Consider the following 275,841-nt stretch of genomic DNA (forward strand, 5'->3'; position numbering starts at 1 on the left):
GGAGGACTGTTTAATCTGCCTGGAGTCTCTCCCTTACCGTGGAGGGCAGGGCCCCCCTGGCATGTTCTGGAGGTCACCAGAGCATCTAGGACAGTAAGGGCAGGGCTGGGGAAAGCCGGTTACGGAAGGGACAGAAAGGTCAGTGACACAGAGGCCACCAGAGGGGCTGAAGCAGATGAGGGCAGTGACAGACCCAGCAGGCAAGAGCCCTATGCCACGCATTGTCCCTCTCTCGTGATGTGTCACTACTTGGTAGAGCCGGTTCTCTAACACACAGTTTCCTCCTTTTGCATCCATTTGTTCGTATTAGTATAAGCCCAGTGAAGGACGAGGAGGTTGGAGCCCCTGAGGTGGCCGGGAGGCGAGCCCCTGGCCCTGGCCCTCTGGGCTCCTGCCGGGCCCAGAGGCTTTCCCCTTCTTCCGCTCTCTGGCCAACAGGGGCAGTAGGGTGGTCCTAGTCGGCTGCCTTCCACCTGCTTCTGGTTACATTGTGGGCATGGGTTTCCCTTAAACTGTCAAATGTGATATGCCCGTGTGTATATTTCACACAAAATGTAAACGTCTCATGAGGAACTTCAGAAGTGAAGAATTATCAGAGAAACATTTCAAATGTGTTAAGAAATATTAGTTTTATTTAACCAGTTTTCACAGCTGAATATTTATTCTATAAAAACTTTACAGATTGTACAGTTTATATATAGTTCAAACTACTGAACGAAAAAAGTAGGTCCCACAGATGCAAAAATACTGCACCAGCCAATCCATGGTAAAGGCAGATTTACACGCTGTACAGCTCTCCACGAGGCCGGGAGGTGGTCGGTTCTAAGTATAAACTTCAAAACTGTACAAAAATAAGGTTTTGATTTTATTTCATTCTTCATACATTCAATATGATTGCAAGCTCAGAAGCCTACCGAGTGATAGGCGTCTGGAATCAGGAATCAGTCCTCACTCCTGGCGGGAATGCGGACGTCTATTTACACAGGGCACTCTTGGACAGCATCCTGTACTTGGTATATTGTGTAGACATGAAAGCAGAGACCAAGAACATTAAACGTCGATATAAGGTAGTTCTTTCTCTTAAAAAGGAGTTTCTGCATTTAATAGTGTGCCAAAAGAATTTTAACTTATTAAATAAAATATATTCTAAGTGAACCTAAAAATTACACTTTATAAACATAAAAATACTTTATTTTTGGTGTAATACATCAATCATGTCTGCAAATAGAAAACCAAACCTGTATATAAAGGAGTTCTCACCCAGTAACAAGAAGCGCTTACACAGTTATTTTTTCAAATGGGTCAGAAAAATTAATTATAAACCCCTGTAACTTAGAGATCATACTTAGCTATTCAGTGATTCGCTAACTGCAACACAAGCTTTCCCCTAGAGAGAGTGGTTTCTTTCTGTTAACTGGGTAAGAATCGGACATATTTAAGAAAGAGGGCAGAATTAACTGATTTCTCAGCGTGAATCCTAGGCGTGTTTTAGTCTGAGGGTATATTCAGCAGTGGGTGTTTAATCAGAAATATTTATTCTTTTAGGATAAGTCTTCCTTTTGATTGAGAATTTTCCATCTCTGAGGTTTTGTACCTTCCTGGAGACAAGGGCATGCCTCGGATCTTTCCGTATTTCTATTTGGGGTGGGGTGGGGGTGAGGCGGGCTAACACCTCTTTAGATTCTGTTTTCTAGAAGGAAAAAACAAGGAAAACAATATTCCAGACTTTTCTGACACCCAAACCAGGAAAACACACTTCTTTTTTATACAGTACTAGCCAAAGATAACAAAAAGTAGAGCCTCAAAGAGCAGCCCTAGAGCCTCACAATTTATACTTTTATACTTGTGTGTATATTAAGTATAAAATAATGACGTTTGGACAAAGGAGCTTTGTAGTTATTTATTTTAAAGTTACAGTACTTAAAAACTCCTTGGTAATAAATAGCTTGGCTGTTTCAAGTCCTGCTCCCAAGCGTGAGCTCCACGTGAACCTGTTTCAGGCTGTGAGGGTGGGTCCGCGCCCCGGGGAGCCCCAGCCGGCCTGCGCGATGCGACTCCAGGGTCGTCTGGGGCAGCCCGGCCGTCAGAACTCGTCGATCTTCCTCTGCAGGTACTTGAGCATGGAGTCCATGCCCTGGGCCGAGCCCCAGATCTTCTTCAGCACCTCGCACTCCCGCTCGTTGGCCTGCTCCAGCTCCAGCTTCATGTTGCAGCGCACCAGGGCCTTGGATTCCTCGAGCACCTGTGCCAGACAATGACCTGTGATTAGCGGGGACTGTAGCTGCAAGTGCTGGCTCCTTGCTGCCTCCAAGCTTACGGAGGCAGTTAGCAAACCCGACGAGCCACCTGGTAAGAAGGTGACCAGACATCTCACGATACGTGTCAGGCCCGATGTAGGTATAATGTGTATCTGATTCACTGTGGATACTGGACAAATTTTTCACTTCAAAGGGCTGTTAAGCTAATTCACAACAGAGCTGTGCTGCTTTCCACGCCCTGGTCCTGCCCCAGCAGTGTGACCAGGCTTGGGCCTGAGCTACGGCTGTGGGGACCCTGCCCCCAGTGTGGACCCTGTCCATGCCTGTGATACTCATTGAGAATGCCCGCCCCGGGAGTTTTCTAACCGGAATTTAATTTCGGTAACGAGTTGTGGGAGGCCTGGGACAGCCTAGATGGGAGTTGTGTCAGTTAGTATGAAATAACATTTCACCCAATGCAATTCTGTTAGAAGACTGTTACCCAGCACACTTATTAAACAAAAACCAAAGTCTACTGAGGGAGAAATAAGTGCAGTTGTGCGAAAGGGCTTTGGAAACAGTAAAGAACTTTAGAAACGTTGCTTTTTGCAGACTTGCACGGGACACTGAAGTGACTGATTCTCAGCTTGAACTGCACTTCTTGGCTCCCGGGTATCTGCAGAGGGAGGGCAAGGTCAGCAGAGGCCCGAGCCCAGCCTCCGGTGTCGCACATGGAGGCAGCTGTGGGTGCCCCCTGTGCGTGCCCTGTAGGGAAAGGTCGAGGTGAGAGCACTGACACGCGGAAGAGAAGGAACTGGACGTACGACCGGGTTACAGGAGGCGAGCTCCTTAATGCGGACCATGACTTCCTGGGTGAAGGTCCCGGGCCAAAACACCTGGGAGACCAGGCCTTTGCCACACGCCTCCTGCGCCGTCAGCTTCCGTCCACTGAGCAGCATTTCATTCGCCTGGAAGGAAGAAAGAGCAGAGGGCGCGTGAGACGCGGGAGGGCGCGGCAGGGAGGACACAGCCCGAAAACTCAGCCCTGAAAGTTCAGACTGTGCGCGAGTAACACATGGGAGATGCCATCAACGGGGGACGCAACTACCGGCCGGAGAGTTTTCAAGATGTAAAAGGCTTATTTTATGACGTAGAACAGAACCAAGGAATCTAAATTAAAGAAGGCCTCTCTGCTATAGATCTGAAGTTACTGGCATGTCCCTCCCCGCCTGCCGCCGCCCAGTGCCAGCCATTCCCACGTGTGGACTCATTCAGCACACGAACCGGTTTCCCAGGCAACAGGCGTAAGCAAGGCTAATGGCAATTGGTGGTTTTAAGGATTTGCACCAGGCACAGAACTGCTACCCAACGTTTTCTATGTCAGAGGCCAACGGTCAGAGCAAGGTTCTAAGGGCAGGGATGTTTCTGCTGCAGGGTAACTCGGCAGCCACGGTTAACATCCACACGGTAAAAATAAACTCTGTGGGACCTGGATGACCACTTAGTCTGCTTAAGAGGGTCTGACCACAGTTACTTCATGGAAGAAGTTCACATCTGCAGCTGTTAAAATCAATTTCATACATGCTTTTTTTAAAAACTTGGTCCTGGACTTAGGTCACTTTTCAGGTCTCAACACAAGTATGGGTTTTATCTCATTCGAACGACAGGCTCAGGTACTGCACTAAGGAGAAAGGAGAGAATCTATCTGACAAAGAAACCTCACCCTATTCTGCTGTGACAATTTCCTCTCCGTAGTTTATCCTGAAGACTTGACCATAAGCTTCTAGGCTCCGGTAAAACATACTTTTTTCCAAAAGAGGTAAAACCCTTGTTACGAAAGGCCCTGCTCGTACTGAGACGTCTCAGCTGACAGACCTGTGCACCTCCTGGAACCCACCGGTGCGGCTGGAAAGCAGATGCCTGCGCATCTACTGGCCTTTCAGCGTAGGGCGGGGAGCCAGGTCCCGTCTCCTAGCTCGTGTTTCTATGCACTCCACTGCATCGTGCAGACAGGACCACAAGCCAGGCACTGAGCATGGAGCACGTTCTCAAGACCGACGTGAACGCCAGGGTCTGAGCTCGGATGGTGGACGTAGACACTGCCGGCCCTGGGCCGTCTGGAGTGCGAGTGACAGGGCGGGCGTCCTCAGCCCCTCGCCGTCACTTCCTTGAACATCGTTTTCTGCCACGTGGAGGTCACTTACTGCTCCCCCTACCCCGTCTCTCCTTCCCTTTTCTGGACGCTGAGGCCTGGGGCCAGTGACGGCCAGTCGTGAGCTGTCCTTGCTGCCTGGCTTCCTTCACGAGAACCGGCTCGCCCCTACCTGCTGTTACGGGAAAGCCGGCCCCTACTCGGCCTTCCTACTCCAGGTGGGGGGATGCACAGGGCAACGCGGGGCAGGTCTGCACAGACCCCAGAAAGTGCAGTGCCTGGCTGTACGCGGCTCCCCCGGGCAGGCCTGGTATGGGGGGGGCGGCAGGGGGCATCCACCACGTGAACCTAGTGGCCGGTGCAGCCGCTGTCTCTCTGCAGCTCCAGCCGGACCCCAGGGCCAAGCTGGCAGGTCCTGAGGAGCCCAGCCGCTGGCCACGCTGCTCCTCACTCCGGCCTCGGACTGTGCCCTGCCTGCAGGGCTCCGGGGTCCCCGGCCCAGAGACCCTTCCCGTGCCGGCCTGCGGAGCAGCGGGTGGACATGCACCCTGGGAGGACGGGCGCTGGCCTCCGCGTCCCTGCGGGCTGGGAAACAAGGGGCAGAGGCCAGCACGGCCCCGGCAACCCTCCCTCCCCCTGATCCCAAGGGGTGCCGTCTCCCCTCCTCACAGCTCCGGGCGTGGCGGTCCCAGAGGGGCCACAGCTGCCAGCAAGGGTCCCACTGGCCTTCAAGCCACGACTGCTGCCTGGGCAGGCCAGGGGGGCAGGGGGCCCCCAGAGCCATGCGGTCCTCCCGCCTGACTGCAGCCATCCACGGACCAGGGCAGTAGCTCGGGCCTGGGTGCACACAGGGCCCAGTGTCCCCAGCAGGATGGCCACTGAGGGCAGCTGGCGGGGAGGCTACAGCAGGAAGGGAGACGAGGGGGAGCGGCCCTGAGACCAGATGTGGCCATGGGTGCTGCGGCTTGTCCCACGTCACTCCTTTTACGTTTCTTTAAACCCTTTAAACGTTCTGTTTGGGAGTGAGTAGACTTACGGAGAGATGATAAAAGCAGCACAGAGAGCTCCTGGGCCCCGTCCCCCAGCTGTCCCTCACGGTAACACCTTACGGAACACCTCGTGATGACCAAAACCAGAAAATCACCATCAACATGATGCTCTTACGACTGAGCCGTGAACTGTCTGCCAATCTTGCCAGGTTTCCCAGTGACGTCCTTTCTCTGACCCAGGCCCCCTGCCCTGAGCCGTCAGGCCCCCTCCAGGCCGTGATGGTTCCTCAGCCTTTCGGCGAGTCGTCCGACCGGGCGCCCTAGAGGGCGCTGTGAGGTGTTTGCGGGCAGTGCCAGCCGCCAGGGCTGCTCCAGTGTTACCTGGGTGCCCAGGACGCCTACTTCTCTCAACTGCACTTACTCTTTTTCCACCATCAATAACGAGCGCATGCAAACATCCTTTTCCTCGTGAGCTGGGGGCCCCCGCCTGAGGCAGCACCCTCTGTCTCGTTGTCCTCTGTGTCTCCCCCAGGAACCGGGGGGGGGGGAGTCCTGCACCCAGGCGCGCGGCCCAGCACACGGGCAGGAGGAGGTGGCGCCCACGGGACAAGGGCGACGGCTGGACACGGCTGTGCCGCCCAGATCTAGCTGCCCGGCCGCTGGAGACGGTCAGCACAGATGCCAGGAGCCCTGGGGACCCTCTGCCGCGGGGTGACACCACAGCCCGAGCTGAGACGACAGCCACGGCAGCCAGCCACTCCAGCCCACGGCAGGGTGCGTGTCCCAGGCCACAGGTGCCCCAGGGCTCCCCGCGGGGGCGGAGGTGAAGCTCCACAGGGCCTGCCATACAGCTCGGCTCCTGCCGCCGCGTGCCGGCCTCCCCTTCAGCGTCTGTGCCTGCAGCCCCAGGCCAGGACCCCAGCCCGTACCAGATTACGGCTCAAGGAGTGAGGAACGTCAACGTGAACTTTCTACAACCCACAAGCTGCAACACAAACAGACTCTCGTTACGGGTGGATTTAACAGGTAAGACGAAAGCCCCCCAATCCTGGGGGGAAAGGCCCAGCTTTGCTCCTTTGTGCTTTCCCCTAAAAGGGCAGCTTTCAGGTTATGAGGGCAAGAACCTGTTGATTGCAAACTCTGGTTCGTTTGGGTCACACTGGGTGTTGACTACTCGTGGGTATCGGTGTTAATCACGCAGAGACAGAGATTCCTCATGGCAGGAGGGCCTCTTCCCGAAACAGTCTATGAACCAAACCGTGAAAACCTTCCACGAGCTCCTGAACTAAGAGTGTGATTTCATGATTTAAGAACAAGTGCATTTGATGCAAAGTCCCCCCAGAATGACACCTTGTCTGTATTTAGAAAAACACTAACCAAACTAGACTTCTGCAGGACGTTTTCTAAGATGATTTTTTAAAAAGAGGTACTCACAGATGCTCCTCCCATAATCCTGGGAAACATCACGGTGGAACAGCCATCTGGACTCTGTCCGAAGGTAGTGTAGGGTGTTTGGAACCAAGCCTTCTCATTGGCCCAAACCACGTCACAGAGAGGCAGGATGGACGCTCCTAGCCCAATGGCTGGGCCATTTACGGCTACAATAATAGGCTTCTTAAACTGAATGAAAGTATTCACGAAGTTTCTAAAATGGAGAATAAATGAGGGAGTTACTCAAAACACTGCATGTTTGAGCAACAGAAAAATCTACTCCTACGGAATTCAATACACCAAGATGTGATCTCTGGGGGCATCACCGTGACTTGGAATTCGCTGATGGCCTTCTCCCCACTGCCAGGGGCCCTGGCTTTATGTACCGTGTGCTGCAAAGGCTTAATGGTGCCTTGGACACCAGGCCAGGGTGGCTGTCGCCACAGGACCTGTGAATTCTGCGGGAACAACACAGCGGAAGGTGCTCTCGGCTTGGGCTCCAGGGCCAACCTGTCTTCCCCTGACGGCAGGAGGAGCCCAGGAACCACGAGGGGCTTCGGAGGACCAGTCCCGCAGCTCTCCCGGAGGAGGCCTGGCGTCACTGCGGTAGCCTGTGCTGGGCAGGGACATGGGGCCTGGGGTCAGGAACCCCAGGGTTCCAGTCCCCAGGTCTGGACTTGGTCTGTGATTTCAGACGGCTTACTGATTAACTCGAAACACAGAAATTTCCTGAGTTTATATAGAACTAGATGGAATGAGTTGGGGGACGTAGGGACAAGAAGCTCACAGGCTCGTGTGAGATGTGAGACCTGACGAGAGCATCACACCGCTGGGACCTGCTGGAGGGTCAGGCTGGGAAGGCGGGCTGCTCTGCTCTTCGGTTCAGGGCCAGATGGTGCATCTCCCTCCCCTGCACGGTGAAGCTAACGATGATCAGAGGTCGCGTCGTGTGAAGACTTAACGTGGTGAAGAAAAGGACAAACCCACCCAAAATGAATGTAAGATAATGCCTTTAAGGCCAGCTATGTTCTAGATCAGAAGTCCAGAACTCCAAATTCTCAACCTGACGCCCCCCCAGCTTTGGGGCCAAAAATACCAGTCTGGGTCCTGCTCCCTACAATTCAGCAATTTAAAAATAAGGCAAATCTGTGCAGATCGTCTCTATCATCTAGTCTCCCCTCCTCCCCAAATACTGACAGGAAGGGTCATGTCTTTGGATGGTGGTGGGGGGGGGGAGGTTTGGAGGGAGGGAGTGTGTGTAGGGTGTGTGTGTGCGTGTGGCGGGGAGGGGACCCTAGAGTTTGGCAGCCTGCAGGCCTCACTCTGGGAACTCTTCTCAAAAGCCCCTGCAGTCAGCACAGACCTCAGCCTGCCCCGGGGTCCCCAAAGGTTGGGGGGATTGAAAATTAGGTCACTCGAATGAGCTGCAGAGACTTTTAAATGAGAGCCTGGGGCACTGTTAGGAAGATCACACTGGGTTTTAAGGACGCAGAGAGCCAGACACCCTTTACAATAGGTCCTTGAAATAATCCTAGACCAGTACGTGAAGCTACTTCAGTTCCGCCACTGTTTGAGGATTCTGGGTCAACGAGTCGTGACGGAAATGCATTTTCTATGCTCAGTTACCAACGACCCTTGAGAAGGTAACTGCTGTCTCCCTGGTTTAAAGCAGACGTTTTCCCCGAGTAGCCCCACATTCATCTGCTCACGTGAACAGGGGCAAAGTGGAAGCTCTTTCAGTGCTGACATCTGGAAACCATGGATGGGATGGTAGCTTAACATGAAAGAGGTGATCAAAACAGTGTAATAAAGGGATTCTATAGAGAAACGGTACAAGGAATGAATCCTTCTCATATGTCAGTATAAAAGAAAAAAAATCTGCTTCTAAAGTACATATTGCAAAATCAGGCTGGAGAAATTGGAACTGAATTTTTCCCCCCTAAGAAGATTTTTATTTTTGCTTGGATTGATCATCTAAACCCGGGGCTCTTTCTGGGCAGAGTATGAATTAACCGACTCCCTCTGGAGTGAAGGCCATCGCCCCTTCTTGGAGGACTCCACCACGCCATCTGATGAGCTCTGAGACGCCAGAGCGAGCACGGTCCACAGAGAAACCCCTCTCGTGTGAAAATTAAAAAAAAACAAAACCCCCCGAAAACCCCCAAAAACCCCCAACAGTTGTTCACAGAACCGCTTTTCTGTTTTGCAGGAACTTCCCCGAGCCAAGAAGGCTTAGCCACACGGCAGCCAGAGGCGGGAGGCGCCTTCGGGCCCCGGGATGGCTCTCGGGGGCCTGGCAGCCAGGGACCGTCTGTCCACTGCTTTGCGGGACGTAAAGTAAGTGTAGTTTAGAACTTACAATGCATGAACGTTCAAATGTGCTCAATGCAACATACTGAATTTAAACTTCGCTTTCCTCTGGATTGCCTATGAATTGAGTGAAAGGCTGTGCTGGGAACGGCAGGGAAGGAAAGAGATCATATTTGCCACAAAAAGACTCTTAAAACCGAAATTCTCTCTATTCTTTTGAAGTGCATTTACTACCCCACAGACCTCACCAAGTTAGAAAATCACCTAAGAACAACAGTCCAGGAATTGTTTTGGGGAAACCAAGAACTGACCTGTTAAGGGCCAGTTCACTGCCATTTCTCAACTGATCTCCCCCTTCACGAGAGTGCCTGGAACGGGAGTGAATGCGGAAGAGGTCAGGTTCCAGGGGACGTTTCCTCTCCGGCTTTGCTCCCTCCCCAAATCTCTGCTCCTCTCGCCTCCTTTTGGGGGGAGGAGGCTCCTGGTCCTTCAGACACAAAGCAGCAGCTACTGGTCCCCACAGACTGCAAAAGCCTAACGTTATAAATTGATCCCTAATAACTGTTTTTATCACTAATGTGCTGAGTATTTTTATTACAATTAATCTGCAAACTGGTTACTGCCATCCCAGCAACGGAATTAGCCCCTACAGATACTTAAGAAGCTAACAGTTCAGACCTGACCTTCCTATTTCCCACCTTTCTTTCGGAAACTCGCTGCGATTGATGTTCTTTGCCCAAAGTTTTAAGGAATTTGAGACGAGACACCACAGAAACAAAAGATACACGTAGTGATAGCTTTATGTGTATAAGCCAACCTTACACACATAAACATGAATTTCAATGCAAATGAGCAAAAGTAAAGGTTAAGTCAATCTGGTGGAACTATTTTTGGATCCTGCCTGAGTGCATTCAGAAAAATTCACATTGACAAAAACATATCATTTAAAGAAGAACTGATTTCCTAAAGCAAGATTCGGCTTTCCCCTAGGATACCAATTCGGCCTTTTGTGGGGAGTGAGGAGAGCCTGGAGTTTCTGAAATGGAGCGGGTGGCTGAAGAAAATTAGCATTTAAAATTACCCAGAAGTTCAACACATGAGATAGCGCTTGATCTATCCTTCCTCTACTTTGTCTAATCCCAACAATACGAGCCTTTGCGCCCGTCAAGGGCAAACCCACCCTGGAGAGGCGGCCCAGAACGTTCATTGGTGGAACTCAGGGAACCGTCTACGGGGGAGTGAGCCAGAACCCTGGCTTCTCACTCAGCAGAGCCCCCAGATCACACAGTCAGGTGGAAAGTCAGTGTGATCTTACGGAGAATACACAGTCACCACCTGAGGCATAAGCATCTGTATTTTAAAAATGAACATTAAGTCCCTATAATTCATCCTGAAAGGGTGGGATGGGTCAATAATTAGGAATATCTACAAGTTATCCTAAAGTTACTGATGACTTGTCAAGGAATTACGTGCATTGATCAAGCAGTTTACTTTGAATAACAAGATGGTCCCGTCTAGTACACTGCAAGTTTGAAATTATTTAGGAAGCCAGAAGCAATGCTTAATAAAATCGGATTATAAAATTTCAAACTAGTTTTGGAGAAACAACTACCCTAGGATAGCCTAAAAAATAGTAATGTTTGAAAAGATCAACGAACCGATAATGCCTTGTGTACATGCACACGTGTATACAGTGTGAGAAAACATTAATTTTGAGAATTACTAAAAATATTCTGAAAGGCCAAGGCAATGCCCGATAGTCCCAAGGTGTGGGGTTCCAGGGCTCCTCTGACGGGCTGTTTGGGGCTGCGCCCATCGGAACCATCTGGGGAGATCTTTTGGAGAGGGATGCCCTGCCTACTCCAGGCCAAGACAGGAAAAAGGCTTCCACCATCCTGCTGTGTGGCTGGAACTCAGGATGAACTTGTGTGTACTGCTTGTACCGAAAAAACCTGCTCGTGTGATGTTACGGAACTAGTGTGTCATAAAGTCCAGCCGATTTAGTTTAGAGTCAAGCAAACGGTAAGTTACCACATGAAAAAGACAGTGTCTTTATCCCAGGGCTGGCGGCAGAGCACACGGAGCGTGGACGGCCGAAGCCCCCGCCACGTGCTACCCTGCGCTCTGCCCCTGGAGTGCCCCCCATCGAGCGTGTGCCGGGCTCCAGCCAACCTTGACATGCGTCATCTGCTCAAGGCAAGTGGCCCACAGCAGAGACAGAAGGTCCGATCAACTCTGCTACCAGTGAGTCTCAGGGGAGGAGACGCACGCCCTGCTCGCAGGCCCGTCCAGACCCGCCCCGCGGGGCCTGGGTCACGCCGGCGTTCACGGCGGACCAGGTGTGCGTACCTGATGGCCTCGGCCATCTTCGTGCTCTCTCTCTTCCGGTCGTCCGTCAGGCGCCGGATGAAGTAGATGAAGTCAAGGCCGCAGCAGAAGACGCTGCCCACGGCGCTGAAGAGCACCAGCTTGCTGTCGTCGGCGGCGGCCGTGCTCAGGGCGCTCTGCACTTCCTTCATCACCTGAAAGGCACCGGGAGTCACGGGCGCAAAGGGAACGCTAACAGCATCTCATTACTGGACCATCTCGATCCGCGCAAAGTGCATTTACGGCCTGATACTGTTGCCTGTACCTACCAAGTAACTCGCAAGTTTCTTATTTTGTGAAACCAGGGATTGGGGATAATGGGGACAGAGTCTCATCACATAACAAATTACGAACAGAGTATCATAACTAGAGAGATGTGTGAATCTGAGTTACTCAACGGTCCCGTCCTTGCGGCTCTCGGTGGGTGAGTTACGTATTATATCCCCTTGGCATTTCTACAGTGTGGACAGCAGGTGGCGCGTGCAACCAGTCCAAACAAACTACTAGTCTGGTTTCATTTGACACCAGCCTCCGTCCTTGGGACAGAAACCCCAAGTTTAGTGCGTACGGGTAACGAGTACAAAGCACATCAGCATGGAGGCATTTTAGAAGGGCACAAACTACTTAAAATGGTCTCTCTGAAGGACTTACAAATAACCAACGGTCTAACGATGTACCGGGGACCAGCCGCCCTGAGCTGGTCTGTCCCGTGATCCTGGCCAGACACACTAGCTTTCTGTGGTTTTCTCGTCCAGAAAAGGCGTGACCTAGCTGTTCACAACCAGGAAACAACTACCAGAACTTACAATTTTAGGCATGATAGAGTGCAGGTTCAAACACTTCCGATTTTAGATACTTCACAGAACTAAGTTTCGAGCCTTTGCGAGCACCAGTCTCCCTCGATCCTGGGAAGCTACCTTTACCGGGTACGATCAGTAACAAATGCGCTGGCATCACTGCAGCTGTAAGTTCCACTACGTGGAGTGCTGGGACCGACTGGGAAGGATGGTGAGATATTCAGAAGGCTGGACCTGGGGCTCTTTAATCTTGTCTGAACAGAGAGCTCTGGGACCTGACGAAAGCTACAGGATGGCGTGTGCACACGCTTTACATGTGACTTCAGGGAGGCCCTCCGTCCCCCCCGATGGATGAAGAGCTCCTGGCCGGGAGGTGGAAGCACAGGGGCACCACCGCCACCTCCCTGTTCACAGCCAGAGCCCCGAGCAGGAAGCCGGGTCCTCGCCGGACCACACTGTCCCCACGTATAACGGGGAGCAGGCCTGCCGTGCTGCAGTGGCTTCCACCGCTAGGTGAAACAGCCCGGGGTGGGGATGGGGGATGAGAAAGGGCGCAGGAGAGCAGGGACCGGGCCCCGCAGGCCCAGAGAGACAGGCGGCCCCGAGCAGCCCCAGGGACGGTGCTCACCTCTGGGTTGAGAGAGTTGTTCTCGGACGACTTCGTGGACAGCAGGATGTGGGTGAAGCCGTCCTGCTTCCGGACGACGATATCCCTGTACCTGTAGGCGCTTTCCGTCTGCCTCACGCTGAAACGCAGCCGCTTGTCGAAGGGCTGGTCTCGTCTGTCATCGATGAATTTCCTCTTCCCGGCCGTCACGCCCGTGACTGACGTCTGCAGGTTGGTCGTCCCGTTGGCCGTCAGCGCATCCATGAATGGAGAGGAACCTGCCAGGGGTCCGAAAGCACAGCAGTCGGTGAGGTCTTGCCATCAACTCGCCTTTGAATTAGGGAAAAATGCTTGCGACAGACCCAGGATCGACTGTGTTAATTTAAGAAGCTTAAAAAGAAGAACCTTCGGAGAGGATAGGCGTTTGTTTGCCTCCCAAGTCTGACGAGGAAATCGCCCTCGCACTGATCCCGCCTAATAAAACGAGAGATGGGAAGGAACGTGCTGAAAGGAAACTGCGAAATTTGAGACTTTTGAGGAACGGAACTGAACTAGAACGGGTCTCATGAAGAGGACATATTCCGGGCTTGAGAAGTTGAAAGAAAAATGGAAACTGATTCAAAGAAATATTATTAGAGCCGAGCTATCTGCCGTTTTAGCCGAAATTTCTTCTGGATGAAGAGCTGCTCACACAGGCTCACGAAGCAGCCCCGCCCCGTTTCTGCGGGTCCGCCACGCCCTCGGGCCACTCTGCCCCCTGGTCCCGGTTCTACTACATTTTCAAACAGCCTTTTCAATGGCTGGAGACGGTGCTCTCTCCTGCCACCGAAAGTTAGTCCCGCTGATTCTCCCTTCTCTGTCGGCTGTTCTGTGTCAGGCTAGCTGCTGTGTTTCGCTCAGCCTTAAAGGCACGGCCTTCCGAACTTGGTGTTTCTTACTACGATAAAGTCAAGAGTTTGATACTTTCTTAGAGTTACCAGGAAATGTCAGGCTAAGGGTTCAAGTGTTAAAGCAAATAATTATGCTCCTATGGGTGTGAACTGTCTAAATATCATCTAACCTGGTAATGGATGTGTAGAGCCTTTGGGTGGAGGAAGAAAGGGAAAGAAATGCAAGGAACTGGATCGGGCTTTACTAATAAAACGAGCAAGGAGAGAAGTTCCCTGAGGAGAAGAGCTGGATGAATTACGAGTCAGAACTACTTCCTGCAAAGTGAAAGAAGATGAGCTGAAGCCGCTGGAGACGACTTGTGAAGGGACGTTTAGAGAAGTCAGATCGTCTCCCTGGTTAAACAGGTTGACTTTCATTCAGTTAGTAGAACTACTTTGGAGGTTTTTAGAATTGAAAATAAATTCATTTTTGGGAAAATCTGGGAGAGGTTCTAATACATAAATGGTACAAGACTCTGAGACTATAAAAAGGTACACGGTACAAGGCCTCCCCCATCAGCCCACGACCCCCTGCCCTCCATAGCCACTGTGTCTGGTTTCCAGGTGTCTTACAGCGTGCCCTATGTGTATATCAGCAAATATGAATTTAAATGCTTCTCTCTCACCCGCCTTTAACAAACACACATGGCAGCACATTAGACACAGCGTTGTGGATTTCTATAATGCATTTTACCAGCAATTTTTGATACTACAAATGATGCTGCAACGCATAACCTTGGCTTGTGTTGTCCCTTCCAATGTGCTGGCCAACCTGTAGGATAAGTTTCTAAAGGATCTGTAACGGAAAGAGCATTTGATAAGCTGTTACCAGTGAGACAGGGCACTGCTGAATCTTTCTGAGGAAGCCAGCAGGGATCCTTGCACTGCCCTCTCTTCTCAGGCCTGTCACAGGCCCGCCTGGGCTGTCCTTGCTGTCCCCACTTCTCCCTCTGCCCATCGTTCCTCCACCCATCTGCCCTGAGCTGGAGTCTACGCGAACAGACAACTTCTCGGGTGCAGGGAGGAATGGGCCATGGATGAGGCTAAGCCACTGAGCCTGGTGCCCAGGAGACGGGGCATCTGCAGGGGAGTGTCACAGGGAACTGTGGTTTTCTCCAGTCACTGCTGAAGTGAAGAGTGAAGAGGCTCCGGAGCCCAGAAGCGGGGCCTGTGGTAAGCGGAGTGGGTGTCCAGAAACGACAGCGGAGCTGAGAAGTAGAAGCAGTGAAGGAGAGGGGGAGCCGCGAGCCTGCCTGGGTGCGGGGAGGGTCACGCGCAGGGCCAGGGGGCTGCCCAAGGGAGGGAGCGGAGCCACGCGACGAGGCTGTGTCAACAGTGGCGTGTGCCACAGAGAGGAGGGGAATGGAGAGGTCGTGGGGCGGGGGGGTGGGGCACGAGGGGCCGCTCTTAAACCCGGGAAGTTGTCTCACTGGAGGGCAGAAGCCAGAATGGAGAATTCAATGTACGACAGACAAAAACTGTCACATGCAAAAAACATACATGTTCAAACCAGGAATCTTAAAATGCGGTGGTAAGGGCCCCAGAAGAGCAACTGCAGCTGAGCGGGACCGGTATTTACGGGACTGACAATGATTCCCCTGCCTAAAAAGAGGTCCCGTCAGAAATAAGCCCACGCAGAGGCAGGCAGGGAGGCCGCCCGCCCCGGGTGAAGGGGGAGGGCGATGAAGGGCCACGGGCGGCCCGGCTGGGGCTCCGGCACATTCCGGAGGAGCAGGTTCTCGGGGAGGCGCTTGCTGGTGTGTCTGGACCTTGATGTTACCAACCCTGAGTGAGTTAACAGGTGCTGTGTCAAAGCAGCAGGAATGACTCTGGTGACACGGGGAAGCCCTCTGCGTGCTGGGTGCCCGCCGCCCACCAGGGTGAAGTCGCTGGCTTCGGATCAGCCCTTCCACCCGACCTGCTCCTGCTTCGCAGGGTAAGTAAAGCCACACATTCCTCAACGCTCCAGGAGTTTCCCTGGTGGCTCCTTCCGCAAAGGCAGAGGGCTTCTAGGCTATGGGTCCACGTAGCCTTGATACGTGAGCTCTGGAAGCAGCTCAGCGTACCGGAGGCAGCGCGTCCCCCGGAGCTCTCCGTGGTTCTGCAAATGTAGCCGAGGATTTCTGCTGCCTCACGCCAACCAGCACTGCTGGCTTTGGCCTTCGTGTCCCTGTTAGAGCTCTGCTGATTGCAGAGCCTGTGATCTTGCCAGTGGCTCAACCCCCAAGCCCAACATGAGCCCCACCTGCAGGACCCTGTCCAGGTGGAGAAGTGCTCACGGCGGGACTGCCCTCAGACTCGCAGGCGCCAGCGCTGGGCCACGCCCCTCGTGACGTGCGTCCCCCCGTTCAGGTCTGTGCTCCCCCAGGGCCTCTGGACTCGCCGTTCCCTCTGCCTAGAACGTTCTGGCCCTAGAGCTCCAGACGGCTGCTTGTTTCTGCTCATCTGAGCGGCAGCTCCTCGGGAAGCCTCGGTCCCCACGCGTGCGGCCCTCCCGGCAGCACCCACGCGGCCCAGTCTGTCTCCCTCGCAGCGTGCCTCACCCGGCTCACCCTGTCCCACCCGACTTTTACTTACGCTCCGTGGCTGGACGTCACCAAGCTCCCCGTCTGTCTCATTCACTGCCGCACCCCCAGTGCTTGGAACACGCGGTCGCCACTGACCAAGCAGATGAGGGGCGGGGATCCCAACGCCCCTTCAGCCCAGCCCCCTGCACCCAGAGGAGGAGGCCTGCAGCCCACCCAGCCTCGTGACAATCGGGGGCAGCAGTGCCACACTTCAGAGCAGAAGCCACTGCTAAGGACTCAACTAAAAGGCAAACACTGAGATTCAGGAAAAGACGTCCTCCACGATGGAAAGCATCGTGCGACACGCAGTGTGACCCAGGCTCTGAGGGAACCACAGGAGGCAAAAGCTCCAGGGAACCGGCATGAAATCCAGCTAGGAAAACCTCACTCAGCGTCTCCGAAAAACGGTTTTCTTTTAAAACATTCTAAGAGCAAAAAAGATACTCTCAGGGGCCTCCCTGGTGGCGCAGTAGATAAGAGTCGCCTGCCAATGCAGGGGGACACGGGTTCAAGCCCTGGTCCGGGAAGATCCCACATTCTGTGGAGCAACTAAGCCCGTGCGCCACAACTACTGAGCCTGCGCTCTAGAGCCTGTGTGCTGCAACTACTGAAGCCCACGCTCCGCAACAAGGGAAGCCACCACAATGAGAAGCCCGCGCACCGCAACGAAGAGTAGCCCCCGCTCGCCACAACTAGAGAAAGCCCGCGCGCAGCAACGAAGACCCAACGCAGCCCCCCCCCCCCCAAAAAAAAAGATACCCTCAAACATGTACTGCTAACCTGTTAAAATTCACGGCTTCAAGGGACTTCCCTGGTGGTGCAGTGGTTAAGACCCTGTGCTCCCAATGCAGGGGGCCTGGGTTCGATCCCCGGTCAGGGAACTAGATCCCACATGCATGCCGCCACTAAGAGTTTGCATGCTGCAACTAAGGAGCCTGTGAGCCGCAACTAAGACCCGGTGCAACCAAATAAATAAACAAAATTTTAAAATTCACTGCTTCAAAAAGCATGTCTCTAACGTGAAATGTGCTTCCAACCATGATAGAGAAACGGTGTCTGGATTTCCTCATTGGCCAGTGAGACCCAGAAAACAGAACAAACCACCACATGACCATTTCAGACACCAGACAACAGGCAGGGCACGACCGTGTTGCCAGCATGAAGGGGGCAGGTGAGCCCAATGACACACTGGGCGTTCTGCCTGGAGGTGACTTTCACGCTGCGGGGAAATGCTGACCTGGGAACGCAGACTGAAGGTGAGGAGGCCCAGGAGGCCGGAAGAAGAAAAGGACCCGGGCCTCCTGGATGTTCATGGCCATTACTTTCTTTAGTCTGAAGTCAGAGCGCAAGCACTACAGTGTCTACAGAATCATCCGCCCTCCTTTATGGAGTCTAACGTTTCAAAACGCTGTCATCCACACTCACTGAACCTAATCGTATTTAATGATATAAAAGCCGACCATTTTATTCAGATTATATAATCTGCAAACCGAATTCATTAACAGAAAACTCTTCAAATGAACGTGGAACTAAAGGTAGGCTTTAAACATCAGCATCCCTTGTTTCCATAACACATTCAATGACTCCTCTGTAAGTCATTAGAAAAGTCTCTGCTGCAACTCCTTCAATTACACTTCCCTGTCCATGGGGATCTCTGGATTTAAAGCTTATAGGCTCACTCTTGGCTGTCTCCATAAGAGACATTAACATATCATCGGTGCTCCTATAATGCTTTGCTCCAACACGACTGATACATCAGGAATGATCTGAGCACCTGTGCACGCAGCACCCACTGTGAGAAAGTGTGGGCTGTGCCTCTGGGCCCCAACCCGGACTTGGTCCCCCCTTTCACCCCCGCTGAGCCCCCTGGACGCTCGCCACCTTGGGCTGTAAGAGGTGACTCCCCAGAGCAGGAGGGCACCCAGCACTGCCTCTGACACTTGGGATACACCTGACCCAATAAATAAGCCTGAGATTCGAGCCCTCGCCACCCGGTCAGCATGCCTCCTGCTTTCTCAGCAGCATCAGCAGGGTGTCCCTCGCTGGCTGGTGCCACCCTGGGAGGTGGGTGGCTGGAGGGGAGAGCAGGCTGCCGGGTCACTGTCCTGACTCTTGGCCGGTGACCTGTAGGGTGGGAGCGGGCAGGGACAGACCCGTGATCACTGCCCTGCACGCTCACGTCACGTCCGGTCCCTGGCCCCTCCCTGCCCTGCACGCTCACGTCACGTCCGGTCCTTGGCCCCTCCCTGCCCTGCTTTCTCCACCGGCCCGCTTTCCAGTCTTTCACCTCTAGGTTGACCTCCATCAGCCTCACTGCTTCTCTACCTTCTAGTTTTGACAACACACTGGCTGTGATCAAGGCCACAACCACAAGAGCTCTCCTCAAACCTTTCATGAAAGTATTTTCCCTACAAAACAAGAACCAAAAGCAACAACAACAACCCCCCCCCCCCCAACTTAAATAAAAATGCATCAGGTGAATAACCAAGATTTTCCATAGTTGGGTCTCTTTCATGTCTCAGACATCCCCTCTTGGGAATCAATCAGGTACCACCATCTGCTCCAGGATCCAGGCAGGACCACCTGCATCCCAGCTTCCTAAGCTGAGCTGGAGCCTCACCAAGCCAGGGCCAGGGCGCTCCACAACTCTGTACCGAGTAGCCACTGGCACAGAATCTGCACTGGGGAAAACACACTGCGAACAACTCATTCTTTAAAGAGCAAAAGAATGCCTAAGGATGGAGGGTGTATAAAAGCCATTTTAGTGCATGAGGCACACAGAATTCCTTGCCACCACGGAACAGCTCATGAATGCTAGAAATATATTGAAGGCAGATGAATGGAAAATAGTGAAATGAATGAGTTAACAAATCTAAGAGTACCTAGAATTAGGAAGCATTCTGAAAACGGACCGAGAAAAAGGGCACAAGCTATGATTTCTTCATCTGAAATTATTCTGTTAAATAACTAAGTTTCCGGAGGGACGCAATCTAGGAATATTAAGTATGAAAAAGCAATGAGGAGACTTAAAAAGAAAAATAACATTTTGAGATAAAAGTGGCAATTAATGAGACTATGTAATTTTAAATAAAGTTTAGCTAATTAATTATAATTTCCTAAAACCTATATAAGATTAGCCCCCCAATTAAACCAAAGATTATGAACCAAGAGGTATACAGTAGCGTAATATTTGACACGAGAAGTGGAATGTTCTGCCGTCCACAGATTCTCAAACTGACTCACAACAGCATCACTGAGCAGCTTAAAAACATGCTCCTGGGGCTACATTCCCAGCCACCTGGGGTTTCCGGGGTTTCTGGGAGGGAAGCGGGGCCCCTCCCACGTGACTCTGTTGCGCACCGACAGATGCGGCACAACTGCTGTCTGAACAGGATGCTCAGGATTCCCAGAGGGAAAAGCTTAGGTCAGAGGACCAAGACCCGGTCAGCAGGAACAGTTCCTCCCAAGCAGAAGAGGGTCCTTAAAGTCCAAATGACTGAAAGAGACAAATAAGGAAATGAAAAGAAGAGAAAGAATACGTGATACAAGAAGTGATGACCACTGGAGAGATGACAGGGAGATGCTAGAACAGTCAATCAGGGTATCAGAAATGCAGAGAAACTCGAAATACTCAAAGACAGTCAACACGATTGCTTTTCTCCATTAACAAATTTAGCGAGTGAATCAAAGGAGACGGCAGGGACTTCCCTGGTGGCGCAGTGGTTAAGACTCCGTGCTCCCAATGCAGGGGACTGGGGTTCGATCCCTGGTCGGGGAACTAGATCCCACATACAAGCCGCAACTAAGGAGCCCACATGCCGCAAATGAGACCCGGCGCGGCCAAATAAATAAATATTTGGCAGGGGGGAAGAAAAAGGAGACAGCAAAGGCTCAAGGTCTGGGAACCTGCAGGGAGTTTGGAAGTTGAGACGGATGAGATCACACCGCTGACCTTGTTAAGAGCTGCATTACATTAGAGAAGACAGGCCCACACGTTCACAGCTAAGTAGCCCAATGGTTGTGTTTATAATTTTGTAACTGTTTGCAGTTAATATCATTAAGGGAGAGTAAATACTTCCACATCCTGAAGATTTCCACACCTCGCCTCAGAAGGGCTTCCCATTCAGTGACAACCCCTCCTCACTTTTTCCCTTATTCTTCCCCCAAAGCAAGGGGGTAGATGCCAGCGAGCAATCATACTAGTTTCTGAGGCGGCGATCAGAGGTCGGGATGCGGAGGACAAGGCAGGACAACGGACACCACAGGCGCATCGGCACTTGGGGTCCTGGCATCTCACTGAATCTGTTCCACAAGATGAAAGCCGAGGTCCAGAGCTCAGCTGCCCTCCTGGGGTCATGGAGCCCCCAACCAGCAGGCCAGGGGGCCGCTTGCAACTCCCCTCCCCCACCTGCCTGTCCTATGAAAACAAACCACAGAGCTATCTGTCACCTCGTAACTCCTGCCACCAGGCCAGGCATGGGGAAGGGGCAGTCTAGTACCCCCGAAACTGCTTCAGCTTAGCTTTGCTTCACACACACATGCATGTATTTTGCGGGGGGAACAAAAGTCCTAAATAAAACATTAGCAAACAGATTTGGGAACATAATTTTTATTATGGTAAAAACACATAAAACTTGCCATTTTAACCACTTCTAAGCGTCCAGTTCAGTGGCGTTAAGCACATCCACACTGCTGTGCAAACATCACCACCATCCATCCACAGAGCTTTCCACCTTCCAACCTGCAACGCCGACCCCGTGAAACACTAACTCCTCATTCGCCTGGCAGCCACCCTTCTACTTTCTGTGTCCGTGAATTTGATGACTCTAGCGACCTCATGTAAGTAGAATCATATGACACCTGTCCTTCTGTGTTTGGTTTATTTCATTTAGCGTAATGCCTGAGATTCACCCATGTTGTGTGTAGCCTGTGCAAGAACGTCATTCTTTTTTAAAGGTGAATAATATTCCATTCCAGTATTTTTTTTAAAAAAACACCACTTTTGTTTATCCATTCATTCCCCAGTGGACATTTGGGTTGTTTCCACCTTTTGGGTGTTGTGAACAATGCTGTATGGACATTCGTATTCATACGAGCGCACAAATACCTGAGTCCCTACTTTCAATTCTTTGGATGTATACCTAGAAGTGGAATTGGTAATTCTATGGATTCTATACAAATCTGTACATATACAAATCTGTATCTGTTGATATAGAAAGGGATCATATGGTAATTCTATGTTTAATTTTTTGAAGTTATATTTAGTATTTTCCCAAATTAGCTAGAATGTGTTTAGTTAGAAATTATAATCAAACTCTTGGAGAAGATCTGAATCATGGCCTGGACTGTGATTACTTCCATCTTCTTGCTAAATTTCTTTGGTTTTCCTGGGATACGGAAGCAGAGGAGACAAATGTTGGATGAGTTCATACAATCAAGACGAATCGCACAAGGATTTGTAGCTGATTCCCAGGCTCTTAGTCTAGAGATAAAATCTTCATCAAACACATTATTTGTTTCTCTTTTTATTGCTGGGAATCACTTTCTCCTGGCCAGTCTTGCAGCATGAAGATACACGTGAGGCCACAGGCTTCCCCAACGGTGGGACCCAGGCCTCCCCAAGCCTGTGCCTTTGGCCCTGAGAACTAGCCTTTTTTTTTGGGCTGTGTCTCGTGGCATGTGGGATCCTATTTCCCTGACCCGGGATCGAACTCGTGCCCCCTGCAGTGGAAGCAGCGCAGAGTCCCAACCACTGGACCGCCAGGGAATTCCTTAGCCTTGCTTTTACTCAGAGGGTTTCCTGATGACATTTTGACAGGAGGAGAGTAAAAGGAGCTTAAAGATTTTTGTTCTTTGGAATAAAAACACTCCAATTAGCAACGTCACCATAAACTATGCAAACGTCTACAGTCAGTTCAAGGCACAACCAGAAACCACTGAGAGTCCCTGCCTGTGTTGTGAAGTTTCCTGGTACAAAGGTCATTCCTCCACAGCCCCGTCATGTATAGAAGAGCCCTCTGTCAGCTCCAATCTTCACTGCGAGTTGAGCTGAGCTCCTCAGGAAGCACTAACCCCTAAGGGGATTTGGATTCCTAGATCCAGAAAAGCACAGGAGTCCTCAGTAGACTAAAGGAAATTTAAGCGTCATCTTTACTGAGTTCAACAGAATTGGCAGTAAAGCAGTTGCAAAGCTATTGGCACCAACAATTCAGAATCAAAGTTAGGGACACGGAGGAAATGGAAACCCTTACAAGTGAAGTGTATTCTTTGAAGAGGTTAATGGAAAACTTTCAAGTGTGATTCAAGATTTAGTTATAGATGCAAATTCAAGCTATTAGGTTTAGTTTTACTTATGACAAACTAAAATAAAAAATTACTAGCAATATAAATCCTATCATTCTAAATAAGCATATCAGGATAAGTTCCCAAAGTAAGTCTAATAAGACAGGTGATGCTTTAAATGTAGTGCATTTTATTTCCTCACTAACAGCCTTGAAACTAAGTCAAATATTGGAGAGAAAAAAACCTAGCAAAAACCTTTATACTATGTCACTTTAAGAACAAAAAAAAGGAACAGAAAATGATCAGACCCACATTCCTCTTTAGTGCTGAGAAGGATTAACAAAAAAATATATATATATAAGAAGGATAACAATAACTACCTACATGGTATGATTCCTCAGCAGTGGAATCTTATTATTCATCATATCTACAAAAATTTTATTTCCCGCAAAAATGATTCTACCTTATTTGACACAGGACTGAATTCTCTCAACATTTTCCTTTTCCTTTTTTAAAGTAATTTTATTTAATTAATTAAGTTGTTTGGTTATTTTTTTGGCTGTGTTGGGTCTTCGTTGCTACGCACAGGCTTTCTCTAGTTGCGGCGAGCGGGCTTCTCATTGTGGTGGCTTCTCTTGTTGCAGAGCACAGGCTCTAGGCGCGCAGGCTTCAGTAGTTGTAGCACATGGGTTCAGTAGCTGTGGCTCGTGGGCTCCAAGGTGCATGGGCTTCAGCAGTTGTGGTGTGCAGGCTCAGTAGTTGTGGTGCATGGGGTTAGTTGCTCCGCGTCATGTGGGATCTTCCCGGACCGGGGAACAAACCCAATCCCCTGCATTGGCAGACAGATTCTTAACCACTGCACCACCAGGGAAGTCCCTCAACACTTTTCTTTATAATGCTTATTTTGACTTTTAGAACCAACCAGTTTTTGCAACTATTGCTTTAGTAAGAGAACTAATCAATTACAAGCGGATTTCCCCATTTCATTTTAACAGTGCATGCCCATTAATTTCAAGTCCTCCATATTACAGGAAGACACGCTCGTGGTTAGATACATGTAGAGTACAACCAAACTTCTACTCCAAATAAAATTAATTCACAGTCTATATTTATTGTGCTTAGCATAGTCTAGGCTGAAATGTTCAAGTGCTAATTTCCTAGCGCTGGTGCAGGGGCGCCTCACAGAGCGCAAGACTTCAAACCCCTTCTTGGGACGCACATTATCACCCAGAGTAAGGATAAGTTCAAGGTGTTTGCTGATATTCACAGTGAGGTCTTCTTCGGTCTTCCATCTGCAATGTCAACAGCAACAGGCCAGGGATGAAAACCTGTCATCTAAACTTTTAATCTTTTCCACGTGCTCCCAGCACAGTCAGTGTCTTACGTATTCAAACGTCAGAGCACTGCAGAGGAGAGTACTCTTAACTTCTTCATGTGAACCGTCACTGTAAAGCAGCCCTCCTTTCCACGCCTCACCTCATCTCTAAATGAGCGACAGCTTAAACCAGAAGAGCACCTGTGTTCATTCTAACTGTGTTCTCAAATGCTGTCATGACTCTCTAGGTTCGTAGTTCCATACCAGTGTATGTTCTAGACCCTGACTGGCAGGAGAGACCACTAGAGCCACGAAGGCAAGGTCTGCTGGAAGCACACCATTCGCCCTCAACAAGATGAAGCCGAGGTGACAGCACCGCAGGAAAAAGGAGGTCCTGCGGCCGGTCACTAAAAGCGGAACACAGACTTAGTTCTGGCTTTCTGGAGGCCAGAGCAAGGCTGGAAACCCCAGTAAAAGAAGATTCTAAATAAAAAAAACAAACTTACCGCTTAAGACGACAACCTGCTACTTCTAAGACGCAAGAGAAGTTACTCCCTGAGGGTCTTTGAAAGATCAAGAGACCCACACACACAGACACTCAGCCTCCCCAAACCAGAAGCAACGAAAAACAATAAAGGCAAAGGACAACACACACAGAACAGACTGCAAACTCAGCGGGGTCCCCCAAGTGCTTAAAAGCCACGGCTTTCCTAACATTTCCCCACACACGGATTGCTTTCCCTACCTAAACGAAATCTAACATGGAGCCTAAAACGCAAAGCTGATCAAAGCAGAGGTGCTCAGTGGGGAGGGGTGGGGGGCACTCACTGGCCCCTTATCAGCCCTCAGACCAGCCTGGTGCAGACGTGGGGCTGGACGTCCATCCAGACAGCTCACCCAGCAGACGGAGAAACACCAAGCTTCCTTGCATTCAGGAAGCGCCATAAGAAAATGAGAATAAATGATTTTATTTTAAAAGGAAAGAGGCTGTGAGGACTTGAGAGGCGCCTGTCCTCAGAGCTCAGCCGCTGGCCTAGAATGAAGCCAGAGGAAGGTGAGGTCAGACTGGCGGCAGGAGCAGAGGCTGGCCTGGGGAAAAGAGACGGCCACCTAGAGCTCGTCATCCGCCCTTCCAGACACGCTTTAACTGGACTTTCAGTTAGTTTTCAGACCATGAGAACAAGGTCAAAATTCAACCCAGAGTGAACTTCCAGGAACTGTTCTAAGTATTTGTGATGCTCACTCAGAATTACGTTTAGGGGCTTCCCTGGTGGTGCAGTGGTTGGGAGTCCGCCTGCCGATGCAGGGGACGCGGGTTCGTGCCCCGGTCCGGGAAGATCCCACATGCCGTGGAGCGGCTGGGCCCGTGAGCCGTGGCCGCTGAGCCTGCGCGTCCGGAGCCTGTGCTCCGCAACGGGAGAGGCCACAGCAGTGAGGGGCCCTCGTACCGCAAAAAAAAAAAAAAAAAGAATTACGTTTAGTTCTTTTTGGTCAAAATTTCTTTATCTCACGACTACTTAAAGGAAATTTACTCACAGGAACATAGAGTAGCTTTAAAGTTCAAAAAATCTGGTGTGAAGAATCACCTCCTCAGAGAAAAGTACGCAGTTTGTGCTAAAAAGGCAGTTACCCCAAACACGTCTGTGGTTTTATTTTCTCAACAGAATTTAAAATTAATGTCCACACATTGGAAATTTGAAGCAATCAAGTTAAGCATTCTAATATGAAGAGAAACACATGAGACTAACTTCCAAAATAGCAAAACCCCTACCATCAGGCCCACACAAAGCACGTCCTCTTGAGAGCAGAGTGGTAACATGCTTTCTGCAAGGCAGGTTGACAGCTTGTATCAAAAACATTAAAACCTCTGATGAACCCAAATCTAGGAATTAATCTTAGAAAAGTAATCATCGATATCCATTAGAATTTGACCAAATGGAAGTTCTTCAAAAAGAAGTAGGGAGTTTGCTGTAATTAAGGACGGTGTGATTATGCCCCATGACACGGAAAGGTACGCGTGACCTATGAGGAACCAGGCCTGGCACACGGAACAGGGAGGTGTGTTCTTACACACCACGCGCAGAGCCCATGTAGCATCTTCTTGACCTCTCACCTCCTGACCCCTTTCCTGGTCTCCCAGCTACAAGGTCGATCTGCCCTCTTCCCACTCTGGATGCAGTGGTTCAGCTGCCGGGCTTCAGTGCTGCAGTGAAACGCTTCTGCACCTGAGCAGGCACTGACCGTCCCGGGAAGGTCAGTGGACCACGAGGCTGGTGGTACGGCCCGGCTCGGGCTCAGCACGGGCGGGGCCCTCTGTGGACCTTGCTCTAAGCAAGCACGTCAGAACCCGCTCCCGTTAAGCACCAGCTCTGCAAACGCTGCGCTCTATCATAAACAAAAGCCAATGGGGAAAAGAGATCAACAGCTCGGAAGGAAGAACGACCTGTCCGCGGCTGAAAGGTTGGTTAAAGAGCTGGACAAACTACACAGTGGCAACTTTCCTTGAGCTCATCAGAGACCTGAGGTTGTAACTGGCAACCAAATACACTGAAATTCTAGGAAAGACAAGCCTGTCAGGGGAAAGATGGGGTGCGCGGCCTGCGTCATTTGCGGCAGGGGAAGGCAGGACCTCTAGAAACGAGTCAGAAGCCATCAGCTGAAACTCTCAAGAACTGCTGACGGCCGAGCGTGAGCTCGCAGGACAGTACAGCAGCTCATTCGTGAGACAGACCCAGGCGAAGCGGGAGGTCAGACACAGCCTCGCTCACAGCAACACAGGCACAGAGCAAGAGGTCTGCCACCCCCAGGGGAAAGGTATGGAGACGGACCTGCCTGCCCTGACCTCTCAGGCTTCTGGAGAGGGGCAGCAAACACTGTGGGCCCTTAGACCTGAGGGAAGGAGAGTGTGGGGAGAAAACCCCTTTTTACCCCTTGGGTAGGAGAAAGAATCCTGAGAAAGCTCCACCCCCAGGGCTGAGGCACATGGGGCCCAAGGCGGAGGTGACACGGGAACCAAGAACACCCTGACCCCACTCCCCTTGCAGCTTCCCCACTTCCCACGACCCCAGCCTAGAAAAGAACTAAAAAGTCACCAGCACTCTGCTCCTAGGGGAGGGGCAACAGCACGTGAGACAGGTCCTCCCTGACTCAGGCACGGGGACAGCTGAAAGCTGGTGGCAGAGCACACACACTGAGAAGAACCTTCCAGTAACCACAGCAAAGGAAAAGCCACACCCAGCTCAACCACTGTCGAGCACGACTCAACCTCTGACACCAGCTGCCTGAGAAAAACCACGCCCATTTCTAGGCACAAATATTACTTTTCTTAGACTCTCGTGTTCCATACAAGATGTCTGGCAGTCAATCAAAAATTATGAAATACAGAAAAGATCAAGAAAATTGTCAAGAAACAAGGCGATCAACGGAATGAGACTCAGAGATGACCCGGGAACGACACTATCATACAGGGACATTAAAATAACCATGACACATGTAAAAGGAACTAACAGAAAAGGTGACCAACGTGCATTACTAGATGGGGCATTTAAGCAAAGACCCAGAAACTATGAAAAGTCAAATGGTAGAGCTAGAAATAACAAAAAACCCTGCGGAGGGGAAGAATCTGATTTCTAGAGTTGCCACATTTTCCTAAAAAGTCCCGTTTTCAATAACAATAACGAATCAGAAGACACGCAAAGACACAAGAAGGAATGACCCACACATGGGGGAAAAAGTAGTCAACAGAAACTGTCACTGAGGAGGCCCAGACAAGAATGCACTTTACTACGGTCTTTAATCAGCTATTTCAAATACGTTCAAGAATTAAAGGAAATAATGTCAAAAGAACTAAAGAGAAGTATGAGAACAATATGCCTCACCAAATACTATCAGGAGAAACAGACTACTTAAAGAAACAGAAGTCTCTGAGTTGAAAAGTGTAATAACTGAAACGAAAAATTCCCTACAGCAGTTCAGCAGCAGACTTGGACTGGCGAAAGAAAGGATCACCAACCATGAAGAGAAGTCAGTTGAAATTATCCAGCCTGAGGAACAGAGAAGGAAGAAAAAAAGTAAAACAGAACTTCAGAAACCTCTGGGCCACCATTAAGAACACCAACACACCGTATGGGAGTCCCAAAAGGAGAGGAGATAAAGGGAGAAGAATATTTGAAGAAATAATGACCAAAAACTTGCAAAATTTGATGGACAACATGAATCTTCATATCCAAGAAGCTCAAGGGACTGCAAACAAAATACATGTAAAGAGAGCCTCATGTAGGCACATCATAAGCAAAATGCTGACAGCCAAAGACAAAGAGAAGCTTGAAAGCAGCAAGAAGAACCAACACGTCATGTTCCAGGACCCCTGGTAAGATTAACAGCTTATTTCTCAGCAGAAACCGTGGAGGTAAGAAGGCAGCGGAATGAAATATTTAAAGTGCTAAAAGAAAGACTACAGCCAAGAATTCTAAATCCAGCATAGCTATCCCTTGACAATGAAGGAGAAATTAAGACATTCCCAAGTCAAACAAACAAAAAACCAGGGAATCGGTGGCCAGTTGACTTACTTTACAATAAATACTAAAGAGAGTCCTTTAGGCTAAAATGAGAGGACACATTAGATAGTAACTTAAGTCCACATGAAGAAATAAAAGACACTGGTAAAGGTAAGTACATAGCTAATTATAAACAACAGAGTAGAGAAGAGGGGAAGATGGCGGAGGAGTAAGACGCAGAGATCACCTTCCTCCCCACAGACACACCAGAAATACATCTACACGTGGAACAACTCCTACAGAACACGCACTGGACGCTGGCAGAAGACCTCAGACCTCCCAAAAGGCAAGAAAGTCCCCACGTACCTGGGTAGGGCAAAAGAAAAAACAGAGACAAAAGCACAGGGACGGGACCTGCACCAGTGGGAGGGAGCTGTGAAGGAGGAAAGGTTTCCACACACTAGGATCCCCTTCGCGGGCGGAGAGGGCGGGTGGTGGAGGGGGGAGCTTCGGAGCCGCGGAGGAGAGCGCAGCCACAGGGGTGGAGAGGGCAAAGCGGAGAGATTCCCGCACAGAGGATCGGTGCCGACCGGCACTCACCAGCCCGAGAGGCTTGTCTGCTCACCCGCCGGGGCGGGCGGGGCTGCGAGAGGAGGCTCGGGCTTCGGTCGGAGCGCAGGGAGAGGACTGGGGTTGGTGGCGTGAACACGGCCTGAAGGCGGTTAGTGCGCCACGGCTGGCCGGGAGGGAGTCCGGGAAAAGGTCTGGAGCTGCCGAAGAGGCAAGAGACTTTTTCTTCCCTCTTTGTTTCCTGGTGCACGAGGGGAGGGGATTAAGAGCGCCGCTTAAAGGAGCTCCAGAGACGGGCGCGAGCCGCGGCTAACAGCGCGGACCCCAGAGACGGGCAGGAGACGCTAAGGCTGCTGCTGCCGCCACCAAGACGCCTGTGTGCGAGCACAGGTCACTATCCACACCCCCTTCCCGGGAGCCTGTGCAGCCCCCCACGGCCAGGGTCCCGGGATCCAGGGACAACTCCCCCGGGAGAACGCACGGTGCACCTCAGGCTGCTGCAACGTCACGCCGGCCTCTGCCGCCGCAGGCCCGCCCCGCACTCCGTGCCCCCCCTCCCCCCCCCCCGGCCTGAGTGAGCCAGAGCCCCCGAATCAGCCGCTCCTTTAACCCCGTCCTGTCTGAGCGAAGAACAGACGCCCTCCGGCGACCTACACACAGAGGCGGGGCCAAATCCAAAGCTGGACACCGGGAGCTGTGAGAACAAAGAAGAGAAAGGGGAATCTCTCCCAGCAGCCTCAGAAGCAGCGCATTAAAGCTCCACAATCAACCTGATGTACCTGCATCTGTGGAATACCTGAATAGACAACGAGTCATCCCAAATGAAGGAGGTGGACTTTGAGAGCAAGATTTATTATCTTTCCCTCTTTTCCTCTTTTTGTGAGTGTGTATGTGTATGCTTCTGTGTGAGACACTGTCTGTATAGCTTTGCTTCCACCACTTGTCCTAGGGTTCTATCCATCCGTTTTTTTTCTTAATAATTATTTTTTATTCTAAGAACTTTATTATATTTTATCTTACTTTATTTTACTTTATCTTCTTTCTTTCTTCCTTTCTTTTTTCCTTCCTCCCTCCCTCCTTCCTTCCTTTCTTTCTTCTTCTAAATCTTTCTTTCTACTTTTTCTCCCTTTTATTCTGAGCCGTGTGGATGAAAGGCTCTTGGTGCTGCAGCCAGGAGTCAGTGCTGTGCCTCTGAGGTGGGAAAGCCAACTTCAGGACACTGGTCCACAAGAGACCTCCCAGCTCCACGTAATATCAAACGGCGAAGATCCCCCAGAGATCCCCATCTCAACACCAGCACCCAGCTTCACTCAACGACCAGCAAGCTACAGTGCTGGACACCCTATGCCAAACAACTAGCAAGACAGGAACACAACCCCACCCATTAGCAGACAGACTGCCTAAAATCATAATAAGTCCACAGACACCCCAAACCACACCACCAGACGTGGACCTGCCCACCAGAAAGACAAGATCCAGCCTCTTCCACCAGAACACAGGCACTAGTCCCCTCCACCAGGAAGCCTACACAACCCACTGAACCGACTTTAGCCACTGCGGACAGACAACAAAAACAACGGGAACTACGAACCTGCAGCCTGCAAAAAGAAGACCCCAAACACAGTAAGATAAGCAAAAAGAGAAGACAGAAAAACACACAGCAGATGAAGGAGCAAGATAAAAACCCACCAGACCTAACAAATGAAGAGGAAATAGGCAGTCTACCTGAAAAAGAATTCAGAATGATAGTAAAGATGATCCAAAATCTTGGAAATAAAATAGACAAAATGCGAGAAACATTTAACAAGGATCTAGAAGAACTAAAGATGAAACAAGCCACGATGAACAACACAATAAATGAAATTAAAAATACTCTAGATGGGATCAATAGCAGAATAACTGAGGCAGAAGAACAGATAAGTGACCTGGAAGATAAAATAGTGGAAATAACTACTGCAGAGCAGAATAAAGAAAAAAGAATGAAAAGAACTGAGGACAGTCTCAGAGACCTCTGGGACAACATTAAACGCACCAACATTCGAATTATAGGGGGTCCCAGAAGAAGAAGAGAAAAAGAAAGGGACTGAGAAAATATTTGAAGAGATTAGAGTTGAAAACTTCCCTAATATGGAAAAGGAAATAGTTAATCAAGTCCAGGAAGCACAGAGGGTCCCATACAGGATAAATCCAAGGAGAAATACGCCAAGACACATATTAATCAAACTGTCAAAAATTAAATACAAAGAAAACATATTAAAAGCAGCAAGGGAAAAACAACAAATAACACACAAGGGAATCCCCATAAGGTTAACAGCTGATCTTTCAGCAGAAACTCTGCAAGCCAGAAGGGACTGGCAGGACATATATAAAGTGATGAAGGAGAAAAACCTGCAACCAAGATTACTCTAACCCAGCAAGGATCTCATTCAGATTTGATGGAGAAATTAAAACCTTTACAGACAAGCAAAAGCTGAGAGAGTTCAGCACCACCAAACCAGCTTTACAACAAATGCTAAAGGAACTTCTCTAGGCAAGAAACACAAGAGGAGGAAAAGACCTACAATAACAAACCCAAAACAATTAAGAAAATGGGAACAGGAACATACATATCGATAATTACCTTAAATGTAAATGGACTAAATGCTCCCACCAAAAGACACAGATTGGCTGAATGGATACAAAAACAAGATCCATACATATGCTGTCTACAAGAGACCCACTTCAGACCTAGAGACACATACAGACTGAAAGTGAGGGGATGGAAAAAGATACTCCATGCAAATGGAAACCAAAAGAAAGCTGGAGTAGCAATTCTCATATCAGACAAAACAGACTTTAAAATAAAGACTATTACAAGGGACAAAGAAGGACACTACATAATGATCAAGGGATCGATCCAAGAGGAAGCTATAACAATTGTAAATATTTATGCACCCAACATAGGAGCACCTCAATACATAAGGCAAATACTAACAGCCATAAAAGGGGAAATCGACAGTAACACATTCATAGTAGGGGACTTTAACACCCCACTTTCACCAATGGACAGATCATCCAAAATGAAAATAAATAAGGAAACACAAGCTTTAAATGATACATTAAACAAGATGGACTTAATTGATATTTATAGGACATTCCATCCAAAAACAACAGAATACACATTTTTCTCAAGTGATCATGGAACATTCTGCAGGATAGATCATATCTTGGGTCACAAATCAAGCCTTGGTAAATTTAAGAAATTTGAAATTGTATCAAGTATCTTTTCTCACCACAACGCTAGGAGACTAGATATCAATTACAGGAAAAGATCTGTAAAAAATACAAACACATGGAGGCTAAACAATACACAATAACGAAGTGATCACTGAAGAAATCAAAGAGGAAATTAAAAAATACCTGGAAACAAATGACAATGGAGACACGACGACCCAAAACCTATGGGATGCAGCAAAAGCAGTTCTAAGAGGGAAGTTTACAGCAATACAATCCTACAGTAAGAAACAGGAAACATCTCGAATAAACAACCTAACCTTGCACCTAAAGCAATTAGAGAAAGAAGAACAAAAAACCCCCAAAGTTAGCAGAAGGAAAGAAATCATAAAAATCAGATCAGAAACAAATGAAAAAGAAATGAAGGAAAAGATAGCAAAGATCAATAAAACTAAAAGCTGGTTCTTCGAGAAGATAAACAAAATTGATAAACCATTAGCCAGACTCATCAAGAAAAAAAGGGAGAAGACTCAAATCAATAGAATCAGAAATGAAAAAGGAGAAGTAACAACTGACACTGCAGAAGTACAGAAGATCAAGAGAGATTGCTACAAGCAACTCTATGCCAATAAAACGGACAACCTGGAAGAAATGGACAAATTCTTAGAAATGCACAACCTGCCAAGACAGAATCAGGAAGAAATAGAAAATATGAACAGACCAATCACAAGCACTGAAATTGAAACTGTGATTAAAAATCTTCCAACAAACAAAAGCCCAGGATCAGATGGCCCCACAGGCAAATTCTATCAAACATTTAGAGAAGAGCTAACACCTATCCTTCTCAAACTCTTCCAAAATATAGCAGAGGGAGGAACACTCCCAAACTCATTCTACGAGGCCACCATCACCTCGATACCAAAACCAGACAAGGATGTCACAGAGAAAGAAAACTACAGGCCAATATCACTGATGAACATAGATGCAAAAATCCTCAACAAAATACTAGCAAACAGAATCCAACAGCACATTAAAAGGATCATACACCATGATCAAGTGGGATTTATTCCAGGAATGCAAGGATTCTACAATATATGCAAATCAATCAACGTGATAAACCATCTTAACAAATTGAAGGAGAAAAACCATATGATCATCTCAATAGATGCAGAGAAAGCTTTCAACAAAATTCAACACCCATTTATGATAAAAACCCTGCAGAAAGTAGGCACAGAGGGAACTTTCCTCAACATAATGAAGGACATATATGACAAACCCACAGCCAACATCGTCCTCAATGGTGAAAAACTGAAAGCATTTCCACTAAGATCAGGAACAAGACAAGGCTGCCCACTCTCACCACTCTTACTCAACATAGTTTTGGAAGTTTTAGCCACAGCAATCAGAGAAGAAAAGGAAATAAAAGGAATCCAAATCGGAAAAGAAGAAGTAAAGCTGTCACTGTTTGCAGATGACATGATACTATACATAGAGAATCCTAAAGATGCTGCCAGAAAACTACTAGAGCTAAGCAATGAATTTGGTAAAGTGGCAGGATACAAAATTAACGCACAGAAATATCTGGCGTTCCTATACACTAATGATGAAAAATCTGAAAGTGAAATCAAGAAAACACTCCCATTTACCACTGCAACAGAAAGAATAAAATATCTAGGAATAAACCTACCTAGGGAGACAAAAGACCTGTATGCAGAAAACTATAAGACACTGATGAAAGAAATTAAAGATGATACTAATAGATGGAGAGATATACCATGTTCTTGGATTGGAAGAATCAACATTGTGAAAATGACTCTACTACCCAAAGCAATCTACAGATTTAATGCAATCCCTATCAAACTACCACTGGCATTTTTCACAAAACTAGAACAAAAAATTTCACAATTTGTATGGAAACACAAAAGACCCCGAATAGACAAAGCAATCTTGAGAACGAAAAACGGAGCTGGAGGAATCAGGCTCCCTGACTTCAGACTACACTACAAAGCTACAGTAATCAAGACAGTATGGTACTGGCACAAAAACAGAAAGATAGATCAATGGAACAGGACAGAAAGCCCAGAGATAAACCCACGCACATATGGTCACCTTATCTTTGATAAAGGAGGCAGGAATGTACAGTGGAGAAAGGACAGCCTCTTCAATAAGTGGTGCTGGGAAAACTGGACAGGTACATGTAGAAGTACGAGATTAGATCACTCCCTAACACCATACACAAAAATAAGCTCAAAATGGATTAAAGACCTAAATGTAAGGCCAGAAACTATCAAACTCTTAGAGGAAAACATAGGCAGAACACTCTATGACATAAATCACAGCAAGATCCTTTTTGACCCACCTCCTAGAGAAATGGAAATAAAAATAAACAAATGGGACCTAATGAAACTTCAAAGCTTTTGCACAGCAAAGGAAACCATAAACAAGACCAAAAGACAACCCTGAGAATGGGAGAAAATATTTGCAAATGAAGCAACTGACAAAGGATTAATCTCCAAAATTTATAAGCAGCTCATGCAGCTCAATAACAAAAACACAAACAACCCAATCCAAAAATGGGCAGAAGACCTAAATAGACATTTCTCCAAAGAAGATGTACAGACTGCCAACAAACACATGAAAGAATGCTCATCATCATTAATCATTAGAGAAATGCAAATCAAAAGTACAATGAGATATCATCTCACACCAGTCAGAATGGCCATCATCAAAAAATTTAGAAACAGTAAATGCTGGAGAGGGTGTGGAGAAAAGGGAACACTCTTGCACTGCCGGTGGGAATGTGAATTGGTACAGCCACTATGGAGAACAGTATGGAGGTTCCTTAAAAAACTACAAATAGAACTACCATATGACCCAGCAATCCCACTACTGGGCATATACCCTGAGAAAACCATAATTCAGAAAGAGTCATGTACCAAAATGTTCATTGCAGCTCTATTTACAATAGCCCGGAGATGGAAACAACCTAAGTGTCCATCATCGGATGAATGGATAAAGCAGATGTGGCACATATATACAATGGAATATTACTCAGCCATAAAAAGAAACGAAATTGAGCTATTTGTAATGAGATGGATAGACCTAGAGTCTGTCATACAGAGTGAAGTCAGTCAGAAAGAGAAAGACAAATACCGTATGCTAACACATATATATGGAACTTAAGAAAAAAAAATTTCATGAAGAACCTAGGGGTAAGAGAGGAATAAAGACACAGACCTACTAGAGAATGGACTTGAGGATATGGGGAGGGGGAACGGTAAGCTGTGACAAAGCGAGAGAGAGGCATGGACATATATACCCTACCAAACATAAGGTAGACAGCTAGTGGGAAGCAGCCGCATAGCACAGGGAGATCAGCTCGGTGCTTTGTGACCGCCTGGAGGGGTGGGACAGGGAGGGTGGGCGGGAGGGAGATGCAAGAGGGAAGAGATATGGGAACATATGTATATGTATAACTGATTCACTTTGTTATAAAGCAGAAACTAACACACCATTGTAAAGCAATTATACTCCAATAAAGCTGTAAAAAAACAAAACAAAAAGAGTAAATTTATTTTGGTTCACAATTCTCTTCTCTTGTCTGATTTTAAAAGATAACTATGCAGTGCAATAATTATAAATCCGTGTTGATGGGTACATAAAACAAAATGACTGTGTATGACAATAACTGCACAAAGGGGGGGAGGGAATAAAGTTACAGAACAGCAAATTACATAATACTGAACTTAACATTTTCATAGATAAAATGTGAATTGTAATCCCTGGGACAACAACTAAGAGCTAAAATTATACAGCAAAAAGAAACAACAAAGGAATTAAAATGGAACATTAGGAAATACCTATTTAACCTGAATGACAGAAGGCAGTAACAGAGTAATGGAGTGGCTGGGTGGGGGAGGGATAAGGTATCAGTGATTACAAACACTCCGTTTAAAAGGCAGAGATGGGCAGAAGGAATAAAAAGACCTGGTTCAACTCTATTTTGTCTATAAGAGAAACACTTTGGATATAAAGATACAAACAGGGTGAAAGTAAAAGATCAGAAAAGATAGATGGTTCATAAACCACCATCAAAAGAGACCTGGAACAGTTACACGATATGAGGCAAAACAGACTTTAAAACAAAAGTTACCAGAGAAAAACAACGTTTTATAATAGTAAAGGTGCTAAATCATGAGGAAGACATAACAATTACAAATATACACGTACCTAAGAAGACAGCCCTAAAATGAAGCAAATCAGATAGAACTGAAAGGAGAAACAGACAATTCAACAGTAATAGTTGAAGGCTTCATATCCAACTTCCAATGTGGATGCTGTGCTAGAGCGAATGGATAGGACTAGGCAGAAGATGGGCACCGAGGGAAGCCCTGAACAGCACTGCAAACCAACTAGACCCAAAAGACATCTACAGAACAACCTACTGCACAACACTGTGACCTCTGAACACAGTGGAAGGAAATCAGAAATCAATAACAAAAGGAAATCTCACATTAAAAAAGAAGATCTCAAATTATTAGCCTAAGCATCCTCCCTAAGAAACTGGAAATCAAAAAGTAAACTAAACTCAAAGCAAGCAGAAAGAAGGAAACAATAAAAATGAGAGCAAAAAATCAATGAAGTATAGACTAGAAAAACAATAGCAAAAATCCAAGAAATCAAAAGCTGCTTCTTTGAAAAAATCAACCAACCTTTCAGACTGACCAGGAAAAAAGAGAACAGTCAAATAATTAGGAATGAAAATGGGAACAGCGTCAATGACCTTACAGAAATGAAAGGACTATAAGGGGATCCTGTGCCGACAAATTAGATAACCTACATGAAATGCACACATTCCTAGAAAGATATAAATTCATGAAACTAAACCCCCCCAAAATAAAAAAATACGGATAGACTTATGATAAGAGATTAAATTAGTAATCAAAACACTTCCTGCAAAGAGAAGTTGAGGACCAGAGGGCTTCACTGGTGAATTCTCCCGAACATTTAAAGAATTAAAACTAATACTTTAGGGCTTCCCTGGTGGTGCAGCGGTTAAGAATCCACCTGCCAATGCAGGGGACATGGGTTCGAGCCCTGGTCGGGGAAGATCTCACATGCTGCGGAGCAACTAAGCCCGTGCACTACAACTACTGAGCCTGTGCTCTAGAGCCTGCGAGCCACAACTACTAAGCCCGCGCTCTGCGACAAGAGAAGCCACCGCAGTGAGAAGCCTGCTCTCTGCAACTAGAGAAAGCCCGCTTGCAGCAACGAAGACCCAACACAGCCAAAAATAAAATAAATAAATTTATAAAAAAACAAAAAAACTAATACTTTACAAAGTCTTACAACAGAAAGGGAGAAAACACCTCCACACTCATTCTATGAGACTGCTATTATCCTGATACCAAAACCACATAAAGGTATCACAAGAAAACTACAGACCAATATCCCTTATGAATGTAGATCCAAAATTCTTAACTAAATGCTAGCAAAATGAATCCAACAGCATATACGATGGCTTTATATGCCATGACCAAGTGGGATTTCTCTCAGGAAGGCAAGGTTGGGTTGATATATAAAAATAAATCAACATAATAAACCACATGAAAAGAATACAGGATAAACCACATAATCATCTCAATAAATACAGAAAATGTATATGATAAAATCCAACAGCCTTTCAGGATAAAAACACTCAAAAACCTAGAAATAGAGGGGAACTTCCTCTATCTGATTTGTCTATGAAAACTCCTCAGCAAGTATCACACTTAATAGCGAAAGACTGAAAAATTTCCCTCTAAGATCAGGAACAAGACAAAGATGTTCACTCTAGTCACTTCTATTCAACACTGATTGCAGGTTCTAGCCAGGGCTATTAGGAAAAAACGAAACAAAACATTAAAAAGGAAGAAGTAAACGATCTATTTGCAGATGACATAACTGCAATTATAGAAAACCTTAAGGAATATCACAAATATAAACACATTAGAATGAATGAATGAGTTCAGCAAGGTTGCAGGATACAAGATCAATATAGAGAAATCAGTTGTATTTCTATAAAGCAGCAACAAGAAACTGAAATGAAATTAAGAAAAGTTACATTTACAATAGCATGAAAAAGAATAAAACATGTAGGAATAAATTTAGCCAAAGTGTAAGATTTGTACACTGAAAATAACAAAACCTCATTGAAGAAATTAAAGACCTAAATAAATGGCGAGAGAGTCCATGTTCGTGTATTGAAAGACTTAATATTGTTAAGGTGGCAGTTTTCTCAAAATTGATTTTCTTTTTAAACATCTTTATTGGCGTATAATTGCTTTACAATGTTGTTAGTTTCTGCTGTATAACAAAGTGAATCAGCTATATGTATACGTATATCCCCATATCCCCTCCCTCTTGCATCTCCCTCCCACCCTCCCTATCCCACCCCTCTAAGTGGTCACAAAGCACTGAGCTGATCTCCCTGTGCTATGCAGCTGCTTCCCACTAGCTAGTGTATATATGTCAATGCCACTCTCTCACTTCGTCCCAGCTTACCCTTCCCCCTCCCCGTGTCCTCAAGTCCATCCTCTACACCTGCGTCTTTATTCCTGTCCTGCCCTTAGGTTCATCAGAACCTTTTTTTGTTTTTTTTTTTAGATTCCATACATATATGTAAGCATACGGTATTTGCTTTTCTCTTTCTGACTTACTTCACTCTGTATGACAGACTGTAGGTCCATCCGCCTCACTACAAATAACTCAATTTCATTTCTTTTTATGGCTAATATTCCATTGTATATATGTGCCACATCTTCTTTATCCATTCATCTGTCGATGGACACTTAGGTTGGTTCCATGTCCTGGCTATTGTAAATAGAGCTGCAATGAACATTGTGGTGCATGACTCTTTTTGAATTATGGCTTTCTCAGGGTATATGCCCAGTAGTGGGATTGCTGGGTCGTATGGTAGTTCTATTTTTAGTTTTTTAAGGAACCTCCATACTGTTCTCCATAGTGGCTGTATCAATTTACATTCCCACCAACAGTGCGAGACGGTTCCCTTTTCTCCATACCCTCTCCAGCATTTACTGTTTGTAGATCTTTTGATGATGGCCATTCTGACTGGTGTGAGGTGATACCTCATTGTGGTTTTGATTTGCGTTTCTCTAATGATTAGTGATGTTGAGCAACCTTTCATGTGTTTGTTGGCAATCTGTATGTCTTGAAATGGCTGTTTAGGTCTTCCGCCCATTTCTGGATTGGGTTGTTTGTTTTTTTGAATTGAGCTGCATGGGCGGCTTGTATATTTTGGAGATTAATCCTCTGTCAGCTGCTTTGTTTGCAAATATTTTCTCCCATCCTGAGGGTTGCCTTTTCGTCTTGTTTATGGTTCCCTTTGCTGTGCAAAAGCTTTCAAGTTTCATTAGGTCCCATTTGTTTATTTTTCCAAAATTGATTAACACAACGTTCATCAGAATCCCAGCTCATGTTTTATAGAAATGGACAAGCTGATTCTACAATTCATCTGGAACTGCAAAGAACCCAGACTAGCAAAACCACCTTGAAAAATAAGAACAAAGTAGGACTCACATGTCCTGATTTCAAAACTTACTACAAAGCTTCAGTCATCAAGGCAATGTGGCACTGGCACGTGAAGAGACATAGAGACCAAGGGGAACAGATTCAAGAACCCAGAAATAAACCCATGTCTATGGCAACTGATCTCTGAAAAGGGTACCAAGACCATTCAACGTGGGAAAGACGACTCTTCCATAAATGGTGTTGGGACATCAGGATATCCATATGCAAAAGACTGACGCTTGATACCTACTGTATACCAGACATAAAAATTAACTCAAAATGGATCAATGACCTAAATGTAAAGGAAAAAGTCTACAAAATTCTCAGAAGACAGACAGGCAGAAATCTTAGTGACCATGGATTAAGGCATGGGTTTCTTAGTTATGATACTAAAAGCACAAAAAACCAAAAATAAATAAATAAATACATTAAATATCATTGAAATTAAAAACTTTTTTGCCTCAAAGGACACTATCAAGGTAAAAAGACAACCAACAGAATGCGAGGAAATGCTTGCAAATCACGTTTTAGAAGGGTGTAATATCCAAAATATACAATGAGCTCGTACAACTCAACAATAAAAAAATAATACAACTTAAAAATGGGCAGGGGGCTTCCCTGGTGGCGCAGTGGTTGAGAGTCTGCCTGCCGATGCAGGGGACACGGGTTCGAGCCCTAGTCTGGGAGGATCCCACATGCTGCGGAGCAACTGGGCCCGTGAGCCACAACTACTGAGCCTGCGTGTCTGGAGCCTGTGCTCCGCAACGAGAGGCGGTGACAGTGAGAGGCCTGCGCACCGCGATGAAGAGCGGCCCCCGCTCACCGCACCTGGAGAAAGCCCTCGCACAGAAACAAGGACCCAACACAGCCAAAAATAACAAATTAAAGAAAAGCTGACGCAGCCACAGATAAAATAAAAATAAATTTAAAAAATGGGCAAAGGATCTGAATAAACGTATCTAGAAAGATATGCAAATGGAAAACAGGCACATGAAAAGATGCTCAACATCATTAGTCATTAGGGAAACACATACCAAAACCACAACGAGATACTACTTCACACCCACTACGATGGCAATAATGAAAAGGAGAGCCTTAATAACACTGACAAGTGTTGGTGAGAATGTGGAGAACCTGGAACGCTCCTACAGTGCTGGTGGGGTATAGAATGGTACAGACGCTTTGGAAAAGCTTTGCAGTTTCTCAAACATTAAACGAAGAGTTACTATATGACCCAGCGATTCCACTCCGAGGGATATAACCAAGAACACTGAAAACACGTCCACACAAGAGCAGGTACGCAAATGTTCACAGCAGCATTGCTCATAGTAGCTAAATGTGGAAGTAACCCAAACGTCCATCAACTTTTGGATGAATAAATAAAATGCGGTATAGTCATACAATGGAGTATTATTCAGTCATAAAAAGGGATGAAGTACTCATTCATGCTATAACATGGATGAACTTTGAAAACATGCTAAGTAAAAAACAGAGACACAAAAGCTGCACATTTATATGAATTTATATGAATTGTTTAGAATAGGCAAATCCATAGAGGAAAAAAGTAAAATTTTTAGTTGCCAGGGGCTGGGAGGAAGGTGGAGAGGAGAGTGGCTGCAATGGGTACAGCGTTTCCTTTTGAAGTGAAGACAATGCTCTGGAATTAAACAAATATAAAATATAAAATTTGAATTGTACAACACTTTCAAAGGGTGAATTTTATGGTATGAGATGTGGATCTCATTTATTTTCAATGCAAAAAAAGTACCTACCAAATAATAGAACCTCAGTAGATAGCTGTTGATACAAATAATTAATATAAGTGTTTACATTCAAATTATATAAGGTATCACCAGATTAAAAACAGTGAAATTAAAAAAATTTTAATAGATTACTATTACAAGAAGGGAACATTACAGGTCAATGTCTACAGTACGTTAGGCTCTTGTGTCTACAGCACAATTTAGGGAAGCTAAATGTGGTTTAGCTTTAGGGAAGCTTTGTGGTTTTAATTTGCATTTCCCTAGTAATTAGTGATGTTGAACATCTTTTCATGTATCACTTTAATTTTTATCCTTGGGTTACACCTTTTAAAATAAGGATCAACCACCCCTGCTAGAGAAATGGAAATAAAAACAAACAGAAAAAAATGGGACCAAATGAAACTTAAAAGCTTTTGCACAGCAAAGGAAACCATAAACAAGACGAAAAGACAACCCTCAGAATGGGAGAAAATATTTGCAGGTGAAGCAACTGACAAAGAATTAATCTCCAAAATTTATAAGCAGCTCATGCAGCTCAATAACAAAAAAACAAACAACCCAAATCCAAAAATGGGCAGAAGACCTAAATAGACATTTCTCCAAAGAAGATATACAGACTGCCAACAAACACATGAAAGAATGCTCAACATCACTAATCATTAGAGAAATGCAAATCAAAACTACAATGAGGTATCACCTCACACCAGTCAGAATGGCCATCATCAAAAAATCTACAAACAATAAATGCTGGAGAGGGTGTGGAGAAAAGGGTACACTCTTGTACTGCTGGTGGGAATGTAAATTGATATAGCCACTATGGAGAACAGTATGGAGGTTCCTTAAAAAGCTACAAATAGAACTGCCATATGACCCAGCAATCCCACTACTGGGCATATACCCTGAGAAAACCATAATTCAAGAAGAGTCATGTACCACAATGTTCACTGCAGCTCTATGTACAATAGCCAGGAGGTGGAAACAACCTAAGTGTCCATCGACAGATGAATGGATAAAGAAGATGTGGTACATATATACAATGGAATATTACTCAGCCATAAAAAGAAACGAAATTGAGTTATTTGTAGTGAGGTGGATGGACCGACAGTCTGTCATACAGAGTGAAGTAAGTCAGAAAGAGAAAAACAAATACTGTATGCTAACACATGTATATGGAATCTGAAAAAAAAAAAAGGTTCTGATGAACCTAAGGGCAGGACAGGAATAAAGACGCAGGTGTAGAGTATGGACTTGAGGACAGTGGGAGGGGGAAGGGTAAGTTGGGACAAAGCGAGAGAGTGGCATGGACATATATACACTACCAAACCTAAAAGAGATAGCTAGTGGGAAGCAGCTGCATAGCACAGGCAGATCAGCTTGGTGCTCTGTGACCACCTAGAGGGGTGGGATAGGGAAGGTGGAAGGGAGACGCAAGAGGGAGGGGATATGGGGATATACGTATACATATAGCTGATTCACTTTGTTATACAGCAGAAACTGACACACCATTGTAAAGCAATTATACTCCAATAAAGATGCTTAAAAAATAAATAAGGGTCAAATTTAATACTAATATGTCCCTCTATAAAAGAGGTAGGTTCTAAGAGAATAGGTCCCGTGGAAGTGTTCAGTGCTTCACAGACTTGTGGATCTTAGACAGGCAGGCAAACCTAGACCTGGAAGGAAGCCCACTCAAGACCACAACTGCCCACCCAACAACCCCAGATGCGTAAACAATAAATGCTATACGCCACTGAGGTTTTGAGATCGTTTTTTACAGCAGTATGGTGATAATGGATAATTGATATGTCTGATACACAGTATTTTTAAACGCTACAGCAACCATTCTTAATGGTGAAATCTTGAAATTTTTCTTCAGAAGATTAGGACAAAGAGAACAACAAACAGAACGTGAAAACAAAAATTTAAATGATACCAATTATAATTTAAACCCCCAAAGGAATCAACTAATGAAAGACATGCAAGGTCTCTACTCAGAAAATCGTAAAACACATGTACTAACTGTAAAGATGCCAATTTCCCTAAATGGTCAGAGTGAATGCAATCTCAATCCAGATCCCAGTGGGGTTCTGTTCTCCTGGGGAGTGAAAACTGAAAGCTGACTCTATACTCTATGTGGACATGGACGTGCAAAGGGCCAAGGGTAAACGAGGCAACTCCTGAACAAGAACAAGGGGGAGGACTTTCTCTACCAGATACCAGGACTTCAAGTCACTGCAATTAAGACAATGTGTGACTGGCAGGATAACAGAACAGAAACCTGGAGACTGACCTGTATAGAGACAGTCCCTGGGCTTACACCAAAGGCGGTTATGCAGCAGGCGTGGAAGTGGTATAGAACTTGACAGTTACACATCCTCCGAGGCAAATTAGAGATGTCAACATGAAAGCTTCTAGAAGATAACATAAGGGCATGGGGTTGGAGATCAAGAAAAGCTTTGTTAAACAGCACAAAAAGCAAAAGCAAGAAAAGATGGATAAATTGGAGTACATTAACAGCTTCTGATCATCAAAACACCATCAGAGAAAAAAAAAAATCAATCACAGATTGGGAAAAGGCCTTTCCGACACCCCTGACAGAGGGACTGTCTCAGGGGCTGTGTACAGAGCACGCAGGGCTTGTACGTAGAATACAGAGAGAATTTTTCAAATCACTAAGAATAAGCCATTGGAATATCACTACATGTCCTGTTCCTACAGATGAGAGACTGCAGGGGAAGTGAGGGCAGGGGTCAGAGGTGAGGGCCCTCGTTCTATGACACCAGACGGCACCCCTCCAGGTGAAGGGGTGGTGAGGACACAGGAGGAAAGGACTTGGCGACCAGCCCACGGGCAAGACCAGGGACCTGCAAACAGTGTCCAAGGGCCAAAATCTGGATCAGAACCCAGCTACAATGCCTGATCCCTGCTGTTGGTGGCAACTTTCATGCTCAACGGTACAGCTGGGCATTGTAGCAGAGACTGTCTGGCCCCAAAGCCTACAATACCATCTGGCTCTTTCCAGAAAAAAATGTGCTGACCCCGAAGCTGGAGTGCCCTCCTCTGTCCCTGTATTCGCCTAGTGAGGAACTGAAGAGAGAATTCCCTGGAAGACTTGAAGGGGATCATTGTTCAGCATCAGGCATATTTCAGAGCCGAGAATTATTTTTCAAAGTGTAAATCTGTTTTGTCAGTTGTGCAACCAGACTTTGTGTTCTCTGTTAAAAGCAAGAAGTATGGCAATGTCACAGAATCACCAAAGCAAACTACTTAAGACACAGAATCATGGCTTGTGTTTAAAAACTCTTCACTGCTTGAAAGAAACCACATTTGCTCCAAAACAGATGCCTGTAACTGATCTCTTTTCTTAATCAAAGCAGAGCCAACAAAGTCAGGTGCCGGCAAGGTTGAGGGATGAAGCACCTCCAGCTCGGCAGGTAATTCGGTGGTGTGTACCTTGACATGATGCTGGCTATACTCTGCACACACGCCTATCTGAGGGCAGGTATAAAGTTCTCGTTAAGAACAGTCCCCAGTCTCCTCCACAGCCCCGCACCAAGGAAGTCATTCCTTCTGACGCCCCCCACCGCTATTCCTCATTCTTTTTTTTAAAAAAACAATCCAGGCTCCCCTCTGAGTTGTCTCTTTCTTGATTGTATTTGAAACTTCAAAATTAATATCATGATTAAAAACTAATGAAAGCAATGGTAAACTTAGGAGAAAAAAAATGTATCTTGAAAACCATGTAATTTTGACTTTGATCATTATCAGTGCCAATACTGGGTCTGCTTATTTTCCACAAACTTAGACAAAAAGAAAAACACACAAAACAAACAAACAAAAAACCTGGCTCACGGGCAGCATTACACAGGCAGTTTTCGAAATCAAATACAATTTTGCTGCTTCTCCCCAACAAGATTCTGATGTCTCCTGGGAATGGAATAACTTCTATGCACTCAAATGATGAAAACTAACTGCATACTCCTCAAGACTCCTATACATCTTCTGGAAAGCTTCTTCTTGTATTTCAGCTTTCTACCCACACTGTATGTATCTTCAGAGCCCTCAGCACCCAGATGTCCATTCCAGCAATCTTATGACACGTCATACCTTCCAAAACACACTGCGGAAGAGCCGGGCTTCCTTTTTGTACACATGGAAGTGAGACAAATCAAATCAGTGATTGCTTACCTCTTGATATTAACAGGCATGTGATCTTTGAAGATACAAAACCACTTCCTGAAAACGGAAACTATGAGTCTGTTTGATGCTTAGAAGAGGCTCTCCCACACCGATTACTAATAAGGACTTCTAAGAAATTAGGTACATGTCAACATACTTTATATAGGTGGCTCTAAAGCCCACTATGACTGGATCCTTTGACGGCAGAGTTCTAAAATCAACAACTTTGATAGATAGACATGGCCACTATGGAAAACCACACGGAGGTTCCTCAAAAATTTTAAAACACAACTACCATATGATCCAGCAATTCCACTTCTAGGTATTTACCTGAGGAAAATAAAAACACTAACTCAAAAAGATATATGCACCCTTGTGTTCACAGCAGCATGATTTACAATAGCCAAGATAGGGAAACAACCTAAGAGTCTATGGATGAATGGATAAAGAAGATGTGGTACATATATAAAATGGAATACTACTCAGCCATAAAAAGGAGGGAAATCTTGCTGTTTTCAACAACATGGATGGACCTTGAGGGCACTATGCTCACGAAATAAGAGAAGGACAAATACCATACGATCTCTCTTATGTGTGGAATCTAAAAATAAACACATACATACATAACCCAGCTCACAGGTACAGAGAACTGATTGGTGGTTACCAGAGACCACGGGTAGAAGGTGGAAGAAATGGGTGAACTGTTTTTGTTTTGTTATAGTTTAAATAAATTGGCTTTAAAAAATACAGATGACCCTTGAACAACATGGGTTTGAACTGCTCTGGTCCACTTAGATGCAGACTTTTTTTTTTTTTTTGGCGGTACGTGGGCCTCTCACCGTTGTGGCCTCTCCTGTCGCGGAGCACAGGCTCCGGATGCACAGGCTCAGCGGCCATGGCTCACGGGCCCAGCCGCTCTGCGCCATGTGGGATCTTCCCGGAACCGGGGCACGAACCCGTGTCCCCTGCATCGGCAGGCGGACTCTCTACCACTGCGCCACCAGGGAAGCCCAGATGCAGACTGTTTTCAATAGTAAAGTCTACAGTATTACACTATCTGCAGTGTAATCCTGTAGAATTCACTATTCGCAGATACAGAAGAATCGCGAATATGGAGAACTGTGGACACAGAGGGCCGAGTACAAGCTACAGGTGGATTTTCAACTGTGCAGAGGGTCGGCGCCCCTAACCCCCATGTTGTTCAAGGATCAACTGTGAATAAAAATAAATATCAACCACCTTGAGATACAAATGCGTCTCTGCCACTGTTAGATTTGAAAAGGTGATTTAAATTTTTATGTAAGATATTTTTATGTTAAAAGCACACATCTAAACAATATCTTTAAAACTAGCCAACTTTAAGCTGAGGAGCATGGCAGGCAGCCACCCAGCATTTGTTACTTGATTCCAAAGCCCCCCAAGTCTCACGGCTCCCTCCCCCACACATTTATTCTCCCCCAATTTCACGCCACGCCACGTTTTTGGAAGGGATTATATCGTTTCTACTTTATGGTTTCCAAAACCCCACCAAGTCCTGTACTAAAGGGAAATGCCTGCAGTTGAGCCAACTTTTCATTCATAAAACAGAGCAGCACAGTTAACTTGTCATCCTCCGTGGTAACAGGAATCAGGCATAATGCTAAGAGCCTGGAAACAGGAAAATAAAGATAAGCCTCGCTCCTGCCCCACTTCCCTTCTCCTTTACTCCGTCATGGTTTCGTGAAGGCCAGTGCCAGCTGGACTCCGGTGGTGCCCCATGTGTATAAACACCGTGTTGACTGTCGCAGTCTGGCCACCCATGTGTGACATGCTCCCACTTCTTGTATTTCTTGGCTCCCAGGACCAGAGTCTGCTCTGAAACGCGGGCTTCCTGTTTGGGTCGGGGAGGCTCCTGGTGAACCCCGACCCACCGAGGCAGGCGGACCCCTGCCGTCTTACTCAGAGCGCTTTGGCCCTGGTGGCGGAGGACCTGGCCTCAAGCCTAGTTCTGTCATTTACCAGCTCTGTGACCTCAGACACCTAAGGGGCAGTAGCATTTATAACATTTGCGTCACAGGGAAACTAAGAGTTAAACAACAAAACAAAAGTGACTGAAACCATACAAACGTCAGTAACTATCACCAAGATTATTAATAGATGCGCTCTTCTACAGAACAAGGCCAAGGGCAGAGACGTGATGATACAGGTCTGCACGGGCACAACGGACCCCAGCCCACCCCGCCCGTCACTCTGCACGCTCCCCACGTGCACAGCTTTTCTAGTCCACCTTCCTGTGTGACACAAAGACACGGAAGAGCTGCGTGAGAATCCTTGGAACCACGGACTTACGTACGAACGTGACAATCCGCCGAGAGACACGCTCACTCCTCTTAAAAACCACCCACAGCAACGAACACAAAACCTGCCACCCTGCCGGGCTCAGCTCAGGCTCCTTTGCCACCATGGGAAACTGCTCTGGTTGGGACTTAGGACCTGCTTCTTCCCAACACAGTGACTTTCTTTCGTCACATCAGTGAGATGGAACCTGGGTGCAGCTGTCGCTTGGTTTTTCAAAACGTGAAATCACGAAAAAGGCCGGGCTGGACACCGGCTCTTCGCCCAGGTTCAGGCCAACCCGAAGTGTCCTCAGATCCTCCCAGCAGCGCAGGCGCAGGCGCAGACGCTGACGCGGGCCGCTCCCGCCCCCAGCTGCAGGGCCAGCGCTGCTTCCGTCGCGGCGGGGCTTCATGTCTCGCCGGGGGCTCCCCAGAGGGTGTGGGCTGGCCCGGCGTGCACCTGCGCTAAAGCTCAGGGACCTACGGTCTACGTACAGAAAACCCTGGGGGGCGAGGCTCTCTCCTTGGGAAGGCAGACACCGGAGGCACACCACCGCTGAAAGAAGAGAATTCACTTCTCCACCACCCTTCCGCCCAAGACCACAATGACCCTGCAGGGTCTTCTGATGACACAGAATACGGCTGTCAATTTGTATTATTTGCATAATGAACACTGTACTTCTGCATATGTCATCTGTGAGACGTCTTACCTGGCGCTTTGCTCAACAGAAAGCTTCACAAGACGGCACTTGAGAACAGCTCTCAAATAAACAACCCTAATTAACAAATGAGGAAACGTGTCAGGGATTGCAGCCACAGTGAAGAGACTTATTCACTCAGAGGTGTCTGAAGCTCTGGGGGCGACAGGCCTCCAAAGACACGACCAGGGCTCTCCCAAGTCACTCTCGAGGACAGGCAGAAACGTCTTTCCTCTCGGATGGCCCATGACGCCTGTCCCCATGTCCAGCCACCACCGTCAACGGCCCGGGCCCTGCTGGCCCACCTCCTCCGCAGTCACTGTCCTTGGGGCAGTCAGCGATCAAGGTCAAGATGTGAGACAGTCCACAGGCTTCCGCTCCAACCCCCACTGGAAAGGGGAGGATCCAGCCTCCCCGCCCTGCCCGTCAAAGCCGCACCGGATCCAACTTCAGCTCCTCCGCCGGCACCCCCGGTCCCTTTCTGGGTCAGCAGGATGCTACCCGCCCTCCCTCCCAAGTGGAGCTGCAGATGAGAGAAGACCCTCAAGGCCACATGTGGGTGATGACGGCGTGGAGCTGTCTGAACAAACGAGGAGTGGCCCTGCTATCATCCACCCCAGAAAGGATGGGCTGGATAAAATTCACCCAAACCAAAGCCAACACTTTTTCCTAATGGTCAGGGGAAAAAAAAATCTCCAACTTGGAAACAGGCCAAAGGATGCCCACGTACCATCCCCAAAGCCACAGTGGAGCTCTGTGGGGTGTACCCGAGGGTGCTGGCACTCATGACCTACTATCCAGCAATGATTAAGTATCTTATCACTCCATCAGGGCAGATGTCAGCTTTAGAAAACTGAGAGCAACAAAAAGGAATGGCGTTGTGGCTCTATGTACAAATGAGGCCTGTTCAGGACGAGAGGCGACAGTCTCGCGGCCCGGGGGACGTCAACCAGCCCTGTAATTTACCTTTATTCCGGCGCTCCTCCAGTGCCTCCACGTACTCGATCTCTTGAATTTTCTTTGAACCAACTTGACCATCCTTTGATTTCTTGACTGAGTTAAATATCTGACATGTATTCATTCTGTATTTATGATTTTACTTTTTGAAAATGGTAACTTGACAGGAGACGTCCTGTAGCACCCACCAGTTTAAAGCTAACAACCCTGCACGGTAAATCACTGCAGCTGGGAAGCCGCTTAGACATCGCCTAACACTGAATGGATTCTTCCCTAAGACTGTACTTACGTCGAAGGTGGGCTTTTAGGGGCACCGTCCTCTATGACACAGAACTTTGCTGCCTTGAGCTCTCGTGTATCTTACGTGTCCACAATAAATGACCCTCACATTTATTGTGAAGAAGGTGGTATGGAGAGATTTTGTTGACTTAGCCAAAATTAAGGATTTTGATGACAACCCAGGGGAAAATCCCCTTTTATGTCTCATCACTGTGGCTACCTGCCCTTTTACCGGGCAACGTGTGTGTGCTTGTACCCGCGTGTGCCGTCACCGTGGATCTGACTCATTGGTTCCTAGGATGTGCTAAGAGCCTGACGCCAACCTTGTGGTCCAGCGGCATCACTGACGTCACGGTGGGCACCCTCTGCATCACCACACCCTTGGCTTCATCAAGCTTCAGTTTCCACGTGTCTTGATGTCTTCACTTGGGAAAAACCAACCAACCCACCAACTCTGTAGTTCCAGACTGTAATCTGCCTCCAGTCCTTTGTCACGTAAGGTCTGAGAGCGTACAACCCATGAGGAACGGTCCGCTCTTGCCTCCTGGACCTCTGCTCTGCTCTTTCCACCCAGACCATCTTCTGCGGCTGCCGAGCCAATCCTGCTAAGCCTCCAGGCCCACGGAGACGCTGTCTCGCTCTTCACAAAGCCAGATGTGCTCTCCCCTAGACCCTCTGGGCCCCTGCGCTAAGCCGCTTGAGGCACTGCACATCACTGCGCGTTCCAGCTTCTTCTGTAACTGGGTTGTCCTCATCCTGGCAAACACCAGGCCTTGCGGAACGGAGACTAGCCACATGTGTATGTGTCACCGGCTGGACCTCCTGACACTCAGCACACAGTGTGCAGTGTGCTTATCAATCAAACTGAAGGAAGAAAGGATAAAGGTAAATGGTCATTAAATGCCAAGCATCTGTTCATCACTGAGCAGCTCCTCTGACCAGGAGCACAGAGACAGAACCATGGAGTCTGCCCTAAAGGTACTTCATCTGGGAGGAAGATGGAAAGTCAGAAGCACCATTTAACAAACCTGAGTGCAGGTGGCCACAGCCGGGCACTGTCCAGGTGCTGAAGACACAGGGGTGAATAAACATATGCGGTGCCTGACCCCCTGCAACTTACATTAATAAACACACTGAGTGTGCAACTAGGCCAGGGCGTGTGCTGGAAAGTCAGAGAACAGACTGTATTTCAGATGGTGGGGGAAGGAGCGGGGAGGAACTGCCATGTAGGCTGAGACCAGGCAGATAAGGAATCAACCAGGTAAAACATAGAAGTACACGTGCAAAACCCTGCGAAAGGAGAGAACTTGGCAAATTCTAGCAACTGGAAGAACCCCCTGCGTCTGAAACAGAGTAATGAAGAGCCGGCCCTGCAGGTCACAGTTGAGAAGTCTGAATCTCATCTCAACCTTCAGAAGGACGGTACTATATGGATTACAACATCTACAAAAAAAACCCGGTAGCCAAGTGAAAATGAACTGAGAAAAGACAATAAAGAAGACATGGGGTGCTTGGTCTAGGTGGTGGCATGGCCAGAGGCTGGGGAGCAGAGGGACACGGGCACACTTCGGAGTGGAATGAAGGGCCTGGCGGCATGCTGGATGGTCAGGGTGAGGGAGGGGCGGGCCCAGACGACGCTTAGAGGCAACACTCACTGGGGTGGGGAGCCTGGAGCCCCTGCCAGGATGGAGGGGGCGATGATGAACCCGGAGTCCGCAATGCCCATGACGAAAATGACCACTTTAAGAAGTCCAGGGTTTCCCTGGTGGCGCAGTGGTTGAGAATCTGCCTGCCAATGGAGGGGACACGGGTTCGAGCCCTGGTCTGGGAAGATCCCACATGCCGCGGAGCAACTGGGCCCGTGAGCCACAACTACTGAGCCTGCGCGTCTGGAGCCTGTGCTCCGCCACAAGAGAGGCCGTGATAGTGAGAGGCTCGCGTACCGTGATGAAGGGTGGCCCCGGCTTGCCACAACTAGAGAAAGCCCTGGCACGGAAACGAAGACCCAACACAGCCAAAAATAAATAAATAAAGCAAACTGTCAACAAGTAAAAATAAATAAACACTATTATATTAAAAAAAAAAAATTCCAGTCCAAGGACAGAGGCGACGACGTGACAAATGACCTTCTCTCCCACTCGTGCACTCGCATCCCCTCTTTCTCGGCAACTTCCTTGAAAAGGTTTCTGTCTCACGGAACCACAACACAAACGTTTTCAGATGGCAGAGGGCACCAGCTCCCGGCTGGGAATCACGAGGAGCGCAGCCTGCGTCTGGGAGGGCGATGCTGCTGCATGCTCGAACCCTGTACCTCTGTGCACGGGCGGGGACACTCAAACCCACATCTAGCCTAAGCACAGAACCTTTTGTACATTAACCAGGGAAGCAGAACCCAGCAAAGAATAGAGCATCTAGACAGACACAGGATGGGACCACGTGCCCTGAAGGTGACCTCCAGTTAGTACGTGTCACGGTCTTAATGATGCGCAGCACACTTCTACGTGGATGTAAAAAGCTGCTGGTTGGAGGATTTATAGTGAGTCAAAATGTCAAAGGACTACGTGTGGGCTACCTGGAGACCGTGATGGGAGTTAAAGTTTCATTTTTTCAAGGATTGAGGGGAGAAAATGAGGAAAGACAGTGGTAACCCCACAGGCCAGGCACTGTCATTACAATACTTATAAGTAGCACAAGGTTTTGTGCTTAAGAAAACACAGCCCAGGGACTTCCCTGGTGGCGCAGTGGTTAAGAATCCACCTGCCGATGCAGGGGACACGGGTTCGAGCCCTGGTCCGGGAAGATCCCACATGCCACAGAACAACTAAGCCTGTGCGCCACAACTACTGAGCCCGTGCTCTAGAGCCCGCGAGCCACAACTACTGAAGCCCACGCGCCTAGAGCCCTCACGCCACAACTACAGAACCTCGTGTGCCACAACTACTGAAGCTCGCGCACCTAGAGCCCGCGCTCTGCAACGAGAAGCCACCACGCCGCAACGAAGAGTAGCCCCTGCTCGCCGCAAGTAGAGAAAGCCCGTGCAGCAACGAAGACCCAACGCAGCCAAAAATAAATAAATAAATAAATTTATTAAAAAAAAAAAAAAAGAGGGGCTTCCCTGGTGGTGCAGTGGTTGAGAGTCCGCCTGCCGATGCAGGGGACGCGGGTTCGTGCCCCGGTCTGGGAGGATCCCACGTGCCGCGGAGCGGCTGGGCCCGTGGGCCATGGCCGCTGAGCCTGCGCGTCTGGAGCCTGTGCTCCGCGGCGGGAGACGCCGCAGCGGTGAGAGGCCCGTGCACCGCAAAAAACAAAAACAAACAAAAAAAAGAAAACACAGCCCAGATCCTTGGAGAGCCAGGGCTGAAGGCCAGCTGACCCGTCACTCCGGCCTGCCGTTAGCAGACTACCTCGGGGAGAGAAGCCCCAAAGCCGTGTGAGGCTGGGCCACAGGAGGACAGCTGTTGGGAGCCCCGGGGCCGGCCCGCAGTCACCGAGCAGCCAGCTTGGGCTGCAGAGCTGCAGGCTGAGCAAGCCAGCATCTCCTAGAGCACACTTCTAAGGCAGAGGTCTAGCTTTGGCCAGGCACCAGATGAGTGCTTCTCAAACCAGGGTCCAAGGCCGCACTATTCGAGTCTGTGAGGTGAAAGCCGAGCTGTGAATCCTGTGCTTTCACCCCGGTGACCACCTGCAGGGCCGATGGCCTGCCTGCCGTGGGGCTCACAGGCCCCTTTCCCATCCGGCTGGATCAGGCTGTTGCCAAGGAGCCCCTCTGGCTGCGATGCTTAACCCGCTTCCAGGGCAATGCCGGAGGCGGGACCACACCCACCTTTGCGAGAGACCCAGGTATTCACCGCGCGTGGCTGGGCTGGGCACGCGTCTGCCCTTTAGAGGGGGCCGCCGGTGCACACCGAAGAGGGCGGCCCAGAGCCCCTGACTGCGGGCAGGCGTGTGCATCTCTTCACTGTGGACCCCCAGGAGGTAGGCCTGGAACACGGAACTCAAGGGCGAGCCAGACTCAGAACTGCGTGCTCACCTTACACAGACCAGAACCACAGGCTGAAAAGCAAGAGATCAAGAGAGAAGGTTTAACCTGACACATCATTTCACAGATGAGGACAAGAGCTACTCAAGGGTCAAGAAGGAAAACTGACCTCAGCACAACAGACTCAAAATACAAAGCAAACACCTGCTCAGTTACATAAACACTGTATAAAAAATAACAGCAATTTCAGAGTCCAGCTTTGAACATTAAGACTACGTACTTCGAAACTGTACTAGGGCCAAACTCCCACAGTCAGCTTTTCTCTCCGTTCTCCCCCGAATCGGGGAAACAGACACCACAACTGCCGTGGCTTGTTCTGCATTTTCCAGCGGCTCCTCTTTTTGCAGCAGGACATCTGGGCGACATCCCAGCTCTCGGGCGGCACCCACCTGACCCACTAGAGCCCCGGGTTCTAACGTGGACCGGATACGCGGTCATGGCTGTGGCTCTGAAGACCCTGCCAGCATCTCCCCAGCCAGCCCAGGACCACACAGGGGCAGACCCCAGGACACCCAGTGTCCCCCTGCTCGTGAAACGCACAGCAGGGGCCCCCCGTGAAAACTGGATTACTCTGCAAGCGGGGCATTTACTGGGGTAACTCCTCCTTCCCCACAGGAAGCCAACAAAGGAAAACTCAGATGCAGACTGTTCACACCACGCCCGCTCGCGGCTGCCGGCAAGCTGGGGCGACTGGGGCCCATCAGCTGAGGCTGGGCTGCAAAAGCGAAGCACGGAAGTCAACCTTCTGACAGGAGGACGGAATGCTTCCACTCTCCCTCTGAAGTCCACAAGGTAGTGTGAGCGCCAGGCAACGGAAACGCTGCAGCTGCAGTCACACCCCGCGTAAGACGTCACCCGTCCCAAGGCTGGTGTGGGCTGCGGGCTGTCCTCTTCCTACAACCTTTACACTCGTGCTGTGGCCGATGAGACCAGAAGCCATGTGAGCAGAGTACTGGCGACACGATAATTAAACAGCATGCGCTTCCGTAATCCCCCGATCATGTTCACGCTATCATAGCATTCCCTCAAAACCAAGATGTCGTGTAACCTTCAGAGCTAATGCCAAGCACAGGAAACAGCTGTCCAGCTTTGCTGAAAGTGTTGTCCGGAGAAGAAACGCTACCATCAGGATGCTGATTTAACTGTATCAGCAAGATCACAGTCCAGCGCGAGAGCTTCAGGTGGTAACGTGTTACATTTCATGAAAATCACATCATACGTCCGTGGGACGGGTGGACCCACTGGATGAAAGGCGAAACCTTCACCCCCCGTTACCAACATGAAACTTAATTAAAACTGTGGGCAGGCCTCCTCACATACCACATCTTGTTACTTTAAGATTTAATTAGAACCAGTGACTTTCTTTTAAGGCTCCAACCCCTGTAGAGTTGCAGGAATTGCCACGAGAATGACCTAGAAATGGTCCTGTGGGCTGGAGAGGAAAGGTCTCCATCGTAAGGGGCCCAGCACTTGAGCTGCCAGCCCTGGGGAAGTGAGGGGCTTGCAGACACGAGACGTGGTTCAGGCTCCAGGGTCTTTGCCCCCAACCCAGACGGAGCCAAAGCCTTCACTGATTTAATTCTCGAAAACAAACCTTATGACTCCCTTTATTACCTCCAGATAATACAGCGGTTCACCCTCCCACAGGTGGCTCCCAACTGCACGTGCCCTGGATGAAGCACGTGCTGAGATTCTGTCCTCCTTGGTGACAAATCCTGTTTTTCAAAATCGGCGACTAGTTTAGGAGACAATCCAGGCTCGTCTCGGGGGACGGGGGAGGCCAGCACCCACACTGGCATCAGATCCCAAGGACTAAGACCTGGGACCGACCCTGACACACGGGCAGGGAGCTGCCAGAGACCAATCAGGACGGTGCCGTCCAGCAGCAAGGATGCCTCAGTGGGCTTCACATTCCTCGTCTGGTCTTGGGGTTGCAGAGGACAGAGCCCACCACGCCGACTCAGGGTAGTCAATCTCCTAATCTTGTGAGCCCAGAGTCAGCGAGACCGGGATGCACCAGCATTTCCACAACTGTCCTCACGGGGGCGCACTATCTGCTTGACCCCGTTTGACTTCTGGAATTCAGGTGAGGCTGGCGGTGGGCTGGGCTGGGACAGTGGTAAAGCCTTAAAAGTGCAGCTGAGGACGGGGTGGGCCCTGACCTCCTGGTGCAGCGGACAACACAGGGACTGTGAGGTCTGCTGGGGACCCAACGTCTCGCTTCTCGTGTGTGGACTTTGTGATGGTGACCTCAGCACGGAGCTGGGAGAGCTGCGTTTCGCAGTGGCTGACGTGGCCCTAAGGCATCTACCTCTTTTCTCCTGACGTAAGAAAGAACTGCCCTCCCCTGGCCCTCCTCGTGTCACCCACACGTAAAAAAGAACTTGAACTGCAGACAGAAATGAGAGATGACTGTGACTGAGATAACTGGCCAGAAAGGGGGTTGTTTTAAGGTATTTTGAGAACTTACTATGTCCCCATTAGAAAATACTTTTAAGCACAAACAACTCTTCACGAATGAAGCGGGAGACAGACGAGACGTTATCATAAAGAAACCTGATTATGACGCGCATCTTCCCAAAGGCGGGGGCTGGAGGCTGGGGGAGTTGTGCCCGGTGAACAGAAGAAGGGGTAACAAATCCCCTTGCCTTGAGGAGCACGTACACAGTTCAGAACACAACCTGGAACAAAAAAGTCTTTCTGACGTCTCGGCAGGTCCCGTTTATGGTTCTAGACTGAGAGGCAGTTACATTAGCTCCTTATCACTAGGGGAGATGGGTATTTGCTATAGGAGGGTAACTGCTTTTTTTTTTTTTTTTTTTGCGGTATGCGGGCCTCTCACCGTTGTGGCCTCTCCCGTTGCGGAGCACAGGCTCCGGACGCGCAGGCTCAGCGGCCACGGCTCACGGGCCCAGTCGCTCCGCGGCACGTGGGGTCTTCCCGGACCGGGGCACGAACCTGCGTCCCCTGCATCGGCAGGCGGACTCTCAACCACTGCGCCACCACGGAAGCCCGGTAACTGCTTTTTAAACAGAGACGGTTTATCTCATTAGGTGTCATCATTTCAGCAAGAGCAGGTCTGCACAAGGGTAAGTTTATTACCATCTCCTTATCGATAGTCTGGTTTACTGCTCTTGCCTTGAGGAACACCGCCTAGACCCCAGGGCTCAACTTTGAACACTGCGGCCTGGAGGTGGCCGTGCTCTGGCTCCATCCGTCCTGGACCAGGGACAGAGCTACTTTCTCTGTCAACCACCGCGCCATTCAACAGAGCCCCGTAGTCAGAAACGAGGGCTCTTTCACCAACAACTGTCCCTCCGGGCTACGCGCCCCTGGAAGTCAGGGGCTGTGTTTTATTGAGCTCTGAACTCCCAGCATCCAGCACGGAGCCTGCACACAGGAGACGCTCGCCAAGCGTGTGATGAGGACGCACGGAGCTTCCAGGACCCCCCTGCCCCCCTGCGGAGACAGCTGACCGTCAGCACGGAACACCCTCAACCAGAAACCATGTCTGAAGCCTAGTGAGACGAACCCAGCACAGCCAGCTCCAGCTTCAGGGCCCACAGCAGCCACAGAGAGGGGAAGGGGCAGGTGAGCCAGGAGCCCCCGGAACCAGGCCCCGGGAGAAAGCACGCAGAAGCCTTCTTCTCCCCGGAGCACCCAGATGATGGCAAGCACTTTACAGCTAGAGGGAGTGCTCTGTCCTCACTGCGTTTGTTTGCTGAAGTTGAATGAATTCTTTAATTAGATTTCTGCCCAGACAAAACAATACTCTATTAATATTCAGTAAAATGCTAGTAATGAGAAGCCATGTTAAGATGAACCAGGAAAGAAAATGCTTTTATCCACTCCACACATTCAGCTCCCACCATGAGGCCAGGCAGGTGGTAGAAAAAGTAGGACGGGAGTCTGGGTTCTTACTCCCCAGAAGTCCCCTGTCCACCGGGTACAGCTATGAAGAGGAGGGTGTCACCTCCATTTCAGGGGACGGAGCTCGGCCTGCTACCTTGGCCCCTGAGTGTGCAGGCAGCAGGGAGTGCCCAGGCATCGGAACCCGAAGCAATGCTCCCAGCACCAGCAGCTACTCTGCGAGGGTCGCCTTGACGGCCCGGCACACCGAACATCCCTCTGCGAACAGGTGCCACGGCGAACAGCCCCGGGGACCGTGCCACTTATGGGGGGCAGAAGAAGAGCACAAAGGCAACCGAAAAGAGAACGAGAGGTAAAAGGCGAACGGGGAACAGCAGCGCTCCAGAGCAAGTATTTAAAAACAAAGATGCAACAAGCGTTGGCAAGGATGTGGAGAAATGGAAACCCTTGTGCACTGCTGGTGGGGTGTCAAATGCTGTGGTCCTCAAAAAATCAAAACCAGAATCACCACGTGATGCGGCAATCCCACCTCTGGGTATTTAGCCAAAAGAATTCAAAGCAGGATCTTGAAGAGATGTCTGTACACCCATGTTCATCGTAGCATCATTCACAACAGCCAAGAGGTGGAAGCACCCAAGCGTCCATCGACAGATGAATGAAGGAAAAAACACATACATACCATGGAATAGTACGCAGTCTTAAAAAAGGAGGAAATTCTGACAGGCTGTAACACGGATGAACCTTGAGGACATTACGCTCAGTGAAATAGGCAGACACAAAAGGACAAATGCTGTGGGACTGCACTATATGAGGTCCCTAAAGTAGTCAGTATCATAGAAACAGACAGTAGGATGGTGTTGCCAAAGGCTGGGGGGAGGGGCATTAGTGTTCAGTGGGGACAGAGCGTCACTCTGTAAGAGGAAGAAGTTCTAGAGCTCCGCTGTGTGACAAGGTGAATGCACCTAACATTTCTGAACTACACGCTTAACGATGTCTCAGATGGTAAACTTAGTGTTTGTTACCACAGCTGAAAATGAAAACAAAACTAAAAGACGTGATAAGCCGTACGAAACATGTCCTCCGCTCCACATAAAACATTAAAAGGCTGGAGCCCCGACTCCATGGCTGGGGTGGCCAGAGGTCCGGGTGCCGAGAGCCAGACCGAGGGCAGAGGAGGAAAGGAGAGGACCAAGAATGTGGCCCAAGAGGGAAGCGAGGATCAGGGTGGCAACAAGATCGTTTTTAAGAGATCAAACCCCGAGGAAAAGGGGTTGTGAATCCTAACGTTCTCTATCAGTCCAACGCTGGGACAAGTGCCAGCCATTGCGTCGTGAGGACCAGTGACAGGTGGATGGGATGAAGCAGGGGACTGGCCGCAGAACGCCGGGCCGGTGCTCTCCCGGGGTCAGAAGTGAGATGTCAGGCCGAGTCCTAGGGTGGGAATAAAGGTGTGAAGCCCGTCTCTGAGGGATGCTGGAGCAGCACCGGGAGGTCGGAGCATCAGTCAGTGACAGGGGAGAAGACACAGACCCGGAGGAAGCTGCCTGGCACCGCGGGCCCCAGAGCCTGGGGGTCAGCACCTCCACCCCAGAGCCGAGGGCAGGAGGCCTGGGGGCAGGAAGGCGGGCGGGACATCCCCTCCCAGGAGGTTGAGGACATTGGGGAATCTGACGAGGACACAGCAATGAACGCTGCTAAGCTGGAGGCAGATGAGAAGGGAGAAGCCAGCTCCACGGCGGAAACGCACAGAACTGAACGCCGAGGTCATTTCCACCTCGAAAAGGACCTGGGCCCGAGGCCCGGGACAGGCTCCACTGGTCTGAAGCTCATTCTGGCGACCCGGGGTTCTGGAAGTGGGTGCATCTCGGGAGAGGCCCGAGTCATTACCTATCAAGTTGCCTCCTGCACGCTGTCCTACAAAGTGAAATTATTCACTGGTGTTTTAAAAAAGATGTTCTACACATTAACCTACAGATGTTTCCTTCCGTTTTTCCAGCTCGAAGAATCCCCTCTCACTCCATATTTGCACGCGGGCTCCAAACCTGCCCTGGCTCTTGCTTCCTCGGCAATCTCTCCCATCTCCCCTGACAGATCTGCTGTTGCTTTTTCACCCACACTCTTTTTAGAAGACAAACACTGAGGATGAAAGCAGAAGAGACAAAAATTCCTCCGGCAACTCGTCCACTCATACAAATGTTCATCAAGCACCTACTCTAAGTAAACAACCGGACCGGACAATACAGAAGGTTCCGGAGGAGACTGAAATGCTTTCACATCCCACCGTCTACAGTGTTATCGAATTTGTCCACCTGTTCTGGATCTTCCCCACCAGACTTTCCTCTCAGAGATTCCTCTAGGGAATCGGCTCTCCTCCACCCAGTCCAGGTTCCCGGGCCACTGCAGACCTTTCCGCCCACAGCGAGGGCATCCTGGGGAACTCGACTCCTAATAAGGGTCTTCCTTCAGGTGGTGCCTGATAACCTGACTTATGAAAATCACCTTCCCTCATACGTAATTAAAAATGTGACCGACTTTTAAAAGGTGACATCAAATTAGGAGGAGATAAACACAGCGGCAGCCCCCAAGACAGGACCGCGAGGGCCACAGCAGGCAGAAGAGCACCCAACTTACGCACAAAGCTAGGAAGTGAAAGGGCAGCTCGGGTCCACTTTCACGGCGAGCAGTCGTGGCGGCCGGCGGGGCGAGGAGGACCATGTCCGCGCGAGAGGGCCACCCAGAGGCCGGAACGGGACAGCCACTGGAGCTGTTACTATTCAATGATCAATATTTAACACACACGATTTTCTGTAACTGAGGAGAGCAGAGTTATATTTTAAATGTACTCAGTAACCTTAAATGTGTCGAGACCCTCGGGGGCTCAGCCCAGCTCCCATTTCTACTGCTCGTCGGCTGGGGTGTTCCCTGGGGAGCCAGACTCTGGGTGAGCTGTTCTCACCCGCTCGAACTTCTGGGAAGGAGGAGACTCTTCTCTGCCCGGTTTGCTGAGAGGGTCGGCACGCCAGCCCTCACCCTCTGAACGAAGCAGAGACAGCCTGTGGCGGGGAGACGGGGCTCTGGGGGTGGCTGGATCCAGCTGTGCCTGGATCCTACTCTGACCCAATGGAGGCATTTTTGTTTGCTTGTTTAAACCGATTTGAGTCATTTCACTCACTAGAGACAGAAAAAGTCTCGACTATTACAGTACGGTCAGTATTGTGAACCATGCTTATAAAAAGTCCCTTGTCGCCCGTGTGACACAGAAGAACCAAACAGGAGTCAGGAGCAGGTTCTACCATGGACCCTCCTGTCCCACCAACTCTACCAAATCACCTTCTCTTTCAGAACCAGCCTCGTCTGTAACATGAGATGCTCTGGAAGCAGCAGCAGCAGCAGCAGCAGGTTGGAGAACTTACGACAGAACAAAGGCGACAGAAGGGCAGGCTCGGAGGTGAGACTGGGTGGGTGTCCACACACAGCTGTGGACAGCTGTCTGTCAAGGAAGTCACTGGCGGCATATCCCAGAAGCCCAGCCCCCCGCTGCAGGTGACAGCAATAAGAATACAGGATACAGAAGATGCGTGGGGTTTGGAACAGGTGTTCAGCCCCACTAGTCGGCAGCAACAAGCGCAAACGTTAAAAAAAAAAAAAAAAAGGAATTTCACCTGAATATGTGGTTGTTCTTCTGCCCGTGTACCACTCAGTTACAAAGTTCAAAAGGAGCAGGAACTGTAGTCAGAAAGGTTCTTTCTTTGCATATGACGACCTAAGGAATCCAAATTCTTTTAAAATTATAAAACTCAAAGTTAATAAAATAACACACTTCGGCATATTCAAACCTGGGCAAGAACCATAAAATTAATGCAAATTAATTTGGGCTGTTCTCTTTAAACTGCTGTAAATATCCCTTAAGGCAGAGACCCGACAGGCCCGTTCACTCCACCCCCTGGCGTGGGAGCCAGGAGGACGGGCACACACGGTGGCTCAGACACGAGACAAGTGTGGCCCCCGGGCAAGGGTGACATGCACGTTCATGAAGTCTTCACACTTTGGAAGAGCTGAACCGCCCATCCCTCCCCCCACACACCGCCAACACCCCCCCTCCCCGCCCACTGCAAAATAGGCAAGGGCTATATAAAGGGGACTAAGAAAAATAAATGCAAACCAGCAATTATAACCTGTAAAAACAGAGTTTTCATGTTTTAAAATTAAAACAATGATACCATTTTCTACCTTCTCGTTGGGCAGATTTTTTTTTTTTTTTTTTTGCGGTACGCGGGCCTCTCACTGTTGTGGCCTCTCCCGTTGCGGAACACAGGCTCCGGATGCGCAGGCTCAGTGGCCTTGGCTCGCGGGCCCAGCCGCTCCGCAGCATGTGGGATCTTCCCGGACCGGGGCACGAACCCGGTGGACTCTCAACCACTGCGCCACCAGGGAAGCCCCTGGGCAGATACTTAAAGGTTGATTAAGAACAGATCGATGGGCACCCAGCCTTCAAGCTTGTTTAGAGAGCAATTTGCTAACATCTGAATCTTAGGTCAGTCGTAGCCCTTGCATTTACTCTTGTTCACAGCAGCAAGCGTGCCGCCTCAAATGATGCAGGATAACAGCAGTGTCTATGCACGCACGTACGTGCGGGTATAAATATACACATGCACGGGGCGGAGGGGGGAGACAGCAAATGAGGCAAAACGCAGGCAATCGGTGAACATGGATACAACGGTAGACGGGTTTTTCTTGTACCGTCCCCCAACTTCTCCATAAGTTTGAAATAGTATCAAAAAAAAAAAAAAAAATCAAGTTTATGACTTCAAAAGAAGTGAGGTAGAGATGTGAGTCTTAAAATACAAAGTTCTCCAAGACAGGATGTCAAGTGAAAAAGACAAATCCAAGAACACTTATGGAGCATGATTCCATATTGAAGAGTACAGACACCCAGAAGAACGTCTGAAATGACACACGTCAAACTATTGATGTTCCCTCTGGGGAAGGAAATGGTATTCTGAGGGGAGGTGGCGATGGTCAACTTTCCTGTTTCGCTCGATGTACCTGAAAATTACTTGTGTCAAAAATCACAGTATTTCTGGATGACTTGTGTTTAAGACAGGAGGTACGTTACCATTTCTGCTGCTGTAGCATCAGTTAAATTTATTCATTTACGGGGGAAAAACTCACAATGCCTATTGTGGTTCTCACCTAAAGGATGAGGCCAGACACTGGCCCCTGCGGGAACACGACACACTGTGCCTGAGGCCACTCTAGCGCCTTAAGGGCAGGACCAGGGACAGTAAACCAGGGGAGCACGCAGGCCCAGGCGCCACAGTGCCCCCTGCTGAGAAGCACTGACATGAAGTCACTGAGGCCGTGCGATAAATAACCACGACATCTCTGAAAGAATGGAGGAGGGCTGTTCATGTGCATCTGAAAAGTACATCCAAGACGCATCATAAAAGTAAAAAAGAAACCTAGCTGGCAGAGCCACACGACAAGTATGAGCCCACTGATGTACCGAAAAGATGTACATGTCTGTACAATTTCTGGAAGGAAAGAACTGTCAGCAGCAGTTCTCTCTGGGGCGGGCGAGCTTTTACTTTTCTTTCTGTTCTTTTTTCTTTTGCGGTACGCGGGCCTCTCACTGCTGTGGCCTCTCCCGTTGCGGAGCACAGGCTCCGGACGCGCAGGCCCAGCGGCCATGGCTCACGGGCCCAGCCGCTCCGCGGCATGTGGGATCTTCCCGGACCGGGGCACGAACCCGCGTCCCCTGCATCGGCAGGCGGACTCTCAACCACCGCGCCACCAGGGAAGTCTTTTTGTTCTTTGAGATGTTTTAATTATTTTATGTTTTCCTGTCATTAAAAATGTTTAATTATTATTTATTTAAAAATAATTTACAAATGCCTAAAGACAATTTCAAATCAAGATCTCAAGAGCGAACAGGAACTAAATCTGTCTAACTGTAAGAACGTAAAATATACTACAAACACAAGGATTTAGTAGCAGATAGTTCGTTCCCATCTTGCTCTACAAAACCACGAACTTACAAGGGAACACAGCACAGGATGGCCTGAGAACCACCTGGAGGGTGTGCTGAGAGAGAGTCCGGCTCGAGAGGCGGGATGGGGCCCAGGGGTGTGCGTTCCTAGCAGGTGCCCGGGTGCTGACGCTGCTCTGGGCACCGCACTCCGAGAACCACTGGAATAGGCAGAGACACAAAGACAGTGGAAACGAAGAGAGAAAACCAAACAGTCACAAGGGCTCTGAAGTGGGCTCACTGGGTCAAGGCTGCCCCGAGTCCCAAGCGCTCCTGAGCGTCCCTAAAACCTCGCAGAGGAGCGAGGAGGCGCGTCTCCCTGAAGCAGAGGTCGGAGCTCGGCAGTCAGGTCGGGTTCCTCCTGCTGGGACTTGGGCTGGTCCAGAGCTGGCTGGGTGACTCCCTAAAACGTCTCAGGCCCGTTGAATCTGTCATGATCACACTTAGTTCATTTTACACAAGACAGGAGATATGATTACAAACGGTGAGCTGATGCTTCAAAGAGAACAGCGATGCTCTGGAAAGTGTACACAGCGTCCGGGTGAAAGGAATGGTCACATCAGGTGTAAGTGAGAAAGTGGGAAGAAAGAAAAATGCTAGGGCTGTGCACCCAGGCAGGCTGGTAGGTACCTAAGATCGTGTCCACTTTAATGAACTCCGAACTGGAAACAGGAGAAGAGGGTTTAAGGGTGTGCGCCACACAAAACCAGTGGGTCCACGTGTAAAGAAAGAGGCTCGCTCTTCAAACAAGTGGCGAGTGAAAGCCCCCCTTTAAAGGCCTGGGCTCCCCATCGGGGCCTGGCAAAGAACCGCCCGTTTATAAGTTTTCAAGTAAAATGATGACGGGCTGTATGTTTTCAGAGACTCCTGGGGGTGACCGACTTCACCCCACAGGCTGCTGCCGCAGGGCAGAAGCCTCTTCTCCGTGGGGCCTTGTGCCTGAAACTCCACTGGAATCTGAAGCACATCCAGATTTGGGGGCCGCCGAGCTCAGCTCAGGAAGGAAACGGGGCGACTGCACCGGTCTGCGGGGCCATCTACCGTGTGCTCAGGGCGGGCAAAGCTGAGTGCCCGCGAGCCGCTGGCGGGTCATCTCCCCCCGGGAGACTATGACAAATGACAAACGCTTGTTGGTTTCAAATGGAAATCCTTCGTGGTGAGCCCTCGTACACACATTTAACTGACGGTCTGCTACAGTGCGGCTTCAAACGTCCTCTTGTCCAGCAGACACTTCCTGCTGGGGCCCCGCTGACCCGGCGACTGCCTCTGGGCACTGGTCTCCTGGCCTCCTAACCTCCCCTGGAGGTAAGTTCCGATGTCAGCGCCTACACAGCAAGGGGCCCCAGGGCTCCTCCTGCAGAGGAGCCCTGGACCGGGATCCCCGGCATCACCTGCTTCATATTCTTACTGGGAGGAACTCATGCTGCAGCTTCTCCAAAGAAGCAGCCAACTTTTCCTGAAAACTTCTCCCGGGAGCTTCCTCCAACTGAAATGCTCACGGCGTGGAAGACATGTGGTGTGTTAAGGTATTTCCTCCATCATTTTCCTCCTAAGTCTGCTAGCTTTGACTTAAAATCCAGCAGCCAACCCTACATGATAACACTGATAAGGTTTAGACCTCATTTCAAAAAAACAGTTTGCTACTAGTATTTTCTCAAACGTCATACTTGTGGAATGGTGATCAACTATATATTTGAATTCACGAAAGAACAAAGTAACAATGATACAGTTCTTAAAAGCAATTGCTTCTTTTGTAGGATTAGTTCATCAGGCAATTAAAAGAGCATGAAAACAGTAACTTATTAATAAAAAAAGAGTGGAAACACAGCTGCATTGCCTACATTTAAAATGTTTTCTATTTCTGAGTGAAGCAATATATCATCTTTTAAACCTCTGTTTCATACTTAAAACAGTCAAAAACCAAACACACATATGGTTAGTCTGTAAAAGTCACTGTGTGTGTGTGTTAAAATTCTCCAGAAACATTTACTCTTTTGGGTAACAGGCATTTAAAGTATCTGCTGTGCTTGGTGGCAAAAATATACCCCCTACTCGATTAATGGTTTGAATAGGAGACGGTTCATTTCCCGATGACTCCGCAAGTATCTGCTCCAATTAGTTTTAGAAAAACAAATCAGGATTCTGGTGCGGCTCTAAAATTACCGTGGAAGGTAGAAACAAACATCTGTGTTAAGAATGTACGAACGTGGACCAACCACCCAAGAGGGCCTCGGTCCTGCTCGTCAGGAAAGAGACACGCTGAAGGCGAGGATGTGGTCTTCCGGAAGGTTCCATGCTCTGGACCACAGACCTTGTCTTTTCAACAGCACCCCCCTCTCGTTTAGTGTGACCCAGCGACAGGGCGAAAAGGATGTGTCACATAGCCTCTTCTCCAGCAAGCACTGTCCTACCCATATCACTCCCGCCACACGCAGGCCCTGCTCTGGCCGCGGGGAGGCTCAGCCCTGCAAGACAACATCCCTCCCGCAGCCCACAGTCCAGTGGCAGCAAGAACGAAAGCATCTTCCATGCAGGAGGGTGACAGGAAGCAAAGGCACCCAGTGACCCTGACAAGCGTCTGGGACACCACTGCAAGCCTGGTTCACCACGGCCTTAAAGACATTCCCGAGGGGCTGCCAGACTTGCCGCCATCTAAGTGGCGAGGAGATTCTCGACCTGTATGGGACTGGGGTGGGCAGAAGAGAAGGGCGGTCACAGGGGGCCTTGGAAACGTATGTTACGCTCACCCCAATCAACTACCTCCGAAGAACAAGATAAAATAATTTAAGATTTTACGCTTACACGCCCCCTGTGGTTTTAACCACAGACACCCTTATAGACACTGAAAAAATTCTGAAATGGCTACGAGTGATAAAAAAAAAAGGGAGTCACCCACTTTTTATTTGAATAGAAGCCACAACCCTCCTTATATACAAAATTGAGGGCTTCTGCTGCGGGCAGCCAACCCTGCAGGACTGTGCTGAGAGCAGATGTGGGAACTTACGAGTCAATAGTTTTGAAAATTATGGGTCCCCTCCGGCCAGAAAACGTATGTACACGCTAGCTCTGTGGACAATCAAAGGGGAGCCCCAGGACCTGAGGCCCCTGTGCCCCACTCCCAGGACCAAGGCGTCCCAGAGCAGGTGAGCAAACTTCTTCTGTTAAAAGCCAAGCGGCCCACCTTCAGCCTGCAGGCTACAGTCTCGTCACACTGATTCAGCTCCGTCCCTGCAGCTGGAAAGCAGCCAGCCTGTAGGTGAACGAACGCACGTGCCTGGGCTCCAGTCACCCTCTGTGGAGCAGAGACCTGCATCTCGTCTCTTGTCGCGGATCGCGACACATCATTCCTCTCGGTTTTTTCAAACATCAGAAAATGCGGCCACCATTCTTAGCTCCTGGGCCAGCCAGGGCTGGGCCCGCGGGCTGTAGTACGGCAGCTCGGGCCCAGGCCTCGTCTGCAGCACCAGAGCCCAGGCGGCACCTGGCCCGAGTGAGTGGTGAAGCAGGAGACGTTTCTTTCCCTGGTGAAGGTGGCCAGCAGTGGCGAGGAGAACACAGGGTGGGAACTAAGAGACGTGCTGATTCCCGCCCGGCCCGAGCACCCAGCCTCTCCGGACCTGACCCCCGTCTGCAGAGTGGAGCCTCCCATCAGCGGGCTGTCGGGCCTCGTCTGCCTCCGAGCCTCTACGCTCCTTCCTCGCGCCGAGGTCAGAGGGCTGTGTCTGTGGGCAAGTCAGCCACACGAGAGGTCAGCTCTGCGGACGCGCTCCAGGCGAAGGCCAAAGGCAGGGCAGGGCAGCGGCGTCGGGGCGAAGCGCGTGTCTGGGAAACACTGGCGAGAGGCCCCTTTACTGTGCGAAGGGGACCCGGACTTCAGTCACATCCCCCCAAGCCTGCGGGACGCACCACAGCAAGACGGCAGAGCGGTGTCTCAGGGGAACATGTCTCTGGAGGAAAAGGGCGCCCCAGACAAACCAACAGCACTTCTCCTCGTTTCGTATTATTCTACTGAGCGTGGGCTGAGGGAGATGCGCACAGGTACAGAGTCCGTCCCACTCCTGCAACACGGAGGGCGAGGGGGCACGAGTGACAAAGGGACATGGGAGCGGGTGGCTCTTGGACCAGAGGAAGAGCAGTGTCCACGAGGTGGAGAAGGAGCAGGGCAGAGAGGAGCAGGCGCCCCGACGTGGAGAGAGAGCTGGACAGGCAGGGGAGGGCCGCGGAGAGACTGGGGGCTGCCTGCCCACTAGGTGCAGCAGCTGGTGACCAGGGATCGCGCCCCCGTCCAAGAATCACAGCGAATGGACGGGAGCCGCCAAGAGGCGGTGGAGCAGGGGGGCCGGTAAGACAGCAGGCAGGGACCGTGAGGTGAGGCATATGTTAGAGAAGATGTAACAGAATATTCTAGAAGAAGTGGCGGCTCGCCAGGCACACGAGAAGGGCAGGGAAGGTAGCTGTCCGTGCTGATCCCCAGGTGTGCTGTCCTGGGGTCGGGGAGGCCACAGGATGACCACCCAAGCTGCAGCGTCCGGGTCAGGAACAGGGTAAAAGCGGAACAGAAAAGAGCACCCACGCTGAACGGCCTCCTGCTCTGAAAAAGGGACCCGAACAGCGGACTGTCTTAGACCAATCGAGGTCCCGAAGGCTCTTAGGTCATCAATATCCTCCTTGAAAGGCACTTCCGGTTACTCAGATGGGTTAGCACCACAAGAACCATGACTTCTCATCAATACCGGTCACACTAAGAGAATTCAGATGGATTCCTAACATGAGACCCAGTGCCTAAGAGATGCATAAAGTAGAAACTAGCTGTAAAAAAAACCCACCAACCAACCAACCGAACAAAAAACCCAGCCATCACCTACTCAGAGTGGGACACTGTCTAAATCAAGTCAACGTGGTGGTCCAGTCTGCGGACGGCCAATGAAACAGAGACAGCCAGTGCTGACTTTCAGACGTCACTGTCAAAGGCTTCAAGGAAAGAAAGCGGGGGCTGGCGAAACCTCTCCAGGGTTCCCGCAGACAGACATCTGTCAGAAGCGGAGCCCGCAGGAGCCCCCGGGCCCACACCAGACTGCCCTCCGGGGCAGGGACCCCACGCCCCTCCAAGACCATCACTCACCTTTCCCGTTCACGGCCAGCCCCGTGGCCATGGCCGCGGTCACGGGGCCGGACACCTGCGGCACCAGCGGGTGTATCCGGGGCCGGCTCCCCATCCGCGCCCGCTCGGCTCCGGGGCCCAGCAGGGCTCCGACCGGCTTTTCCGCCGCCACCTCCGGCGCCACCGTGTCCTCCTGCCCCTGCTCGACGGGGTCCAGCTTCTCGGGGCTCTCGCTCTGAAAGCCGTCCACCGCGGTCCTGCTCTTGATGGGACTCTTGGGCACGAGGATCTTTATCCCTGACTTGGCCAGGTCCATGTTCTTCCGGTTCGAGAGCGACGGGGCCGGGTTCTTCCTGAACTTCTGGCTGGCGGCAAACAGCGGGCTGGCCTTGGGCTCGTGCTCTTTGCCGACCACTAGCGATTTAGGAGAGGCCTTGGAAAAGCTGCTGTTGGTGGACCTGGAAATCTGCTTCCTAGCGTTGTTCGGGGAGGCCCGGTTGGCCCTGGTGAAGGGGCCCTCCCGCTGCTTCTCGGTGTGGCGCCTGTTGAAGTCGTGGATGTACTCCTCGCAGTTTACCAGGTGCTGCTCCGGTTCCCAGGTGTCGTCCTCGCTGTCGTAGCCTTTCCACCGGACCAAATATTCCGTCTTCCCTTTTTTGTTCTTCCTTTTGTCAACGATTCTTTCAACCTGTTTATAGGGGAAAAGAGAAAAGTATAAACGCACTATCTGAAAAATAAGGTGCAAGGGTAATAATAATGGATCATCGAAAATAATAAAAACCACAACAGGTGATGCACGCGATCGTCTCTTCCCGAGCCAAACCATCTGAAAACAGAGCAGTAACAGAGCATTCGGGGTTTTAGCGATTTCCTTGAAATTAAGTCAAACAAAATGCTAAAATTTCATGCTCAGAATATATGGACGTGTTAGGTAGCTTATTTTTTTGTGATTCAAGAGGGGCTCTCCTTCTATTTTTTATACTGAACGCCGACCGCCTGAGCTGGTTTTCGCGGTCACAACTGGACCACAGTGCTGGGCATCTCCAGCCTTCTGCCTGGTCATCCTGTCACCAACAGCAGGCGCCCAAGAAACAGCACGGCTGTGGTCCAGGCCGAGCCCTGAGGGTGGCAGCGGCCCGCGCACCGAGGAAACAGGGTCGGTACCAACAGCGTCACTTAGAAGCACTCGGTTAAAATGAAAAAGGTCAGCAGAGGACTTAACGCTTTATTGGTAATAAAATGGTGTAGAACGGTCAAGTTATTTACCTTTAAAACTTGGTTTTAACTAGTGTGAACCAACATCTTTAAAGGAAGATGCTGTCAGTCTTTGAATTTGATGATCAACACATCCCGTATCAAATTTATGAATTTACACAACCTTGGCAAGAAACGTACTGTTATTACCGTGACAAATTCCACTGCCTTAATTGACAACCTAAGTGGAGGTGGGAGAGCGTCTATGACTCGTGGGAACGAACCTGTTTCACATAATGTCCCCCAAGTTATTGGGGAAATACAATCTGTGGCTACCTCTCCAGTCAACAGAGAAACCACCAGCCTGCTTCCCCAGTGGCAGCAGGTGCCTCGTCCCTCGTACACAGAGGCCTGGGCCCCGCGGCAGGCAGCTCTTTAACTAAGGAGACAGGGTCTCCTAGGCCGTTATCAGGGTCTTCAGCAAACTTCTGGCAAAGCTACAGGTTAGGCCAGCTGACACAACGGTGTACCCAGTTCCCTAACATGCCAAAGTAGCAGAAGCTGAGTACAGCTGCAGACACTGGAGGGGAGTGGGGAACACCCTACACCCCAGCATCTGCCCTACTGTCGAAATACCCCCCAAACTCGCCAGTATACCTACCTGGGGTGTAGAGAACGAAAGCCCTGAACTACAGAAAAGCCTAAAGTTAAATGCACATGACTGCCTCCGGGCGACAAGGATTAGGGGAAGGAAAGCCAGGTTTCAGCAGAAGGCGGGTCTCACGCCAGGCAGACCCCGCGTCACAGCAGCGTCAGGCCTGCACGGTGGGCCCTTGTGGCCCAGGCTACAGCGCGGGGAGCTTTCAGAGTGATTTCCTCCCATTCCTCTGCTTGTGAAGAGCTGCGTTTAAGGGTGTGAGTATTTCCATTTAAAACACATGTTTCTGGACAATTCCACGCCACTCAATTTAATGGCGGAAATAACTTAAAAGTCTTAGATACAAGCGGTAAAGAGATTCTCTCTTGACAGCTAACAATGTTGTTTAATAGTTGGTTTCTTTCTAAATCAACTTCCACCCCAGCAGCATGAGGGAGGCTGGACCAGGGCGGCCCATCTTCCTTTCGCCCGTTTCCTTCAAGCTGCACAGGGCTCTGGTCAGGGAGGACAGGTCTCCTCCCCCGACCCCCGTGAACGGCCGGCGCTCCCTGCAGGCCGCCCCCCACGGGCTGCACCGCGTGTGCACTCGGCGGCCACACTCCGCTCGGACACTGAGAGGGGCGGGGACGAGGCACGCACAGGAGACCGGGGCTTGGAAGGGGCCACGTGGGGCCCGACCACGCCACTGCACCGCTGGGCACGAGCGCAGCCACAGGCGCCACGGAAACAATACTTCCGCGCACTGAAGTGAGGGTTTTGTCATTTTCACGTGTCCTAAAATAGGGAACTTCCGATTTTCTTCAACTATTTAAAACCTGTGGAAACCATTCTTCCGGCTGGCCTGCAGGTCGCAGCTCACAACCCCACAGTAGACGGGGAAGGAAGGGCACTCGGGGCGCACGTGCTGCTCTAACTCTCGCGGGGACGTGGCTGCAAGCTGACAACACGTGTGGCTGACACGGGGACACAGACACGAAGTGGCGGGTCTACGAGAGCCACACCGGGCATGGGACACACAGCGTGGGAGGTTCAGACCCCTAACACCAACCTCACACCATTGTACTGGACACCCTAAGCTTACAGCGCTAGAGCCACCTATCCTGCCTGCTGTACCAAGTCCCCACTCACCTCCCAGGGGAGCCACTCAAGGTCCTAACAACCTGCCTGCCTTCTGCCCAAGGGGGCTGTGACCTTCCTCCTTTCACCCTGAGAAACACCGGGCCACGTGCCACCAAACTGGGGAGCACATCCTCCTGCCCAGAGAAGAGTCAGCCATCAGGGGGGCCGTGTCTGGCAGCTGAGTCCACACAGGACCGCGTGGTGAGCAGTCAGTCTGTAACCATCTCCATTTCTCCTCGTCGTCAGGCCACAAAGCGGGGAACCATTTACTGCCAGGCCCACGAGCTGGTCAACACAGCGAGCCATTGATCTCCACGGATTTTCCCCATATCTCACCAAGCGACCCGTGAGGCTTTCATCCTCTCCTCTGAGAAAACCACATCCTTGTCAGTTTCCCATCATCCTAAGCGAAACTCAAGAGCCGTGACGTGTCTGTGATTTCACCCCATCTGCAAGCTATCACGCGAGTCTGCACTGTTTCATAGACGTGGCAAAGGCAAGACCCCTGATCACAGACAGAGGACTCTCTTCCTCAGCAGCTGCAGCAGCCAGAGGACCAGCATCTCCTTGCTCCAGTCCCCACAGGATGACACAGACGGCCAGGTGAGACCCAGGCACACAATGGGTGATGTTACAGGACAGGAAGCCAGTCTTTTATGATGGGCCGCGAGCACGCCTGCCCCGACCTCTGGCAGGAGAAACTATGGCTGTCTTCTAAACAAACATCCTTGGACAGCCCTGAAAGATGTTCAAGGGCGGGGGAGCAGGGGGAGAGGGAAGGAGCAACTGGATGAAGGTGATCAAAGGGCACAGACTTCCAGTTATAAAATGAATAAGTTCCGGCGATGTACAGCATGGCAACTGTAGTTAACGCTGCTCTATGGTATATCTGAAGTTGCTAAGAAAGCAGACACTAAACGTTCTCATCACAAGGAAAAAACACTTCTCTCTTTCTCTTTTAGTCATATGAGATGGTGGATGTGAACTAAACTCATTATGGTGAGCATTTGGCAACATATGTTAAGTCAAGTCATTATACTGTACACCCTAAACTTACATGGTGCTGTGTGTCAATTACATATGATAAAACTTGAAGGAAAAAACGATGTTCATGAATTCAGAGTACATACTGTTAAAAATGAAAATTTCCCAAATGTACCTATAGATACAAGACAATCCCAATAATCATCCCAGCACGATTTTATGTGGAAACTGCTGAGATCCGATCGTTTACGTGGAAAGGCAACAAACCTGAAGAGCAACCCAGAGCAATCCTGAAGAAGAACTGACTGGAAGACTCGTAGAGCCGTACTTCAAGACCCTCTCCCAAGAACCAAGAGATTCCCAACAGTGTGGTACTTACACAGGACGTACAAGGGCATCAGTGGAATAGAGGAGACAGCGAGCCCAGAAGTAGACCCTCACTTAAACTGGCCACATGATTGAGTGAGTGACTGATTTTTGGTGACAAAGGCTTCCAAAGCAATCCACTTGCCTTTTCAATAAATACTGCTGGAATACTGGCTATCCATACGTAAAAAAAGTGAACCACAACCTTATCCCAACTTTACACACAGAAATTAATTCAAGATGTATTTTAGGCCCAATTATAAGTTTTTATATGAAGCTTCCACAGCAAAACACAGGACATCATCTTTGTGACTCAGGCGCAGGCAAAGGTTCTTTAGGTCACAAAAAGCAATAACCATGAAAGAAAGAAAATTAATAAATGAGACTTCATCAAAAAACAATGTCGAGAAAACGTATAAACACGCCACAGATTGGGAGATAATATCCATAAAAAATATCTTCAAGGACTGGTCCCTAAGACTGATAAAGAACTCCTAGAATTCAATAATGAAAGGACCAAAATGTAATTTAAAAGCGGGCAAAGGATTTAAGCACGCATTCCCAAAAGAAGATAGACCAACGGCCAGTACACACATTAAAAAGTGATGAACATCATTGCTCAGGAGGAAATGCCAACTAAATACACAATGAGATACTACTACATACCCATTAGAATGGCTAAAATGAAAACACACCAGGGATGTACCACTGGCATATTCATACAGTGTTGGTAGGATTTTCAAATGGTACAGCCATTTTGGTAAAAGGTCTGACAGCATTTCATAAAACTAAACAAATAACTACACTATGATGCAGCAATTCCAACCTCATTACTTACCCAAAAGGAATGAAAACATACGTCTACAAAAAGACTTGCACAAAACTATTTATAGCAATTCTGTTCATAATGGACCCAAACTAGAAACAGTCCAAGTTTCTGAGCAACTGGACAAACTGTAGTACGTACATATAGTAATCTCAACAAGAAGTCAACTGGTGATACATACAAACACATGGGTGAGTCTCAAAACATCACACTGAATGAAAAAGCCCTACTCAAAAGACTACTCATTGTACGACTCTGTTTAAATGAAAATTCTTGAACAAGCAAAAAAAAAAAAAAAAACCCACCCCGAACTATTATTGAAAAAATACCCAAAAGCAAAGGTTGGTAGGGAATTAACTGGGAGGGGCATCAGTGAACTTTCTAGCTCAATAAGCCTTTGGGTTGCAAAGGTACATGCTTTTGTTAAGGTTGGCAACCTGTATAGTACTTAAGACCTGTGCAGTGCATCGTTAGAAAATGTTACATCATTAACAAATGATGTATAAACAAACATGGAATTCAAGTTCATGAACTGCATGCTAAATGAAGTTTACTAGGGGGAAGTGTCCTGATGTGACCACTTACTATAAACTGTGTCAACAAGCGAGATGGATGGATGGATGGATGGATGGATGGATGGCAGGATGACAAACGGAAGAATCTGCAGGGGGCCTGTGAATGCTCACTGTAAAATCCTTTCGACTTAGATGTTTAAAATTTTCCATAATTAAAAAATGTTGAGGAAAAGTCAATATTTATTCTTGATTTTAAAAACTCAGAAATAAAGGAAGCTACAATAACTACTAGGAAAAATAAGCAAGTTCAGTAAAGTCACAGGATTAATAGTAGTATTAAATAATTAAAATGAAAAATTTTAAATCTCCATTTACAGTATAATCAAAAAGCAAAATATTAGCGATAAATTTAAGCAAAATGTCTAAAACATCTATGCTGAAAATGACAAAACATGGCTGAGAGAAATTAAAGAATACCTATAAACCGAAAGAAACAGCATGTTTATATCGGCGCTCAGTTTTATTTAGTTGTCAATTTTTCCTAAATTGATACACAGATGCAACAGAATCCCAATCAAAAATCCCAAAGCTCTTTTTTATAAATTGACAAATTAACTCTAAGGTTTTGTATGTCAAAGTTAAGAATCTAGAATAGCCAAAACAACATTGAAAGAGAAGCACGAAGTTGGAGGGCTTATATTACCTAACTTTAAGACTTACTATAATGGCTAAAATTCAGACAACAAGAGTAAATGCTGACGAGGATGCAGGACTAGTGGAACTCTCATAGACGCTGGTGTAAAACATTACTGAACAGAAACCCCAATTAAATAGAAGACCAGTAGGGGGAGCTCTCACCCCTGTGACAACAGCCAAGCCCAACAGGAAGAAGAAAGACTACCGTTCTTTCCTGCCAGGACTCAGCCAATGAAAAGTCAGGCTCTGTTTACTAAGCCCGCCCCCTCCCCGTCCCCTCTATAAAAGTGTCTCCTTCCCTTGCCGTGGGGGGACTTGCACATGGTTGCTTCGTATGAGACCCTGAATTGCAATTCTCTGCTGATCCCGAATAAACCCATCTCTGCTGGAGAAAACCTGGCCGTCTATTTGCTTCGGGTCAACACTGGCGAGCATGGAAAATTGTGTGACAGTTCCTTAAACATACACCTACCTCAGCAATTCTACTCCTAGGTATTTACCCAAGAGAACCGGGAACAAACGTCCACAGAAAGACCTGTACGAGAATGTTCACGGCACCTTTATCCTAATGGTCAGAGACTGAGTCGGCCCAGGTGTCCATCAACAGGAAAGCAGATGAACAAGATGAAGTATATTCACACCCTGAACTGCTGCCCACAATGAGACAGCACCAGGACTGACCCCTGCAACATGAGTGAATGTTCATCATCACGGCGCTGAGTCACTGAAACGAGACACAGACCGTACACTACGTGACTCCACTTGTTGGAGGGCCCACCAGAGGCAAAACCAGCCTGTGGTGAGAAATCAGAGCGGGGAGTCTGTGGATGGGGTTGGGGGGCACAAGGAGACTGAAGCGGTGAAAATGCTCCATCTCTGTCAAGATGGTAGTTACAGCAGTGAACACATCTGTCAAAACTACCGCACACTTAACATCTACGCACTTTCTGTATGTAAGTCACACCTCACTCAGCAAACTCAACAGAAAAACTCCTAAGCAGCTCTGAGACTGGAATGAACCAGGGGATGAAGAGATGCTCCTGGCAGATGACATCTAAACCGGAGCTGGGTCGTCAGAGACCTGCGTCCTCCCTGAGGGCCAAGCCCCCTGCAGCACACGACCCAGCGGTTCCCCTGGCCACAGTGCTGGGGAGCCGAGTGCCAAAGCCCAGCGAGGTGGGCTGGAATGGAAACACGGAGAACGTGTGATAAATGTAAAAACAGGACCAGCACAAAGTAAGACTGACAAGCTGTGGAAAGTATGGACCAAGAGGCTACTCGTCTTACCGCATTAAAACCTCTTTTAAAGGTACAACAGAGCAGGGCAAGAACTGTGAGTAAGCAATTCATGATAGAAAGTACAAGCCACCACCACCCCATGAATAAGGTTTAACTCACCAAAGGGAGACACCACTTTCCATCTGGAAGGCTCACGAGGGTGAGGAAACAGCCTGACTACTGAAGGTGGGAGCTGTGTTATGTTATGGAGGGCGATTCAACAAAGAACATCGAAAGGTTTAAAACACTCTTACTCTGTATTCGAGAATTCAGCTGAGGAATACACTCAAGGAAATAACCGAGTGGATGCTCAAAGACGGTGGCAGGTGCAAATGGAGAGAAGGTGCGGAGAAATCCAGGAGCCTGGAGAAGGCACCCGCTCCACTGCTCGGAGCCTCGCTCCCCCTCACACGCGTAACCATAGGCACAGAGTATCAGTTCTGAATTCCTTCAGTAGTGACTGAATTCTGCCCTATTATATGTTCATCAATTTATTCTTGAAGCAGGCTGGTAAAATGAAAGGATAAAAATTTTCAACGGCCATGTTTTCCAAAGTGTTAAACGCTAAGTGAACTTTCTAACCCAAAACAAAAGAGAAATGTTATGATTTAGGTTATCAGCAAACGTGGATTTCCATCTGCCCCATGAAAAATGCACAGAACGGTACCATCGTTATTCCCGTTTCCTCCTTCCATGAGACCGCCAGCTACTCGAGCAGTGATATGCCTCTCGGTATATAAGCAGGAAGGTAGGGAGACGGTATATATTGTTACTGCCTCCCTTCTCAATACGTGACCAGAAATTCTACATGCATACACATTAAATGGATCCTGTTTGCTAAAAGTCCTAACACTCACCCTCTCCATCCACTTTCTCTTACATGACTTAAACAAGTAAAAATGGATTCACGCTGTTTAAAGGGTAAAAGGCGCTTAGAAATTTCACCAGTAAGTCACATTTCTGGCATTTGGTTCTGAATAAGAGTAGGATGGTATCTGGTACCAATGAAACCCCTTGCTTCTTGCATACTTGACAGACAAATCGCAAACAGTCAAATCTATGTATGTGTATTGTATAAACAAGGGTGAATCAGAACTTCTCCCGCACAGCTGCTACAACTGAAAAACTACAAAAACATATTTCATAACAACTATATTTTTCTTTAGATACCTCAAAATAGAAAAAAGCATTTGTTACTTTTCATTGACAACACAAACCAAAAAGGCCAAATAGAGAGCTTGAAGAAATAATAAATTCCTGTTCTGAGTCAGAATGCTTTACTGTCTGGCTTTATGAAATGGATGGAGACAAAGATGGAATTGTTCAGGAAGTGAGAACAGATAAACTAGGATTTCTGACTTCGAGAATTTTCTTTTTAGCTCTATTTTCATAACAAAATAGCAAAGTTAGAAGCTACGGTCCTACAGGCAAGGTTCCATATATCTACAATTATAAAAACTTGGCCAACGTATTCACTTTTAAACCTCAGTGTTCCACAAAGAAAGCCAAACCTAAATACCAAGACACGCCAAAATTAAGTTAAACAAGAACGTACCATACCAGGCGCACACGAAAGACGCGGTAAAGTGACGTTTGTGACAGACTTCACCGATGCCGTTTGATGAGAATCTTTCTCATGAATGACAAGCTGACTCACGCAGAGAGTACCTTTGTGTGGAAAACCCCCCAAGTGCTCTGCGAACAGGAATGAGTACATCCACCAGGGGAATAACACCCACTCTGGGGTGAAATGTGGCTGTTCTACAGCCCATGCAAATGCACTTGCACACACAGACTCAGACCGATGGCAAACAAATCATTTAGGAGCCAGGATACAATTGCTTTTGGCCAGAAAATCAAATCTCAGCTCCTGCGTGGAGATGCGGGATTGAGGCCACGAAGGTGATCCTCCACCGTCATCTGTCCCAACTCCACGGAGGGACGCTAGGGGGCAGCGCAGAGGCGGAACGGGAACCCATTTCTTCCATGGAAACAGGAACCTTAGGGACAGTGGGAGCCCGAGCAGCGGTGCAGAGTAGTCTTTGTGGGAAAGCGCCCCTCTATTTCCTCCAGATGCCATCTCGGGGAGAACGCCTGGGGCGGAGAGGCACTGCCAAATGCGATTTCTACACAGAGCCCCGGCGACATGGAGACGGCCATGGAAGTGCTAAGTGGGGTCAGTATGTGCAGACTCTAAGTCTGACGAACCAGCTCGGAGATCTGCCAGGTAGGAAGCTCTGATCGAGACCCTGAGGGTCTGTAAGATGCACCCTGAGAATCCATCTGAAGCAGATGGATGCTAAAACCCAGTTCTGCTAAGCACACTCACCAACTCCACCAATACGTACCAAGTCCCTGTGACACGTCAGGTCTCTGCTTTTTCTGAGGTTAGAGGAAGAAACAAAAACAGTATTGCTTTCCTCTATTTTGGAAGTTATACTCAAGTGAAAGGAGTCAGACAAATTAATAAATGTGAAATACATTAAATATATGTAATTGCTAAGAAGAGAAAAACCCCAGGAAGAGGACAGGGTAACGGCAGAGAGCTTGGTCAGGAGGAGCTGAGCAAGGACACCCAGAAGGGCGTCCAGCCAGAGCGCACGGCTGATCCAAACCCAGAGGGCAGGGGTGAGCCTGGAGTGCGAGAGGAACAGGAGGCAGGAGGCGGAGGGCTCGAGTGGAGGTGACAGGGGAAAACGGAAAAGACGAGGTCAAGGAGGCCGGGGGCAGGGGGAGAGTTAAACTGAGTGCCTGTAGCCAAGCTTTATTCGGGGTTTGCTCTCAGTAAGACGGAAGCCGGGCAACGGCTCTGGGCACAAGAATGGCGTCTGCTTTGCATTTCAGAATCACAACTCCAGCGACTTTGTGGAATTAAGAACGGGCAGGCGACTGTGACGACCTCAGCAAGAGGAGGTGTGACTTGGACTCTAGGGTGGTGGAGGTGGAAGACATGCTGAGAAGTGGCTGGATTTGGGGTCTATTTTAATGGGGTGCTGATAAGATTTCCTGATGGACTGAATGCAGGATAGGAGAGAAAAATGAAGAATGAAAGCTAACCAAGATATTTGGCCTGAGTAACTGGAAAGATGGAGTTGACATTTACTGGGATGTGAGAAGATACAAGAGTTCAGTTTTAAACACATTAAGAGGAGACGTGGAAGAGGCCATGTGACTCACACATCTGGAATTTGGGCTAAAGATAGAAATTTGGAATTTGTAGGCATTATAAGTGATTAAATCCATGAGATCATGAAGGGAGTTAAGTATGGATAAAGAGAAGGAGTTTGGGGACTGGGCCCTGAGAGACACAAACATTTAGAAGAGGGAACGAACAGGAGAACCCAGCAGAGATTGCAAAGAGCAGGAGTGACACTGGAGGAGGCCTTGGAAGCAGCCCCCAGAAGCCAGGTGCCCTAAAGGGGGCTCAGTCATTACGTCTAATGATCCTACTAGATCAAATTAGACCCGGAAGAGAGGAAAGAAGAGGTTGACAAATCCTTTCCACTGAAAAAACAACTATAAAACTTGGCAAAGTTGAAGAACAACTACTTCAGGGCCCCGGAATTCCGACAAAAGGCAACCAGTAGATTGACAAGCATTTACTCATGAAAGCCCACTGAATTCTGAGTAAGAAGAGAGGAAGCTGGTGACCTTGCTGCCTGAGGCTGTCTCCCACCACGGCTCTGACACACTGGTGGCTCTACCATTGTGGGGCTAGCCTGGAAAGCCTGCAGCTTAGCCGTCAAGGGGACTGACTTGATCTGAAGCAGAGGGCAGAAAGCCCATGCCGGGAAAGGGCTGCAGCTCTCCCAGCCAGAGGCTGAGGTCCCAGCAGTGGTGACTGACAGTGGAGGAAACAGGCAGAAATTTATAGGGAGAGTCTGGAAATGAGACAGCCATTGAGGGGAGAGATGACCGCTCCACACACCCCACATACAGTGGACACTCAAGGGGGCTAGCACAGAGCAAACCCAGTGCAGCCCTGAAAGCTGTCTGAGCTTTGAATGCAACAGAAACACAAACCCAGTGCAGAGAGTGGAAGCCTTATGGGCTCAAGGTGTCTGACCATGACCTCTGACCAAAACTTGACTCACTAACTACACAGACACAGGAGTGACCTCTAGCAAGTCAGGCCGAAAATCAAGGTAAAAACTGGGATGGAGGGAGCTGAGCAGAGCAATCCGCGGCCACACACCTAGGGCCACAAGGTTCCTTGGATTACATCCAGGCAAGTGACTTAAAACACGCACACGCTTGCAAAACAAAAGCAACAACAAAAAACTCAGGGAAAAAGTTAAAATTCTGAAATACACATAAAACACCAGGAAAGTATGAGTCATACTCAGGAAATAAAACAATGAAAACTGTCTCTCAGTTTACTCATAGCTTGGATTTAGCAGAAAAAGACTTCAGGTCAACCCTTACAAATACATTCAAAAAAACTGGATTAAAAAAAAAAAAGACTCCATCTTTAAAGAATTCAAGGAAAACATGATGAAAATTATTCAAATAGGAAATAACAAAGAAATAGACCCTACCAAAATAGAACAAAAATTCTAGAGGTGAAAAACACAGTAAGTGAAATACAAAATTCACTAGATGGACTCAACAGCAGATTTGGGAAGGGAGAAGAATCAGTGAAATTTTCGAGAGACTGATAGACTTTACCCAAACTGAAGAACAGCGAGAAAAAATATTAAGAGGACATATATAATAAAGAGGACATAAAGAGAGAGAAGGCAGAAAAAAAGATACTTTAAGAAATATGGCTGAAAACATTCCAAATATGATGAAAAGCAATTATTGACAGATTCAAGAAGCTCGACAAAGCCCAATTAATATAAATCCAAGGAGATCCTTAGTTAGAGATACAGTTGTTAAAACCTTTGGAAGCTAAAGACAGAGAAAATCTTGAAACCAGTAGAAAAATAACAAGTTAACATATACAGGGGAACAACAATACAATTAATGGTTGCCTTTTCATCAGAAACAATGGAAAGTAAAAAGCAGGAGAATGACATATTCAAAGCACTGAAAGAAAACCAACCAAGAATTCTATATCCAGCTAAACTATCCTTTAAAAATGAAGGTAAAATAAAAACATTCCCAAATAAATGATACTGAGAAAACACATGGCCAGCAAAGCTGCCCGATAAAAAACACCAAAGGAAGTTCTCAAGTTAAAAGAAAATGATTCCAGGCAGTAATGCAAAAGCAGGGGAAGAAAGGAAGAGCAGTGGGGGCAGTAAATATGTGGGTACACATAAAGACTGGTTGAATACTGTTTCTTTTTCCTTCTCAATTTCTTAAATGAAACAAGATTATACACAGCAAAAATTATAGCACTGTACATGCTTGACAATTTAGATATAATGTGTATAACTATATCACAAAGGAAGGGGGAGAAAAGAGAGATATACTGGAGTAGAGGTGATACATTGACTTGAATTAAGGTAATATTAACCTGAAGTACATTGTGATAAATTAAAATGCCTATCATAATCCTTAGAGCAATCACTGAGAAAATAATTCAAATATATCATTTTTAAAAAATCACAGAAATTAATATGATAAAGGCAAAAAATGTTTAACATAAAAGAAAGCAGGAAAGAAGAAACAAGAACAAAAACAATGAGATAAACAGAAAACTAGCAAACTGACAAAGCAAAACTATTCCAATAATTACATGAGAAATGAAAGAACTAAATACTCCCAACAAAGAGCAGAGAATGGCAGAACAGATTTAACAAAGCAGCTATATGCTCTACAAGAGACTCAAGTTTAGATTCAAAGATACAAATAGGATAAGAGTAGAAGGACAGAAAAGATATACCATGCCCAGAGTAGCCACTTGAGAGTGACTATATTCATATTAGACAAAACAGACTTTCAGCCAAGAAATCTCATTAGAGACAGAGAGGAACACTCCATAATGATAAAAAGGTCAATATTTCAGGAAGATACAATGACTATAAATGTATGCATATACCTAAAAGAGCCCCAATATATGAAGCAAAGCCTGACAGAAATGAAAGGTGAAATAGACAAGCCTACATTTACAGTTGAAGATTTCAAAATAATACCATCAATAACTGATAGAATAAAACAGAAAATCAGCAATGATACAGAAACCTTGATTGCTATCATCCAACTCACCCTCCCTGACATTTACAGAACACTGCATCCTGTAACAGCAGAATACACATTCTTTTCAAGTGTACACACAACATTTACCACCACAGACCATATTCTAGGCCATAAAACAAGTTTCAGTTAATCTGAAAGGATTCAAGACATACAAAGAGATCCTGACCTAGACACATCATAGTCAAACTATCAAAACCTGAAGACAAAGAGAAAACTTGTTCAATGACCACAAGGAATTAAATTAGAAACCGACAATTTTGAAAAATTTCCAAAACTTGCCATTAAACAACACACTTCTAAATATTTCCCACTGGAATTCCCTGGCGGTCCAGTGGTTAAGACTCCACGCTTCCACTGCAGGGGGCACGGGCTCGATCCCTGATCAGGGAAGTTCGGCATGCTGTGTGGTTTGACCAAAAAAAAAAAAAGTTAAATATTTCCCACTGGTCAAAGAAAAAAAGTACAGGAGAAATTAGAAAGCATTTGGAAGTAAATGAAAATGAAAACGTATCAAAATTTATGGGATGCAGTTGAAGTAGTGCTTAGAGGAAATTTTATAGCATTAAACACGTATTCAGAAAAGAAGTAAAGAAGTTAAAAAAAAATCAATAATCTAAGCTTTCCACCTTGGGAAACAAGAACATAAGAGCAAATTAAACCCAAAGCAAGCAGAAGGTAGTAAGTAATGAAGATCTGAGCAGAAATCAATGCAACAGCAAAACAACAAAACCACCCAGAAAAATAATAAAACCAAAAGTTGGTTTGAAAAGATCAACAAACCTGATAAACCGTTAGCTAGCCTGACCACAAAAAGAAGAGAGAGCACACAAATTATCAACAGAAATCAAAGGGGGACATCGCTATCCACGTGGCAGAAATGTAAAGGACAAGGAAGCGGTACGTAACATGAACAACCCTATGCTAACAAATTAGGCAACTTTGATGAAATGGAGACATGCCTAGGAAAATATCAGTTATCACAATGGACCCCAGAAGAAACGGAAAATCTATACAGATTTACAAGTAAACAAATACACTCGGTCATTTAAAGTCCTCCCACAAAGAAAAGTACAGGCTCAGATGGCTTCACTCATGAAATGTACAAAATACTTAATGAAGAAAAAAAGAATACTATACAAACACTGTCAGAGAATAGGAAAGACCACTTCTCAAATCATTCTGTGAGGCCAGTATTACTCTGACAGCAAAGCCGAACAAGGACATCCCAAAAACAAAAGTAAATTTTAAAAAACCCTACAGAACAGTATTTCCCATAAGCACAGACACAAAAATCCCAAGCCAAGTTCACCAACATGTAAATAGGGTTATACCCCATGTCCAAGTAGGATCTCTCCCAAAAATGCAAGGTCGGTGTCACATCTGAAAATCAATTAATGTAACACCTTATTAATATAGACTAAAAGCTACACGATCATCTTGACGGTCACAGATAAAGCATTTGACAAAATATAAATTTATGACCAAAACTCTTAAACTAGAAATAGAAACTTTCTCAACTGGATAAGGAAATCTACAAAACCCTACAGCTACTATCACACTTAATGTGAAAGGCTGAAGACATTCCCCTAAATATCCTAGAAACTATAAGCAAGATGTTAGTTCTCAGCACCCCTACTGACCGTCACACTATAGGTTCTACATAGCCCCAAAAGGCAAACACATATAGATCGGAAAGAAAGAAAAACTGTCTTTATTTGCAAATGATATGATGCAGGGAAAAACTAAGGAATCTACAAAGTAACTGTGAGAACTAACAGGTGGGTTTAGCTAGCTTGAAAGATACAAGACCAACATATAAAAATCTTGTATTTCTATATAAGAGCAATGGATAATCCAAAAGTGAAAATAAGAAATAAGAAAGCAATTCCATTCAACATATCAAAAAGAATAACATACTTGGGAATCAACTTAATGAAAGAAGTTCAAGAGTTTTACACTGAAAACTTCAAAATGTTACTGGATGAAATGAAAGCTCTAAATAAATAGGGCCCGTGGGCTTCTGTTTGCAGGAACTGGGTAGATCTGTGAAGTGGTGGGTCCTGACATGCCTGGTTGGGGAGACAACTGGTACTCAGGGTGTGTCCCCACAGGGTAGGCGCTGGGAGAGGAGAGTTTAAGGCTGGGGATTAAGGTGATATGAAAGACTCTCTAATACTTTATATGCACATACAACGTGGTGTGGGGTTATGGTGCTGCTTGAAATGTGTGACTAGTTGCTAAGTGCAGGGCTACTGATTCTGGAAGAGCAAGCCATGGTGCTCTGCAACCTTAAATGTTTCTTCAGACCCTTTGTCTCCAGATGTCTTCTCACGGATCAGATCCACAAGCAACACTCTGGGGCAGAAGAACGCCCCACATCAGTACCAACAGTTAGGGTCACTCAGAAGACAAGCATAAAGCACGCAAGCACAAGTCTGGCGGTAAAACTGGGGAATAACGTCATTCGATTTTATAAAACCAGCATGTTGACACAGGCGCAGAACTTGTCCATTCACCAGCCTTAAATTTTCTCTTTGAGGTGAATTCATCTGAGTTTGCTTACTTAGTTTGCCAACTTCAGGACCGAAGCCAACAGCACCGTAAGACTGGCTCTTGCTCTAATAGCACAGAGGATATATTCTCAAAGGGACCAAAAGAGAGTCCGAGTATTTTCATTTTCGCTTACGTCCAGGAACCATTCCTGGCTGTGGAACCCTGCTTTCCCATTATCCACCCCTTAGCCCTCGTACCAACGACGTACTGGCGTATAACTTTCTGGTTGCAAACAGACTTATACACCCAGCGCTTGCTTTTCAATAATGTTTTAAAGTCTGTATTTCATAAGGAGTATTTTCTACCAGAGAGACTGTCCTTGCTTCATGTGAAAGCAATGCTTTCTCTGGCCTCCCCAACAGAAACATTTCAATTACACAAAAAAGTAGGGGAAAAAAGAGAGAATTGTCTGTATTCTGCTTGACCACCTAGCTAATCAACCCTAACATATTGCCATAACTGATTTGGGTATTTCTAAATAAAAAAGCAGTAAGATACAGTTGAAACCCACTGAGTACCCCCAGTCTTCAGAGGTAACCACTACTCCAAATCTGATGTTTATCATTCTCACATGTCTTTGAAAAAGTGTACTACTTAACATGTGTGTATATCTAAGTAACACAGAGTATCATCTTGCATGGTTTCAAACTCTATAAATTTTCATCAATGTTTTTGAAAGAAATCCATCTTCATACATGTAGATCTAGCTCACTCATTTTAAAGGCTATATAATATTCCACAGCATAAATGATACACTCATCCACTTATCCATTCTCATGCTGATGGACATCAGTTGCTCCCAATTTTTCTCTATTAGAAACAATAATGCTGCAAATATCCTTGTTACTTTGGCTAAATTCAATTTTTTTCTTTATGGCTTTTGGTCTTAATGTCTTGCTTTAAAAAATCATTCCCTTCCCCAGAATCATATAGTCTTTTACTACACAAGGAAATGACTTCTGTACAGTGTGTGGTAGGGAATTTAATTTTGTTTCTTTCTCACATGGATAACCAAATATCCTAACACCATGACCTAAAGAGCCAATCCTTTCCGTACTAATTTGTAACCTTAATTGTCAATGAACAAGTTTCTACATATGACTCACACTTTTATGTTCTGTTTGCTCCCAACAGCAATATCATACTGTCTATAATTGTTGGCACACAACTGTCTGTAGTTTTCTTATTTTTAAAACACTTTGTACCTGTAGATAAGCCATCCTGTTCACTCCAGCTGCTATTGGTCTTAATCATCTTTTCTCATTCTTCATAAATTCTGCCACATTTTGTGTCTTTTCAAAGGATTAACCTTGGGACTTGCATCCTTGCTGGGGGGTTACTTTCTACTCTCGTCTTTATCATCCCTTGTTTTTCTTTGACTTGATTCTGCTGCTTTTAACTTCTACGTTGGGTACTTCACTCGTTCCAAAATTTTTGATAACCATTCATTTCTAGGTGCTCTCTTAATTCCATTATGATTCCTTCATTAAACTATAAGTTATTTAGAAATTTTTCAAATTTTCAAAAAGCACAAAATCAGAAATTCAGCTTCTAATTTAATAAGTTATGATCATAGTAATGACATACCAACACCACCAAGTTATTTGCTGCTTTGCGGCTTACAGTGTGGGTAGTGCTGAACTACGCCTCTTATGTTTCAGAAGAACATATCTTCTTATTAAAGGCAGGGTTTTTAAAGTTCGTGGGCTCAGAAAAAACTCTAGCTATGCAAATCTTACCTTCTAATTTATCTTTGTTCAATCTACTAGTTACTTACGGAGGAGTCATTTAACAGTTCTCACTGCCTCTAGACCTGAAATTACATCAGCTTTGTCTTACATATGTTGAAGCTATGTTACCAAAAGCAAACAAGTTTAAGATTACTTTAACTTCACTGAGAATTGTTCTTTTTATCACTATAGAATGACCATATTTTGCCTTAAAATTGTATGTGTATTCAATCTGACAATCTGTGACTTTTAACTGACACATAATCCTTTTAACTTATCGTGATTGCAGATGTAGTTGTACGCGCATTTATTTTGACCATGTCATTCTATTTACCCTTGCTTTTTCTTGCTTGTCCCTTCCCCCCTCTGATAATTTGTGTATTTTAGTGGTTACCCTTACAGCTTTAACATGCTTACCTGTTCTATTAAAATCTAAAGCGATTTCCTCCCTCCCCAAAAATAAAAGGACAGAAGAAACCATTACTCCTGATCACCTATCCTCTTGTTGTCGCTACGGATTTTAGGTGTATGTAATTTATTATGACCAAATTTCTCAACATGACTATTACTGCTTTATACAACGGACATGTGTTTACCCATTTCCAGTTTCTTTGCTGACCAATCTTTTTTACTTCATGTCTTTCTGGGTTCAATGTCTTCTTTTTGAAGAGCTCTTTTTTTTTTGCGGTACGCGGGCCTCTCACTGTTGTGGCCCCTCCCGTTGCGGAGCACAGGCTCCGGACGCGCAGGCTCAGTGGCCACGGCTCACGGGCCCAGCCGCTCCACGGCATGTGGGATCTTCCCGGACCGGGGCACGCACCCGCGTCCCCTGCATCGGCAGGCGGACTCTCATCCACTGCGCCACCAGGGAAGCCCTGAAGAGCTCCTTTTGATGGTCCTTAGCAACAGTCTCCCATTGGTAAGCATCTCAGCTCCTGTCTGAAAGCGGCCATTTCGCTTCGTCTCTTGAACACGATTTCGCATTAGGAGAGATTCGAGGTTGGCAGCTACTTCCTCAGCTCCGTCTCCTGCCTTCAGTGACACTGCCAGAGCCAGCTGTCGGTGTCACCACGGGGCTGTCTTAGGTCACCTGTCTCTGTCCCACTGTGCTTTTAAGACCTTCTCCTTGGCCTTCACTGTTCCACAGTTTATTTCTAGGTCTGGACCCAGTTTCGCTCAGGTTTTAGTGAGCTTCGATCTGGGGACTTTTTTAAAATCAATAATGATACTTTCTAGCCATTAGCTTTTCCAATACTCCTTTCTCCCGTCTCTCTGTTCTATCTTCTGACTTAAGTTGGACCTTCTCCGGCGGGAGACAAAGCCTTGGGGGCCCACATGAGGCAATGTCCCAACACAGACATTAAAAACCAAGTCAGTCTGAGATCAGCTTCTGCATTAAACATTTGTTTTACATACCCATAACAACTTGCAAAAGCATACTATTCTCCTGACTAATTCACGGGTTTGTGACACAAAACGGCTTTCTGGGAACGGCTCTGCTTAACCTCACACCCGTGGGAAATACCACTTGCATCAGGAAAGGGCCTCACGAAAGCCGGGCTCACCTGTGGAAGTTGCCACTAAAAGGAACATCGAGCCATGCCCGGTGCTGCTACGTCCTCTGGGAAGCTCATCTTGGTGAGTGTGAAGCTGAGTGACGTTTGCTAATTCAAAAACAACGAGGAAGCGCTTGGCTCTGCTCTTCCTATTTTTGCCAAGAAGTAGGGGAAGATGTTCTTAATAAAGCAGTCCATCTGAAAAGATCTCGTGCTCAAACCATCAGCTGCTGATGAGCTGGGAGGAGCTGCCAGGTCTTTAGCACCAAGTCAAACCAGAGAGCTGCCACAGATGATCTCAAAAATTACTGCTGCAGAATTTCTCTTTGAAGCTATAAATGATGAAATGGTCTAGGAATTATAAACTAAGGATGAGCACATTAAACAACTGTCCTGAAGGGAAAACTCTGCATACGGAGCGTGCTGCGGGATGGCAGACACTCGAATGTATTAACAGAATGCCTGGGGGGCAGGGTAGGAGACACTTTGGGATCCTTGTTCATTAGACCATGTTTACAGCTCTAAGCTGACTTTGTTGCACGGCATACTGTTTTAATGGATATAACACTTATTATTTACTGTGTTTTTTTTTTTTTTTTCCTTTTTGCGGTACGCGGGCCTCTCACTCCTGCGGCCTCTCCCGTTGCGGAGCACAGGCTCCGGACGCGCAGGCTCAGCGGCCATGGCTCACGGGCCCAGCCGCTCCGCGGCATGTGGGATCCTCCCGGACCGGGGCACGAACCCGTGTCCCCTGCATCGGCAGGCGGACTCTCAACCACTGCGCCACCAGGGAAGCCCTTGCTGTGGGTTTTATGTTTATGTGGCTATAGAGTAAAATAATTAGGGCGAGCTGTCACCAGGAGGAGCTGGTGTCTTATTCATGGACGGGCTTAAGGCCTGCTGTACAGGCTTAAATCAAAATCAGAGTCAACTCCTCCTCAAAAGGCCCAACACATCAACACTTAACATTTCTTTCAAAGCTGGTACATACGGACCGTACCAGTGGATCAGATGTAATTACAGAGAAGGGGGACTTTCTACTTTTCACCCTGTACTGCTTTGTTTGTTTAACACGAGATGTTGGGCTTCCCTGGTGGTGCAGTGGTTAAGAGTCCGCCTGCCAAGGCAGGGGACACGGGTTCGAGCCCTGGTGCGGGAAGATCCCACATACCGCGGAGCAACGAAGCCCCTGCGCCACAACTACTGAAGCCCGCGTGCCTGGAGCCCGTGCTCCGCAACAAGAGAAGCCACCGCAGTGAGAAGCCCCTGCTCACCGCAACTAGAGAAAGCCCGTGCACGGCAACAAAGACCCAACACAGCCCAAAAAAAAAAAAAAAAAAAAAATTAAAATAAACATGAGATGCTAAAACAACAAAAGACCAGGCACACACAGACCTGCCTGGTAACTCACTGAGGGCTGGCGACACACCAACCCTCAATGAGGAGTTCTGGGGCCGCCTCCTCCCCCCGGCACAGCCTGGCCCTGAGACGACTACACCAGGCCAGCCCCATGTGCACCTCTGTGCCTCACTGAGGGCTGGCTATCCAGCACTCTGATCATTTCTTGCTCCTGGTTACTTTCTTGTTTATTACCAGGGCTATGAATTTCTAAGAATGCTGTTGTGATTTAAGAGCGAATATATACTTTGTGTTGGCCGCTGGATTTGAAGGAGATGGTCAAGATAACCAGATTCGCAGGTCCTTGCGACCCAGGTGCTCAAAGGTTTGTAAGTACAGAAGTAGAACTGCTTGGGGATGAATCAGCACCAGGGAGCCACTCTGTGCTCAGCAGACCAAACCCAACTTCACAGTTCTCGAGGACACCAAGTTTTCAAGAAGCACCCCTATAAAATTTAAAATACCTTCATAATATTTTAATATATTACTGCCATAATATAGCAGTAGGTCTACTAATGAAAACATATCTTTAGACATCACATTACACAAAGCATGGGCTATGTCTTAAGGTGTAGGTTTCCACTTCCTACCCTCCAAGTCTCCTCCCATGACTCGAGAAGAGCTAGGCCTGATGCACTGGTCCTCGAAGGCATCTGAAGTAGGGGAGAAGAGCTCAAACACCGCCAAGCCCCAGCTCCGTTACACGGGTGACCACAGAAACCACCTAGCGCTGGGCCACGCACCAACCCTCAGTAAGGAGTTCTGGGGCCGCCTCCTCCCCCCGGCACAGCCTGGCCTGAGACAACTAGGCCAGCGCCACGTGCACCTCTGTGCCTCTCAGGCCCAGTGCACACCTTGAGGATGCCCATCAAGGTATCACTGGACAAGCTGTAAACAGAACTAGAAGGAATACACACGTGCTCCCAGAACATTCTGCTAATAGCGCTGCATTTTCCACGAGTACTTGTATGTTTTAAATTGTTTTATATTTTTAGATCCTCTGCATCAGAGAAACAAAAAACTGCTGTTAATGAATCAGTCCCCCTTCTCTCTGCTATTCCGATTCTCGGTAACAAGCTCCTAGCTGGAAACTCAGGACCCGTATGCTAACACCTGCATGCTACAGTACCATGAGCCACTAACATAGGCCCCAACACAGCACTGGGGGGAACGGGGGGCGGGGGGCGGAAGAGGGAGGTCAAGAGAGGCGATGCAAATCGTAAGCCATCACACACGAAAGCTGTGGTCCCAAAGAAGAAGAAACAGGAAGCGTGAACTTGTTTATGAAGCTTCTTATAAATTATGTCTGTGTCCACAGAAGTTCTCCCGTCAGCCTGGCCCCGAGCCGGCTGTCCAGAACTTGTTTGCTACCCACAGTCAGCGTGCGGTGTTGAGAGGAACAGGGAAGCCGGACACGGAAGGAGTGGTGCTCACGGCGGTTACTCTTATTCAGCAAACTTACGTTTTAAAAGCTCTGTAACTGGGGGGCAGCTAACAAAACTCTCTCCTGAACAAGGCGGAGAGGCCCTACAATGCAAGTTTGCAGAACCAGCGCTAATCAAAATAACCTTATTATCTGATAGCGACATCCACAGTAAAACTGTCCTTTTTGTAATAATCCCAGAACAGGCAGCCACCATGAAATCAAGCTCCCCTTCCAGGAAGCATGAGTGTGGTAAAGAGGCAGGAGAGCTCTGGCGACCAGCACCGGCTCTGCCAGGGACGGTGGCAGGTACGTGACCCCACCCGTGTCCTCATCTGCAACGCGACTGAGGGGCTGAGAAGGGTAAACCAAGTGTATCCCACAGCGAGCAAGGCGCCCAGAGCACTGCAGACCTGCAATACACGACAGCCAGGGACCCAGGGGGACCAGAATCCGGGAAAGACTAAAGTGGAAGCACTCAGCTCACAGGACTGAGCTCACATCTGCAAGAGAATCACTCTGACATCATAAAAGGGAATAGGTTTGCTCCAGAAACAGACTCACAGACACAGAAAACAAAATTATGGGTACCCAAGGGGAGGGGTGGGGGCAGGGTAAATGAGGACTTTGGGATTAACAGATACACACTATTGTACATAAAACAGATACTCAACAAGGACCTACTGTATAGCACAGGGAACTATATTTAATGTCTTGTAGTAACCTTTAACGGAAAGGAATCTGAAAAAATATATGTATGTATAACTGACTCACTTTGCTGTACGCCTGAAACTAACCTTGTAAATCAACAATACTTCAACTAAAAAAAAAAGTTTGTTCCACTGAACACGCTTTCTACTGTGAGACTCACTGCAAACATCATGAAACGGACACCATTAAAAGTATAACAAGACACTACAGCAGCCATCAAACCAAACAAAAACCTTACCACAAACGAGGCTTCGGGAAACAACCTTATCAGTAAAGTGTGTACAAATGGACTCTAACTGGAGGACTGCTCTGAAGGTCGTGTAACAGATGACGACTCGGGAATATGCCCAGAAGGGTCTAAGGACAGCAAGTAACTGACATGTAACACACTATTATACATAGTTGGGAATTAGCACGTACCCCGTGCTTCTTTGGCAATGGCTATTCAAGTTCTTTACACATATTAACTCATTTAATTCTTCCAAAATGCTGCAGGATAAATCGTATCTATTACCCCCTTTTACAGAGGCAGTGAGCAGTCCTAATTCAAACCCAGGCAGCCAGTCTAAACTCCCCACCTTCACGCTGACTTCAGTCTATATATAAACGCTGAGAGAATTACAGCATATCCTTGAATTTAAAACAAAAAAAAAACCAAAAAAAGCAGGTCACAGAAAAACATGCCTGTTTACACACTCCAACAAGGGGGGTGGTCCACAGACGGTGGCGTGCACCCCTTGGGCTCCAGGTGGTCTTGACGGCCTACTCGGTCCTCAGGCTCAGCAGGGTAGCTGGCAACAGTGGCACCTGCCCCCAAGGGTCGCTGAGAGAGGGAACTGATGTGCGTGGGTATGAAGCATGTTGGTGCCTAGACTTATATTAGCCATTATTACATACAAAAGGAGATAACAGGGAAGAAGGATCGATGAAACAAACAGTGGTTTGGGTCTGACTCAGGTTTTATTTGAGTTTCCCATCCTCAATGTAACTTACTCACTGCTTGAATTTCCTATGTAAGCATGGTTTTTCTTTTTCTGTTTATTTACTTTTTTATTTTATTTGGTTGCACTGGGCCTTAGCTGCAGCTTGCTGGCTCCTTAGTTACAGCACGTGGGCTCCTTAGTTGTGGCTCACGGGCTCCTTAGTTGTGGCATGAGAACTCTTAGTTGCGGCATGCACGTGGGATCTAGTTCCCTGACCAGGGATCCCCTGCATTGGGAGCTCGGAGTCTTATCCCCTGCGCCACCAGGGACGTCCCAAGCATGGTTTTCTTAAAGACAAAAATCAAAGCTGTTTCTATCTGAGGGAAGAATAAAGTCTCGCTTTGGACAAGAAGCTTATTTTGAGATAACAGGAGTCAGCAAAGACAGTGAAGGAGGGTCCCAGTTGGAATTTTTTGCACTAAAAATCAGCACAACTTAGACGGTCAGGAAGAGCAGTGAAAGATGCAAAGGGACCTTGACCTGGTGCAAAACGCACGAGAGTTAAGTAGTCGGGACGAGATGACTCGGGAAGTGGGCAAAGCGCTGGAGTGGATGGATGCACATCCACATCTTTGGACCACACTGCTTCACCGGACAGGTGGGCTCTCTTCTAAACAGGCACGATGAGAAGTATCGACAGAAGCCAACTGACTCTCTTCAGAGAGATTCAAGGTCAAGGGGAAGCAGCAACTCAGACTTGCCGTGAAGTCAGAGGAAGGGCTCGGGACAACCTCAATTCAACAGGACTTTCTGAGAAGCAAATGGCAAGAAAGAAAATTCTTGAATCCAATGACAGATTTTACTGAAATGGACGGAAGGAATCAATAAATAAGTGAAATGTGGCACACAAGTCACCCCCCAGGATTTACCAATCATGAGACTTCGAGAGCATTCATCCACATCAAATGGGCAACACAAAATGTCTGAACGTGCTGCCCTGTTTTAAAGGAACTTCAAGGGCCAACAATGCTGCAGAGAAGGTCTAAGGTTTGCTAAAGGGAGAGGTAGCAGGGAAGGGTGGGGACCAGAAAAGGTTAAAAGTCCACTGGACCTGTTTTTCAAGCATCTTTAGCCCAAGTAAATAAGTCCTCCCCTGGAGTAAGATTTACAACAGCTTTTAACTTAAGTATCTAGATTCACATATGTGTAACTACTTTATACATACAAAATTTTACCATGATAAATTTGAATACTTCTTAGATACTACTGGGGAGAAGAATGTTGCTTTTTGAGTATAAAATTTTACTTTTCTAAAAAGTTCTGGAGATGGATGGTAGCGATGGCTGCATAACAACGTGAATGTACTTAAGGTCACTGAACCGTATGCTTAAAAATGGTCAAGATGGGGTTTCCCTGGTGGTGCAGTGGATGAGAGTCCGCCTGCCGATGCATGGGACGCAGGTTCGTGCCCCGGTCCGGGAAGATCCCACATGCCGCGGAGTGGCTGGGCCCGTGAGCCATGGCCGCTGAGCCTGCGCGTCCAGAGCCTGTGCTCTGCAACGGGAGAGGCCACGGCAGTGAGAGGCCCGTGTACCGCAAAACAAAAACAAAAACAAAAACAAAAACAAAAACCAACTATGTCTGAACAGGACACACTCCAATACTGAACCTGACCACGATAAAGCAAGCGTCCTAAATCCTGGCAACTCTGCACGCTGGGAGTTATATTTTTTTAATTGCAGGTGGAGACTCATTACTGTGTCGTAAAGTCAATTCCGCTAGATGACCTTCTATAACGTAAAACAGAACAGAGGGTGTTGCCTATAGTAGGGTTAATGTTCTTTGAAACTTTTTGTTTTATATACTTAAATATGTGGAAGTAGGTTGTAACGTAAAATATATTTCTACTAACTCTGGGTTGTGGTCAAGAAAACCTTTGAGAAAAAGGGTCCACAAAGAGCTTTCAGGAGGCTCTGTGACTCCCCTGGCCCTCCCCCTGCCCCCAGGGAAAAGAAGCTTTGTGGAGAAATTCTGGGGGCACACGTGTATCATCTTCTCGGTGGAGAGCCCATGGCTTTTTGGTAGATTCCAGAAGGGATCCATGGCTTAAATAGGTTAAAAACTGCTGACATAAGAGGGCACTGATAGAGAAAAAGGTAAATTCTCTCTTACTTTACATCAAAGGGTTCGATATTGGGCTTTCAGTGGTACTTTCTTGAGAATCCATTACGAATCAATTAATTTATATAAACCATTCTTCAATCTATGTAGTTAATCCAAAATCCTAAGCTTCATATCCATGAAATAATTACTTTCTTTCATTTAATCTTAAACCAACCTTGCCTGGACACAGACTAGGTCTAGAATGCCAGTATTTGGTCAATAAGCTCCCATTTACCCTCTCTACGTATTTTATGGTTGCCACCAGGTCTGGTCAAGTTCCTGTCCATTACCAAGGGCCTCACTGAACTTACCCTTCCCTTAATCTTCGCTAGCTCTTAAGACAAGTGACCAAGAGTATGGGCCAGACATAAGTCAGTGTAGGGGAGCTTCAGGCTTACACCCCTCCCTGCTCCCAACACCCGGGGGACATGCGGACCGGGGCTGGGGGGAAGGGAAGGGGCGTTGACAGTCTGCCTGGTGCTGTCGCCGACGGCGCAGAACTTAAGTGCGTAAATGCTACAGGGGACAAGCCCCCACCTGCCGGTCCTGGAACCTCTTTCTGCTCACAGCCGGCCACGAGACTATCCAGGCTTTGAGCCCCGGTGCTTAGCCGCTCACCGTTAGACAACACTGACCACGTCGGAAGACGTGGCGGACTTATTCCGCCTCCATCAATGCTCCTAAGATGACAGCACGTGCGGGCAGCTCCCAGCCAAGGGCCCCCTCACCCACCTTCACCAGCTGAAACGATTCATTAGGGGCCTACGGGGCGCGCAGCTCTTTGTACCAGGAAGAACCTTCGAGTTAAAACTATGAGATCTGGTGGAGTAAATATACAAGCAGCAAAGCTATAGAAAATCACATAAATAGGATGAGGGAACCGGTGATGCCAACTTTTTAGGAAAACTGGGATGACAAAGAAAACTGCCTTGAAGATGAGCCCTGAGCTACGCCCTGCAGGACGGCCATCACCTGAATTGAATCAGAGCCCAAGCGACCATCCCAGTGAGGCGAACCAGAGATTAATGTGCTCACGTGTGTGTCGAGGGCCTTATGTGCTGAGCACCGGTGCTGGGGGTGAATAACACCTTATTTGCTGGTTGGAAGAACTGGGCCACAGAGATGGGCTTCAGCCTGGGGGATACTTCAGGGGTCAGGGACACCTTGCACTGGGAACCAGGAACCAGTCCCAGGAGATGCCCATCTGTGCAGAGTTTAAAAAAACTAAAAACAAAAGTGGGAGGGGGATTCCAGGGAACAGAAACAAGGCACGCGAGTGAGTGTCACACGGGGGCTCTGAGCACTGCTAGCTGTTCGGTTCTGCACCCACAGAGCTGGGGTCGGGGGAGGCCGAGGGCTGGCTCGTGGGACAAACCTTGAAGGGCCAGCATGACATGCACAAGGGGCTGGACTTCACCCTGTACGCAACAGTGGTATTTACCTCTTTTTCTCTCTCCCCCTCCCTCTTCCCTCTCCCTCTCCTATTTAGGAAAGATCCCTCAGGCAGGAACACGGATCCTGGAAAGAGAAAGGCAGGAGCAGCAGTGTAGAAGGGCCTGGAGCAAGGAGGTGGTCAGCTGATCAGAAACCTGGCTCAAGGGACACTGCAGAGCCATCCCTGGTGCTATGGGTGGGATGGGCACACCGACCGACTCGATTAGTAAAACGCACTCCAGCGCTGGAAGCCTGGATTCCGACGCAGGCTCTGTCATGTACCAGGGGCTCTGGAGAAGGCACGTTACCGTCTATTAACCTCTCTGAGCTTTGGTGCTCATTCCACAGAGGAAAATGAAAGTACCCATCCTCGGGGCTGGATGAAGTTTGGATGTGTAACACTTTTAAAGTATGAAGGAGCATTTGACAGTAAGGGTGCAGTGATGCTCGTCTATACGTAGTACTGCTGTCAGTTATACGGGGAAGGACAGGGTGGGCCTGAGCCACCTTACTGGGCCAAAATGCAAAGAACTCAAATGAGGGGGTGTGGGCAGATGTCAAAAGAACAAAGGAACCCACAAGAAATGTTCCCACTGGCTAAAAACTGAACAATCCAAACAAAAAGAATGACTGCCTTGGAATCGTTCAGTAGGAAATCAAAAGCCCACAATGATACGCACAAAAACATATAAAACCCTCACTTGTCATCAAGGAAAGTAACTTTCACACCAAACCTAAACTTCGAAAATTGCTGCGAAGAATTAAGCCCTGCCTCTCTAGGAGGAACTGTAGTTCACCCCAGTTGATGAGAGCAAGCTCTTCTTTACAAAATAATTCAACTCACTAAATATGGAAGAAATGACAGAAAAATCATCATATTGCAACGCCCACTTAAGATTCAGCAAGGACCATCAGTGAACGTTGAATTCTCATGTTGAAACATGGAAACAGGATTTCCGCGTGGGCCGTGTCGCCCGCCAGGTTCCCTACTAAGAGAGGGGAATGCATCATCCCTTCACAGCGAAGACACCACAAGCCACGCCGTGCAGCTCAGCACCACCAGTGGGACCACCTGCCACCGGGGGCCGGTGACAGGACGCAAGACCACAGAGCAGCGAGCCTTCAACCCAAACCTCCAACTCCCAGGAAGTGCAAGGAACGATTAGATTAATCCAGGATGTGAGACATTCAACAAGACGTTGAGCCGGTCACTTCGAAACATCGAATTAGGATGCATAGAGTAGGGGCTCTCCAGGGAAGGGCATCAGACAGCACCTGGTGACCATCAGAGTCAGTGTCACCATCGCCAGAGCTCAGAAGTCCAAGCTCATCTCAGTCACTGGCGCTTTCAGAGCCTCTGCCCTGGAGTCGGATCATTCCCCGCCCCCCGCCCCCCAGCCATTTGACTGTTGGTCTCTCGTGGTTAAATATGAAGAATGACGGCCACAGGCTTGTGTTGAAACAAGGCTGAGGAGGCCTGACTACGGGCAGAAACACATCCGCAGGCCTGTCGGTACCAGCGACACCCGGAGGGTCTTTCACCGAGAGGCGGGCGGGTGCACATCCGTGAAGGCAGCGAAGAGTTACAGGGGACCGCTGCCCCCTGCTGGGCCCTAGGGGCGGGTGTGCACACGATCTCTGTGCCCCTACCACCCCAAAGGCCCTTAACCAAAGATGACCCCCAGACCCTAGCTTCTTGTGCCCACTAAGCAGGAGGAAGTGCATGGGTCTTAGCTGCCACAGTGAAGACAGTGCGAGGGCCTACTCCTCCCCCCCCACCCCAGGGAGAACCAAACCTTCCCAGAGCAGGGACTCTCCAGTACAGTAAAGCGCTTGTGCGTCGTCTTAAGAAACCTTCAGCTAATTCATCCACGTCAGTGACGACAGCTAATGATAACCAGGCCCTGCGGGTGTCTGTGTGCCGAGCAATGGGTTAGGTCTTCACATCAGTCACCTCACTTGAGCCCCACACCCCACGCTATGATACCCATTTCACAGATGAGAAAAGTAAAGGCACCCGGAACCGAGCGACTTGCCCAAGGTTATGGAATTAGCAGCAGCGCGGGGGCCCACATCACGTTCCAACAAGGATGATGTCCTCTGTTTCAAGTCACCCTGCAAGAGCTGTGCCCACCCAAGTGGGTGCCGTCACTGTCCCCACGGGTGACCTCCTCAAACGGAAGGTCAACATTAGCTTGTGTCAGTGAGTGGACAGCGCCTGTGGCCCAAAGATGAAACCACAAACCCCAGTCACTCTTAACCAGCCACAGACCCCAGGACTCAGTTTAACTAGTCATGGTGACAACGCTTGAGACAAATTGCTTTCCCCCAATAATCAGAAGCTTTTGTTTTCTAAATCTGCAGGATTTTCTGCTCATTAGTTCAATTAAGAACTCTGCACTGCTTATTAATGCAAATTACTCCTTTTTTTCAAATAATACTTTAACCCCCGAAAATTTTTATTAAATATCCAAATATTGGTATCCCTCTCGCTCCACGCTCCCAAACGGAGGACCACGCACCTCATTCACCAGTCAGCATTCCCCCAACTTAGCTAAACCCCAGTGTGTGGTTTTCACAGTCTAACTGCTCTCAGTTATCAAATGACATGTTTCTATTTCCGGATCTGTACAGTCGTCGCAAAATTTATTGTATTCAGTGGTCTCACTGAACACCATTATAAATTTAGAGCTACAGACTCTTTATAAGGAATTCCACGGATACTTTAAGAACTGATACAGGGCAAAAGAAACGACTATTTCAAGTGGTCCTGAGACCACTAATGAGGAAATCAAACCACACTGAGTTTCCTATCACAACCTTTACTAAAACACAAACTTTCTTACTAAAATACAAACCTTTCTGGTTAACTGACCAAAGGCCACCAAACCCAGTTTTTAAATAAAACATACAGCACTTGTAAGAGGTACTGAGCTACATCTTCAATTACACCGCGACCAGGAGGGCAGAGCTGGTTCTGTTTAAAACCCAGATACCTCCCTCAGGCCCAGCACGACACATTCAGTAAGTGTCTCCTGAGTTCATCGAGGCACAGCTCAAAATGATGGCATTCAGCTGCAGCATGACTGTGAAGGTTCAAGGAGCTAAAACTAAAAAAAGCTAATACTCATCACTGCATGCACTACTTATAAGGCCTTTTTACTAGTAATATTCCTGTTACCCACACAACCCTGTGAAGCAGGCTGAACATGTGTTATGTTCACCAACTTATTCATGAGAACACAGGTTCCAGAATTAAACCACTGACCTGAAGTCACCCAGCTGACATGCTCCGTGCAGCGGCCGAGCTGGGACAGGCCCTGTCTCCCCACCTCCCAGTCCTGGGCCCTCTCCCTGCTCCTGTTTTCTCCTGCGCCCGCAGCACCAGCTCCTGCCTGTTGTGCCATGTTTTTTTCCTTCTTGATCTTGTTGAGTCTACACGTGAGCTTCACCAGGGCGAGGAGTGCATGTGTTTTGTTTCCTGCTGCATCTGCTGAACCGTTCAGGGCCTGGCACACAGCAAGTACAAAATAAATAGGAATTATCTAACCACTTAAACTTGGGGGGGGAGGGACTCTGTTCTGACATGACTAATTTTACCACTTCGGGGAAATTTTATATGAAAAATAAAAAATAAATTAAATGGACAAAGTCCTTTGAACAGTGAAGTTTACGTTCAGAAGCACTGAAGGGAGAAAGAAAATAAGATCCCTTAAGAAGAAAAAATAACAGTTATTTAAATGATTGCCACAAATCAACTAATAAGTAACATACCAAGCAGAGAGCACTTGATTAAGAATCTTTGAAAAAAACATACTACATAAATATTATGCTGTTTAGTACTGACCTTACTTTCTGTAACTTCTGTTTATAATTCTGTTAACCTCAAAAAGCACCTGGCAGATAATCACTAATGTATGCTTCCATAAAGACTCGTTTTGCCAAAAATTAGTATTAACCTGTTTTAGTAACTGGCCAGTCACTACACATTTTTAACAAGCTTCAATACCATGACGAAGCCCCCTTGCCCACAACTGTTGTTTCTAAGAAACACTAACACTTGACTACGGGAATTTAAAGGACAGATTGTGGACTAAAGCAAAAAGTTTTATACAGATGTCCCCAAATAATCAGGACACTCTTAAATAAGACCGATTTTCTAAGGGAAACATGATTAAATCTAAAATTTATTAATAAAAAGTACTGACGCAAATTAATGACAACTGGAGCCTGATAAAGTACTGACTTTTAAAATCTTTGCTATTACACAAGAAATGTTTAGGAAAATTAGTCAAATATTATTAACAAAGTAAACAATAAGCTTCAAATATCCTATATATGCAATCATCTTCTGCCCTTTGCCTCTATCACCTTCAAAAAGAACAGACCATCCCAGTTCTGGGCACATATCCTGAGAAACTTCGACTATGAAAGCACCCCAATGTTCATATCAGCACTATTTACAATAGCAAGACATGGATACAACCTAAATGTCCATCAACAGATGAATGGATAAAGATGCAGTTTATACAAACAATGGAATATTATTCAGCCATAAAAAAGAATGAAATAATGCCATTTTTAGCAACATGCATGGACCCAGAGATAGTCATACGAAGTAAGTCAGACAGAGAAAGACAAATACTACATGATATGACTTACATGTGGAATCTAAAATATGACACAAATGAACTTACCTATGAAACAGAAACCAACTCACAGACATAGAGAACAGACTTATGGCTGCCAAGGGGGAGGGGTGGGGAGAAATGGATTGAGAGTTGGGGATGAGCAGATGTAAACTATTATATATAGGACAGATAAACAAGGTCCTACTGTATAGCGCAGAGAACTATATTCAATATCCTGTAATAAATCATAATGGAAAGGAATATGAAAAAGAATATATGAATAAATGAATAATAATAATGAATCACTATCCTGTACAGCAGACATTAATACATTGTAAATCAACTATATTTCAGCAGGATAAATTAAAAAAAAAAAAGCAGACCGACCTGCACCGGTGGCCTAAGGGGCTTCACAGGGAAGCCTTAAAGAGACCATCTCAAACTGTCATCCATGCAGTTAAGGCTTAAGACCCTCAACACTGAGCACATCCTAAAGAATCAAGTAAAGACTAAGACACACATCCCATCGGGAAGCTATAAACAGCCACACAACTAAAACTGTCCTGTTCTATGGCTTCTCCAAGAATTCTTTTCCTGATCAAAACATCTGCTTTTTCACTGAATTCAAAGAAAAATGCAGGTCAGCTGCTCACGATGTAGATTCCTTCCTGCCTGTAAGACCTTCACTGTCATCATTTTAAACAAGAAAGCGGTGATTTGTTCTTACATGCTTGCTCATTCATGTATCTGTCAAAACCAGAACATTTCCAGATCCTAACAGGGGGCATAAATCTGGCTCTGGGTACTAGCAACCGATTTGAAATTGACTGTCTGGTAAAGGATATCAAAGGAAATTCTGACTATGTTAAAGTTATCACAAACGCTCCAATTTCTGTAAAAATCTGTTACAGGAAAAATGTAAAGCATCAAAGAACCAATCTGCTGTACTTGAGCTTCACCCTAAAGTTCATTCATTCATTCATTAAACGAACACTGAGGGCCTACTATTTGTCAGGCACTGTTCTAGCCTTGGGGGTGTTACATGTGGGCTCCCCTGCCCCCCACCCCCCAAATCCTACCTTACAGAGGTTACTTTCTTCTGGAAAAAGCCTGCCAAATTTCAAAGAATCATAGGTGATTACAGTTAAATTTTATTAAACTTCATTATTTATAAACAAAAGAATTAAACAAGTAACAGAATTTTTAACACTGGTCATTAACCAGACCTCTCCCAGGTCTTAAAGTGTGAGGCATGTCCACAGGCAAGAACTCTCAGAAAAGCTTTAGCAGATCTTTCTAAACATCCTTACAGCAATCCCGACCTGCAGAAAAAACCTGAGAACTCCTGCCGACAGTTCCCGATTCCACCCCCAGAGAGCTGGAGGTTCCCGTATCTTCCAGGTTATAGAAAGATACAGTTACTATTTTATTCTACCGGAGTAAAATTGCTTTACAACGTTGTGTTAGTTTCTGCTGTACAATGAAGTGAATCAGCTATATGTACACCTGTATCCCCTCCCTCTTGGACCTCCCTCCCACCTCCCCAATCCCACACATCTGGGTCGTCACAGAGCACCGAGCTGCACTCCCTGTGCTATACAGCAGGTTCCCACTAGCTATCTATTTGACACATGGTAGTGTATCTATGTCAAACCTAATCCCAACTCGTCCCACCCTCCCCTTCCCCCCAAGTCCACATATCCGTTCTCTACATCTACGTTCCTGCCCTACAAATAGTTTCATCTCTACCATTTTTCTAGATTCCACGTATATACGTTAACATACGGTATTTGTTTTTCTCTTCCTACCTTACTTCACTCTGTATGACAGACTCTTAGGTCCATCCACATCTCTATAAATGACCCAATTTCGTTCCTTTATATAGCCGAGTAATATTCCACTGTATATATGTACCACATCTTCTTTATCTATTCATCTATCATTGGAAATTTAGGTTGTTTCCACTCCCTGGCTATTGTAAATAGTGCTGCAATGAACAATGCGGTACACGTGTCCTTATGAACTATGGCTTTCTCAGGGTATATGCCCAGTAGTGGGATTGCTGGGTCATATGGTAGGTTCTATTTTTAGTTTTTTAAGGAACCTCCATACTGTTCTCCATAGTGGCTATATCAATTTACATTCCCACCAGCAGTGCAAGAGGGTTCCCTTTTCTCCACACCCCCTCCAGCATTTATTGTTTGTAGATTTTTTGATGACGGACATTCTGACTGGTGTGAGGTGATACCTCACTGTAGTTTTGATTTGCATTTCTCTAATGATTAGTGATGCTGAGCATCCTTTCATGTGTTTGTTGGCAATATGTATATCTTCTTTGGAGAAATGTCTATTTAGGTCTTCTGCCCATTTTTGGATTGGGTTGTTTGTTTTATTGATATTGAGCTGCATGAGCTGCTTGTAAATTTTGGAGATTAATTCTTCGTCAGTTGCTTTGTTTGCAAATATTTTCTCCCATTCTGAGGTTTGTCTTTTCGTCTTGTTTATAGTTTCCTTTGCTGGGCAAAAGCTTTTAAGTTTCATTAGGACCCATTTGTTTATTTTTATTTCCATTCCTCTAGGAGGTGGGTCAAAAAGGATCTTGCTGTGATTTATGTCATAGAGTGTTCTGCCTATGTTTTCCTCTAAGAGTTTTATAGTGTCCAGTCTTACATTTAGGTCTTTAATCCATTTTGAGCTTATTTTTGTGTATGGTGTTAGGGAGTGTTCTAATTTCATTCTTTTACATGTAGCTGTCCAGTTTTCCCAGCATCACTTATTGAAGAGGCTGTCTTTTGTCCATTGTATATTCTTGCCTCCTTTATCAAAGATAAGGTGACCATATGTGCGTGGGTCTATCTCTGGGCTTTCTATCCTGTTCCGTTGATCTATATTTCTGTTTCTGTGCCAGTACCATACTGTCTTGATTACTGTAGCTTTGTAGTATGGTTTGAAGTCGGGGAGCCTGTTTCCTCCAGCTCTGTTTTTCTTTCTCAAGATTGCTTTGTCTATTTGGGGTCTTTTGTGTTTCCTGCCACTCTTATTCAACATAGTTGAGCTATTCAACATAGTTTTGGAAGTTCTAGCCACGGCTACTGTATTTTAAAATAAAGCAGTGGCTGTGAATGTTTAAGGGGGTGTTTTTTGGTCTGCTCTAAAGCACAATTTTTAAGACTGAAATTAAAAATCACCACACTGATTAATCTTGGGGAAAAGAAGTTTTAAAGGCAGAACTTGATGTATACAATGAACTTCATATAGTGACCACACAAATCCCACTTTCACTCTTAACTTTTTCAGCTCATGACAAGAGGAAAATGGAAAGATCCTTACCTTGAATTTTCTACCTATAAGCATCACTAAATAGTCGCCATGAGTTTCAGGTGTCAGGTTAAGAACACAAAAGTGATTTGAGACCTAGACCCCACTATCACAAGATGCTCAGTCTATAACAGCCTCTTGGCTGATGGAAGAATGTGGAAAAAAGACATTCTGGTCCACTCAACAGGACGTGCAAAAGCTGGGTGGCATCAGACTGTGAAACTGGAGAGGGAATGGTACCTAATGAACTAATGAGATGGGTATTTCCATGTGCTAGTGTCTTCCCAAGACTTACTGACTCTCCATCTCTGGAACAGGAACCAGAAATCTGCAACTGCCCTCACACACAGAGGATGCTGCTGCACACGGTCACTGAAGGACCACTAGTGATTCATGGGTAGTCAAGGCTGGGTTTCAAGCACGGGATGGACGTGACAGACTAGGGTCTTATCAGCTCGCCAGGCAGGGTTGTGTACAAGTAGAGCTGGGAGTGGAAATGAGGAGAGTAACCTACGTGGATGTGAGCCGTGGCTAAAACCTATTAGGAAGCTACTCTGCTGACCAAATTGGGAAATGGAAAGGGAAGTTACAGAAAAGCTTAATTTTGTGGATTTAAGGGGATAAGCACTGTCCTGGTTTGCCTAAGACAGTCTTGACTCACACCTGCTGTCTCAATGTCCAATCTGGTCTCACGCACGTCCTTTTCTCTTTTTTTTTTTTTTTTTTTTTTTTTTTTACGTACGCAGGCCTCTCACCGCTGTGGCCCCTCCCGTTGTGGAGCACAGGCTCCGGACGCACAGGCTCAGCGGCCATGGCTCATGGGCCCAGCAGCTCCGCGGCATGTGGGATCTTCCCGGACCGGGGCACGAACCCATGTCCCCTGCATCGGCAGGCGGACTCTCAACCACTGCGCCACCAGGGAAGCCTCCCTTTTCTCATTTTTAACTAAGTATTATGGTTCACCATCACATTAACATAAGCCAGTTTCAGTTTGATAAACTTCTACTTTGTATATCTTGCTTCTGCCACAATTCACTGTCGTGTGCAAGACACACGTGCAGTGAACAGAGTTCTCGTTTTAACCGTGTGGTTAAATCGGAAAGTCAACCAGCAATAAACCACCAATTTTCCAGACCCTTTCCATTGCTGAATTCTATCAAACATTAAAAGTAGAATTTGCAGGACTTGCCTGGTGGTGCAGTGGTTAAGAATCCACCTCCCAATGCAGGGGACATGGGTTCGAGCCCTGGTCCAGGAAGATCCCACATGACACGGAGCAACTAAGCCCGTGCGCCACAACTACTGAGCCTGCACTCTAGAGCCCTCGAGCCACAACTACTGAGCCCGCGCGCTGCAACTACTGAAGCCTGCACACCTAGAGCCCGTGCTCTGCAATGAGAGAAGCCACCGCAATGAGAAGCCCGCGCACCACAATGAAGAGTAGCCCCTGCTCACTGCAACCAGAGAAAGCCCTCACGTAGCAACGGAGACCCAACGCAGCCAAAAATCAACCAATTTATATATATATATATATATATATATAAAAGAAAAGTAGAATTAGCTCCAAACCTTCTCTAATTCTTCCCCCAAACATAAGAGGAATACTTCCTAATTCATTCTGTGAGGCATGAGCTATCAAAGCCAGATAAAGATGTCACAACAGAACTACCCACCTGTATCTCTTACAAATACTGAAGCAAAAATCCTCAACAAAATACAGTAGATTCTCAATAATCACAGCAGCTATGTTTTGCAGAGGTGCTGTAAATACTGAGTTAGTGAGTTCTGAACCACTGCCCTACAGGAAGCATATGCACAACCCCCACCCCTCACAGAGATTACAGTGTGCAATCCTAAAACAACCTATCCTGATAGATTTTGTTCTCTTTATAACAGAGGAAGTGGGGTCCAGAAGTGTTAGGGACTTGCCCGAAACGACCCCACCAAGTGCCAGAGTTGAGATGCGAAGCGGCTCCGCAGTCCCAGCTTCCTGCACAGTGTTGCGCTGGCCCCTGCGTTTCCACCCTTGGTCATCTCTGCGTGAGCGCTGAAACGAGAAGGCAGCGTCTCCTGGGCCGACTTCAGCTGGGAAGGTGCGTGTCAGGTGACACCACTCTCAGCACGTCCATGAATAACCATGAAAGCACCACAGTGTTCACTTGGGGGTTACAGATAAATTTCAGCATGTAGGACAATTCACAAACATGGAATCCACAAATGAGGATCAACTGTGATACCAAACTGAACCCAGCAGCATATTAAAGGGATTGCGTATTATGACCAAGCATGATTTATCCCAGAAACGCAAGGGTGGTTCCACATAAGAAAATCAATGTAAAAACAGAACTACCATATGATCCAGCAATCCCACTCCTGAGCATATATCCAGAGAAAACCATAATCTGAAAAGACACGTGCACCACAATGTTCACTGCAGCACTATTTACAACAGCCAAGACACGGAAGCAACCTAAGTGTCCGTCAACAGAGGAATGGATAAAGAAGATGTGGTACATATATATACAATGGAATATTACTCAGCCATAAAAAAGAATGAAATAATGCCATTTACAGCAACATGGATGGACCCAGAGATTATCATACTAACTGAAGTCAGTCAAACAGAGAAAGACAAATATCAAGATATCACTCATATGTGGGATCTAAGTTTTGAAAAATGATGCAAATGAACTTATTTACAAAACAGAAACAGACTTACAGATATCAAAAACAAACTTATGGTTACCAAAGGGGAAACGTGGAGGGGAGGGACAAATCAGGAACTTGGGATGAACATACACACACTACTATGTATAAGATAGATAACCAACAAGGACCTACAGTATAGAGCAGGGAACGCTCCTCAATATTGTGATAACCTATATGAGAAAAGAATCTAAAAAAGAATGAACATATGTATATGTATAACCAAATCACTCTGCTATACACCTGAAACTAACACAACATTGTAAATCAACTATACGCCAATAAAATTAAACAAGCACAAAAAGAAAATCAATGTAATACACCACACTAACAAAACAAAGGAAAAACAAGATCATCTCAATCAGCGCAGAAAAGGCACTGATAAAATCCAATACCCTTTCATGATGAAAACACTGAACAAACTAGGAACAGAACTTCGCAACACGATACAAGGCATTTATGAAAAACCCACAGTTAGCATCATACTTAATGGTGAAAGACGGAAGGTTTCAGGGATGAGACAAGGATGCCCCACTTTCACCACTGCTATTCAACGTTGCGCTGAAGTTCTAGCCAGAACAGCTGGACAATAAAAATAAATAAAAAGCATCCAAATTAAAAGGAATTAGTAAAGCTAACACTATTCACAGATGACATGATCTTGTATATAGAAAATATATATAAAGAATTCACAAGAAAGCTACTAATGCAAACAAATTCAACAAAGTTTCAGGACAAAGGATAAACACACAAATATCAGTGTGTTTCTATACACCCAGCAATGGATACTAGCCAAACTGCATTAATCTACAGATTCAATGTAATCTCTATCAAAATTCTAAAAGCACTTTTTGCGGAAATGGAAAAGCTGATTCTCAAATTCATGTGGAATTGCAAGGGCCCCGAGAGAGTCAAAACAATCTTGAAATAGAACAAAGTTAGAAGGCTCATGCTTCCCAATTTCAAAACTTAATACAATGCTGTGATAATCAAAACGCTGTGGTACTGGCCTAAGGGTAAACATACAGACCAACAGAGTCCAACTGAGACTCCAGAAATAAACCTATATGTCTATGACCAACTGATTTTTGACAAAGATGCCCAAGTCCAATCAATGGGGAAAGAACAGTCTCTTCAACAAATGGTTCTGGGACAGCTGGATATCCACAAGAAAAAGAATGAAATTGGAAACTCATCTCACACCATATACAAAACTCAACTCAAAATGGATCAACAATCAATATAAGAATGAAAACCATAAAACTCTTAAAAGAAAACCTAGGAATAAATCTTTCTGACATTGGACTCAGTAATGGATTTTTAGCCATGACACCAAACACACAGGCACCAGAAGAAAAAAATGATAAACTCAATTTTACAACTCTGTCTTTCAAAGGACACCGTCAAGAGAATGAAAAGACAGCCTACAGAACAGGAGAAAATATCTGCAAATCATGTATGTGATAAGGGTTTAATATCCAGAATACATAAAGAACGCTTACAACTCAACAACAACCCAATGAAAAAAAATGGGCAAAGGACTAGACGTTTCTCCAAAAATATACAAATGGCTAATAAACACATGAAAAGATGCTTAACATCATTAGTCATTAAGAAAATGCAAATCAAAACCACAGGATACCACTTCACACCTACGAGGATGACTATGCTTTAAAAAAAAAAAAAAAAGGGAAAGTAAGTGTTGGTGAATGTTGCTGACTGGAATGTAAAATGGAGTAACTTCTATGTAAAACAGTTTGGTGGTTAAACATAGTTAAACACAGAAGTACCATATGACCCAACAACAGCCCACCTTACAATCCGTACCATCCACTCCTAGATATACAGGCTCCCCCCGCTCTCCGAAAACAGAGCATTCCTAGGAAACCCTTCATAAGCTGAAATGGTGTAAGGTGAAGAAGCAATTGTCTTAGGATACGTCTTGCTAACAGACGCACAGAATAAATCGAGATGAAGCACAGATGCTCAAAGACACAGTTCAAAGCTTTGGTGGTCTGACGCTGAGTGCAGGTCTGGGGGAAGGAGTTTGCGGGGCCACTCCTGCTGCTGGGGTGCCCACTGCCTCTATGGCAGCTTGCTGCAAGACACACACGCGGAACACTTTGCTTTTCACCTTTTTTCAGAAAAGCAAAAATCCTCTTCCAATTTCTCTCAGCTAGTGAAAACAGATACTAATGTAGGTCTTTTCTAAAAGCAAACAGGCGTAAGGGAAACTTTTGAAAAGTGGGGGATGGCTGTATACCCAAAATAATTGAAAAGAGGGACTCAAACAGACCCTTATATGTTAATGTTCACCGTGGCATTATTTACAGTAGCCAAAATGTGGAAATAACCCACATGCCCACTAACAGACGAATGGATGAATAAAATATATGCTGGAATATTATTCAGCCCTGAAAAGGAACACAGTTCTTACACACACCACAACGTGGATAAACCTTGGAAACTATGCTAAGAGAAGGAAGTCAGACACAAAAGGACAAAGATTATATGATTCCACTTATATAAATACCGAGAATAGGAAAAGTCACTGAGACAAAAAGTAGAACAGTGGTTTCCGGGGGCTGGGGGAAGACAAGAATGAGGCGTTATTACTTAACTATTACAGAGTTTCTGTTTGGGGTGATGAAAAGTTTTGGTAATAGACAGTGGTGACGGTTGTACAACACTGAATTAACGCCACTGAGTTGCACACTTAAAATGGCTATAATAGCAAATTTTATGTTCTACGTATTTTATCAGTATAAAGAAAAAAAAGTATAGATAGATTGGATACGATGCCCAATCAAGATCCCTGAACCTGGAATCTCCACACTCTCAGTGCATTCTCAGCAGTGACAGACCAAAAGTTACTCCTAGAAGTTGGCAGCATATATGCGCTATGTACATATACATATTATGTACGAGTATACATAACTGGGAAATGGCATTGGGACTGTTCTCTGAATATTCTTTCTGTTAAACTTATCACGGATAAGATTAAGTGATTAAGAATCTTAAAGGTAAAGGTCATCATACAAATATGAATACTAGTGGGAACTTATGAAATCTACTCCGTTTATACAGAAGAGTAAACTCAAAATGTTAACATTTATTAAGGACAGATGCTGAATCCTTCTGTCTCTACTTTCTACAGAGATGGGGAAGGACTCCAGCTGTCTATAACCCTGAAACTCCAAAGCCTACACTATCATCTTCATTGCAGGAAGAGCTTCTCACATGTGAACACAGACGTCCACGTCAGGGCACAGGCACGGTGAGGCACAGCTTCATGGATTATCATGTTCTGCAAGGACATTGGCTCATTTAAGCCATCCAGGTTCATCCTTCCACTGCAGCTTTCCACAGGTAAGACGAAACGAACTCCCTTGAGTGCACAAAAGTAGAGCTTTGGGGCTACGGATTGGTGAAAGTATGTGGGAGTCTTTTTGTTATCTGCGTGATCTGGATATCACTTGAAAGATGAAAATATTTTTGCACATTATTAAGAGAACTTGAACGACATGAAACAGGCTTTGTTTTCCACACTGGACAGCAGCAATGAGCAGCTAAGGGACGCCCCGCACTGTCTGAATACCACCCAAATAACTGGACACGTTCTGAACAGTCTGTGGAGAAGGGCTTCTGGTGCTTCCTTGAAACCGAAGTCACTTTCATCACCTAAACTAGGAATGCCTGACATTCAACCTTATCAAGTGAAATGGTGAAATATATCTTTTCCACTTTCAACTATGTGCATGTGAGCTGACTCTGTTCACATAAAGTTATAAAACTATTAATCAACCAACCAACCAACCAACCAACCAATCAATCAGTAGTGTTACTGGCACAAACTCATTCTAGCTCACTAAGGAGCGTAAAGCATCCTTATCCCTTTATTACTGACTGATTAGAAACAACTATATTCCCACTGACGAACATTCAGGTATACATTTTTGTAAATCAGTTTGCTACAGTTATTGCATTTTTTTCCCCAAACTAATATTGTTGCTGTACTGTTTAAGCTAAATGAGCCTTCCATTTATGGCAGTAATAGTTTACTTTTAAAAGAGAAGGTAAGCTAATTTAAAGAAAAAATTAACAGTATGGGCGATACTGTTCTTGATATTGAGAAATCAAGAACTTAAGCTTGGGGATTTATGGTACGGCAGTGGCTACCCAATAGAAAAGGGAGATGCCTATTGTAATCCATGTAATCCCAAAGGGGTGTGCTTTATTAAGATTTGTAAAATTTTAAGAACACATGGAACCCCAAGGAATGCTTTCACATAAAGCATTCCTCTGTGACAGTGTTCATCACCTCCCCTCCGATGTGCACGCTGCACTTCCGGAACCTTCACTCGGCGCATGGAGGCACCAGAACCCACTGGATGAAAAGGTGAGACAGAGGTCAACAGTGATAAAGAAATGAGAATCTACATGACATCATTAATGAGATAAGAAAAACCAAAAGTGAGATGAGAACAAATGAACTTATTTACAAAAGCAGAAACACTCTCAGACATAGAAAGCAAATTTATGGCTACCAAAGGGGAAAGGGGGGAGGGATAAATTAGGAGTTTGCACACTACCATGTATAAAATAGATAAACAACAAGGACCTACCGTTTAGCATAGGGAACTATATTCATTATCTTGTAACAACCTATAAGGGAAGAGAATATGAAGAAGGATATATATAACTGAATCACTTTGCTGTACACCTGAAACTAACACAACGTTGTAAATCAACTATACTTCAATAAAATAATTTTTAGATTGTTTTAAAAGTGAGATAAGAAAATTTAAAAACTGCTTCTACTGCTATTGATACTACTCTGTGCTGAGAGCTGAAGAAGATGTATATAAAACAGTTCTCAGGGACTTCCCTGGTGGTGCAGCGGTTAAGACTGCACTCCCAATGCAGGGGGCCCGGGTTTGATCCCTGGTCAGGAAACTGGATCCCACATGCATGCCGCAACTAAGAGTTCTCATGCCACAACTAAGGAGCCCATGAGCCGCAACTAAGGAGCCCGCCTGCTGCAAATAAGACCCGGCACAACCAAATAAATAAACATTAAAACAAAACAAACAAACAAAAAAGACAGTTCTCACTGTGGGCTTCACATTCCAGCAGTGAGGCAAGGCCTTGCGGATTATTTATTTACTTCTACAGATTTCAAGCTGTTCTGTTACTCCAGTCCCTCAGTATATTCCAAGCCTGCCTCTGTATCCTACTGTTTACCAAACTTTTATGCTCACAGGTGTCTGGAGGACGGTTTCCATCCATGCAGGTAAGGTACGCAGCCATCCCGTGGACCTGGGTCCCAGTCCCTGCCAATGCCACCCTGCCACCCCAGGAAACTGGTGGTTTAACTGATCTTGTCTTCCTGCATGTAGCTCCTCAAAGCTTCCCTGCCTATGCAGCCTCTCCTTAAACACGGCCTGATGGGGGAGAATAGAATGCACGTGCTCGAGAGGGGATGGCAACGAAGGTCAGATTCCCTCCTTTCCCTCACCAGCTGAACCTCAGGACCCGGGAAGGCTGATGCCACCAGAGAGGGTTCAGCAGAGCACACCCACCAGAGGAACCTGTCACCCGGGGCGCAAGCTGGGTGTAGAACACTGACTTAGTAACTGAATCACAACCAAGTCACAGGGCTCTGAGAAGGGAACACCTCGGCTTTGGGGTCGTCCTCTGGTGATACTCTGTCCTTAACATCTTCTGTTTGACCCTCCAAAGAGTAAACTGGGTAGACTTAGTCATCACTTTCAAGTCATGGAGCTGTACTCAGGGCCCTGAAACAGCAGGGAAAGTGCTATGGCTTGGTAACTTCTGACCTACCGATACTTGTTGGGAGTGTTTCCGCACTGCTAGGGAAAACCTACTATAGGGTCTTTACACAGACCGTGCGGCTCCAAGAGCTTTCTGAGCACCTGTACGACTGCAAAGACCAACCACTAGGGGGCGCAAGAGGGGAGTGGATTGTGATCAGTCTACACCCCGCCCCCAACTCTCCATCTAGGCAGCCCCTTCCTCCCCCGTCTCTTTGCTGCTCAGCCTTCCTTAATGCCCCGGTCCTGCCCAATCACCACCACACCTTCCCCCACCAGCAGCTGGTCCTTTCCCGTAACCTGGGTTTCTCAACTGTAGCACTGTTGGCTTCTTGGGCTGGAGGACTCGTCACGTGGTGATGCCCGTCCTGGTCACTGCAGGATGTTTAGCGGCATCTCTGGCTTCCACCCACGAGATGCCGGGAGCACAGCCCCCAACCCGGGCACGACAACAGTGTCTCCATACGTTACCAAATGTCCCCTGGAGAGCAAACCTGACCCACCTCCCTCCCGAAAAACCACTGCCTTAAACACCTGACACCAGATTATAAGGCAAAAAGAGAAATAAGCAGCAGAGATCAAGGAAGAAACGGCATCAGAAGTAAATTCTGACACGCAGGTTGTTATCTGTAAGTTTCAGCCACCTCAACCCCTCATGACGTCATCGTGAAGATACCTGTAAAGTGATGAACCAAGTCCAGCAAACAGCAAGTTCCCACCACCTGCAGGTTATTGATAAATCACAGAGAAATGGGGCAGAAGCCACAACCATCTGCTAGACACCTTGGTTAAGTGGACGTCCCAGGAGCTGGGCTCGGGTCCCCGCCTGACCAGCGTGACTCTGGGCAAACCCCTCGACCTCCCTGCTTCAGAGTCAGCCATGTGTCCGACGGTGAACAGGGAGAAGATGAGGTCATCTTCCAGCCTGCACACTGAGGTTGTCTAAAGTCATCTTTGCAAAGGATGCTCTAGGTGATTAAAAGTTATAAGTACTTCTATGTATTTCTATGAATCGACTATAAACAAAGCACTACCAAATCTCAAAATACGATTGAGATTTACTGTAAAACACTAAATCCAACACACACAAATAACACCTCTGCTTAAACAAAATTCTGTAGAGCTATACACAAAAAAACCAGAAAACCCTAAAAAAATCATCCAGGTAGTACTTGATTATCAAGGTATACATAGATTTAGATTTAAGGACAATACTCAAACTCCCAGCACTCCTTTTCCTGGGGGTTTGGGGGAAGCGTTCCCAATTCGTAGGGACCAACACAGAGAATGCGGCAGCCACACAGCACGCTCGGTAACCGTCACCACAATGTGGGACTTAAAGGCAGGAGGAGATCAGTCCCTTGGGAAAAATAAAAATAAAAACAAACATAGTCCCCGAGCCTCTGTTCCCGCCACCTGGTGAGAGGATGACAGTCAAGGTAACATGGTTTTCAAACCTGTGATTGCAATGCTAACAGCCTGTGGTAAGAGTTGGCTCTGATACCTTCCCAGCTAAGTGTTTTTACTAAGGACTACAAGTCCTTCAGGAGGAAGAAGGAAAGTGAGTGTGGCGATAAAAGCCCCCGGATAAAGTAGGAGAAACAGGGAGCCAGTGAAAGAAAGATCCGCTTACTCATGGAAGACAAACAAATTAGTGCTCAGGGTCCGTAAACCCGCTGGGTCTCGCAAACATGCCTCCAACCTTCAGTTTATGCTGGAGAAAGAGAGATTCCCCCACCAGAGCCCCACAAGGACAGACACGGCCGCCCAGCTCAGATGCACACCGTACACACATCAATACGGTGCACAGGAGCATGGTCTCACACCTCCTTCAAAGGCTTCAGAAATCCCTCCATTCCTAGGAACAAATGATCTTTCTTAGAAAGGTTTATCGATATCATTTATATCACCCCCTCCTTTCCTTGGTGTTTTCTATTTTAAATGTGAATTTTTAGCTACTACACTACTCAAGGAGATAAAGGCTGAGAAAATGGAACTTCAGGAGTAGGCTTCAAGTTACCGATATTTAAATAAACATTGTTAATATAAAGAAGATACTCTTTCAAAGTTCCTTTTGAGGAACGCTTTGTCCCAGGAAATGGGACCACACAGATAAATCCGCCTCGGGTTGGTTTAGCACAGCGGTCCAGAAGAGACCCTAGTACACACGGTCCAGAAGAGACCCTGGTACGCACGGAAATTTAAACTTCGGTAAATGGGCACGACGAGTCATAAATAATCCTGGAAATACCGCCTAACTGACTGTGAGATTCAGACTGTGAAGAAACAACACAGGGCAAAATAATTCCCCACACATAAATTATACATTTAAAGGCTTAAAATGATAAAAATGCTAACTTTGTATTTGGGAATGCACTGTTCAAATTGTAAAGAGAAAAGACCAACGGACCCGATTACATTTTAAAAAGTAAAACTCAGATAAATAAAAAGCACAGAGGTACAAAGAAAATAAACAAAGAAATAAATAAATACATTTGCCACAAAGGGTGAAAAATACATTTGCCACATTAATATAAAGAGTTTAAAAAGAGTTAACAGAAAGTGATTTTTTGAAATCTAACTACAACAGGGCTAACAAACATTTCAAAGCCACTTAGCTACGAAACTCAAATTAAAAGATAACACTTTTCCATCGTGAGCTATGTTTCTAATTTTCTTTGGTGTATAACACCCCATGCAGGGAAGGAAACACTGGGGTGACCTTGGTGGGAGTGAATAGTTGACTCCAATAAAAGCTAAATTGTTCATTGCTTCTGATCCAGTAATTTCACCATATATAAAAGTTTTTAAAAACCCTCTTAATAGGGGGAGGGTGATCAGAGAGTGGGTCATGATATTATTATAACTGTGTAACTGTAATTAGATATCTTTAGGGAAAGAGCACACAGTTCTATGCTTGAGTATTAGAAAGGCTCTTACCTTGTAATAACCTATAATGGAAAAGCATCAAAAAAAGGAATAGAGATGTATACATATATATATATGTATACATGTAAAACCGAATCACTGTGCTGTACACCTGAAACTAACACAGTATTGTAAATCACCTATACTTCAGTTAAAAAAAAAAGGCTCTAGTTGAAACTGGGTGGTTCTCATGGACTCCTGGTTACACCATATGTGACATCCTCTCTTTCATGTACCGCTATGCTCGTGGTTTGTAAAAAGCAGGACACAAATCTGTAACGCCAGCCATACTGAACGTGGATGTATGCGACCTGGGTGTGTGCGCGGCGGGGATGAATGCCACCTGGGTGTGCGCGTGTCGCGTGGTGGGAACCCTGAGCGGTCCATCCCAGATCTACGCTGTCTCTGCTGGTCACTGCTTTCTCACCACAGGCATGCGGGCAGGCCAACTTTTTGCTCACTGAGAAATGAAGGTGTAACTGCTTCTCCTGTAACACTACTTGCAAAGCACTTGAAACAGTAAGTAGCACACGAAATAATAAATCTTGGGTAAGTATTAATTTCTCAGGGATCTTCATATTTTTACCTTTGTGAAATGTAAAACACAGCCCCTTTACTACGTACAAAATCCAAAATAAAACTCTTAAAAGGAACCGACATACCCAAAAATACCCAAGAGAATTTAGACCGAAAAGAAGCAAGTTGAGGGAGACTTGCCCACCAGATTATCACGACATACCACACCTCGATCATCATGAAAACCCTGTGATGCTGCTGCAGAACAGATCAAGTATTCAGTGGAGCTCAACAGAAAGTTCAGAAATTTATGGAAATTTTCTATATGCTACTTGGTAGCATTTTCAAGTGGGAAATTCAATAGTGTTGGGACAACCGGCTATTTCATAGGAAAAAAATTTCAAGTTCAATCTCTACGTCCCCAATCTGTAAACGATAATAGTCCCGGCTATTTCACAAGAAAAAAATTTCAAGTTCAATCTCTACGTCCCCAATCTGTAAACGATAATATTCCCCAATAGGATAAACTAAATAAAACGATAAAATTTCTAGAAAAAATATAGGAGTGTGTTTATAATGTCAACGTACAAAAGGACTTCTTAACCAAGACACAGAAGTCAGCAGTCATTAAAAAAAAAAATGAGAGAGAGCGAGCTATCAAAATAAAAACATCCTGTAGAGCAAAAGATATGTATTTTTAAAAGTTACAACTGGTAGCAGACAAGGGCAAAGCACTGTTAACACAGGACTGCTGCTTACAGCACGAAGAGCGCCTATGGACTGATAAAACATTAGCATGAGCATGCCTCGAAAAGAAAAAGAATTAAAATGACCAAAGAAAGAAAAATACAGGCAATCTCACCATGAAGACAAGTGTGTACCAATTTTCGTCCGTTAGATTAGCAAAACTGAAAGGCTGATAATAACCAGTGTCGATACAAATACAGGAACACAGACATTCCATCCAAGTGCAAACAAGCAGATTATCTGGAAGGCAGTCTAGTGGTGCACACGAGTGTTAAATGTGTAAACTTTCTGACCCAGTAGTCTACCTGAAAAACTGTAAATAACCTAAATGTCCACAAAGAAACGGCTAAATAAGTTACAGTCTATCCATACTAAGGACTAAAAACCAGAAGGCTCTCAAAAGAGATCGGGCAGGTGACCACGTAACCATACATAAAACATACTTAAATTCAAGAAGAAAAAGCAACATAGCCAGATTTATATGAACTTCTAGTGAACATTTAAAAGTCCTCTCTCTCCAATACATACAGATGCACATACGTGTGCACGTATGTTCCGAAAGGTCACGTGGGAGGCCGAAGAAACAAAGAGCCCCTCCTTTCCAGGTGTGATTATGTGTTATTACTGGGATCTCAGTGGGCACTACCGAAGCTCGAGTCCCTACTGACAAGCTACAAACTGACCTTGAGGTTGAGCACGCGGTGCGCCGAGTCACAGGCGGGAAAACTGGGAACGCTGGTGACGCGCGGGGCTGAGAGCGGCCACCAAGCCTGGCTGGATCCCTTCTCCACACGCGTTCATGCCAACTCCACACGCCGACAGGAGCCCGCAGGGCTGATCTGCGGGACCTCTTCTCAACCCCAAATCTGTCTGTTTACTCTTAAAACTGTAAACCCTCGCAGCTATCTGAGCTAGAAGCTCCTCAAGTTACAAGTTCCTGTGCCTACCTTGGTTAGCTGTGCACATAACAACATGACAGTCAAACCTCCGTCCAGCTTCCTTTTCTGAGAGGTCCAAGTCATTTACTTAAAGCTTGTTTCTTCCCTCAGGATTTCGACTCTAAAATAATTTACTAAATATAAAAACAGTTGTTTACACAAAGTTTAAGAAAACTTATTACTCCAACATTTTCGGGAAATATGTTTTGTTCCCAAAAGTTTGCTAAGAATAATTTTAACTAAAAGTGGAAATGAAAATAATGTGAGTGCTGCACAGACCTGCCAGAAGTTACTGCTCATTGCTATTAGAAATAAAAAATACATCACAGGGTTTCCCTGGTGGCGCAGTGGTTGGGAGTCCGCCTGCCGATGCAGGGGACACGGGTTTGTGCCCCGGTCCTGGAAGATCCCACATGCTGCGGAGCGGCTGGGCCCGTGAGCCATGGCCGCTGAGCCTGCGCGTCCGGAGCCTGTGCTCCGCAACGGGAGAGGCCACAACAGTGAGAGGCCCGCGTACCGCAAAAAAAAAAATACATCACAGCACCAACAATTCTGAGAGGGAAACTTTCAGACAAACTCCACCAACCAAAAAATCAAGAAACAAATAAATACATTCTAAAAACAACTGATACCCAAACCAAACCAGAACAGCCCGAAGGGGGTGGGGGGAAAGGTGGGTTAATCTCACTTACAGAAGAGATTTACACTTCCTAAACAAATAAGGGAGCAAACTGAATCCATCAGGGGCAGAAGAATAAGGGTGACCAAGGGGAGAGGGGTGTCCCAAGAGCAGCAGGAGAACTCGGTATGAGAACATCCGTCCCTGCCATCAGATACAGGAGAAGCAGGACAATATGACAGATGCTGGAAAAGCACGCCAGCAAATTAGAGCTCGTTCACGATTTCAGCGAGTAATAAAGACCTCTTAGCCTAAAACATTGCACAGGAGAATATCTACTGCAAGGTATTTCCATAAACCATCATACTCTAACAGTGACGTATTAGAAGCACTTCCGGTGAGCAAAGAGGACGACAGCAGTGTTACCTGTCCCGCTGCCACTACTCAGCACTGCCCAGGAAGCCCTCAGCCCACCTTAGATGAGAAAATGAAATCCATGTATAAATACTAGGGGGGGGGGAAGTATAAAAGCGTAATTACTCAGAAAATCCGGGTGATCTGATAATTAAAACGATTAGTGTCTAGCAAAAGAGCCAGGTACAAGATTAACATACCAAGGAACGCCAGTGATTTTCCTACAGGCTGTCAATCGACGAAAAAACCACCTTTTAAGAAATCCCGTTCATATTAGCAAGAAACATGACCTAAGAATAAGCCTAACAGAAAATAAACAAAACCACCACACACACATAAATGCACATACACGTACACAAACAACTGTAAAGCTTTCCTGAAGGACTTACGGCTAAAATAAAGAGAAACACCATGTTCAGGAATAGACAGCAGAAGGCCCCAACTTCTAATCCAAATTAATCTAGACGCTCAATACGATCTCCTGCCATGAAAACTCCAACAGAATTTTCCACAAAACTCGACAGGCTGACTTTCAATTTCCTATAGAAGACAAGTGTGAAATTTCTTCAAAAGCCATTGTAATTTTGAATCCCAAGAAAGATGGGGCTTGAGGTGAAAACACATAAAGCTGCAGTAATTAAAACAATGTTACAAAAAATAAAGGACATGCAAATTGGCCACCAAAACAACATCAAACTGATACAACTACTCTGGAGGGCAATTTTAAATTAAAAATGCGCACACCCTTCCATCCAGTTATTTTCCAGGTGCGCATACATAAGACACAGCACCCTGGGGAGTTCACTGCAAAGCCGGGTGTCTCAGAAGAACAAAGAGCTGCAAACAAGCTCAGGGTTCCTCAAGGAGGAAATGATGGGTGACCCGAAGGGCGGCAGAGAGGGAAGGTTAGGGAGACGGGCCCACCGGACACCACGGCGGAGAGACCGTTCGGAGCTTCTAGGGCATCTTGCTGATGGACAAAAGTTACAGCATTAGACCCCTGGTGTAAATGTTAAGCACACGCTGGCAGCGTTTTCCACACTCATCATCGTTACAATATACAAAATCGCAAGGTACAAAAACCTGAGGGTCCTGTTAAAAGGCAGGTTCTGGCTCCAGGGTCGAGGTGTCTGCATCTCTAACGGACTCCACGAGATGCTGACGCTGTGAGTCCATGGACCACTGAGCAGAGTGAGGGCACACGGATGCTCTGAAGGTTCCCGAAGACACTGATGCCAGGGGTTACTGAGCTGGGAAGGGGGCGGGGATGGGGAACCAGGAACGAGACCGTGAGCAGGGGTAAAAGGGGGCTTCGGCCTTATTTATAGTGTGGTCATTTACTGTCTGAGAACAATGAGGTTAAGTGCTGTGTAATTAAAAGCTGGGTTTAAAACACCCACACAGACCACTTCAGCGCGTACAGTTACTGGATCCTAGGGACCTCGCGGTGGTAAGGTCACAGGGCAGGTCAACACCGGCCGCTCTGCGCCTCGGACGATGCTCGTAACTGGCCAGATGGGCAGCCGCCGAGGGAAACTAACTGTTAAGCGGGTGGTGACAGCCCATCCCTACCGCAGAGGTACTCCTACAAACGTTATTTTAAATCAGGTGTTCTGTAGTGAGGTGGATGGACCTACAGTCTGTCATACAGAGTGAAGTAAGTCAGAGGAAGACAAATACCGTACGCTAACACATATATATGGAATTTAAGAAAAAACAAATGGTCATGGAGGACCTAGGGGTAAGACAGGAATAAAGACGCAGACCTACTAGAGAATGGACTTGAGGACACAGGGAGGGGTAAGGGTAAGCTGGGACGAAGTGAGAGAGTGGCATGGACATATACACACTACCAAACGTAAAATAGATAGCTAGGGGGAAGCAGCTGCATAGCACAGGGAGATCAGCTCGGTGCTCTGTGACCACCTAGAGGGATGGGATAGGGAGGGTGGGAGGGAGGGAGACATAGGAGGGAAGAGATATGGGGACATATGTATATGTATAACTGATTCACTTTGTTATGAAGCAGAAACTAACACACCATTGTAACGCAATTATACTCCAGTCAAGATGTTAAAAAGATAAATAATCAGGTGTTCTGTTTCTTTTGAAATTTTAAGTCTAGTCAGCTTATTAAAAGTAAACAACTGCTATTTTTATCTGAAGTAGCATCTATGCAACATAAGTCAGGCGTTTTTCCGCATGGCCTACCGTGCTCCGTCTCTACTGAATATTCCTGCTCCTTAATCCTTCCAGAGGAAATCCTCCGTAACTACGGAAGAGTTAACGAGCACGCAGCAAGGCCCCTTCTATAATGACAACCAGGAAAATGTCTCCAGGCCCGGCCCTGGCAAGTGAGGGGACCTGAACCCGAAGCTCCACGAACGCCAGGTAAAGCGGCCTCTCCGCCGGCCTCTCGGGAGACAGTGTGAGGCAGCCGCCGCCCCACTGTGCGCCGAGGAGCCATCTCACTGCTCACTGGAGGAGCTCTCTGCACAACCAGAGGTACGCAAGTGGCCACGCAGGTTAGCACTGGGACTTGTCGATTTTATTCCATACGAGGGCCAAGAGAGACTTTGGTGGAAATGCATTCGTGAACTCGTAATAAATTAACTGGGAAAAAGTCTCAAGTCTAGTGGTGAATCACCCTGTACAGACACGGCAATGATGAAATCTGAAAGAAACTCTGACTTACTCAACTGGTCCTGGTCGCAGTCACAGTCATTAAAGGGTGCTATGAGGATCGAACTTAAAAAGCAGCACCTCTGAAAAGGCAGAAGATACTTTCTTTCTTTAAACTTACTCATCCTAGCGGAGAAATCATCTGGGAACTGACCCTTGAGCTGAGCGTTGCTGAGTAGTTGCTAGAAAGTGTTCACTGCCAACAGGGTATAGCCGAGGGTGAGCAACTGTGTGTGTGTGTGTCTGTGTGTGGGAGAGAATGAGAGCATCAGCCCGGGGGGGCAAGAGGGACTCATGAAGCAGAAACAAACCCCACAAAGTCAAGACAGGGAGGGGGGCATGCAACAAAGTATCACCGGGCATGACACCCCTACCACACAAAAAAACTCTTAAAAATTGAAGGACATAGAACCAAAATCTGATAGAAAAGTGGGAAAAGTAATCTGAACAGGCAATTCATACAAAAAGATATAAAAATATCAATGTACATATTAAGATGTCACGAAAAGACACGAAACAGATCAAACATACGAAAACATACTGAAACTCACTATTAGAGAAATTCAAGTTAAAAACAGAGATAACATCTATCAAATTAGGGGAAAGGGTGACAACAGGTACACTCAGTTGGTGAGACTGTGGGGAATCGGCCATTCTCATACCCTGACCCTGGGGGTGCAAACTGGGACAACCTTCCTGAGAGTCCGGCCAGAGCTGACGAAACTACGCCTGCGCTCCTGAGCCAGCAACACCCCACCTCCAGGGGCCCCCGCTGAAGGCAAACCCCCAACAGCGTAAACCCACACACGCGCACGGTTACTCGCTGCAGCACTGACTTTGGGTGCAAAAGGCTGGAAGCATTCTAAACGCCACACAGGACAGTGGTTTTATAAACTACGGTGCACCCACGGTGTTGCTCCCGTGCAGCTATTTTTAAAATGAGGATGACCTGTATGATTCACGGTGATTCCCTAGACTGACTGGTAAGTGAAAAACGCAAGGCAGAGCGTGGATAACATGCTAGTCTTCTGGCAAGAAAGAAAAGGATGCAGGAAAATACACAGGTATCTGATTTGTACCAAAAACAAAAAACAAAAAAACACCCTGGAGGACAAACCAGAAACTAAAGAGACTGGCCACCCACAGAGGGTGGGGGGAAAGGAGTGGAGAGCATGATGCGGGAACGGAGCAGTGGGGATGAGGTGCGACGGGCGCTGTGTGGGCACCTCTCTGTACAGCCCTCACTGCTAGAGCCTAATGTTTTACATGCCCCCCAAACAGACAACGAACTACTGATGGGATGTGGGGTAACCCAAATGGAACACAAGCTGTAACAAGTGAACCTACCTGTACTACAAATGATCAACCACCCAGGCGGAGGCGGAAGGAAAAGGTAACTTTGGAACACACTGTTTTACTGGGACTCCGAACGGCGAAAGACAAAAAGAACCGTACACAAAAACTACGGAGTCTAGGAGTCGGCAAACTACTTCTACAAAGGGCCAGACAGTCAATATCTTCAGCTCTGCTGGCCATATGGTCTCTGTTGCAACTACTGAAGTCTGCCACTGAACTGAGCAAGGACCACAGGCAACACAGAAACAAATGGGCAGGTGTGTTCCAATAAAACTTTATTCACAAAAACAGGAAGTGGCCAGAATGGGCCCGTAGGCCAGAGTCCACTGGTGCCTGACCTGGTTTAGTAAAGCTGTTCTCAGAGGGTTCCCGTTAGCAATTCTGAAACCACACGTACGTGCACACAAGAGTTGAGCAGACGTATAACAGACAACGAGGACCAGATTTCTCACCGTTGGAGACAGAAGTTGCAAATAAGGAAAGAAGGACAGTTAGAACGAATAGCATGCTGTTGGGCTGGAAATGGAGGTTATCACATGAACCCTTGTTCTGTCAGTACAGACACAGACAGAACGACATAAAGATGTGTAGGTATGCGCGGGCAAGTACACGAACACACATGTATTTCCACAGCTCTGTCCACGGGGAGGGTCCAGACGCAATGACACGTCGGTGGCAATGAGCACGCCCAGTGGCCAGATCTGGGTTTCTAACTGCCATGCTCCAATGACACTAAGCGGGGCTCTTTGGAGAGGCGGCTGATTCCACGGCTGGGGCAGGGAAAATTCAAGATGAGCCCTGAGCCTGCTGTGGTGGCTGAAAATAAAGACATGCCCCAAAGAGGGGGTGGGGAACTTCACAAAAGGACACGGGAGTTTCCAGTGGCCAAAGCTAGAGCCACCTGATTAACAAGACAAGGGCATGAGATTCTAACCCACTGAATTTTCTTAAACTGTGATTCCATAAAGATATAAATCACTGAATGAGTGATATACAGGGAAGAAGCGACAGCTCTTCCTTACAGAAAAACTCCAATAAAGAAACGGAAGAAAAGGAGAAGCCACTATCAGGTAAACTCCTGCAGACAAGACTCACCAATGGAATGTTAGAGTGACTGGGAGAAAGCTGAAGGAGAAAAAATGTATTTGTATTGTCTAAAAGTCATCTCCCCCGAGATACATATTAATTACAAAGCGGGGAAACCCGGCAGACACCGCTTCAACCAAGTGATGGAGATTATGTCAGCAACAGTGAGATAACATCCCACACCCCTCCTCCTGGTGTGATGCCTTGAGAAGGTGTTATGGGCTGAACTGTGTCCTCCAAAACCCGTATGTTGAAGTCCTAAGCCCCAACGCCTCAGAAAGTGACTGTATTTGGAAACGGGGCCTTTAAAGACGTAATTAAGTTAAAATGAGGGTGTTGGAGTGGTCCTGATGCAATGTGACTGGGGTCATTACAGGAGGAGGAAATCTGGACAGACACCGGGATGTGCGTGCACGGAGGGATGACCCTGTGAGGACACAGGGTGGAGGCGGCACCTACCGGCCAAGGAGAGAGGCCTCGGGAGAACCAGCCCTGCCGCGATCTTGATCTTGGACATCCAGCCTCCAGGCTGTGAGGGAATAAAGGTCTGCGGCACTCTGTTACGGCGGTCCTGGCAGATTAACACAGAAGGCCACTGCATCACTTCCATGGAATTCTTGCCCAAAGGGGTACTAACCTGAATCTCATCATGAAAAAACACAGGAAAGTCCAACTTAGGGCCATTCTAGAAAACAACTCACAGATGCTCTTCAGAAGTGTCTGGGTGATACAAGGAAAAGACGGAGGATCTGTTACAGATCAGAGGAGACGCCGGCGACGTGACCACTGAATGCAGCGCTGCACCCTGAACAGAAAAGGACATGAGTGGGGACACGTACGGCCTGAGGAGGGTCTGCACTTTGTCCCCACGGTAATTCCCTGACGTTGACAACAGTGCTGCGGTGACAAAGTCGGGTGGAGGGCAAACAAGAACTCTTTCCCATTTCTGCAACTTTCCTGTATCATTTCCTTTATTCTTCCCAAATAAAAAAGTTAAAAGCTTTGGTGTTTTAATTGTGACAGCCACTGAGCTATTTCAGTAGGGGAACGCTGGAACAGTTTTAAATTTTACAACGATCACCCTGGGAGCAACACAAACTGTCTCTCAGTTACAAACGACTTGGTCCCCTTTTGTGACTCTAGAGCTGGACCACCGCCCTACCCCGGCCGACCTGAGGTCAGGCTTTGCCAGCAGAGGGCGCTGGAGGGTCGCCGCCAGGAGTGTTCCTTCCTTCTCCCTCCTCCTGGAGTGTGGCCGGGTCACCGTGCCCGGCAGGTCGGCCCCACCTCTTGTCCCTCCCGTGCAACCTGAGGGCTGGTGTGTGCAGCTGCTGCTTTGTGTGCAGGAGTCTTCGCTGAGCCCACCAGCTCGCACTTCCTGACACCTCTTGATGTGAAACGCCCCCAGCCCCCAACAACCGGCGGGTGGCTCTTTTTTTTTTTTTTTTTTGGAATTTCTTTTTTTTTTTTTTTAAACATCTTTATTGGAGCATAATTGCTTTACAATGGTATGTTAGTTTCAGCTTCACAACAAAATGAATCAGTTATATATATACATATGTTCCCATATCTCTTCCTGCTTGCGTCACCCTCCCTCCCACCCTCCCTATCCCATCCCTCCAGGCGGTCACAAAGCACCGAGCTGATCTCCCTGTGCTATGCGGCTGCTTCCCACTAGGTATCTACCTTACGTTTGGTAGTGTATACATGTCCATGCCTCAAATACCGTATGCTAACACATATATATGGAATTTAAGAAAAAAAAAATGTCATGAAAAACCTAGGGGTGAAACAGGAATAAAGACACAGACTTACTAGAGAATGGACTTGAGGCTATGGGGAGGGGGAAGGGTAAACGGCGGCGGGTGGCTCTTCGCGGCACAGTGACCCAGCCCGACGCACACACGTCCCGCCTCGCCTTCCTGGCTGGTCACACCCACCACCGTCCAGTCGCCTTTAACCAACCAGACACCGTCACTACCAAGAGAGCGAGATGAACACGAGCTATTACGCTCAGGGTGGGGAATTTCCAAAAGTAAAGCAAACTTTACTCATCAGGTTAGAGGAAAAGAAGCTAATTCACTCGCTGATTATTCCCATTCAAAAGCACCGTCTAGTCTAGCCTAATTTTTTGTCCAGTGTGCAAATTTAATTTAACCCTTATTCTAGCATTGTTAACCGTGGAGCTCCTAGGAACAATTCCTCCCTCTTTTATCGGATTCAAAACAAATGTAACTAAACTCAATGCGCAAAACTGTGTCAGATGTGCAGAAACTAACTGCAGAATGAAGAGGAAACAAGGGGAAAAAAGTAGAAAAAGTACAAGAATGGAGAGTAACCTGGAATACACAAGATAAAGGTACAGAAATGCAACAAATATTTATACTAAACGGGCCAACAGTTCTACAGAATTTTCTGATTTTGTGTTTTCATTTAAGTGATGAACTAAAAAAAATAATCCAATCATTAAGTCTAATTACTACTCTTCTTAAGGGTTAATTTGCCACTGAAAGACATCGTCTACAACTGGTGTGGGATGGAGAATGTATTTAGGGAGGAGCCGAAGATCTTTCCCCCTTTCAACAGCCACTTGTGTGAGTGTCAAGTCTAAGAAACACGCTAGAAAAAGACCAGAGGGAGGGCTATTTTGCTGTTCACAGGGGCGGGGAGAGAGTAACGCTAAGACTAATCATGGAGAACACATAAAAACCTGAGCAGATGCAACAGCCTGAGCCATCGCTTCCTCCTGGGAGGGGGCGGCAGGTGTCAGGGACCAGAGCCCTCGGACCGCTGACCAGGAGAAGCATGACGGGGTGACCAAGGTCTGTGTTTGCAACACGAATTGCTCTTAAAGGGGGTGATTACCACCCGCCTTGCAGGGATGGGAGGAGAGCTGAGCGAAGGTCCTAGAGTCTTGCACTTCGTCATAATTCAACAGTAGCCTCTCTTAGTCTCACCTACTGTATCCTCGTGTGTAGAATCGGAAGAGGGTGGATCAGGCAATATTACTGCCCAGGACCTTTCTCGCTGTAATAGTCTATGAGTCTATGAAATGTAGGGAGCGACCTGTGTTCTCCTAGGACTAACAACACGAGTGTTACACTGTTTTCTCTCCCCTTTATCTAAACCTGACAGTCTCTAAGTGACTGAAAACCCAAGCTCCACAAAAATTATGCGGCTTACTTATGCTGGTTTCCTAAGGAGATGATGGCAAACTCTTAGAACATGCACAGAGAACAAAGGCATTTCAAACACCAAAAAGGTTAAGAGAGCAAAGAAAGCATGCTAAGCAACAAGAAAGACAAGTCATGGAAAAAGAGACAAGTTTTAAGAAAAAGAAATGAAATTTTCATTTTCACCAGTATGGTGGACAAAATACAGTAACAAGTCCTTGTAGTACAATAAACATAGAAACACAAAGCTAAGTTAAGATATTTTTAAAATACTTTTTAAAATGCATCACTCACAAGCTGGCAAGTAGGAAAATCTTGAAGAATATAAAGATGAAAACCCACCAACGGAGCAAGAGAAGCACCATCTGAAGCCAGATGATGCCCTACTGATGCTCTCAAGGTCAGGGGACAAAGCCCGTGAGGTGGGACGTGAGGACAGAGACCCACACGAACGGACGAGATGCCAGGCTTCACTCTCAAGCAGAGGGGTGACCAGGGAACAGAGTAAGGAAACGCGTCTGTCTTCACTGACCTTGGTTGTAGGAGGGAGCTGGCGAGAGAACGGGAGAGAATCCTCACCCACATTCCAGCCTTAGAAGCAGAATAAAGGCCCTGCCTCCTCTCAAGACCGGAGGAACTAAGGGAGCACAGGGACGGCAGGAGGTTGTCAACTTCCCCAATGCCCTAAAAATATCAGAATCTTCAGTAGGAGCCAAGAAACCCCAAACCACAGGAAAAGTCACCAAAAGCCGCAACTCAGATGTACCAGGATCTGTGCAGGAGGGAAGCCACGGGGCATCTGACGGATGGAAGCAGGAGAACGCCAACACCATCGGCGGGTCCCACTGGAGAACAGAGCAGGCCCGCGAGAGCGTCTGCCAGAAGCAGCAGGAACCTCTGCACACTCAACCCACAGGTGAGCATGGAGTCCGGAGTCGGGTCTCAGTGGTCTGGAGCTGTCTAAGCCTTAAGAGTTCTTGAGACCAACCAGGCAAAGCTCCTTTCCACTCACGAAAAATGCTGGAAGTAGACTACAAATTGAGCAGGAGACGACAGCTGGGGCAATGGACAGAGGAGCTTTCAGCCAGGTGAAAGCTGAAGGGTGAGGATGGCAGGACAGAGCCACGATGGCAGATACAAGGCCATGTATCAAAAATGACAGAAGAGGGAGCTCTGGAGCTGTGCCTTGAGAAAACCTCTCCTGACCCGTCCCCCTTCCTAATGAACAGAGACTAATTTCAAATAAAAACGAACAACAGAAAAAGGATGGTGGTTGAATCTCATACAAACGTATTGCAAGCAAAAAAAAAAAAAAAAAAAAAAAGATGAATAGGACGATCCCACAAGCAATGAAAGCACACAGGAAGACATGCTCTTGAAACAGATAAGCTGCTCCCTAATACTTCAAAACACAAACCAAGAGTCAATTCTCTGTAATGGCGGGAAGACTGAACGGGTCATGAGAACACACACAGATAACATTTATGAAAAATGAATTGAAAAAAAAAACAAACGAACTACCTAAACACAGCGCTTACAAAAGCCAGGGAAAGGGTTAAATCTCACAAACTACAACCCTAAGGTGTAAGAACTGCTTCCTGGCTTGAGGGCACTGCCCAACCCCCAAAGCTATGGCTGCAAAATTAGTGGCTGGAAAAAACAGAGCCTTACCAGCTAAAGGTGCCGGGTATCAGAGTTCAGAGCTGGGGAAGCAACCAGAAATTTAGAGTTTTCAGACAGCACCAGAACTGCAGAAGAAGGGACACTCCAATTCAGAGCATAAAATGCTGATACCCCTGGCTGACAGCTGAACCACATATGCTCAAAGGAAACCACCAGCGGCCTGGGGAAAACGCAGTCAGTGAGAAATCTTTTGAAAGAGGAACATGAAGCCAAATCTATGAATGTGATGCCCTTTCGCAGCTGTGCTCGGGACGCACAGGGACGCAGAATGCTCTAAACGTCAGAGTGCAAAGCCCAACGCTGGCAGATCAGCTAGAACCCAGAGAAATCCTCAGAAGAGACAAGAACAGGGAGAAGGAAAGTCCATTTCTACTGAGATGCTTGGCCAACTTCCAAATCTTACAGGCACAGGGCGCCAGAGTAAAGAAACATCAGTGGAAAGACAAAAGAACAGAGCAGATATATATAAGCAGACACCTATCACAGTAAAAACGAAATTTATAGTTTGACTCCAAGCATTTAACTGTCTGCTACAATAAAACCCCAATAATCCTCAGAAGAACACAAGAGTCCAGGGTCATTACAACATGTCCAGTTTTCAACCAGACAAGCAAAACCACAGTAAAGTCTGACCCGTACGCAAGTAAGAAGACAGTCAACAGAAGCTGACTCCAGGTGAGCTCGGATGCTGGATTTAAGAGACTTCAAAGCAGCCAACAAACAGTTCAACGAATTTGGAAAATATGCTCAAACGATTGAAAGAAAATATGATAGCAGTGAGTAAACAAATACAGCAATGTCAACAGAGAAACAAATGAACAAACAGTAAAATGAACTCAGTAGATTAGCTAAACAACAAATTGATGCTTTCTTCTAACAGCTGTAATGAACTTGAATATAGAAGAATCTGAAAAAAAGAAAGAAAAAGAGACGGTCGAAAGATGAATAGAATTTTCAATGATGTGTGACAACAGGAAGCAGCACACTAACTGGAATCCCAGAAGAGAAAGGAAAAAATTTTCTGAAGACACAACATCTGAAAAATCCCCCAATGCTCAACATACCTTAAGCAGAATAAAAACAAATAAAACGACTAAGACACATCTTAGTCACACTGCTAAAAGCCAAAGATAAAATCTTGAAATCAGCCAAAGAAAAATGATGTATTATACACAGGAAAACAAAAACAATAATGATAAGAACATAAACTGACTTCTCATTAAGAAACTATGGAAGTCTGAAGACACTGGGACCAAATATTCAAATTGCTGAAGAAGGAAAACAAAACAAAACAAAAACCCTGTCAACCAAGAATTCTAGTATCCAGCAAAACTATTCTTTAAAATTGAGGGTGAAATGAGGACATTTTCAAATAGAAAACCATTTATCTATCACCAGCGGATCTGACTACAGGAAATGCTAAAGAAAGTTCTTGAGTCTGAATGGAAATCACACGACATGGCAACTTAAGTTTACAGGAAGAAATAAAGCCAGAAACAGTCACTATGTAGGTACAGTAGGTCCTCTGTATTCGCAGGTTCCACATCCATGGATTCAACCAATAGTGGATTGAAAATATTCAGGGAAAAAAATTTCCAGAAAGTTCCAAAAGGTAAAACTTAAATTTGCCACACACTGGCCACCATTTACATAGCATTTACACTGTATTAGATATAAGTCATCTAAGAGATGATTTAAAGAGGATGTGCACAGGTTATATGCAAGTACTACACCATTTTATATGAGAAACTTGAGCATATGCAGATTTGGGTATCCACATGGGGTCCTGCAACCAATCCCATGTGGATACTAAGGGATGACTATATATGTAATATACAATTTCTTAGCCATTATAAAAGATGACAGCTTAAAGCAAAAATTACAACACTACTGATGAGTTTACAAGGTATATCAATGTAATACTGAAGATAAGAGAGAGAAATGAAAATATACTACAGAACAAACTATTTAGATGAAATACATATGACAATACTACTAAAGGTAAAAGGCGGGAAACTGAAATATACTATTGAAGAAATTCTGGGTTTTACCTGAGGTGATTCAATACCAATGCTAAGTAGATTGGGATAAAGCTAAAATGCATCTTGCAATTCCTAGAGAGCAACCGCCCTCCCCCTGCCCCCCAAAAAGCAAAGCAATATAGCTAGAAAACCAACATCAAAATTAAAGTGAGAATTTTAAACTTTGACTAACATGAAAACCAAAAAAGGAAGAATAAAGACAAACAAAAATCTCTTCCTAAAAAAGTGCAAAATGGTAGACCTAAAATACAACCATACCAATAATTACTTTAAATGTAAACAGACTAAACGTTCTAATCAAAAGGCAAAGACTGGTAATTTTTTTTTTTTAAGCAAGAACCAACTACATTCTAGTTTCAAAAGCAGCACTTTATAAAGACAGAAACAAACTAAAAGGCTGAATAAATACATACCAAGGCTGGAATGGATATATTAATATAAAACAAAATAGACTTCAAGAAGTATTACTACAGACAAAAAGGGACATTTCACAATGATGTTAAAAGATCAACAGAACACTATATTGGTATACTTATACCAATATAATAAATACACACACATGTAATGACAGTGCATCAAAATGTGTGAAACAAAAACAGAAGAGAGACAAATGCATTTTCATAGTTGGATATCCTAACATACCCCTCAATAATCGTTCAAACCAGATTTTTAGAAACAGTACAAATACAGGAGACCCAAATAACAGCATTAACCCTAACTTAGCTGATATTTATGAAACATTCCACTGATAACTGAAGAATTATATAAACTTTTTAAGGGCACAGAGAACATTCACCAAGATGGATCAAATACTGTGCCACAAAACATGTCTAAAGAGATTCCAAAAAAAATAAATCTAGAGAAAATGTTTTGACTACAATGGAATTTAAAGATCAAAATTAAAACATCTAGTGAAACCTAACATACCTGAAAATTAAACAACCTAATTCTAAACAACCCATGGGTCAAAGAAATCACAAGGGAAATTAAAAAATATTTTGAACTAGATTAAAATGAAAGCATATCGGGCTTCCCTGGTGGCGCAGTGGTTGAGAGTCCGCCTGCCGATGCAGGGGACACGGGTTCGTGCCCCCGTCCGGGAAGATCCCACATGCCGCAGAGCGGCTGGGCCCGTGAGCCATGGCCGCTGAGCCTGCACGTCCGGAGCCTGTGCTCCGCAACAGGAGAGGCCACAGCAGTGAGAGGCCCGCGTACTGCAAAAAAATAAAAAATAAATAAAATGAAAGCATATCAAATTTTGCAGGATATACCAAAGAAGGGCTTGAAGGAAATTTATAGCATTACATGTTCTTATTAGGAAGCAAGAAAACTCTTAAATCAATGACCTAAACTTCCACCTTATAAAACTAAAAAGAAAAGCAAATTAAATCAAAATGAGATGAATAATAAACAATTATCTGCCAATGAATCCAACACTTTAAAGTAAATTCCTTTAAAGACACAACACCAAAACTCAAGAAGAAATACCAATTCTGAATAACTTCATATCCATTAAAGATAGTGAATTCATAACCTAACTCAACAGAAGAAAATTTCAGTACCAGATGGCTTCACTGATAAATTCTAGTAAACATTGATGAAGGAATCAAAACCAATTTCAGAAAGTGAGAGAGGGGAATGCTTCCTAACTCCTTTTATGAGACCAGCATAATTCTTGACAGGAAACAGAAGAGAAAATTACAGACCCATTTACCTTATGAACACAGAGACAATAATTCCTCAAGGCATTAACATAGATTAAAAGGACCAAACATCCTCAGATCAAAAGTACATCATATCCACACTTAGACCCACTGTAGTAAAACTGCAGAACTGTCAAGGGTAAGAAATCTTAAACTACCAGAAACTCAGATGACTTATAAAGAGGGGCGGATTTTTTTCATCAGCTGCAAAGCTAATAAATCTTAATTGTCAACCAATAAAATGTATACCCAGTTAAAAAGCCATTAACAATATAATAGTAAGATTACCTTTAGACATATAAATATCAAGAATTTATCATCTCAAATCCTAACTAAAATAATCATTCAAAGATGTAATGAAATCTACTCCTAAATATATACTCAAGAGAATTGAAAGTATATGCACACATAAACACTTCTGTATAAATGTTCTATAAATGTTCTATATAAATGTTCTATAAATGTTCTATATAAATGCAAGATTACTCATAACACACACCAAAATAGAAACAACTCAAATATCCATCAATCAATGAATAGTCAAAATGTGGTCTAGTCACAAAATGGAATATTATTCAGCCATAAAAAGAAGTAATGCACTGACACACTCTACAACGTGGATGATCCCTGAAAACAGGCTAAATTATTAGCATATCAGAAAAGAAGTCAGACACAAAGACCACATACTGTATAATTCCATGTAAGTGAAATGTGCAGTACAGACAAATTCATAGAGAAAGTAGATTTAGTGCTTGCCAGGGGTGCAGGCTTACAGGGGTGGGGACTGACAGTCAATGGGTAAGGAGTTTCTTTCTGAGGTGCAGAAATGTTCCAAAATTAGATAACGGTAAAAGTACAATTTTGTAAACATATTAAAAACCACAGAACTGTATCCTTTAAAAAGAGGGATTCTAGGCCTTCCCTGGTAGCGCAGTGGTTGAGAGTCCGCCTGCCGATGCAGGGGACACGGGTTCATGCCCCAGTCTGGGAAGATCCCACGTGCCGCGGAGCAGCTGGGCCCGTGAGCCATGGCCACTGAGCCTGTGCCGTCCGGAGCCTGTGGTCCGCAACGGGAGAGGCCACAGCAGTGAGAGGCCCGCGTACCGCAAAAAAAAAAAAAAAAAAAACAAAGAGGAATTCTATGGTATCCAAATCATATCTCAAAAAAGAAAATAGAAAAGCAAAGAAAGTAAGGTGCAATTCAGGAGCAAAAGTCAGCCCACACAGAATGAAAGGGATAAGTGAAATGGCATTCAAATGTAAAGTTAGAAAATTTAAATAACCTGTGATTTAAAAAAAAATTGTTGGTTTATTTCTGAAAGATAAAACAAATACTAGAAAATAATCTTGACCTAGTGGAAGTGAGGTTGGAGATTTCAGTGAAGAATTAATAGTGACTATGTCCTTGTTATGTCCTCAAGGAAGACATATAAAACTTAATTAACTATTAACTACATATCCCATTTCTGGTACATTAAAAAGAATAGAAATATTCTCAATGAGCATAAGACACAGGGAGTAGATATACTCAAAAGGTAAATAATACATACGTCCCTGTCACATTTCAGAAGAAATCACTGAATGATTTGATCACTCAGATTAACAGTTAAGCAGAACCTAAAGAAATTAATGGCAACCACAAGGTCAGACAAAGAATCTGTATCATCCAACCAGCAAAAGAATAAATACCCAATCCATACAGAAAAATCTGTCAGACCAACAGACAATTGAAAAATAAATAAAGGATAAACAGCAAAGATGAACTCTAAATCCCAAAATAAACCCTTTTACAAGATCACAAGAGGAAACCTCCAGAATTAAGGTTTCATAAAGACCATTCTCTGGCCATGGGGTAACTCAATTAGAAGATACATAGTAAAGAAAAAGATTTTCACCTTAAAAATATTTAAATTTAAGTACATTTAAGTACTCAAAAAGACAAAATCCTTGTGGCTGTAAATTTTTTTAATACATTTTGGATTTTAAAACATATGAATAAATATCCTAAACAAAAAAATAAGTGAATTTATTTTTAATAAACAGAGAAAAATCTAAAGATACTGAAGATTTAAAAAATAAAGCAAACGTAAACGATGTGGCTAAAGCTGTACGTACAAGGTAATTGTACAGCCTTCACTAAAGAACAAGATGAGCTGTTCAACTCAGTAAGCTCGGAAAAGAGCCAGATAACGCCAAGAGGGCGGAAGGAAATAAAGAGCAAGAAATAAAGTAGAAAGCAAAGATACAAAGCATCAGGAAAATAAAAAACTGATTCTGACAAAGAATCAAATGAGATAAAATATCTGTAAGTAAAAAGGCACAAATAAACCAAAAGGCGGGCTTCCCTGGTGGCGCAGTGGATGAGAGTCCGCCTGCCGATGCAGGGGACACGAGTTCGTGCCCCGGTCCGGGAAGATCCCACATGCCGCGGAGCGGCTGGGCCCGTGAGCCATGGCCGCTGAGCCTGCGCGTCCAGAGCCTGTTGCTCCGCAAGGGGAGAGGCCACAGCGGTGAGAGGCCCACATACCGCAAAAAAAAAAAAAAAAAAAAAAGAAAACCAAAAGGCATGTTAAAGGTATATAATCATAGATCCAGTACAGGTTTTTAAATATCCTAAAATACTCTAATATAAAAAACTTTAGGCCACAATTGACTTAAGAAATAGAAAACACCGATAAAGAAACACAAGGTAATTCTCTAATGAATAATCAAATAGCTCCTCTCCCATCTTAAAAGGAAACAGAAGTCCAGAAGATTTTATAGGCAGGTGAAACAAAATCTTCAGAAACAGAAAATCAAAACACAGAAAATCCAGGGATTCTGTAACTGTTCCATAGTAGGAAAAAATATTAAGTTGGTTACCTTTTCAAGTGACTATTATAAGCCTGATTATGAAAAGAATTTAACAATGTACGTAATAACACACTGTGACTAAGTAGGGTTTATCCCAGAAATGCAAGGATGGCTTAACATCAGATGATATATTAATATACTACATTAAAATATTAAAAGGAAAGAGGGGGTCAAATGACAATCTCTAATGAATGCAGAAAGCACATCCCATACAATTCGTTAACCGTTCAGGATTAAGAACTCCTCACATGCTAGAAATAAGAGAACTTTAACCAGAAATAACAGAACTTTAACTTTAAAACAGTATCTTAGCAGGACTTCCCTGGTGGTCCAGTGGGTAAGACTCTGCGCTCCCAATGCAGGGGCCCAGGTTCGATCCCTGGTCAGGGAACTAGGTCCCACATGCTGCAACTAAGGCATGGCACAGCCAAAAATAAATATTTTTTAAACAAAGGTACTTTAGCAACTATCTACAACTTTTACTTAATAATAAAATTTTATAGAACTTTCAGAATTAAAAATAAAATAACGCCTGGGGGCTTCCCTGGTGGCGCAGTGGTTAAGAACCCGCCTGCCAATGCAGGAGACATGGGTTCGAGCCCTGGTCCGCGAAGATCCCACATGCCGCGGAGCAGCTAAGCCCGTGTGCCACAACTACTGAGCCTGCGCTCTGGAGCCCGTGTGCCACAACTATTGAAGCCCGCGCGCCTATAGTCTGTGCTCCACAACAAGAGAAGCCACCGCAACGAAGAGAAGCCCCCACTCGCCACAACTACGGAAAACCCGCGCACAGCAACGAAGACCTAACGCAGCCAAAAAATAGATAAAATAAATTTTTTTAAAAATTCCTTGTTGTTAGTAACTGATATTCAACATCGTACCAAATGGTCCCAGCCAAAGTGATAAAGTAACAGGTACGAATTTGAAGAGGAAGAAAAATATAATCTCCCCTATTTGCACAAGATATAGTTATCTACATATAAACCCAAAAGAATCTATGAATTTTCAACCAAGATAGTTTGACAAGGTTGCTAGATATAAACATGAAGCATAAACAGCCTTCCTGTGCACAAGTATTAACTAGTTAGAAAATATAACTTTAAAGAGATCTCTCTAACAAGAGCAACAAGAAACTATAGTTTCTAGGAATAAATCTAAGAAAGACTGAAAAACTTTTAAAAAGTGCGTAGCAAAACATACCGAAGAACCAAAAGGTGGGGAGAGGGGGAGAGGATCCCATTCGAGCTCCTGCCCGGCCTCCCTCTCTCTCCTGATTCGTTAATTTCCCCTTCCTATTAGCTTTCTCCCAGCCTCACACAACATACTATAATTTCCCCTATCTTAAAGCAAACAAACTCTAGAGCCTACCTCGCCCTCCTGGTTCCCTTTTCGAAAAACCGGTCCTGGGAACTGCCTACAGTCATCACCCCCAATTCCTCTTTTCCCATGCTCTCACGAGCCCACGTCCGGTGGAGCCCCTGGACGCCCCCAAGCAGCTGCTGCCACATCTAGTGGTCAATTCTAGGTCCCCACGACAGCACCGAACACTGAGTCGTTCCCTCCTTGAATGTTCATCACCTGCTTCCAGCGCACCACTCTCCCTTGCTATTTTCCTGGCCACGCCTCTTCTTTTACTGCATCTTCATCTCAGGTTCTATATAAGAATGTCCCCACGATCTAACCTTCACATTTCTTCTCTACCTACACTCAGTCCCTGGATGACTCCCTCCTTCCCCGGCTTTAGAAACCATGCACATACAGACATCTCCCGCCGAAGCATATGCCCTAACTCTGAACTTTTAGACTCTGCCTGCCCACACCGCCACCTGATGTCTAAAAGGCATCTCGAACTTAACACGTCTAAAGCCCAACTCCTACTTATCCACCCCCCCAGCCCTCCCCCGCGATAAAAACCAAAGCTGAGCCCTAAGCAGTTACACCTGTCTGAATAATTGGCCAATCCCATTCTTCTAGTGACTCGAGCCTGAAAACCCCACGTTCTTTCCATTTCTTCTCCTTCCGTCACATCCAATATCCAATCTACACGTAAATCCTGCCCAGCCCCACCTTCAAAACAGACCCCAAGTGCAGTCACTCCTCACTACTCCATCATCCCGCCACCCGGGGTTTCAAACACCAACATCTTTTGCCCGAGTTATTCTGCCAGCCTCCTGACCAATCTCCCAGCTTCCTTCCTAGTCCTGCCACGGTTTGTTCTCCATATAGCATCCAGCACAACCCTTTAAAAATTTTAATCTGAATATGTCACTCCTCCAATGGCTTTCCATCTCAGTAAAAATACAACTCAGAGTATTCAGCACATCTACAAAGGGCCTGCCTAGATCCCACTACCACCCTGACCTCAGGTACCATCCCTCTCTGTTTCCAGATGCACCAGCCTCCTTGCTGCTGCCCAAACTCGCTAAGAACATGCCAACCTCTCGGGGCATTCCTTTGCTTTCAAGTCCCAAATGTCACCTTATCGATGAGGCTTTCTCTGACAATTTATATAAAACGAACCCACACCCCAAGCCACTAGCTGTATCCCACTTAGCCTGCTGCCACCGCTAGAACCTGAGCTCCTTGGGCAGGACTTTTATCTGTCAGCTCCCCTGCTGCATCTCCAGTGCCCCAGAGTAACCCATGAATGCAATACAGCATCAACCCAAGCCCAATGTGGAAGCAGAAGAACGCACCCCCAAGAACAGCTGAGCCATCTTTCAGAAAAAGAGAACAAGATCGAGATACCTGGCAGGGCAATTATTACAAAGCCATACTGATGACAACAGTGTGTGCTGCGTGACCAAGAAAAGACAAACAGACAAACACCAGGTGAGAAGAAGAAACTGACCCACACGCGTAAATGAAAACTTCACGTATGGCAGAGGGGCAAACGGGAAGGGGAGAGAGCGACTAGTTTAATAAATGGCGACAGCAGATTATCCAGTTGAAAAACAAGTCAGATCCCAACTTCATACCAGAAAAACAAACGGCAGGTTTTTGCTACCGTTAGAAGCAAAACTTTTGGATGAAAAGATAGAAGATAATGATCTTGGTGTAGGAAGGACTTCCTAAACGAGAAACAAAATGAGGAAAATAAGACTGCATTAAAAGATAAATTTTCATTAATTTGGTGGGTGAAATATGTAATTGTGTTACAGATTTTAAAATCTTTAATGAAGAGTGAGGACACCACACAGATGAGAAAACATTTGCAAGATGAATAACAAAGATTAGCATCGATTACAAAGAACTCCAATCAAGAAAAAAGCAAAAGAAAAATGGACCAATAAATAAAAAAGGTTTTTATAGAACACTCCACAATTCCTTCAGTGCTAACTTCTATGTGTCTTCTGTGCAACAGCATGGATATAATTCTATTTTTATGAAATAACTGTGAGCTGTATAATCCACTCTTCTACCATTATTTATGCACAAAGCTGTCCCGAATGATGGGCCTTGGCTTGTGGTAGCTAATCTGGGTGCTAGAGCAGTGGATGACTTCTTGTTCTTTTTTGACTTCCATTTTCTTTCCTCGATAAACATGCATATAGGGCCTTTACATACAAACCACGAGTAAGGTGATGAGACCATGAAATTCAAAGCACTTGCCTGCCAAGTGGATGTCAGCTGGTTCAAGGAGTGACATTAAAAGGCAACTCTTTACTTCAAAGAGGCTGCTGAAAACAAAACATTCTCAGAACTTTCTCCTCTCTCAGGATTGCGCACACAGTCTTTTTTTGAATATCCCCCATGGTGCCAAAAATTCACAAAAATGAATTTGGGAATGAACCAGGGCAATTCAAAACTATACAGTCTAGTGAGCTGATGATATGGTTGTACATCAAATATGGTTTCCCACAAACAAAATGAAGTGTCCTGATAAAGAGCCCGTCAACAGGCCTCGGGTTTGCTCCCTCTGCATCTCACTGATTCTCAAACTTCCTACTTTCTACTTGCTAAATCTACTCGACCCTGAGAAATCAGTTATATGATGAACGATGCTACTGGTGACAACAACAACAGGCTGGCTTCTTTGACACCGACGCTTCCTTGGTTCTTTAGAATGGTAATGCTGGCTACTGCAAGTCAGACTTTTAATGTTTGTAGTGGACACGTCTTTCCCTTTAATATATCCTCCAAACATGTTTTTTTTTGGTTTTATTTTTGGTTTTTATTTATTTTTGGCTGTGTTGGGTCTTCGTTGCTGCGCGCTGGCTTTCTCTAGTTGCAGCGAGCGCAGGGCTACTCTTCGTTGCGGTGCGCGGGCTTCTCGGTGCGGTGGCTTCTCTTGTTGCGAAGCACAGGCTGTAGGCGTGCGGGCTTCAGTAGTTGTGGCACACGGGCTCAGTAGTTGTGGCTCACGGGCTTAGTTGCTCCATGGCATGTGGGATCTTCCTGGACCAGGGCTCGAACCCATGTCCCCTGCATTGGCAGGCGGATGCTTAACCACTGCGCCACCAGGGAAGCCCCCAAACATGTTTTAGTTTGTTCTATTTCTTAATGTAAATGTCAAATCATCATTTATATTCATCATCTTTGTGGAAACTTTCCAAATCTCTTTTGGACGAAATTTTGACAAATGGAATCTCTGATCTTTCTTCTCTTTTCATCAATGTTTTGTGCTTCATTATAGCCACCTGTGTAACCTAAAGCCGTTGGTGACAGTCAAAAATTGTTATCTGTGTTGACGCGTTAAGTTCATGGCTCCTTGCGAACTTGCCTGATCTCAGACGAAGCTGATTCATTTTCTACCCTGTAATTAGTCACTCATTTTTAGGTTCATAGAAAAGATTTCTAGGCTGCTGTGCACAGGAAACCTACTGGCTACCTGAAAATCACAGGGAATTACTGTGAGCTCCCACAAGCTACATGAGAAAATGTCATTGTTTTAGTCACATCTTCTCTATGTCTGCTTAGTGACCCCAAGGATGGAGACCATGGAAGAAAAGGCAGATGAGGATCCTGCTTGTTTTTGGAACTGAACTACCATCACCTGTTAACTTACACTACAAAGAGCTTAAGAAACCCTTCTAACTCTAGCAAGAACAATCAGGGGGGTGTTTTTTCTTTTCCTCTGGTTAAGGTGTTAGTGTGCGTCTTATAGAAGAGCATCTTGAACCCCTGAGCATTAACCCTAACCCACCGAGGTAATGCCTCCTGGACTCAGAACCCTTTATAAAGCATGTGAAAGGTCACCTACATATACTCAAATACACTATTGTCACATCATTATTCATTGCTCCCCAAAACTTAAAAAGGGGTTTTTAAGGTTTAAGCAATCTTCATGTTTAAAAGGTATGGTCATAAACTTGCTTCAGGAAATTTTTCTAACGCCATGTTTAACAGACTCATAAATCACTTGAGAACGTTTACTAAATAGCTCCTCAGTAACTCTTGCTAACATATATGCTAACAGAAATCGAAAACAGGAGGAGAGTAAATCTTCCTACATGTTTGTTGCTCTTTTGTATCACTACTAACGTCTTACATAATATACAAGCAAACACCCGACTGGACGATGTGTCCGTCCTAAACTGATGATGAAGTTCAGCAGGGGTGAGAAATCCATTTTCTACCAAAGACAAACGAGTTACAGGGAAAGGGGAGGGAGGACGAATACAAGAGTAGCTTAGTTTATAGATAGAGTTGATTTGTTTTGGAAAGACAGAAGGATTCTACTGTTTGCTTGGTTTTTTTCATTAAACTTTTGAGAATAGTTCAATTCCATATCATATGACGGAGGGCATCAAACAGGCGGTGGGGGTGGGATGAGACGAGCAGCAGAGGAGCGTGAGGTGGAAAAGACAGCAACAGAATCTCACTTCCCCAGCCCAGAGTTAGAGAGGAACGAAAATGCGAGACAGATAGAGAAAACAAACAAAACTTTTCGATCATTAACCCTACAACCATCTTAGGGGCCGGAAGCCTGTGATACACACATCTCCTCAGAGGCCGACAAGCCCCTGCACGCGGCTCTCAAGACCCTTTCTCCATAGGCAGCAGGTGCTTTAGTTTGAATCTCTGGAGTTCCTGCCCTGGGGATTCAGAGGTGCCCGAGGCCGGCCAGGTCACAGAGCTGGGCCAGCAAGAAAGCCCGCGGGGAGGTGTGGCCCCGGCATCTTCCCCGACCCGGGATGCTACTAAGGCTAGAAGCCTAACTGAAAACCAAAGGAGCTTCTGACAAGGGGTGATGCCTCACTATTCCTGCAGCAAAAGGGAAGGCAGCCTTCACTTCCGCTGGGCCTCCACACAGCTTCAGAGAGCACCCAGGGCTCTAGCTGACCTCACGTGGCCCGGCGATGGTGCCCGGCACGGGGCAGCTCCTCCAGGAGGGTGGAGGGCACAGCCAGATCCCTCCTCCCCGAGAGTGGTCCTCACAGGTGGGCGTGGGAGCGGCGCCCGGTAGGATGGCAGGATCCCAGAGAAACACGGTCACACTGCAGAGAGGTGGAAGGTGGCGCAAACACTGAAGGGATGGGAATTTTCACCTCGGTTTTGTTCCCACCTCCGTCCCCGGCTGGGGAATGAGATGCGAGTCAGGGGGCAGCAAGAGCTCTCAGCTGCCTGCGGGGCCACGCGAGCATCCTGACTCTCTCCAGGGTCCCTCCTCCAGCACTCAGGGGGCACGCTTCCCCGAGGGGAGCTCCACTCTAGAGAAAGCTTCTTAAAAAGTTAACTGAACTCCAAGACACGACCCTCTACTGCAGCAGAAATCAGCCAAGCAAAGGGCTCGAGGGCTTAGCTTTCCTTTCTGTGGGATCGGGCCCGCGACACTTGGACTTGGGAACAGCCCTTCCCGCACCCCACCCAGCCACGGGTGGTTCCGGCCTTTTTCTCTCCCAGGTCATCCTCTGGACAGAGCTCGGGAGGCGCTGCTGTGAAGCTGCCCACTCACCACCACAGCCTCTCTCCTGTTGACCTTGAGCCGGTTCCTGGGTTAGCGGAACCTCCCGCCAAGGTGAACGCACGCGCACACCCACACACATGCGCGCGCGCAGTGACAAGATCTCATTTCCACCATCTTTCGCTCTTCCTACAAAATCATCGCAGCCTCATCATGTGTAATCGGAGCCAACCTGGACCTACTTAGGAAGTACTGTTTCCCCTGGGAATACACTTTTCGATCTGTGCCTGTCAATTTAATCAAAACGTTCTCAGAAAGCTCATTTATGAGCTGAAGCCAGTGGTGCCAAATGGTGGCACGTAAAATAATTCTGGAGACGACTTCTGGAAGAGGCGATACACGTCCTGTTCTAGGTAGCACCCCTGCCACTACACACACGCCTCTCCTTCCTTAAAAATGATCACAAAATAGCCCTTTACCTGGTGCTCTGAGTTCAAAAGCACACCTGCACGAGGGAGGGAAGTCAGAGGACAAAGCCAGGGGCCCATTACGCTGGCCGAGAGCTGGAGAGCCGGCTGAGCGCCACCGCAGGTGTCGGAGGTGTCAGGCAGCCCGGGGAGTTCCCTCTGAAGCGTACAGATGAAAGGCAAGGTGAGCCAACGGGGCAGCCGGACGCTCCTTCCCAGAGCTTTGAGCAGCAGAGCAACAAGCCAGCAGAGAAGCCGGGTCCAGAGACCAAATGGGATGAAGAAGCCTCGGCTCAAAGGGCACCTGGCGGAGGACGGAAATCAGGTTGGAGGGACCAAGCTGGATGAGGGGACAGGAAATCCGGGAGGGAGAGAGGAATGAAGGATGGAGATGCCCGGAAGACAGGACGTTTTCAGGGGGCTCTGGCCCAGCCCGTGGGTCAGGAGGAGCGTGAAGCAGACAGGCCCCTCCACGTGCTCCCATGACCGACCAAGGACCAGTACCACCGCTCTGCTAAGCAGAGAAGCAGGCGGCAGACCCGGGATGAAAACAGTTCCTGCACCTTCTCTTCAACTCCCAGCAGTGAGACGCCTTCAGCTAGAAAATAAATCTCTTTCAACTTCAATGGTAAAAACAACGACTGAAACAAGGTTTTTGAAAATTTTTCATCCATAACACAATTCAAATATTCTCATTTACATTTCGGCAAATCACCTAATCCTTCCTTTACCCGGCGTCATCATGGAAGATGACAGGGCAAGTCCCTGCTCTTAACCCGGCAGGGGGAGGGGGACATACCCAGCAGTGGATGAAGAATTGTACGAAGACACCAACTTCCTGAAGCATCAACCTGACGCAAAGATTCACGGAGAAGTGTTAACTGGTAGTCACTCTGAAAACACTGCGTGTCAAACCAAAGATCATTCTCTGCAGTACACGGTTAGCTCCACAGAGGTTTTAGGGTACCAGGAGGATTCAGAAACAGGCCAGGCTGTAACCCCCCCCCACTCCCCCCTCCATCCCACTACAAGTACACTTGCTCTCTCTCCTCTGGAAACTCTGGAAAACCATAAAATTAAACTGAGCTTTGCCACTTACATCCCAAAACTTTTTACAAATCATTTTTGATAGCTCTTCTCAACATAGTGTTTTCCACTTGGTGAACATGCCCTGCCCTTCACAAGCCTGAGGGGGCTCAGGAGCCCCCATTCTCCATGACCTGGAGGTGCCGTCCCCAGCTTCCCAGTTCAGCTCATCTCACAAGCAAACTTACTAATGTCAGCTCACCTCCCTGCGGCAGCTCCCTTTCCCTTACCAGATATCTGCTTCTAACAAGCTAAGTAAGGAAGCCATATACTCCAAGCACGTCATGCCGAAAATACAGGCAAACGGTCTCCAAGAGAGACCCAGAGTGTTCAGTGCGTATGGGGTGTGACAACTTTTTACAGCCAAGAGGACTTTTTCTGTCTTGGTTCTCACATATTCTGAACAGCTGAAGCTTCCAGATCAGTTACATGCTAAGATAAGACATGCTTCTGCCTGCAACTCTGGGATGCGCTGAAATCCTAAACAGTAACCTACTGATGAAAAATGTTAACATTGTAACCAGAGACATTCATGACCTGCAACCAACACTGGGGGGCTTCATCCAACAAACACTGGAAACTACCAACCTCTTGAGGATGTCCCATGGCAGAGACTGTAATAAATGGAGAGAGACAAAGAGTAAAGACATTTCCTAAGTATACTGAGCTGACTTCTCCAACTAGAGAACACTATTGTTAGACATCCCCCCCACCCCACTTTTCACCAGCGGGTAAACGTAAAAAATGCTGCGGCCAACAGTTCAAATACTCTTTCCAGGAACACAATTTTCCTCCAAATTATTTGTATCAAGTTTAGAAATAACTTTCCTCCAAAACACCATATGGCTTTTCAAACAAGATACCTAAATGCACAATTCTCACATATATGGTATAATTTCAAATAATGCAACTCCAGTCACTATAATATTTGTATTTCAGCTAAAAGTCAGCAATTACTGACTGCTCACCACATTCACGTCCTCAGATTAGGCACTTACAACCAACCAAAAAATAGGTAGCCAACCTTTCCAGGAGAAAATATATGCATATTATTTAATACCTAGAAAAAGTAATAAATAAGCAAGTACAAATTATTATAATGCAAAACAAAGAGGAAATTAGTCACATGGAGTTTGAAGGGGAGGATTCCTGCTAACAGTGAACTCTGATGAGGTCCTGAATGAGGACCGACACTGAGGCTGGCAAGCTGGGGAAACCACCATGTACTGAAAAAACAGCAACACAAAGGGACAGAGGAGGGATGGGGTGTGTAGGTGTGGACCAAGTTAGGCCAACAACTATGGCTTCACTAGCCCAGACTAACAGGCCAACCTCAGGCAAAGGCCAACCTCAGGCAAAGGGAAGTCAGACAAGATATGCCTACATATCAGGGCGGGCAGAACGAAGATGTGGAACATTCTGCTTCAGAAGCATTTGTTTTAACTATTATATCCATTTTCATAAACAGTTCCCTTAACATCTAGTTTACACTCTCAGCATCTTTAGGTAAATCTCAAGCGTCGGCTCAAGCCCTTGATCCCTAGTCACGATACCACAAATTCCAATTCAATACGTTTTTTCAGATCCTGGCAAAAAAAAAGCAAACAAGGTTCCAAAGGGCACCGTCACTGCAGAATAACAGATCTTCAGTAAAATGTAATTCTTAGCACTTCGTCGGGCTTGCAGGAAGCAAGGAAAATATACAAATGTCCCAGTAACTCCTCCAATCCAACCATAATGAATGAGACAGTCATAAAAACAGACAAACATCAAAGATGAAGAAAGCAAGCCACAGACTAACAGGCTGGGGGCAGGGGTACCCAGAATACTTAGAAGTAAAAAAATATAATTGTTGAAATTAAGAACTCAATGGATGAGTTAAAGAGTGGATTAGACACAGCTCGTTAGCGAACTAGAAGTGAGATCCAAGGAAATACCCAGAACGCAAACAAAACAGAAACAAGGAAAGGGCAACAAGAGGGCGAGGATGAGATGGAATAAGCGCCTCCTTGGAATTCCCCAGGGAGAGCGCAGAAGCACAGCGGGATCTGATGGTGGTAAGATGGCCAGCAGTCCTCTACAACTGGCAAGGCACAAACCCACAAGAGAAGCACAACATACACCAAGATTATTAATAAAAAGAAAGCCACACAGAGATACACTGTAACAGGACTAGAGGACACCAAAGTCAAAGAGAGGATCCCAAAGCCGCCAGAGACAGAAGACAGACCTCCACACTGACAGCGTCCCCAAGAATAACGGGGAAGCCAGAGGACAACGGAACGATAGCTTCAAAATGCCGAACAGAAATAACCAAGTAACTACTTTTATTTGGAATCAAGTCTATTTTTCAAAAATGAGGGCAAAAGAAAGGCATTTCCAGGTAATCAAAAAACTAGAGACCTTTCCACCAACAACCCCTCCCTAAAGAAATCTCTAAAGGATATACTTAAGGAAAAAAAAAAAGAATCCCAGAAGGAAGTTCTGAGATAGAAGACTGATGATCAAAGAAACTGGTAAAGACACAGGCAAAGCTAAAGAAACACTGTCCCTATGCAACAACAACGCTCTACTTCGCGAGGGTTTTGCACGGATGATGATTAACACTGGAAAATAACAGCATGTAAATTCAGGGGTGGATCAGGTTTCAAGTATCTCAAGTCCTTGCACTGTCAGAAGCGGAGCTAAAGTATTAACTTCAGGCTTTATGTATGTAAAATCTCAAGAGCAGCCACTTAAAAGACTACAATTAGCATCTTCCAAACCCGGTCGGCGAGGTTTGAACACAGTTTCACCGTAGGCTCTGGCTGAAGCAGAACTGAGTTTGGCAAAAACAATGTCAAAGTCGTCAATGAAGGGTGGTGAAACCCAAGTCTTAGCTCAAAGGTCTCAAGAACAAGTTTAATACTTTCGGGGGGGGGTCATAGATTCCCCCTGAGAAACAGAGGAAAGCTGCTGGTCCTCCCCCCCCCAAAAAACACTCTTATTACTTGAACAAATTTTCACACCAAAGCAAAAGACTTTCCCCAGACTCCCCAGAGAACACGGGCCTCCCAGGCCTTGACCAGCTTAAAAAGCTGGAGAGAATTAAGTTGGTGTGGGAAACAGTACAGTTGGAAGTTCCCCCATCCTCGCGTTAAAACCACATATGTGGATGAAGGACTAAGTGTTGGGCGTCATGTTTGGGGGAGGGGAAACTGGAAGTAAGTCATTCATTTAATTCACTCTTTCATTAAAATGTATTGAATAATTCAACAATTATGCAACTATTGAAAAATGTGAACTGTAGAAAAAAGGTCCTAGTTTTAAAAACTGTACGCGCCAATCTTACAATCTGGTGGACAAATACGCCATACGATGAAGACAGCAGACAGACATTCCAGAAACAGCCCTTATACCTAACTACCGGGTGTTTTTAATGCTCCCTTCCTGGAATGACTCAGTTAAACACCGGCAACGGTCAACGGGCCGCAAAGGACTTGTCTGGTCCACCTGGAGCTCAACTTCTTCAAAGGCACATCCCGACCCCCTCAGTGTTGTCGCAAACAGACCAGTGCAATCCAGAGCCTCCTAACTCCACCCACATTCCAGAAAGAAGCTTTCTGAAGCGGAGATCCCTGTCTCCAACCAAACACTGAAAACTACAAGCTCGTGGTCTGGGCCCCAGAATCTGCATGTATTCTATCTTAACAGAACCCGCAATGATGCTACGTGCCTATAGATACACACAATATACAAACGATGACTCCTTATTCGCAGAAACTCGACTTAGACCGGCTCTGTGCAGCTCAAATACTCAGAACTGAATGAAGTATTTCCAATACACCATGAAAATACATTCAATAGTTAAAATCATTACAGAGCACGAGAAAAAGATTAAATGATTCTTAGGTATCACAGCAAGAAGAGAAAAACTTATTCGAGTACACAGGACCTGGAAGCAAATTCAAAGGAAAAGCACAGGTGATGTCTCCACACTCCTGCTCAGGCAGGAGTATTCTCCACAATTCACATTTAAGAGAGTGTGTTAATGTTCGACACACACACACACACACACACACACACACACACACACACACACGTGACTATTACCACACAATCAATCCCAGCAGTCAAATAACGCGTTCTGCTTTCTTATTTGGGGGGATCTCAACCTCAAGAGCCAGCTAACCACACACGGCAGATGCTGGTCCGTCTTGACCCAACAGTCACGGGGTCTCCTCATCTTCGTGACCAGCATCTGGACCACATGTGCGGATCTGACTTACAACTAAAATTCCTGCGGTGCGCGGGAGAGGTGCAATCTCGTCCCAAAGTAAAGGAGAAAGATTCAAAAGACTTAACTTTCCCCCAAATCCTGATTATCCTTCCAAACCAATCAACTTGAAGACACGTTTTATGAGCCAGGTATCATTTCATTCTTAAAAGCTCACTTCCATTTTTGATTGCCTGAAACATGCATGTGTTGGATAAATATTTTCTCAGAAGGCCAAGACGAGAGCACTGGGATCTTCCTGAATTTTAAATTAAGCGACTACAGTAGTTCTCAGGGGGGAAAAAACCCACCCCCGCTGAGAAAAAGGAATGATTAAGATAAACAAGAACGCTGCTTTCATTGTTATTAGATTCCTGTCTCAAAGCACGTGAACTCACTCTTCTGGTGGTTATTTGGCCACTAGATAAATTAAGATCCTTTTGATCTTTTCTCTCCTTCGGTGATATAATCAATATAATCAAAGGAAAAAAGGTTTGGTTTCAGGGTTTGAGCGCGGTGTGGTTTTTTCTTTTCCTTTAAGAATGGAAAATAAAGATGTTTCATAGGGTAAACGTAACCACTTAACACCTGGCTATAGCGTTTTATCAACTCTAAACTGCTTTGACATGCTAATGTCATTCAGGCTTCACAATTCTTTGAAGCAGTGATTATCATTCCCATTGTACAGATGAGGGAGCTCAGAAGAGACAGTTACTTAAGACTTACAGCTCTTCCCTTCCCAACATAGAAGGGGAAGAGTGCAATCCACAACGTCTGGCTCTAAGTCTAGAGCTAGGATTGGAGCTAGAAGGCCTTTAACTACTGCACGTCCCACCGCCATGCGCTCAAAACCCCAGGAGAAAACTCAGGTCCAGAACAGCTGGTCATCTAAAGCAGAGGCTAGCAAACGAAGACCTGGAGGACAAATCCAGCCCACTGCCTGCTTTTGTGGAATCCATGGGCTAAGACGTTTTTCACATTTTTAAGTGATTTTTTTTAAAAGAGGAAGACTATTTTATCACATGTAAAAATGACATGGAATTTGAATTTCACCGTCCATAAACAGTTCTACTGGAGCATGGCGCTCGCTCCTCTAGGGCATGGCCGATGGCTGCTTCTGGGCGACAAAAGCAAAGCTCAGCAGTGGTAACAGACTGCCTGGCCTGGGAGGTCTCAAGTATTAATAACTATTTGGTCCCTTACGTAAAGTTCGTGGACCCCTGATGTAAAGGATGCGTGTCTTTTTGCGAAGACTAGAAAGTTCATAGCATGGGTAAATTTAAAAAACCTGTCTTCCCTGACCCCAGCTGCTGGAGATGCAGGGGGTAAACCAATCCTGTCCTTCAACGAACAGTAGTTCTTCCAATTTGGGAGGGTGACGCTCCAGCCCATCTTCTCTAGGCTCTGTTCCCTTATTTTTTTATTCACAAGGCGCAGTTACAATAAGCACTTAAACATTTACTATCACCACATACCAGGAACCATGCTAAGCGTTGGAGATCTCATTTCTTTTTAGGTGAGAAAACAAAGGCTTCGCAGTCAGGTAACTCGCCCAAGTTCACAGGGCTGAGGCAGACTCGTGCTCTTACCATGCCAAGTTACTTCAAAAAGCAAAACTTTGAACCTCCTCCTCTGCCAGTATATCCCTCTGGAATTGTGGAGTTGGAGGCCAAACATGAAACTTCTCCTTCGATTTAGGCAGAACTGGACGAAACCAGGCAACTCATGCCCCAGGACCTGGCTACTAACCTACCTTAGTGTTCCCGCCCCCCAGACAGGCTGCCAGTCAGTGCTTACTGACAACTACTATCATTTCTGCCTCACAAGTAATACCGCCTTGATTACAACAGTACAATTCTGTACCTTTAGAAGCAAAACCAGGCCTCCAGGAGGCATGTTAGATCAGGTAGAACACAATAATAACCACCACTTTCTAAGCGTTCTCTCTGGGAACCACAGGTATGCTTTACACGTTTTTTTCATTTAAACTTCACAGCTCTATGAGGTTAGCTTTGATCCCAATTTTACAGGTGAGGACACTGAGCTTTCAACGTTAATTTGCTCAAGGTGGCAGGGTTGGATTTCAATACCTAGGTTTCCTGACTCCAAATCCAGGCTCTTAATCGCTACGCAGAACTTTCAAATATCAACTTTCAATCCTCATATATAGTCACAGTGTTGCCTACAAGTAAAGGATAAGTGAGAAAATTCACCTTGAAATATACTGACCACACTATTTACTGTCACCTCAACTCTACTAACACTTTTTTCCAAAACTAAAACTCAGAATCAAGAGTTCAATTGTGCAGGTGTGTCATTTTTCTGCAATGTACTTAGTTCTTCCAACAGATGCTCTTTGAGGGCATGCACCATTCCCGTCCCTCATCCCTCCCTAGCTCCCGACAGAACCTCCATAGGGTAGGCATTCAATAACACACTGAATGAACACAAACTTTGTACAAAATGTGACTTATAAATGGATGCTGCCGGGAGAAGGGAAAACCTGAAGATATACAGTAAGCAGAGAAAGAACTAAATTTAGTTCATAATGCACTGGTGGTAAAAGTGTTGTCTTCAGAATTTTTTACACATGAGATACAACCTATGTATAAGGTGCTACCCTCACCCATACACTAATGGAACAAGTTGACTTATTATGTATTTATAATCACAAAAATGAATGACGACTGAATACTCAAGCCTCAACTCTCAAAAAGTAGTCTAACGTAGAAACCAAAATCCCTCATGCTCTCACACTATGTACTTTCCCAACTGCGTGCCTTAGCCTCTACTTCTGGGCCTTTCCCAAACACAACACTTTCCTTCCTAGACGGGAAGCTTCTTGAGAACAGGGGGTGTTTTTTTTCCCTTTAGTACCCAAATGACCCAAGATAGTATCTTGAATACAGTAGGGCACAGCTAATGTGTGAAATGGTTGAACAGAATGGAACATTCTCAGGGCCAGCTAAGGTACACTGACCACGTACAATGTAAGGGCAGGCCAACAACCTTACCACTGATTCTCCAGAAGGCGGCCTCCTCCTGAGAACTTTTGCGAACACTTGCTTTTAAAACAACAGAAACTTGCTTTATAAAAAAGCAACAAGAAGTTGCTAGAAGGCTATGACTGTTGGCAACAGAGCTCCATTCTGTGCCAACGGCGATAACATATCCACAAGAGAAGACCCCTCAGAAGGCTCACCTGGTCCTTATTAAGGGTTCACAGGGGCCAAGGGGCTCTACTCTTTACAGACGCTTCCTTAAGACCTAAACACCCAGGTCCCTAAACGCATCCAAAAGGTAAATCAAGAGTATGCAGAAGTTTTAGTCTCTTACGAAGACCTATTTACAAATACTTATACGCAACAGAAGAACCATTTGTCCAAAAGATCAGAGAGCCTTCCAAGCTTCTCTACTCCCAGGAAGTCGACTTCGCAACACGTCAAGAAGTTCCATCGAGGCGCACAAAATGTGCCTCAAAACCCAAACTGATATTCGCACCACTTGAAGTCGAAGCTGGCGGACCGATCGCCCACAACTCAGAGTTCCGAGGGTGCCCTTTCTCACTCGCACCGCTGCGGCGCAAATGAATGACGGTGTATCAGCGTTAAATTTAAATTTCCTGGCTCCGGCCACAATGCTAACCTAATTAAAGCATGTGGTCAACGCTTAGCCTTCTCGGTGCGATGTTGTGCATCGCTCAGACCAGCAGCAGAGTCGGGAGACAGTTGCACCCTTCCTCTCGCCCCCCCCCAAAACCGGAGGCAAACCCTCCCCAGAGCGCTCCGCCGAACGGCCAGGAAAGCGCCCCCGCGCCGCCCACGGACCCCGCCCGGCGGCGCCGCGGGCTCCGCACCCACCGCCTCGCCGCGGGCACTTTGGCTCCGTCCGAGCAAGTCGCTCGCGTCAGCGTTCCTGCCCCGCGGCCGGGACCCCCGGCCCCGCAACTCAGGCGCCGCCGCCGGGCCGGGGCGCACGCGCTTCCGTCCAGTAAACTGCGGCCGGGGGGGAGGGGGCGGCGGGCCGGCCGTCGGGCGGGGGCCGGGCGGGGCGGCGGGGCGGCGGGCCGGGGGGAGGGGAGGTACCTCGTACAGCTCCTCGGAGGCCATGGTCGGCGGTGGAGCGGGGGTCGCGGGGCAGGGCCGGCGAGACGCCGCGCAGCCGGCGGCCGACACTTTGTTTCAGTTGGGTCCCTGCGTGGCCTGCGCTTCCTGCTCCGCTCGGCTCCGGCGCCGGTCGGGCGCGGACCGGCGCTCACTCCTGCCGGTGCGGGCCGCCGGCCGGGTTGTGCGCAGGAGCAGCTGCGCAACGCGCCCTCCGCGCCGCGCTCACTCCCCGGCGGGCCGGCTCGGGCTCAGGCTCATCGCGCCGCCGCGGGGCCGGGCCGGGCTGGGGCGGGCGCGGCGGCGGTGCACGGCGGCGCGCTGGCTCCGCGGCTCCCCCTCTCCGGTGTAGTGCAAAAAGCTTCCTACTTGCGACCGAAAAACCTGCCCCGGCTACTGAGCATGCCCAGTGCGGCCGCCCGGCCCGGCCGAGCCGCGCTCCCGCGCTCCGGGTTTTCGTGCCGCCCGCGCGGGGGGGCGGGGCGGCCGGCGGGCGGGACAGCCGAGGGGAGCGGTGGGCCGCGCTCCGGGCGCGGCGGGCGGCCGCGGGGAGCCGGCCGGCAGGAAGGGGAGGAGCCTGGGCTGTGGGCGGGGCCGCGGGAGGCGGGGCCGGGGCTGTGGGCGGGGCCCGGCTCGCCCCAGTGTCCTCCGGAGGTACGGCCGCGCCGCGCCGCCGCCCGCGCGCCCGCCTCGACGTGGGGACCGGGCCCGGGGCGGGAGGGCGGAGGACGGCGACGCGCCCAGGGGCAGCCACCGGCAGGCCCGACGTTGGGCAGTGGGCTGCGGGGGCCGCGCCGGCCCGCGTCCGCAGCCCGCCGCCCCGACGGCAGCGATGCGCAGCCTCCCTGCGGAGCGCGCGGAGCCCCCGCCCCCGCGCGCCCGCCGCGTCGCCTGTCCGGGCCCGGCCAGCCAGCGGAGGGCCGGCGGCGTGGCCAGGTGGAGCCCCCGCCGCACCACGTGCCCGCCTCCCCCGCGGCCGCCGCCAAGACCCGGAGCCGGAGCGCGCGCCCGCGTGGGGCCCGGCGCGCTCGGCACGCGAGCTCGGCGGCGGGCCGGGGGTGGGAGCCGGGGCGGGAGCCCGGCGCAGTCGAGGGCGGCGCGAGGGCGCGGCCGCCTCCGCTCGGCCCGCAGCTTCCCCCGCGCTGGGCCTCCCTGTTCCTCTCGGAGCGCCCGCCTCCTCCGAAGAGCAGCTGGGAGGAGGGGCCGGAATCCGGGCTCCAGGGAGGTCTGGGTTCCAATGCAACGAAGCTGTCAGTGGTGGTTCTCCTTGGGGAGGAACGGCGTGGACAAGCAGGCGACCGGCCCTCCCGGGGCCACAGCGATGGTCAGGCCCTTCCTTCGCTTGGCAGGGCAGAGGGGCAATATGGGGCCGGCCCGCATGGCTAGCTCGCGGGGCACACCTGCCAGGACACTGGACGTTTACCCATCCGTGCGGAATGAGGAAGGGGCTGCCTGGCCCGACCGCCCCAAACAGCCGGCAACTCCGAACCTTCCTGCGCACAGAGCGGACCTTCTCTGCGGGGCACTGCAGAGACCTTGTCTCACGTTGTCCCCCACCCCTAGGCCTGGAAGCCCCCGCCAAACCCTCATGTCTCCCGGAGCATCCTCCGCTGCCACCCCGTTCCTGGTGCTCCCTCTGGCTCCAATTCGAAACCGAGCCCCTAGAAACCAGGCTCCTCCCACCAGTTTTCTTCCGAAAACCCAATTCGATGGTGCCCCGTACGCACAGTTTAGTAACCACGAGGCTTTTCACCCACCCCGCTGAGCTTCCTGCCCTCTCCAGGCCCACGAACAAGCGCAACGCTTGCCCTTAAGTCACTTCAAGTCGAATCACCATTGTCTTCACGCCGGCGCTTCTGCCTGCGATTCCCTCTGCCTGGAATGCCCCCTTTTCTACTCTAAACTCCTGCTCCGACGTCACCTCCAAAGCAAAGCCTCCTGACTTCCAGGGCAAAATTAGTCACTCCCTCCCCAGCCACTGAGGCGCGCTCCACTGCGGAGCTTTCCTCGGTATACTCAGTTCTCTACACTTTTCCCTCCCATTTCTACGCGATGACCTTCCCCAGATCTCGTCTTCCAATTCGACTCTCCAGCCCGCCACACCACTCTCTACCTACAAAATAAGGTTTCATTCAGTGAGTTGGAATTCCGGTGTCCACAGCAAAGCCCCTGACGCATGATATACCTCCGATTCCCAGATGCTTCGACAAGAGAATCACAAAATAAAGTCCTCACCTCCTCAACCCGTCCAGGCGCCCTCTCTGATGGCCCAGCCAGTTCTCTCTGCCCTCCTCCAAACATTAGCGCTTCTTAACACATTATTTGCTGCATCTGCTTCTCGTCTCTCTGGCACACAAATTCATCAGCCTAAGTTGTAAGCTCCTTGAAGGCAAGGACTAGAAGTTTGTATAACCTACAAGTCTCAAAGCAATGACTGCTCAGTACTGCAAGTGCTCACAGGCTTGCAAGAGGTGGTTCAAAGTCACACAAGCACAATACAACATGAGTAAGAAAAAAGGGATCCTCAGTATAAAACGAACAGACACATCTCACCTAGAAACCTATATACAACTCTAGACGGATGTAAATATAAAGTCCCCACTGTTACCAAGGGGAGGGGAGGAAAACAGGAGGATATAAAGACAACCACAGCTCTACTCAGACACTGAGCTAGTACATTGGCTATATATACAATCCTAACCTAAGGAGACTTCCCTCATTGTGGAAAAAAAGGGAGGGGGTATTACAGCATAAAAAAAGGTAACTCCAAAAAGTCAATGTACACGGACCTTTAATCCTGATGACCTGGGTTATCCATGCTGCTGTGATTAGCTGTCACCATCAGGAGGAACGGCGGGGTAGAAGTCAGCTGCGTAACAAAGCAGGGGCAAGCCATTCTCCCAAGCACAGGTCTACCTTCTCCTCCAGTGATTAGTCGGTTTCCATCTTAATTAAGAACAAGGCAGAGGAGACCTGTACTAAGGTACTCAACTAGTGACTGAGAACTTGAGGTCAGCTGTCCGCTGTGTTCCTCTCATCCCCCCTCTGCACCTAAAACACCCACTGGTTTATTTAATGCTGTTTTGCTTATGTATATACTTCACCTCGTTAGTTCGATTTGTCTTACTTTTAAGCAAATTCCACTCTCTTCCCTCACTTTTTAAATATAAACAACGTTTTATCAGTGCTCAGAAGCAAATTATGTCCAAGATTGTTTAATGGCTTTGAATTTATACCACTTTTTATGAAATAGTGAAGTTTTGCAGTAGTTACCATGACCACGTGTGTGGGTGCTGTGAAAGTACTTTGAGAATAAAAGTGCAATCACATCCCCTAAACACATCAAGGAAGACATCTTTCAGCACAACAGTTTGTACTAGTAAAATATACAAATCTTAAAGATTATAGAAATGGTTGAGAAGCAAGATGATGGACACATGCGATTAAAATACACATATACTCGTTCTAAGCTTCGGTTCTTACCTGATCTGAGTTAGTGGCGGAGACCAACGTGCACCAGTTTACTCCTTTTCCAAATGTATTTGAACGATTGGTATTCGACAATCGGTACCACTCAAGATAAGACTCTTCAGATCAGGAGTTAGAGCCATTCCACGTCTCGACAGAACAATGACTAATATCTTAAATTAAAGGTTCTTTCCTTTCCCCACTCAACAGCCCAACCAATCACTTCTTCAATGTTCCCAAGAATCTGCATTTCATCTACATTTGAATCCCAAGGCTCCTGAAAGGAGATGGGGGATGGGACTGGAAAGACAAAAGAAACGGAAAATCTAGCAACTCCTGCTCGCAGAGTCAAAGGCATTTTAAGGTTGGGTGACTGTGGAAAAGGGCCGATAACAATCCCCTCCAGCAGTTCTGCGCCCCAAAGCGTAATCTGTCTTGGCTACCTCCACCAAAACCTAAAATTTAACTGCAGTTTTTATCAAGAAGTAACCCGTTTGTTTCTTTGTGCACACTTGAGGCCAAAGAAAAGTTAAATACCATTCTTGTTATAGAGCGGTCACTTCATAAATCTTGGGGAAATTGCTATCTTAATCACTTACTCAAAAGAAAGTAAGAAAACTTCAGGCGTGACAAAGCAAAAGAGAGAAGCACAGAAAGCCAGTCGTAAGGTGAATTCGGGTGCTAGGCCCTTCTCCAAATTAGGAGCCAAACAGTTCTTCCTTCCCTGAAAGCTTGAATTGGATACCAATACCCCCTTCTTGTCAAGACAACCAACAACCTCTGATTCATTTCAGCTGCTGCTTCCTTCCCTGGCCAAATCGTCAATTTCCCCATTTCAACCAGCAACCTCTCCCTGCCTGCATCCATCTTGGTTCCAGGTATTATTCTCTCTTTTGTGTGGAAGCAAGTACCTAATCCAGCTGCCACACTGCTGTTTCCTGGCCAAACACTATGACGATTTAATCTCTTTGCCCTAGTGATAGCAGTTCTGAGACTTCTTCACATTCGAGTTCACCACTTTCCTCTTAGGCTGAGTGAGGTTCCACCACTGGCAAAACCTCATCAATTTACAATTAAGGATAATTTTCTTTCTCAACTAGATTTAGTGTTTAACTGCAACTCTTTTTTCTCTTTAGCTAACAGTGATTCTACCCAAAGAATCCTTGTAATATGTCTCTGTTGTACCTTCCTTTGACAGAAACAATCAAGACTAATGAAATTTTTCATTTGTAACTTTATACATTGTTCCACCTTCTGGAAGGAGAAAAATAACCAAAATTCATAAAGAGTAAATAGCCTTGAGACACTGCCATGACAGTCGGTTGACTTCATACCAGGGCAGTAACTACTTCATTGTGGATTCCTGAGAAAAACATCAGATGTAAATGTCCCTTGAATTACTGTGATGGGTCATTATGTGTGTCACTCGAGTGAGACCATCCCAGTAACCTCATTACCTTCTGGACTTTTCTAGAGAGAAAGAGATTATCAATCAGAGCAAGTGGGCAGAAGATGAGAGCAGACATTCTGGCTGGTAGCACCAGGTGCACAGAAATCAATGGAACCCAGAATATGCCCAGGACCACAGCAGGTGGAGGTTGAAACCTAAAGCAAAGAATAAATGAATCTGAAAATAAAGCTTGAACCACACCAGCATATGGAAACAGGTACTGGGGCTTGATTGTTTTCAATCACTAGTATTGCTCAGTGCAGAGGTTCTCAAGTTGTGGCCCCAAGACCAGTAGCAACAGCTTCACCTTGAAACTTATTAGGAGCACAAATTCTCTACCCCCACCCACCTACTAGCGCCCAACAGTCTGTTTAACAAGTTCACCAGGTGATTCTGATGCACACTGAAGTTTGAGAAGCACAGGTTTAGAACAGTTTTGTTTCTTTGTGGTGGTGGTTTATTTTTTTAATTGAGTTACAGATTTCAAACCAGTAGTGGATCTTTACATTATTTTAGTAGCTCTTGATTAGCATTTTTTAAGTGAGACAGGGTGGAATGGACAGAATGGAATGAACTTGGAAAAAAAATCAGAGTGCCTCCATCACTCCACTAGCGTGGAACTACTGCTTCCATTAAATACACACATATTTTTTAATATATATATATGTATATATATACACACACATGCATATATATACACACACACATACATACACATGTATATTATTATACACTAGGTCGTAATGTAAAAGACATTTCTTACATTTTGATCAAGACCAAAAAATTTGAAAACCACTGTTTGGGAGATGGGTAACAAACCCCTGCAAAGTTGGATTGCTAATTATATATGAATGGTATTGCCAAAGTGCTCTAAAACCATTTTCTTAAATGGCTTAATGATCCTTTTTTTTGCAGTCCAAATTATTTCTCCATAAATGCTACAAACGTGTTTAGACCAGGCTCCTTTCTGAATTATCACATATTCTAGATTAATATATTTTGAACCAAAGAGGATTTATAGTATATATTTTAGACCTTTTCTTTGCGAAGAATGTAAAGGCTTTTCCAAAGAATATCTGTAACTGACTGTGCAAAGGGAATGCAGTTTAATTTGGTAAACAGCAACATTTAAAAAATGAATAAACAAATAAAAAGTACTTGCCCTGTGCCAGGAACTGTTATAAGCACTTTACAAATATTAGCCTCTTTAATTCAACAGCACCTAATAAAAATTATAGCTAACATTTACAAAGAAGCCTCAGTAATCACATCTATCCATAAATCACCTTTTGGAATAGGCACAATGATTGTCCCACTCCTAGTAAGTGGGGACGCTAAAATTTACACTCAGGTCCAGGTAACTCTAGGGTCTGAGCTCTGAACTATTGTTATAGTCCTTCATTCATTCGTTCATTCAATAAATATTTATTGACCACTTATTGTGTGCCAGGCTCCTTGCTAATTAATGTATATACAATCATCCCTGGTCTCAGGCAGCTAATAATCTATTGCAATAGATAGGCATTAAATTATCAGGTAAAAAGTCACAGTTATAAGTCAAATCAAGGAAAATTGCAGGCAGCTGTGAGCACATGTGACCTGGCCATGAGTCTGATCTGCTGCTTCCCCAAAGACAGTGTCCATCACCCCATGGACACTCTAGACATGCTTGGGCACTAGCAGAGCAGGATCATTGAAAAATTATTTTCAAATAATTCGATATCCAAAAAAAACACATCGAAATAGCCATCATGGGAGAAAGCAACATTTTGACTTCCCTGCAATTGCTTTATAGTTTAGCATTTAAAAAATGAAATATTAGACATTCTAAATGATATCAAGAATAATAAAACAAAAGCCTGTGTACCCACTCCCCAGCTTAAGAATTATTTCCATACGCTAGTCAATACTTGAAGACACTGGAATAATTTATGGAAGGTGGGGAGGATACCATACTCTGTTAGTATTTAGGGCTTGTTTAGTTGTTGCTTTGTATAATGAATTTAGATTTACAGAAAAATCACAAAGATAGTATAGAGATGCCCGTATATCCCTCAGCATTTCCCCTAGTATTAATGCCTCACGTTAGTATGGTACACTTGTCACAATTAATGAGCCAACACGGATACATTATTATTAACTAGTCTTCATTTTGATCTCCTTAGTTTTTACCTAATGTCCATTTTCTGTTCCAGGATCCCATTCAGGACACTGCGTTACATTTAGTGATTATATTCCCTTAGGCTCCTCTCCGCTGTGACAATTTCTCAGATTTTCCTTGTTTTTGATGATCTTGGTAGTTTTGAAGAGTATTGGTGGGAGATTTTGTAGAATGTCCCTCAAATGGGATTTGTCTGTGGTTTTTCTCACCATTAGTTTGGAGCGGAAGACCGCAGAAGTAAAGCGCCTTTCCCATCACATCAAAGGTACTGACTCTCCACGTGGCTTGTCGCTGCTAATGTTAATCTTGAAGGCCTGGCTGAAGTAGCACTTGGCAGGCTTCTCCACTGAAGTTACTACGCCCAGACCGCCCTTCCTATTCTAGACTGTTTGGGAAGTTATGTTGGGCAAAACGCACTTAAGCTGTGAGGAGCTGTACTCCTGCTCTTTGAGGACAGAGTGTCTACAAAAATTGTTTGGAATTTTGCACAGATTTGTCTCTTCTCCCACACTTACTAATTATTCAATCATTTCTATTAATATGAACTCACAGATATTTATCTTGTATTTCGGATTATAATCCATGCTTCTTTACTTATTGTGTTACCCTGATTGTTCCAGCTTTGGCCACTGGGAGCTCTTTTGGGCTCCTGTACCTGAGCATTGTGGGGGGCGGGTGGGGCGGATGTGTATGTGTGTGTGTGAGTACTTCTTTACTTTCTGACATTATTAGCTGCTCCAGGCTCATCTTGTATACGTTCTGCCCCAGTTCTAGAACCAGCCAGGTCTCCAAGTAGCCCTGCCTCCTCTTAGTTAAAAATCATATTAAAAGCGAGTTCTGGGTACTCGTTGTGCTTGTTGTTACTGGGACTTCTTTGGTTTTTGATTAGGTCGTAACTAAGCTAGTGAGCTAAAATCTAAAGGATGAACTAGGTAAGAGGATGATGGAGATGGTCCCAGGCTGAGGGAAGAATGTGTGCAAAGCCCTAGATGTGGAAGGAGCACATCTCTGAGAACCTGAAAGGAGCTAGTGGGGCTGGAATGCAGAGAACAGGAAGAGGGACATAAAATGGAATTAGGAGACAAGCAAGTTTGGTGGGTCATGAAAATGTCCTGGGTTTCTTGAGCAATGATCTGATCTGTATTTTCAAAAAGCTTGACTCTATGAAGAACAGATGGTTGGGGCAAAGTAGTCAGGGAATTATTACACTATTGCCTTAACTTCAATGCTTATTTTTTAGATATCAAATTATTTCCAAATAAATTTTTGGTGCATACTTTGCTGACGTCAAGCATACTCAGCATGCCTGTGAGGTGATGGACAACGCCTTTAGGACCTCCAATGCAACCCTGAGTAGAAGTGGTGATAGTGGACATCTTTTCTTGATTTTAATTACAAAAGGAAATTTTCACTATTAAGAATGCTATTTGCTAAAGAAATTTTATAGGCATCTTTAATCTTTAATCAGATTAGGGAAATTCCTTTCTAATACTAATTTTCTAAACTTTTAAAATTAAATTGTGAATGGATATTGAATTTTGTCATCTATTGAAGTGACCATATGATTTCATTCCTTCATTTTGTAAATATGTTGGCTTACATTCATTATTTTAATTTTAAATCAATTTTCCCTTTCTGGAATAAACCAAAATTTTGGTTTGGTTGCATTGTGCTCTTTATAAATTGCTAAATTTGTTATGCTAATAATGTGTTTAGGATTTTGAATCTATGTTCATGAGAAAGATTGGCCTGAAATTGTCTTTTCACATGTTCTTGTCAGGTTTTGATATCCAGGTTATACATATCTCATAAGAGGAGCTGGCATACACTTTCTCCTTTCCAATTTTTAGTTTGTGTATAAATGCCATTATTTCTTCCTTTATTATCTGTATGTATTTGCTTGTAAAGTCATCTGGTCCTGGAGCATTCTTGTTGAAAGGATTTAAGCTATAGATTCAAATTTATTAATGAAGGAATATTCAGGTTTTCTATTTCTTCCTGTGTCAATTTATCCATTTTATTGAAATTTTCAAATTTAATGGAACAAAGTTGTTCAGAAAATTTTAATATTGGTAGGGTCTGTAGTAGTGCCCCATTTTTCATGTTTCAAATTTTGTGTGACTTCTCTCCTTTTATCAGCCTTGCCAGGGCTATATTAATTTATTAGTCTTTTGAAAATACCAACTTTGGACTTTGTTGATTCTCTGTTTTGGAAATGTCTACTCTATTTCATTATGCTCTTACATTATTATCTCCTTTTCACTTTGGGTTTTATTTGTTGTTATTTTTCTAATTTCTTTAAATGCCTCTGTTCATCGACTTTTAGTCTTTCCAAATGTATATATTTAAACCTATAAATTCCTCTGCATCCCAAAAGTCTTGGTATTTTACATTTTCATTATCATCTAGTTCAAAATAAATTTCCATTTCCATTGTGGTTTCTTCTTTGACATATGAATTATTAGAAGCATGTTTTTAATCTCAAACTATAGAATTTTTCTACTCTTTTTGTTGTTTTTATTTGATTTCTGGTTTAATGGCATTGTAGTCAAAGAACATAATCTGTAGAATTTCAATCCTTTGAAATTTGTTGAGACTTATGTCCCAAACATGCTCAAATTTTATTAATATTCTATATGGTACTTCAAAAGATTGTGTATTTTGCAGATTGTGTATATGCAGTGTTATTTATATATATAATTTATATTATATGATTTATTATATGAATCATATACTAATATATAAATTATATTTTATCTTAATTATAAACAATAAATTTGGATATATTAATATGTTATAATAAAGTTTATATATAAATATATATTCAAGTTTAGTATTTATGTTATTCAAATCATCTCTCAGGATAGGTGTGTTAAAATTTCCCAATATGATTGTGAATTTGTTTATGTCTTTTTAGTCTAGTTAGTTTATGCTTTACATGTTTCAAAGCTATTTATTAGGTACATACAAGTTTAAAGTGTTATATCTACCAGCTAAATGAAGCATTTTGTCATTATAAAGATACTAATCATGCTTTTGACTTTACATCTACTTTGGCTGGTATTAAGATACCTATAACCAACTTTTAAAAAATTTATGTTTGTATGATAGATAAATCTTTCTCCATCTTTGTATTTTTAAACTTTCTCGATCCTTATGTTTTAAATATGTCTCTTATAAGTAGCAATTTTGTCTTTAAATTCAGTATGACAATCTTTGTCTTTTAATTGGGGTATTTAGTCCATTTACATTTACGGTAATTAATAATATGTGTAGTTTTGATTCTACCATATTATTTAGTTTCTCTATTTATCCTGCCTATTCTATGTTTTTTTTTCATTGATTTGTTTCAGATTGAGAACTTTAAAAATAATTATTCTATCTTTTTTCTCTTTCTTACCTTGCAAGTCATATGTCCTTTTACAAATTATATAGTGGTAACCCTAGAAATTATAACATATGTCTTTCTCTTAAATAAGTGTAATATTAATAATTTTAGTTTTTTCCTGGACAACACAATAACCTAAGAAAACTTTACACATTTATTCCATGACCTACTGAGCCTTGTCCCAATACTATTTATTCCATGTTAATCCTTATTGTTGTTTTATATCTTAATTCTCTATCTTACATGCCAAAAGTCATTATAATTATTGATTTATATAGCCAACATTTATTTAGATTCACCCAACATATTTAACCTTTTTTATTGCCCTTCATTTTTTACTGTATTTCTAATCTTCTGTCTGGAATCATTTTCCTTCTGCTTGAAGAACAATTAATATTTTATTTATTGAAGACTGCTGCTGATGAATTCTCTCATTTTTGTTTGTCTGAAAATGTCTATTTTACCTTTTTATGGAAGGCTATGTCACTTAGTATAGAATTCCAGGTTGGCAATTTTCTTTTTAATTAAATCATCAAGCTTTCCCCACAGCATTATTAAGATATAATTGACAGGGACTTACCTGGTGGTCCAGTGGTTAACACTCCATGCTCCCAATGCAGGGGGCCCGGGTCTGATCCCTGGTCAGGGAACTAGATCCCACACGCTGCAGCTAAAGATCCCACATGCGGCAACTAAAAGATCCGGCATGCTGCAACTAAAGATCCTGGACGTGGCGATGGAGATCCTGCGTGCCACAACTAAGACCCGGTGCAGCCAAATAAATCAATAAAATAAACAAATATTTTTTAAAAAGATATAATTGACATATAATATTGTATAGATTTAAGGTGTACGACGTGGTGATTTGATACATACATATTGCAAAGTGATTACCACTATAAGGTTAGTTGACCCCTCCGTCGCCTCTCATAAATACAATTTTTTTGTGTTTAGAACATTTAAGATCTACTCTTAGCAACTTTAAGGTATATATTACAGTATTGTTAACTACAGTTGCCATGCTGTATATTAAAGCCCCAGAACTTATTCCTCTTATAACTGGAAGTTTAAATCATTAAGAGTAATTGGTTCTGGTGTGGTCCCAGTTTAGGTTGAAAAGGAAAGAGTACAAACACTTGGCCATTCATCAATATATGAGGTTCATAAATCATATGTGTTAGGCATGTATAAGCCTAATGTCTGTAATTCATGTGTATCAGTATTAAGAATATACAAAATATAAACTGGTCTAACTATTGTTATAGAGTTGAGCTCTTTAGAAGACTTAGTTCATCCGAAGCATTAGGATGTATAATTAGTATATCAATTGTCTCAAATGCTTCCCTTCCTGTCAGCCTTCTTCTTGGTCCCTTTATGCTAATTTCCCCATAGCTCAGGTTCGGATTTTTCACGCTGAATAGATCAGTTTCACATATGCTTTCCTCTATGCTGGAAATGGGTGGGCTGTCCCCTACTTTCCTGAGTCTTCTTTTTCTTTCCCTATTCATTGCCAGCTCCATGAATATTTCCCTAAATGAAGGAAGCTTTTTTCTGACCGATCTGTAAAGAACCAACGCCATCCGCATTTAGCACTAAACCCACCAACACTGCACAGCATAAACATTTATTCTTGGGTAGGTTTACTACTTGGATCATCATCTTTTCTCTTTAAATTGCCATGCTGTTTTTTGTCTTTGTCCTTGCGTATGTTTGATGCATCTCTACTCTCTGCTTTAGAGAAAGAGAGAGAGAGAGCTCCAAAAGAAACTAGCCAACAACACTGTGAACCCATGAGCTCCCGCTATATAGGGCTCAGAGATGATGGTGAGGTTAAAATACCATCAACTCTACCAGCACATTCTCTCTGTTTTTTAAAATTTCAGCTCTACTGAGTTATAACTGACAAAATTGTAAGATATTTAAAGTGTGTATCACATGATTCGATATATTGATACATACACATTATGAAAGGGTTTTTCTTCAACTAGTGAACACATCCATCACTTCACGTATTTTCTAATTCTCCTCTCCCCTCCCCCTCTCCCTTCTTCTTCTTCTTCTTCTACTTCCTCGTCTCTCCTTCTTCTCCTTCTTCTTTGTGAGACCATTTAGTTTCTACTCATTTAGCAAATTTCAATTACACAATACAGAGTTAGCAACTATAGTCACCATGTTTTACATTAGATCCTCAGACCTTATTCATCTTACGTGGAAAGTTTGTTCTGCCAGTGCTTCCTTACAATAACCTTTCATGGAGCACGTAGCAGGGGGTATTCCTTCTTGAGTATAGAGGATATAAGGTATCCAGCTGAGGTCATTTCCTGTAGATAAAAGATTGTTTCAACGCCAGGTTGACTAACTTCAGCAGAAGAAGCAACAGATTTGCTTCTGGGAATAGAGGTAAAATGAAACCAATCTATTCAAGGAAAGTTATTGTCAAAGTCTTAGAATTTCTAAAAGAAAAAGAGCAATGCATTCTTTTAGTTTAAGCACTAGGATATACAAAGTTACTAAAAAGCTGAGAACAATTTTAATGTCTAATATGTAAGCATGACTAAATAAATTGTGGTACCTTTACATAATAAAATATTATGTGCCCCTTAAAAATAAGATTTTTTAAAAAGATTGGGAAATGCATATGTCTTAATATTAAGCAAAAGAACATGAACACAATGCATAAAATATATCTGCAAGGATGCAAATATCAAAAATTTAAAAAACTGGAAATATTAATTTTTGTTAAGGAGGAGAACAGGGTGATGGAGGGACAGAGGTCAAAGAAGACTCTTCACTCAGCTTTAAATTATGTGAATGTATCACTTACTTCTTAAAAATTAAAATGAGTGAAATGAAGAACCAGGAAATATAAAGCCAATGCAATATAATTTCAACTATGCAAAGATGGACATAGAAAAATATCTAGCAGGAATTATACTAAAATATCAATATGATTCTCTCTGGAATTACAGGGTTTTATGTCTGTATTTTCTAGAGATTTTGGTTAAAAATGTTATTTTTAATGAAAATAAATTTTGTTGGAAAATATGAAAAAATTTAAATGTAGGAAACCTATTTTAAAAATCTTTTAAAGAACTATAGCTCGGGACTTCCCTGGTGGTCCAGTGGGTAAGACTCTGCACTCCCAATGCAGGGGGCCTGGGTTCGACTCCTGGTTGGGGAATTAAGATCCCACATGCCACGGGACAACTAAGCCCGCGCTCTGCAACTACTGAGCCCAAGTGCTCTGCAGCCCACGCGTGACACAGCTAGAGAGCCCGTGCACTGCAATTAAGACCCAACGCAGCCAAAAAAAAAAAAAAAAAAAGTTTTCCTTATTTTCTTGCAGAGCTGTGCTTGGGAATCATTGGTTTAGATGAGGATCATTTCAACTCTAAAATTGTATGATTCTAAGTATAGAAATAGGCAACAAACTTAAATAGTCTGAACTTATAGTCTATACATTTATTCATGTCAATCAGTTATGGATACAGTGGTGGTCCAAAGCAGTCATTTATGCTCACGTAGAGCTCACAAAGATGGTGACTCTCTTCAGTTATCAAATAAGCACCGTAGTTTCATTTTTCAGTACACACTGATGCCACTTATTGGCCTTCATGATCTGTATGTCACTGAAAAGCATGATAAGCTATGAGGCAGACAAAAGTAACTCCATTTTATCAAAGAATTTGAAAGTGAATTCACACAGCTGATTGGACTGGAAATCAGGTATTCTTAACTGCAAAATCCATGATCTTTTCATTTCCTTTATCAGAGTAATTTGCTTCCTTTTAATATTATATTGTTTGTAGATGATTTACATGATAACTCATTCCAAACCTCTGAGGGACATAAAAGATGTTTGAAATCAATCCTTGCCCTCCAGGAATTTAAAATCCGGCCAAGGAGGCAAGATACACACACACACACACACACACACACAGGAATTTTCCTTACAACAAAGGCAACATACAATTGAGCTGAATGGGTAATGTGAATAATAAACACAGTAGTTGAACTTCAGAGGAAGGTAAAAACCACAGAACCAAATCAGAAGCTTGAGTTGGGCATTTCAAGGGCAAGAGGTGGGAGAAAATATTATTTCAAGCAAGGAAAGACTATGAACAAATGCTTAGAAGGAAAGTAAAATGCCTTTTCCAGGGAGCACGAAGATGGCTGGGCTGCCCGGGCTGATAAAATTGGACAAATAGGTTGGGGTCGAATCGTGGAAGCTTAGACTGTTAGGCTAACGACCTGAAGACCGTGTGGTCAGCTAAAGGACAGACAAGTGGTGCTCTCTGGAAGGTTCATCAGTGGTGATTCCGGGAAGGAGGGCGTGCACAGAAGTTAGAGGCAGGGAGAGAGAAGACAGTGGTTTTCTGGAGACTCTAATGAGTGTGTGGACTAGAGGAAGGAAGAAAGGAAAATTAGGAAGAAGCAACATTATAGGACCTGGTGATGGATTCAGTATGAAGGGTAATGAGGAGGGAGGACCAAACAGGTACCCAAAGTTGTAAGCTTCCATATTTAGTAGGAGAATTGTGGTACCATAGGCAAAAATAGGGACAGAGCAAAAGTTTGTTTGGGAGAAAATAAATTTAACTTTAGGTATAAGTTTTGGAAGGCAGCTTAGCCTGACAGGCGTGAGTTCACATTTTATTATTGTAATGTTGAAAAAAGCCCCGCTGAAGTCAGGGCAAGTTTCAGTGCCCCCTCATTCCTCGTTTCCTAATATGTAAAATGAAGGTGGGAAAACCCACCTATAGGATGGTTCAGAGGGTTAAAAATGAGACCTGTCTTCAAAGAACCTGTTGTAGCCTGCAGTGTATATAATCAATAAAATGACTTTTTTGTTGTTGTTAAGCCTTATTATAGTGCTAATGAATAAAGCTGACAGTAATTATTAATGGCTGACATGATGGATTGGATGTGTCAGTGGAAGTATCCGGTAGGTCATCTGAGTGGAGAGGTTGGAACTAAATGCATATTCAGACTAGAGAGTCATCTGTTAAAAGTGATAGTTGACGCTTGAAGGAGGATTAGTTAACCTAGCAAGGGAGAAGGGAGAAGTGGCCTGAGTGCTGAACTTGGGAAATGCCCAGAGTCAGAGGCAGTGAGGGGGAAGAGAAAACCTTTGTTAAGACAAAGCCTTAATCAGAGAGGGAGTGAGAGAAGAAAGAAGTTGCAATATTACAGCATTCAAGAGAGGAGTGACTTCAACAAAGTAGTTGTGAACATTTCCAAATGTCGCTGAAAAGGCAAGTAAATATGGCTTAAATTTTGGAGCCATTTCAAGAATTGGCATGACTGTCAAGATCATACATGTTATATACGGCAAAGAATCTGAAGAAGCATGGATATATGTCTATGTATAACTGAGTCACTTTCCTGTACACCTGAAACTAACACAACATTGTAAATCAGCTGTACTCCAATATAAAATTAAAATTAAATTAAAAAATAAAAAACGTGTGTGTTAAATTTTAGGCATAACCACTAATATAGTGGAAATAAAATATATTATTTCTAACTCAGTGATGAATCAAAAGAGAATAAAGATCAAATAATCTAACAGAAGATGGAAGAAAGGAGGGGCAAGTAAAAATTACGGCAAATAGAATAAAAAGAAGATCATACATGTTACAAATGATTTGAATAATATATTTTTCAAGAGTACATATTTATCACCTTCAAGGATAGACTTTCTAATTAGAGTAATCAGATATTAATTTAAAAAACAGGAAGGGTTTGGGCTTCCCTGGTGATGCAGTGGTTGAGAGTCCGCCTGCTGATGCAGGGGACACGGGTTCGTGCCCCGGTCCGGGAAGATCCCACATGCCATGGAGCGGCTGGGCCCGTGAGCCATGGCTGTTGAGCCTGCGCGTCCGGAGCCTGTGCTCCGCAGCGGGAGAGGCCACAGCAGTGAGAGGCCCACGTACCGCAAAAAAAAAAAAAAAAAAAAAAAAAAAAAGGAAGGGTTTGTAATCAGCATATTAAAGTACTAGCCAAAACAGTGCTGTTTATGAAGATAATCTAATGACACTGTAATAAACACATAAGGATAAAAATTGTTGGGAAATAACTCTTTAATATTCAACTACTCCTTCTCACAAATTACACTCTTCATTTGTTTAATATACCCAGAGAACAAAGAGGCGACTTCAACCGTTCTTTGTCCAAATTGTCACAAATTCCAAATGATACAGTCAGACTGATTGGGATTTTACTGTTTTGCCTGTTGATGAGTCCAAGAGCTAAATGTCAAAGATCAAGTGCCTTATCTACCCTTCAATATCTGTCTATAAGTTTAAGAGACCTTATGGAGCTAAATACACCTTCTGAAGTGAAGACCTGTCAACTTTGTGGACTTAGAAATATGATTGGTTTACATTCCTGGTGCCCATATGTCTCAGAAAAATCACAGCTGGGCATCCTCCTCAAAGCCCAGCTGCTACAAGTACTTGGCGTGAAGACTTTGAGTAGCGGCTTCACGGACAAATGATGCCAGGGACTCCATTCAATTCAGCTGAAATTTATGAAGTTAATACAATTGATTTATAAAAACGAGCTGATTTACAAAACAGGCAATACAAAGAGGTAGAAGAAACTGTCAGAGGGAAAAAGGGGTAAGAAGAGACAGCAAGGATAAGATTAGTACAGAGTACTATATTCCATTTGCTGAGCAAATGTGGCTCAAGTCTCCCAGTGGCCAGAGCAAACAGGAAAGAGGAAACCTTCCAGTTAGCAGGCTAGTGCTGTTGTTCAGAAGATTAAACGGTTGTTTAGTAAAAGTCACAGTTCCCCTGTACCCCCAGGGGAAGTTCTCCTGTGGGTCCTCATAAAGAGGGATCTGGCGACATAGCAGATTGGGCTATCAATAAAATCCCTAAGTTAAAGGTAACGACACATTTCCTAGGGTTGGGTCTGATAGCACCCCTCTCTGTACGTACAGCTTAGTCAAGTCCATTCTGCAAGGAGGCAAACACCTGTGATGTAAACACACAGCGCTCTGATACCCAGATTTCATCCAAAGTTAAAGTTTAGGGTACGCAGCAGAATGGATAATTTGCATACCCTTCAGGGAATTCTCACAAACGTTATTTCTCAAAAAATCAGTGTTTGCTAGAGGACTGGCCAGCAGAGAGCTCAAGGTTGCATTCTCCAGTGAGAGCCGGAGCGCAGGTCTTCTATATGAGAGGGGAGGCATGCGTGCCTGGACCACTGAAGACGGAAGGGAAGGACCAGGTTCTCTCACGAAGGTGACCTAGTCCAGCTGGGCTCGCAGACGGGCAGCACACGGTCTAGTGACTGTGGACAAGTCACCATCTGACTCCTTTGAACCTGTTTTCTCAGTTTAAAATAATAATGATCTTTAAAAATATACATTTCTTTTGGTTTACACTCATGTAAGCCAGACCTATAAGGGTTTTCAAATACTGTCTCTCATTTTGTCTGATTTGGTCCTTACTGCAATATGATGAGACAGGGCGGGATTAATCCTCACTTTATAGACAGTGGCCAAAAAAGGAAGAGGGGACATCTAAGGGTCTCTTTGAGGGCTAAGATTCCACGATTTTCACTATGAAACATCTCATCTCTCTGGTCTTCCAGGATCACAGCCTCGATTGTTGTAGCATTCACCTGTGCTTCTTGGAACAGGAACCCCTAGGAGGCAGGGTCATGGCATTTGTTAGGAGAGCACCACGCAGGTGCTGAATATTATCCTGAGCTCAGCCCACACTGTGCACTTAAATCTTCCCGGTTCTGATGCTTCCTCCCCGAAGTTAGGATGAAAGCCTGTTGTCCGGACATGTAAATGTTTAAAGTTGTCATGCCAGCAGGCAAAAGAGACTGTGAACGCCTCACAGCTTTAAAGAGCTGTGCAGACCTGTGTTTGGAGGCACTTAGGAACCCCGCATTGCCTTTCATGACATTCACCTTGGGAAGGATGGTCTATCCTCTTGGTTCCCAGCCTCGGGGACAGTCATGGGGCGTTAGCGGATGTCTCAGGACCCTCCTCCCCCGCTCCCCTGAGGATATTAACACGGGGGAGAGGCTGCCAGGAAGCCCGGCGTCCCGTCTAATTGCCCCCACACGTCATTGTGCTTTCATTCTGCAGGGGATTCGTCGGGTCACGGGTGCAGTAGCACATGCTGGGGCCTGGAGGAGCTGTTTAATGGCCGCAGAAATAGAGATGCCAGGCGGGCCGGCGGGCCGCTGTGGCCTTGCCCGGCGTTAGCAAATTCGTACCGGCCGAGGCAGCCAAACGGTCGCAGGAAACCTGGGCGGGGCACCCCCATAGCGTGTTTACAGTCCTGCAACTTGGAAGAGATAGAGACTTTTGTTCAGCATCTACAATGAATGAAAGTGGAGATTTCCTGGGTTAATTTGCATTTCCAAGTATGGTTTCTTCTTCTGTCATTTTGTTGTTTTTCCTGCCCACTGGGAGAAATTTTAAAACCAAAACTAGTTGGATAGAGTTAAAAGCTGGTCTGTACCAGAAAGGAGCCGCTTATCGTGTGAATTTGAGTTTATTTTCTATCCTCGCCCCTGAGTGCAGAGTGCATCTTGTGGGAATATCGGGGTATTTCGTCCCCATTTCGCTGATCTCTTGGTAAACAACAGTCATCGTCTTTATCATCATTACAGTTCTAGATGTTGAAATGGCCTAAAAGCCAAAGGAAGCAACACTTTGAATACATTTTAAAAAGGGGAGGAAGAGCAAAATAGGAAAAGTATATCTAAGTGTTTAAATAAATGTTGCTCTTTTGGAAGAAGTAGCGTGGCATGGAACAATGCTTCGCTTCCCAAACTTGGATGTGTCTGCAAAGCACCCGAGGACCTCATTAACAGGCAGATTCTGACTCTGTAGGTCTGGAATGGGGCCTGGGAGCCTGTGTTTGTAGCGCGTTCCCAAGTGATGCAGACACTGCTGGTCTGTGGACTTCACTTTATACAGGAAGTATAAACCGACCCTTCTTAGCAACATTTCTAGCTTTTAAAAGAATTTCTGGATTACCCTCATCAGATCATTAAAAGAGATATTTTGCTCAAAACCAAATATCTGTCATTAAAAACTCCAGAAGGACACGTCTGATTTGTGTGTGTGTAAGATAGCAAACTCATCTCTACAAACTTAAAACATGTACAGAATCTTTTAAAAATTATTTCTCTAGCCTGTATCATTTACACACACTTTTCGTACCCATTTAATGTTATTAATCATACTTATTAATTTAAGAAGAGTAAGTAGTCGCTACCTAATTAGAAATGAGAACACAACTGTTCCAAATTGCGGGGAGTGGCATATGCAAAGGGCCAGAGGCTCCCCCCACAGAGAATTTGTTCTCTCAAATGAACTCCCTTATACCTACCTTGACCATACGGTCTAGTTGGTTCCTGCTTTCTCAGTTTATCTTCAGAAATCACAGAATCACTCTCGATAGAGCCCATACTGCTTGTATAGTCATCTGGCATTTAACACGTTGTTGTCCTGGGTTGCTAAGTATTTCTACTGTGTCCATGTCTTAGGTGTCCAATGAAATTATAATTTATTTTAGAGTATCAATAATCTCATTCAGTCAGTTGATCAATATGTATGGAGTGTTCTTGAAAACAACCTGAAGGTATTGTCCATATGCAATTGCAAGTTGGCGTCCGAGTGCTTAAAATCAGAAAACACAAGTCTGTTCAATAATATCTGGGTAGCAGTGGCGGCCCTGGTAGAACAAATGTATCCATCCATCCACTCACCCACACATCCACTCATCCACCAACCACCCATCCCTCCATTCACCCACTCACCCACCCACCCACCTGTCCATCCACCCTTCCACCCACCCACCCATCTATCCATCTGTCTGTCCATCCATCCAAAAAAAACCGTATTGAGAACCACTCTGTGCCAGGCTTCGGACTAGGTCCTAGAAGTACAACAGCAATCAAAGCACAGCTCCTGCCTCCCAGGCTTCTTGTTCCTTCACACAGAAATGTTGTTGACTTATTTTTTTAGATAAACTTTTTTTTTTTTCAGTTCTGTTTGGAGAAATGGGAACAGGAAATGAGTATCTACTGTGAATGAGCGCAGATCTGGAAATACAGAGACCATGATTTTGGCTCAGGCTCCAGAATGACAGAACAGTGTGCCGACAAGGAAGTCACTCCATCCTCTGCCTCAATTTCCTCTTCTGTAAGATGAAGGCGCTTGACGATTGCTAGGATTCCTTCTAGTCTTACAATTCTGTTACAGGAGTTAAGACGTTTTCTCCTCTCCCACTAAAGGTTTCTGGGAAGAGGATTTTAGGAAAGTTTTGAATAGCAGAGGGAATAAAATTGTAGAGCCCTCAGGGATGGTTAATTACTTAGCTTTTGCACATTTTCCTTTTTTATCTTTCTCAACTCTGTCATCAGTTTTACAGTTTACCAAGATTTCCATTTTTGTTTCATGAAAATTTGTTTTTCATTTCTTTGACATCAATCTCTCTGTCCAGCCACATACTTTTTCCTTTCCTGGTTCCCCCGTCCTGTGTCTCTCTGTCCTCTTGGCTTTCTTCCCTCGCATCTCCCAATGCCATCAGACCTCAGTTTTGCTCCCATCTCAATTCTCGCTTTCTGTTTACTCAGAGTTCTCTTTCTCATGCGCCGTGGGAAGCCAAGTAGACATTTGCTACACAACCTGTGTTATTAATACACATTCTTTATGTCTTTTCTCAGGGGAAGATGGAGCGGCAGGAAGCTTACATCTCTCGGAAAAGCTGCCCAGGTGACCTGGTGTGTCAAGAAGTTACCTGACCCGCCCTGTGAATGGCATATATCTCTGCAGATTTGCTTAACAGATACTGATTAAACATCTGCTGTACACAGCATTGTGTCAACGCACAGGAACAGGGGATCAAAAGAAGGGTAAGATATATTTCTCTTCTTGGAACTTAAAAAAAAAGAATTAGGATGCAGTGTGACATGCCATACTGCTGTGGGAACATGAGGTAAGAGCCTCTAATGATTCCTGGGGGAAAGCTCCTCTGGGGTGATACATCTGACTTCCCAATCACAGTGGCTTCTTCTCTGCCAGCTGCTGCCGGTGCTCCTGACTTAGGGGCCTTGCATTGGTGGGAAAGAGACACACGTTCCAATTCTGTTTTGTCTGTGTCAGGCGCTAAAATCACCCCAATCTGAGGTTTCCATTTTGCAAATAAATGCACCGAGTGCTGGTACAGTTCTTTAGGCAAAAGAGGATCAGGGTACGGAAAACCAGTTCACACCTATGCTTTCAAAGCAAGAAATCCAATGCTTGATTTTGGGGAAAATCCATGGTTGAGGAAATGGGAGTTATAGTGGCAGGGGTGGGGCATTAAGGGGCAGTTCGCCTCAGTAAAAATCGCCTACCCAAAAATAAATGAAGGAAGAAAGCGAGGAAGGGAGGGAGGGAGGAAGAAGAACAAAAAAGAGAAGGAAAGAAGGAGGGCTTCCCTGGTGGCGCAGTGGTTGAGAGTCCGCCTGCCGATGCAGTGGACACGGGTTCGTGCCCCGGTCCGGGAGGATCCCACATGCCGCGGAGCGGCTGGGCCCGTGAGCCATGGCCGCTGAGCCTGCACGTCCGGAGCCTGTGCTCCACAATGGGGGAGGCCGCAACAGTGAGAAACCCGTGTACTGCAAAAAAAAAAAAAAAAAAGAGAAAGAAAGAAGGAACAAAAGAGGAAAATCTGAGATCGGTATGGATTTAAATCCTATTGACTTTCTTCAGTCAAAATTCAGAAGCGTTTTAGGTAATAATCTGTTAATGTCTATGAAGTTTTAACATTAAATCATTCATCTGAGTATCTAGGAGGGATATCCCGAGACCAAGGATCCAATTTTGGACAGGGATCAGGGCAACTATCGAAGAAGGGGGTAAGACCCTGAAGAGAGTAGCCTGGGTAGGGGCCACCCTGGTAGGAAGGTGTGGCCTGTGTGGCGCAGCGCAAGGTGAGGACGGCTGGGACCCCGTGCAGGGGAGAAGGTCCACCTTCCGCCCCCCGGACATGCTCATGCCTTCCCTGGCTCCAGTTTCTCTGGAAGGCAACCACCGCGCACCTTCCTTCGCAGGCCGGGTCTCCGGTGAACTCCTAGGACCTGGCCCCGCACCTGCTTCTTTCCTGCCTGCTCGCTCCCCCACTGACCTTTCCAAACCACAAACCAGGGTGTTGGGCTGGGCCCCTCCTGCTCCCTCATCTGCCATCCTTAAGCAGGCAGCAAGCTTGCCAGTCCATCCACTGCTGTCCAGTCCTGTTTTTGGACCTCAGCTCTGGCCAGACCATCTCAAGACTGCATTAGTGAGAGAGACCATTCACTGGGTTCTCTACTGAAAGTCATCTTTCCAACCATCTTCCATCCTGGAGCTAGAGCGAGCTCTCCAAGCACAGATCTGAGGTGTGCCTCTCGTGTTACCCTCGGGATAAACTCCAAACTGGTTAGCGTGCCACACAAGGACCTTTGGGATTTGAACGCAGCCTTCGGGCCGGCTCTTGTCACACCCCTACCATGGCCCCCAGAGATGCCCACAGCGTCCTGAACGCACACTTGCTCTGCGCCTGCGCTTTTGCACAAGTTGCATCCTCGTCTGCATGGCCTTCCTGCCTGCCTGCCTGCGCTTGGCTAACTTCTATTTATCCTTCTTGGTCTCTGCTGGACATCATCTCCCTAAAGGAAGCCTTTTCTTCCCACCATTTCCCCACAAGACGGGGTGTGACATGCCTGGTATGTGCTCACACAGCACCTGACCTCACCCCCACGAGCACCACCGTCCTGATCTAGGAGTGCAGAGCTGGCTTTGAGTCCTGTGGCGTTTCCGGTAACTGACACAGTAACTGACACAGAGCAGACGCCGTGTTTGCTGAAGGAAGGAAGGAAAGAGTGAGGGAAGGAAAGGGGTTCCTGAGAGTAGGATGATACTTGGTCTCTTTACTCATTTTCCTAAACGCTAACGTCTTCTTCCTCTCCCCTGCCCCTTTTCTGCTCATTAACACTGTAATACGTGGTTTAAAAATACTGATTAATAATCTAGAGCTGGAGTGACCTTCCTCCTGATGAGACCAGGCTGATCATGCAGGTGATGATGATTGTCTAGTACTGAATACTTAACATGACTGAGTCACTCCTTTGAGGAAAAGACCAAAACCAGAAATCTGTCGCTATGAACAATATACCAGAGCGCTTAAGAGATTAGCTTTGGTCTCTGAGACACCTGAGTTCAAGTCTCAGCTCTGCCATTTGCTATGACCTTGGGTATTATTTGACCTCTTTAGGTCTTAGTTTCCTTATCTGTAAAGTGGTGTATACTAAGGAATGTAAAGAATTTGGCTCTAAAGTTCTGAGTAAGGATTTGATTGACATAATCATGAAATCTTTGGAGCTCTTCTTGTCAGAAACATCATCTCAAATCCTGTTCTAACTTGAGAAAGGCTTACAAACTATATAAGAAAAGACACTTTTATCATACTCACTTATGGGCGTTCTATCTAAGTGATAAACTCTCAGGTTTACATGATCACTAAGAACTGTTATAGTTAATAAACACGCACGTGTTTCTTATCATTCTATCATCTGACTAGTCACATCTTTGGGTATCACACCTTGTTCTGTGTTTAAACCACTATTATTTTGCATTTTCATAGTTGATGCAGCTAAACCTCATCCTAATCAATATGAAAATGTGACACCTGGGAGTGGGGTGATGCAAGTAATAAAATCCAAGAGCGGCATTGGCTTAGTGGAGAAAGCCAGGATTTGAACAGTCACGAAATAGAGATCGTTAGTTGGGAAGTTAGTGACCTCTGTGATGCTGTAGCAGAACATTTGTTCCAACTGTCACCTGCTGAAGCGGCCAAAGAAAACGTGCAAACCGAGGGAGTAGCCAAGGGAAAAGGGAGCACGTGTAAAATTTTGATTTGTATTCGTTGCTTCTTGTGACTTTTAGCCAAGATATGAACTTGGGCTGGAACTATCCCTCCTGCCGGCACAGATGGGTGGAAAAACGCCTTTGCTACGGGATGTCTCTGCCTGTGATCTAAATCGACTGAGTCATAATTGAGAGTCTTGCAGGAGTGAAAAATCCAACCACATTGTCCCTCAATAGCCTCGCAGGGATTGGTCCCAGGATGCCCCGTGGACACCAGAATCTCAGATGCTCAAGTTCCTTCTATTGTACAAAATGGCGTAGTATTTGCATATAACCTACGCACATCCTCCATGCACTTTAAATCAACTCTAGGTTACTTATAACAACTAATACAATAGTTGCCAGGTGTGCCAAATTCAAGGTTTTGCTTTACTTTCTGGAATTAAGGGAAAAAAAAGAAAATTTCCACCAGAGGTTGGTTGAATCCATGATCCAGAACCTGTGGGTATGGAAGGCTGACAGTACTTTACCCAGACTGAAGCAGGAGTAAGAAGTGGCTACAAGCCCATCCTGCCTTGGCAAGAGAGAAGAAGGTGGCCCCAAGCCCTTCTCAACCATCTTCCCTGGGATTCGCTGCCAGACAATGGAAACAAGCCCAGCCATAAAGATCAGATGAGAGGTGTTGCCTGCCATCCCACCCAGCTTTTCCTTTTAGTTTCAGATGGTCTCAAGGAGAGCCAATGTCAATTTGAGAGGGAAGGGATGGGCAGAGCCTAAAGAGCTCTAAATAAAAGATGCGACTTCAGGCTGAAAGGGTGTTTCTAGACACAGTTTCAGGCTGAGGTAACTCATGCTTGGAACTAACTGGAAGCAAATGGGTTGGTGGCTTACTATATTTGGATAGAAACCTCCAGCTTGGCCAGCAACATCTTATGATTATTCAGCTCGCCAAAGAATCCCTGGGTCTCTGCACCTGCACAAGCAAGAAGTTGGCTGTGGAAACCAAGCAGCTCCAAAGAAGATCACATCCTCCAACACCCACGGCTCAGAGACAGCCTTGCGGGCAAATGGACAAGGCAGAACCTCCTAGAGGGCAAAGGCCAAAGGTCTGGGAGGAGTTCCCCCAGGGCAGCAGCTGCCAGGGGGCTGATCAAGGAAGGTACTCCCTGCCGGGAAAGGGGGTCTTTGCCCCTCCTGTCCTCCCGCAGGATTTGATCCGTGCTGTAGCCCATACTTGCAGTATTTCCCTTTCCTCCTTTTGATGACAGGAGTTTATCATGGTTATTCTCCTCCTACTTCAGCGATTCTATTGCATGTAAATGCAGATAACTTTTTTTTTTTTAATTACCAGACCGTGAGGAACCACATCTGAATGTGATGGAGATGACCTCACGTCATCTAGAGATGCTGAACTTTGAGTGAGGTGCAATCATTGGATGAGACTTTGAGGTCATCTCCTCTGCATAGGGAAAGGCATGAGTCTAGGTAGGTGAAAAGGGGTGTGCCTGGATATTTGGGGAGCCAAAGGGGCAGACTAGAGCAGAAACTGATAGCTGCATTCCAACTCTCCTCTTTTCCTTTAATATAAGAATCCTGCCTTTAAAATTGGATCGCCTACCTCTAGATGTCTTTGAACTGAGAAATGAATAAGGTTCCATCTTACTTACACCTCTATATTTTAGGGTTTTGTGATAGGAAGCTGAATCTCATCACAGTTGATACACTCTCTGTGATTTGGCCAATTGAACATTAAGAACGTGCAGCAGGTGATTCGTGGTGTGGATTTGAGGTCTGGTCCACTGATGAACGGAACTATTTATTGCCTGGGAGGTTGAAAAGAATTACCTCTGTTGCTTCCTTTAGCTCTGGAAACAGTCAGACTTAGACTGAATTAGGATGTAAGCCTGATACATTTTCAGGATTGGAAAAGATTCCATAGCGTTTTGACAATTTAAAGTGATTACAGAGTGGACACCCTGTCTGGCAGATGGCATCCTGCCTGGGAGACCAAGGGAAGAACCAGGGGTTATGGTTTGGAAGGGAGCAGCTCTGTCACCCACACTCTCTGATCCGGCCCCAGTGTCCCGTGTTAGCAAGAAGGGGTGGTTTCTCATGTCTGGTAATTTAGAAGAAGGACTCATTAGAAAAGTAGTCAAATTTGGCATATTAAATTCAGTTCAATAATTTTATTTTACTTTCTATGGGCTTTACATAGGGTTTCTCAAGCTCACACTATTGACAGTTTCTACCAGACAGTCCTCCACTGTGGGGCTGCCCTGTGCATTGTAGGATGTTCAGAAGCATCCCTGGCCCGACCCTCTACATTTAGTAACATTGCCCCCTGCCCAGAGGGGACAACCAAAAAGGTCTCCAGACATTGCCAGGTGTCCCTTGGAGGTCCAAAGTGCCCCCAGTTGAGAACCATTGGCCTAACATGATGCTCAACACTAATTTCATGTTGTTTTACAATATACAGAGCCTGCTGTGAGCTGATGTGCTGGGCAGGGAGAAGCTATCAGCTGGTGTAATCGGAACACAGGACCGAAATAGATTTTAGTCACCTATACTTGATAGAAATCTTCAATAATAGCTATAATTTAACAAGACCTAATAAAGGCCATGCACTCTCCTCAGTACTTCACAGTCACTACTTTTTGGAAAAGTTCTTTAAAAGTGTATTATAGGGAAGTGGGGGGAGGGATAAGTTAGGAGTTTGGGATTCACATGTACACACTACTGTATGTAAAATAGATAACCAGCAAGGGCCTACTGTATAGCACAGGCAACTCTACTCAATATTTTGTAATAACCTATAAGGGAAAAGAATCCGAAAAGCAATCTATACCTATATCTATATATCTGAATCACTGTGCTATACACCTGAAACTAACACATTGTAAATCAACTATATTTCAATAAAAAATGATTAATGTTTTCTATAAAAAGTATATCAAAGTATAATAACAATTCTCCTATATTTCCTTCCCATCTGAACTTTGGTATATATCCAGGCCTTGATTTTATACTTTTACTGCAAAGATATGCATCTGTAAACAACATTCAATGTCGCTTTGGATACTTCAGAACATTTACATAAATGGCATCATATTGTACGAGCCATCTGCAACAAATCTTTTACTCAAAATTATGTACTTTTGTGATTCCACCATGTTGCAACACATAAATCTGGTTAATTTATTTTGACTTGTGAGTCGTATTCATTCTATAAATGTGCTGTGATTTTATTTACCCATCCTTGTACAGATGGACATTTGGGCCAGTTGCAGTTAATTTCTGTTATGAAGTAATGCCACAGAAAACATCTTTATATGTGTCTTTGCACCACGTACAAGTTTTTCTTCAGAAGTAGAATTGTTGGATCAGAAATTGTGCCTATTTTTAACTTTTCTGCATGATGCCAAATTTTCTCCAAAGTGATTGAATCAATTTACATTGAATCAATCTACACGAGAATCTCTGATTCCCCCAAATCCTCTCCAACACTTGGTATTGTTAAAATTTTGAAGTTTTTCTAATCTTATGGGAGTGAAACATCTCACTCTGGATTTATGTGCACTTCTATATTTTTGGTGAAGTTGCACATCTTTTCCTATATTTGTTGGCTATAGTGGTTTCTTCTGTGAATTATTCAGACTCTTTGCTCATTTTTCGAATGGGTTTTCATTAAAATGTTTGAAAGAATTTTAGCATGTTCCAGACTAATGCTTTGTTTATTTTATATGCTACAAATATCTTCTTCTAGGTTTTTGTTTGTCTTCCCTTTTTAAAGTTGTCTGTTACTTTGATGTAGTCTAATTGATATGTATTTTCTTTTATCATTTGTCCTTTTTGGGCCTTACTTAAGAAATCCTTTTCTATTCCAAGGTCATAAAGATATTATCCTATATTTCTAAAAGTTTTAGTGTTTTTTTAAGAGATTAAAAATTAATTAATTAATTAATTCTTGGCTGCCTTGGGTCTTTGTTGCTGTGCGTGGGCTTTCTCTAGTTGCAGAGAGTGGGGGCTACTCTTCATTGTGGTGCGTGGTCTTCTCATTGTGGTGGTTTCTCTTGTGGAGCACGGGCTCTAGGTGTGCAGGCATCAGTAATTGTGGCTCACGGGCTCAGTAGCTGTGGCTCGTGGGCTCTAGAGCACGGGCTCAGTAGTCACGGCACCCGGGCTTAGTTGCTCCACGGCATGTGGGATCTTCCCGGACCAGGGCTTGAACCCATGTCCCCTGCATTGGCAGGCGGATTCTTAACCACTGCGCCACCAGGGAAGTCCCAAGTTTTAGTGTTTTATTTAAACATTTATTTGTTTGAAACTTCTGGAGTCTTTTTAGGTGTATGGTGTGAGGTAAGGATCTCGTATATTGTCTCTCAACTTCACAACATCCTTACGAGCTCGGCATTATTCCCATTTCACAGATGGGAAAACCAAGATTTAGATAAGTGACTTGCCCATGTTTCATAGATAGTAAAAGGCAGCAGAGCCAGAAGTTGAATTCAAGTTTGTTTGGTCTCCAAAATCCATGCTGTTTCCCACGTGGCATGACACCATTCCAGAAGGCCAGGTGCAAGTGAGCATATAATATTTTATTTTTCAAAAAAAATGTCCTGTCTCCTTATTGTGAGGGTATCACTTATCTCTAAGGATAGCCTAGAATGGAGATTCTGAGGTTAACTCACTTTTCTTTCAGTATAGAATTTCTGGTCCTCTTTGATCCAGGACCCTCTAAGCCTTATCTGCCCTGAAGCAACAGTGGTCAGTCACTGAACCTTGGATCGAACTGGGAATAAAAATGAAGTTGAAGTAGCCTCAGCCATCACTGATTCCTGGGATTTCATCTGTATCTTTAGGATTCTCTCTCTCTCTCTTGCTGCCCAGCTGTTCTCTGGAGGTGGGTATGGTAGACTCAAGGACAAAACGAATAAAGAGGAGGTGCTGAACAGTCCAAAAGAGCTGTTTGAAGTGTGTTACTGTTTTTCTTATAGATTTATAAGGTTGCTTCATCATAGAGGATTATTAGCTCCTTTTCTGTAATATTTGTTGCAAATATTTCTTCTTCATGTCTGTTATTTTTCTCTTTTAGCTTTGGCTGTGATTTCATTATGTTCTGGTATATATTTTTGCATATTCAAATCTATCCATCTTCCCCATCATTTCTTATATTACTTTTATGCTTAGAGAGCCCTCACTAGCCTTAGATCAGTTAAAATCACATATAGTTTCCTTTAGAAAAACTTTCAGTTTTCTTTAAAATTTGTTTTCATTATATAAACAAAATATATTTTATTATTATGATTATTTTCAGATCATACAAAAGAATTTAACACGAATAGTAATTCCCCTCCTCTCTTCCCAGCCTCCATCTCCACTCCCCAGAGCCAATCACTGTCAACAATTTCTTGGGTATTGATTCTAGTATATTTTCATGAATGTAGAAGAGAAAATGAATTCACAGCAGCAGGTCGTTCAGTGCGTGTCCCAGAGCTGAAGACTCTTGGTTTTAGTTTTCTCCAGTCTGAAGGGAGCTAGAAGCTTCAGAGGCTACCAGGGAATTCCTTGGAGACCCAGTGGTTAGGCCTCCACGCTTCCACAGCCAAGGGCCCGGGTTCGATCCCTGGTTGGGGAACTAGGATCGCACAAGCCTTCCGGCACAGCCAAAAAAATAAAGAGGCCACTATACTGGCCGTGCAGCCCTCTCCCCTGGCTGACATATAAGCAGAGACAGAAAGGCTGTGGACGAGAGTTCCCTGGAGCAGGGAATCCTCCATCTAGGGCAGGGGTTCTTGATCTGGAGTCTTCAGGGATTTGTGGATGGAATTCAGGGGGTCCGTGAACATGCATGGGAAAAACAGTCCATCTTTATTTTCGCGATCTTCTAGCTGAAATTTAGCATCTCCTTCCATTATGAATGTAGGCAGCAAATCAGCTTAGTATTTGCAACAACTGTAACTTTGTCACCGATAGAAACCACAGGTGTTCCCATATCACATCCATTTAGAAATATCTCCAAATGTCATTTAGACTCATCACTACTTAGAAATTACTGCTAGAACTTGTATTAAGTGTCAATAAGATAGCACACATATTAGAGAGCACATTTTAAAAAATGCTTTTGAGAGCTGTACTTCAATATGTTTCCACATCACATATTTTATTTTATCAATTTAAAAACATTACCCTGAGAAGGGATTGCCTAAGCTTCGCCAAACTGCCAAAGGGTCCACGCATAAGAGAGATCTCGGGAGTGGGTGCGTGGTTTGGGGAGCCCCTCCTGTGGCCCCTCACGGCCAAATGAGGGGCTCCAAGATTGTCACAAGTAGTCTGGCCATCCTTCTGATGCGCCACCCAGAGTGGCTGGTTGGTGAGGAACCCCTTACCCTTACCCCCGACCCTCACGCTGTAATGAATGTAGGTGAGGGGGGCTATGAGACGAGGTTACCTCGAGTGCATCTCCTGGGTCAGACAATAGGGCAACAGTGACACCCTCCAGGGTCTCCGGAAGAACCAGCACATGTGAACTCTCTAGGCGCAGGCGCACAAAGCAGGATGCTGCAGGACTTAAGAAAAAGTACTTTTGCTTTGCTCTTTCGCCCTCCTTGCCACCCAAGCCCAGAGGGGTAAGAAGCAGCAGAGGGGGATGGGGTGGGGAATAGAACCCCAGGCAAAAGTAACATTGTTCTCCTTCCCAGAGGACCCTCGGGTCACAAGTCCTGCTAGGGATGGATGGAGGGGAAATGTCTTTGAATGGATGTGAAATTAACCTTCGGCTTAGCGTGGCCTAACTTTTTAAAACCTGAAGTAGAGTTGTAATGACCAGAATGAGGCTGCTCTTACCACCAGGGGACTACAGAACTGTGTGCTCAGCCCAAGAGGTCAGGAAGAGACCGGGAAGGAAGATTTGAAGGCAGAGGTTGAAAAAAAAAAGAGCCATTTTGTGGTATATTCCGCCCAGTGTAGACCACCCACTGTACTGGTCTTCTGTACTTGTTAATCCTTTTTTTTTTTTTTAACACAACTCTTATTTTTTACTTTACTTCTCTGAGTCACATATATTTTTATGGTTTCATTTTAAAAAAATGTCACTCTTTAACACAAGCGGAATGTTGCCATGCTGTGTGTGTGTGGAGAGAAGGCAGCACGCCTACTCCCCTAAGTCAGGGACCCCCGAGTGACCACGAAAGGCCTGGACAGTCACTGCACACCTGCCTTGCAGATTTCACCGGCAGGGTGTTGCTTTTCCGTCGGAGGCTTGTAGGGCCCTTGTGGGTTGTAGTTAGGCAGGAGGCTGCTGAGGCCCTGGGGGAGGGAAGGAAGGACAGCTGAGTCACATGGGGACACACACTGTTTATGGAGAATCTGTACCAGAGCTGAAACAGGAGGGAAGGGGGCAGGGCACAACCTTTAAAAGAATGACACAGCCATTGTGGACAAGACAAAAACATGCTTAGAACCGACTAGGTCCAAGATGGTGGAAGATTCGACTTCCAGTGGACCTTGGGCCTCATTACACACTCACTATAATACATTAGCTAAATGACACGCCCACTGGCGCCATGACAGTTCCAAGGCTGGAAATGGGCCAAGAAGTGGGCGGTGGCCCAAGTCCTGGGAATCCCCACCCTTCCCCAAAATAGTTGGAATAATCCTCCCATTCATTAGCCTATGAAATTACCCAGCCCGTAAAAACTAACCACCCCATATTTCAGGGCCTCCCGCCTTCTGAGATGGCCCACGCTCCGTCTGTGGAGTGTGTTTCTCCCAGGGCCGCTCTCGCCTTTTGAGACGGACTGCATTCTGCCTATGGAGTGTGTATTTCTCTAAATAAACCCACTTCTTACATATCACTTTGTCTCTCACTGAATTCTTTCTGTGACGAGACATAAAGAACCTGAGCTTCATTAAGTCCTGAGACCAGGTATGTGATCTCAATTAAAAGACAGTAGGTTCGGGCTTCCCTGGTGGCGCAGTGGTTGAGAGTCCGCCTGCCAATGCAGCGGACGTGGGTTTGTGCCCCGGTCCGGGAAGATCCCACATGCTGCAGAGTGGCTGGGCCCATGAGCCATGGCCACTGAGCCTGCGCGTCCAGAGCCTGTGCTCCGTAACAGGAGAGGCCACAACCGTGAGAGGCCCGTGTACCGCAAAAAAAAAAAAAAAAAGGTATACTACATGTTGATCTATTTATATACTATAATATGATTGCCGTTGTCTGGGTTTTAGATAGACAAGAGGTCTGAGAGGAGAGATGGTCTGGAAATGTGGATATGGGTTCTGTATCCTCAGCATGGCTTATTGATCCTGGTGTATGTGTGTGTGTGTGTGTATGCGTGTGTGTGCAAAGTGAGGTTTCGGAGAAAGTAGATTCAAACAAGACTTGAAGGAGGCCTGAGTAGAAGAGACAGCAGGATCTTTTTCTGACCTTTGGTCTAGGCTGTGTGCCAGCAGGAGAGAAAGTCTGGTTTGGAGAGATTCTGGGGGCGGGAATGCCGCAGAGGTGGGGTGGGTGTGTTTGGAGAAGAGGGCATTTTATCCCACCTCTACTGTTGTCCTCATCCCTCTGTGTTGTAAGTGGCAGGCGTGCACGGCTGACCGTCAGGCTGGACTGAGTAGACACACTGTAGACATCACATAAAGTTTGATTTGAATTGACTTGATACGAAGAGGGAGACTGGGGCCTCAGAGGAAAGGAGAGCTCTGGGAAGGCAGCTGCTAGGACCGGGCTTGGGAAACAGAACTGAGACCGGGTCACAGCCCAGGTACGTGCATTTGTACTAAATTAATGGAATAGCGTGGAACTGTGCAAATAGTTTAACTTGCCTGTTGATTATACCCCAAAGTATTCTAGATTGAAGAAAAATCGTTTTTCCACTTCAAATGGTACCTGCCTTTTTGAACTGGAGCTGACAAGATACAAAGCGCACCGAAAGGGCCGTGACGTCTCTTTGAAGGAGAAATGCTCTCAGATCTCTCTGCAGCTGGCAGCAGAAAGCTACCTCAGCACCAGAAACCTCTGTCCAGGGTCTTGCTAGAATTCCTTGACAAGTCTCCAAGGACACTGGCGTCCTTCCCCTTTCATAAGCAGCAGTCTGGGATTTCTCATCAGGAGTGGAGTGGAGACAGTCCTTTCTCAGGACCTTTGGACAGTTCAGTTAAATGGCCTCTCTGCCAGCTCCCCTTACTTTTCCATTTTGTAGTTCAGCCAATAATCAGCCCAGGAAATGATTGGAAGTGTTCTAGAGCCAAGAGGGATGGGGGTGGAAGGCTGTGCACGGAAGGGAAGTGGGCAGGGGCACCTCCAGAGCTGCGGCCAAGGTGGAAGGCCAAGAAGTGCGTGTCACTGAATCACTGTGCTGTACACCTGAAATGACCACAACGTTGTAAATCAACTATGCTTCAATTAAAAAAAAACACCAACATTAAATGACATCTTGGAACAATTTGGAGAATTCTGTTGTGTTTGGCACATTAAGTGATAGAGTCAGTGGAGAATTGGCTTAAGTGTGTGGGGAAAAAAAACAAAGAAGTGACTCCAAGTAGGGAGGGTGACTGCTAGGGACGGAGCCTGAGGCTAAGTGCCGTCACCCCGTGAAGCCCACCGGGATGTCTGGAGAGTAAACAGGGCTCAGCTGCAGACCGGTCTGTGGTGAATCATGTGTCAGCAAGTCTAGTTTGACCGGGTGTGACCAGAGATAAATGAAGCAACCGCCTAGGTAATTTCATGTCAGTGGAGTGATAACAACTTAAGAAAAATTATTTTGCTAGTTGGAAAAAAAAAAAAAAAGAACTTCAGAAAATAAACATAAATTCCAAAGCATGGAATAACTGTAAAATCAGTCCTTGCCAGGAGTCTAAACAATGAACCTTCTAACCAACAAATGGCTTCTGTTGACAGCACCAAGCTTGCTGCCATAACCTGGCTGGAGAGGCAGGAACCGACTTTAAATGTGGAAAAGATTGGTAACCCAGAAAAAAGAGCCAGCAAGATTGAAACCAACTAGTCCTAAACCACAGACACGAGGAAAAAAAGCCAGCATACCATTTGTCACCATTTCACCACCAGCCTTGCTAAATAGCGTTCATTGAGAACCCTGAGCCCCCAGGTGGCAGCTGGAATCCTCAGCAAACACTGCATTTTATTGTGGTGGCGTCCCACCCGAGAGGGCAGCTGGAAGCCGTTTGTCAGTGAAAATTCAAGGAAGAGAATCCAGGACCACTCAGGGCTTCCGTTAAACACAATCTCAAAAGGAGGCACTTGAAAATGTTAGTTTCTTTTGGTGGGGTGGCGCTAGGGAGGATTGGAGAGAGGGAAGGAGGAAAGAAACGCCGGGCTTTGGAAAAGCAAATCGGACTCGGTTAGATTGTGCAAAGAGGGATGACTTGGTCGCTGTCGCCATTGTTCTGTCCTAATTCACGCTCCCCGCAAGAGGTGGGCGGGACAAGGCTGCCCATAGGAAGGCAAGTCCCCCCACATGCGGGCAAGAAGTGCTTCCTGCCGGGTCTGAGAGGAGCCCTTAGGTTTCCTCTGTAAACATGGAAGGGTCGACCTTCTCCCTCGCCCGAGTGCACGTGTCTGCGATAAACCTCATTCTTTACCGATTTGGATTACAAGGGGGTTGAAACAAAGAAAACTCACACTTCCCTGGAAACCCTCTGTTCAACGGATGTCATGTTTGCCGCGCCTCATGTGTTTGTGGACGGCTACTCAGTGACAAAGAGCGGACACGAGCAGATACATTTGGAGATTCTGTGACACACGTTTCTTAAGTTACTACGACTATGTATCTAAATGTATATACACACTAGGGTGAGGTAGAGCATACGTGGGTAGAAAACAACATTACTTTAGGGCTTACTTAGTGCCAGGTGGTTTTTGAAATTATATTACTTAAAACACGCAATGAGTTATCCGTTATTACCCTCATTTTACAAAGGAAGGAATGGAGCCTCAGAGTAACTCATTCAAAATCACTTTCTAGATAATAAGCGCCCTTCACGTGAAAACTTGTGGTCTTTTCAGGAGACATTAGCTGCCGTGATACTGCAGTTGTGTGAGGAATTTCAGCAGTTTGAACGCTATCAGAATGAAACCTAATTTTATGATACGTTGATTGGGATATTAACCTATAAAAATTGGACTAATGGTGGCAGGGGACACTAGGGAACTATTTTGGGGATCACATGGGGGTTGATTTCCTCTAATGTTTCTTCTGTAAACTTGAGTTGCCACTTAGCAAATCAGAATTTGTAAACAGGATATAAATGCTTGCATTACTTGGAAATTCGTGCATTTGTTTCTGGCTTAGACAAGAATGGACACACTTTGGAAAAGCGTGAGGACACTCCCCTTCAACATGAGCAGAATACTGCAGGGTAAATCCAGCAATGGAACGCCTTAGTGCCACCGGAAAGATACCCTCCCATGGTTTTCTTGGAATTATAAAGGGAACGAATAGATGCACACCAAGGCTCAATCATGACACTAGTGCAGGTAATACTTTCATATACTTTAACCCTCAGAGTTCCTTCATTTCAAGTTAACTAAAGGTAACCAGGTCAAGAAGCATAAAGGACTAATAACTTGATTCTCTTCTGCACGGACCAGTTGGAGCTGAGCACTTAGTTTTGGGGACTGCCAAGTTGTCTCGGGGAAATGTTATCTATGTGCCTAAAATGACTCTTCAAAAGTTCTCCTATTTTTAAAATTAAGTCCCTTTGGGCCCCTCCAGACTTACTCTCTGCTCTGCCCTATGGCCAGGATGCTGACGGATGACGACTTCTACCCACAGGCCCCCTTCCTTTGCCTTCCAGTTGGATTCAGCCACCGGTACTGCAGGGTAAATCCCACCCAGGGTGGGAGGAGGGAGGTGTGGGCTCCCTGCTGGCTGGCTTGTGGGGAATCCGGGTGTCTTCTCCAGGTTCTGATTCCCACCCCCACCTCTCCAGGGGCTAGTGTCTCCCGCCATTGCTAGCCCACAATACTAGACGGCATCTGGTAGGTTTCCCTAACTCCGCCCATACCTCTGTGGATAGCCTTTTTATGAAACTGTCCTCAAATTACTCAGTTTGGCTGTGCTGTCTTTCTTCCGCCTGGACCCTGACTGATGCCTGCTCAGCTCCCTGCTTTATACATAGCAGGGCATTGAATAAAGGCTTTTTATTTTTTAATTTTATTTTTTAACATCTTTATTGGAGTATAATTGCTTTACAATGGTGTGTTAGTTTCTGCTAATAAAGGCCTTTTAATTTAATTAAATAGAGCAGTCTGACTTTTGTGATATTTTCATTCAAAGATAGCTTATAGTAGGGTGACCAATTGTCCTTGTTTGTTTGGGCCTGAGGGGACTTGGGACTTTTTGTTTTCAAATCAGGACAGCTCCGGGAAAACCAGATGAGGCGGTCACAGTAGCGTGTACTCTTTTAACGTTGTGTCATGGTTTTTTGAAGAACATATCTTTCAAAAGATTTCTATGATCATATTTAAGCTAAAGGTGTCTTACTAAACAGTAACAGACTATTTCCCACTTGTGAGAAAATCTGTGTCTGAAATGCTTTTCTTAAAGGTACATTGTGTAATGGGAATAGACCGTGTTGCATTATTGTGTTTTGTCTGATCAAGTCTGTTTACTCTCCAGGGGAAGTCACCCAAGGAACTAGTAAGACATCAAGAAGTGATGTGTAAGTGCTTATTAGGAATTTTGGAGTGAATGGAGTGGTAAAGTGCATCGCAGTGAAAAATGGGGCTGCTTGAGTGTGGTTCCTGATTTAAAAGGTACTTTCAGGCCTTTGAATGGATAGTTTCTTGTTTTCATGTCCTTCCAGTGCACTGTTATCCTGAGAACATAGGAAGATATTTACACGTTATGAAGAGCGTATTTTATTTCTTTGTGTTACTAATTCTATTTACTGGTATATTTTAATTCCTAAGAGATAGATCAGTTGGGAGAAAAAAACCAGCAACTACAAAGCTAACATTTTGAGAAGAAATCTTTATTTACATGTTGGAATGTAGTTTGGTTATTTTATCTTTTTCCATTAGAGATATGTTAATTAAATGACAATATTAACAGCTATCACACTGCTCTAGTAAATAGGCTACCTGGGAGGAGAAAATTTAATTGGGTTAAAAATTTACCATGATTTGAATGCTTCTCAATTCAAGATATTATTTTCTGGTAGGAGAGCTTTTGACTATTCACTGCAGAAAGCCAGAATTTCAAATATGTATCTTTTTACCCCTGCCATTTAATATCAATTTTCTTGATCTACCCTTGCTCCCAAATCATCGTTCCCTTCTAAGAGCTGGATGAGTTATTATAAATTGGTAATATTGGTTGTGGTAAAATTAGAATTTAATAACTCACCTCAGGTATCTCAGGATAGCTCCCTTTGGTATTATCTCTACATTGAAATGGTTGTTGTTAATATTGTTTTCCAACTATAAACTACCGCAAGGAATGCATGAGAGATACTGACCTAAGTGTATTAAATTTAGTTCCCTGTAATAAACATTTATTGAATACCTACTATGTGTAAGAGGATAAAAGAAAATCAAATTTCACATTGGGAAGGTACTAATTCAAGCATCAAACTAATGGAAAGAAAAAATCAGTAGCCGCTCATTTTGGCTAGGGTGTAAAACAATTACATTACATATATTCATATATTTTTTTAGACTGAATTTCCAAGACTCGATTCCCCTTTTCTTTTGTACCCTTGTGAAATTTGTAAGAATTTGACTCAATGTTTAAGAGTAGCAAATCTTTTTTTCTTCCGTGAACTGCGAGGGCATGAAACAAGATCTCAGGGTCCCAAAGTAAACTCTCCCTGCCCTCTGCAGCTAGCCCACAGATGTACTTTTCTAGGGTAGTGTGTGATGTTTGTGGATGACAACGTAATAGCCTTTGAGTTCAATGGACTTAGTAATTTGGGGGTCATAGTCCTGAGTTGCTACTACCACTGAAATGGGCTATAGAAAGGAATACAGAGGCCAGAGGACCTGTGACCTGGTTGACCACAGTGAGCAGAATTTGATCCAAATCTAAGTTTTCTTTGGTGGCAGAGACTGTTTTCTTTCGCCGTAACGGCAAAAGAAGGTGTACTGGGGAAAGCAGCCATAGATCTTCAACGAAAATTCTGGGGACCTTTTTAATGAAGACATTATGCCGATAAAAGGTCAAGAATAGTTCACACTGCACATGGCCAGATGAACTAATCTTAACTCAAAATGCCTCAGCCTGGGTAGAAACGGGCTGCCTTGAGGTCCGGCAGTCGGGGATCACCCTGGAACAGTTCCCTGCCTTTGTTTTCTTTGGTACAGCGTCCTTCCTGTGGCTCCAGACGTTACTCTAATGTTCATGAAAATGGGTCACTGAAAACCAGGAAAAGTGAGTCTCTTATTGATTAAAGAGATCGGCCAATGGTCGGCTCAGGCCCTGCAAGAATGTGGGTCAAGACGGGTGTATGGATGTGGCGGGGGGGTGGGGGGGGGAGCCACGCGATCAGTGAGAAGTATTTAAAAGGGAGGCAAGATGAGGCCAACGGTTAAACCACTGGATGTTAAATTCTGTCTAAGGACCGTATAGATTAATACAGTGAAACCCAGCTTTAATTCTCTTAGTTTTGTTTTAATACTCTTCATTAAAGGTGGGTTTCACCCTATTAAAAACATTTGTGTGATACAGATAAAACAGATCTGTGTTCTCTTGGACCCTGTAATTCCACTTCTGAAAGTTTATATTAAGGAAAAATACCCAGATACATGCATAAGGGCGTACATAAAAGGATGCTTGTCACAACACTATCTAAAAGCAGCATAAAAGTGGAAATAATCTGAATATCTATGAACAAGGGGTGACATCCGCTTCAGAAACCCAGAATGATGCTGTAGATGTGTATGTCAAAGAAGGCCATGGTATATTATTTAGTTAAAGAGAAAATAATACCAAAAGTCATGTCTACCATTGCCCAATGGTTGTTTTTAAAAAATATGCAAGTAACAAAAAAATCAATATGCAGGTATTAATCGGAATTAATTGCATTAATTAAATAGAGAAGTTTGGTACTCTAAACTATATTATCTCTGGGCAGTAGGAATATAGATGGCTTTCTAAAAGAAATTTTATACTTTTAAGATTGAGAAGAAACTGTACAGGTATTACCTTACAAATCCAAAATAAACAAGAACAAACAAACAAAAAAACCCTTTCATTTTAAAAACTGCGATGCACCTTTGCCTAAGCAGAGGTCCTTGCTCTCAGCTGCACCTGGGGTCTGGAAGCTGCGGCAGCAAAAGCATCCCAGGAGCTCCAAACAGGAGTCGGGGAACTGAGAACAAACGCTTTCAGACGCGGCTTTGGACTCTACTTCCCAGACACACCCTGCTCTTCCTGATTTCTGGCTCACGTCCCTACTGCCGCTAGTGCTTGCACTTGAATGCCCCACTAATTGCAAGGTCATCATTCCCCAAACTGACTGGGACCTCCACGAAGTCTTTCCTGATGGGATGGAATCTCTCTCTCATTCCATCTTCTGTAACTCTTTCCGCCTCTCTTGGGGCACCCACCTCCTGCTACCTGTATCTTGTATTGTTTGGAGCACCTGTCTTATTCCCCTTGCAGAATGAGAGCTCCTTGAGGCAGTGTCGTTGTCTTACTCATGGCTATCCGTCCTGAGGCACCTCACCCCATGTTTTTCTGATGGGAGGCACCCAAGAATATATACAGGAGATAAATGAAACAAGGGACAGCTGACTTCTGTAGGTCGCGAGCTCTCACGACATCTGGACTTGCTTGTTATTTCTCAGCAAGGAGGGAAACCACTTTCCCATTCTCTTTTGCCCTGTCAAGAATCCACGCATGCCTTGGTGAAGAAAAGGAGAAAGAATTAGGGCTGCCTTCTCTGCTATTTGTACACACAGGGTGTAGGATGTGTCATCATTTGACTTGGAGGAAGTGGAAAATGGAACCCAGCCAGCTATTTCTTAGGTCATTAAAAGTTATTAAAGTTGGCAATAAGCGACACCAAAGTAGCCATTGCAATATAATGGAAGCTCTGGCTACAACAACAAAAAATAATTTAGAGAAGCCAGATGGGAGAAGATTGAAAGAGAACGGGAGAGGAGAGCCAGCAAGTGAGACGGTGTCGTCAGACAGCCGCGGGGTGACGACTGCGGATTCCAGCACTCCCATGCTGAGCATCTGAAGTCAGACCAGTGAAATCATTGTTCTTAAATAACAGGCGCCCCTCTAAGCATCCTGCCCTCCCGCATCAGGACCAGTTCAGTTCCCGAAGGTCTTACCGTTGCTTCTCCTCAGAAATAATTTCCGGCAGCCCTCCCTGTATGGCCAGGTGTTATTCCTGCTTTTCCTCCAGGTGGGTTTGTGTCATGTCTGGAAGACCATAAAATTCTTCCGGGGTCTCTGCGTTCCCTGATCACCACCTGCGACTACAATCCCAACCCAAGGAATTGAGTTACTAAAGTCAACGGGAGAATGGAGGCTCAAGGTATTTACCTCTTTCCCGAGGGCCCGGATGGAGGCTGACAGCCAGCCAGCCCTCTGTGCTCCGGCAGGGGAAGCAACAGCATCACTAAACACTGCGTCATCAGGCGCATCGCATGTAAAATGATAAAGAAGAAAAGACAGTGTTTAACATCGTCCAACCTGCTCTTCTTCTCCACGACAGGTGTCAAAATCTTGCTTTCCTGCCACGTGCGATGAAGTATTACAACACATTAGGGAGTAAGTAAGCCAAGGGCCCAGTCTTCAGCAGGACGGTGGAAGGCTGTCATTTGTGGTCATGGAAACGTGTCTGCATCACACCTTAATGACCATCTCCATTCCTCTCTTTCTTTACCTTTTCTAACAGGCCGGGGGACGTAAAGATGACAAGGAGGCAGTCCTTCTCCTCGGGTGACCTGCGCTCTGTTAGAGGGACACACCCATAACATCTTATACAAAAGTTCCGAAAAAGGAAGAAGCAGTAACGAGATATTCAGAGGGAGCCTGGGGCGGGGTCCATTCTGAGGCTGGGAAGCAGCAGCGGAGGCACGGAGGCGTGGAGAGCGTGCTGTGTTTTCAGGGCCGGAGTGGAGGGCGGCGGTTTGTGGAAACACGTAGTCACAGGTGGTGCTGCAAAGACTACCTCTTTTGGAATTTGTTTTGGGAGAATCAAAAAACCTGAGGTCATTTCCCCTGGTTTATAAGACACTTACCTTGAAAACTGCTGTAACTCATGTCCTATACTGCTAAGCAGAGGGTACACCAAGGTCACTGCTGCCATCTCGGGGGACAGGGACAACGGGGGCCTCCGTGAACCCATCAGGACGTGTGTGGGGCTGGGCAGAAGCCAGCGCGCCCGTCCTCCTGCCGGGGGCTCAGGGTTGTTGGGGAACGTGGGACGTGACCCTAGAGGGCTGACACCCTCCCACTTGTCCATGCGGCCTCACTGGCAGCCCACCTTCTGTGTCATAGTTTAATTTGAGACCAAATGTGCATTTCTTGGAAACTGCTTTTCTGCTTTAAGGCAGGGAACGCTCAGGGCAGCTGAAAAGGAGGACGTCAGTGGCCGGGAGAGCCTGACCCTGCTCTCCAGGGCTGACCTGCAGCAATGCTGTGAAGGGCCCAGGCTGGTCTTTGACCTCCTGAATCATACTTTAATATCTTGTGTTTATTGGGAGCTCATTATACACCAGGTTTTGCACAGAGCGTTGTACATGTGCGCACTAATTTAATCTCCATAACAACGCTGTGAGACAGGTGAGGACTTACAGTTCATAGAAGGTAACTTCCCTGAAGAAGCTGTAAGGGCTGAAGCTGGGCCTTGAACCAGGCACTCTGGTGTTCTTACTCTCTTATCCCCCTTCCTTTGTCGAAACCTAATTTCAGAAGAGGCCTTAGGGCAGGGGTCCCCAACCCCCGGTCCGCTGACCAGCACTGCTGCACAGCCTGTTAGGAACTGGGCCTCACAGCATGTGAGCGGCAGGCGAGTGAGCGGAACTTCATCTGCAGCCCCCCATCGCTGCTCCCCATTGCTCGCCATTGCTCGCCTTACCACCTGAAACATCGCTCGCCTTACCTCCTGAAACATCCTCCCCCTCCCCCTGCCCCTGCCCGTGGAAAAATTAGTTTCCACGAAACTGGTCCCTGGTGTCAAAAAAGTTGGGGACCACTGCCTTAGAGGACTTCCCTGGTGGCACAGTGGTTAAGAATCCGACTGCCAATGCAGGGGACACGGGTTCGAGCCCTGGTCCGGGAAGATCCCACATGCCAAGGAGCAACTAAGCCCATGTGCCACAACTGCTGAGCCTGTGCTCTAGAGCCCGCGAGCCACAACTACTGAAGCCTGTGCACCTAGAGCCCGTGCTCCGCAACAAGAGAAGCCACCGCAATGAGAAGCCTGTGCACTGCAGCGATGAGCAGCCCCCGCTCATCGCAACCAGAGAAAGCCCGCGCATAGCAACGAAGACCCAATGCAGCCACAAAAGAAAAGACCTTGGAGACATATTGAGGCAAGTATGGTGTAGGGTTAGGACCGTGGGGATGGTCTGGCTTGAGCTTGTGTCCTGGCTCCACACTTTCCCTGTGTGACCCGACGGATGGCCTAACTCTCCAGCCTTCAGGGTCTGCATCTGTGAGATGCTGCCGACAGCCACACAGACTCACGATGGTCCTAAGTGTGAAGTGAGAGGATACATACAGGCCCCCGGCACGTGGTGTGCTGTCCGTGAACGTGAGCTGTGATCGGTCTCCACTAGGAGCTGTGTGTGCATTCTCCACGACTGGGATATCCGCGTTTTACCAATCAACAGTACTTCAGCCAAAAGAAATGAATCTAACCGTCGAATTTTTAAGAATCTGCAGTCAATTAATTTTAATTAAGTAATATGCAAATACCTACTCGCTTGCCAGGGGCTCAAATAATACAGATAGTCAAGTTGCCTTTAATCACCCACACGGTAGAACTGGACTCATTGTCAGATCTGTTAAAGAGCAGAGGGGTCCTTTCCTGGCATCGGGAGGTGACCAGGCGGGCAACCGTCTCGGGGGCCAGCTCTGCTCGGACCTTGTAGTTCAAGGATCCTGCTCTCACTTGTGTTAAAAGCACGGCTGGGATGGAGGTGCCCGGTGGGCAGAGATGCAGCAGATCTGGGGAGGTGGGTGCCAGCCCTGCTCTGCCTCTACGTGGCTGTGTGAACGTGGCCCTCGCTTCCTGACTGTAAACTAAGGGTTTGACGCTAGAGAATGGTCAGGCCCTTGTTCACGGGTCACTCCTCTCGATCCCCTCACGTGACAGATGTGGAAACGATGATACACATCCACCTAAGCGAGCTGCCGAAGGTCACGTACTTAGTAAGTGGCGGAGCTAAGACCCAAAAGACCCCACCCCTCGTCCTCGGGGCCTGGATAGCCATAGCACACCAGCTGTGAAGGCGTCTCTTTGCTCTTTCATCCAATGTCTCGTAACTGGGAGCCGTTCTAAGCTCTCCCATTCTCTGGCTCCACTGCTGTAAACTTTTCCCTCTCAGGGGCGTTGTCCCAGGCATGAGTGAGGGTATAACTAGATGGAGGGGTCTCTTTACGCCCTGCCTTGGAGGTTCCCAGTGTGATGGGACGCAGGGCAGGAGAGAACCCACAGCTGACAGCTGTCCTGGCCGCAAGTGCCCGAGAGGGTGGCCCTCCCCACCCGCGGCTGCCTGGGCCTCTAGTCAAAGCCACCAGCCACTGGGAGTGGGGACAGAGCCACCCTTTCTGTCTCCTTCCCTCTCCAGGTCACTGTCTCCATTTTTACCTTCTCTCAAGACTCTGCCCTCGGTCTTGCCCAGGAGGAAATTCAGGGTGATTTGGGGCATGTCTCCACCCTGCAGGGATGGAAGTTACTTCAGAGCCTCCCAGTGACTTGGGGTAACAGAGTTATGATTGCAGAATTCGGATTCTCTCGCTGCCACACGCTCCTGGCCTGAATCCCCCCCCAAGCTGGTGGCAGCAGGGCCTGCTCTCACTCAACGCTTGTTATTGTTTTCATACTGCGGTGATCGCCTGCCCTCCGGCAGCTTCATTTGAAGCCTCTCATTGGCCAATTTAGATGCACACTTCCTCTGTCCAACCTAGAGGACAAACTCACATCCACACCAAGAATGATCACCCAGGGCAGATTTTCAGAAGACGAGCCCGATGTCTGAACCGCCCTGAGCACTGCGGTTCTGTGCCATCCCTTGGGCTCCGTCACCAAAGACACCAAGAGAAACACACAGCTCCCAGGGCAAAGTCAGAGAGGCGACTTCAGGAGAAGTCTGAGGAGAGAACAGGGGAATGGCCCACCGTGATTCAGCGACCAGACAACAAGCGCTTCAGGGCTCAGTAGAGTCGAATGGTTTCTAATCTCAGCTCGGCTGTTTACCGGGTATGCGGCCTCCCCAGAGTCACTTCAATGTTTCCTCATCTGCAAGAGGAGAGGGTTGGGGTCAAGGGCCCTTTCTGGAGCGTGCCTTAGCCCAGCATCTCTTCTCCGCACAGGCTAGGACCCGGGGTCCAGGGAGGGGGGTCTTTGCTCCCAGGGAATGTGTGATCTTGTTGGGGAGAGTGCTTCCTGGACTTACCGTGCTGATGAGCTCACTGTGTGGGCTTTTGTGCTGAATCACAGGGCCTGTTTCAGCCACAGGGCTTTAGGAAGGGCGAGTGCAGAGGTCTGGAAAGCTTCAAGGAAGTGCGAAAACACGGGAAGGGCCCTGAAGGATGGTTAGAATGTAAGGAGGGGAGAGGAGGGAGAGCGCTTCCCGGTGAGAGGAGCGAAGAATAGAGACCGGGACTGGGTCGGGGCCTGCGGAGGGGAGCCGACCTGCCTGGGGCGAGAAGCGGCTGAGGAACCGCCCAGATGGGGCCCATTATGCAGCCCCAGGGTTCCTTCCTTCTTCCCTTCCTCCACTGATTTATCTTTTCGAGTAGCTGCTGTGTAAGTCATCTAGCGTTTTTGGCTGAAAAGTTTTTTGTTTGTTTGTTTGTTTGTTTGTTTGTTTTGCGGTACGTGGGCCTCTCACTGTTGTGGCCTCTCCCGTTGCGGAGCACAGGCTCCGGACGCGCAGGCTCAGCGGCCATGGCTCACAGGCCCAGCCGCTGTGCGGCCTGTGGGATCTTCCCCGACCGGGGCACAAACCCGTGTCCCCTGCATCGGCAGGCGGACTCTCAACCGCTGCGCCACCAGAGAAGCCCCCGGCTGAAGAGTTTTAAGAGTGAAGTGTGCACTGAAAGTTTTGTTTCAGGAAGATCTGTTTGTGGTATTAAGGTTTAGAGGTAAAATTGATTAAATGAAGAGGGACCGACCAGACAGTGGCTCTCACCCCTGGTGGTACACTGAAAACTTACGGATCCTTGGCCTTTGCTCTAGAAATTCTGATTTAACTGGTCTGGGAAGGGTTCTGAGCACAGTCCCTTCCTTTCCTTTTTCTCCCTCCTTCCCTCCCGCCTCCCTTCCTTCCTTCCCGCCCCCGCTACCCACACTCTTCTCTCTTTCCTCCTGCAGCCGTTTGGGTGGGAGGTGATGAAGCCCTGAAATAAAGTCGCAGCGATCACAGTGGAGAAGAAATTAAGATAAAGAGACATTTTTAAAGGAGAAGCTGCCAGCTACCTGGCCGATGGAACACAGGGCGTTAGAGAGAGTCTAGGCATTGCCTCGAATATTGCTTGAGCGCTTGCCATAGGCCTCATACAGAATCCGAAGCGATGGAAATTCAGACGGCAAGACCCTGGTCCTGCCTTCAGGGAGCCTGTGTGTGTAGATGACAAAGAAAATAACTACAATACGGGGAGAATACAGACACTGGATGAAGGGTAGTTTTATTTTACGGGGTAGAGACACAGACAGGAGAAGGGGAAGAGGCTCCCGCCCGCAGAAGCAATGAAGGAAGTTCTCCGTGGAGGGACCATTTAGAGGCAGCTTGAAGCCTGGGCAGGTTTTCAGCAGGTGGGGATGGGGGAAGGGGCCCCCCAGGGGGAGTCACAGTGAAAGGTCAGGTGTGGAGATGGTCAGGTGTCAGGAATGGCAGAGAACACATGGCGAGGAGCGGCCTGACCCCTAAGATGCACGTGTGTGGAAGGCTTAGTGGGGAAGGTGGGTGATGGGTGCGTTGAAGTCATCAGAAAACAAAGGAAGTGCTGTGAGGGTAACATTAACCTTTAAATTAAGGCGTCATTTTATATAATACAATGCACCCATTTAAGAAGTAAGATTTTCTAAGGTCTTGAATGCTCAGGTAAGGAATTTGGATGACCAGAGATCATGTGAAACAATAAAAAATCAATAGGTTTGGTATCATTTACTAACTATGCGATCTTGGACAAATTACTTAAGTCTCAGGGCCTCATTTCCTCGTCGTCAGATGTGATAGGACTGGGCTTCCCTGGTGGCACAGTGGTTAAGAATCCGCCTGCTAATGCGGGGGACACGGGTTTGAGCCCTGATCCAGGAAGTTCCTACATGCCACGGAGACACTAAGCCCATGTGCCACAGATGCTGAGCCTGCACTCTAGAGCCTGCGAGCCACAACTACTGAGCCCGCGTGCCACAACTGCTGAAGCCTGCGTGCCTAGAGCCCGTGCTCCGCAACAAGAGAAGCCACCACAATAAGCCACGCACTGCAATGAAGAGTAGCCCCCGCTCGCCGCAACTAGAGAAAGCCCGCGCACAGCAACAAAGACCCAACGCAGCCAAAAATAAATAAAATAAATAAATTTATTTTAAAAAAGGTGATAGAACTGTACCTCCAGGGGAATGTGGGAAGATCAGATAAAGTATTCAATATAAAATGCTTGGCACGTAAGAGGGATGTAAGGCTTATTAGTTCTCTTTCCATTTTACTCATCAGAATCCTCCAGGGTGGGACCACAGTCTCACCACATTTGAGAAGCACCCTGGTGGTTCTGAGGCCCAGCTAATGTTTCAGGTCACCTGCGTAGGCAGTGGGGGCCACGCGGGCTTTGGATCAGGGAGGCAGCACGGTCAGAGCTGTACATCAGGACCAGGCCTGGCAGCCTGGGAGAAGGAGGGAAAGCAGAGTGCAGGGAGCAGGTGGATGACCTGAGGTGGAGGGGACAGTGGTGAGACTGGTTTTAGTTGATCTTTGTTTATTCATCCCCAGGAAAACATTGGTTCGGGCCTGCTTTGAGGAGGCCCTGTGTTCCGTACAGAGCTCAACGCGCCCTCAGTGCCCTGACGCATCTCGTAAGCAACGACTCTTGGAAGGCTTTCTGTGACCTCCTTCTGGCTGGCCCAGTGGGCGTGCCGGGAGCCGCGGTTCAGGAAAGCGTAGGGGCTTCCAGCTGACCGCGGGGTACAGAGCGCCCAGCACAGGGGCTGCACTAGGGCGGCAGCTGGGGAAGCGTTCTTCTTGGCCTTTATTTTCCCTTTGGATCTTCCACCCTGAGCCCCACAACCACTCCCCAGTCTAGATCTCCTTCCTAACACAGATGCCAAAGGAGGCGAAATCAGTTAGATTCTCATTCTGAAAAGATCGTGTGGCTTCTGTGCAAGGATGAGTTACTGAAGGACCAGCAGTTCAGGTGAGAGATGACCGTAGCTTGGTCCATGTGATGTACTAAAGACAGACATGAGCCGGAGGTGGAGGCAGCTGACTCGAGAGTCCTTGGTGATGAAGTAGGAATGATGATGGGAATCAGTGGATTGATTCACTGCCTAGAAGCAGTGCCTCTTGTGTCCTGCCATTAACTCCACAGGCCTAAAGTGGAATTCCTCGCTGTTCTCCACATCTCTCTCTCTGGCTTCCTAGAGACAAATATTTGTGTCCCCCCCAAGTTCATATGTTGAAGCGTGATGCCCAGTGCAGTGGTATTAGGAGGTGGGGCCTTTGGGAGGTGATTAGGTCATGAGGTGGAGCCCTCATGGATGGGATTAGTGCCCTTATAAAAGGGACCCCCGAGAGCTCCTTCCCCACTCCTGCCAGGTGAGGACATGGTCTATGAACCAGGAAGTGAACCCATATCCCAGACACCAGATCTGTCAGGGTCTTGATCTTGGACTTCCCAGCCTCCAGAACCGTGAGAGGTAAACGTTTATTGTTTAAGTCTGTGTTATTCTATTATAGCAGCTCTGTCTGCTCATGACACAATCATTTTCCAGTATTCTATCTAAAATCTGGACCTAATTTTGGACTTCTACTTTGCTTCTATCCCCAAATCAAATTAGTCACAAAGTCCGGAATTTTCTCCTTTTGAAATGTCACTTGCGTCATTTTCTTTCTTTTTATGCTAACTCAGGCCCTTATTATATATAATACCTGAGGCATTCGGTGCTTCCGTTTTTTTCTCCCACTTCTGGTCCCCACCCCAAGCACTGTAACCAAGACTTAGTCTCTCTGAAACACCGCGTTCACCATTCTAGGCCTTCCGCAGGAACCTGCAGTGATTCCACGTTGACCGGACATGAAAACCTGCACTGCTCGGTTTAGAATCAAGGCCTTCTGCGGTCTCTCTCCCAACTACTTTTCACTCTCTGCTCACCTATAATAGTAGTTCTAAAACTCTTTTCAAGTTACAGAACTTTTGTTCAAATGGAAACTTTTGTTCAAAAACATGGCCGCTGCATGTCAAGCAAGTAGAAGTGGAGTTTTGGGTTGAAGCAGGGACGGGGTTTGATTTCCTCTCCCCTGCCATGGCCTCCTTTCCATCCTTACCTGCTGTGTCCCCTGAGATGAGCTTCTGCAGACTGTTGTTTGAAATCCATCGCCTTCCAGGAATGCTCTCAGGTAGAAATAGGTGTTCTCCTTAAGGAATCCGTGGGTCACTGAGCCCAGCATGCGTTTGCCTCCACTGGGCCTCTAGTCTGCCTCTCCTCTGCCTGTTTCCTCATCAGGCAGGGACTCTGCCTCATAAAAGGTCCCCTCTGTGATGTAATGTGTGCATCCTCACCACACTTCCTCAGGGGGTGCAAGTGCGGATTTAATTGTACTGCTTCTTATAGCATCCTCCGAGAAGCTAAGGGCATCACAGCAAACACAGCCCGGACAAGCAGCTTTACAGGGACCATCAGTGTGGTGCAAGCACTCCTTTGGTCTGATGTGATCTAGAAAATACTATATGCAGAGCAGTGTTTTCCAAACTTTTTCCTCCAAGGACTCCATCGAGATAATTTCCGTCTGAAAGCCCCCTGGCCGCATTCTCACTCTTGTTGGATAAAGAAAATATTATTTTTGAAGGAATCCAATTACCCAACAAAGATTGATGAAACCCAGAAACACTGATTATTATGGGTGATTCTGAGAGTTGAAGTCCTTCAAAGGGAGATTTAACTCCTTTTTTTGGGGAAAAATTTACCTTGAAGAAGAGATTTTTCAACCTTTCAACCTTTAAGTGTAATTGAGGTTCAGAACCCTTCATTGCTAAATCCCTGTGAGGAATTTACTTCTGAACCTTTAATAGGTACCTTCCAAGTACCATTTCTTTCGATGTTTGCTTGCTGGCAAGAGAAAGAGGATCTCCAGGGAGCTCAGAATCTGGTTAGTTGTCCCAAACGACCTAGAAAGGCTTGAACACTGGATTCAGAGTGAGTTGTTTCTGCAATAGGAATGTGAAAATAAGTCTGTTTAGGAGTTCATGGCATTTTCTAACTATTGATAACTTGATCTCCCTCCTTCCATACTTCCTTTCTTTCCCTCCCTCCCTCCCTCCCTCCCTCCCTCCCTCCCTCCCTTCCTTCCTTCCTTCCTTCCTTCCTTCCTTCCTTCCTTCCTTCCTTGCTTTCCATAGTACGTATATCTATACTCAGAAACTTCTTTCTAGGACAAATTTTATTTTCGCATTGAAAATATTGTGTATATGTCAAATATTGTTAAATTGAACAATTGTTGACTATTATTTAGCACTTTTATAATTTTTTTGCATTCTTATCCTTCACTTTTTACTTTGTCTTTTTATTGTGAAAAATTTCAAATAATACCGAAAACTAGAAAGCAGACTACAATAAGCACATATAATATATACCTAGATTGAACAATTTTTAATATTTTGTCACGTTTGCTTTATATGTAATCATTCTATATATGCACCTATATTTAATATATTTCTAAACCATTTAAAAGTTAAATTACGTACACCCAAAAGCTTCACCTCGAAATATTGCAGCACACCTTTCTAAAAATGAAAATCTTTTACATAACCACAATACCAATATCACACCCAACTAAACTAATACTTCTGCAGCCTGCATTTGTTTCCTCAATTGTCCCTCAAACATCTTGTATACCTGGTTTGTTCAAAACAGGATCCAGTCTAGAACATCCCTCTTTTTCTAGAACAATTGTTCCTTCCCCCTCTTCTCCCAAATATACTGACTTGTTGAAGTGATCAGACCACTTCTCTTGAGTGTCCAGTGTCTGGATTTGTCTGATGCTTTCCTTACAGTATGGCTTATCTTGTTCCTCTTTCTTCTGTTTTTCCTGTATCTGGAAATTATAAAGCACTAAAGGCTTGATTAGATTAAAACTAAACATGTTTGGCAAGAACACCTCATGGGTGATGCTGTGCACCTCCTGTCGCTCCCAGTTTTAGAACCACACACCCCGATACCTTCAGGATAACACATTTCCGATACCTTGACACCTCCTGTGTTTCCCTTTCCAATAACAACACACCTGCCTTTTCGATTATCCTGAACGTTGGGTTGACTACTTCCTGTATTTCCTTTACAGTTTTATCACATACATATGTATCTCCAAATAATATATTGTTTCGTTTTAAACTTGTATAAATGAAACCATACTGTATATATTCTTTTGTGAGTTATTTTCATTCAACACAGATTCTGCAATTTATCCAGGTTGATATGTGAAGCTACAGGTCATTCATTTTCCTATCTGTGTCCTATTCTCTTGCATGACTACACAACAACTTATATATCATTCTACTCTTGATGGACATTGGATTTTCCCAGGTTTTTGTTATTACAAACGATGCTGCAGTAAATACCTTCATACATATTTGCAGTCTACGTGTCCAAGAGTTTCTGTAGGGTGTATATCTAGGAATGTAACTGCAGGGGTCGATGGTATATGCGAGTACAACTTTGCTAGGTGTTATCAGTCAAGGTACAGTTACAAAGCACACAGTGGCCTAGCTCATCAAAACTGAAAGGGATTTATTATAGGTTATTGATCATTTGCAGAATTGTTGGGAGGGTTGAAGGAACAGACTCTAGGCTGAGATTCTAGGAATGATTCCCAAAGCCACACCAAAGGACTGGGCCACCAAAAAAGCTAGCACTTTTCCCTTCATCAGGAAGTTATGTTTTGAACTGGAAAGCTGCCAAAGTATTTCTGGCTTCAAAGCCACAATGCCCTACATACAATTAGGAAGCCACTTAAGCTAAATCAGGAAGCCACTGTTAGACCTTCTGGCTCCAGAACCAAGCTGCCTCTGCCCTGAAACTGACTTTTAAAACTGGGAAGCCACCATGATAATCCTTGCCAACAGAACGGATGCCCTGAGCCCTGCATTGCTCTCCATTGAACGGAGTTCAAGTCTCACTGAGCTCATTGGACAGGCCAAGCCTTCATCATATCCAGGACCCTGGCTATGGGGGTGTCTTGGAGATGTAGACTTCAGTTTTCTGCCCTTTGAAATACAGGATAGCACCCTAGAAGGAGAGTAGAAAGAATATTGAGCAAACTAGTTCAGAGTTAATGTCAGAGCGCTTCCCAGTGGGGTGGAACCAGTCTACGCTCCTGCCAACAGTGTAGGGGAATATTTGTGGTTCTGCATTCTTACAGTGTTGGGTTTTGTGGGGTTTTTGTTTTTGAAAAGCTATTTAATTGTCATCTGAATTTATGGTTCCGTGATTAATAATAAGGATGAGCGTGTCTTCATACATATATTTGTGTGTATTAGCCTTTCCTGTTTCCTTTCCACAGCTAGGCCTGTTTATGTCTTCTATATATTTCCTGCTCTTATCTTTCTTATTAATTAGTATCTTTTACATATTCTGAATAATGATTCTTTGTTGGTTATATTTTACAAATATCGTCCAGATTGAAGCTTGTCTTTTCAATTTTCTTTTCTTCTTCTTTTATTTTTTGGTCTAGCCACGAGAGATCTTCGTTCCTGGACCAGGGTGTGAAGCCAGGACCCCATCACTGAAAGCACCGAATCCTATAACCACTGGACCGCTGGGGAATTCCCTGGCTTTTCACTTTTCAGATGGTGATTTTACTGAACAGAAGACCTTATTATTAGTCAATTTTGTCAATTTTTTTGTTTATGATTTATGCTTTTCTCACTCAAAGTCTTACCCTATACATAGATCGTTAAGATATTCTTCTGTATTTTTTAAAAAGTTTCAAAGTTTTACTCTTCCTGTTTTACTTCCTGATCCATCTGGAATTGGTTTTTATGTATGGTGTGACACGTGAATCCATTGCCATTTATGGATAACCCTTCTGGTCTGCAAAGCCCGATCGATCATGTATCATGTTTTGCTTTAAGTGTGGATCAGTTTCCGAGCTCTCTTTTTCTCTGTTGGTCTGTTTTTCATCCTTGTATTAGTAACACACAATCCTAATCACTGAAGCTTTATGATACATTTTGATTCTGGTGGAACATGTTCACCTTTTCACCTACTCTTGGCCCTTGGCGGTTCTCTGTACTTTTTAGAATTAGGTTGCAAAGTTCCACAAAATATCTTCTTGGGATTTTTATTGGAATTTCATTGAATCTACACAACAGTTTGGAGAGAAATAAGATCTTTAAGGTATTCAATCTTCCTTTCCATAGAAAATGTTTGTCATTCTGTTTATTTTGGTCTTATTTAATATCTCCCACCAAAGTTTTATAACTTTCTCCAAGAAGGTCTTGTATATCTTTTGTTAGACTTATTCCTTGGTACCTTATTTTCTTGTTGCTATTGCAGATAATATTTTTACAAACTGCAGTTCCTAACGTCTTTGTTTTTGTTGGTATGTAGAAATGCAGTTGACTCCTATATTGATTTTATGTCTAGCAAACTTACTAAAGTCTTTTATTAATTCTAAGAGTTTATAGATAATTGGAAGTTTTCTATGGAGAACATAATATCTGCAAATAATGACAGTTTGGTTTCTGTATTACTTTGAATCCGTATTATCCTTGCCTTAGTACTCAGGTCAAGATTCCAATATAGTGCTGAGTAGAGGTGGGGATAGCATGGAGCCTTTTATTATTCCTGATTTTAAAGAGCACGTGTTCATATTTCACAACTGAGAACAAGATTTGCTGTTACTATTTTGAAGAGACTCTTTATCATATTAAGGAGATTCCTTTCTTTTTCTAGTTTGTAAAGGAATTAAACAATTTTTTTCTTCTTTCTCATGAATGCTCTTTTCATTTTTATCCAATACTTATCTTACATCAGTTCAGATCACAACATAGTTTTTCTCCTACTAATGTTATAAGTTATATTGATATATGTACTAATATTGACCTAACCGTTCATTCCTGGAATAAACCCAATTTGGTCATGCTTTGTTTTCTTTTTTTTAAATTGCTGACTTCAGTTTGCTGATACTTTGCTCAGGATTTTTGCATTCATGTTTGTGAATGAGATTGGTCTTCAATTTCTTTTCCAATACAGTCCTTGCTGAGTCTGGGAAGTGTCCGTCTTTTTTCTGTTCTCTAAAGAGTTTGCGTAAGTTTGGATCGTTGGGTTTTTACAGGTGCTAGAGCCAGCCAGCTTAGTGGAGAGACCAGTATTGGGTTTGAGACCTGTTTGGGCTCCCTTCTTATCATTTAGTAGCTGCGAGCTCTCGGCCTGGTAACTTAGATCTCCGGGACTCAGTTTCCTCATGAGTTAAATGGGAGTAGTAGTACACGCTCTCCCTGCCTCAAAGGGTTGTTGCATTATGGTGAGCATTAAATGGGATACTTTATGTATAACTGCAATATAAATCCCATAGGGAAGATAATCCCTGCCAAAGCTGGCTTTGGGGAAAACACTGTCCTGTGGATTATTCTCTCTGTGATACTGTAAATCAGATGAAGGAAGCGGAAATGCTCTTGGAGGCTTCATCTACTATAGGGTTAGGGTCAGAAGCACTGGCGATGTACCTCCAGAAGAGATGGCGTTAGCAGTTTCTGAAGTCAGATTTGTAGCTTTTCCTTCAGAGCCTGGGAGGGGGCCCAGGTCACTGAATCACTGACTGTCTGGGCTAGAGAGGGTGCACATCCAATCAATGGTGAACTGCAGCCAAGACGGTATTAACTCACACCCAGGGATTTAGGATCTTAATTTTAAATTGAACATTAAGTTTTGCATGTGTGTTTTAATTTATGAAAATAATGCCTTCTCACAGTAATGGGACAAGAGAGATTTTAAACGATGTGAGAGTTAAAAATAGAAAAGTTTTCCTTTTTCTCTAGTCACCTCAGCCCCTTCTCCTCCTCAGAGACAACTTTTTAAACTTTCTCTTTGTAGTCTTTCTGGAAGTTCCTGCCACAATTCTAAAGGGTGTGAATAGACTGCTATTCCTTGATTTGTAAGTTTTTAGACGGTATCCATTATCTCCCGTCTACAATGATGAATTTATCTTTCTTTCACTCTGCTCCACTTTCTACTAGTTACATTTTATTTTTAGTTCTTCTCTTAGAATTATATTATATACCACTATATTAATATTTAGTAATATTATTAATAATATGATTAATAATATGAAATATTCAAATAACATTTTGGAACGTCTGCATCTTGACCTACCGATTTTAGCGTTTTCCTAGCATTCTCAGTATACAATATGGGAAACTTGGTTCCTCTACATTTCCCTTCATTCTTCCACCTCCATCTGCCTCCTAACCCCTGTCACCCATACCGTCATGTTTCAATAACAGATATTCTGTTCTGTAACCATATATGTCCTTTGTGCTTTGCCTATAGTTTGATTCTAAAAACTGAAAGCCAAGTGTTGATAATTTATCCAGAATTTGTTACTAAGATAACGTAAATACGTGTTCAATGAAGACCACGAAATGTGATTGCTAAACTAGAGAAGCAGATGAGACCCTGTATTAACTAACCTGGGTTCTTGAAGGAGGAAACTCTCAAAAACCAGCAGGAAGAGTGATTTCCAGGAGAAGGGAAGAGGCTCAGCATATCGTAACTACTTAACTTTATTACTACTTTACGCATTCATCTTATAAATAAAATTATCCAGCTTTTCAATTATACCATTTTTGCAGAGAATCAATTTCCTTTATGAATACATTTTTTTTTTTTTAGAGCTTGCTGAATTTTTCTAATTTTTCTAGGTTCTAATTTGGACCTATTGCTTTCCAGACTTCCTGCACAGCTATCATCCTGGGGTTTCTTTTCATTCTCTCCTGGGTTAACTTTCTTGCAGGTTGTGTCTGTCACTTCTTTGCACTTCTCTCTTGTTTTGCTGTGGTACATGCTTGATTAGTACTTTCAGAGAAGGTCACTATGTGATAAGTATCTGAGTCCTCGCATATGCATTAGTGTCTAGATTTTATTCTTATTTGTGATTGAAAACTCAGGAAGGTATAACATTTTGTGTTTAAAATAAAAGTTCTTCAAAACTTAAAGGTAATCCTCATTGTCTAATTGCATTGAATGTTGCTGATAAGAAATTTGATGCCAATTTGATTCTGGTTCCCTTGTAGGCAGCTTATTCTTTCCTTCCGGAAACTTTATATTTGCCATTCTAAAATTTCAAGATGATGGCTCTAGGGCTGTGTGTGTGTGTGTGTGTATGTGTGAGTGTGGTGTGTTTTAATTCATCCTTTCTATGACTTGGTGATGTCTGCAAACTGGCATCTTTCTTTTGCTCTGGAAAATTTTCATAATTTTCTGCCTTGTATGTTTTCTGTTCTCTCTGTCTTGAACATCTATTAAGTGAATATTAGACTTCCTGAATTTATCCTCTTAAGTCTCTTAACCTTCTGAATGCTTTTTTGGTAAATCTCTGCATTTCTAATTTATCATCTGAGATAACAATGTTTTTCTTCTAGCCCTTCCATTGAATATTTTATTTCGGCAATTATATTTTTAAAATTCAACAACTTTTTCTTATGTGATTTTGGGGGTGAGCGTACTGTGCTGTTTCTTCCTCTTTAACCTCCTCCTCCTAACTTGTATTCTTATTCTTCCTTCTCCTCTTCCTCTCTTCTTCTTCTATGTGTTACTTTTCTCTCAGGTGCCGATTAGAGTTTGGAATGTCTCTTCTGTGGCCTGTACTCTCTGTATTTTCTCTAGGGTATTTTGTTTTTGTTCATCTTACTCCATCTCTCTTGGGTGGTTAATTTTTTCCCTCTAATTATCACTTAGTTGATCAAAATAATATTTATTTAGTTCTTTCTCTTAGCCAGACACTAGCAAGACCGGCTAGGCGCCTATGCCATGAAGCTTGCACTGTAGGGAAGAGGTCAAAATTGTCAAGTGAATAAATAGGTAAATAGGAATTTCAATTTGTGTGTCATGAAGGAAATAGAGCAGCGTAACTTGAGAGCAAGTAATGAGGTGGAGGCCCTTTAGAATGAGTGGTGGGAAGGCTTCTTTTAGAATGGGACAGAGATCTGACACCAGCAATGTGACAGCAGTGGGAGGTGGGGAAGGGAAGGGTCAGATTACGTAACATCTCTAGGTAGGCCCTGGTGTGAGAGGTTTGGCTTTGATTTAATTGCAGCAGGAAACCACTGGAGCATTTCAGGAGGGGGGGTCATGCTCTGATTTATGGTTTTAATGATCCACCCTACCTGCTGAGTGGAGAATGACCAGCGATAGACGAGGATGACCATAGGAGCCATGAGGAGCCTCTTGCAGTGTCTAAGCTGAGTGAGGTTAGGCCGGGGGTGACAGCAGCAGGATGGTAAGGCCTGGCCACCACGAGAGCGTCCGTCTTGTAGGCAGGACAGAACGTGCTGTGAGAAGGAGAGAGTGGTCCATTGTGTTAACTGCCGTGGGAAGGTTACGGAAGGTGAGGACACAGCAGTGAACATCACACCTGGCAAGTGAAGGTCACTAGTGACTTCACAGTCTAGGAGAGTCCTGAAGCTGAAACTAGATGGAGTGAGCGTATGCAGGGTCTGGACCTAGTACCTGCCTAGTAAGTTACTTAGTGGTGGATTTGTCACTTCCTATTGGTAGCTTGGAATGAAAATTCCTTTAATATTTGTCCCTAACCCAAAACACTTTGCAGAGCTGTCCATATTTCTTCTAAAGCCCTCCCCTTCTCCCTTCTTCCTATTCTTCTAATTAGGTCAGAAAACAGCCTCAGTGAGGAACAAATGGTTTTAAAATCTCCCTTTACCTCCATGTAATTCCTGCTCATCTGTGACCAGAAAGGGCGCTTGAATTCCGTTTTGTTAACGGGTGTTTGGGGGGGGACTGGGGCTTCTTTCGGGCTGCTGGTGTTGAAGCCGGGGAAGCACTGGGTAGAGGAGGTGCCGAGAAACTATCAGGAAATGGAGGAAGTTACTGAAGCTGTGAAATGCTCTTTGGGTGCACTCACTATCTGAAACCAAGAAATTAAACCACAAATCCGTGAATTTTCCTCTAAAACCCCCAAACAAAAAGCATGGTTTTATTTCCAAAGTTACCGAACACATACAGGCGCTTTTCTCAAATACCAAATTTTTGAAGGTAGGGATCAGATCCAGTTGGTGAAGGGATGTGCAGAAGTATCAAAGCGACTAAGATGTGCCTCCACTGCAAAGATATCGCTTCATTTAATCCCATAACAGCCCTTGCAGTGGGTTATTTTAATTCCTGTTTACAGATGAGGAAACCTAGGACTGGCCACTGTCGCACAAGCTAGTGACAAACATACTCAGTAGTCATGTTTATTCATCCTTTTTTCCTCTCCCCCCCCAGTTTAGCTTTTATTTTTGTTAAAGCTATAAACGCGTAAAGCACAAATATAGAAATAGTTCTACATGACTGAGGGTAAAACAACAGTGCCGTGGCCCGCTCTCCAGGAGCGCTCACTTGCAATATCCACTTGATCCTTTCAACATTCACTCAAACTTGTAACATACTTTTTTATTTAAAAAAATTTTGGACATTAAGTATTTGCTTCAGACATGGAACACAGGACTTTGTTCTTTCTCTCTTACCCACCTTCACTCAGGACACAGTTCATCTCCATCCTCCCAATATAAGTAAATTATGATTTTGGTTAGCTCATTATTCAAGTTTATTACGACAACGCATGCTGAGTCATGCAGTACACAATCGTTACTTTTTCTCTCTGTTGTATCTTTTCATTTTCCCTAGAGTTAATAATTGCCTTCTTGTTTCATTTGCATAGTTTTCTGTATACCTGCTGCTAATTCAGTGCCTACTCTTCCAATATACTCAGTTTCATCTTCTTGAAGAAATCTCTTCCGGATCTTCTGATCTGCTCCAAACTGGGCTAGTTGCCCTGTATATACCAGTGACATATCTGTCATCCTGAGCTCTGCCTGCACCCATTATGCTGGGTAATTCCTTCAACTCTCTCCTTGCAGGTCTGAACAAGTCTTTTCTATCCTCTCATTTAACTGATAGTTAACTGAGTGTAAAATTCTAGGTTTCAAAGCATTTTACTTCAGAAATGGAGAGGCTTCATTCCATTACCTTCTGGCTTGTCCCATAAACCTATGTTTTGTTTGTTTTCTTCTCTTTGGAAGTTTGGAGGACCTTTTCTCTGTTTCTAGCATTCTGCAATGTCACAACGATGTGCTTTGCTGTGGATCTATTTTGCTTCCTCTATGGCTTTTGTGGGCCCCATTTACTCTAAAAACACATGTCTTTTGGTTCTGGGAGATTTTGCTTAAATTATTTTGCTGGTGACTTCTCTGTTTTCTCTTTTTGGAACGCCTGGACCAATTCTCTATTTTTTTTTCTATTTTTTGTGCTTTTTTGTTCTCTCTGGGAAATTTTCTCAAACTCATCTTCTATTTTAAGTAATTTCCAAGAATTATGTGAATGTTCTTCTTTCATAGATTAAAAAAAACCCAAACCACACACAATGTCTTCCATTATCTCTCTAAGGATATTAATGATGGTTTCAGGGGATGTTTTCTCTTTTCTACCTGATTTTTCCAGTTTGTTTTGGTGCCTGGCTTTCAAATTAATATATTTTATTGACTCTAAGGCCCTTTGATGCTCGTGCTTTCTTGACTTTACAAGAAGGTGGCCATGAAATTATGTGGCACCGCTGTAGCGTGACTGCCTCATGGCTGACAGTGACTTCACAATACCACCAGTTTGTAAGCTGTATCTGGATTTCAGAGATGTTCATTCAGAGATGTCAAATATTTGTATCTTAGAATCAGTGAAATGGAGTAAACACTTTCTTCCGATATCTGGGGATCCTTGCCATTCTGCCCATAGTTTAAGAGTGGTGTCCCCAAATCTGTTGGAAGCTTTTTCTGTGTTGTTGTTGTTGGTGGTGGTGGTAGTGATGGTGTTGGTGCTAGTATTGGTGTTGGTGGTGACGGTGGTGATGGTGTAGGTATTAGTATTGGTTTGGTGTTGGTGGTGATGGTGGTAGTGATGGTGTTGGTCATGACAGTGTTGGTGCTAGTGTTGGTGTTGGTGGTGACGGTGGTGATGGTGTTGGTATTAGTATTGGTTTGGTGATGGTGGTGGTGGTGGTCATGGTGGGTGGAAGGCTTTACTGACAGCAGACTTCGTTGGAAGGTGACTTGGCTTGACTGTTTTATTAGGAAACCCTCTAATTATTATTATCTTTTGGGCTGGCTGGATTCTTGAGAGAAAAATTTTTGAATCTTTTGCCAGAAGAGGTAAGCCTGGCTGCCAGTCTTCTGAGAGTAAAAAGAGGAAGGAAGGCTGAGGACTTAGATATTTGACGTGCACACTTCTGCTCAGTCCCCCTCCCCCTGTATTAGTCCTGCCTTCCCTCTGCTTGCTGTTCCCAAAGATGTTCAATTATACCTCTCCAGGGGGAAGAAACCTCCATGCTCTTCCCGTTGTGGAGCTGGGAAGGAGAGCTGAGGATCTAAATGTTTCTCAAACAGACTTGCAACCGTTTTCTGCTTCATCTTTTTCTCCACTTTAAAGAAAACTGGTGCTGCTTCTGAGCCTTTTGAAGGTCTGTGGTGTGAATCTTGACTTTCCCCACTGTTGGCTCAGGTTTGCTTAAATCAGTTTCTTCTCCTCTTTCATTTTATAGCTTCCAAAAAATTTCTTTTTCCTTCCTCTCTGTTCTTGCGGGTCTATGCCTTAAAAATCGCTTTACTGTTACTTTAGTTTGGTTTAGGGAAGAAATAGAAGTAAACATCAACATTTAATTTGTCATCTTTAAATGAAAGCCATCATTTATTTTTTCTCTGTAATTAAGAGATGTAAGTTCAATTCAGAACACTTAGAAAACAATGAAAACTACAAAGGGGAAAACCCCCGAGATCTCCTCCCCAGAGATGACCACAGATAACACCTTTGCACGTAACTCTAAATACTTTGTGATAAATTCTTAGTTTTGAAAATGATAAATAAACTAGCATGCACACTTTAAAGACTTTTGACATATATTGCCAGGCTGACCCACAGAAAAGTTATTCCCATATACAATCACCCAGAACCTGTATTTTAAAATATTGCCAGCAACAGGGGTTAGTATTCTTCTTAAACTTTTGCCAATCTGGTGGGGAAAAAGCGTCTTCTTTTAATTTGCCTTTCTTAAATCCTAGTGACTTTAAGTCCTATTCTACGTATAGTCCTATAAAATCCGGTGTGAATTGTCAGTTTGTATTTCTTTTTTTATAAATTACATTTCTCATTTCCTCTGCCTATTTCTAATTAGCGTTTTTATTTTACTGATTCATAAGAATATATTAAGGCAACCCTTTAATACTTCAAAATAATTTTCCTATTGTCTTTCCATTTTTAAATACCTCTTTTCATATTGTGCTGTTAGGCAATCGATTCTTTCTTTTATATGTTTGTCTTTGTTAGTCTGTTCTTACCCCAAGGCTGTGCTTACCTACATGGTCTTTTAGTTCTTATGTGGTTTCATAAGGCATGAAATAAGGCTCTAACTTTAGGTTTTTCTCTTACTTACCAAATATCTCAGCAATATTTGTTTAAAATATATTTTCCACATTGATTTGAAATGCCACTTTTATCTGGATCTGTTTCAGAGCAAAGACCATGAACCTTTCAGTACACCATGCTCCCCTTCAGAACCGGCGAATTCGTTTTTCTTCATCTATCTATTTCTTCATCTGTCAGCGGTGCCAGGGAACTGCATTATTCTTCCTGTTGTTATCTTGCAGCCCGATATGCTCCTATTCATCAGTTCCAGAAACGTACCTGGGTCCTCTGTGGTGCCTCTGTGGTGCTGGTCCTTTGTGCTAAACACTGGGAATACAAAAGAAACGAGGGCAAGCCCTGTGTGGTGATCATGTCAGTAAGCCAGAGACAGCTCCAACCAGGAGTCATTCCACTGTCCTGGGACAGGTCTCTTCCAGGCAGGAAAGTGCAGGATTACAGAGAATCTGGAGGACGTCGAGCAAGATGGTCACGATAGCTGTTTCTGAGGGTGTGATCCTGCTTGAATTTTTACTGCTTCTTTATTCTTTCCTTAGTATTGCTTGTATGTTTCACGAGCATACGCATTATTCCTTTTTAAATAAATCATTATCGTTTTGAAAAACTGGACCTCCATTTCATGGGGTTGGGTTAATTGCAACCCTTGGTTCCAACACTCTCTTGGGTCCCACATTACCTTTACAAAAAGAAGACAAGGAGAAGAACCTGCAGGGGTTAGTGCAGGCCCAGGGTAGGGAGGCTTCCTTGGGATGTTCCAGGAGGGTGTTCCCGGGGGGGACACACGGGGGGTGGCGTGAGGGGACAAGGTCCAGCAGCCTGGAACAATGTGGCCTTTGGGGAATTGTGGGTAATTCAGCTTGTCAGAAGCTGGGTCGTAAACGGGAGTGACCATGTGTTATCTGCGGTGCATAGAGAACATTGGAAATGAACAATTTTAAGGCTGTGAGAATTTCCATGTGTAAGGATCTCATATATCTAATTAAACCAGTCCTTTGGGGCATAGTCTCACAAATGGAGGATCAGATATTCTTCCTATTAAAAAGTGTAACTTTTAAATATATCTCTGGTATTATATTAATAGCCAGAGAAAAACTCTCCAAGCTAAAAAAAAATACCTGGGTGAAATAAACAGTATAAATACATGCATATAGGGAATTTCCTGGAGATCCAGTGGTTAGGACTCCACGCTTTCACTGCCGAGGGCCCGGGTTCAATTCCTGGTTGGGGAACTAAGATTCCCACAAACCGCGCAGCGTGGCCAAAAAACTAAAGTAAAATAAATAAATAAATGCATATATTCCCGGATTATTAACAAAATGGGAACTTTGACAAAGATGACCTTTCTACCCAGGATTATCAATTTCTCCCTGTCTACCCCTTCCTTCCCCAGGGCACACTGAAATGTCCTCGAGTCCTCTCTGATCTCGGTGCTGGTCTAAAGATCAATTCATGTCTCCGCTCTCCTTTCCAGAAAAACGACACCACATGGTCTGCTTTAGTTCTCTACCTCCCCTTCTCTCTGCATTCCCCTCAGTCAGGCTTTCAACCCCTCTGTACCACGGAGACTATTGTTACCAAGGTTGGCACAGACCTCTGTCCTGCCAAGTCCGGTGGTCCTTTGCTGTCCTCCTCGTACTGCGTCTTTTAGCAACAATTGGCAAGTCTGACCATGCTTTCCTCTTGGAAACATTTGTCTGAGCTTCCATTCCATCCCATTCTTCTGGTTTTCCTGCCACCTCACCGGCTGCTCCTTCTCAGTATCTTCACCCTGTGTCTGACCTCTAGATGTTGGAATATTCTAGGACTCAGCTGTGGAGCCCCTTTCTTTCTCTTGTTTTCTCCCTAAAGATCTGGCTTTCACGCCACCTGTATACGGAAGACTCCCGATAGCTTGACTCCCCCCGGATCTCTAGATTCCTAACCCCACCTGCCCACTTGACACCTCCATGTAGGTGGCTTTTAAGCATCTCAGACGCAGGTGGCCGGAACAAACTCTTGCTTTTCTACCCTCTCATGGTGGCTTCTCCCGGGTCTTCTCTGTCTCAGTAAAGGGCACCACCATCTTACTCTCTGGGACCTCAAACACAGGAATCATTCTTTTTTTTTTTTGGCCGCGCCATGCAGCTTGCGGGATCTTAGTTCCCCAGCCAGGGATCAAACCTGTGCCCCCTGCAGTGGAAGCACAGAGTCTTAACCATTGGATAGCCAGGGAATTCCCACAGGAAACATTCTTTTTTTTTTTTTTTTGCGGTACATGGGCCTCTCATTGTTGTGGCCTCTCACCGTTGTGGCCTCTCCCGTTGTGGAGCACAGGCTCCGGACGCGCAGGCTCAGCGGCCGTGGCTCACGGGCCCAGCCGCTCCGCGGCATGTGGGATCTTCCCGGACCGGGGCACGAACCCGCGTCCCCTGCATCGGCAGGCGGACTCGCAACCACTGCGCCACCAGGGAAGCCCAGGAATCATTCCTGATGCATCTCTTTCTCTTGCTCCTTTCATACATCCACCTAGTCTTGGCAGATTTTTTAGGAAATGTCTTCCAAATCTTACCACTTCTCCCCATCAGCATGGCTCGAATCCTAGCCTAAGCCACTTCCCCAGCCGGGCTACTCCGACACTCTCCTGACTGGTCCTACCCTTCCCCACCACGTCTCTGCACAGCACACAGTGACTACGCTGAAAAGTGAGTCAGGGCAGCACACACCGTGCTTCAAACCTTCTAGCGGCTTTAGGCGGCACTTAGAACGGAGCCAGTCTCCTTCTGAAGTCCTAGAAGAGTCAGACTCAAGCCCCGCCTGCCTCACTGGCCACGCTTTGCACACTCTGCCCCTTCATTTCTGCCTCTCAAACACTCCAAACTTGTACCTGCCCTTGGACCTTGGAGTTTGCTGTTCCCTCTGCCTAAAACGCTTTTCCCCAAGATCTTCGCATGGCCGGCTCCTCATGTATCATTCAGGTCTCCGCTTAATTACTTCCACTTCCACAAAGCCTCCCTAGGTCACCTAGACACGCTCTATTGCACTGCCTTTCAAAAAATTGTCAGAGTGGAACTCATTCTCACCTGCTATTTCCTTTTCTCTGGATTTTTGCTTTCCAAACCAGAATGAAAGCTTTGAGAGCAAAAGATCCTTGCGGGGCTTGTTTACAGGAGTGTCTTTGACACCTAGAACAGCGCCTGGTATTCATGAAAGGCTTGTTGAATGAGAACATGTTATCTTGTCACACGTGGTGGAGATATTCTTGTCCTCAGTCTGTAGGCAGGAAAACCATACCAAAGAGGCTAGCTTGTCCAAAGTCAAATAGCTATTAGGAGTATAAGTGCTGGGATCTGATTCCGGAGCCTCTGATGTTAATCCCCAATAATACTGCCTTCAAAATTTATCCCTCTGGAATCAAGAACTCATTTTATAAAAATGGGAAGGATTCCTAAAATATCTGTAAGCAGATGAGTTAACTTTTCATATCTGGGGAAGCAAACACAGGCTAGAAATAAAGTTTACTAAAGTGTTAAGAACTATTTTTATCAGCAGGGCTGATCGGGTTTGAACAAAATCCTTTCTTTCCGTTGTTTAAACTTATAACTAACACACAGTGTGATTTCTATGAGAACCTGTAGCTTGAACACAGATCTTGTTACTGAGGGCACAGAACCCCAGGAAGGAAGACCACCGGGCTCTGTCGCATTTGGCCTCAGCTTGCGGCAGGGAAGTCCCACTCTCCCTGAGTTTCTCCCCATGGCGTCTGCTCCATGGCGTGTGCACAAGTGATTTTGCACACGCAGAGCCCTCTAAGGGGGTAGTTATGCGTTTGCTCCTGTCAATAGCCAAGTGTGTCTCTTCCCCTCACCCTTCAGAACCCACGTTCTTCAGGGACCCATCCTAAGTGTATCCCGCATCTTTGATTGCGGTGCCAGTAGAGACACGAGGGTCTGCAGTGGGTGCTGGCTCTTCATAAAGGTCAGCTCTCTGAGCTCTTGGCCCTGCCTGGAATACGGATGGAGAAAGGGCATCTCTTCTGGTGAGGACGGGGTCTCCTGGAAGAGGAGCTGGTGTCAGGGCCACGCTTTCCCAAGTCTCACCTGCACGGCTCCAGGAACCCTGCTCACCAACACTCTGAAAGGGTCCCCCGAACCCTGGCTCTGCTTAGGGAGTGACAGGTGCGGGGGAGGTCGGGAGGAAGGGACAAGGCAGATGAGAAGTCCAAAGGCAAAACCCTTTGCTTCTGCTTTGATTCTCCAGAAGGTCAATACTCCTTTGAGTTTCAGCCACCAACTGGAAGAAGATATTTCTGAAACAGTTGGGGAAATGTAACCAGGAATGTCTGTTAGATGATGTTGGTTTTGCTGGGTAGGGCGATGGTGTGGTTATATTTTAAGAGTCCTATCTGTTAGAGATGAAGTATTTACAGGTGAAATGATACAATGGCGAGATTTGTTTTAAGCTCCAGAAGAAAGGGTGTCAGTTTGTGGAGGGGGTAGATGAAAATAGTAAGGGAGAACGTTGTGGAAACTGTACACAGGGGGATTCTTCATACTAGTCTCCTCAGTTCTGTATAAGCTTAAAATTTCCTCAATTAAATGGTTTTTAAAAAACCATCATTATCCATGAGTTCAGTCAAATGCATAAACTACTTGCTTTACTTGTCCTGAAGGACTTAGGGCTGCAGTGGGTCATCAGGGGCTTGTACAGAGGGCATGTCAACCAAGAACCAGGGGCACAAGCCCAGCTGAGGGAGAGGTCGCTTCACCTTGCTGGGTCATCGTGACCAGGGGACTGTCTCCTCGCCCTTCTGACCTCATGAGGCTGCGGTGACGGGTGCAGGAAAGCCCCTGGGAAGTGGACAAAGGTGCTGTAGAAAAGCAAATCACAGCTGAGTTGAGGACGGCTCTCTCTTCTCTCCTCTGTCCCTTCCTCCTTCTTCCTTTTTTGTGATTCTCGTCCTCAGCTCTGCTTTCTCTCTCCTTTCTATCTTGCAAGTTTGCCATTTTTCAAAACTCAAAATAAGACAAGACAGGAAAACTGCCCTGTGTTTTCCTTTCGAAATTGTATGACTGGGCTGGTGGTCAGAGGCTGTGTCTGTGTCTGGTTTAGACCTTCTGACCCCAAGCGCCCCTTCCCAAGGTTTCTTCTGGACATTTCCACGCTGTGGAGGTTAAAGGGGGGCTGGCCTCCCTCTGGCCTGGGCAGATCTGGGATTTCCTGCCATGAGTGGTACATTGTACCAACATCTAGTTTATAGGGGCCGAGCGAAAAGACACATGAATTGCAAGATTCAATGGTTTTGTGTCAAGATTCGATGCAAGATCTTCAATTGCAAGACTGATGGTTTTGTGTCACCTGAGTGAACATGAATGGTTTCTGCAGTTTAAAAAATGTGCTTGGAAGAATTGGGTTAACTATTTACCACATGGGGAAAAAGTCCTTTTTTGCTAATCTGAGACTTAAAATGCAATCTAGACACTGAGTTTTGAATTCACTGCCAAGGAAACCAAACTTGGATACCCTGGGTCCTCCTTTCTCATCCCCTTACTTTGTGTTAGTCATCGAAAAGCTTAGGTACAGCGCTCCCAGGATTTATGAGTTGCTTCTCACCCCGGCACCTGTAATACAGCAGCTCGGCCGGACCATGTGAGCAAAGCAGGAAGGGTGGGCTGAGAGAGTTTTAGAGCCTTTGGCACAAGCTGAAGTCACAAAGTCACTTTGCAGGAAGAGACTGGGGTGTGAAGAGTTACTGTGGAAAAGAGAACACCACCTTTTTTTTTTTTTTTTTTGCAGTACGCGGGCCTCTCACTGCTGTGGCCTCTCCCGTTGCAGAGCACAGACTCCAGACACGCAGGCCCAGCGGCCATGGCTCACGGGCCCAGCCGCTCCGCGGCACGTGGGATCCTCCCGGACCGGGGCACGAACCCGTGTCCCCTGCATCGGCAGGCGGACTCTCAACCACTGCGCCACCAGGGAAGCCCTAGAAAACCACCTTTTGGTGTAAGAGAAAGTGAGAACAGGAAACTTAAGGTCGAATTCTACTCGTAGTGAATGCTTTGGGTTTACCCCTGCTTCTTCACTGGACAGATACTTTCTGCAACCATGAAAGGACTTCTCCCCTTCTCCCACGCCCCTCATTTTTTCCACCCTCAGAAACCACCTTCTCCCATATGGGTTATTTTGGTAAATCTACTGCCCTTCAAACAGGTCCTCGTTCTCATGTTTTGCCTGTAGTCATTTAGTTAGAAATAAATTTTGGGAGAAGATGGTGGGGAAAGTCAGATTGCTCAGCTGGCCACTTTTCCTCCCCTGAGGCACCAGCAGTGTCCCCGGCTGAGTCAGCTCACCGTGGCCTTGGCGTGGTTATCCGCACGGGCCCCTCAGGACCGGCCATCCGGCCTCCCCATCCAAGTGCTCCTGGGCCCCTCGTGAGCAGCGTCCTCTCACCAAGAAAACGATCCCGACCCTGCCACGTTGGCTGACCGCTGCAGGCTGAGAGCGCGGCATCTCCTCAGGGATGCTGGGTGGCCCCTTTCCGGGAGTGTGGGTTCTCACACAGGCTCACCACATCCTAGCTGTGTGACACTGGGCAAGTTACTGGATCTCTCTGGGCCTCAGTTTCCACATCTGTAAAATGGGAAATGTAAAAGGTACCATAGAACTATAGCAGGACTTAACAGGTGAATACATATCAAACAACTGCCTCACACTAAGTGTTGGGTATTATTATTATCGTTATTATTCCTAGAGGAAAAGGGGTGGCCTTCTAGGTCAGGGAGCCACGTGGAGGTGGGCGGGGGGAGGGCACACACTGGGGAGCCAGAGTCACCTGCACAAGCTTGTCAACAAAAAATAACTTACAGGGACTTCCCTGGTGGCGCAGTGGTTAAGAATCCGCCTGCCAATGCAGGGGACACGGGTTCGATCCCTGGTCCGGGAAGATCCCACATGCCGCGGAGCAACTCAGCCCATGCACCACAACTACTAAGCCTGCGCTCTAGAGCCCACAAGCCACAGCTACTGAGCCCGAGTGCCACAACTACTGAAGCCTGTGCCTAGAGCCGGTGCTCTACAACAAGAGAAGCCCGCGCACTGCAAGGAAGACCCAACGCAGCCAATAAATTAAAAAAAAACCAAAACCCAAAAAAACCCTTACAAATCTAGTCCTAATGCCTTGCTTTTTGAGTGCCGTCGCTGTGCTAACCGTGGCAGAAGACACTTCTTAAACATTCTCTTTAATCCTGATAACAACCTGCATGGCAAGCATAATTATCCCCATTTCAGGGATGAAGAAACTGAGGCCAGGTAGCCTGGAGCCTTGCTCAGAGTCACAGTCCAGTAGGTGGAGGAACATGAGCTGGGCTGCAAGGTTCACTCTTGCCCGACATTCCACAGCCTCTGCCTCCCGTCCCTCCGAAGGGCCGCCACCCCAGTCACTCAGATGCCTCCTAGCTCTGGGCGTTTATGATGTTCACAGGCAAAAATAATTTAAGGTTACACAGTGGCTTTGCTTGGAATGAGCCTTCCATTTGGTACAGACAATATGTGTATGAATTAACTCACCAGCAAAGGAAGTGTGCCTCCTGGAAGCCCCCCCTGATTAGCCCATAACACGGCACACGTTAGGCTGAGGTGGGTAGCTGGTGGGTGGGTTGCGGTAGAGATGTCGCCATTGTCAAGAAATTGAAGTTAACACCCCAGTTGCGCTGGAAAGAAATAGACTCGGGAGGGTCTGGAGGCATCCGGCACCCACAGTCCCTGGGGCTCCCCAGTGGGCGTCTGGGGCCAGTCCTTGGAGCAGCTCCTCAACTCTCACTGCTGCCCTCGCTGCCCTGCTGGGGTCACCTTCCTCTTTCCCCAGCCCCTCCCCCCAGCTCAAGGACCTATTGGTTCCCTGCACGTGGTGAGAGGGTGTGTGTGTGTGTGTGTGTGTGTGTGTGTGTGTGTGTGCACGTGCGCACAGTGGGGAGGGCCTCTGATTGCCCTCCTGCCAGGACTGGATACAGGGAGCTGGGAGCTTCAAAAAGCAGACGGCACACGTGCTTCGCATTCGACCAAAACACAGGCCCTGCCACTTACTCGCCCTGGATTATATTCTGAATCGAACCACTTGCAAGCCAATTTAGGGAGGAACCAAGCCTACATTCGGTGAGTTCAGCTAACGCAGAGATGGGCGCAGAGCTGGATCTCTGGTGATCCCATTCCAGGCTAGACTTTTTTTAATAAAGCCTGCGGCCACGGTCACCTCTGGACTTTGCAGTGGCATTGGCCCCTCAGCTTGAAGTTGGCTACCTTCACCTTCGTGTTTGTCTGCTCGGGCAGCCGGGACAAAGTACCACAGACCAGGCAGCTTAAACAACAGACATTTATTCCCTCACAGTCTGGAGGCTGAATGTCCAAGATCAAGGTGTCACAGGGCTGTTTTCTCCTGAGGCCTCTCTCCTTGGCTTGCAGATGGCCATCTTCTCCCTGTGTCCTTACATGGTCATCCCTCTGTGTGTGTCTGTGTCCTCATCCCCTCTTCTTATAAGGACATCCGTCAGATTAGCACCCACCCTAGTGATCTCATTTTAACTTAATTGTCTCTCTAAAAACCTTGTCTCTAAATATGGTCCCATTCTGAGGTGCTGGGGGTTAGGACTTCAACATATGGGCTATTGGTGGGATGGAAAGCAGCCCATAATAACCTCCTACCCAGTATAAATTCAGTAGAGTTAACGATACCTGTCATTCATGCTTGGGGTGGGGAGATTACTCAGCAGTTAGCCCTCCTCCCAAGCACGTAGCTGAGATGAACCACATAAGGTTTTAGCCTTTTTGGAGAGTAAATTTAGGGGATGAATACTCTCAGGTAAGGGGAGCACCCTGGGCTTGACGGTGGTTGCAGAGATTGGCGATGGGAGGCAAGAGTAGTGAGGGAGCAGAAACGGAGGAGAGATGGTGTCAAAGGGCAGCATTACCTGGAGTTGGGGTCACAGAAACGCAGACTATTGCAGCCAGAAGTGATCCCTGGAGATCACTGTCCCTGCAGAGTTCCTGGACTGGAACTCTGTAATATTCCTCTCTTCCCAGCACGTGGTGAAGACTCATTTCCTGTTCTCCATTCACGACAGACCGCCTGGAATCTTGGCACTATCCCCCACACCGGACCAGAGAGGACAGGTCAGGAAAGGCACGTGCGCTGAGGGATGTGCGACGTGCGTTTACAGGGACTGAGGGACGTGCGTTTACAGGGAGGCCAGTGTGGCAGCATCTGCTCATTTCACCTGCTCACACCCTGCCTTCCTTTCTTCCGGTAGCAGACTCTATTTTCTTGAGCCCAGAAATGGGCATGTGACCCTGGATGGATAAAGCATTGCACCACTTTGATCTCAGTGACTGCTCCAAGAGTTCAACGAGGTTGAGGCACGCTGAGTTAACCAGGGTGTCCCCGCTGGAGCCCAGAGAAAGGCTCTTACTCTCTGGATAAAGAGCTGTCAAGGACTTAAGTCTGAGCTGCTGTTGCCAGGAATCCACCCATTGCAGAAGCTGGTTTGGCTAAGACGTCTGTGCACAGAGGGAAACGGAGGCCGGGCAGAGGGGGCGGGCCCGGCGACTCTGGAATCCCTGCTTGAGGCCCGGACCTGGCCATCTCCGCCCCAGCCTACCCTCCTTGTGCTGTGGCCCCAGGACCCAATAAATCCCTCCTAATCTTGGATTTCTACCATCTGTGACCCAAAGAGTCCACCTAATTCAGGTAGAGCATGGAGTGAATTACAAGTTGTGAAAGTGGAAAGAGAACTAAAGGGGTTTGCCAGCTATGTCCTCAGCAGGAAGATGAGGAAGGGCCAGGCCTGCAGTCTGGAGGAAATGCCCGTTACCATGTGACGACTGAGAACAAGCAAAGGGGTTCAAATGACCTTCGGCTTGTACTTTCTGAAAAGCAATCTTTGATTTGGAGAGGTGAAAAGAAACTCGATTAACCCTTTGGGGAATTGAGAGCCACGATAAGAGAGGAGACAGTAAGAAAGGGTCACCTGCCTTGAAATGAGCTTGTCTCTGGTCCCGCTGAAGCCGGTAGGCGGAGCAGGCACCTTGCCACGGGAGCGGGAGATGTGCTTTTGCAGGAATCGCGATAATGGGGCAACATGCTGTAAAGCTGGAATGAGTGTTAGATCAGTTTTCACAAGGTGTTGGGACTCGGGGTGCAGTTCTTAGACTCTGGGGGGGAGGCCACGCCTTGAGTTCCGTGAGATGTTCAAGCTCTTCACGACATGCTGGCCGCTGGCCCTCTGGTCCCAGACAGCTGGGGCTGGGGGAGCAGTTTTGCCTGGAGGGCGGCGAGTGGAGAGAGGAGTCGTGAGAGAAGGGATTCCGTTTCGGGCAGGTGGCTTCGAGGTGCCTGCAAGGACAGCTGTGCAGGCCGCTCAGGTGGCACTTTGAACGCTTTGGTCTGGAGCTCAGGAGAGGTTAGGCCTGGTGAGGTCGTTCCGGGGCTCGTGGGCAGGAAGGCCGTGACGCTGAATGTGAGTCCCAGGGCTTCCGTGCTTCTAGGGTAGAGAAGCCAGAAGCGTCGGGGTGACTTGTGTTGAGGGCCTGGTGGGAAGAGAAGAGCCGATGGGGAGAGCGAGAAAGAGGGTTCAGAGATGGGAAGGGCTGGGGAAGCAGAGGGAACAGAGGGCCGGGAGAAAGGGGGCAGCTAACAGGGGTGAACAGTTGACGGTTAACAGTGTCAAATGCTAATGAAGAAAGAAGACTGCGTTGTGGCAGAGACCTGCGAGAAAAATCCATTTCAGTAGGCGGGGCAGAGCAGTTGAACAGGAAGAGGGGAGTAGACGGGCTTCCTTCCTCACTCGGTCGCTGCCTTTGCTAGCACCGCCTCGCTCACCAGCCTTTCAAGTAGTTTCCAGCCAGGCGTCTGCCGTGCTTTTTGCTTCCATGTCCGCACCAGCACCCGCACCGCTAGCTGCTTGCCTTCCTAAAGCCCAGCTCGCGGGGGCCGAGGGACAGCACGCAACCGCCCCTCCCGCCCGGGTACCGTAGCTGGAGAGATGCTGACTCGGGAGCTCACGCGGCGGGCCCTGACTCGGCGGCCAGCACGGTGTGCGAGAGCCGCTCGCTCAGCCCTGTGGGAAGGAAGCAGGGGCTGGGAGGGGTGTCACGCTCCGCGTCGCAGTCAACCAGGAGGAGGTGGCAGAGGGCCGGCTGTCTCCACGGTGTGGCTCCAAGTTGCCCTGGGTGCTGCCGTCTGAACTACAGCGGCAGCAGAAGCCCCCGGACGGACGCCCAGCTGCGGCCTGAGGAAGTGGGATTCAGGCCAGGCCTGGACGTGTGCACGTTCCATCACTCCTAGCATGTTCTGTGGGCAGAACTGAGTCACGTGGCAGGCCGTGGCTCTGCGAGAGGCCGGGGAAGGCAGCTGAGCTGAGTCACGGGGGAAAGGAGAAGTTTGCCAGACTGGTGGGCGTGGCATTCAAGACCTTGCCACATTGGACCCAGCCCACTTTCCTGTCCCATCTTCCCGGAGTTTGACTCCACTCCAAGGTACAGGGGAGCATCACCTACCGTTCCTACGTGTACTAGGCACATCCCCATTTCCCCCTCAAGCAGGAACACTGCTTTCCCAGCCCCTACCTACTTCCTGGAATCCTACCCATGCTCTAAGCTACAGGGATAGGCCTCCTCTTCCACGGAGGACTTCTGAGTTGCAATTATTCCCTCCTTCTGTAATTTGTTTGCCTCAGACTCCATCACTCTTTATCTCCTGCTTGTATTAAAGCTGCAACAGTTATATAAATTCCTCTGTGGGCTGCAGGGCAGGGTGAACTCAGAGTTACCTTTGCTCACCCTAAACCTACGGAAACAGTGGGTTGTACGGTCCCAAATCAGGACGTGCGGTCTGAGAAGTCTTAGCGTACATGCCGGGATCGAGCGGGTGACGTATTAGATGGTGGATTCTTCAGAATTTCCTGGAGGCGTAATAGATACTCAGTGAAGACTGCTGACCTGGGATGGAACCGAGTCGCTGTGATCACTTAGTCACATACGAAGCAAGAGAGAGGAACCTGGAGGGACTTTTCAAATCACAGCAGCACCAGCTGGAGACATTTTCTGGGGCCCTAGGGGGACCCAACATACTCACCAGCATTCCAGGACTCCCAGCCAAGTGAAGTGCCTAGACACCTCACTGAAACAGTACAAAAATCCAGTACAGCAGAAACGTGATGTTTGAGGGTCAGCGTTTTGCGCCAGCCCGTGGCCATTTGAACTTGCGTCCTTCGAAGGCACCCCGGGTCCTGAGATGATTTCAAGATGAATGGCTTTATTTGGTGTCTGCTGTGGCTCAGTTAGCAACTGGAAGCTTCTTTCCAGCTCCGTGGCTGAGGGCCTGAGGATGGCTTGTGAATTATTTTGTCAACAAGTCAACCAGGGATGGTGTTTCCAGTCTGCCTGTTGCTTGTATGTGACCCTCAATTATGAACGTTAATACAAGGAAGACATTATTTTAACGGTAAAAATGCTTGCATGTATCTGTTCCATTCATGGCTGAGATGTTATTGGCACTAACCTGAGCTGAAGCAAAAAGGAGCAAATAAAAAGTATAGCTGGTGCCCAAGCAGAGCCGTCCAGGGCAGAGGGCTGGGCTGCTCCCAGCTTGGCTTCAAGGGGTAGCGTGTCCTGCGTGGGCTGCGTGTCTGTGGCACAGGAGACACCTCTCCGGGTGGCCAGAGGAGTGGGCAGAAAGGACGGGTTAGTCGGTGTGGAGGCAGCTGTTGCCTGCTCACTGGTCTTCCTTCTCCAGGTCCCCTGGGAGCTCCAGAACCTGTGACCTTGGCCTACAGGGGAGCCCAGCCCAGCGAGACTTCCGTGGGGATTTGCTAAAGGACCCTCCGTCCAGCCCAATCTCGCAGATGTTCCCAAGACACACCCCACATGCCTTTGCTCGTTCTGTTTCTTCTTCCTGGAACCTGTCTGACCCACTTGGAATCCGAAGCATCCTTTCATCCGTCTCCGATGGCACTCCCTGCATTCCTCTCTGATGGCCTCCACCGGTTATGAACCCGGAGTTCAAGGTTCATCTTTTGTATCTGCTGCTGCCGCACCTTCTGGCTCTTTCTTGCCCCACCAGAGGCCTCTCACATCCTTGGCACTTTCTAGGTGCCGGGCACTGGCTCTGCAGTCAGGCTTCCTGGTTCACTTTGGAGCTGCTGCCACCTCGGCTGTTGGACGGGAGGATGAGTAGCCCCTAGCGGATGGAGCTGATGAAGGACCGTGCGGGTCAACTGGACAAGCAGGTGCTCAGGTTCTGGCCCGCACAGACGCCCATGGGCTGGGAGCTCGTGATGCAACTAATCAGAAGAGGATCTCGCTCTGTACAGACAGGTGATAAGAGAGGAGAGAGCATGAGGTGCGAAGCTCAGAACCCAGACACAGGAGTAGCTGACGGACCAGGGTGCCCACTGGTCCGCCTCTGATACCTGGAGAGCGCAGTGGCAGCGGTAGGGAGCTTGAAGCTCGGCCAGAAGCCCCTGGTGGGGCCCGGCTGAGGTCTGAGGACGTGGGATTCAGCTTCGTAGGGAGAACTTTCTGACGGGGAGAGCTGTCTGCTGATGAATTGGGCTGCTTGAGGGGGCTGGCGGTGGGCTGCCCATCAGGCGGAGACCTGGCCAGAGCTTGGGAGGAAGACTGACCTTCAAGGGCCCTGGTGAGCCCAGTATGTATGGTGCCTGTCTTGTCCCAGGGCCACGGGCAGCTCCACGTGTGAGCTGTATGGCGCTCTACAAACGTGACCATGATAACACGGGGGTTATCTTTACTTGTAGAAATCATGGTCCCTCCTCTTCTAAGAGCAGCAGTCAGGTGTGGGTGGGGAGGAGATCAGATCCTGCCTCTGAAGAGGCTCTCACCTGAGTCGAGATGGGGTGGCCGGAGTGGGTGGGAGGCGGGCTGCAGGGCTACGAATCCCACACAGGGTGTTTTTCTCTGGTGAGGGGGTGGTCAGTACAAGGTGGCCATTGTGGGTTAAAAAATAAAATACGGCCACCAGGAGGAAGTGGGCAGGAGCTGAATCTGAGAGCCTGTTCCTAGCAAGGACTATTTATAAAGTCCGCCCAGCGTCCAGCTCAGCTCAGCGGGGGCTCCCTCCTTCCCAGGATGCGGCCCCAGGGCTCTGGGGAGGGAAACCTGCAGGACACCCGGGCTGGGCTCTGCCACGAGAGACATGGTCGGTTCCACAGGCTGACTCTCAAATAACCCGTGCCTGTGGTTTATTTTGTGTTAGAAGGGTTGGGTTGGGGGAAGTGGAATTTGCTTTTTTCCATTTGCTGAAGATGTTATTTTGAACAAAAATATGTTCACAGAGTTGAAAGAGACTCATGGAATAAAGCTGTTTTATTGTCAATGAAATCATAGCTATGGAGGTTAACTCAGGCTACTTGTAAAAGCAACCATGAAACAAGGGGCTGATGAGAACAAACTGCAAAGAGGAAAAACGAGTGAGGGAGAATAATGACTTACAGGAAGAAATAAGGTACAATCTGAGGGGTGCATCCCACAGACCCTGAGCCAGGGAGCACAGCAGGGTGGGTGCAGCCCTGGACAAAAGGTCTGGGCTTTGTCCCAGCTCTGTCACTTACCAGCTGTGTGACCTTGGGCCAGTCACTTAACCTCTCTGAGCCTCATTTTTTCCTATCTGTAAGTTAGCCTAATCATCCCTGCATGGCCAGCCTCACTGAGGTGCTGTAAGTCCATCTTTGTAAGCAATATTAAAACACAGATACTGTCAGACTCCATTCCCTTTCTTTCTGGCTATGTGCACAGTCTCTGCTGACATGCTGCAAATTGGCTTCTTGTTTCTGCATCATGCCCATCTGAAAAATGCTGTTTCTGTGTTGCCTCAAACTGCCACTTGGGGCCTTATGGCTGACTTTGGGGTGGTGGTGGTGAAGCCTGCTTTCCTAAGAGAGGGGTACCAGAATTTCTCTCTCTCTCCCACAGTGCTCGGAATCAAAGCCTAGGTTGGCCCCTCATTTTCTACTCTCCTCCTCCTTGGCTGCCCAATCCCGGCCACCCTGTCGTCCATTCATTCCTTGAACACAGCCGTCAGGCTCCAGCCTCGGGGCCTTTGTGAGTCTGCTCCCTCTGACTGCCCTGTGCTTTCCCGGTCACCCATGGATTTTTCTCTTACCTCCTACAGGTCTTCCTCACACGGGAGGCCTACCTGCCCACCCTATTCTAAACAGCACAAGCCATTTCCTGTTTGTCTTCCTTGTTTTATCTTTCTCTTCAGCAGTTACCACCATCTAACATACTGCATATTTTACTCATTTATTGTGTACCCCTCCCACACCCACCCTGGAATGTAAGTTCCACGAGAGCAGAGATTTTTCTTCCTTTTGTTCATCGCTCATTCTCCTCCAACATCTCCCCTTGTAAAACGAGCTTGGGAATAATCTCTCTCTCTCTCTTTTTTTTTTTTTTTTGATTGTCTGGAGGAATTTGTATCAAATTGAGATGATCTGTTCCTTGAAAGTTTGACCCCACCTGTAAATCCATCTGGGCCAGGTACTTTTTTGTCTGGGGGGAATAACTTTAGCCAGTGTGCTAGTTTCTTTGATAATTATATCACTGTTCAAAATATTTTCACTTAAGTCAGTTTTAGTAAGTTATATTTTTGTAGGAATTTGTCGAAGTTTTCAAAATTGTTGAATTTTGATCATTTTTGATCATACTTGTATTATTTTTTATGTACACTTTATGTGTACTTCCCTTTAATTCATAATACTGATTATTTTGACTTTTATCTTCTTATTTTGATAAATCTTGAGAAATTTATATTGTTAGTTTTAGCAAGGAACCAACTCTTAGCTTTTTGGTTCTTCTCTATTGTGTTTTTGTTTTCTATTTTGTTGATTTCTGTTTCTATTTTTATTTTCAATTTCTTCTAATTTCTTTGAGTTTGTTTTGTCCCCTGAATCTCTTAAGAACACACAACTCACTAATTTTGAGATTTTCTTCCATTCTAATATAAGTATTTAGCTATAATTTTTCCTCAAAGTATACATTGGCTGCATCCCAGAAATTTTAATATATGGTTTTTTATTGTCAGTTAGTCTTAGGTATTAAATTTTAAAAATTTTGATATTTCCCCTTTATTCCATGAGTTATTTAGCAATACTGCTAAATACTTGGGCATTTTAAATTTATATTTTAAACTTCTGATTTAGTTTCATTGATGGTCAGAGTTCCCAGTCTTTTTTACATTGGGTTGGCCAAAAAGTTTGTTGGGGTTTTTCCATAACACCTTATGGAAAAACCCCAACAAACTTTTTGGCCAACCCAATACTTAAGATTGAAATTTATTGAGACTTTCTAAATGGCCCAGTACATGATCAGATTTTTGCATATATTCCAGGTGTGCTTGAGAAAAATGTATATTCTGTATTATTTGGAAGAACTCTATGTGAGATGTTATGTAAGTGGGTCACAACTTGTAACTGAGTGGTGCATATTTTCTATATCCTTGCTGGTTTTTTTTCCTTTTGATCTATCAATAACTGAAAAAGCCTTGCTAAATTCACCCTTGTTCTATAAAATTTTACCTAATATATATGGGGCTATTTTATGTGCATTTATATTTAAAGTTGCTCTCTTCTTGGTGAATTAAAACTTTTATTATTTTATGGTAACCCTCTCAATCCCTCGTAGTACTTGTTGTCTTAGAGTCTAGTTTAATGATACTGATAAGCTACATGGCTTTCTTTTGGTTCATATTTGCCTACCCTGCCATTGTCAATCTTTTTTTTAAATTTACAAACTTTGCATATCCTTATTCTTAATGAGTGTCTCTTACAGATAACACATACTTGTATTTAAAATATTCAATCTGTTAATAATTTGAGTGGTGAGTTTCATCCAAATATATTTATTTTACTTATTGATGTATTTGGACTTAGTTCTGTCTTCTTTGTCTCAAGTTTTCTATATTTGTTAAATCTTTTCTTGCTTTTGAAAAAATTATATCAATATCCCCCCAATAAGAACTTTCATTCTTAGTTTCTTCCTACCTCTGTCAGCCCCTATCATGTAGTTATTATCTACACTCTTAATTTACACTATTATTGATATTTTTATCTTTTTCTTTAGTCTTAGCTATTTATTTAAGACAATACAAATTCTCTCAGGTTACTTAATCCCTTCTCCTTTAGATATATATCTCTTGCATCATCTCTTGCATTTGTCTTTCTTCTTATTCAAATATTTTATATAAAACCATTTTTATGAGTCTTTGTGGTGAAACATCTGAGGGCTTATATGCCTGAGAAATAAAACATGTCATGCCTGTATATTTGGATGGCAGTTCAGTTGGTTACAAAAATTTCAGGTTTAAAGTTTTTTTCCTTCAATACTTAAAAAAATATAATTCCATTGAGTTATTGCATCTATGGTTGTTGTTTGGAAATGCAGTTTCAATCTGAATCTGCTTTTTTTTTTCCTGGAAACATTTAAAAATCATCTTTTTGGCATTCTTACTTTTCACAATAACATGGATAGGTGTGGGGTTTACCATCTGTCTTAAAAAAATTTTTTTTATCAGCTTAGGGGTTCCTTAAATTTGAGGTTTCTAATCTTTTTCAATTTGGAGGAATTTAGTCTATTATTTTTCAAAATTATTCCTACTCTCCATTTTTATTATTTTTTTATTTCTGGGACTTTTGTTATTTATATGTTACCACTTACTTCTACTTCTAACCTCTATATCACCTCGATTTTTTCTTATATTTTCTGTTTCTTTGACTTTTCTTCTTCCTTCTGGGAGAATTGGTCAACCCGGTCTTTCAAATTGTTACCTTGTTCCTGGGCTATTTCCGTTTTGCCCTTTATGTCATCTAGAGGGTTCTTTATTTCAAATATTGTGTTTTTGTACCTATTATTTATATTTTGATGCTTTTGTATGCTTGCTTTTCTGTTTCATGTTGCTAGTATTTTTAAAATTCTTTTTAAAGAGATATGCGAATTAGGCTAGTTTTAACTTCTTGCCTCTGTGTCCTAATATTCTGGTGGAATCTTTAATGCTGAATAGTGTTTTTATTTTTGAAGAGGCTGTGTTCTTCAATTGTCTTGTAGATTTGGCCTCTGAGATCGTTTTCTTGAAGGGTGTCAGCTTTCCTCCAGTGATGCACCAGAGCCAGCTGGTGCCAGTTTCTGGAGTTTAGGGAGGAAGGGGGAAATGTGCCCTAGGGGGCAGAGCTCCTCACTCCTCTCGAAGTCAGGGCTTTACTGTTGCCTGCAGAGAGAAACAGCATTAGAAGAAGATGCTCTTTAAATTGTAATCCCCAGCTCTGGGGGATTGGAGGAGGAGGGATGAGGAAGAAACTGCCTAAGGATTTTTAGCCTCAAGTTATATATTTGTTAACTCCTCACCCATATTGTACTTCTGCAAGGTCTGATTTCACTCCTGAGGACAAACGGACCATTGCTTGGGGGGAGGAAAAGAACCCCTACCATCCCTTTTCCGTTTTATCATTTTACAGCTGTTCTTTCTCCAAGGAAAAGCCACCTTCTCCTACAGACACACAAGTCCATCAAAGCACCTCTGCTCATCCCAGGATCTCCACATATCTTCTGCAGTTCCAGGGTTACTTTCATGGAAAGATCCTATATTTGCGATTGACAGAGTCTTGGTACCAATCCCATAGGCCACTTTCTCTATGTTGAATGCTCCCTTTTTTCTGTCCCATGCACTTTATTCCAGCTGAGTTAGGCTTCTTCTCTTTTTAAAATTTTTCTTTTATTTTTGGCTGCATTGAGTCTTAGCGCTATGCATGTGCTTTCTCTAGTTGCGGCGAGCGGGGGCTACTCTTCGTTGCGGTGCATGGGCTTCTCCTTGTGGTGGCTTCTCTTGTTGCAGAGCACGGCCTCTAGGCGTGCAGGCTTCAGTAGTTGTGGCACACCGGCTCAGTAGCTGGGGCTTGTGGGCTTAGTTGCTCCGCGGCATGTGGGATCTTCCCTGACCAGGGCTCAAACCTGTGTACCCTGCAATGGCAAGCGGATTCTTAACTGCAGCACCACCAGGGAGGTCCCTAGCCTTCTTAAGGATCTCTGATCTACAGCTTTGGGTGCTACAGCTTTGCGCTTCCCTTAACTGGCTCCACTTGGTTCTTGTTACCCCCCTCATCTTTAGCTTTTCCTTTATCCTGGAAAATCACATTTCACACAACTCATGACTTATCTTAGGGAGCTTTTTCCAAATCACAGCAATTTTTGATCTAATTTATCCCAGCTTCACCCAAATTTCTGCTCAGTTGGAGACAGAGATTAAAGGAACGGGGGAACAGAATGATTCATCTGTAAATGGAGTTTGACAGCTCCCCTCTGAATACCTATGTCCACCCTGCTCACCGAAGTGACAATCTTATTCCCATTATTCTGCTTCAGAGGAAGAACCATTTTCTTCAAAATCTGGATTTGAGGGGTTTCAGATTCAGGGACACAGGACACAGTGGAAGCCAATGATGAGATTTGGGCTAAAATAGGAACATTAAATGAATGTTTGAAAAAGTGATGATGAGGCCCCCTACCAGCCTGCTTCCCTTGCCCTTTTCCTAGAACATTGGAAGCTAGAGATGTTTCTTTTACCCTTGGGTAAGAATTCATCCTTGAAGGAACTCTGAGTCCCCAGAGAAAACATCTTCAGACACTGACATTTTCTGGAAAGAAAAGTCCACTTTCTACTACTTGATCACTTCCTGAGGTCTACCAGTCACCAAGTTCCACCCTTGCATAGAGAACAAACACTCAGTTTTAAGACTTTCATGTTTCCCGTTAAATATGGACCCACAGCTAAGTATCACCACGCATTTGAGGACAGCCTTTAATACAAGAGACTGAAATTAGCATTGTCTCCAGAGGAGACACATCTGCAAAGATCAGAAGAAAAAATAGTTGAATTACAATAACGTCCATAGAAAAGAGGAACAATCTGAGAACAAGAAAGAGCTCTTTGAAATAAAAAAAAAAAAAATGAAAGCTGAAACAAAATTTCCAGTAAGATTTGCAGGATAAAGAGAATCTCTTAGAACATAATGACAAGACAAAAAGAGGAACCACTGAGAGAAAAGAGAAAATCAAAGGCTTGGTTTGGGAAGTTCAACATCTTTCTGGAGTTTTAGGAAAAGAAAATAGAGAAAGTAGACTGGAGGAATTTTAAAAATACATCCTGCTTGAAAATTTTCTAGAACTGAAGGACATAATTTTCCAATTTGAATAGGTCCATGAGAACCTAGCATAATGATTGAAAAAAAGTGGGTAAAAACTTTCAGAGAGATAGAAAAGGTCACAAGGATCAGGAATTAACATTGCACCTGATTTTTCAGTAGCAATGTTTAATATTAGATAAAAATAGAATAATATTTCAAAAATCTGCAGAAAAATTATTTCAGTAAATATAGAACTCCAATGATTATACTGAAGGATACGTAAAATACATAAAAGTAAAATCATATCTTCTGGGTGTAAGGCATGTAGTCCCAAACTGCCTTCTACATTAAAAAAATCAGCTTTCTGGAGGTATAATTTATGTACAACAGAATTAGATAATTTTTAAGTCTACTGTTTAATGAGTTTTGACTAGTGGTTCTCAACCAGAGGCAATTTTACCCCCCAGGAGATATTTGGCAATGTCTGAAGACATTTTTGGTTGACACAACTTGGGGGGTGGGGGGGTGCTACTGACATCTAGTGAGATAGAGGGCAGGGATGCGGCTAAACACCCAGGAATGCACAGACTAGCCCTGCACAACAAAAACTACACTGCCAAGAATGTCAGTGGAGCCAGGGTTGACAAAGCCTGGCTTTGAGAATAGCCATGTAATAGTCAGCATAATTATCCTACTGGGCATTTCTCACCTGAGAAAGTTTCTTGTACCCTTTTATAGTCAATTCTCTTTCCCCACATCCTGGACCCTGACAACCACTGATCTACTTCCTATCCCCACAGTTTTACTTTTTCTAGAATTTCATACAAGTGGAATCATACAGTACATAGTCTTGGATCTGGTCTTTTTTGTTCAGCATAATGTTTGTGTGATTCATACATCAGAAATTCATTCCTTTTTATTGCTTTGTAGAGCTCTACTGTATGAGTGTACCACAATTTGTTTTGTCTATTCATCTAAGGAAGGAAAAGTTGGATTGTTTCCACTTTGGGGCAATTATGAATAAGGCTGCTATGAACATTGGTGAATTTGACTTTATGTGGACATGTGTTTTCATTTCCTTTGGGTAAATATATAGGAGTAGAATTGACAGGTCTTAGCAAGTATATGCTGAACTTTATAAGAAACTACCAAATTGTTTTCCATGGTTGTACCATTTTACATGCCTCTCAGAAATATATGTGTTCCAGTTTCTCCATATGCTTGTCAACACTTGGTGTTGTCAGTCTTTTCAGTCTTTTTAATGTATGCTTCTGTGATGAATAATTTGTTGAGCATCTCTTAATATGCTTGTAAACACTGGTATAACTTCTTTTTCTAAAGTGTTCAAATCTTTCCCTCCTTACAAAAATTAGTTTTTTATATTTATGTTATTTAATTATGAGAATTTTTAATATATTCTGGATGCAATTTTTTCTCATATGTACATATTGCAAATATTTTCTCCCAGTCTGTGACTTACTTTATTTTCTTAACAATGCCTTTAAAAAGTTGTTTTAATTTTGATAAATTTCCACTTATTAATTTTTTCTTTTGTGGTTAGTGTTTGTTGTGTCCTGTGTATGAGATCTTTGCTACTCCAAGCTAGCATATATTTTCTTCTGGAAGTTTTATACTGTCACATTTTACATTTAGGTCTGTGAGTTAGCGTTTGTCTATGGCTTGAGGTAAAGACCATATGGATATCTGGTTGTTCTAGCACCATTTGTTTGAAAAGACTGTCCTTTTGCCATTGAATTACCTTGTTGTTTCTGTTGAAACTCAATTGATCATTTTTATATATGAGTTAATTTCTAGACTCCCTAATCTGTTCCATTGATGTATGTGTCTATCCTTATGCTAATAAATAGTTCACTATCTTGATTACTGTAATTGTTTAGTAAGATTTAAAGTCAAGTAGTGTTAAATCCTCAACATTTTTCTTCTTTTCCAAATCATTTGGATTATTCTAGGTTCTTTGAGTTCCCATATATTTTTTAGAATTTTAGAATCAGTTTGTCAATTTCTACAAAAAGTGCCTGTGTTAAGTCTATGGATCAGTTTGGGGACAATTGACATTTTATGTCTATTGAGTCTTCTTATTCAAGAATAGGTATATTTCTCCATTTATTTATTTGTCTTCTTTTTATTTCTCTCTGCCGTGTTTTTATTTTTCAGCATACATATCTTTATTCATAGAGGTATTTCATGTTGTTTGTATTGCAAATGGAAGTTTTTTAAAAAATTCATTTCAGTTTGTTTATTGCTGGTATATAGAAATATTACTTTTCCCCTAGCTTTAGTGAGATATAATTGACATATAACATTGTGTAAGTTTAAGGTGTACAATGTGATGATTTGATACATGTGTATACTATGAAATGTTTACCACAATAAAATTAGCTTTTACCTCACATAATTACCATTTTGTTGTTGCTGTAATGAGACCATTAAATCTCTATTCTCATAGCAACATTCAAGTACAGGATACGGTATTGTTAACTACAGTCACTATGCGGTGTGTTAGGTCCCTGGAAGCAATTCATCTTATACCTGAAAGTTTGTAACCTTTGAACAACATCTCCCCATTCCACCCCCACCCTCAGCCCACAACAACCACCATTCTACTTTCTGTTTCTATGAGTTTGATGTTTTTAAATTTGTCATGTAAGTGACATCATACAGTATTGGTATTTCTCTGTTTGACTTATTTTCACTTACATAATGCCCTCCAGGTCCATCCATCCATGTTGCTAAAAATGGCAAGATTTCCTTCTTTTTCATGTCTAAATAATATTCCATTTTGTGTGTGTGTGTGTGTGTGTGTGTGTGTGTGTGCACGTGTGCATGTGTATGTTATATCTATCTATCTATCTATCACATCTTCTTTATCCATTCATCTGCCAGTGGACACTTAGAGTGTTTCCATGTCTTGGCTGTTGTAAATAATGCTGCAATGAACATGGAAGTGTAGATATCTCTTTGAGGTAATGATTTCATCTTCTTCAGGTATATACCCAGAAGTGGAATTGCTGGATCATATGGTAGTTCCATTTTTAATTTTTAAAGAAACTAATTTAATTTTTAAAGAAAATACTGTTTTCCATCCTGCCTGTACCAATTTACATTGTCATTAACAGTGCACCAGAGTCCCCGTTTCTCCACATCCAAATGTTAGCATTTGTTATCTCTTGTCTTTTTGAAATAACCACCATAAAATGTGTGAGGTAATATCTCATTGTGATTTTGATTTGTATTTCCCTGATGATTAGTGATGTTGAGCACCTTTTCATGTACCTGATGACTATTTGTATGTCTTCTTTGGAAAAAATGCCAATTCAAGTCCTCTGCCCATTTTCAAATAGGATTGTTTGTTTGTTTTTAACTGTTGAGTTGTTTAAGTTCCTTACATATTTTGGATATTAACTCCTTATCAGACATATACTTTGAAAATATTTCCCCATTCTTTATGCTACCTTTTCATTTTGTTGATTGTTTCCTTTACCGTGCAGAGCTTTTTGGTTTGATGTCGTTCAACTTGTTGATATTTGTTTTTTGCTGCTTTTGCTTTTGGTGTCCTCAAAAAATCATTGCCAAGAGCAAAGTCAAGGAGATTTTCCCCTATGTTTTCTTCTAAGAGTTTTATGGCTTTAGATTTTATGTTTAAGTTCTTAATCCATTTTGAGTTAATTTTTGTGAATAGCATTAGATACAGGTCTAATTTCATTCTTTGCATGGATATTCAGTTTTCACAGCACTTATTGAACAGAGCCTCCTTTCCCCATTGAGTATTCTTCATTCCCTTGTCAAATATTATGCCATATATATGTATTTATTTCTGGTTTATTTCTGGGCTTCTATTATGTTCCATTTATCCTTGTGTCTGTTGTTATGCCAGTGCTATACTGTTTTGATTACTATAGCTTTGTGATACAGTTTGAAATCAGGAAGTAAGATGCCTCTAGCTTTGTTCTTTCTCAATGATTACTAAAGATCATTTGAGATCTTTAGTGGTTCCATATAAATTTTAGGATATTTTTTCTATTTCTGTGAAAAAATTTCTTTTGAATTTTGATAGGGATTATATTGAATCTATAGATGGCCTTGGGTAGCATGGATATTTTAATAATATTATTGGAATAACTCTTTCAATTCATGAACATGGGATATCTTTCCATTTATTTGTGTCTTCTTCAATTTCTTTCTTCAATGTCTTATAGTTTTTGGCATATAGATCTTCCACTTCCTTGGTTAAGTTTATTCCTAAGTATTTTATTGTATTTGATGTTATTGCAAATGGAATTGTTTATATCTGTTTCAGATAGATCATTGTTAGTAATACTACTGATTTTTTTCTTTTTTCTTTTCTTTTTGCCATGTCATGTGGCTTGCAGGATCTTAGTTCCCTGACCAGGGACTGAACCTGGGCCCATGGCAGTGAAAGCACCAAGTCCTAACCACTGGACTGCCAAGGAATTCCCTGATCTTTAAGTATTGACTCTGTGTTTTGCAACTTTGCAACTAATCATTCTAGTGTTTTTTTCATATTTCCTTAGGATTTTCTATGTAGACAGTCATGTCTGCAAATTACATTTTTCTTCTTTTCTAATCTGTATGACTTGTATTTCTTTTTCTTGCCTTATTGCATTGGCTATGGCTTCCAGTTCAATTTTGAAAAGGAGTGAATGTCCGTTCTGTGTTCCTGATCTTAGTGGGAAAACAGTCTTTCACTATTAAGTATGATTTTAACTGTAAGTTTTTGTAGATACCCTTTATCAGAGCGGAGAATTTCCTGCTTGCTAAGAGTTTTTATCATGAATGAGTGTTAAATTTGGTCAAATGCTTTTTCCGTTATCTATTGAGATGATCATATAGTTTATCTTTTATTTTGTTAATGTGATGAATTACACAGATTGATTTTCAAATGTAAAACTAACTTTGAAGTCCTGTGTAAGTCCCACTTGAACATGATGTCTTACACTTAAAAAATATTGTTTGGTTTGCCAGTATTTTGTTAAGAATTTTTGCCTTTAAGTTCATGAAGAGTATTAGCCATAGTTTTATTTTAGTTTACTTTATCTGGTACCTTTTAGTTTACTTTATGAGGCTGATGTCATACAATGAGATGGAAATTTTCCTCCTCTATTTTCTGAAAGTATTTGTGTAGTATTTGTATTAATTCTTTCTTAAATATTTGATGGAATTTGTGGAGAAGCCGTTTAGATCTGGCTATGTATTTTTGTGAAGGTTTTAAATTACAATTCCATTTCTTTAATAGGTATGGGTTTATTCTTACTTTTTAATTTATTCTCATGCCAGTTTTAGTAAACTGTATCTTTTAAGAATGTGGGGGCTTCCCTGGTGGCACAGTGGTTAAGAATCCGCCTGCCAATGCAGGGGACACATGTTCAATCCCTGGTCCAGGAAGATCCCACATTCTGTGGAGCAACTAAGTCTGTGCGCCACAACTGCTGAGCCTGTGCTCTAGAGCCCATGAGCCACAACTACTGAAGCCCACACGCCTAGAGCCTGTGCTCCGCAACAAGAGAAGCCACCGCAATGAGAAGCCCGCGCACCACAACAAAGAGTAGCCCCTGCTCACCGCAACTAGAGAAAGCCCGCGCGCAGCAACGCAGCCAAAAATAAATAAATACAATAAATAAATTTTTTAAAAAAGATTGTGACTATCTGATTTGTCAATTTTTTGACATATCCTTGTCATACTCTTTCCTTATTAATTTTTTTAAATATTCCTAGGATCTATGATATTTCCTCTTCGATTCCAGATAGCCCTACAAGGCCACTATGACTTTGGATAGGATCTTCACTTTGTAGCTGAGTTTAAGATGAAAGATTTGCTCAAGGTCACACTGGTGCTAAGTGCCAGAGGGTGGACTCCAAACTCATTACTTCTACTAATAAGTCCATAATATGCATAGTCACATCACAAAACAATTTTAAGCATGTTGATTTATTTACCTGCATATATTCATAACCATAACCCAATTACTTGAATGGTAGGCAGTAGGATGGAACACATATTGACTTATAGGTTTGAATAAACGGTACCACAATTACCTGTTGCATGACCTCGGGAACATTAATTTATCTGAGCCTCATTTTCTTTACCTGAAACAGGATATTACTTCCTTCCTCGTAGGGTTGTTCTTAAGAGTTAACACATGTAAAATGCTTTTAACAGTACCTGGATTGTGCTTAAAGGTATGATCATTTTCGTTAACTATACTAATCACTGTGAGATTATTTAATGATTCACGCTTTCTATTTTTTTGTATATGGGAGCAGTAATATTGTCTGACTATCGAAATGACGATATTAAGTTTTCCTAGTGGACTGCTCAGTTTCAAAAATGAAGCATGAATAGGTGAACGTCAAAGTTAACTGAAATTACTTTAAAAATTAATTTACTGGGGCTTCCCTGGTGGCGCAGTGGTTGAGAGTCCGCCTGCCGATGCAGGGGACACGGGTTCATGCCCTGGTCGGGGAAGATCCCACATGCCGTGGAGCGGCTAGGCCCGTGAGCCATGGCCGCTGAGCCTGTGCGTCCCGAGCCTGTGCTCCGCAACAGAAGAGGCCACAACAGTGAGAGGCCCGTGTACCGCAAAAAAAAAAAAAGATTAATTTACTTTTGGAGATCATCTTTCCAGTAACATGAATCTTCTGGGAGGCAGGCTACATCTGTCTAAATCCTGTTTTTGTAAAATAGTGTATATGCAGAGAAAAATGTGGATAAATCAGACAGTTAACAGTGGTCATCTCTGAGGGTTGGGATAATGGTGGAGGCCATTCATCTACTTATTTATATTTTTAGTGCTTTTAAAAAAATGAGACGATACTACTTTTATAATCTGAAAAAAGAATATGATCGAAAAATAATTATATGAAAAATAAGGCTTTTTATCAAAAAAGTTTGACATGACTTGCTCCATGCTGGCTCCTCACTTACAATCATTTCTTCCTAAATGCTCTGAAATCTTCCTTGCATTGACATCAGCTGAGAGGTCTCTAGATCTGGAATTTCTGTAAGCACCAATGAACCACTTGTGTCCTAGAATTTGCATCTGGTTTCCATATAGCTGGGGTGTTCCTTAGTTCTCTCCAGGCCTGGTAGTCAAAACATTTTAGGATGAGAGAAAACGTGCTCACTTTAAAGGAAAGATTTCGCTGCCAGTCTTTCCAGCCGTGAATACAACCTGCGGAGGACATCATTGCTGTCAAAACTGTTTTAATTAAACGTATTTATAAAGAGAGATTCAAAAGGGACTTGGGCTGTTATCTCACACCCCAATATGGCATTCGAGCTTTGCTTTTTAATTATTCCTAGAGTTATTTCTAAAAGCAATGCTGCACTCAGTTTTAACCTTTTTGTCCCTCGCTGGCCCTTCCGGGTCTGTCCAAGGCACCTTCCTCAATTCCTTCTCTCCACGTTTTCCCTTTTTCCGTTCTTTCTGGAGCTCCTGCTTCTTCCCGGAGCTGGGAGGGGGTGGGGAGAGGCCGGCTTTGGCCCCAACAGCTGCAGGAGCGGCTTGGCTTCCTGCATCCCCAGGCCGCCTGCTTCTTCCGAGGGCTTTCCGAGTTTGGTGTCCAGCAGCTGCCAGCAGGGCCCCAGAGTCTCAAATGCTTTCGGATCTCACCTTATTACGGTCTTAAAAATGTCATCATTCTCCAAGTTGACAAGCTGTCTACCCAGGACGATGTCTAGGGAATGTTAGTTCTGTCTAGACGCTCCCTCTGTGACTGATGGTTCCTTGCGAATGTAAATAAGAGCAATGCTGGCACCTATGCCTCTCAAGGTGTTGTGCTAACACCAGCACCGCTGCCCCCTGCGCGAGTGTTTGGCTTTTGGTTGTTGGGGAACTGAACCGGGAGCAGACTGTGCTCTGGTGGCAGAGCGCGGACACCCCGCCCCCGCCCTCAGGGGAGCTTGTTGCCTCCATCGGGAGTTTATGAGCACTTACTGTCTGTATTCAGGTTTACGACATACACGCAACATTTCATTCTCCACCTTTGTGCTGGCTTGAGTGTGACACTTTAAAGGAAATGACTTCTGGGATGACTGCCCTTTGGAAAGAGTTGAGAAAAGTTCAAAAAAGGATGTCATGTCAAAAAAGGCCATGTTCTGACCAAAGAGGAAAGTTGATGAGATTATCCCATGACTCAGATTCCAGGGAATTAGCTGAGGGTTTCTGGTGGGTTCTGCCTTGTAGATGTGGATGGTGACAAATCCTATTCTCAAGTCTTCCAGGCCAAGATCAGAGTAAGACTTGTGTGTGTGTGTGTGTGTGTGTGTGTGTGTGTGTGTGTGTGTGTGTGTCATTTGACCCCATTCAAAGTTGCTTTCTGAGAGGTGTGGCCGCATGTAAAGGGACTTTTGTGATGTGGCTCAGACTTTAATGCTTATAACCAAGCTGTCAATTGGCCACCTCTCTGGAGCATGTGGTTCTCCTCTCAACCAGCAGCCTGAGTCCTTACCCTCAGGCAGGGGCGTGGAACCCGGTCTTAAGAACACAGTGTCTGGAGCCAGACAGCCTGGAGATGGACGTTCAGTTCTGTCATACACCAGCAATGACATTTAACCCATTCGTTCCTCGGTCTTTCCATCTGTAAAATGGGTATAATAATAGTACCTCCCACAGGGTGGTTGTGAAATTGAGTGAAACAAAGACCTGGCTCTGTCCCGTGGGTGGTACTGTCACCGACCCTCCTGAGTGGGTCCCCAACAATGTCCTCCTGCCCGTGGTCACTTGAGCCAATAGAACGAGAGGGAGTTTGGTTCAGAACAAAGGAAAATGTTATCCTCTGATCAGAGAATCAACAGGGGCCAGCCCGCTCTGCACACACGCTCTCCTGCCAGGTGCTGGAAGGGGCTGCTTTATAGGGATCTGGTGAGGGGAGGGGGCAGGGCTCTCAGGGGCGGGGCTCTCAGGGTGGGCGCAGGCGCAGGCGCAGCATCTCTGCACACGACCCCCCGCCCCCACGCCGCCATCTTGAACCGCGTTGTCTCAGGCGGCCCTTCTGCTCACTGCCGGGCGCCGGGGTGTCCAAGCCGCCGTTTTCCACCAGGAACCCTGGTCTGAGGCGCCGGGTGCGCGGCCTCTGCACGCGGCCCCCTGCGAGCCAGTGAAGCTACATGAGCAGAGAGGGAAGCAAGGTTAGACTTAATTTTATTACCAGTTTCTATCTTCATTTCCCGGGAATTGTTGACGAGCGTTGCTGGCACAGGCCCCTCCGCCGCCGCCTGTCCTGCGGCGCCTCCGGCAGAGCGCAGGCGCTGTGACCCAGGGCAGGAGCAGAGCTTCTCCTCAGCCGCCATTGCGTGTGCGTGGCTGTCCCCAGGCCTCGACCCCGGCTGACTGTGCACATCCCTGAGGGGCCCTCTTTCCTCTAACGCCCCGGGGATGAAGGACACCAGACAGTTTAAGAGCCGTGGCCCACGTATTAGCAAGAGAACAGGGGTCCTGAAAGTGCGGGCCCCTGGGTCTCGGGCCCTGGCGCGAGGCTTCTGCTCGCACCGGGGTCAGTTTTCGGGCAGAGAAGCATCCGGTGGGGGAGGGGCCGTCCCCGAGCGGTCGGGGGCCGCGGCCCCGGGGGGGGGGGGGGGCGCGGTCTGTGGCGGTCGGAGCTCGGGGTCCCTTCCGTCCAGTGTGGCTGCCGGGCAGGACCGTGAGGGTCGCGGGGCGGGCGCTGGGCTTGCAGCCAGCAGTAGGTGCCCCCCGCTCCTGGCGGGAAGGGGTGGGGGCCCGGTGCTGGGTGCGGGCAGCACCTGGTCGCCGTACCCGGGAGGGCGGTCTTAGTCCCCGCCAGCTGGCGGCCGCACTTGAGTTGTTCCATTTCCAGGGGGCTGAGGTGGCCCTTCTCGGGGGCTTGGAGGCGTGGGTCTACCAGCCGTGAATTCACACGTGCTTAACCTTGACTCGTCCCCTGGGGCCACCGCACGAGGCTCCGGGCGATGGGAAGCAGCTCGGTCCACTTCTCTTGAGTGTCCTGACAGCGCGCGGCTCAGGCTCGTTCGGAGGTCTGATGGGTTCTCTCTACTTTTCCCGACGACAGGGGGTCTCCAGGCTAAGAGCAAGGTCCCTCTTATGCCCAGGGCACTTGTTATCCCCTCTGGCACCTGAGACACAGACGCTGGACCCTTGTTACCTTGTAGGGATCCTGGGAGCCCATCCTGGGGATTCTTTCTTTCAGCAGCGCCTTAGCTGCTGTGGGTGCCGTTTGGGTTCCGGCAGGGAGTGCTTCCGGCCACCCCGAAAACGTGGCCACCAGCACCAAGAGATGCCAGGAATTGCCTGGTGCTCTCGGCACGGCAGTGAAGTTGCCCTGCCGCTCTTCTCCAGGATATGTCCCTCTGGCCTGGACGGGGGCCTCGGGGGGCTCTGGTGATGGTGGGGTTCGTTGTGCGGAGGGGGCAGTTCTCAACCATCCGACTCCCCGCCGGGAGTTACCATGATCTCAGGGCTTCCCTCCCGTGGTGAGCGCCTTGATGAGCCTCCCTGGTGGCCGACAAGCTGCAGTTTGGGGAAGCTCGTGTCCATGCTCGTTCACTAGCTACCCATGACCTCCTAGCTCTCGTTTCTAGGCTTGGTCTAATTCTTCCTCCGTGTAGACTAGGGGATAATTGGATGGATCTGGCCCTCGAGGTGTGACGGGTAGTTGCCAAGTTCCTGGTTCTAGGGCTGCCCTCTGGCAGTTGCGTCCACCTCGTGGTTTCCCTTTATTACCTCTGCACCTCTCTTGGGGACCCCTGCAGTGAATCACTGCCACTTTTGGGGGCGCTGTACTGCTTCTAAGAGCTTCAGTATGCTTAAGCTATGTTTCACGTGTTCATTCTGTGCAGTAAGCATCCCTCTTTCCGTCCAGGTAGCCCCGTGTGTGTATGTAGGATGGCATATGCCCACTGAGAGTCTGTGTAAAATTCGAGATCTTCCCTGTCCCAAGCTCTAAGGCTCAGGTGAGGGCTACCAGCTCTGCCTTTGGGGCAGAAGTCCCTGGGGGCGGGCTTCTTGCATCTGTGACTTGGGTCTGGGAGGTCACTGCGTATCCCACCAGTCTTTTTCCCTCCCTCGTAAAATTGCTCCCGCCTGTGAGCCGTTCCCCTTCGGCACTTGGGAGAGGCTCGCTTCCTACCTCGGGGTGACTGGACTAGATCTTTTCTGTGGTTTCTGTACAGTCATGCTCCAGGGTCCCCTGTGCTCCAGGGTTTCTGTGGGTAGCAGGGTGGCAGGATTTAGCGTGTGACAGGTGTTTTTAGTAGCCACTAGGTTGTCTTAAAGCGTAGCCTGGACTTGAATCGACCTTTGGGGGATAGCCATTCAGTTCCCATAGAGCTGGGGTCCACACCGTGGTTGGCTGGCTGCATGGCAACCTTTCAGAGCTGTAGCGGCTGCTACGGAGGCAAGGGGACCACCCCTGAGCGCCTTGATCTGATTGCCCGAGTAAGGGGTCATGGTTTCTGAGCCAGTACCCCAAGGGCGATGCCCCTTCTCTCACGAATGGAAAGGTCCTCCTGCCCAGAGGACACGGAGGTGTCGGCATTCGCTCTCCTGCCAGGCGCTCGGCAGGGCTGCCTTGCGGGGTCTCCTCAGGGGTAGGGGTAGGGGCGGGGCTCCCGCAGGGCAGGCGTGGCGTTGCCGCGCACGGCCCCTGCCGCTAGGCGGCAGCGCCGTGGCCTGGGGGCTTCTGCGCATGCCCCGGAGCTGAGGTGTGGGCGCCGCCCTTCCGCTCGAGGAACCCGGGTCTGAAGGGCCAGGTGCGCGGCCTCTGCTCGTGGCCCCTGTGAGCCAGTGAAGCTACGCTGAGCACAAAGGAGAAGGAAGGTTAGACTTCCTTTTATTACCCGGAGTCTATTTTCATTTCCGGGGAACTGTTAATGGGCTTTGCTGGCAACAGTGCTACAAGGGAGGTGCAGTGAAAGCAGGGCTGCTTTTTGTTGCGGCTGCTTGTTAGTGATGGGCAATTTTCAGCCCCCTGCCGAAGTCCAGTAAGAACAGTGATCTTGGAGAATAACGGTGACAGCAACTGCCAGCGTTTATGGGGCGCCTGCTTCGTGCACGGCCGCCCCGGAGGAGAGGCCCCCGGCACCTGTGTGCCCCCGTCGCTCTGCTCTAGCGCCGGGGCCAGGTCGGTGAGATGAGCTCAAGGCTGCCTCCGGAGCGGACGGTTCGTTCATCCGCTGGGATGCAGGCTTATGTCCTCAGGCTTTATGGAAGGTCAGCACGAGGAACAGCCACGTGGTAAACACTGTTATTGAATCCGGTGCATTTCATTGTCCAGCAACCTTTATAGAAATCATCTGTCACGAATTGCCTCAGAGCGAAGAAAAAGGTCGTCTCTCTTGGTGTTTCCTTCTGTGAGACAGGCACCTGGGCTTCACGCCTGGGGACTCTGATCCAGTAAGTTTGGGTAGGGTCAGATAACTGTGTTTTTAAAATGCTTCCTCCCGCGACCCCCGTGGATCTGCAGCACAGCCGGGGTTAGGAACCCCTAGTGGGGCTCTTCACCCTTCCCCGCGTGCCCTGATGGTTTGGCATCTTGGAGCTAAGGTTTGTGGTCAGTTACAGCTCCCTGCTGTCGACTCAGTGCTTGTGCCTCCACAGTTCACCCATTGAAGCCTGGCGCCCAGTGCAGTGGCGTTAGGAGATGGGCCTTTGGGAGGTGATTAGGTCATGAGGGTAGAGCCCCCGTGAATGGGATTAGTGTCCTTATAAGAGACCCCAGAAAGCTCCCTCCCTCCGTCCACCAGGTAAGGACACAGTGAGAAGGAAGTGGGCTCTCAGCAGACACTGGATCTGCAGGTGTCTTGAGCTTGGACTTCCAGCCTCCAGAACCGTAGGAAATAAATTTCTGTTGTTTGTAAGCCGCCCAGTCTGTGGTATTCTGTTTTAGCAACCGGAATGGTCGAAGATACCTGCTTTTACTTAGGTTTTCTGATAGAATTTTTACTCCCTTTTCACGCCTCATCTCTTATTCTTTAATTTACCTTCTTTTAATAATTTTATAGTTCATGTATCGTTTATTGTAAAAAGCCTCAAATCTGTTTTCGGCAAAAAAACAAATTAGTGGGAGAGTGAGCGTAATTGTCCGTCTGAAGTTTTCAACAGGTTTTCTTACAAATTCTCTTCATTCTCTCTATCATGAGTTTGCCTACCTTTGCCATTTTGGGGTAATAGTTTGAAAAACTAAACAATAACAAAATCATTTGTTTTTAAAAAGCATTAATATGTTCTAAAGGGAGAGTGGCTCACTTTCAAATGTCTTGAGGTGCCATAACTGTGAAGAGAGACTGTTCTGGGTACAGGAGTTCAACCCAGAGGTAATGAGATTGGAGAAGCCATAATGAGTTCAGAGGAAGGTGCTGGGATAAGTACAGTCACAGGCGTTGTCAACCTAGGGTGGGGCCTTTCTCATCTCATGGTCCTCCCGCCCCATCCCACGGATGTAGCTTTAGGTGCACTCCTGGTTTACAGTAGTCAACACGCAGCAATTATTTCATGTTTGTCAAGAATATGATACAGGACTTCGGTGAAGATGAACTTGGCCTGGGTCCCTGATAACCGCATTTCCAATCAGCTTCCCTTGCTTTGAAGCGGTCTTCATCCAGTAACAAGAGGCGATTTCAAAGGTCATTGCAAGATTGCAAAATAACGAGTCCAGACACGTGTTGTTATATGTGGGATGGTGACTGATTGGGGCTTGGATGAAATGACATTGGCTTCAGTCCAGAGCTGGGTCTGGATTCAGAGAGTAATACACATGTGACCGCTTGCAGGCATTTTTCTGGTCTTATTTTCTACATAGAAAAAAAGAGCATGTTTTTTTCATTTAGTGTGAAAAATACTCCAATACCACCAGACTATAAAATTGATTGGATTGATGGAATGGTTTTTAAATTAAATTTTGAGTAATACTGATAAACTTCTATATTGTTTCCTCGGCTGTTATTCTGCATAAGTGATTTCCAACTAAGTTTAACTAACTTTTCATTCCAGGGGTGATCATAACCCAGCTATTTAATTTGGGCAACCCCTCCCTGTTTCCAGGAAATCACACTTTTCAAGCACCTGCTCTGTGTACACTTTTGCCCTAGAACTGTCACTGTCCTTTAGGAATTCACCGTTGAATTGGGACAATACATTATGAATACAGTACAGAGATGACAATGATTAGCAGTACAAAGCAGTGTAAATTAACTGTGACACTGGAGGTGGAAACACAGTTTGGCAGGAATTCAGAGGCTGGAATAATCACATGGGTTGGTGAGATCCGGGAAGGCTTCCCCAAAGCGGTGTGAGCTGGTCTATGGGAAAGCAAATCTTTGGATATTCCTGGATAGAACCTCTCCCCTCCAGCCACGGTGGTCTGTGCACCTGTGGAAATGTCTTTCCCCTTTCACCGCCACTTTTGCCAATACCATTCCTCTCTCCTAGAATGTCCAACCTCTTTCTCCACTTAGCGTAATTCTCCCCAAGTTTCTAAACCCAGGTTGTGGGGCTCTTGAATAGGTGGCTTAGGAATGTGAACTTTCTGTTAATGGGAATCGCTCCCTACTTTTGAGTAGGGTTGTAAAATGATAAGTATGAACCAAGGCTGAATTCAACCTTGAATTGAGAAGAGAATCATTTCCAAACGTTCAACACAACAGGCTTATGCCTCCTATTTATTAAAATAATTTCTTTATTGATTAGCCCTTATGTGAGAAGGGAGCTAAAGACAAGGCAACTTTAGCCAGTAGCGGGAAATCTAAAGGTCTCTCCAGATTCTAGATCCCGGAGACAGTGTCTGGAGGTATATTTGGTTGTCACGATTTGAAGGGGTGCTAGCATCTAGTGAGTGGAGGCCAGGGACACTGCTAAACGTCCTGCAATGCACAGGACACTCTCTCCACAACAAAGAATTATTTGGACTAAGATGTTAATAGTGCTGAAGTTGAGAAACCTTGCAGTGGAGGAAATTAGGAGTGACTGACTGACACCTTGTCAGTCTAATTCTAATTCCAAATGCTTAGAAAGATTTATCTCAGAGGAAAGAAAAAGTAGCAAATCTGTTCAGCTTACATTTTGACCAGAAAATAAAGTCAAAGGAAGACTTCAGCTCATTCATCAGATGCCCTATTGCCAACCCCTTTCTGCCTGTACAGCTGTTTGGTACAGTTCGGTACAGAGCTGACAGTCTGACTTTGACTACACAGGTATCAATGCCAAACAGATGACTTCAGGGAAAGCACGCCATTGAGTCATTGCCAAGAAGCACCCTCATCCCTCCTTGGGCGTGTCAAGCGTTCCCACTTTCCCGGGTGTGGCCAGGTTAGACAATTCTCCCTAGTTCCCATTTCTCTCTGGAGGAAATGCAACTCGTTTGGCCAACGTTGGGGAGGGACAGAGGTCCATTAGAAATCTTGAGGGGGACCCTGCAAACTTCTGTCTGGCTTTTCTTGTCATAGGGCTGTGGTCTTGGCTGAGCAGAAGCTGTTGCTGAACCTTAACTATTGTTGTGCATGTTTGTAATACTTTCATTTGGGGGGAACCAGGGATCAGAGGTGGTTTTAACTTCATTTTGATGATTAATGTGTAAAATTTATGTTCATGTTTTAGTAACAGAAATGACTTGCACACTTATGTGTCAGTTGTATTGGTGAGCATGAAAATGAATGAATGAATGAAAATTACTAATCAACAGTATTTATTGCATGTCAGTTATGTACTGAAACATAAGTATTGGGTACAGTGTCATAGGGATTCATAGTCTGGTCTAGGAGACAGTTCAGTAAAAAGATAATTATAATAGAGTGTGCTAAGTGCTGTGGCAGGACAGTTGTATGGCACTATGGGGGCATGGTGAGAAGTCCCTTAGCTGAGACCCGAGACTTGAAGGTTAGTAGGAATTAGTGATAAAAAAAATGTATGGGGGATAAACATTAAGGTCCTACTGTACAGCACAGGGAACTATATTCAGTATCCTGTGATGAGTCATAATGGAAAAGAATATGAAAAAGAATATATATATCTATAACTGAGTCACTTTGCTGTACAGTGGAAATTAACATAACATTGTAAATCAACTACACTTCAATACAATTTTTAAAAAGTGTATGGGAGGGCTTCCCTGGTGGTGCAGTGGTTGAGAGTCTGCCTGCCAATGCAGGGGACACGGGTTCGAGCCCTGGTCTGGGAGGATCCCACATGCCGCGGAGCAACTGGGCCCGTGGGCCACAACTACTGAGCCTGCGTGTCTGGAGCCTGTGCTCCACAACAAGAGAGGCCACGATAGTGAGAGGCCCGCGCACCGCAATGAAGAGTGGCCCCCGCTCGCCGCAACTGGAGAAAGCCCTTGCACAGAAACGAAGACCCAACACAGCCAAAACTAAATTAAAAAAACCCCAATGAACCGACATTTAAAAAAAAAAAAAGAAAAGAAAAAAAAAGTGTATGGGAGAGTGGAGGAGGATGGGGTGGGAGATGTTATTCCACTAAGAGTGGCAAGCATGTGCCAAAGCTCACAAGTTGGAAAAAGCATGGAGTGTTCAGTGAACTTTAAGATGCTCAGCAGAGCTATTTTGAAGATGTAGTTTAGGATTCAGTAACATTTGTAGGTGAGAAGTTCATTCATTGGACGGATTAACTAAGGACAGTATGTAGAGCAGGGAGAGGACAGGACCTGAGAGAAACACAAACAAGAGATGGGCAGAAGAAGAAGAGCCGAGACTTATGAAGTTTGGCCAGAGAAAGTAAAAAGATAAGCTGGTAGAAAATATGTGCAGTGCCAATATGTGAAGAACTTTGACAAATCAATACGGAAAAAATTAACAACCCAATGGATAAATGGACAAAAGAAAGGAAAAAGCATTTCACAAACAAATGAAAGGATCCTCAACCTTGTTGGTCATCTGGGAAATGCTAAATAGAGCCACAAAAGATATCATTTCTCACCCATGAGATTAGAAAAGTTAGAGAGTCTGACAATACCAAACACTGGCAAGAATGTGGAGCAATGAGAACTCTGATATCCTGGTGATGGGAACGTACATTAGTGCAACCTTTGGGGAAAAAAATTGGCATTAACCTAGTAAATATGAAGATGTATGTATGTTACATATTCAAGGGTGCCAGGAGGCATGTGACAGTATGTTTTTTAATAACAAAAACTGAAAATAAAATATCTGTCGATAGTAGAATAGAAAAAAATTTTTGTCTACTCACACAATAGAATACTGTAGAGCAGTGAAAGTGAATAAACGGCAGGTCTGTGTATGTTATGGGTTGAATTGTGCCCCCATAAAATTCATATGTTGAAGTCCTAACCCCCCACTATCTCAGGATGTGACTGTATTTGGGTATAAAGTCTTTAAAGAGGGAAATGAATAAAATGAGATCATTAGGGTAGGCCTTAATCCAATATGACCCATGTCCTTATAAGAAGAGGAAATTAGGACACAAATCCATAAAGAAGGAAGACCATGCGAAGACACAGGGAGAAGAAAACCATCTACAAGCCAAGGAGAGAGGCCTCAGAAGAAACTACCCCTGCCAACACCTTGATCTTGGACGTCCAGCCTCCAGGACTCTGAGAAAACAAATTCAGTTGTTTTAAGCTGCCCTGTCTACAGTACTTTCTTATGGCAGCCCTAGCAGACTAATACAATGTGTCAGTATTAATGGATGTCAAAAATATAAGGTTGGATGAAATTGCAAGTCACAGAACACTAACAGTGTGATTCCATTTAGGTAAAGATTAAAAAAAAAAGAATAGTTTAGGACCACAGACACAGACACAGATATACACATAACAAATTCTTACATTCTGACACTCCTTTAAAAGATGGAGCTTAATTCCCCTCCCCTTGAATGTGGGCTGAACTCAGTGGCTCACTTCTAATGAATAGAAAAGCATAAGTAATAGTGTGTGACTTTTGATACTAGGTCATGAAAGGCAGTGTGGCTTCCTTCATGCCCTTGCCTGGATCACTTGCTCTGGGGGGAAGCCAGGTGTCATGACACTCAAGTAGCTCACGTGGCAAGGACCTGATGCCTCTTGCCAACAGCCACGTGAGTGTGCCGTCTTGGAAATGTATCCCCAGCCCCAGTGAGGCCTTCAGATGACTGTGGCCCGGGCTGAAGTCTTGGCGGCAACCTCATGAGAGATCTGGATCCACAACCACCCGACGAAGCTGCTCCCAAATTTGTGACCACGAAACCTGTGAAGTAATAAATGCATATTTTTTAAGCTGCTAAGTTTTGGGATAATTTGTTACACAGCAGTAGATAACTAATACAGTACACTATAGAGAAAAAGCTAGAGAATGATCAACGTAAATTTCAGGATAATGGTAACCTCTTGGGTGGAGGTAAGAAGATGCAATTAGGCAGGGGAACATGCACACTTCAAAGATACTGGTAATGTTTTTGTTTATTTTTAATTTGGGTATCAAGCACCTGTGTATTCCTCTTGTTATTTTTTAAAAACTGTGTAGATGTGTGTTATATACAAACATACATGTCTTTGGTGTATGGGAGCTATTTTATTAAAACAAACAAAAAACCCAAATAATTGTGGCCAGAGAAATAGAAAGAAATCCAAGTGTTAAGCTTCATGGCAGCTAAGAAATGAATGCAGACAAAGAGAGCAGGTAATGGTGCTTAAGGAGCAGGGCCGACCAGAGAAACCCAGGAGGGTGGCCAGACTGCACTGAGTTTGCAGACCGTAGGTGTGTAATACCAGCCACCTGACAGGCTGAGTGGCTTCCCTGCAGCCATGCCCAGCATCCCACATTAAGCCTGCAGAACACACACCATAAATAGCCCTGAAGAGCAAAGTCTTGTCCTTGCTATCACACCCCAGCTTGTGTCAGAGCTTCCATATAGTTCCCATAGTGTGTCCTTCCCTCTATGCTCAGCTGGGTAGATAACTCCTTTTCTTGTGCCTTTACCAAAATAACACCACCAACTGTTAACACTTACAGCACTTACCATGTGCCAGAAGCACCGTGTTAATGGTTCTCATGCATAACTTCATTTTATCTTTACCACCACCCTGTGGAGGAAGTACTCTTATTATCCCTATTTTATGAAAGAGGTTACACAGTAGTCATAGTGGGGCCAGGAGCTATTTAACTCTAAAACGCCAGGGCACAACCAACACTCCACAGCACTTGTTAAGTGAGGAGTACGTACAGAGATCTCAGCCCATGCTGCCGTTGATGGCAGTGTTGAAACCCTACCTTCCAGCGTGATGGTATTTGAAGGTGGAGCCTTTGGGGGGTGATTACGATTAGATGAGGTCATGAGGCAGAGCCCTCGGAATGGGATTAGTGTCCTTATAAGCATCACCAGAGAGGGTGCTTCCCCTTTTTGCTTGCTGCTGTGTCAGGACACGACCAGAAGATGGCCGCCTGCACCCTGGAAGAGGGCACCCTGATCTTGGACTTCCAACCTCCAGAACTTTGAGAAATCTCTGTTATTTATAAGCCACCCAGTCTATGGTACTCTGTTTTAGCAGCCCGAAGGGACTGAGACAGCCCAGACCACCCGGGATCCCTTTCCAGTTTTATGCACATCTGTTCCCACATTGTTTTCAGTCCCAAGGGCCAGCACCTGTGTCTCTGTCACACACATTGTCACAGGGCTGCCCCCAGCCTGCCAGAGTCTGCTCTGTCTGCACTCACAGAGAGACAGAAGTGACTGGAAATTTGTGCTCTCCCAGGGGCAGCCTGAGGCCAATGACAAATGGGTGTGTGGGTATAAACAGCCCAGGTCCTTGGAGCTCCTCACGTGGGATCAAGCCAGAGGTACCCTCTGTGGGCCTTTGTGCATGTGGCAGACGGCAGTTTCAAAGATGACCACAGTGGTACCTCCCACCCACATGCTCTTCTGCAACGTGACCTTGCCTTAGTCCCATTGAGGCTTGGAGATAATTCCCCTCCCCTTGCATCTGGGCTGGGCTCAGTGATTGCTTGTAACCAGCAGAGTGCAGCTGAATCAGTAGAACTTTGCTGCTGACTTCTGCACCAGGTCAGAAAAAGTCTTGCAGCTTTGGCCCTGTTCTCTTGCAAGTCTTCTTCTCCAAGACTTTGCCTCTTGGAAGGCTTGCTCTTGAAACCCAACAGCCATGCTGTGAGAAGCCCAAAGCCACAGGGAAGGCCACATGTAGACCCACTGGTTTGACTCATCCCAGCTCAGTCATACTTGCAAGTCAGGAAGTTTCTAGATGGTTCCAGTCCCTGTTTGTTGAGCCATCCAGCCTTCAAGTGTTCCCAGCTAAGGCCCTAGACATGATGGGACAGAAACAAGCTGTCCCATTTGCTGTGTTCAGATTCCTGACCCACAGAATCTGTTGGCATAATGAAAAGGGCAGTTGATGTCCACCACTAAGTTGGAATGGTTTGTCACGCAGCAGTGGGAAACTGCAGCGCTAACTATTGCATCATTGCTTGGCTTTCTTCCTTTCCTGGTCTCCTACCAACATCTTCTGGGAGCACAGCCCAGTAAACCTCTTTCATTCTCATTTATGTCTCAAGACCTGCTTCAGGGGAACCTGACCCAAGACACCCCATAGCCTCATCTAGCCTGGACATCGGGGCTGGGAAAAGGAGTCACCAGGAACTTGAAGGAAGAGCACAGACACATCTGTTGCTGCCCTTCACATCACCACTGAGGAAGTCTTACCTAGAAAACAAACACTTGGGTGCGTCCTTGGCCCTGAGTCAGTAGGTTGGAGTCTCCGGTGAGAGTGTGAGCATATCTGGTTATGGATTCAAGGGACAGAGAGAGGAGCCAGGACTGAGAAGGTGGAGGACAGGGCAGGGGGCTGATAAGAGCCGAGCTGGGCATCTGGACGGAAGTGGTCGGTCCAGACAGGACGTGTGGGAAGGGTTCCACCACGAGGCCGGTGTCCAGGTGAGACCAGGTGAGGCAGAAAGAGGTTCATAAACCTGGAGAACAAAAAAGAACCAGGGACAAGCACCAGGGGACACAGCCCAAGGTAGATGGTCAGAAATCTGACAAAGCCAGTTGGAGCGGATAAAACATGACATAGACACGGGGGCCCCCATGCCCCTCAGATGCCTTGTTGGATGAGGTAGCATTTTCTCCTGGCTAAAGTCTTCTCGATGGTTCCTGTGGAAGCGACTCCTGTCATAGCCAGGCTGGTCTTCATGGCACACATGCTGGGGGTCACCAGCAGGGAGTGTGGACTTGGGCTGGCAGCCGCCCCACTAGCTGATCTGTGAGCACAGACGCGGCCCGGGGCACTGGAGCACCGAGGTAAATAGAGTCAGGAAGACTTGGCGCACGGGAAGCAGCTGGCAGGCAGGGCTCTGTGGCCTGCCCTGCAGAGTGCCAGGGAAATTGGTGAAGGGGAAAAGCTTACTTATTTTTTCCAGGAAAGATGAACAAACAGAGAAGAGAAGTCAGGGCAATGCAGTAGGGCCAGAGGCCTTGAGGTTGCTTTCCAGCCAGGGTTTTCATCTGGGAAGAGTGCTGATTCACAGGGCTGTCATGCAGCCTCCAGGGCTCCTCGCCCCGATGCGCTTGAACTTCAGGAGGCGTGCCCTCCTGGACCCAGCCAGGGGTGGGGCTATGCCGGAGCACTCTACCGGCAGTGCCCAGACTCTCCAGGGCGAAAGGAGACGCAGGAAAGAGTGATTTAACAGCCCGCCTACAAACAGTAATAAATTGGGTTTTTAAGGGTTACACAGGCATAAAAAAATTCAAAAAGAATCTACAGTAAAAAATAAATCTACATCTCACCCCACCTCCTAGACCAGTTGTCCACCGACGACTGTCCTCAGTTCCTCATGCATCTTCTGAGATACTCTGTGCACACAGAAGCATGTATGCTTGTGAGGCCGTGCCCTTGCCTGCCAGTTTTCACACGTTTGACTGTGTACCATGCCCAGTGGTGTGCTGTAGCCAGCCTATCGGCTTATAGGGGACCACTGTTCAATTTTCAGGAGTGTGGTGAGCTGGTTGCCAAGCACAGCCATTATTAAATCAAATTATATGACTTATTATTAAATATGTCATATTAAGACAAATACCCCAAACTCACAGCTTCCTAATTATTTTAATACATGTTTCTGTTATCTATTTTATATTCCCGAGGTTATTTACACCTGTCGTATCTGTAGAGTGGAAATAGTACACATCGTGTGCTGTTTATTTACACCCCTTCCCAACTGTGCATTCAGTGAGAGTGTGTTTGTGGCTCGGAATTGGTCATGGTGGGAATATTTACACCCTGGAAATCAGCAAACACTACAAATCAGAGCGAGTTTTATTGTTCTGCTGATTATCTAGACCAGGGGTCTGCACACTTTCTCTGTAAAGGGCCAGATAGTAAATACCTGAGGGTTCGCAGCTACATGGCCCTCTGTTGCAGCTACTCAGCTCTGCCATTGAAGCACAGAAGCAGCCTTAGATGATACGTAGATGAATGGATGTCCAAATTGCATTTACAGACCAGACGGCTGGCCAGATTTGACTCAAGGGCTGCCCTTTGCTGACTCCTGTTCTAGACTTCGGACAGTGGTGGGGAAAACGATAACAACACAGATTCAGTGTAGAAGCGTTGTGTCTGACTCTGTGTTTTGAAGAGTACTGAAAGGTGAGGAAATACTCTTCGATATTCAGAAACCGTGACCTGATTCAGCCAAGCAGCCCATGTCACCGATAAGCGGTGAAGTTCCAACATACATACTTGTTTTCTGTTCATTTCACTCATGAAAAAAAAAGGAATATCAATCAGTTTTCATGTATGAACACACTCATTGTCAATGATATGAGTGATTTCTTTGATGACTGTATAGTAATCAAGCTTTATTCAGGGTCTGATTTTGTGACATGATTGTTAGTGATAGAATTATAAAACCGACAGTGGATTTTGTAAGAAATAGCAAGTCACAGGGATGTTACAGGATGGAATTTACAATAAAGAATATTGTGTATTCTATTATTTATTAATTGTACATTAAAATCCCTTATATTAATAAAATTTATAATTATCGTATGTAATATACACATACGTTATTTTTTTACATTAGTATCAGCTCAGCATTGCATATAACTTCAGAATCTTACATTTATTCACAATGTATTATGAAGAATCTTTCATACATTATTTTCAGCAACTATATTCTTTTTTCTTTTTTCTTTTTTTTTTTGGCTGTGCCGTGCGGCTTGCAGGATCTTAGTTCCCTCATCAGGGATTGAACCCGGGCCTACGGCAGTGAAAAGTTTTAACCACTGGACCACCAGGGAATTCCCACAACTATATTCTTTTTAACAATTTGTACTGTTTTAGATATGTTCCATATTTGTTTAACCATAGCCCTACTGATGGGTATCTAGACTGGTTGTGAGTCTCACTGTTAGAAGCAGTGCTGCAGTGAACATTCTCATGTACAAGTCACTGCACACATATACAAATGTATCTGTTGCCTAAATTTTTAGAAGCAGAATCGCTAGGCTAAAGAGTGCATGCATTTATGATTGTGATAGATGATGACAAATTGCTTTTCAGAGAACTTGAACCAGTCACACTCCAACCTAAACTGCAAGAGAATGCCTGTTTCTCTGTATCTTTGTCAATATGGTATATTATCACACTTCTGATTTTGGAAAATTTGATGGATGAAAATGGTACCCTATTGAAATTTAACTTGCATTTCATTTGTTATGAGGAAGAGTGTACACTCTTCATATGTTTAAACACCATTTGTATTATCAGCTATGCAAACTCTTTATGGTCTTTGCTCATTTTTTATTGTTTTTTTTTTTTACTAATATCCAAGATCCCTTTATGGCCTTCCCAACAGCATATGAGTTCCAGGAGGCGCAGGGAGTTTTAATTGGTTTGAATCCCCGAAAGCTTAGAATGGTGCCTGGCACATAATAGTTGCTCATTAAACATTTGTTGATTAATTAATTACTAAGGGATTTAGCCCCTTGTCTGTCATATATGTTGCCATATTCTCTCCCAGCTTGTCATTTGCCCTTTGACTTTGTGACATTTTTTTCCCGTGCAGGAGTTTTAAATTTTTATACGTTTAGAAATCTTTTGTTTTATGCTTTTTGTACCTTTGCATCTTATTTGGCAAGATGTTCATTTCTAAAAACAAATAAATTCTCCTGTGTTATCTCCTAGGAATTTACAGTTTGATTTTTTTTAACATCTTTATTGGAGTATAATTGCTTTACGTTGTGTTAGTTGCTGCTGTATAACAAAGTGAATCAGCTGTATGTATACGTATATCCCCATATCCCCTCCCTCTTGTGTCTCCCTCCCTCCCACACTACCTATCCCAGCCCTCTAGGTGGTCACAAAGCACAGAGCTGATCTCCCTGTGCTATGCGGCTGCTTCCCACTAGCTATCTATTTTACATTTGGTAGTGTATATATTGAAACATCTGGAAATTATGTTAGAACAAGTGATAAAGTCGGCATCAAACTCAACGATTTTTCCATTTGGCTGCCCAGTTCTGACATACTCATTGAAGTATCTCGTTCCCCCGGTGGTTTGAAATTCCACTTTATCATCCACCAAATTCCCATATGTGGGTGGTCTATTTCTAGTCTCTCTATCCCTCCATCTGTATATTCACATGCCAGCACCAGGCTGCTTTAATTATTAACGCCTACTCTTTTACATGGTGTTTATAGCGTCTGAGTGATCAAACTCACGTAAATATCACAGTATGATTAACCCATTTTTGGCCTTAGGGCTAAACATATAGTTTTTTAAAAAAGTGTATAAAGTGCTTTTGCAGACATTGTTTCACTTGATTTTTACAATACATCTGAAAGGGAGGTAGTGGTAGTGTTTTTGTTGTACCATTTTACAGATGAGGAAGCTGAGGCTCAGAGAGGTTGGGGGCTTTTTGCCCATGATCATTCACCTAATGGTTTGTGGGATGAAACTCCTGCTCTTTCCTGTAGCAAAGTGTTGCTTAATGGAAAGATGCATTGTTAAAATAACAACTAAGACAGAATTACCCTGAGCCCTATAACCAAATCAAGTCAGTGATTTATTTCCACATATTTTCCTTGTTCTCCTGTATTTACTCCCTTATGCTGTCTTCCTCAGATTTAATGGAGACGCTCAGGTGAGTCAATGTCAGAGAACTTTGAAGAAGATAATGACTCATTTATTAAGAGATTCTTAGCACAGCTCCTGGCATCCAGTAAGTGCTCAATAAGTGACAGCTGTATTTACATTCTTATTCTTATTTGTTTGATTAAGAGCATGAGCTTTCAAGTAGGACAGACCTGAGTTCCAATCTTTACTCTTCCATTTATTAGCTGGCTGACCTTGGGCAAGTTACTTAACCTCTCTGAGCCTTGGTGCCCTCATATGTAAAGTGGGCCTTGTGATAAAACCTCGGGTTTTGTGATGATTAAATGAGATAATATACGAAGCCTCTATTAGCACAGCGTCTGGCACATGCTAAACATTCAATCAAAGTTAATGGTTTTCTCATTGATTATTTTCTTCTGATGATCCTAAACTTATTTCTCCACAAGTGGGGACATTTCCATATTCTTTTTCCAAGAAAATCAGGGATAGTTAGTTCTTCAGTAATCCTTTATTCACGGACACACTCTTGCATACCTGATGACTCTCTGTTGCCTTATCTGAAAAAATGGAAATAAAAATTAATGGAGGAAACTCACTTTAATTTAGACTCCACTTATTCTTGCTGGACCCCACTGGATCTGTTTGCATTATTTGCCAAGAAAGCGTTTGTGAAATAAATTGAAAGCGTACATAAGACTTGGGAAGAGTCTGAAATAATTGAGGGAATGATTTCCAAGTATGCTTAAATATTTGAGGAGTACTCTGAGTACAGACAATTTATCTGAGATCTCTGAACCAACCATATCCATTTATTAACTAGTGATTACAGCTGACTGTACAGTTATGGACTGAATGTTTGTGTCCCCCTCAAATTCCTGTGTTGAAGCCATAAGCCCCAATGTGATGGTATTAGGAGGTGAGGCCTTTAGGAGGTAATTAAGGTTAGAAAAAAGTCATGAAGGTGGAGGCCCCACGATGGCATTAGTGCCTTCATAAGAGGAGGAAGAGACACCAGAGCTGGCTCTCACCCACCCACTGCCATGGGAGGACACAGTGGGCAGGGGACCCCCTGCAACCTGAGAAGTGGGCCCTCACCAGAACAGAATTGTCCAGCACCTACTTTTGGACTTCCCAGCCTCCAGATCTGTAAGAAATGGGTCTGTTTTTTAAGCTGTGGTATTTTGTTGCTGCAGCTCAAGCAGACAGCCATGTTCCAATCTCTCTCCCCTCAGTGTGTTCTTAAGGATAGGTCACACCACGTCCATCTGTAAGGCCACTGTGCCCAGTATGGCGTGCCTGTCTCAGGAGCAAGTTATCTGCCCACGACGGGTGCTCAGAGAGTGTTGGTAGAAATAGCACATAGTCCAAGGACTTTTGCTTAGAGATACTTGGTTACTCTAGATTCAGTGATTTGATTTATCTTTTTTTTTTTTACATCTTTATTGGAGTATAATTGCTTTACAATGGTGTGTTAGTTTCTGCTTTATAACAAAGTGAATCAATTATACATATACATATGTTCCCATATCTCTTACCTCTTGCGTCTCCCTCCCTCCCACCCTCCCTATCCCACCCCTCTAGGTGGTCACAAAGCACCGAGCTGATCTCCCTGTGCTATGCGGCTGCTTCCCGCTAGCTATTTTACGTTTGGTAGTGTATATATGTCCATGCCACTCTCTCATTTTGTCACAGCTTACCCTTCCCCCTCCCCATATCCTCAAGTCCATTCTCTAGTAGGTCTGTCTCTTTATTCCTGTCTTACCCCTAGGTTCTTCATGACATTTTTTTCTTAAATTCCATATATATGTGTTAGCATACGGTATTTGTCTTTCTCTTTCTGACTTCACTCTGTATGACAGATTCTAGGTCCATCCACCTCATTACAAATAGCTCAATTTCGTTTCTTTTTATGGCTGAGTAATATTCCATTGTATATATGTGCCACATCTTCTTTATCCATTCATCCGATGATGGACACTTAGGTTGTTTCCATGTCCTGGCTGTTGTACATAGAGCTGCAGTGAACATTTTGGTACATGACTCTTTTTGAATTATGGTTTTCTCAGGGTATATGCCCAGTAGTGGGATTGCTGGGTCATATGGTAGTTCTATTTGTAGTTTTTTAAGGAACCTCCATACTGTTCTCCATAGTGGCTGTACCAATTCACATTCCCACCGGCAGTGCAAGAGTGTTCCCTTTTCTCCACACCCTCTCCAGCATTTACTGTTTCTAAATTTTTTGATGATGGCCATTCTGACTGGTGTGAGATGATATCTCATTGTACTTTTGATTTGCATTTCTCTAATGATTAATGATGATGAGCATTCTTTCATGTGTTTGTTGGCAGTCTGTATATCTTCTTTGGAGAAATGTCTATTTAGGTCTTCTGCCCATTTTTGATTGGGTTGTTTGTTTTTTTGTTATTGAGCTGCATGAGCTGCTTATAAATTTTGGAGATTAATCCTTTGTCGGTTGCTTCATTGGCAAATATTTTCTCCCATTCTCAGGGTTGTCTTTTGGTCTTATTTATGGTTTCCTTTGCTGTGCAAAAGCTTTGAAGTTTCATTAGGTCCCATTTGTTTATTTTTGTTTTTATTTCTATTTCTCTAGGAGCTGGGTCAAAAAGGATCTTGCTGTGATTTATGTCATAGAGTGTTCTGCCTATGTTTTCCTCTAAGAGTTTGATAGTTTCTGGCCTTACATTTAGGTCTTTAATCCATTTTGAGCTTATTTTTGTGTATGGTGTTAGGGAGTGATCTAATCTCATACTTTTACATGTACCTGTCCAGTTTTCCCAGCACCACTTATTGAAGAGGCTGTCCTTTCTCCACTGTGCATTCCTGCCTCCTTTATCAAAGATAAGGTGACCATATGTGCGTGGGTTTATCTCTGGGCTTTCTATCCTGTTCCATTGATCTATCTTTCTGTTTTTGTGCCAGTACCATACTGTCTTGATTACTGTAGCTTTGTAGTATAGTCTGAAGTCAGGGAGCCTGATTCCTCCAGCTCCGTTTTTCATTCTCAAGATTGCTTTGGCTATTCGGGGTCTTATGTGTTTCCATACAAATTGTGAAAATTTTTGTTCTAGTTCTGTGCAAAATGCCAGTGGTAGTTTGATAGGGATTGCATTGAATCTGTAGATTGCTTTGGGTAGTAGAGTCATTTTCACAATGTTGATTCTTCCAATCCAAGAACATGGTATATCTCTCCATCTATTTGTATCATCTTTAATTTCTTTCATCAGTGTCTTATAATTTTCTACATACAGGTCTTTTGTCTCCTTAGGTAGGTTTATTCCTAGATATTTTATTCTTTTTGTTGCAGTGGTAAATGGGAGTGTTTTCTTGATTTCACTTTCAGATTTTTCATCTCTAGTGTATAGGAATGCCAGAGATTTCTGTGCATTAATTTTGTATCCTGCTACTTTACCAGATTCATTGATTAGCTCTAGTAGTTTTCTGGTAGCATCTTTAGGATTCTCTATGTATAGTATCATGTCATCTGCAAACAGTGACAGCTTTACTTCTTCTTTTCCGATTTGGATTCCTTTTCTTTCCTTTTCTTCTCTGATTGCTGTGGCTAAAACTTCCAAAACTATGTTGAATAAGAGTGGTGAGAGTGGGCAACCTTGTCTTGTTCCTGATCTTAATGGAAATGCTTTCAGTTCTTCACCATTGAGGACGATATTAGCTATGGGTTTGTCATATATGGCCTTTATTATGTTGAGCAAAGTTCCCTCTATGCCTACTTTCTGCAGGGTTTTTATCATAAATGGGTGTTGAATTTTGTTGAAAGCTTTCTCTGCATCTATTGAGATGATCATATGGTTTTTCTCCTTCAGTTTGTTAATATGGTTTATCACGTTGATTGATTTGCATATGTTGTAGAATCCTTGCATTCCTGGAGTAAACCCCACTTGATCATGGTGTATGATCCTTTTAATGTGCTGTTGGATTCTGTTTGCTAGTATTTTGTTGAGGATTTTTGCATCTATGTTCATCAGTGATATTGGTAGTTTTCTTTCTTTGTGACATCCTTGTCTGGTTTTGGTATCAACGTGATGGTGGCCTCGTAGAATGAGTTTGGGAGTGTTCCTCCCTCTGCTATATTTTGGAAGAGTTTGAGAAGGATAGGTGTTAGCTCTTCTCTAAATGTTTGATAGAATTCGCCTGTGAAGCCATCTGATCCTGGGCTTTTGTTTGTTGGAAGATTTTTAATCACAGTTTCAATTTCAGTGCTTGTGATTGGTCTGGTCATATTTTCTATTTCTTCCTGATTCTGTCTTGGCAGGTTGTGCATTTCTAAGAATTTGTCCATTTCTTCCAGGTTGTCCATTTTATTGGCATAGAGTTGCTTGTAGTAATCTCTCATGATCTTTTGTATTTCTGCAGTGTCAGTTGTTACTTCTCCTTTTTCATTTCTAATTCTATTGATTTGAGTCTTCTCCCTTTTTATCTTGATGAGTCTGGCTAATGGTTTATCAATTATGTTTATCTTCACAAAGAACCGGCTTTTAGTTTTATTGATCTTTGCTATCGTTTCCTTCATTTCTTTTTCATTTATTTCTGATCTGATTTTTATGATTTCTTTCCTTCTGCTAACTTTGGAGTTTTTTTCTTCTTTCTCTAATTGCTTTAGGTGCAAGGTTAGGTGGTTTATTTGAGATGTTTCCTGTTTCTTAAGGTAGGATTGTATTGCTGTAAACTTCCCTCTTAGAACTGCTTTTGCTGCATCCCATAGGTTTTGGGTCGTCGTGTCTCCATTGTCATTTGTTTTTAGGTATTTTTTGATTTCCTCTTTGATTTCTTCAGTGATCACTTCGTTATTAAGTAGTGTATTGTTTAGCCTCCATGTGTTTGTATTTTTTATAGATCTTTTCCTGTAATTGATATCTAGTCTCATAGCGTTGTGATCGGAAAAGATACTTGATACAATTTCAAATTTCTTAAATTTACCAAGGCTTGATTTGTGACCCGAGATATGATCTATCCTGGAGAACGTTCGATGATCACTTGAGAAAAGTGTGTATTCTGTTGTTTTTGGATGGAATGTCCTATAACTATCAATTAAGTCCATCTTGTTTAATGTATCATTTAAAGCTTGTGTTTCCTTATTTATTTTCATTTTGGATGATCTGTCCATTGGTGAAAGTGGGGTGTTAAAGTCCCCACTATGAATGTGTTACTGTCGATTTCCCCTTTTATGGCTGTTAGTATGTGCCTTATGTATTGAGGTGCTCCTATGTTGGGTGCATAAATATTTACAATTGTTATAGCTTCTTCTTGGATCGATCCCTTGATCATTATGTAGTGTCCTTCTTTGTCTCTTCTAATAGTCGTTATTTTAAAGTCTATTTTGTCTGATACGAGAATTGCTACTCCAGCTTTCTTTTGGTTTCCATTTGCATGGAATATCTTTTTCCATCCCCTTACTTTCAGTCTGTATGTGTCTCTAGGTCTGAAGTGGGTCTCTTGTAGACAGCATATATATGGGTCTTGTTTTTGTATCCATTCAGCCAATCTGTGTCTTTTGGTGGGAGCATTTAGTCCATTTACATCTAAGGTAATTATCGATATGTATGTTCCTATTCCCATTTTCTTAATTGTTTTGGGTTTGGTATTGTAGGTCTTTTCCTTCTCTTGTGTTTCTTGCCTAGAGAAGTTCCTTTAGCATTTGTTGTAAAGCTGGTTTGGTGGTGCTGAACTCTCTCAGCTTTTGCTTGTCTGTAAAGGTTTTAATTTCTCCATCAAATCTGAATGAGATCCTTGCTGGGTAGAGTAATCTTGGTTGCAGGTTTTTCTCCTTCATCACTTTAAATATGTCCTGCCAGTCCCTTCTGGCTTGCAGAGTTTCTGCTGAAAGATCAGCTGTTAACCTTATGGGGATTCCCTTGTGTGTTATTTGTTGTTTTTCCCTTGCTGCTTTTAATATGTTTTCTTTGTATTTAATTTTTGACAGTTTGATTAATATGTGTCGTGGCATATTTCTCCTTGGATTTATCCTGTATGGGACTCTCTGTGCTTCCTGGACTTGATTAACTATTTCCTTTCCCATATTAGGGAAGTTTTTCAACCATAATCTCTTCAAATATTTTCTCAGTCCCTTTCTTTTTCTCTTCTTCTTCTGGGACCCCCTATAATTCGAATGTTGGTGCGTTTAATGTTGTCCCAGAGGTCTCTGAGACTGTCCTCAGTTCTTTTCATTCTTTTTTCTTTATTCTGCTCTGCAGTAGTTATTTCCACTATTTTATCTTCCAGGTCACTTATCCGTTCTTCTGCCTCAGTTATTCTGCTATTGATCCCATCTAGAGTATTTTTAATTTCATTTATTGTGTTGTTCATCATGGCTTGTTTCATCTTTAGTTCTTCTAGGTCCTTGTTAAATGTGTCTTGCATTTTGTCTATTCTATTTCCATGATTTTGGATCATCTTTGCTATCATTATTCTGAATTCTTTTTCAGGTAGACTGCCTGTTTTCCTCTTCATTTGTTAGATCTGGTGGGTTTTTATCTTGCTCCTTCATCTGCTGTGTGTTTTTCTGTCTTCTCATTTTGCTTATCTAACTGTGTTTGGGGTCTCCTTTTTGCAGGCTGCAGGTTCGTAGTTCCCATTGTTTTTGTTGTCTGTCCCCAGTGGCTAAAGTTGGTTCAGTGGGTTGTGTAGGCTTCCTGGGGGAGGGGACTAGTGCCTGTGTTCTGGTGGATGAGGCTGGATCTTGTCTTTCTGGTGGGCAGGTCCACGTCTGGTGGTGTGTTTTGGGGTGTCTGTGGACTTATGATTTTAGGCAGCCTCTCTGCTAATGGGTGGGGTTGTGTTCCTGTCTTGCTAGTTGTTTGGCATAGGGTGTCCAGCACTGTAGCTTGCTGGTCGTTGAGTGAAGCTGGGTGTTGGTGTTGAGATGGAGATCTCTGGGAGATTTTTGCCATTTGATATTATGTGGAGCTGGGAGGTCTCTTGTGGACCAGTGTTCTGAAGTTGGCTCTCCCAGCTCAGAGGCAGAGCACTGACTCCTGGCTGCAGCACCAAGAGCCTTTCATCCACACGGCTCAGAATAAAAGGGAGAAAAGGTAGAAAGCAAGCAAGCAAGCAAGCAAGAAAGAAGGGAGGGAGGGAGGGAAGGGAGGGAGGGAAGGGAGGAGGGAAGGAAGGAAAGAAAGAGCGAAGATAAAATAAAGTAAGATAAAATAAAATAAAGTTATTAAAATAAAAAATAATTATTAAGAAAAAAAATTTTTTTAAAAAGAAAAACAAAACAAAACCAAAAAAACGGACGGATAGAACTCCAGGACAAATGGCGGAAGCAAAGCTATACAGACAAAATCTCACACAGAAGCATACACTTATACACTCACAAAAAGAGGAAAAGGGGAAAAAATCCTAAATCTTGCTCTCAAAGTCCACCTCCTCAATTTGGGATGACTCGTTGTCTATTCATGTATTTCACAGATGCAGGTACATCATGTTGATTGTGGAGCTTTAATCCGCTGCTCCTGAGGCTGCTGGGAGAGATTTCCCTTTCTCTTCTTTGTTCTCACAGCTCCCGGGGCTCAGCTTTGGACTTGGCCCCGCCTCTGCGTGTAGGTCGCAGGAGGGCGTCTGTTCTTCGCTCACACAGGATAAGGTTAAAGGAGCAGCTGATTCGGGGGCTCTGGCTCACTCAGGCCAGGGGGAGGGAGGGGCACGGAGTGCGGTGCGGGCCTGTGGCGGCAGAGGCTGGCGTGACGTTGCACCAGCCTGAGGCACGCCGTGTGTTCTCCCCGGGAAGTTGTCCCTGGATCCTGGGACCCCGGGAGCGGCGGGCCGCACAGGCTCCCCGGAAGGGGGGCGTGGATAGTGACCTGTGCTCGCACACAGGCCTCTTGGTGGCGGCAGCAGCAGCCTTAGCGTCTCATTCCCGTCTCTGGGGTCCGCGCTTTTAGCCGCGTCGCGCCCGTCTCTGGAGCTCCTTCAAGCAGCGCTCTTAATCCCCTCTCCTCGTGCTCCAGGAAACAAAGAGGGAAGAAAAAGTCTCTTGCCTCTTCGGCAGGTCCAGACTTTGCCGCGACTCCCTCCCGGCCAGCCGTGGCGCACTAACCCCTTCAGGCTGTGTTCATGCCACCAACCCCAGTCTTCTCCCTGCGCTCCGACCGAAGCCCGAGCCTCAACTCCCAGCTCCCCCTGCCCCGGCGGGTGAGCAGACCAGCCCCTTGGGCTGGTGAGTGCCGGTCGGCCCTGATCCTCTGTGCGGGAATCTCTCCGCTTTGCCCTCCGCACCCCTGTTGCTGTGCTCTGCTCCACGGCCCTGAAGCTTCCCCCTCCGCCACCCGCAGTCTCCGCCCGCGAAGGGCCTCCTAGTGTGTGGAAACCTTTCCTCCTTCACGGCTCCCTCCCACTGGTGTGGGTCCCGTCCCTATCCTTTTGTCTCTGTTTATTCTTTTTTGTTTTGCCCTACCCAGGTACGTGGGGACTTTCTTGCCTTTTGGGAGGTCTGAGGTCTTCTGCCAGCGTTCAGTAGGTGTTCTGTAGGAGTTCCACGTGCAGATGTATTTCTGGTGTATCTGTGGGGAGGAAGTTGATCTCTGTGTCTTACTCTTCCGCCATCTTCCCCTCGTCCCTCTGATTTATCTTTAATAAGTTAAAGATACCTTATTGGACAGTCCTACTCAGGTATCCTGTGGGCCCCTCAAATTCAGCTAAATGCATTATTTCATTCTGTAAAGTCAGATCTCACCCCAGTTTCCTAATTTTTTCCCTCGGCACCATCATTTTTCCAGACTCAAAACTTGGAGTCATTTTTGCTTTCCTCCTTCCCCATCTCCTCTCCATTTATTAAGTTACCAAGCCCATGGTTCCTGCCTTCAAAGCAGCTCTTGTCTCTCTCACCTCCTTAATCCATTGCCATTCTCTCCACCAGGACCCTCACCTCATCTCTGCAGTACTGGAATGAGCTTACTTTCCTTAGCAGAAACCCCTTCCAATTCTGTGTTATTTTTATTACATTTCTTTTCTTCTGAAATATACAAGTTAAGCAGTCACAAAAGAAATGTATAATGAAAAATATTAATGTCCCTTCATTTCCCCTCAATCCCACTTCCTTAAAGGCAATAGAAGTTAACAATTTGATATGGATCTTTCCATATTTTCCTGTATAGTTTTAAAGAAAAAGGTCATACAGTACAAGTAATCCAATGGAGAGAAGATAGTTCTTTCAAGAAATGGGACTGGAACAACTGAGTATCATGTGGGGAAAATGAACCTCTATCCTTATCTTGTACAGTAGGTGAATGGAAAACTTACAACTTCTAAAAGAAAACACAGGAGAAAAATCTTTGCAATTTGGGGTAGCAAAGATTGCTTGAATAGAACACACAAAACAGTAGTCATGAAAGAAATAATTGAAAAGTTGGGCTTTATCATCAAAGTTAAAAAATTCTGCTCTTCCAAAAACACCATTAAGAAAATGAAAACTCAGGCTTCCCTGGTGGCACAGTGGTTGAGAGTCCGCCTGCCGATGCAGGGGATGCGGGTTCTTGCCCCGATCCGGGAGGATCCCACGTACCGCGGAGCGGCTGGGCCCGTGAGCCGTGGCCACTGAGCCTGCGCGTCTGGAGCCTGTTGCTCCACAACGGGAGAGGCCACAACAGTGAGAGGCCTGCGTACCGCAAAAAAAAAAAAAAAAAAAGAAAATGAAAACTCAAACATCCAACTTTAAGAAAAAAATTCTCTCTCCCTATGTATATCTAAGAACTTGTGTTTAGGTATTTAAATAACTCTTACAATTTAACAGTAAGAAGACAACCTAATTGAAAAATAGGCAGAAGACTTGAAAAGATGGTTTACAAAAGATGTACAAATGAGCACATGAGTAGATGCTTGTCATTAGTTTTCATGGAAATGAAAACTAAACCACAACGAGATACCATTATACATCTAATTAAATGCTTAAAACAAAAAGGCTGACAATACCAAGTGTTGGCAAGGTTGTGGAGCAACTGGGAACCTTGGTGCTGGTGAGAAATTGTTTGGCATTTCCATATAACGTTAAACAGACACATGTGATGGAATATCTCTTGTAAATAGTTAAGAAAAATGAGGGCTTCCCTGGTGGTGCAGTGGTTGAGAATCTGCCTGCCAATGCAGGGGACACGGGTTCGAGCCCGGGTCTGGGAAGATCCCACATGCTGCGGAGCAACTGGGCCTGTGAGCCACAACTACTGAGCCTGTGCGTCTGGAGCCTGTGCTCCACAGCGAGAGGCCACGACAGTGAGAGGCCCACGCACCGCGATGAAGAGTGGCCCCCACTCGCTGCAACTAGAGAAAGCCCTCGCACAGAAACAGAAATGAAGACCCAACACAGCCAAAAATAAATAAATTTATAAAAAAAATGAAAAGAAGTGTTTGTACAAAGACTTGTATACAAATGTTCGTAAAAGCTTCACATAATAGGCAAAAACTGGAAACGACCCAAACATCTATAACAGGTGACTGTGGTCCATTCCTATGATAGAATCACAGTCAGAAATAGAAGGAAGGGGGACTTACCTGGTGGTCCAGTGGTTAAGACTCCACGCTTCCACTGCAGGGGGCACAGGTTTAATCCCTGGTCAGGGAACTAGGTCCCACATGGTGCAACTAAGAGCCTGTATGCTGCAACTAAGAGATCCTGCACACTACGATGAAGATCCCGCATGCCGCAACTAAGACCCGGCACAGCCAAACAAACAAACAAATAAATAAATAAAAGAAATAGAAGGGATGGAATTGCTGGTACAGGCAACAATGTGGATGACTCTCAAAATACTATGCTGAGCAAAAGAAGCCACGCACAAAAGAGTACACCCTGTATGATTCAATTTGCATTAGATCCTAAAACAGGCAAGATTAATCTGTAGGGTTAGAAAACAGTCAGTGATTACATGGGACTGGTGGAGGGGATGCACGGCAAAGGGGCACAAAGGAGGGTGGAGTTTTGAATTCCTTGATTGAGGGGGTTGTGAATGGAGGTTCACATTTGTTAAAACTCAGTGAATAGTACACTTAATAGGTATATTTTATTGTATGCCAATTATAACTTGATAAATTGTGTGTGTGTGTGTGTGTGTGAGTGTGAGATAACAAGAGTGTGTTGTACAGATTATTCTGCGTGTTTTGCTTAATGATGTGTCATGGACACTGCCCTGGGTCAACACAGAGACCAGCTCATTTTTTAAAACAATGCATGTATAAGTTTTTTAAAAATGTATGGATGAGTTCTTTTTGATGGACATTTAGAATGTTTCCTTTTTTCTTCCTGACACACGTGGCTGCTGTAAACATCTTTTTGTGTCTGTTCTTATATTCTGGGGCTTTGATTTCTGGAAGGGTAGATTTTCCAAGTCTGCACTGCTGGTTCAAGGGGGCATGGACATTTTAAACTTTCATAGGTATCATCAAGTACTTTCTGTAGCAGAAAGACACTCTTGCCAGCAACATATGAGAATACCTTTTCCTGCATCATTACCAGAACTGAATATTATCACTCTTTTTGCCAGTAAAAAATGTTATCTCATTTAAATTTGCATTTCTCTTGCTACTATAGGTGTTGAACATCCTTTTTTTTCTTTTTTCTTTTTTTTGATACTTAAATTTTATCTTCTAAAAATCACTTGTTCATATGTATGCTTTGCCAAATATTCTGTGGCATTGTTTTTCTCTTTAAAAATTTAATTTTCCTATCAGTGCCTTAGCAGAGTTTTTGTGTATTGCGTATCTTGTTATTAGTAAATTATTTTTGTCACCTTCTCACCTATCTTATAATTTAAGAAACGCAGTGTAGTCATTGAATGAACCTCTCTGAAATAACCCCCGAGGCCTAGCACCCTTTCAAAGTAAAGTCCCTTGGAAATTTATAAACTGGTTAAAAGAGTTATCGGAAAATAAATTCTCACTTTTTGACTTTACATAAATTTCTGATGATTCAGGTATGCCTTCACCTAAAAATGAAAATATACACAAGGTTATAAAAATTAAATACCGTGTTCAGTAGTGTAGTTTGTTGGTTTCTTTACTAAGAAGACATTGCCACATGGCACCAATGCTAGATTGGTGTCACTCCCATGTGCTATTCGTTAATAGTAGAATAAAGTCTCAATTATATATACTGAATATTTCTTGTGCTTCTGTAACTCCAAACCCCAGTTAATCCTTTTTCATGTTTGAATTGGAGATTGGTGGGCTCCTGAAACTTCATTAATAGGGGCAATTTCTTCTCAAGAAGTAGTCACACTCATTACAGAACCTGGCAGTTTCTTTCTCAAGAATGGTCCATCTATAAAAATCCCAATGGGATGCAGCTGCATCCCAAGACTACAAGAAGGAAGTGCTTGAGTTTGGGATGTTTTGTGTACTGAATTAGCCCAGGATTATGAACCATAATCCTTTCCCGTGAGAAGGAGGGTAGGTCTCTCCCTGTCCATTGACTGTTCGCCCAGAAACTCAGGTCCTGGTGCCCAGGCTCAGCTACACAGGTCAGCCCTTGGAAGGTGGAGACTTGCAGCATAAATGACCCCTCGTGCCGCCCCCAAGCCTGTGGGGAAGATGGACCTCCTCCCTCCTCAGCCAGAGTGTGGGTCCTAGTGTGGTTTCCCTGCCCCTGGATACACAGCCCTGTGAAGGAGGCCAGCCTGGCACAATGCCTGCATGCCAGGGTGACAGTTCTCAGCAAAGAAACCCCAGGTGACAACCTCCAGTTCGTTTTGCACACCATTCCAGACCAGTTCTAAAACTTTCTCTTCAGCCACTTCCCTCCCAAACTGTTAGCAGTTTCCCACTGTCCTCTGGATAAAGAGCAGATGTGCTCCACGGAACTTCATAGCCTGGTCCCCAACCCAGCTCCCACTGTGCCCTCCTCGCAGACAGGGCTGCCATCCTAGCCAGTGAGGGCCGATCTCCCCTTGCAAGTGTGCCCGGCCTGCTCCTGCTGAGGACCTCCTGCTTCCTCTGTCCTAACCCTCTCTCCCTACCCTTCACGGTCTAGTGCAGGCGTGACCTGTTCACAGACATCCCAGATCTTCTGGGCTGTGCTGACCTTTCTTGCATCTGAACTTCACTAGACTCTGTGTTAGCGTTTCTCTGGGCTTTGAGTCATGTGCTGTCATTTGGAAATTACCATTTTATGAGTTTCGTTTTTGTCTTCCTGCTTTAGCACGTGGTGCTTCTCTGTGAATTGCCGTTGAATCCTCGAAGGGAACAGAGACTAAGTCTTACATCCTTTCTGTTCCCCTTCTGGTCTTTACTGTTGTAGTAATGCTGAGCCCATAGAAGAAGCTCCACACAGCCCTGTGTCATCAAATCACGTGCTTGTACTTGTTAGCAACACTACTGAGCTCCATAAAATGCTACAATGCAGATTAAGTAATTCGGATCCACTTTCTTCCAGTTTTTCTGAATTCTTGCATTCATTCATCCAGTATTTTTGAGAATTTACTATTTACAAGGTACTGTGCTATGTGTGGGGGGATGTAATGGTAAGAAAAAAAAAGAGAGAGAGAGAGAGAGGGAGAGGGGGAAAGGAAGACACAGTGCCTGGACTCATGTGGCTAAAAGTCCCATGGGGATGACAGGCATCAAAGAACCACACCCAAAGCACAAACCTAGCACAGAGTAAACGCCAGAGTGAATGGCCACGTGGCTCTGTGAGAGCCCCGCAGAGGAAATTGGTCCAGTGGGAGGGTGACAGAAGTCTTCCCTCCAGAGTGATCACTGTACCGCACGTTGAGGGAAGCTGGACAAAGGTGGGGATGGATTCCAGCTGGAGGGATGGTGCTGGAAGAAACAGGCCACGGGGAGTGGAAAGAAGCTGAATGTGACAGTGCAGAGAGAGGCGAGGCCGGGAGATGGGTGGGGCTGCATCACAGGGTGAGGCCCACAGGCAGGGATTTCCAAGTTGTGTTAAGAACACGAATATCAGTGGATGGTTTTAATGGGGAGACTGGAATACCATTGGTGCGGGGGAAGATCACCCCGGCTGCAGCATCAGCAGAGGAGGGGAGGCCACCAGGGTGAACGTGAAGAGACCATTCAGGAGGCTATGTAGAGGTCCAGGTGAGAGACCATGGTCCCTCGTGTTAGGGCGGCAGGAGAGACAGAGAAAGGAAGGCCTCATTGTTAAGAATTAACAGGGCTTCGTGATGAGCTGGGTCTAGGGGTGAGGGAAAGAGGGGTGTGTGCAGGTGCAGAGGTTTCTGGGGAGCACAGCAGGTGGACGGTGGTACCATCCACTCCAATGACACACTGAATCACGACTCTGGTTTTGGATACGTCAAACTTGAGGTGCGTGTGAGAAATCTGGAGCAGAGATGGCTAATACACAGCCATTTCCCCCTTATTCCTTGAATAGGAAGTCCTCCTGAATTTCACTGGGCATAGGGCTGCCCAGTTAGAGAAACTGTTTCCCAATGCTCCTTGCACCTGGGTGTGTCCATAAATCTAACTTCTGGCCCGTGGAAGTGATGTGCACAACTTCTGAGGTCACGCCCTTAAGGGGAATCCACCTGTGCTCCCCTCACCCTCTTCCCCTTCCTGCTGGCTGGGATGCGGATGTGGTGGTGGGGTGGAAATGACCACCTTGGACCCAGAGCTGGGACACTCGTGCGGAGGGTGGCAGAACGTCTGTCAGGCCGGGCCTGCCTGTCGCCTGGCTATGATTTGAGAGGGAGCTACACCTCTGTTAAGACATTGCATTTTGGGGTCTCTTTGTACCTTAACTTGTACAGTATCCAAGCAGAGATGTCAGGTAGGCATTTGGGCTCAGAGGGAAAGTCTGGAAAAGAGGTACGAGTTTGAGAATTCTCAACATGTAGGAATAAGGAAAGCCAGGAGTGTGGAGGAGGCTGTCTGTGGGGGGAGAGGAGAGGCTGGGGGGAGCCTCTGGAGTCCACACACTGAACGCTTGGGTTGGCAAGTGTGAACAATCAAAGGAGGCTGAGAGGACTCAGCTGAAGCAGACCCGGGAAGGAGCGGGTTGAGGGTCCAGGAGCAGAAGGGAGGAGGGAGTGCGAGCAGTGTCGTGGAGCTTGAACAGCATCCGCGAGCGCTTCGGTGGTGCCCGGCCAGCCTCATCCATGACAGCTGGGCAAGTTGTCTCACCAAGGGGTTGTTTGCAAAGAGGATTATTATTGCTAATGCAACTCCGTAATAACTGTGCACATCTCTGGCAAGAACACAGAGACATCTAATTACTATTTCTCAATCCAATTTTCGTGATAAATTATCCAGAAAGATTAGAAATTGTCAAACTCAGCTTGATACTTCGTATAAAACGCTAAACAAACCTACGTGCTTTAGTATCCTATCTCCAGGTTCCAGAAATTCATTTAAATTAAAACAAAAAAATTTAAGTTGTGGTTAAAAAAAACACATAACATAGCATTTACCTAACAGGCAGCTGACCACAAGTTTGCTATAACTGTTGTGGAGACAACAACAGGGAAGAATCTATCATAAAACAAGGTCAACAGTTGATTTAGGGAGGTTCTAACAGGGAGCCTCACTGATCAAATGTCCTTAATTGCAAAGTTGTACCACTGTCTTTCCCGATTCTGAAGGAGACAGGCCAGGAGATGTGAGAAAGGCCGGCAGCACAGATGATCTAATGTGGTCCGCTGTCCCCGTCCCAGCAGACCACCCTCATTTCCAGCAAATAAGCGGCAAGCCAAGACTGGGGATAAACTTCCCTGATTCTAGAGTCCAGTGCTTTTTTGCTACATCACCGTACACGATTTTGGTCTTGCTAAAATAATTTTTTAAAAAATTACCATCTTGGCCATTTTTGAGTGCACCGTTCAGTACCAAGTCCATTCACGTTGCTGTGCGACAAGTCTCCAGAGCTTTTTCAGCTTGCACGACTGAAACTATTCCCATGAAACAACTCCCAGTGCTCTCCTCCCCCAGCTCCTAGAAACCACCATTTTACTTTCTGTCTCTGTGAATTTGACCATTTTAGGTACCTCACATAAGTGAGATCAGACAGCATTTATCTTTTTGTGACCGGCTTATTTCAGTCAGCTTAATGTCCTCAAAGTTCATCCGTGTTGTAGCATTTGCCAAGATTTCCTTCCTTCTTAAGGCTGAATAATATTCCGTTGTATGCATACACTACATTTTGCTTTCACAAATTCATTTTAAAAAAGTCAACTTTCCAAATTACTGTATCCTTCTGGTAAAGCTTCTTGTCTACCCAGAAAACACGTAGAAGGGAGATGGCAGATTAGTTACCAACTTTCTCCAAGAAAACGGACCCTCTAAATCAGGGGTGGGCAGACTTTTCCTGTAAGGGGCCAGGGAGTGAATATCTTTGGCTTTGGCGGTCATACTGTCCCTGTCACAGCTACACAATGACTCTCCTCCCAGGGTGTCTGCCCGGCTCCCGCACTTTTGTAGTTGCTGATGTTTCTGTTCACTGTCTGTCTTCCCTGCCAGCCTTGAAGGCAGGGGCTATCCCCTCCCCCGATGAATTTCTAGCACCTGGTACATCAGAC

The 275,841-nt window shown here is 45.5% G+C and overlaps 1 protein-coding gene and 1 long non-coding RNA gene across 3 annotated transcripts; both read right to left on the minus strand.

The window, feature by feature from the left end:
• Window positions 1–603: 603 nt before the first annotated feature.
• CDYL (chromodomain Y like) lies at window positions 604–152,842 on the minus strand. 2 transcript variants are annotated; one of them, XM_049715575.1, is made up of 9 exons: window positions 152,704–152,842; window positions 125,211–125,314; window positions 124,969–125,080; window positions 69,082–69,748; window positions 12,912–13,168; window positions 11,469–11,641; window positions 6,813–7,023; window positions 3,062–3,205; window positions 604–2,242 (listed from the first exon to the last, which is right to left on the minus strand). In XM_049715575.1, exons 1-9 carry the CDS (start codon window positions 152,725–152,727, stop codon window positions 2,084–2,086), a joined length of 1,851 nt encoding a protein of 616 aa, XP_049571532.1. In that variant the 5' UTR covers window positions 152,728–152,842; the 3' UTR covers window positions 604–2,083. The 2 variants fall into 2 exon arrangements, with proteins under 2 accessions (XP_049571532.1, XP_012392641.1); XM_012537187.3 differs by lacking the exons at window positions 124,969–125,080; window positions 125,211–125,314 and having other exon boundaries at window positions 152,704–152,839.
• A 99,501-nt stretch (window positions 152,843–252,343) lies between these two features.
• Window positions 252,344–256,074, minus strand: LOC117197123 (uncharacterized). Its single transcript, XR_004477636.2, has 3 exons — window positions 254,937–256,074; window positions 253,242–253,305; window positions 252,344–252,469 (listed from the first exon to the last, which is right to left on the minus strand). It is a non-coding gene; the product is annotated as an uncharacterized LOC117197123 (long non-coding RNA).
• Window positions 256,075–275,841: the final 19,767 nt, after the last annotated feature.

The sequence above is a fragment of the Orcinus orca genome, chromosome 10 (assembly GCF_937001465.1).
Source record: "Orcinus orca chromosome 10, mOrcOrc1.1, whole genome shotgun sequence".
Lineage (NCBI taxonomy): Eukaryota > Metazoa > Chordata > Mammalia > Artiodactyla > Delphinidae > Orcinus > Orcinus orca.

Bases quoted from the DNA above. Each gene is read 5' to 3' on its own strand.
- CDYL (XM_049715575.1), bottom strand. From the start codon at position 152,727: ATGGCCTCCGAGGAGCTGTACGAG. The intron at 125,081-125,210 runs GTGAGTTGTTTT...TTAATCTGCCAG, and splicing joins GACACTTCTGAAGAGCATCT to GACCGCCGTAACAGAGTGCC. The intron at 7,024-11,468 runs GTACGCACACCT...TCTCCATTTTAG, and splicing joins AAGATGGCCGAGGCCATCAG to AAACTTCGTGAATACTTTCA.